Below are 288,358 nucleotides of genomic sequence, written 5' to 3'. Positions count from 1 at the left end.
ACCACTGGGTTAGCACCATAGCTGCTGCAAAAAAAATGTGCTTACAAATTTCAACACACTCTTAAGCAATGTAACACACCGGCCATCTGTCCTGCATACACCTTAATCCTTATTTCTAAGAGCTTTATTTGGATATAAATAGGAAAGGTGTATTTTGCCAAGACAATGTGTTCCTTTCATGCCATCTGTTCCAGGTTTGGTTTTTCTGTTTGTCTATCCATGATTAGGCTTTGAATGGCTGGATATGCGTTTGATCTAGTCCCAAATGTTTGTCTGCAAGACTGTTTGTTACAGAGCTTTGTTGTGTGTTGAGCAGAGGAAATGTTTTCTTGCCACATCCATTCATAGCCACCCAATAAATAATACAAGTAAAATGCTGATTTATGGTTTTGTTTTCTGTCGCATTTAGTGCATTCTAGTTTTCTAACTGGCAGATTCAGAGAAAGACCTTGTAGTAAATATAGCTTCTATAAAAAGTGACCATTGTTTTCTGACTTGAGGGCTTATTGGAATTTACGTATTGAGCACTGAACAAGCTCGAGCTTTAGAAACTGACTCACACTAACTTGAGGGTCTGAGAAAGTATTGTTCAATATTTTATTTCAAAAAGCATGAGAGAAAATGTGCTGGTCCAGTTCACAGTTTGGGCACATGACAGATAAACAAACAATTTGAAATTGTGGTTGATGTCAACTGTGATCATGGGAAGGACAAAAATCTATGAACGTATGAAATTTACCCTGGAAGTAAAAACATTCATGCAGTATACAGTTCAAATAATCTTTTCTCTTAAAATAAATGTCGATATTACATGAACAAACCTCAGAATACTCCGACCCAGACACTAATTCGATGGCTATCCACTTTGTGTATCTGTGCTTTTGAGCGCTTAACACCCAAATGAGTTTCATTCCATTGTAGCGCTCAGAGCTCTAAACCAGAAAATGTAACCATATCCCTGGAAAATCCGCTTGGCTTCTGTGCCACAGTGTCCACCAAGCCAGCACAGAAATCGCTGCGATTGAGGCTCTGGAGAGTGTTGTTTATTAGCAAACTGGAGCTTTTCCTCCAGACTTTGAGGAATACAGCATGATTTTCTTTCTGTGTATTAGAAGAATTAGCGAATATCTTTGCCCCGATTTCCATTGTTGATTTTGGAGTGCCCTCCATAACCTTTTTTTTAATTATGTTGATCATTGACATTTTAATAATTAGATTTTTAAGGTAAGCCATTAGCTGTGAATAAAAGTAACTCAGGTATCGCACTTAATTGCAGGTCTGAAATATAAAGCTAGCAGTGTTTGGCAAAATACCCATTAACAGCTGAGTAATAACAATCCAAATGACGGCATGTGGTTCATTTTCAGTTAATGAAGTAAATTATGAGATCTGACTGTGTTGATTGTTCATAGTCTCCAACAGCACTCAATGCCAGACGATGTATAACTAATGCTAAGTTAAATAAAAAAAGGTACATTTTGAAGGTTCTGTCAAATAACATACAAAAGACAAATTCAGATTGCAACAGAACAGCAACGTTAAAAAGCTGATCAGCCATGTGTAAGAATATGCAAATATTCATCTGTCGGCATCACAATTCGAAATCAGTGGGTTCAAGGTATGCAATGAGATTGGAAGGTTCCATTAACTTCCTTCCCCCCCATTCATGTCTCAACATCAGCTGTGGCTGTTACATCAGTCAGGACATTATTGGTAAGGTGAGGTGGCGAGAAAAATAGATTTCATATGTGACAGGTCTTATCTGCCCTTCACTAAACACATTTGCAGGTCGGAAAGGACACGCTAGATTAGTCAGTGCATCATGTGGAAGATGAGCGACACGGGCAGGTGCCAATAACCCTGTACTAGATTGGAAATTGAGAATTTCTCTGCAAATGCGGTGGAACCCCACCGACCGGTTAGCTGACTCCAGCAGACACCCTATCCCCAACAGCAGGTTGGTAAATAAACTGAAATTCATTTTTTTTTTTAAAGAAGGCCTGAGCAGTGTAATGCGTGTGTGTATGCGAATTGGTGCCGCAATTTTAAGACGTGGTAATTGAGTATTACTAAAACTTCATATGATTTGAGCCAACCTCTGGCACTTAGCTTATAGAATCCTTGCCCAGAGGAGAGGAGTTATAAGAAATAAGTTGCATAGCTTTAGAGTTTTTATAATTTTATTTAACTTTTTGCCATTTCATTCGGTTTCTCTTTCACTATTAGGGCTTGGACTTGCAAGTCAGCGGCATGCAGTTGCGACCCCATGTGCACTCCTAATATTAAACTTTGCTCACAAAAAGAAAACCCCACCTGGCTGCTCCAGATAGACAGGCCTGTATGTTGCAGCATGATAAAAAAAATAAGTAAGTATTTAGATAAATAAATAAATCCAGCATTAATAACTTTTCTTATCATGTGCTGTTGGATACATTTGACATAAATAGCAGTTTGCTATTTGCTAAATCTATTCTTTCGGGAACGTATATGAGACATTTTGCCGCAAACATTCAAATGATTAAGAACAATTACTCAATCACTCCACAGGGTTCCATCCAGTGGCGGCTGGTGGAAAATGTACTAGGTAGGGCCATCCTATCAATTTCAGCAAACATCCCAGTATGACTTAATGCAAATGTAAGTATCAAACACGCATTATGACTTGGCAGTTAAATATTTAACACGTATTCCAACACGAAAACAATCAGTAAATAACACTTATATAATATAATATAACATGTTCATTTATTGAGATGCCCCTATGGACCTTGTTATAGGAGGTAAAGATCAGGAGAAGTAAACATGAAGTGTAATTATGAATACTGATGTTAAATTAAGCTATGATGAGTTTTCACTGTTAATTTAACATCTCTATTACATGTTGATGCCTCCATGACCAAGTTAAGCAGATGAGACTGAGGACAACTGTGTAGAAGAAAAGATGTTCACTTTGCATAATATGTAGCTTGACAGAGTTCTCATGTGTGTCCTGGTGTTCTCATGTTTCCTTACCTCCTCATCCCTCACTCCCTACCCTGGTGTTCTCATGTTTCCTTACCTCCTCATCCCTCACTCCCTACCCTGGTGTTCTCATGTTTCCTTACCTCCTCATCCCTCACTCCCGTAACTGTCCGTGCTGGATCCGTCCCCGTTGTTTTAAAAAGCTAAATAAATAATTAGCATAACGTCATCCAGCTAGCCAAACCTGTCTGGTGTTCAGCTAGTACAGAAGCTTCGCATGTACTGCTTCCCTTTCCTGCGAGTCTGCTGTCTGATTGTGAGGTCAGGCTGATCTGATATCAGCTCTTTGGCTGCAGAATCTCCGCCAAAGTTCTCCTCTCAAACGGGTCTTGGAGGAGGAGTGCTCACGCTGGCGCCTGTAGAGACTTCTCCTGACGAGAACGCGCAGTGAGGGGGGCCTGATCGTTCTGGCCCCAAGCTGAATCTATTTGAGGGCGCTGATTGGCTAAATTGTATGTCACTCATTTATATCTTGAATCAGCAATTGGCTAAACTGCTTCATAGACCCGTCTCTTTTGGGCCAAAACGATCAGGCCCCCCAAGCTGCGCGTTCTCAGAGTGTCGTGCACACAGACAGAGAGCACGAGCAGAGGGCACACAGGTGGAGAGGACGAGCAGGAAAAGCATATATTTTGCGCAGATATCATATTTTACACACATTACTGGGTACATTCCATCGTTCAAAAACACAAATATTGACAATTTATATAATTTATGATTATTATAATTTTTTTTTTTTTTTTTTTTTTTTTTTTTTTGTGGGGCCATGGCCCTCTATTGACCAGCCGCCACTGGTTCCATCATACTCATATGATTAACTCAGACACATTACATGCATATTGATAACGAGCCTGTGGGCACATGCAGTTTCGCTTTTGAACACCTTGTGACGAGAACTAAAAATAGACGGCTATTATAGCTACAGGAAGCCAATTTTAAGTAAATGAACAACTTCCATGCACACGTGAAAGTTGATTAAATAATACCCTATACTATGTGTAATTACCCAGACACATTGCTCGATGTGATATGCAGCAGCAACATTAGATTTTCTGGTTTAAAAAATGTTCTGTTCCGGTTCATTTAGGAGGGAGTAAGCCTCATAAGTATGGTGACTTTTGTCTTTGTTTATTTTAACCCTGTAAACCTGAGACTAATTTCAGTCTCACACCAGCCCTCAGAGTTGACCCTCCGATATTTTACCCTAACCTCAAGGCTTCATTCCATTTGAACTGGGAAGTTGGGATTTCAAAGTGGTGAACTTGGTAATTTCAACCAGAATGCCGTCTGAAGTTGGATGTACGACTCTAAAAGTTGGATGGACCCCACCAGCCCCAACCTCAAAATCCAAGATGGCTGCCCTTATCAACAGTGAAAAGAGTATTTTCCATGATCATAATGTCACTGTTACTTTTACTTGAAGCACAGACTGTGTGGGCTAGCTAAATCACACTCTTCAACCATACGGAAAAAAAATGTGTTAGTCTATTCAATTAAAACAAAAAGCATTTCAACAAAACAATTATCCAGTAATTTTATATCAGGGAGATTTCAGTACTGTGTTGAGCCTGACACTGTTGCACATTGTAAGTACAGTCAGTTATGTTGCTTGTAAGTGCATTTCAGACAGAACTGACTGTGACATGGTCAAATGTTTGGGATGTGAGATATTGTCGATAGCGAGGAACAGACACCAGGCAGTTTTCTCTCTTGCTGCCAGCATTAACTAAAAGCCTCAGAAGCAAGATGATGTGCCTGGCTTGTCTTTCTGAGCACCCCCATGCTGAGAGCACAAGAGCCACTTGGCATCTTCCTCCAGCGCTCTCCTGGACACAAACATGAGACTATCAGTGGGGTGCACATCACATTGCTTTTATAAATATCAATTGAAACATGCAGATGAGTTTGTTTGGTGCTTTATCTACACTGGCATAACATGTGCACTTGTTGTGGTTCATAAGGGATGAAAGCATAATACCTTCGCGTCACAGTGTGGCGTGTGTAGTGTGTAGTGCTCCGCCTGCTTTAATACTAATGCTTCATTTACCATACTAAAATATGCATTCCTGTTTTAAGAATTCATGAGCTGCACCGTATTTTTGTCAGTGACAGGTAATGGCCATTACTACGTTTGACAATAACAGCACTTGGGCCAAAGCGCAGGCACGTTACAGAGAAGAAGATCTGGGTGCAACACTTGACTGGAATGCCTGATACTATTCTTGTCAGTCCCAGCCAGTATAGAAGCATCATCCCAGTTTACCGGACACGCAGACAATGACTGAGGCCGTGGGTCTGCAATATCAAACATCCAGAGCCGTCCTGCCTCCTGGCATCTAATTGCTGACACAAATCATCCAGAGATAATGCATTCCCATTTGTGATTAGCATGTAATTGGTGATAATGCTATTTGTCTACCACGGGCTGCTGAGGCTCCTACTGTACCGGATGTCTACATTTGGCAAAAGTTATTTGACCGTAAAAGCACATCAACAGGGGCTAATATGCAATGTTTGCAATGTAACCTTACAAAACAGCAATGATGCTTGAACTATGTAGTCAAGATAATGTCTTTTTATGATGTGTGACTATATAGTTTTACTAAAGTCAATGATGTGATCAACACACTTGCTGGGAGCTTTCTCTCATGTGTAATGCACATTCAACATCCATCCACCTCATCTTGAATATGTGTCCCTTTATTATGGTGCGTGCAGTGCTGTTATAGAGCAGTTGCATCAATATGCATTCCCGTCTTACCCTCAAAGTCAACAGCGAAGAGGTGGGGTCACTTTGAGTTCATGTGAAGGGAGGGAAAGCATCATTGATATCCTCTGTGACACCTTCCAATGATGTCATCATTGAAAGAGAACTGCACAATGAAAAGTCTTGGGACAACCAATGCAATGATATGCTACAGCTAATTATATTAGCATTCCTAATCGTGAGGCAAAATAGAAGCTGCATTCATGTACATTACAGTATTTATGAAGATAAAGAGGACATGGCCACCTCATGACCAGAGTGGAAAATAAAACACAAACTTCCTCCTTTCATGATTTAGCACACGCGCCTCAACCCAACCATCTGGATGGATAAATTAAAGATCTCCAATCTGAATCTATGACTGCGTTATGACGGCTTTACAGTCTTTAATTTATTTTCTGTCCTCTTTTCGGTGCGTCAGAGAAATCTCAAGTAGACACAGAGAGAGCAAGTGCAGGTCAACTGCCATGCACCACTTATTCATGTGGCTACATGTATTTGTTTATGTGCTTTAGAAATCTTTACCGATGAAAGCCATACATCAAAACCAAAACAAATTCAATGTTTGATGTAAAAGGAAGAGAGCACAAAGAAGAGAGCACAAAGAAAAGTATCTTTCCATGGTGCACAAAAAAGGGTTATTGGATGATGGGATCAGTATAAATGTGTTGAGATCTAGAGACAAATCAAAGACGCCATGGATGTTTGATTCAGAATTCACAAAATGTCTGATCGACACATTCGGTCATGCTCTTTTGAGGTGCTGATTAGCAATCAGATTTTTCTCCCACAATAAATTGGTATTGATCTATTTACAGGAATGCAAAAGCAAACATAATTGATCTTCTTTCAAAACTTTAAGAGAAACACAAATTCCTTCTGTCCACGGCATTGAATCCAGAAGCTTTGCTCCCACTAATGTGCAGGTCTGGGCCAACTCTCAGTCTCTATCCCGGAGTGCTTTCACTATACGGACTGATTCTGAATGATATAAAACCTTGAACGTGATCCGAATCCATAGAGTGGATCGAGATGACATGATGCAATCTACAGTGTTTCGGGCTCAGGTGCAGATCGGTTTCCAGCGGCCTTGATCTTATTCTAAACAGAATTCAGTTTCAAGAAAACAATCTAAACTGAAACCAGCACATGTTAAGACACCAGTGCCACACTTCAGTGAGTGTCATTCAATAAGGCTCTGGAAACCCTGGTGGAAAGTAACGACACGTAAACTCTGCATTTGTACCGTAATGACTCGGTCAAGGCCAAAGATAGTCTCTGTTTAAATGGAGCCATTATCCTGGGCCTGTAGCTAAACAAGCACCAAAGCACAGCTGTTATACTGTGGTGTGTAAATACATCATGTAAATATCCAAATGCATAGTGTTGCCCAGGGACAATTTGTTATCTTAGAAATACCACAAAGCAAACACATTCTCCAACTGTGCAACAAAGCTCAACAAAGCTTAACCCAAAATTACAATGCTTTAATCTGCTAATCTCGACGGCTAATTTGTTTATTTAAAACACTCAAACCTTTTGATTCAGTCAAGAACTTGTGCAAAATAATGGCACCTTTGCCTCCTACAAATGATGTATATATCTGTGCAGCAGGACGCATACTGGTGAAGGTTAGGGTGATGGATGGACGCTCAACTCTTCAGCCTTAATCATGCTTTATTATATTTACAAAGTTAAGTTTGTGAAGGAAAATCCAAATTGTGATCTGTATTCCCACGAGAGTCTTGACATTTACCTACATAACGTGCGGTGCTGCCTTCCTGCATGCTTTGCTGCGTCTAATCTGTTTACAGAACAGTTATTTATCGTGAAAAGGATAACCACGTGTCGGTTGTTCGTGACCAGAAATGGTTAAACGTTTGTATTGTCACATGAGTCTCTGGTCTTGAGGATGCTGTCAGCAGTGAAAATGAATGATCGGCACAGTGAGAGTGTAAGCTGTCAGGTTGTAGAGATCATATCGATGTCTGGTCTTGTCTCCAATTTTGCTAACATCTTTCTACAACTGTAACACTGCTGAATTGATGGATTGATCATTACACGAGTAAGGCTACTCATGAGCTTTCATATCTGTGGATGTGAGCTGTAAAGGGCAGTTTGGTGAACCTGTATAATGTTCAGCCGCCCGGTCTCCTAAAAATGACATTCCCATCCAAAGAAACTGCATTGTCAACATATTATCCCCCAGATTACGTTTGTTTTTGATGTATTTCGAATCCGTTGTTAAGCAAAGTCAGTGTGAGGAGAAGGAAACTTTCACAGAGGAGACCGCTGTTCATGTCCTGTGTGAAACAAACAAAAAACAGAAGTTAACAACGTAACAAATGTACTCATCTACCAGTACACTGCTGGTGTTTTTACAACATGTTTTGGTTGCTAATGTCAGTCTTCGCTCGAGGGGAACATAAACCAATCAGTCAATGTTTACTTCAATGGTTGAGCAGGGCTAAGAGTTAACCTTGGCTCTGACTGAGTAACAAGCTGTGCTAGTAGCCGCTACAACCTGCAGTCAGCAGTGTGCTCTGGACTCATTCATGGCTCTAGGTCAACCCACATTCACTTCTCAGTGTTTCACACTTCTCTCGGATTGCACTTTAAATCAGTATAACACATTTTCAGAAGCGGTGACCGTTAAAAAAAAAAAAAGGAAGCGTGTGGACAGCTACTTACATGGCTTCTCTGCATTTTAAACATTTGCTTACTGAAGCCAAAGAGAGAGAGTGTGTGACCTTTAATCACAAAACCAATCACCTCCAGCAGCAGTGTTTAGTTCACAACTTTAATTTAGGCGAATTTAGGTTTGAATTTATTTGAGAAAGTGAGGCAATCACAGATGAACCTCGGCTTGATTGTCCACAACAACGCACTAAAGTCATCAACTTGATGGTCAATCATTTTAACTTAACACAAATTTGTCTGCATTCTAATTATCATCAATGAAAAGCATTGCAAAGATTAGTGATAGTCCAGCAAACAGCAAATTAAATCAACAAGTGCTTCTTGCCGTAATAAATACAGCCAATTATTGTTGCCGACAGGGACTACCCACACCTGTGTGCAAGTTCAGTGAACCACATCCTTTCTATGTCACGAGGGCGAAGAGAGCCAAAAATCTCCCCAGTAGAACAATCCATCTGAAAGGAATACAGGAAGGGGGGGGGGGGGGTTGTAGTCATCAGAGACCTGATAAATTGCAGGCATTTTCATATTTTCACACAATATGAATTACACTAAAATATGTTTGTTGTTGCTCACATAGCGATTAGAAGTGTAGCTGAGGCTTGAATTAAGACTTATTACTGTGGAACAACAAGAGTTATTACATAAATGGTAAGTGTTTTAGAAAATGCATAAGCCAAAATGTAAATGTTGCAACACAGAAATTAATTTAATTAAAACGCAAGTTGTGTGTTTTTATTTTTTGTTTTAATGGCTAATTTGTGATCTGGCCAAGGGACAGCAGTTCAAAATGAGCCTTTTGACTGCACGTGCACATTTACAGTGTTCACAGCGTGCGTAGTCGATGAAAACACAACAACTCATTTTCCTTTTTCAAGTTTTGTGGCTGGGCTTCATTTATGAATTCATTAATGCTTTTTCCGGGGCTTATTATGCAATGTGTCCTTTTTCTTTTATTAAGATGATATGTAACATGTTTAACTAATTAAGTGAATTATATTTAATAAGTGCCTTCCTCATTTGTGTTAGTTCTCAGACCTGACTGCATTGAAAATACATTTTTTTGGCATTTCTCAGTTAGAAATGAGCCTCATAAAATGCGATTAAATCTTTTTCTTTTCAATGGACACCGTGAGCCCAGCATCTTCATGTTTCCTAAGGATTCCTATTCTGATGTTTGCTGTCCATGTCAGAAATATTTGACAGACAGTTGCATGAGAGATTGCAGCTGAGCCTTTTTTTATTTCAGTAAATTACTGACGAGAACAAATGGCACGAGTTTAACCTTCGCTGACAGATGCTTTAAATATGAAGGACAGTCTGCCGCGGGAGAGCTTCGCCGACTTATTGATCTCCTTTTTGCATTTAACGGTTTCATTTGTAGCGGGGGAGTTCTGTTAGTTCGGTCTTCTTCATTGCTTTCAAATGTTAGACTGAACTGAGCCCATATCAGCTCAGTCAGGACACTAGACCTGTCTAATTACTGCCCAGGGCTAGTTTATCCCACTCTCCCACTGTACCATCACTTGAGTGATTGGAGCCGCAGGGGGGGGGATCACCAATGTAACAGGTCATTACTCATAAAGGTGTGGACTGGCAATATAGAGTCAAACCTCTTCAGAGTGGAAAAAAAGCTTGTGCTTCAATAAAAGAGCATGGATTGCTTATCTGCGACGCTGGCGAGGCCATGGATCATTCTGCTGCAGATCGCTTCAACTCGTCTGCTGGTGGAAGGAAATTCTTTGTCTGTGACCAGAAAACCCAACATGGCTGATAAGAACTAAATATAATACTACATACATTATATGGCTTGTTAAATGTTGTTGAGCTGTCGTAAAAGCAGAAAACAGCCAGTTTTGTTTTTTTACCTGAAATGAACATATACAGTGTTTTACAATCTTACATGCCAGCAGGCATTCATTGTTTAATTCCTACCACTAACAGGTCTTTCCACCAACAAATCAGTCGTGCTGGTAATTCGGAGGTTGCTGAAGGTGGCTCGTGACCAATTCAAGAGCTAATGAAATGAGGAAATCCATCAGGAAATGGATAGATTACTATTGCTGGCAAAAAATTCCATAAACATCTGGCAAAGGCATGTTGCACCACCGTGTCTCAGCCAAAGACATTTGGCATTGGGTTGAACCACTCCATGAGCAAGAATTAGTGTCACATTATGGGTTTTTTTCAGTTTGTTTTGTTGTTCTTTTAACTTGGGGGACATTTGACAAAACCTGTTTGTGATGAGATGTGCATGTCTGGTGATGGCTTTTGATTTTTTTACCCTCACTTTGTTGTTTCGACGTGAAGTCAAACAGATGCAGGCAAAACACTGCTGTTCACAAATCAATACATCAATCAATAGCATCTGCACTGAAGTTTCTCTTGAAAAGGCTGTGTTTCTCTCTGGTCTTTGATGGTGTAGTGTGGAGGCCAGAGCACACGTGTCCGGCTGCTTTGTGCTGTCGACACACGCTGCAATAATAACGCTACCAAAACTGGTTTACAATTATAAGGAATTTAATTCCACTGATGCAAGTACGATTACAGTTAAACATTGGAGTACATACTCCTATGACATATTAAAACAATAAAACCCCATTTGCAAAAAACTCTACTCAGCTCCTCAGGTATAAAACACGTCTGTCCTCTGCGAGCATTCACGGGAGAGAGAAAAAGACTTTAATTCAAACCTCCCACACATTCGTTCGCGACTCCTCCCCTTCCGTCTATCTCAATTGCTATTGGCTAACTTCTCTACGCACTGCAACGCCTGTCTCCATGACTCTCTTGCCCTGAGTTTCTAACACATTCAATGATTGTCAGTTATTGTTTAATCCCGTCTATAATAATCCTTCAGTATGAAAGTTAAACTTCTGCAACTTGGCAGAAGCTTCATGTCTTTTAGCTACTATTCCTACATCACTTTATGTTTATCTTATTTATGCATTCCCAAAACCCTTATGATTATGAATTATTAAACACTTTTATTATATCTACTAACTACAGTTTTTTGCTCAAATTTCTTACAATTCCCCCCTAACTCACAGTTCACTGTGAGTTAGCTACTCAAATGTAGTTAGTTATTCAAATGTCCCTGGAGACCTCCCCCCTACTCAATCCAGGGAGAGGCTCCCTATCTATCTAAACAGAGGCAAACAATTCATGCATACAGATATCATTTCAAGTATTCCTGTTCAGTCCGTTTCACCCTACGCTTGCCTCGCTAACGCAAAGAAGAGTCGAATGCGTTGAAGTTCACTGCCTTCCATGTCTTGGGGCTGGCAGGATCAGGATACAGCCTGTAGGCTAGAGAACACATACTGAGAAGCCTTGACTGTTCTTTTACACTTGACAAAATTACATTTCTTAATCTTTACACCCTAAAATCCCCTTATAACCCAATTAAACAAAAAATAAAATCTCAAGATACTCATCCAAAACAATCCGTCCATTTCCCAAATTTCCAACATCTCACCGGATGTTTTAGAAGTCCATCTGGGCCTTTATCAGGTCCTTCAGGATCTCCGAGAGGATGGTCAGGAACCGCTCGTGAAGTCCCTCTGGTGGCCTCATCTAGACTGTGGCCATCAGAAGCTCCAATTCGTCCTCATCCTCGTCACATAACTGGTTGCCTGGACTGGTGTCTGGCTCATCGGTGAAGCAATAAACCCCTGTAGAAGTCCACGGATGCAAGGGAACCCCCATCCACAGACAACTAGGAGGCCTACGACGACAGCACACAGAGTAATTACGATTGACAAAAATGTATGTTTCCACTGGCCAAACATACTTCCCAACCAGTCGGTGAATGGATTCGTGACACCAGAGTTCTCCGCTAGCTCTTGGCTGAGTGCTGTCAGTCCCTCCAGAGCCCTGGTCACCGATCCATCAGGAGCTGTGTTATTTGGAATGAAAGTACAGCACGCAGTCCCAAACATCTGGCCAACGCCACCTTTCTCTGCAAAATCATATCTAATGCCATTCTGTTCTGCAAGGTCATAAAACTAGTCTTCGCCAGCTGTGCATGCCGCCCTGATATGGCGTCCCTGGTGAAGGTTACAAAACGCTGTTGGTTATAGTAAATGTAGTTGATCCAATCGACATTTTTATTAATCATCACCCTCTGAGAGAAAACAGATTCTAAATCTGCTGCTATTTGATTTCTGGCTTGAAAGTCATTAGACACCCCCCTTGGCACTCTTATGACATCTTATGTACACTTGGTCATCAAAGGCTCCCTTCGGGCCACCGGCATCTCTTTTGGATCTTCTGTTAGCATGTGGGCGTGGAGAGATGAGTTCTCTATAAGTTGCATCAGTGACAGGCAAGATATAGAATGACAATATAAGTTGCACCAACGCACATCTACCTGTCCAATCTTTAGGCAGGATTGGATATATGGTTCTTCCTCCACACCACCACCATAAATCAGCTCTGGATGCTGTCTGTCTTAACACACTGTTATATAGATAGTCGCTAGCATTGTGACTGTGGCTACAATTTGCTATAATTTGCAATAATACTACCTACATTGGGCCCCTTAGCTGTATCTGAGACTATACAATCAAATGGACCCTCTGTAACCTTGAACAGAGGTGGGGTATTATATTCTACAGGTGGGTAATCCCAGTGTAGCCCCTGACAAGTGTGATGGAGGGGCAAAGTGTCATCAGTAAACAGAGTTAAAATACAACTAAATTCAGGACTTAGGAGTCTGAATCTTGAAGGAACTGGTGTTGCTAGGGGTCTAGGTCCTGAACACACAATACAATCTGTACTTCTGACTTGAAGCCGTATATTGTACCCACCATAAATTCCCATCTGCCATTCCAGTTTCCAACCCCCGGTACCTCATTCTCTGCGTCAGTCGTATGTCGAACCTGGTCTTTTTGACAGATCTTAACAATAATCCTAATGAGCCCTTGTGGGGCAGGACTACCAGTAGTTGCCTTTCCCTGTACTACGTAAAGTCCTCAGTCAGTCAATTTTGGGTCTGTTAAGGTAAGTCTTAAAGGATTACATCTACCCACCCCCTTTGTACACATCACAGGCATAATATGATAACAGCTTCCCATACTTATGTGTGGCGGGCCCACACTGGTCAGTTATGATGCACAAGGTTTTGGACATCCAACCGTAGGTGTGTTCATACTTGGGACAGGAAACTACTTCACAGAAGTCAAACTGGACCGTTGATGCTGTACCTTCTTTGAACATAAGAGTGAGAGTTACATTTTCATAGGTGAGTGTCGTCAGAGAAGCCTCTCTACGTGGTCTAAGATCGGTTTGATTAGCTACTGAGGCTAAATGTCGAATCTTGATGTAGTCATGCATGTGTTCTGGTTCCTGTCTGTGGTTAATTCCCCATACTAAGAGGGAAACTACTGAAATCAGGAAGAAAATAATTACAGACTTCCATAACCCACTGAATCTAGAGTCTCCTAATGGACGCCATCGCTTAAACTGTGGGGGAAACGTCATCTTCAGTACTGTCTAAACCCCTCTATTGAGGTGTCTTTGGCTTCAAATTTTTCCTGTTTGATGTTCAATCCTGTCCCTGCGAGTGTCTCACTCGTTACCTTCGCTGCTGCACAGTGAGTGAGGTGGTGCCAAGTCGCTCCCATTTGACCTTTTCTGCATGTGAGGTTGCCAATACTACCTCCCATGGACCTGTCCACCTTGGTTCACTCCACCTGCGCTTGTGGACTCTTATCCACACCAGACTGCCTGGTGACACATCAGCCTGCTTCCTTTCGTCAGCTGCTGCTTCTGCGTTTGTCACCTGAGAAAACAAAACTCGGCTCATGTTAGTTAGAGCTCCCGTGTATTTCTCAATTTCTAGAGTTAGCAAGTCTAGGCTAAGACCTATCACTGAGTTAGAGGACTTGGATTGTGCTGTATTTAAATTCAAAGTTGTGGTTTATCATGACGTCATTAAATCTCAAAAATTGTGAGTAGCACCTTTACTGAAAACTATTCTAAATGTGGAATGTGGAACCTTACCATAAATGTTTGACACCTTACCATATCCCCCCTTCACCTCGATATCTCTGCTGTAAGGGATCACATGGCAACCATCTATGTATCTTGGCTATACACTGAACCTCCCCATGGTCCTGGTGACAGCATGGGCATCTGTTGATGTCTCATGGGAGGAGGTCCAGATGGTCCTGGTCTTAGGTGCTGCTGATGTTGTGGTGGGAACGGAGCATGTTGTGGTGGTGCATTGGGCTGTCTTCCTCTTCTTTTATGTGGGCAATCTCTCTGCCAATGACCTTCTCTCCCGCATACGTAGCACTCTCCTTTACTTACAAGACCCCCATGCCCCCCTTTATCGTTACCTCTCCCTCTGTTGGATGCACCACTTCTGCATCGTGGTGGGGGCTGATTGTACACCACCGTGGAGGCTGGTACTGCTGGATTTTGTTGCTGCTGGGCTTCTGCTGCTCTCATCTGTTTCTTGGCCTGAAATTTTCTACTGATTTCTCTGTCGACCTCTGCTACTTGAAGTTTCAGCAGCAGCCGCGTCATTCTCTCTATGTCTTCCTGTCCTTTCGTCTTCTCAGTTAGATGTCGCTGGTTGTAGTGAGTTAGGTGTTTCCTCCACATGGCATCTTTCATGTTGCTCAAGCCTACTACTTCTCCCAGCGCTGTTCGTACCGGTGGAGGCAGGCCCTTTTGCACACTGTGTCGCCATACCACAGTGGTGGCTTCATTGCTATCATGTCTCCCCCCTGTGGCCCTCTGCCACTCTTCTTCAGCTCTCCTCAGATACTGATGGGTTTCTTCTTCTGGTTTTATCTTCAGTCCCGAAAGAGAGTTCATTTTTGTTTTTTTGGCCCAGATTCTCCGCATTGCTGACCAGAAAACTCCTCGAAAGTTGTCAAATGGGGTTTCATCCCCCCTGTTGGTCGTTCCTGTACTTACCTCCAAAATGTTCAATTTGGCTGTTCCTTCGGTGTGGATCATCATGGCACGGATGTCTCCCAATGCCAATTTATCAGCTGACGAAAGTCATTTTATGTTTATATTTTCTAAGAAAAGGTATTCTCAGCTTTTAAATTTACCACTTCAGTGACTTGGTGGTTTATTGCATTTTTCATCTTGCAAATGTAATATAGTTCTCAAACATAGCTGTTAATACGGTTTGCTTCTTTAAAGGCAACTTGTATCATCTCCAACACAAACCATTCACTACAAACTAAAAAAATCAAGTATGGACCTATGCATATGCCTGTACGAACACAAAATTCCACACATACCACAAGCATCTAATGGAAAAAGACAGAGGGGGCATGCAATAACCACATCTAATTATAAGCATCCCTGTTCAAATATTTTCATTGTCTTGTTCCATAAATTTAATTGTATCGCCTGTCACGTTTTATCAAGACGTGAAGTCACACAGTCCATCAGCCATCTAGGTTACACACTCAACCTCCATCTGGATGATGATGAAAATGCTTGCAAGCATAACAAGTTTAATTCAGTTGCAAGATGCTCATTTACAAAATGGCATAACCCTTTCAACGAGTTTCAGACGTTTCATGAAATGTGAACAATGGCACCAAAAGCAAACGACAACATGACAAATAGATGGGTCTTCAAACAGGCAATACTATTACTACTAAGCAGTGAATGCAATAGCATTTTGAAAACAGATTTGCCATCCTGATTGTCCATTTTGCGTTGGTCTATTCTATGCACACATCATCTGTTGCATGGCAATCCGCCATGAAATAGGGATCCCTCCTCAGTTGCTCCTCTTGAGACTTCTCCCTTTTTTATTGTCCTCACAGAGGGTGGAAGAATAGAATCGTGTTTAGTCGATTTTAAAGCCACTTAAGGCATATTTGTGATAGTTGGTTGCATTAATGCAAATCACTTGTCTTGACTCAAATGACCAGGGTTCAGTTCAGTTCAGTTATAGACTATCTTTGGCATGCTGTGACACTTTTATCGAAATGTTTATATGTTGATTTTACTTTTCAATAATTGGCGGTGGAATTATGCAACTTCAAGACATTGACACCAGGTGGTCTGATAATGGCCAAGCTGGTGTTGTATACATTATGTACGATAGCAATTATGTTTTATGTCACATTTTCTCTTCTTCTAAAGGTCATCAGCGTTGCACAGATGCATTTTATTAGTGGCTGTTTCAGGTCTGACTGGATTGCTTCAGGTAGTTCCCAATGTGGGTGCAAAACACTTCCAAATATTTTTTAAATAAGACGGCGTGATGCCATTTCCACCGAAGAACAATCCGAATGCACTCTGTCATGGTGCAAGTCCGAATGCGTGTACTTTTAATTTGGATAAATTGTGCTTAACATGAAAATAATCCAATTGGGGGGTGAGACAAACAAAAACAACGGCAGAGATGTGTATTTCAAGGCACTGGGGCTGAGCTCAGCAGGAGAAACAGTGATAAAGAGTTTGGTGTCATCTGTTTAGCAAATAAATTCAAGTTGCAGACCCACAAATGAGGCTTGGGGTACTCTATGTAGTTTCTTCAGTCTGATGAAAAGCTTACAATTCTGACAAAATACTGATGGTTATGAATCAGTTTAAAAAAGATCAATTCTTTCAATTAATGCCTTCAGTAAATTGCCTGGAGAAAGCTGTTCACAGCATGGTGCGTAGATCATACTGAATTACATTGTCTCTTGAAAGACACACTGCTGTTGAGTTTCACAAATGTCATTTTTCAATCGTTTGAAAACCACCAAAAAAAGATCCATGAATCTCCATTGTACTGAATCTCAGAGGTAGGTATGTTATAAGCTGGGCAAATAACCAACATAATTACTTGCATGCTGCTACAATCAGTTTTTGAATTGCATTCTTCTTTTTGTCATTTGTGTAAAGCGACCCTTTAAAACTCACAACTCTATTCTGTAGATAGTGTTGTGTTGACTTCACATACATCCTTGACTACTCATATTCAATTGTTTCTCTACAGGCCCCGAAATCAAAACCACAAGAACATACAGACAATGAGAATAATGTCACGTTGAGATCATGTCTACCATTAATGCACATTACTAACTTTGCTTCTTCCCTGGAATCTATGTGCTTTCTCGCCTCGCAGGTTTCCATGCATGGTTATATCTGGACCCTGGTCTTGCCTAGGAGTCGCATTTCTATTACTATTATTTTACTATCATTATTCTACCATATCCACTGCTGCTGTTATTAGTAGTAGTTGTAATTTTTCAATTATTATTATACTTACTACTCTGATGATATGAATCATTTATATCACATGCATTGAATGTGTTGTAACTCTGTCATGCTGTTTATTCTGTACACATGACATCTATTGCACTTCTGTCCATCCTGGGAGAGGGATCCCTCCTCTGTTGCTCTCCCTAAGGTCTCTTATCTTTTTTTCTATGCTGAGCTGGCATCTTGCAGCTAAAAGTGCAAACAGCGCTAACAGTGCAAACAACAGCAAAAGTGCTGGCAGAGTTAACAGTGTTTACCCGAGTGGCAGCTGGTGGGTTCTACACCAAGGCGAGGACGTTTTAACAGCCGTATGAGTGCTGTCCCGACTGATCGTTTGATTTGTTATCATGAACAACGTTGACAGCTAAAAACTAAGCAGCAAAGTTTCATGAAATGCACCAACAGAAATATCCATAGATGATGGTTTGTGGACTCAGAAAAAGACTCTTTAAACTTTAATGTAAAAGTAGTCTTCAGTTCATTCATTTGTTTACAATTAAGAACCAGAACAATGGTTACCATTCCTCCACGAACTTGTCATGCAAACTTAAATCATTGATGAATAACTGCACTGTAAGAAAAGTCAGTGAATTTTACAGTAAAAAACTGCTAAAGCACAACAGTAAGAGACCGTAAATTGTAAATAGGTTATATTCAGTTTATCTGAGAGTGGAACACCATAAATATATATATCAGTCGAAACAATAATTTGTGCATGTATTTCTTGTAAAAAATACATTTTGTCACTGTTAAATGTACCGGTAATAACGTAAATACACCGTACGCATGCATTTCATATTAAAACGTGTATTTAAAAATATACTGTATCTTATTATTGAATCTAACACTTTTTTATAATGACTAAGCTGCACAATATAATAAATACATCTTCCTGAGTGGTTCTTTCATCAAACATACTCTGCAACACCTTCCTTGTGAAATGATGAATCTCTGGATATTGTTCACTGTTGAAGATGTTTTTTTCCCAACTTACAATAACATAGAAAAGGAAATGTGGGGATTTATCATTCATAGTTGCCTGTCAAACACATACAGCACATAAAGGAATCCCGCTCAAACAGACACATAGAAATGAACCCATTGATTAAACTGATGTATGCCATCATTACAATATCATCAGTCTAACTGATTTCTGAAAAAATGGTTATTGGTTTGTGTGGTTAGACAATCTTTTTTAAAACATTACTTCTTCATTTTTTATTTTTTGCTTTTAATTGAACTACAGGTAGTTGTACACTAGCAAACTTCACCGATCTTGTTTAGGTATTAAGTTAAAGATGGTTGAAGTGAGTGTTTAGATGGTTTTTGGTCTGTCGTATTTGCAGGCTGGGAGAACAAGCTACCAAAAAAGCTTCAATCCAGGGCAACAATCACCTCTTTTTGAATGAGTCATTTTCAAACAAATTCTGGTTTTTGGAGAGATGCGACTGTTTTCCTCGGAGTTGGTTTTGTTTTGCAGGTTTCGGCACTGCACCCGATCGGAGGAGAGTAGGGCTTAAAGGAGTGCCTCTTAAAATTGGGTTTTCAAATGTTTAAGGTAAAATCCCTAGCTTGTCCCTGTAATGTTTGTTTTGTATATGCACATTTCCTTTCCACAAACCTTTGAGGTGACGCTACTTTGATGTATACAATTGGTCAAATAAGCAGGAACCAACGCACAATAAACAAGGGGATGTAGCAATTAGGAAAGGCCAATCTGATTCCAATTTGTCAGCAAGAACTAATAAACATGTCACTCGCGCCGTTTGCGATGCGGCTTGGCTCCACTAATGACAGTTGCTACTGATTTAGCCTCAGCTGGCTCTATAATTAACCGGTTGATTTTCAGGTGCTCTCCAGCAGCAGCAATGCAACGACTGGGGGCTATCTCGACATGTGAGAGTGTAACGAAGGCGTGTCTCCTCAGTCAGCATGAGCAGTCAAAGTGTGTATTATGCACACATTATCAAACCAGTTCTGTGGTCATTACCCACTCTTAAAATGCATGTGTCTTGTTCAGGATTCTCACTGCAATTAACTGTAATTTAAAGGGTTTGGCGTATGAGTGTGTGAGTCACCAGAAACAGCAGAAGGGAAGATGATGCAGGTTGCTTACGTAATATGAGACCATGTTTGGAGCTATGATGGGTTAAGGAGGCTGTAAGAACGCTATTTAAAAAGTACAAGTCAAACACTTCTTATTATCCATGAGGATTTACACCAGCAAAGCATTGTAGCACTTGGGATTTGAATTAGCTCTCACACGGTGATTATTCCAAGCGTGTGGTGACAGATATGAACGTCTAAAAGAACTACTGTGTATGTATTCATGAGAATGTTTAGGGTGGGCAACAGACAGGGAAATATCCTATGAAACCAAAACATGTTTTATTTTAGGACAACATGGTATATCCGGTTGTAGGATCGATGCACCTTCTACTCTAAGTACACAGGGCGGCGCTGTTCAAACTGGTGAGGCTCAGTTCCATCTAGCCAAGCACTGATGTCGTGTTGTCCCACTTTCGTGGATGGCCTTAATCTCTGCCTTTAGCTGAGGCAGATTAATCCAGACTGTGCTGACATTATCTCCTGTTCTACACTGTGACACTGGACACAGGAGGAACTCCCCACATCCTCACTTCTCTAAGCTCAAACATCACCTCTGACGCCGCTGCATCCCGATCTGGAGCCAAAGAATTACTTTGAGTGTTGGTCACAACTGTACATCACAGTCACATATTTAAATCATGATTGGCAAATGGTGTATGAACATGTTTCTGATATATAGAATCTATTTGATTTAAGATACAATAAACTATTCATGATATGGATGGTGTTGGTGGGTGGGTCCTGATTCATGCAGTGGCAGAAGAAATACTCAACTCTTTTACTTCACTAAAAGTATCATAGATAGCTCCTTGTAGTAGCTTTAACTATAAGTACAAAAGTATTAGAAAAATGGTAGGCTGACTTATTATGCAGAAAGGCATATGTATCATTATTATTGATTTATCAATACATGTGTAAATCACTTTAATGATGCAGCTGGTAAAGGTGGGGCTAATTTGAATTACTTGATATACTGCTGGGTAGTTTCTGAATTCTCCCGCAGGATCAATAAAGTCCCATTTTGCAAAAAAGTACCTCAAATTAAGTACGACACTTGACTAAATTAAGTTACTTTCCACCTCAGGATTTATGTTTCTATGTCCTTCTTTCTACTCAGTAACTTGACCTGTAGAATGAGTATTCAAGCCACAAAGTGCACGTTGCGGTGACTGATTAAAGGGGTTGGCCGGTAAATATTTACCACCTTGTGCGACTTGAACTAGTGGTGCTGTGGCTGAAAACAATGGACATCAGGGTCCTGCTGATGCACCATGACAAAGATTTTCCATTAATTATCTTTATAATTCATAAGCCACGAGCTGTTTGATGTACCGTGACAGATTATCATAACCATGATGGAGCACAGTGGATGTTGACCCATTGGAAAACACATTTCATCATGAGAAGGAGGCTTCTTCCTCTGTGTGTCGCAGTAGCCTCGTAACAGGTATCATTTCCCACTCTTACAGAACTAAAAGGACCATCACACTCATATGCAGATAGGTAAACAGTGATACAACATTCTGTTTAAGGTTTTGAACTGTGCTCAGGTGAAGAAATAAAAATGAAAAGATCAAAATATCTTTTTTTTCTTCTCCTGACCACTTCCTGAACTGTTCCTCGTTAACTATTAATAAGTCACTGATCGGCACAAAAGTAGTCAAAACTCATTCAATAATCATTACTTGAAGGTGATCCCAATCTCAGAGCAAATCGATTGTATTTCCTCCACAACATGGTGATGGCTGAGCCAGCAGATAGAAGCTAAAAGTGTAGCGTAACGATGGCCTGCCTCGGTCGGCGCTAGCTGCTATTGGCCTGTCTCGAACGATTCCGTCGTGACGCGCTTTCCGGTCATTACACTGTCATTTTCTTCGGCGATCACCAACCAAACGTAAGTAATATTAATTCATACATATCAAATAATCTACGTGCCAAATTTCATGAATATATATGGACGTGTATATGTCTAAATACTATAGGAAAGTGACTTTGATGAGAGGAAGCAGAAAGAACGCTCGGGCGACGCTCTTTACTCTGAGAAGTGTCTCTGTATTTTCTCCGTATTGCTAATATGAGTTAGCATGCGAGTGTAGTTTGTAGCTAGCTTTACACTACTTTGTCTAGCCAATGAAACTATAGCATTGATGTGTGACATAATCTGTAGTCGAGGGGAGGGAGGCAGAAATGTTGTGTCTGAAAAAAAACAGTTGTGGCCGCGGGAAAAACGATCAAAGAATCATAGCGCGAGTTAAAGGTAGGCTGCTGTTTGTTTGGTCTTAGCTCTGAAACATAACAGCAGACATGTAAAATAAAATGCTTTTCTTGTTTATCATAAGCCAGGCTACATCAAGGATAATAATGCACAATGATCTGATCAATTATGCAAATAATGTTGGTGTGTGTGTGTGTGTGTGTTTGAGAGTGAGCGAGACTGTACATTTATTGAAAGCCAGCAGTGGCTCTTATGATTAGAACTATTTATGTAGATAAGCCTCCAATATAACACAGTGCTGTTATACAGTATATAAGGTTGACCAAAATGTAATGTTTTTGACTTAAATGTCTCTCTTGTGGTTTATGTTCCTGCCTGAAAAGAACAGAGACAGAGAACAGCGACAGAGAGAAGGAAGAGAAGAGAGGCAAAGGGAGACCGCAATAAGCAGAAGAACAGTAGAAAGCAGACTCAAAGAAGCAGAAAAGACCAGAAAGCAGACTCAAAGAAGCAGAAAAGAACAGAAAGCAGACTCAAAGAAGCAGAAAAGACCAGAAAGCAGACTCAAAGAAGCAGAAAAGACCAGAAAGCAGACTCAAAGAAGCAGAAAAGAACAGAAAGACAGCAATAAGCAGAAAAAGAGTAGAAAAGACAGGAAGAACCTTTAAAGTAAGAAAGGTAGGTAATGTGTGTCTGTGTGAGAGTTTTTTTTCCTTTACAGGCGGATCAAGAAAATAAGAGATGGATATAGAAATTGTAAATCTACAATGGTTTAAGGTAAATATATTTATGTCTATGCATGTGTTAAATATGCATGCGTCTATACATGGTAATCTGGCAATTTATAGAACTATTCAATTTATTGAGACATGTACTGTGGCTTTAAAACAAATTTTGTATTTAATTTCTTACTGTAAATGTGTATTTGCAGATGCCAAACATGCGGCAAGTCAGGAAGAGGGAGAGGAAGACGAGGAAGTGGACCCAGGAGGCCATGACACAGGCCCTACTGGAGGTGAAAGCAGGCAGGCTTTCTCTACGGCAGGCAGCCCAGCAGTTTGGGTCCCTAAGTCCAGCCTGAGTGACCGAGTCAGTGGAAGGGTGTCCTCTGACTGTGTCTATGGTCAGAGGACACTCCTCACCCCTGAAGATGAGGATTCCCTGGTGGAGTACTGTTTGTATTCTGCCTGTCACGGGTTTCCACTGACGAAGCCTCAGGTCCTGGCCCACGCTCTGGCCATCTATAACCTCCGCCACCGGGACGCACAAAGAACCGTGCTTGGCCAGACGTGGTGGATAAACTTCCGGGAGCGGCAACACCATCGCCTTACTGCCCGGACCCCAGACATCATTGACCGTGGGAGGGCATCCTGCGCCAAGAGGGGGCCAATTGAGGAGTATTTCGGGCTCCTCACCACCACCCTGGAGGAGCACGGGTTGAGGGAGAAACCTCGTCAGATATACAACTGCGACGAGACAGGGTTTCAGCTGGACTCTACAAGAAGGAAGGTCATCGTGCCCCGGGGGACTAAACATGCTTACAGGCAGGCCCAGGGAACCAGAGACCACATCACCGTCCTGGCCTGCCTCAACGCGGCTGGAGAGGATGTCCCCCCATTCATCATCTACAAGGGGGGATATCCTGGGGGCCCCTATAACAAGGAAGGGGTTCCCGATGCCCTCTACGGGAAGTCGCCAGCAGGGTACATTGACAGTGAGCTGTTTAGGAAGTGGTTTGTCGGGCATTTCCTGAAGTTCGCCGTGCAGGAGCGCCCGCTGCTGCTCATCATGGACGGACATCAATCCCACCTGGATCCAGAGCTGGTCCGGGCGGCACAGAGGGAGGGGGTCATTCTCTTGTGCCTGCCACCACATACGTCTCACATCCTTCAACCTCTGGATATGAGTTTCTTCGGACCCTTGAAGGCAGATTTCTCTGGTGTTACAGGAGATCTGTCGGCAGTGAGCCACTCCTTCTTGGTTTCTAAGAAGGAGTTTTCAAGGGTCCTAAGAGACTCCTACCAGAGGGTGAAGGATCGGAGACTGGTGGTGGCTGGGTTCAGGAGGTGTGGCCTCTACCCTCTGGACCCAATGGCTATCGACTGGTCACGGGTCATGCCGTCCGGGCCGCGGCGTGGGGCCTCCTCACCACCTCCACCAACCTCATCGGCATCTTCCTGGGCTGCGCCTGATGTTGCCCTCCCCTCCCAGCATCCCCTTTCTCCAGCCCCTATCCCCAATCCCCAGAACCAACCCCCACCTGCCCCTCCTCCCAATCCCTACATGACCCATCCCCTGGTAACATCAGGCCGGATAACAGTAGACCTGGCCCACCTCCTGGCCGAAATAAACTACAACCGCAACACCGGCAAGGTCAGGAGGAACATCACCAAGGCCAGGTTACTGACAGCTCAGGAGATGTCCGACGTCATCGTGGAGGCAGAGGGCCGTGCTGCAAGATGGGAGGCCCAAGCTCTGGCCAGAAGAGACAGAGAGCAGCAGCGGGCCGGAGACACCGGCCTGGCAGCCACTTCCTCTACCCTGTCTGGCGGCTCTCGCCCCAGCCGCAGAAGACCAGTGTCCCTCGGGGCTACTACAGCCACCAGCTCCGGACTTTCCATCGCCAGTCCCTCATCCCGCTCTGCCCCCTCTTGTGCCTCCCACGGTCCCCGGCTGCCTGCCAGCAGCACATCACCACCACTGAGCCTGCCAGCTGAACAACAACAGAGAGCTCGGAGGGATTGGTGTCGTGGGTCCAGTGTGACAGCTGCCACACATGGTATCACACCATGTGTGTGGGCTGGGACGAGGAGCTGGATGATGAAGATGATTATTTCAAATGCCATGTGTGTCCTGATTTTTAATTTAATTTTTGATTGGTTTGTTTTTCAATAAATGTTTGCACAGAACTTTTCAATCATTTGCACAAGTTATTTGTCTTTCACTTTAACAATGTAGCTTTTTAATCATGAATACTCATGTTTTTAGTTGTAATATAACTCTTACTCTGCACTGTGTGTTATGATAATAATTGTTATATACAATATGTGTACATAATTATTAAATTCCAGACATCAGCTGGTGTTTTGCCAGTGATTGACATGAGAAGAGTTTAACAAAACATCCAGCAGGTGGTGGTATACGCTCAAACGGAAATTAAGGAGCTTTTATTGCATCATTTGGAGTTGTTGAAGCGTGATATCTTATTGTGAAGGACAGAACTACGGTCCCGGATGTGTTGACAGCATTGATGGTCATTTTTGCGACCCTGGAACAAGCGAATATCCCCGAAAAACCAGCAGCAGCCAGTGTTTACAACGAGGATAGAATTCCGGACGGATTAGGCCAAGAGCAGTGCACGGCTAATTCACCCGTGTTAGCATCGTTTTAACGACTCTGGGAAAGGCAAAGCTAACTGTAATAATTACAACAATATTTCGTTTGAAAGGTACGAAGTTTAACTTCAGTTTAACACCATTAAATCAACTGAAAACATTACACGATCATTTGTATCAACATTGTAAGTGAATTGTATTGAAACATTAGCTAAAAACTGTCCGGTTTGGGGTACAACTCCGTTAAACAGAGCTAACAGTGTTAGCTAGCCACTGTACTGTATTGTAAAGTGTTACTGTACCAGTAACTTAACGTTTTCACAATTTAATTGTAGAAATGATTTGGGAGTTGGAAGGTGTTGCTGCATAGTGTTGGGGTCTGGTGACACCTCCTGGCTGGCTAAGCCCCTCACATGTGTCTTCCCTCTCAATAACCGCCTGACCTGAGATCCATGTCCCCCCAAGATGACCACACCCCCAGATCCGGCCAAAAACTGATGCTGATTTTGTGTGCACACCACCGGCAGAAGGACGATTAAAACTCTTTCCTCACCGATCATTACCGGGAGGTACGAACCGACAACGTGCCTCAGCCGACGTTGAACCACCGGCCTCCTCTCTGCAGCGAGGGGACCGTGTCCGCGCCAGCAGCAAACGCCGCGCCGACAAGCAGCCCCCACCCCTCGAGGAACAAGCGATTCCTCCACGGTGACTGACCCTTTTTTTACGAAACTTCTCAAAGTAAGAGTTCACGGTGTCTGGGCATAGCTTAGCTTAATTTAGCCTTAGTTTGATCTAGGTTATTCATTTATGTGTTGTTATTCCCGTATTTTGTTGTGTTAAGTCACCGTCGCGTTATACTGAGGTATTGCGCAATCATCGCGGACCGCACGAGTCCCGTTATATTGTGTATTCCCTGCTATAACTATTTTGTTTGGGGATTATTTTCATTTCATTTAGTTTTTACTCTATTTTCCTTAAATCGGCTCTGTGAGTGAAGTGTAGACTGGCTATCGTGCATAAGCGCCGTCAGTTCACAAACAACAACGGCAGACTTGTGCAAGATAAGATCAGCGTTCCTCATTCTCACTACGACGCGGACCGCACGCAGAAGCTTTGATTTCTCTCTCTCTTTTTATTTCTCTCTCTCCCGTAACCTACACACACATAGAACCTCTGTTTTTTGGGTGAACCTCTCGCCCTCTATTGTCCCGACACACGTGCTGCGCCGACACACGTGATTACACACAGCTACCTCTCCGCCATTTTGTCTAGGTCGCTCGTGTCCGCCATCTTGGTTTGTAGTTCTAAGCTGTAGTTCTAGAAGGCCCCCCCCCCCTTTTCATCACTGATTGAATAGGTTCCAACCCCCTCGTTCCACACACACACACACACATACTTGCATACATACATCCACACCTATATACATATATCCTTCCCCATTTTATTCATTTGACTAGATAGTAGACATATAATTGTATGATAGTATTTGTTGGTTGCAATATTAATTGACTTGGTCATTTATTATTTTGATTTAATAAACTCTGTTATACTTTAAAGAGCAGTCGTCTGTGATTACTTGTGCATATGTGTGTAAGATAACTGGATGTAGTAGCCTGTGCTCGAACTTAAACCTTCACTTGCACTCTGAATGTGTAGTCATACTCAGACTATTGACATTAGGAGTGGCCACTAATTATGAGACTTAGTTTTATCGTTTGGTTATTGGTCCCTGTTCACAGGGTGGTGCCCTGTTGTTATTAATAATCATTAATAATTGTTACTTACATTAATAATTCTATTGATGCCAAGAATTCAGTTTCTTAGATGCTGATAACCCAAACACGCTCCTCTACGTTCCCAACAATAGATAAGTTAATTACATTGTATTTGTACAGCTAAGAGAGATGCAATAACAGGGTATCACACAAAGGGACAATGCATTGAAAGCACACTGGGCCATGCATACCACTTTTAATGTACCAATTGTCATGTGGATAAACACAATTTGTTGTGACCAGGACACTTCGTATTGACAATTTCCATTTGCATCACTGTTACTCTATCACAGGATTTTGAGGCTTACTGGATCACATCAACTAAAAAGCCTATTTTCATTACAGAGAATGGTCCGCAGCCTCTGGATTGAACTGCTTTCAAACCGTGGATGAAGCACAAACTAAGTGGTTTTTTTTTTCATTACTCTTTTCTTGATTATGTATGCAGTGCCTGAATATGATGCTCAAGATATTCCAAACATTTGTATGTATCTATATGAATGCAAGTTTCCTCGTTCTCTAAAACAATATGCTGTAAAGGGCACAATAAAGAACATACGATGTATGAATCAAAGCATTTGATTCTAGGATGGGAGCATTTTAGCAATTATTTGGTTTAATAAGTTATCAACGAGCACATCAAGGGTTGGCGTAAACGGTTAAACTGCAACTTTACTCAAAGCAATTGATTCTTTCAACTTTCAACTTTTGCCAATCCCATTAGAGGCGGGGCCATTGGTGCCCAGATCATGTATTGACATTTTAACATGTTTATTTTAGGAAACTTAAGGAGACCTGGGAGGGGAAGAACACACATTCACGAATTGAAACATGGAGCTGCCTCTAGTCTTATACCGCTGACATTTCTTCCTGGATTCACACCAGAGTCTCCACTCAAAATGCCCTAAAATAATTAAAAAGTCTTTGCCAGAACTTATTTAATAACAAAAGAAGGTAACAGGAAACATGTTACCAAGGGTAAAGACGCTTTTTTATTTCAATTTTCCACTGTATTTACCGACTCCACCTTGTGTTTATATTCATACATGTCAAATGTACAATGTATTCTTAGTTGCTTGTTAAAATTAATTGAAAATGCAAATGAATGGAGAAACAAGGGAAAGAAAAAGGGGTCAGTGATCGACCTGCGTATGAACAAAGAAATATCTTTCTTGTATGGTTTCAAAATGTCTAATGTGGGGCCCCTCAACTTTTACTAGCATAACTAGAGGTCTACTATGTCTCTGGTTCTAAGGGCCGGCAGGGCCAAATATAGACAACCTACGGCTATCGTCATAATCACAATCACAAGAGGGGGGAAGGGCACATATGCTCTTTTGTGATATCTGTCTATATGGTGGAGGCTTTGAACCATCATTCACCAGCGGCAGCCTCTGGTGATGAAGACACTCTTCCCCCGAGGAGGTTCCATCTTTTGCTCTCCCGTCTAAGAGCAAATCACACACACACACAGGTGAAGGACGCACCCCCATCTCCTCCTATCCACACGACCATTGCTGTCACTGGCCTGAGAGATAACTGGCTTTACCAAGCCTGTCCTTTATGTGAATGTCAAAGTATCCACACAGGGGCCATGACACCGTGAGCCACTGTTGTCTGCAACCAACGCTGCCTCAGAAGAGGTGGCGCTTGTATACCTCACCTCCCATTGCATCGCATGCAGTGGGTAAAGCATAGAGGTCTCACTCTGCAGGAAAAATAATCCTACATTATAGCCCCCCCCTCCACCCTCCTTCCATTGACAACTATTATACAGCATGCATTTATTCCGGTTACCTTTGAGCACTTCATCATCGGTTCCAGATGGTGCAGTAAATGACCGAGAAACTCATCCTTCACAGCTCTTCTCATCGTAAGCCCAGGTTGTTGATGTTGACTCAGATTGCCCTGTGAGCAGTGGCACTGTATGTATCACTTTATCGAAATTCCTCTCCAAAGCCAAGTAAGTCACCAGAGATGAAGTCAGACTTCAGTGGATGAAATTAATTGCTTAACCTCTGCGAAATCAGCTGCCAATAAATTACACAGGGGAATGACTGATCACATAGATCATGTTCGTATCAACAGAGGTTGGTCAGCCATATCCTAAACGGAGCGTTCAGTTTCGTGCAAAGGAACTGTCACTGCGGATCAAATGCGGCAAGGCTATATCGTGCAGCTGCGTGTTGGAGTGCACTATGCTGCATCTGTAGCTCTAATATTAGTCCCTGCAGTGGAAACATTCATACAGCAACTCGCTGACAGAAGAAAAAATGCAATTGTTTGCAATTCAAGTAATAGCGGTGTTGTTGTTTATCCATCTCCTGGTATTGTTTCAGTGAGTGTATAGAACAACAGAGGAAATTACATATCACAGCCCACTTTTTTTATTTTTAATGCCATTTCAGCCATATTCACTTGATATCGTGAGAAACGATTCCATCTTCATTTCTGAACATCACTGCTGATTTAACAATCCATCAAATGAGGAAAAATAACAATAAGCGTGCCGGCCCGGGCCATACCGTTTACCTGCATTCATGCTAACAACACGCTGTGTGGATGGATGGTCATATTCGAGTGCAGCTGGTTCACATCATCACCAAGTATTCGTTCAGCTTTGGCTCAAGTTCCTAGATTTCAGACTCATTTTGTCAGTTGTGAGGGTATTCTTGGTTCCAAGCAGCTGAAGCGATGGTGAAGCAAAATAGTGGCGGGAGACACGAAGATTACTACATTCGACTGAGAGTCATTCAGAAGCGGTAGAGAATATTCATGGTAAGTGGGGCTGTAAAATCCTCTGACTTTAGCTGACTCCGCTGTCTGGCAATAAATATTTCAAAATATAGACCCTGGAGGTAATTTCCAAGGTATGTATGAATTTAAATTCCTTGTGACTGTGTTATAAAACAGCACCACGACTGTAAGTAGCTTCATTGCCTCGCTTTGTCGAAGCAACACATGCACTTGAATACTGGGGTTTACTGTCAAAAGTAAATTAACTTGCTCTTCATTCAGATTCACATTTTAACTTCAATGCACACACACACACATTACTGTATAACATTAACATATTGTAAAACATACTACAACTTCTGCTACAAAGTATTCAAATGTATTACTTTTTAAAAGAGGAGGTTATTGGAGGCAGCAAACCCAGGTGGAAACACAAACTCAAGGTAAATGACATCTTTCATTTTGCGAGCCCACCTTGAATTAATCCTATTTAAGGGTTTAGCTACACTGTGCACAGCAGCATTCACTCAAACTAATCCATATCACACCCACGTACTTTTGCACACACATACACATGGAAACACACACACTCAAACTGCGTTTTTTCTGATGCTACCAAGACGCAAAAGCTCCTCCTATGATAGAAAAATGGCGGCAAAAAAGCAACAAATAGCTACCACGGTTTGACAGTTATTCAAGTGTATCTGCAAGAAAAGAAAAAACCCTGGACCATATCTTGTCATAGTCACATGCATCTAAATGATATATTCTTTTGTCAGATACATGTGATAAACAGAGCCTCCCCATGGCCCTCGCAAACACAGTCTCGCAGTAGGCTGCTCCTGGACACAATAACATTAAACAGCATCAACAAAGATTCTTTCTGTCCTCTTTCTATTTCCTTCGCATGAATATTGAGCGGTGAAGTCTGAGACGTGTCTTCTGTGAGTGGGAGCACAGGTGGATAACAATCTGTACATGAAACACAAATGAATGAAAGAGGAGCGTGACTGTCTCTAGGGCTCTATACCTTCAGCATCAACATGGCCTCAGGGCAAAATGAGTGAGAGCTTCAGATTTGAGGAGCGTAAAGGAAGCAAAGAGGCGTTCAGTAAATACTCAAGGTTAGGCTTCATCTTATCCCTTAAACATACATACCCTCTGACTATGGAGCGGGTGCTGATTAGTGTGAATATTGTCAGCTATTTTCTTATTTAGTCTTGGTTTTAGTCCCGTGTCAAATGTCTTTGTTAGTTTCTATCATAGTGTTTTTTTGTGGGGGTTGTTAGTGAAGTTGTAGTTGACTAAAAGTGTGGCTATTTACGTATAATAGTCAAAGAAAACCATAAATATTTGATCATAGTTTTAGGATTCAGAGCATTGACATAGTGGCAGAACGTTATTTGCGGTGTAAAGATGTTTAGTAGCTAAAGTCGAATGAAGTCGTTCTCCCTCGGCGTATGTTGTCGTCAGAGCTTCTCTGTGATTTGTCGTCATAGCCGGGCCGGCCGTGCATTCTGTTGGTGCATGAGAGTGCATGTGAGTGTGCCCCGCTGGCTAGCTCATGGCCGGTGCTCGCCACTACGCTCATATGGCGTTCATACGGTGGTTACAGCTGATCATCGTCGCAGTAGCGGAGCACCCACTCTCTGGCTGCAGTTGAAAAGTCAGAAAATGACCTCCTAGTGTCTATTCCGAAGCATCATTTCTTTGACCTCGATGGAAAACGTCATGGGGTCAAGGAAAGATGTGAATGAGAGTTCATGAGGAGTTAGACTCACCAAATTAAATTTTGTATTCATGTTTTATTTTTTTACTTACTTATTACATGTTCGAAGTAAATAATTACATACAAAATTAAACGAAAGGCTTGTCACTGTCTATTCATATTCATCATCATGAATCCCATTAGCTTATGACTGTATGAAAATAATTGTTGAATCTGTTAAAGATAGACGTATTGTTTGTGTTCTTGGACAGCCGAATGGTGCGTCACTTTAAATTGTGGCGCGGCATTATCTTCTTTCCTTTGGTAAAGGAAGGTCCAGTGTTTCCTATGCTAAAGGGGCTAAGAAAGGAAGCATTGAAGGACCTTTCCTTCGCATTTAGCATATATTACATATATAATATATATATTTATAATCATGCTACTGTTCACTGGCCTCTGACTTGATACATGTGACGATTTTAAATCCAACATATAATGCATTCACAATAGAACGTGGATGATTTAGGGAGAAATTATGCTCATTGTCACCATGACAGTTTTCAGAGAGCTTGTGAATGATTTTGAGTCGGCCTACTTGATGCCTATTCATTACCTGCAATTGAATTCTTGTAACGGCACATCGAATGCCATTGAAAAGACACTTAAGTGTGCTTTGTAATGCCAATTATCCATTGTATCACAGCATGCTATTCAAAGTCACCAGAGTGAAATCAAAATGCAGTGTGTCAGGAAACACTATACTTTATTGCTGCAGCCTACCTCACTATTTGGCAAAGCTCCAAATCCACTTTCAGTGCATGGATCATCACACATCCTCTGCTGTGTGATGAAGGGAGGCAAAGTGGAGTTTTGGACATTTTAAAATGTCAATCCAATCTTTTGTTTCAAAACCTACACATATAGAGGACTTCACAGTAGTAACCTGATGTTTTTGAATGTCAGGTTTTTACTTTTTAACATTCCGGATCATCTCTTTCAGGTGTATTAGTTCAGTGATTCTCAACTGGTGGGTCGCGACCCAAAAGTGGGTCGCGGACCCATTTTCAGTGGGTCGCGGGCCTTTGCCTGTCAAAAAAAAAAAAAAAAAGTTGTGATTTTATTTTGAAGGGCATTTTTTTTATGCAGCGGAATTATTCCAGCATTTACGGGACTTGTTCAGCGGTGCAGGAAAAACACCGACCAATGCGTTGTGAATCACATCACGTGAATATATATATATATATATATATATATATATATATGAGTATTCTGACAAGTTTCCTGACTCAGTGAGATGTACACACACCGTGACACAGGAGGAGAGACGAGGATAGAGAGAGCAGAGCAGGACTGTTGAGGTGTGAGATGTGAAAGTCAAATCATAGGACGATCTCCAAAAGAGAGAAATGGCCAGAGAGACCAGAGTCATTAGACTCTGACTGGACAGACTCATCAAGGTGAATTCTTCAAACACAAATTTCTCTTTTTAGAAGATGAGAAAAATATAATGTTGTGGCTTTTTCACTTCACCCTGAATGGACTGAATTTAAAGCTGCAGGGCAATTCAGTGAAAATAAGTTTTCTAAATAGAATTTCGTTACATAATTTATTTTTTAATCCAGCCGTTATTTTACTTGAAATGAGAAGAACATGTATTCATGTATTTCTATGTATTATTTATAATCCATCCAGTTAAATTTGAAAAATGAGATTAATATTTGTTAAAATACAATTGATGTGTACTTTCTTTATTTGATTTGACAGTTGTTTACTACACAGAGACGTTACTACTACTAGACTTGTTGAACATAGATATACCCAAATTATTTATATATATATATATATATATATATATATATATATATATATATATATATATATATATATATATATATATATATATATATATATATATATATATATATATATATATATATATATATATATATATATTAGGGGTGTAACGGTTCACAAAATTCACGGTTGGGTACGATACAGTGGAGCCACGGTTCGGTACAGTAGAAAACTATAAATGCCAGAGAAACGTACTTGATTTTAAAATATATTTATTCATTACAACTAACATCATAAAGTTATTCTTTGACTTTGAACAATGATGGAACTATACCTGAGTGACCCATCTTCTGGGGTGTCTTCCTAGCAACACATAAGCATGAAAAACAAAAACTGCTCCTTCATGTTATGTAGTATTGTTACTTACATCTTGCTTACATCTTGTATTGTTACTTACATCTTGTATTGTTACGTACATCTTGCAAAAGAGATTATTAATGTCAATGGGACTACCTGGTTTAATAAAGGTTTTAAACTTTTTTATTCAAACGTGTTCGGTTCGTCATGCGTACCGAACCGTGAGCCTCGTAACGAACGGTTCAATACGAATACGCGTACCGTTACACCCCTAATATATATATATATAATTTGGGTAGTGGGTCCCGGTTTGTCATTAAGGGGTGATGGTAGGTCCCGCAGCCAGACCAGTTGAGAACCACTGTATTAGTTGATACAAATGTGTTTTTATTTCCCCTACCGTAACTCTACCTTGGAGAAAAGACTGCATCTAATCACTCTGACCTGCATTTCGTCATTGACAATTTCATGAAATAACATCATGAAATTGTATCTAAACTGCTTCCTGACAAGTGCTTGGAGTGCAAGTGGGTTCACTTCATAAAACTATAAGATCAAGAAGTATTTTTGGAGCCCAAAAGTGGACCAATACTTCATAATGCTTTGTCCATGTGTCCATTCAATTGTTGAGTTGATTTGAACAACTGACCTCAAAATAGACGACTCAAATGGCCTCCAAAAGAGCTTTCTTAATGCACAATTAGCATGGTCTGTGTATGTGAAGCCTTTTTTGGCAGTCTCCCCTACAGTGATGGAGCTTCAGGACTTGGCATTTAAACATGGGCCCTGGAAGACACTGGCTAATTAGTTCCTGAGGAAGGAGCAATCCATCTTCCAGAGGAAGCGATGTGTCCACTCCTGCAGCTGTGGTCAGTGCACTTTAAATTAGAATGTCTTCAACTTCAGAGACAGAGAGCGGAGCAGAATAAACAAAAAAAACAAAGTTCAGGGACATAGACTTCATATACTTTGCTCACAGTTGTGATTAAAGACAAACTCAATATTTGAACAAGAGCAAGACTATAATTTTTCATTTTTCAGAAACATTTCCCAAAGAACTGTTGATCTGACTGAACCAGTGATATAACTGATTGGATTCTTCCTGCAGCGATGGAAATCAGCTGAATATCAAAAGCCTCTCTTACACTCTAATATTTTTACATTCAATTTGGAAAAATAATCAAAATCATACTAGAAATATTGTGCAGCTGTATGGAAAATGTATGAATCAACTCTACCTGAGGTCAGGCCTATGAAAACATCTGCTATGATTGGAAATAAGAGCAGGTTTGCAGGCGTAGTGGAGCTCACCTCACACATCTTGATATAGAATTGAAATAGATCCTTAAGTTATCGTCTAATGGACCTAATTATGAAAAGCCAGCGTGTTTCACCATATATGCATCATCTTTGTGCAGCAATATTTAATACATTTAAGCAATGTAGCCACTTAGATATCCACATGTCCATGAAGTTTGAATGTTGTTTTTTAGATTTATTTTTTAACATAAGAGTAATTTTGTACGGAACATTTATTCTCCAGATTTCCACAAATGACTAATGCGTGATATCCTACAGCTCTTTAAGGAACATAATCGTACACATTTGACCCTGCAATATGGTTAACACCCAACATTTAGGTTAACGTGAGTCTTGGCTATGAACAGGGTGATCAGTGGGTCATGATCGATTACCTAACACTTATTTGATGGGCTTGATAACCTACACGCATAAAGGCAGAAAGCGACACAGAGAATGGCAGAAATGCAGCATGCAGTGTGGGGATGACTGTTGTGCCACCATAATGCTCTTGCTGTCTAGACTGTCAGGGAATATCAGCATTAAAATGTAGATCGGAGACCTAATCCTAGTCAATATTATTTGGATTGAATCGAGGCTGACAAGTCTGGCTTTAGCCATGACTGGATTTAGTTTTACATATTTTCCGATATGAATTAAAAAAAATGTAATTATGAAATCCGGTGTTGCAAAATATTGTGAATGCTGCAGCCGTTACATGAGTGTTGCCTTTCTCTATTAAATGCAATTAAATATAACATTCATCCTAATGATGCTGTTAAACTATAATTATTACATTAATATGGTTAATTAATATTAATATATGTTAAGTGTGTAAAATGAGTTCCAATAATACTTTGATCGAAATTTCATGTATTCTGCCACGGCATGAGCACAGTATGTGTCCATTTAATATGAAAACAAGCTTTAGTCGTATTATGTATGGCTTAATATCATCTCCTTTTGTCAGTTTTCCAGAATGAAAAAAACATGTATTCCCTGTGTTTTGTTTTATGCAGGGGATCTTTTGTTATCTGTTGTTTACACTCAATAAGAAACCAAAGGCATTCAAACTGTAAGGTTGAGCCATTGCTTCCATACATTTAGCACAATAAAATAAGCTGAAAGTGGCCAGAGACGCCATCCCTGAATGCAGGGAAGACTAAGGGGCCCATCTGCAATGCAGATCTGAGATGCAAGCAATCAAAGCTGACTCGAGGCATGACCAAATAATCAGTCAGTGGGTGGGGGATCTTCCCCCAACTAGAGTTATTATATGAGGACTGTTTGTGCAACTTCTAACCCTCAAAGTGGGAGTTTATTGAGGAGAAAATAAACTTACTGGAGAAAAAAAAACGACAAGCGTGTATTTCAAGCATGAACTTGAATGGCTTCTAAATGCAAAGAGGGGACGGCAGTTTGCTTTATCCAAATTAACTTTGCACCAATGCATAAGAGTCAACTTATCCATTAAGCAAATAAAGGGATGTGCTGTGGTGGTTCACATCAAAATGGGAAAAAACTAAAAGGACTCTCCTGACATGATATTTGATTGTTGTTTTGAAGGGAATTTGTTTTTTTTTGTGCAGGAGCACAAATCTAAATATACTTATAGCAACACAGACTTGGCCACATACAGACACAAACGGTGCACAAAATAGTCTGTATTGTATGCTCCCAGCTCAGAACAGTGTCAGCGAGGCAGATTGTACAGAGCTGCTATTGCAGAAAGAGCAAACGCTCTTCTCCATTTAAGTGTGATGTCTCTCTGACCACATGGAAGTAATGTGAAGTATTGGGTGATCAGTGCCATTTGATATTGTGAGTGCTTGGCATGTGATGACTCTGAGCTCTGATAGACTGGGGAAGAAGCAGCGGGAACAACAGAAGAGCAGGATGGGTTGGATTAGGCTTTTGCAAAGCAACAACAGGGGGGGGCAACAGCGTCCAGTTCAGTGCTCTGAGTTCACTGATGACATGAAGACTTTGCCAAGAGCATGTATGGATGTCAGGGAGGTGTCGATCGACACTGAGCTGATCGTCAATGATGAGTCCGAGACATTAAAAGCTGCAAACCTGCTGAGCTGTCGTGGATGGAGGTGAGGTTCAGTCGTGTGGGGTGTGTTTGATGTCCCAATCCTCCGTTTCTTTTTTTGTATTGTCCACATTCAGCTGCAGGTAGTTGTCGGTGCAACATTGGGTCAAGTGAGAACCGGACTTGTTGTCATTGAGTAGTCCAAGTATGACAGAGTCCTCAAAGTACATGAAGTTTGCGGAGATCGGTAAAGGGCTGGTACAGCCAGAAGTGTAAAGTGTGTAAGGAAGAGTCTGAGGTGTGATGATGCTTGATAATGTTACTGTGTCTGTTCTAAAAGCCCATGAACCCAGTGAACCGCACTGATGATCAATCTGCTCCTCCTAAACATATGTCATAAACATATTCCAGTTTTAAGCGCCAAGTTATTCAGTAAAAGTATGAATGCAGCGGAATTTTATTTTTATTTATTTTTATTTAACCAGGTGAGTCCCATTGAGATTAAAAATCTCTTTTTCAAGGAAGACCTGGCCAAGACAGGCAGCAACACAAGAAACACATAGTTACAGACAGAAAACACCGAACAAGACAAGTTAAAAGAAATTAAAAGTTAAGAGACAGTGACTTAACAGAGATAATTTAAAAAAAACAGACATTTTTGGGAACCTGCCTCTATTTCTTTCATTTTAGATTTAAAAGCAGTGAGTGGTATCAGTTCTTTTAATTTTAAGTTATTCTGCAACATATTCCAGGATGAGGGTGCAGAGTACACAAAAGCCCTTTTTCCCAATGATCCTTGACCATAAACAACCCTGTCTCCACTCTGTAGAAGTGACCACAACCATAAATACATTTTTGAGATAATCTTCATAATGAGAAAACGTGCAAAATGTGGCTAGTTGCAAAATGTTGCAACTGAATGTATCTGCAAAATGGCAGGGCGACCATTAATTCATTTCAACATGGATAACAAATTTCAAGCGTTGCTGCTAGCAGTAAAAGTCTGCATTTCTGTGGAGGAATCAGCTGTTATTGGAGCGATTAGCGAACCGGCGTGACCAGAGGCGTCATCAGCCCTATTAAGTGGCCAAGCCAGTTAGCCATAAATGCTATTCAGAGCTACGAGTTACAACAGCAACAGTTATTGCCTCGTTGCTTTTAGATTCCAATGAGAAGACACGCTGCTTCGTTTTACTTCTTCCGTTTGGTAGCCTTGAGAGACCTTAGTCTGTAAGTATGTCTGTATGAAGCATGAAAAGATTTACGAAGATATATTATATTCGCTAATGCTAATCGCGGTTAGCATTTCCCCATTGGCAGTAATGTTAAAATTAGCTTAGAAGCTAGCGAGTCGGACATGTTTGTTACATGATGTTCAGAGAAGAAGACAACTTTAGTACTGTTAAAAGCACTGTTCTGAAAAAAAGTATTTGCGGTATGTATGTAGTTGTGGATGTTACCGCCATTTATTTAATTAAAAGTAAAAAAAAATCTTTCCTGTAACATCTTGCCGTTCAACGGGGACAAGTGAGGCTTATTTATGTACAATTTCTTTTAAAAATGAGCAGGTGTGGCCTATATATAGGTGCGCACTATAGTCTGGAAATTACGGTACTACTTCCGACAAATGTATACGTTTTTTGATATTGTTTTTTTTAAAGCTTTTGTCTTCCATTAACTACTAAAGTGTAAAAACGTGCAGACACCTGCCTTTATAAAGGATACAGCTCAATTAATAAGTATTCTCAGATTTTATTTTTAGGTAATATAATACATTTATTTTTTCAGATTTAGGTGTTGTAAAGAAACCACTATGGCTCTTGCAGGTTGTTCAGAAACTCCTCTATTTCTCTATGTCTATTTTTAATCTTCTTCAGAGCTTTGATGCTTTCCCCACGATAGACTGATTGGTGCCGTATCTCTGCCGCCTTCATGTGATATTTTAGTGACTTTTTTTGATCATTTTGATGGATTTTTGAATGTTTTGCGTAGTTGTTATAAAGCAACTGTTTGTCTGCAGGTTCCAGATCACTTTTGAGCAGTTCCTGGTACTTCTGCTCAGCTGTAGCCTCGTTGGACTTCGCGTATATTTTTGCGAGGTCTACTTTCGTCTTAAATGAAGAATGAGGGTAATGAGAAATCACCTCCTCATGGAGATTGATTGCTCTGTCTATCATGTTTTGCTGTGGGTCCCTGTTGCTGGCAGGAATGATCTTCCATTTGAGAGTGAATGCGGCACATCTCTTCAGATAACGCTCATCTGGATGTTGTTCCAGAGCCTCCTTTGCCAAAACAATGGCCTCATCAACACTTACATAGTATCTGTAAACCCATAGTATTGCTTTCATACCACTGAAGCTGCTGACAGGATTTCTCAAAACCTCTCTGGCTAACTCACGTGCTTCATCCTCAACGTTTTCTCCATTCTGTGCACGTTGCTCAAGGTAGTAAATTGCGAGGCACAAGTTCTCTGGATCCTGTTCCTTGGCGGCTCTCATTTTCTCCAAGATGTCAGCCCCCAGCCTTGTGTTGCTGTGATAAAAATCACTCACTAACCCTATGACGTGACTGGTGTTCCACTCCACCATGTCCGGCTGCATCCTGATGGCTTTCTGGAAGTAATCTGAAACCAGCTTTTTGTTTGCGCTGAACCTCATCAGGGTCCAGGCTTTTTCAGCGTAGATCTCTGCATGGAGCTCGTCCTGCGATGGAGATGGGTATTTCTTCATCAGGGCTTCAACCTTGGACAGGTAAGCCTCGCTCTCTGCTTGGTCTCCCAGGTGGTGGTGCAGCCAAGCCAGGTTCCCGTAGTTCACCACTAACCAGGGACCGTCATCTGCTTTTCTCATCTGGCGGAAGGCCTCTGCAGCCTTGTTGAAGAAACTTTGGGTGTCTTCAGTGAAGCCCAGCTTGTACTGAATGAACCCCCTCAGGTTGTAAATGTGACCCAGCCAACAGTTTCCCTCCTCCGTGCCGATGTCCACCAGCTTGTCGCTGAGACGTAAAAAATTGATCTTGGGGACCAGATCCCAGGTAAAGTGGCATTGCAGGGTCTCCAGTTTTGAGACCAGTGATGTTTGACTCTGAGCAGCACTGATGGGGAATAAAAATGACAAATATTAAGACACATCACTAGGTTATGGATAAGGAAAGAGGTATGAGAGGATAGGAAGAAAAAATATGGACCAACAAACGGCTGCAAAGAGAAAGTAAGGTAGGAAGAGGAAAGTAGGTGAAGAAGAAAAACTTGGAAGAGAAACAGAAGAGGACGAATGAAGGCAACTTTTCCCAAGAGTCTCTTGCCTTGCTGAAATCCTACCTTGAAGGAAGAACCCAGTGTGTCAGAGTGGGTGATGTTACATCATCTACTCTAAGATCTAATGTGGGAGTACCCCAGGGTTCTATTTTAGGACCTTTACTATTCAGTTTATACATTAATGATTTGCTGGGTGTCTGCGATGGGTGCGATATTCAAATGTACGCTGACGATACAGTGATTTATGTGCACGCAAAGAACAAAGAACAAGCTGCACTTAAACTCACGTCCACAATGACAAATGTAATGAAATGGCTTGCAGATTCCTGCCTTCACCTAAATGTTAAAAAGACTGTTTGTATGTTCTTCACAAAGAGAGCTTGCAAAGTGTCACTGGAGCCAGATGTTTATGTTGCTGGTGAGAGGCTACAGGTAGTGTCAGATTTTAAATATTTAGGAATTTTTATTGATTCTAATCTCTCTTTTAAAAGACAGGTAAAACATGTGACAAATGTCTTAAAATTGAATCCCATGAATTTTAGATATATCAGACACTGTCTAACCATGCAAGCTGCAAAATTGTATTTTAATGCAATGATTATCCCCCATCTAACCAGCAGCACAACATTAAAATCCATTCATATTCTCCATAAACAAGCCCTAAAAACACTTGATAAAAAACCCAAAAGTCACCATCACTGCAATATTCTCACCAAACATCATATCCTGAGTTGGGAGAACATCATTAATTCACTGATGTGTGTCTGGTTTTTAAAATTTTACATAGTATGGCCCCACCTCCACTGAGTGATTTTATTAAACAAAGCGCTCAAAGCAGCAGACTCACTGGATCTGCTTCAAGAGGTGATTGTGTCATTCCACATAGGTCAAGCTCGTTCAGTAAATCTACATTCTCTGTGAAGGCAGCTCACTCGTGGAATGCTGTGCCACCACACATACGCACACAAAACACGTACCAAACATTCAAGCATCACTTAAAGAAATGGCTTGTTGCCAATCAGGTGTGCCAGCATTGATGTACTGTCTGTCCTGCCTGCTTGTTTTGCCTATATGTGCATTTGTCTTGATCAGTGTTGCTACTTTCCATTTTTTTGATGTGTATGTTAAGTGCTTCAGTGTTACATGTGCTTGTCCTGTAGGTGGGTCTGTTCTGCGTGACGCATGCTGAAACCTGTTATGTCTGCTCTGCTTTAATGTCGTTCACTTTTCTTTAGCTGTGTTTCGGTTTTGTCTATATGTTGCTGTCTGTTTCTCTATGAATTTTAACTCCGTTTCAATTTGAGATTTTGTTATTTTAGGCTGCCTTGAAACATCTGGCCGGGGACAGCAGATGGAAATGAACCTATCTGGCTAACTCTGGCTCACTTACAGTGTAACTTTTGATTAGTGTGCATTGTTCCTGAAAAATAAATAAATGAGTGGACGTAGAGGAAGGTATTTTAGGAAATGGGACAATAGAGGGGAAGAATGGAAAAGAGTTACAAAAACGGACAAAATACAAAACCATGATGGACAAGAAGAAACAAAGGTAAACAAAGTATGCAATGAATACATAGATTAGTAATGAAAGGTAGGATAGCGTCTGTGAGGAAGGAAGAAACAGAGTGAGGCTGAAGGACAGAAGGGAGAAAGAACAGATGGCTGGAAGAGGTAAGGAAGGAGGAGGCAAGGAAGAAAGGTAAAGAAATGGTTTGAGCCACAGAGAACGAGGAAGAAAAAAATGGATTAAGGAGAATAAAATAATTCAACAACAACAACATTTCACATTTGCCCACCAGAATTATATTCCTGGAAGTGTGGGATGAAACTTCAAGAAAACAACTGATCAGTAATAATTGTTAAGAAAAAGGGTTTTTAAATCCATGTGGCACTGACTGAAAGGCAAGACTGAAGAAACACAGGAGGGATAATAGTAGTAGCCTAAAGACAGAAAGGAGAGAATGAAGGAAGGAGGTACAAAGATCTGACTGAACAGCAGTGTTTGAATACGTCATCAATGACTTGAAGGATCCATAATGTTAACATTATTTGGCTGTAGGACACAATGATAGGATATTAAATAAATCATAATGATACTGATTTACTCCAACAATGATATGAAATGCAGAAACAGCTACTCACCTCATCATTTAGCTGTTTCCTCAACTCTGTAACTTCTCTAAGTTATAGTGTGGCTGGTTTTGGCTCTTGATGCTGCTTTGGCTTCGCTGGTATGAATGATAAGATGTTGTTGAGCACGCAGCTTTAAATATTCACTGTCACGTCAAAGCGCATCGTAGAGGCGGGGCACTTGAGGATCATTCTTCTTCCTCTGTGCTGCTGTTTTCCCTCCAATTTGCCTGTCACCTGATCCAGCTCACGAGTGCGTAGTTTTATGTGAAGCACCTTGAACTACATTGTTGTTGATATGTGCTATACAAATAAATTTGCCTTGCCTTGCAGCCACATCTGATGAATCTAAAACATGACTCATCAACCTACCACATTGTTATGGCTGCACCTTCACATGGGATGGAAATATCGACCAGTCTTCGCCTTCACTTTCGTTTCCCGGGATTGAAAACCTACAGTCACATCTGATCAAACTGAAACATAACTCATCAACTTTGTTCACTCAATTTTCACTTATGAGTTACTGTTTTGTTATTACAAAAAAATAACTCATACGACAAAAGATCTTGTGATTACGAGATCCGTATTCATGAGAAAAGTTAAGGTAGCCTTGTTCGATAAAGTCAGAGAGATATTCAGATCCGGACTTCTCAGATTAGTAACTCAGAAGCGAAACGTTGTTAAAACACAAACCAAAGAGCACAAGAGTGCGCAGGGACCGTCTACAAGGTGCAATGTTTAAAATTAGAATAGACATATCACAGAAATATGCAATAACTTCATTATTATGCTGTGGAGTGTGACCACAAGTGTCAGTCATTCAGTCATTAAGTCATACCTCATCAGTGTCCAGGGAACGTTTTGGTTTAGGGTGATCTGAAACAACTGGTTACCTTGGGTGTCTCTAGGGGTGTAATAAATACAAATGAATTGTTTCCTGTGTCACTTGGTCTTCTTTGTCCTGTAAGTGGAAACTGTTGATGTGTTACGATTACTTATTTAATTGCTACATATTGAACTGTGAACATTTCAATGTTTAAAGTTAAAAAGTCAAGGATTCAAGGATTAGAGGACTTATGTCTCAACAGGATTTGATAAAAACTTGTCCATGCATTGATCTTCAGTAGACTCCACTACTGTAGCGGTGTGTTTACAGCTCTCTGTAAAAAGTCAATCAGAAAGCTGCAGCTGATTCAGAACGCTGCAGCTCGAGTCCTCAAGACCAAGAAAGTGGATCACGTCACTCCAGGTCTTTGCACTGGCTTCCTGTCCAACAAAGAATTGACCTTAAAATCCTGCTGTTGGTTTACAAAGCACTGAATGGTTTAGGGCCAAAATACATCTCTGATCTGCTGCTACCTTATGAACCATCCCGACCCCTCAGGTCGTCTGGGACCGGTCTACTTTCTGTTCCCAGAGTCAGAACTAAACATGGAGAAGCAGCGTTCAGTTTTTCTGCTCCACATATCTGGAACAAAGTCCCAGAAAGCTGCAGGTCTGCTGAGACCCTCAGCTCCTTTAAATCAAGACTGAAGACTTTTCTGTTTGCTGCTGCCTTTAATTGAATCTCTTACACTGCTTTTTTGTGTTTTAATGAATGTTCTTAATTGTTTTTAAATCTCCTTTACTTCTGCATCATGTTTTGATGCTTTTAATGGTTCTATGTGAAGCATTTTGAATTACCTTGTTGTTGAAATGTGCTACACAAATACACTTGCTTTGACTTTGGCTTCGTTGGTATAAATCAGGGGTGTCAAACATACGGCCCGCGGGCCGGACCCGGCCCGCCACGTCATTTTATGTGGCCCGCGAATCCGCCAGCAAAAAAAAAATAATAATATTTTTTTTTTTTTTTTTTTTTTTACAAAAATTTAAAGTTAGATGTGAAAATAAAAATATCCCCATGGTCAAAATTATGAGATAGAAAGTCGAAGTGATGAGATGGCATGTTGTCTGTGTGCCGACATTAAAACTATCACAACAGGTGGACAGGAGATGCAACAGCCCATAAAGAGGATTTCCAACAAGTTTCTCAACATGCGTACTTCTCTGTACTGAAACGCCATCAGTCTCAGCCCAAGTACTGTTCCAATTCAAAGTTCACATCGAGCCAAGCACGGCCCTAATGCCCGGATGTGGCTCGCTCTGCCCATTTTACCCGGGATGCATCGGAGGTGACTTGTCTGTACTTGGGACAGCCAAATATCCCAGAATGCATTTTGCACCAGCAACAGGAAACAATAGCGGAGGAGAAATCACACAACTGGAAGTATGTGTTGTGGAAGTCACAGATATCCCGGGAAACTAAACTAACTATGTTAGGAGTACCGTAGTTACATTTACACCGTCTTACATTTACAACCGGCCCGTTGAGGGCGACCGTGATGCTGATGTGGCCCCAGAGTGAAAATGAGTTTGACACCCCTGGTATAAATGATAAGATGTTGTTGAGCACACAGCTTTAAATGTTCACAATCACGTCGAACCGGATCGTAGAGGCGGGGCACTTGAGTATCATTTCTTCTATTGTCTTTTAGAAACGCTCCTTGACTTTAGTTTCCAGGAATCGAAGCCTATAGCCACACCTGATGAATCTAAAACATGCCTCAACTTACCACATTGTTATGGCTGCACCTTCACATGGAATGGAAATATCAACCTGTATATCAACCTGAACACATATGTTTTGTGACCAGTCTTCGCCTTCACTTTCGTTTCCCGGGATTGAAAACCTACAGTCACATCTGATCAAACTGAAACATAACTCATCAACTTTGGTCACTCAATTTTCACTTATGAGTTACTGTTTTGTAATTATGAGAAAATAACTCATACTTATGACAAAAGGTCTCATAATTATGAGAAAACTTAAGGTCTAGCCAAGTTCGGTAAAGTCAGAGAGATATTCAGATCCCGACTTCTCAGATCAGTAACTCAGAAGCAAAACGAAGAATAAGGTAACCCTTATTACAATGGTCATATACATACATACATACATGAAATGTGTCGTCTGCATTTAAACCCACCATATGGCTTCAGGAGAAGTGGGCTGCTGTAAAGCAGACCAAGGAGGAATTGGGGTCTAGTATTTCACTAATGGACAGCAAGACATACAATTAGTAATAGCCGAGGATCAAACCACCAACCTCGAGGTAAAAGGAAAATGCTCTCTTGCATAATTTAACTGAGTTGTTAATTTGGCAACAGATTTTATCCAGAATTGTGCAAAAGCTAATTTTTCCAAATTTGTTGTGTATAAGCAGGAGAAGACCATTGATATATGAAGCGTGTAAAATGAGTTCCAATAATGCTTTGATCGAAATTTCATGTATTCTGCCACGGCATGAGCACAGTATGTGTCCATTTAATATGAAAACAAGCTTTAGTCTTATTATGTATGGCTTAATATTATCTCCTTTTGTCAGTATTCCAGAATGAAAAAAACATGTATTCCCTGTGTTTTGTTTTATGCAGGGGAGTGGAAACACGTTCTCTTATCTGTTGTTTACACTCAATAAGAAACCAAAGGCATTCAAACTGTTAGGTTGAGCCATTGCTTCCATACATTTAGCACAATAAAATAAGCTGAAAGTGGCCAGAGATGCCATCCCTGAATGCAGGGAAGACTAAGGGGCCCATCTGCAATGCAGATCTGAGATGTAAGCAATCAAAGCTGACTCGAGGCATGACCAAATAATCAGTCAGTGGGTGGGGGATCTTCTCCCAACTAGAGTTATTGTATGAGGACTGTTTGTGTAAGGATTACAGATACTAGAACCCAAAAGCACAACTCGGAGACAAGATTCAGGTATAGGTTTCTTTACTTGGCAGAGTCAACACCGGGAGGTCAGTCCAACTGGCAAAGAAATCCAACAAGGGGCAGGCAAAAATCCAAGGTCGATAAAACAGGCAGACAGGGTCGGAACAGGCAGAGCAGAGTAGTACGATATATAACACTGGAGAGCTTGGCAGAGACACACAAGACAATCTGGCAGAGAACAAGTGCAAGTGAAGGGACCTAAATAGTGAGGGCTGATGAGGGAATGGGCTGCAGGTGAGATGGGTGTGGAGGACCAGGTAAGGGGAATGAGAGATGATCGGGTGTGCATGGTAGGATCTGAAATGACAGGAGAGTTAGTCGAATAAGCAGACAGGATGAAAATAAACTAATATGAAGGGGAATTCGTGACAGTTTGTGTAACTTCTAATCCTCAAAGTGGGAGTTTATTGAGGAGAGAATAAATTTACTGGAGAAAAAAGACTACAAGCGTGTATTTGAAGCATGAACTTGAATGGCTTCTAAATGCAAAGAGGGGATGGCAGTTTGCTTTATCCAAATTAACTTTGCACCGTTGCAAACGAATGAACAGTGAATGACGCAACAAAGGAGGACATTTTGTCCCCTATGTCTCAATAGAGTTGTCAGGGTGCAATCACTTGACGACAGAAGTGACGAGTTGCTGACGCTGTGCTGCTGTTTTCCCTCCAATTTGCCTGTCACCAGATCCAGCTCACTTGTGCGTCGTGTCTGTTTCACCGGTTTTTCTAGTTTCAATTGATCTACTAATAGTACGATGTCAGCCAACACGTACTAGAACTTTTTTAGAACTAGAACTGTTTTTGCCTCCCCCAGATCAGTTAGCCTGCTGGGCTATTATTGGCTCGTTTGTTAGCCCTGGGCTCTGAAGCTATAACGCCACGGCGATTACAGATATAAAGGGTCATACGTCAAACTGAAAACCACCGTCTGTGAATTCAGCTTCCACCTTTGTTAATACCTGGACAAGGCTGTGGACTACGGGCTGGAGCCCAAGTGTCCACCAGATCTGCTATGGCTTCACTCACCTCTCCATCCGACTGTGTCAGCTGCGCCCGCCTGGTGGATAAAATCACAGAGTTGGAGGGAAGAATATCCACGCTCTACAGCAGGGGTCTTCAACTAAAATTCCAAAAGGTCCATATTGAGAAAATCTCCTCGGGCAAAGGTCCGGAACATTACAATAATGTCTAACCCGCGCTATTTAGTGCCATGTGTATATATATATATATATATATATATATATATATATATATATATATATATATATATATATATATATATATATATATATATATATATTAGGGGTGTAACGGTTCACAAAATTCACGGTTGGGTTGGGTACGATACAGTGGAGCCACGGTTCGGTACGTTTCGGTACAGTAGAAAACTATCAATGCCAGAGAAACGTACTTGATTTTAAAATATATTCATTCATTACAACTAACATCATGAAGTTATTCTTTGACTTTGAACAATGATGGAACTATACCTGAGTGACCCATCTTCTGGGGTGTCTTCTTAGCAACACATAAGCATAAAAAACAAAAACTGCTCCTTAATGTTATGTAGTATTGTTACTTACATCTTGCTTACATCTTGTATTGTTACTTACATCTTGCTTACATCTTGTATTGTTACGTACATCTTGCAAAAGAGATTTTTAATCTCAATGGGACTACCTGGTTAAATAAAGGTTTTTAAAAAAATGTATGCGGTTCGTCATACGAATACACGCATCGTTACACATAACTATTATTATTTAAAGATGATGTAGATTCTGTTCATATATATATATATATATGTGTATATATATATATATATATATATATATATATATATATATATATATATATGTGTATATATACATATGTATGTATGTATATATATATATATATATATATATATATATATCTACAAATCAAATAAAGAAAGTACACATCAATTATATTTTAACAAATTATTATTCTCAGTTTACAAATTTAACTGGATGGATTATAAATAATACATAGAAATACATGAATAAATATTCTTCTCATTTCAAGTACAATAATGTCTGGATCAAAGAATAACTACAACAGAAAGCTTTTCAAAAATGTGCATCTTAAAATAAAGTAATTCATTTTAGAAAAACTAATTTCACTGAATTGTCCTGCAGCTTTAAATTCAGTTAATTCAGGTGTGAAGTGATGTGAATCAAAAAGTCACAATATTATATTTTGTCTTCTAAAAAGAGAAATCAGTGAGCATGGACTTTATCTGTGGCTATTAAACCACTTGTTTCAGCTCTATTCTCTCTGTTAACATTATTGTTGGATGGTACAGCCAGAAGTGTAAAGTGTGTAAGGAAGAGTCTGAGGTGTGATGATGCTTGATAATGTTACTGTGTCTGTTCTAAAAGCCCATGAACCCAGTGAACCCCTCTGATGATCAATCTGCTCCTCCTAAACATATGTCATAAACATATTCCAGTTTTAAGCGCCAAGTTATTCAGTAAAAGTATGAATGCAGCGGAATTTTATTTTTTTTTATTTTTATTTAACCAGGTGAGTCCCATTGAGATTAAAAATCTCTTTTTCAAGGAAGACCTGGCCAAGACAGGCAGCAACACAAGAAACACATAGTTACAGACAGAAAACACCGAACAAGACAAGTTAAAAGAAATTAAAAGTTAAGAGACAGTGACTTAACCGAGTTAATTGAAAAAAACATTGACATTTTTGGGAACCTGCCTCTATTTCTTTCATTTTAGATGTAAAAGCAGTGAGTGGTATCAGTTCTTTTAGTTTTAAGTCATTCTGCAACATATTCCAGGATGAGGGTGCAGAGTACACAAAAGCCCTTTTTCCCAATGATCCTTGACCATAAACAACCCTGTCTCCACTCTGTAGAAGTGACAGATTCTAGTTATCATACTGTAGTTTATAACTATAAATACATTTTAGAGATAATCTTCATAGTGAGAAAACATGCAAAATGTGGATAGTTGCAAAATGTTGCAACTGAATGTATCTGCAAAATGGTCACTGACGACACTCGTTTGTTTTCAGACAATATCTGATGCTGCAGAACAATGTCTGCTTTCAGCAACTAAAGTATAATTAGTTTTCTTATGGTTCGAAATGTCTCTGGTGTCAAAGTCCTGGACTCTGGACATCATGTTTCACTTTGACGGCCTTTCTATGACCTAAGTACTGCACAAAAAATGTCTTTAAATATAATACGGGAATCAATTATACTCTCCAGCACAGCACAATTGGTGAAACAAATTAGTCATAAATAAACTATTTATAAGACACAGGGTTGCATAGTAGCATATTTGAAACTGTGTATGATGATATATATACATATCTATATATATATATATATATATATATATATATATATATATATATATACATATATAGTGTGTGTGTGTGTGTGTGTGCGTATACATATATGCTTTGGTGTAAGTGAATTAAGAATTATCTCTTCATCCCTCCACTTGACATACAAAACAATATTTAAGATTTGTATTGAGCCAGATGCTGTGTCAGTCTTGTTGTTGATTCAGAAGACACTTGGCATAGAAGGCTAGGAGCCTGTGCGATATGGCTAAAATATTGTGCAAAATATATTTACCTGAATCAAAAAATGAGGTTACATTTACACTCATGTGTTGCCGCCGGTCTGTTAGCCAGATATCCCAACAGTTAATTAGTGGATTTAGATTAAATTTGGCGGCAGATGGCTGTTGATCAGATCTGAGTGATGTCTGGATCTGGGATGACTGCCACTGGACAATTGTCATTTTTTAGTCATGGCTATTATGCTGTGTTCACATGGGAAAGCATTTGAAGCAGTTGTCCCCAAACAGTTCTTTAACTTAGGTCCTAAAATGTCCTTGTGTATTTATATAAAGTATATTATCATAAATAAAATATGACTAAGTGTCGACCAATCTTCTTTATCTTTTCACTTTCTCTTCCCTTTTCCCTCTTCATTTTTCTGACCCACCTGGTAGATGGGGGCTGGAGTGCGGTGTCGGTTAGCCGCTGTTGCGTAGCGGTCGGCAGACCGGAGCAGGGTTGCTCGGGCAATCTGTTGACCACTGTCAGGATGGCGGTGTGGCCCTCAGATGGTGGTAGCCCGGTGACAAAGTCCAGGGAGATGTGGGACCACAAACGATGAGGCACTGGGAGAGGCTGCAGGAGGCCAGCCGGAGCCTGGTGAGAAGGCTTGTGTTGATTGCAGAGTGGGCAGGCGTTGATGAATTTGCTGGTGCTGTGATTGCAGCCAAAGGTGCATTTCCTAAATACTGACCTGAAGGGGGTGAATACTGATGCAATCTTTACTTTACCTTATATATTTTTAATTAATTGACAGTATTTTGTAACAATCTGTTTTCACTTTGATATTAAAGAGGGTTTTTTTGCAAATTCTTGTCGAAAAAGCCAAATTATATTGACCATGATTTCATGTATAAAAGGATGAAACATCCAAGGAGGGTGAATACTAATGCAAGGCACTGTATTATACGTCATTTTTGTATCTCATTTTTATTGACATACTATATAACGACATTTGTTTGTGACATATACATTTGTTTGTGACAGTGAACATTTTCAGCACAGCTGAGTAGCACATCCTTTGAGCACTCTGGGGCTGAGGCTGTCTCAGGCTGCAGGGCCTCACAGCCTCAGCCCCAGAATGCTCAAAGGATGTGCTAGTAAGCTGTGCATGGTTTTCCAGCACATCTTCACCTGACCTGAAGCTAAGCCCGATGGTCCTCCCTGTCCTGTGGAAGAAATCCTGCCTTGATCCTGTCCCCAAGAAAACGCAACCAAATATGCTCACTGGCTCCATGCCAGGGGTTTTGACTTCACTGAAGCATCTCTGTTCATCATGGCAGCCATCAATGGCTTCAACTTTCTGCAGTTCACATGAACGCACCGTCTTGGAGTGAATGAAGCAACCATCTTTGTGCTATACAGGGCTTATACTGTGGTGTTAGTATGTCTTCTTATACATTTAATATTTTTACTCCTGTTCATTTTCTTATGTTGTTGTAATTACATTTCTCTATTTCAGTTTAAATGTATCTCTGTACTCTTATTGCAATTATATTTTGCACTCGTCTGGGGTCAGTATTTTCTTATTCTCCTGTAATCTTTGATCAATATCTGGCACAATGTTATTTTAGGGATTAACAAAGTTCGATCTCATGTATTTTTTTCATGACATACTATGTCTTTTTTGACATCTTTACGATACGTAATACCTGACAATTATTTTTTTCATGACATACTATCATTAGGCATTTTTACAATATTTTAACATTGTACATTGTGACTCGGTGTTAGAGCAGTGTCATCCTTCGATCACAAAATCAGCGGTTCAAGCCCTGGCTCCGCTAGTCCATGTCGATGAGTCCTTGGGCAAGACACTTAACCCTAATTTGCTCCCACAGGCTGTTCCTGCGGTGTATGAATGGTTATGAATGTTTGTTAGTCCTGATGGGCAGGTAGCACCTTGCAGGGTAGCCCCTGCAATCAGTGTATGAATTGTGAAGTGTATGTTTAGGTGAATGATGATATGTTGTGTAAAAGCGCTTTGGGTGGTCGGAAGACTCAAAAGTACTCAAAAGCTCAATACAAGTACAGACCATTTAAATGTTTTGTGACATATACAATGACATCTTTATGACATTTGCAATGCATGCTATTCCTTGTTTTTTATGATTAAATTATACTCTACTATTGCTTTACATGACATAAAACTATGAAATTGTACTTTTGTCATGAAATACTATACTGTAGGTGCGTGGAACAAACAAGGAGGCGAGTATTCCCTTTGGCTGCACCTTGTGTCCGTTTATTTCCATCCATACAAAACACACACACATTCACTTCCTGCCACCCTTTAACCCCCCCTGTCACCAGGGTTACGCCCCTTTCCTTAAAGGGGCCCCGTGAATTCGGTCATTCCCTACAATACTATGAATTTCTTATGATTTCATATTAAGACTTTTTTCAAAACATTAATGGAATACTATACTATGTAAATTGAATCACTTTTTTATGACATACTGTAACTTACTTTACAGTACTATACATGACACACTATAAAATGGCATATTAGGGCATATTATACTAGGATTTTTATGACTACTAGTTTTACAGCATCTTCTATGACTTCATTCGGCCATTATTCATGACATTGTATGTTATACGATCAAAAGGTCATGGGAAATAAAGTATGAATTTAATAGCATTTTTTGGGGGTATACCATTCAGTAATTTCATATGACATAATAATAACCGATACAATTTTTCATGACCTTTTCATGACATACTCTACTAAGACTTTTTTACGACGTACCAAAATCTGCCATTTGTTACATGTTTATGGCATACTATAAAATGCCACTTCATTAGGATATACAATGCAATGACCATTGTTATGACATACAACTGACATTTCTTATAACATACTATATATTTATTTTATAGGAAATATATACAATTACCTTATTTTACATTTTCATGATATACTATACTACATCTTTATTAAATCATTTTATCAATGACATACTGTAGATTGACAATTTTTGATGGCTTTTTCATGACAGAATACTATGACTTTTTAATGACATACATTATTATTCATGCCACACTGACTTTTTATTGACATATTAAGCATGACATTTTTATGGCAAACGATTCAATTACATTATTTATTTATATTATATATTTATATTGACATACAATAATATGTAATTTTTGTATAACATTTTTTATAGCATGCCATTTTATTAACTTTGTACAACATAAAACATGATGACATACTATACTATGACATTTTTATAGCATACAAAGCTTTGACTTTTTGTGACTTTTTGTATGCAATACAATTAAATGTTTTACACAAATATTAATATTATTTTATGCCATACAATACTTTGACTTTTTAAGACATGTTATGGCTCACTATATTATACAATATACTCTGTATTTTTTGTATATTTACATGGCATACGTTGACATTTTTATGGCATACTATATTATTAATTTGTATGGCATACTATGACTTTTCTAAATGCATTGTTGTGGTATTCCACACTAAACTAATACAATTGGTTGACGTTTTTTATTAATACAATGACGTTTTTTTGCCATGTGTTTAAGACTTACTATACTCTTTTTTGAATGGTACCTTTTTAAGCTCTACTATGACACTTGTTACAGCATTTCTATCATTTCTTTCATTTGGCTTTCACCCTCTCTTCACCCGTCAGAATTGATTTTTTAATTTTCTAAATGATTATAAATAACATTAGTATTCATGCATTGGTGTGAGTAAAATAAAGAATCTAAAAAATTCTTTGAAATTGAACATTTTTCCAATTACAGGTCAACTCATTTTACAGTTTACACATTATGTGGTGATATACTGTACTACAAGATTTTTTTGACAACTGTATTTGAAAATGTGTAAAATGAAGCTGTCGCACTTGACCCTTCTCCCTCCGTTTAAAAAAAAAAAGTGTCTACCTGGGTTTGTGTTTTGTGAGTGGCATTAGTGTATTAATAGCCATACGTATTCTGTAAAGCACTACAGGGTATCACTCTTTCCAGTGAGTAATATGTGGCCAGTCGCTTCAGGAAATACTTGTAGCTGACATAGATGTTTTATTTCTCCCTACGTGTGTTGCAAATAAAGTGAAATTGTGCTGCTAAAGCACGTCTACAGCTGGTTCCAACCTGGTCCACCCCGCAAGCCTGGTCTTGTCCCATTTTAGGAAGTCACCCCTAATCCCCCGTGATGGTTCAGCAAACTGCAATGTGTTCCCCACTGGCAGACTTCTGAGTCGTCCCCCATGCATAATATCCATGCAATTCTGCTTCTGACAGATACGTGTTGTAATCTCTTTGAAAATGAGCATTTGCAACATGTAAGAGCCTCAAAGCTGCGGGTCTGAGAAGTGTGAGGGAGAAAATGACATCGAAAAAAAAGATCCCTGCCTCGAGTCTGGCCTTTTATCCATGTTTTCATACAGAGTTTGGCTTCTTTGAAAGCAGTCATAATACATTTAATATAGAAACATTTCTAACTTCAAATTATTGGAAGTGTCCATTAAGAGCTAATTTAACAATTGATGACACATTTATTTCAACATGATCACCTTGTATATACAGTAAGTCTGCCTTGTTAGAACAGTTTCAGAGTATCAAGGCACTAAAACAGATGTGCATCGCACATGGAGACGTGTTAAATCTGCGTCAAGCTTCTGATTTTGTTGAAAGACAACTGTACAACAAATGCTTCTGTTCCATCTGTTATACTTGGGCCTCTCAGTTTGAGAGATAAAATGTTTTAATCCCACTTTGACTCACCCTGGAGTTTTAGGGATGACAATTAATGGCCATAATAAACTACACAACTCGCCATCTCAATATTTCATCTCAGTCCACGTTTTATCTCGTCTCGGAACATGCAGTGAATGTTTTCAAGCAAAATTTTGAAACAGTGTGACTATAATTTTTTGGTAATTGTTAGGAATGTGATATCGATCGTAATCTTTCTTTCCCAGTACTTTAAAGTGCTCAGCCTGTCACATTTCACTAATGAAAGTGTAAGAGCTTTTTCAGACGCGCTTGTCTTATTCAATATTCCTCACACGAGACTCTAAACATGAAAGCCATTTGGAGTGAGTCATGGAGATAATTAAAGTCAATCCTACTGTACCTGAGCAATTAAAACGGCAAGATGGTTAGTAGCCGGCTGGTCATTTACATCGTCGACAAGTTGAGTTTATATTCAGATCAAGGTTTCGGATGATAAGAGGCAATTCAATTGCCACACATTTGGATAGTAATTCACCCTCAGTAGTAATTTGAGTAATACATGGAGACTGTTGAAAGAGACAAGATCATTGTTAAACTCTGATATCTGATGTCCATCTACAGGCACTGTGTCTTTAAAGGATGCCTCCCCTACTGCATGGCTTTTACGCCCGATGAGAGAAGTTATCACAGATCTCCATTGCACCAGAATTAAACTGTCACTTGCAAGCACCTTACACAACAAGCTGACAGTCAGCCACTGAAATGGTCCATCAGCTGTGCGTGGTTGATCATCAGATGTAGTTTCTGTGCTTTGTTCAGCTCCATTAGCTCTGTTTGACCCTTATCACTGAGTTGGATGCAGGCAGTGGGAGAAAGTCTGAATCCAACACTGACATTAATTCACTTATGTTTAAAAGCATATCCCTGCATTGTATGACAGGAAATGAATTAAATGCATTACTCTTGTGCAATGAGCAAAGAAAATGTCCAACACTGATCTGACGACACTTCTTTTCGCCCCTCCTGGTATACATATGATAATTATATGCAAGAGTCTTTATTGTGATCACACAATATTGGCAGGAACCTGAAGCTCCCAATTCACTTTGCAGCATACATTTTCTCAAACCCCTGTAGCGCGTGAACGTTTTTTTGGCAAGCACAAAGAGTGTGTGGCCATTCAGAATGACTGGCAATTTTGAGAAATCCTGCTAGAAGAAGCAGGTATTGTCACCAGCAGACGAGGACAAAGAGGAGATGATTTCCCATCCTTGAATATCAACTATGAGGGACAACTACATTACGCAGAATAAGGAGTGATTAAGGACAGCCCTGTGCTCATTTCAGCGTTCTCTTATTGCCACAATTGATTCCTTATTGACTCTCACAAACAGACCTTTTTCTCTGAGTGGATGCCACTGCAGCATAACAACTGCAACACAATGCGCACATTAGTCACTCTGAACCTCAGTGTCAATTCGGCCTGGTGGAAAAGATCCTTTCTGTTTGCAGTGCCCAGCACTCTCACAAATATCCTCTTGGCCGCTGTTGTTAATTCTTAGAAGGTTGATAGTTTTGTAGCAACCGTTACCTTGTGAATTCCCTTGCCATTGCACAAATGCTGTTCGCAGGTTTCTGACTGAGAAACAAACACAACGGTTGCAACACTGGTTTGTGGACCCAACTCGCTTCAGTCAAATTGATTCATGTCATCTTACTAGGTGGTCCCATTTATAGATCCGTTTAAGCTCCGAGGGCTGCTCCACACAAGGAGCTCAGGGCTGTGTATGTGGTACATGTCACGTGTCTGCTGCCCTTGGACACCTTTAAGGGTTAGTATAATCAGGCTGGTCTTTAGCCAGCATTACTAATGCTGTTTTTAAACAGGATGTTAGAAAATGATTGGAGCTGTGTTTTCCATTGCATGCCTCATTTGCTGTAGGCAGTGTGCCCTAAGGAGAAGGGTGGAAGGGAATTCCAGCCATTGTTCATCAGTTGTGGGTTTTCTGATATTCATACTTTAACAAGTTATTTGCATGTACTGTGTTCATGAATTTGATGTATTCATTGTTTAAAAAGTGGCAGAAATGAATCTGACTTTTCAGGTTGTTCACATATACCTCTTACCTGCAGAAACTAACCTATGTGTGTATTCTTAAACCCTGTCTCCTGCTAAATTAGGTTCTTATACCACTAAACTGTGTTCTCAGTTAAGTTTCATGGGACACATATTTTCTCCCGGATTATACTCACAGTTTTAAACACATAGTTAAAGTTATAAATTGTAAACAAAATTAAAACACAACAAAACTACTTGGTAAGGTCCAGTAGAACATCATCGTTTGCATTAAAATCAGTTAATGTTGAACCCAATCCACTTCTGCCGACGCAGACTTACGCGGACTATGACTGGAAATGTGTTTGTGATCGATAAAAAACAAAGATAATTGAAATGTAATTGATATTACAATTTAGTTGTATGGGAATATCATTTTTAGGACGCATGGCTGGTATTTTAAAAGCTGATATGGACTTCTTCCTGGCAGTTGTTGTTTTTTAGCAAGAGATGGACATGCGTCAGGTTAAAATTGACCTGTAACCGGGTAAAATTGAATCTATCAAATTTCAGGTTCACACAAAACTACATGTCAACAGAGGCAGCTAAGACATGCATGCTTGCTATGGTCGTTTCCCATATCACTTACTGTTTAACAACCTGGTCACAGGCCAGCACCACGACTCTCAAACCACTACAGTCATTGTATAAACGCACACTCAAAATCCTTGATAAAAAAATCAGTTCGTTCTCATCATTGCCCTATACGAACAAAATATAACTTGTTGAGTTGGGATAACATGATTAAATATGTGAATGTCTGTCTCATGTACAAGATTATACATGGCTTCGCCTCTCCTCCGCTCAAACTATTTGTGATCACAAGAAGAACTGGTTATCGGCTCACAAGAGGAGCAGCAAGAGGGGATTGCAGTCAGGAAAAGTGCTTTTAGTCATTCTGCATGTTCAGTACAAGCTGCACTACAATGGAACTCCATCCCAGTGACCATTAGAGAACTCGACACATACAGGTCATTTAAATCTCACCTACAGAAATGGTTAGTTAGTACTCAGCTCTGTCAGCACTAGATTGTAACTGTTTCTCTGTCTGTGTTGAACTTCCCTCGATCTGTCTGTTGTCACCTTTCTGTCTTTCTTTAAAATGCCGGTCGACCGTCATCTACCTGCATGCATGTCTTTTATTGTTGTTTAGCTGTGTCTGAGTGATTTATGTATTTCACATACTCTGTATGCTTTTATGTTTTGTGCCTCTGACGTGGATGTTTTTTAGCATCTAAACAACTCCAGCATAACACTGTTTTTAGTCCATGTTTTAACATAGTTATTCTCACTTTTTTCATTGTTTGTCCACGCATTGTTAAGTGTCAATATTGTTTCACCTTTTAACTTTAATCTTACATTGTTTTTAGGTTTATTGTGTAACATCTGCCTCTTGGGACTACAGATGAAAAGTAGCCTTTTGGCTAACTCTGGCACATTTGCATAAATGTTTTTATTAATGTGCACTGTCCCGTTCAAATAAACCAATAAATAAATAAATAAGGTTATAATGTGACTTTATCTGTCTTTAGGTCTCTGTATCATACAGTTATGGTGAACTGCAAACTTTACTGATCCATAAAACACATTGGTAAAGCTGTTATGCAAGTTCAAAACTATCAAGAGATCAGCCAAGCATCCTCCTGCTTTCCTCTACAGCTCAACTGGACCATTAAGGACTTTCTCCCCCAGCATGTCACGACTGCTGTCCAAGGTGCTGATCCGGGGACTGCCAAGGATGCAGAATCTGGTGCTCACAAACGTTGATGCACTGACATTCAGGATTCCCAATAAAAGCAATGGTTAGATACAATGTAAACCAGGATTTTGTTTATGACAAGACAAACTGGAAATAATTCTGCTGTTTTTTGTTTGCGGTGCCATTTCTGACAGGAGCGGCGCAGGGGATCAAATTATTCACAAAAAAAATCCTCCGTGCATGAGCTCTGACTGAGAGAAGGATCCAGAAATAGCCTGGAAATACAGCTAAATAAAAGGCAAAGATGAAGCCTTTTCACAAGTCAGAGGTAACTTACAATATTCCAAACATGACAAATTATGTTGCATATCTATCTTATGTAGCATTAAAGCACAGCACACAGCCTGATGACCTGTATGCAGTGATTTTACTACAATGCAAACATTGTGGATTGTAACATTTTTCCAACAATTATGTCATCCTTTAAATACCAATAAGTGTTGACATGTAAACTCAACAATTCCTAGAGTAGATGTGATTCACAATAAACGTGTATGTATATGTATATACGTATGTCAAAATATACAAAGAATATATTTCAATATTTCAGATTTGATGAAAACTCGATGGCGCTTCAAGGATGTGACAGCACAGATACAGATCTCACAAATGCAGGACTTCATGTTTCCCATAGAGGAGACATGATTCCCATGATTCAACTGAAACACATGGGCAAAAAGATGCACAAAAACACAGCAGCTTAGATTTATTTTACAGGATGCTACTGATTTGGGTGTTTTTAGTTTTAACTGTACATTCATGTATAAATGTTTTCCCAAGTGTTCCTGGATTAGTCTTATAATGCTCCATATGGGATACAAGCATATATAAATGAAGAGGTTTTGCCAAGTGAATGCACTGACCTATGTCTTCCATGTTATCAGGTTAAATAGAGCCAACTCTTGTGTCCTCACCTATGCAGTTGAGTGTTTCGTAGGGCTTGCTGAACCTCATATAAACTATATTTACATAAAAAAGCAAGTAATTAGACAAGGTGCTGCTGAGCAAACTAATGTGCATGCTAATATAAAAGAACTGTGTCCACCCAGTAGGCATGCCTGAGTGACTGACCAAAATGTGACCCTGATAGCCCAGTGGCAAAACAGGCATCACAACAAATTAATCCAAAGGAACAAGTATTGATTACAGGTAAGAGAAGAAGAATGAGAGGAGACGGAATAACCCTCATCAAGACGGAGTCAGGTCTGTCTGCGTCTCAGGTTTCCTCTCCCTCTGAAGTCCTTACACTCTAAAAACATTGATGTGCTTATGGTACAAAGAGAGAAGTAAGCACATGGAAACAATATGTGGACTTTCACAAGGCTGAAGACCCCCTCTTTGTTATCGGGTTGAATGCCATATGGACGGCAACATGTTCAGCTATGTTCCCCCAATAAATTGTTGTTGACACTGCCCTCTAGAGACGTGTGGTAATGCATTAGCACTGCTGACCTTAACCAGGGAAGCGTTCCCTCTGCTCTGTCAGCAGTGAAAGGAGGCAGTGTGGGAGAGTCGGCCCTGCATGTACATGTTCCAAAAGAGTTCGAAATGATATATTTGTGACACTTTTTCCATTTAACGCTGCTGGCGGGTAGTTTGTTTTCCAGGAACATCTTGTTCAACTCCCCTGTTTAGTTTGGTGTTTACACAGCAGGTGAATAAGGAGTGGAGTGTATGGACCATCGCATACGCTGCCTGCTGGAAGAGAGCTTTCCTGTGGTTTGTGTAGAGGTAAAGGTCTTGTGGGTCACTGCTGCTCAGATCAACACGAGTATACGGCCTTGATATATCGAGTCGGCTCTGTTGAAAATAGGAAACCAATGGCTTTATTCAACGGAATTCACATTTTTTTTTGGGGGGAGAAAGGATTTGGCATGCTGGTGGCAGTCTTCCTGAATAACTTATTGCCCAACTTTGAAAGAGAACCCCGAGGACCATTTCACAAAAGGCTCATCGTGCTGCAAACATCATTTCAGCGCAAAAGAGAGAAGCAAGCAGGGCTAACCTTGTTAAGGTGATGCTGATTAGAATGTCAGAGCCTGGGGCACCTGTCAAAGTTAAAGGAGTCTTGACAATACTTGTGGCCCCCATCACTCTTTAACACTTCTTATGATTTTGGAGTTGACCACGATGGCAGAAAATACAATTTGAATTAATTTCATTCTAGTCTACGTCTACGAATCAAATGTCACTAAAACTGTAAAACTGCTTCATTTTTCTGAGAGCAGCTAATGGGATTTCTAGAAAATGTCATGTATTCAAGAATACATGTGAGTTTGAATGCAAGTGCCATTCACTGAAAGGCTTTCTGATTTAATTGACATTAAAGTATGAACATGTAGTGCTGCAGCCACTCATACTGGAATATGTAAGAACATAGCACTCTGCTTCATCTCGGGTGAAATCTTCCCCGACACTTGAATCCACATTAGCTATAGCCTGCATGATAGATGATCCCTAATGAGAGACTTCAATGAGCCCGATCGCATCCATTACACAGCTTCCCACAGTTCTTTACGGGTTTGAATGTTGTTCAAAGAAAACACATTTTATTATGCTCCAGTTAAAGTTGGTCCGAATTGTGTGTACTAATAGTGGACAATAACGAGTCCCGCTGAATGAGTGCAAAACAAAAACAAAGTGAGTTTGCAGAATGGAGTTTCCATCTCTTTCCTTTGCTGCACAACATGAGTTAAAGAAGGAGGAAAAAAAGTCATTCAATATTTTTTTGACTATGAAATGATTGTTTGATGAACATGCTTTATTCATGTCTTTCATTCTGATAGTTGTGGGCTAATATAAGGTATATAGCCTGCATATTTCCATATACCAGAGCATACGGAAACACGTTTTTTTACAAGGAAAAAAAAATGAATCAAACAGAAATAAATCGGCTTAATGGAAAGAATTAGAGTGGTCTGAATCCAGGGAAGGATTAAGAAAAATTGTGTGAAATAAAAGTGTGTGTTGACTGGGAGTCTGTCTGAAGGGCGGGAGAGAGAGAGAGAGAGAGAGAGAGAGAGAGAGAGAGAGAGAGAGAGAGAGAGAGAGAGAGAGAGAGAGAGAGAGAGAGAGAGAGAGAGAGAGAGAGAGAGAGAGAGAGAGAGAGAGAGACAGAGGGAGAGAGAGAGGGAGAGAGAGAGACAGAGGCAGAGGGAGAGGGAGAGAGAGAGAGATTTTCATCCAACCTCTCCGTTTTTCCCCAGAGCCTATCTCTGCTCCACGGCTCTGCTCAGCTCCCTATTGTTTAAACAGGGAGGGAAGAAAGAACACTCCGCTTGTTCTGTAGCCGCAGCCAGAGAGTCTTCTTTTTGTTGTTGTGGCTGCTCGATCTTCGGCGCTCTGAATGCTGTATCCACCGTCAACTTCTCCGGTTTCTCCACTTAAGACTTGCGCTGCATCATGAATAGTTTGGGGGCACCTTTCAATCGCATACCTCTGGAATGGTTTGGATTACACGGCCGAAACCCGGAGAGCATGTAAACGCAAATGGAGTTTGGGATTTATTGCAAAATAAGGGAAAGATGACCGTCTTCTCGTTGTGCTTGCTCTTGTGCGCAGACCTACTGGATTTTGCCGTCGGTAAGTCTGACCATGCTGCCATATCATCTTCACACAGTCGGAACCGCTCGCGCAGCGCCTGCGATCGAATGCGTGCGGGGGTCCAACAACAGCCGAACTGTCAGTGGGTTGAGTGATTCGTATGTGACAGTGAAATACTCCGTGCCCATTAACAGGACGGCCGGATGAAAGGCGATCTGTGCCACGCATCGTGCCAACTTTCCGTGCCAACCAAGTCGTGGAGGAGAGAAATTCATGAATAAACAGTCGGATTCAGTTCAGGGCTGCACAACGCGTGGTTGTTGGTGCGTTCAAAAGGAAATGCAAGAAGAGGGTTAGCAGGAGGCCTAGTCATGTATTAAGTGTTAATTCATCTGCATTGGCTATCACGAGCGTGCATGACAGCACCTACTTCTGAGGTACTAAACTACGCCGAAGCGCGCTCCTCAGCGTCCTGGTCACCGTGGATTTTGCACACCATACAGCGCCTGCATGGGCTCAACAGATTTTAAAGTTGTTGCCTTGAAAAAAAAAAACCATTGAAGTGCAGATTTCTGCTTTCAGTGTGGCCTGTGCGCGCTGCTCCACACAGCGGTGGCATCAGTGTCGCGTGTTTTCCCTCCGTTCTCCGTTGACGCGTTAAGATGTTAGAGGATGAAAAATAAAACCAGCATTAATCATCCCACATGAGAGATTTGGATTTGAAATAGAAAAGCCAATCCTGTCGAAGACAGACTGATACATCTAGATAATGTAGGCTACACCTTTTATGTCGGGAGGCAGTGGTGATGGGACTGGGGATGTTATACTGCAATTTAAGAGAAGCCAGTAGGCTATTATCTGTTTGCAACAGATAAAGACCTGGTGGCAGTAATCCCCCCCCCCCCTTGCTCTTACGATATTGCTCGTCCTCACATATGGCATTTTGCAGAGGCACTTTGTTTTCTGCATGTCATCAATTAGATCATGCATTGAGACTGCACTGCAAGCACTTGATTCCCTTACGGAGGAATATGGAAAGGCTCACCGTCGGTGTACTTGTGGGTGTTTGAAGGACTTCAGAAGAGAGTTCACTTCTGGCCACAACATCAGAGCCGCGTGCCTTATGAACTAACCTGTTCACCTGCGCTTATTAGCTGGGGATTTTGTTGTTCTGAAGTGTTTTTGACCTTCGCTGACCCGTATAGGAAATCATTACGCCGGTCGGGCTTAAAATGATGTTCAGTGATCAAATGCCTCCTGGTCTGTCCTCCTCAGATGATGCTGAACTACACACGGGCCTCATGTAAGGCATGTAGGACGACATCAATCATGCTCTTTTGAAATGTTAACAACGACCTGGATTTCTTTTGGTTTGATGACATTGCACAGTTAAGCGACTGTATGCTCTTCCATGCACACACACACACACACACACACACACACACACACACACACACGTTAACATCGATCGCTGTGTAAACAAACAGTGAAAGGTAGAATTGAACCAATCGATTGGCAGGATTTGAGTTGTAGTGACTTTTGGTCAGAGGCTGTTTTCTCGCTTTGGTTGTCAATACTGTTGAACAGAATAGATTTATTCTGAGATTCAACGTATAGGATTTGACTTGTATTGCCACTTTTTTGTCCTCTAAAGCAGAATTCTTCATATTAAATGTCTGCTGTCTTCTGGATATCACTTTCCTTTTATACCAGTTTATACAATTTCCATGTGTGTGTTTTAACAAGATCGAGGTCTCTCTATTTCAATGTGTAAACCAGTGTTTTAAGATCGATTCCGTTCCCCAAAGAGAGGGCCTGTGGTCAGTGATTCCACTCTCATCTCTATCTTGAAATGCCATGTATTATTATTTTCCTCTTATTTATCTCATTTGGGAATGAACCTCCTTGATACTCGGTTGTAGCACAACTTGTGCCATCGTTGTCGGCCAGATGTGTCCTTCCTTCAGAGACTTTGGCACAACTCACACGCAGCTATAGCCTGAGCTGGTAAAATGAAATAGTTCAGGATTCATGTTTGGCTGTGAAGCATGTCACAGAGTCACTGTTTTTGAGAGCAGGTTGTAGGTGTTTCTATTTTCACATAATTTATTCTTGCAGATGTATGGAGTCTAGTATTTCCCCAGAGATGCAATGTAAAATATAAACCTACAAAAATAAAGATTTTAGTGTATGTTGCTGTTCTGCAAGACCTAAATGGGCGGTGAGGACCTGCACCGTTATCTTCTTTAGAGCATCGGCACATTTCCATTGTGCATATTCACAACTTGTAGCTGTGTCTTCAGCCTCCAGTGCACCTGCTACATCTGGTTGACTTCTGCAACATCAGTACAGACACACCATTATCTGGATTGATCTCACGGGAGTGCTTACTCTGGAGGTCAAACATTCATATAGAAATCCAATCCAATCGCAGCGAGTAGAACAGCATCGGGTCCTGAATCCACGAGGGTTGCTTCGTTCTCTGAACTTCAGGAACATCTAACGTCTCGATCAGTTAAAACATTCCTGTTGGATTCAGAAATTGTTCCGACATTTTACACTGACTCGCTTTCTTGCCAAGAGTTAAATGAGCAGATCGATGCCATTCTCATTCTAAAATATAAGGCTGCAGTCAGCAGTATAGCTTAGCATAAAGACTGGAAGCAGGGGAAACTAGCCGGGCTCTGTCTGGAGGAAACAAGATCTGCCTATCTGCCCCTCTCTAAAGCTCACTGATCAACGTCTTATATCTTCTTTCATTTTATCTGACAAAAAAAAGGTGTAAAAAGTTACACAGGGTTATTTATAGACGATTTACAGGCAGGGAGCAGCGACTTCCTGTGGTCTTTGCTCACCGCAGTGACGACAAGACTTTAGGGAATTATAATTGAAAATAAGAAAGAATACAGCTCTCAGCTCTCAGAAATAGTCTGACACATGCATCCCCAATAAAAGACAACTGAACTGCCTCCAAACTATTAAATGAAGATGGCGATGACCTGATATCTTGACACGAAACGCATACCAAAATGTGAGGCAGGTGTGTGTGTGTGTGTGTGTGTGAGGCTAATCACAATTGCTGCTGTGAGATATCTTGCTGCTGTTCAAGAGATAGTTTACAGTTCACCGTTAAGTTTGATTTATGACTTCTAGTTGGGGAGAAATTAATAAACCCCACACCGTAGACTTTAATTGGGATGAAATAGTGTTATTCTTCCGGTTTCAGTTAGAGGGGATGGGCTTTTCGCTGCAGTCCCGTTTGTGATTTTGTGGACTGGAGGGATGCATTTCATACGTTGAGGTGTTTGTGTCGGGTAGCTTGATGTTTTGTTTTCTTTAGTCCCGACAGACTTTACCTCCACCATCCTCCAAAAAAGAAAAAAAAAGATCCATGTGAATAAGTTGGCACAAGGTGGTACTGCATTACTGTCTGTTTGACAATGCCATTTAGACTTGCTTCCCAGGGCATCAGAGATTCCTCTGAGATATTAAGATGTACAGATAAGAGTGTTCAGAATTGAATAGAAACTACATCAAATTTCAGCTTTTTGACACTTTTTCTCTGGCTCCGTCTCTGGCTGAGACAATTTTCTCAGATCAGTCTCACCTAATAGAAATCAAAGTATCTCTAATGCTCTCTCTCATTTCCCCCCTTTTTAGAGCAATCTGTGGATGAAGTGTCTTACACAGTAATACTAGATATGTCCTGCATAATTCTTACTGAAGACAATGTTTTTCTTGAAACCCTCATGAATAAAATCCGTCCTTGTTTATTCTCACAGCAAGTGACAATTTGCTGTCCACTGCAATCAATTATGCGTCTTCCCTCAGATGCTCTTATTTATCTATCTTGTTTGTTTATGTTTTTCCAATTAGTGTTGCAGTGAATGAAAGACAACGTTTTTTGATTTTTTTGCAGTCCTTTGCATGTCCTAAGCTAAATGCAAATGGCGGATGGGAACTGCTTTAGGTTTGGGTCTGCAGCTACATGGTACAAGGCGCTCTGACTTTGTGTAGATCAGCGAATGGGACAGGCTCTTACCATTTGCTACCAATGGAATCTGGTGGGAATATTACAGGGATAAGACGCTAAATAAACGATGTCTGTGTACTCGTGTTCACTGTGTCAAAGGTCAAAGGTATTCTGAGCTTTATGGTAAACCGACTTAAACAGCTCCGTCCAACACACAGTTTGAGTCATTGCAGTTAGGACGCAGAAAAAGGAGTCTTAATAGTAGTGGTGTCACGGATCACGGATCGATCCGTGATCCGTTCGGATCACCCCTCACGGTTCGATCGAGTATTTCTATTTTTTTTTACAGTGTAATCATCATAGTGTGTAAAGTTCTACTACTGCTGTTCCTTTTCAAGTAGCAAGTCCCTGAATATCAATGCAGAGTGTCAGTGAACAGATATAAAGCAGTAGTGTGTTCACGTGAACGGAGCAGCTTAGAAGCATTTAACGGTGACGTCATGGCGAGCGGAGGAGCGTCAGAAGCCGCGGCGTCATTTAAGTCGCAAGTTTGGGAACATTTTGTCTTCCCTGTAACGTATAATGACGGATGAGGGTGGTGGACGAAACCGTTACGGTATGTAGGCGTTATTTAAAGAGACACACGACAACGGCAAAACATCGGGCATGTCAGCGACGGGGGACACTCCGGTGTACAAAACAAAGGATTTCTAAATCTGGTTAAAGTGCTTGAGCCACGCTACGAAGTCCACTCATGCACCCACTTCAGTGTGAATCTGTTCCAGACCTCTATGAGAAGGAAAAGACTGTAGAGAGACTGCTTTCACCACGGCGGAGTGATTCATAGTCCGGTGCTGTAGACACGCCCCCTCTGAGAGAGTCACACAGACACACACCTGGGGCAGGCGCTGTAGACACGCCCCCTCTGTGACAGTCACACAGTCACACACCTGGGGCAGGCGCTGTAGACACGCCCCCTCTGTGACAGTCACACAGACACACACCTGGGGCAGGTGCTGACAGAAGTGTCAGAGTGAAGCTAGACAGGCCCAATAATATTCCAGTCACCACAGAAAGGTCGACCCTCTCCCCAGACAATGGAGGTATTCTCATCTTTTTGAAAATAATGTCACAGTAATGGTAAACATTATTGTGTATTTGAATGACATAACCGGACAGGAAGTAAACACAGACCCAAGGTGTTGCTGAGCAGTTCAGTTCAGTGTAAACAGTGGAAGCTCACTGGCTGTTTCTTTCTTTCAGTATTGATCAAAGGACGAGGGAATCAACATACCTCATGTTGCACTTAAACTTAACAGAATTCTTGAATGTATTATTTTTATTTATTTATTTCATTTTGTTTCAAATTGGACATCTTCAATATTTTTGTTTTCATCTAAGACTATCGCCCAAAGTTCTTTTTTAAGTGTTCTTGAAGTTCTTTAATCAATAAATGGAAAGCAAAGTTATATTTGGCTCCTCCCCTTTTCTTTGTTGATCCGAAAAATGATCCGAACCGTGACTCCTGAACCGTGAGGTTTGTGATCCGTGACACCCCTACTTAATAGGCATATACATGATATAACAGCTACAGCTAATTGGCTGTGGCAATCGAATCAAATTGTATTCTTTCAAGTTTATGAAACCCTTCTGTTCCTCTGCTGATTCATCCCATCTATAGAGGTATCTGTCCTCATACCACACAGCACTGTAGGGTTGGATTGATCACAGCAGTGTCAACAGATTCAGCAGACACTAGATCTCTGTTAGATCTGATGGTTAGGTGCACCGTGTGACTGTCTGCTATACTGTGACGGCTGGTCTTGACTCACAGGAATTGAGAAGAGATATTGGCTGGAAAATGGGCTGTGGTTATGCCACTATATCAAACAATCACCAGGCTTTGCATGAGCAGTGCAGCTTTCAGCAGTTATATAAAATGATTATACTCAGATCAGCAGCAGTCTTCATTGTTTTGCGCTGCTATTATTTGTTTGGTCAGGCAATGTGACTGTTGTAAATAGTTTTATACTATATATGGATTTTTTTTCGAATGAAATACTGCATATACTGCATATACTTTTTTTGCAAGGACTGTCTTACAGTATGTACTTTTGGCAGGAGAGCATTATTCTGAAGATCACTGCAAAAGTGCAATGCAGTCGTTTGATGTATGTATTGATTTATTGGTCACAACTCATGAGACTATTATTTTCTCCGAGACCAACCTACGCTCAATATACAGTGCTGTTGAGACAGCACACTTTAATATCACCCTATCTGCAGCTGATAGGATCTCATTTGTCTGAAAACACTATTATTATGTATTCTACTGATGTATTTGATGCAACGGCTTCTTCTTAATCAAGAATAAAAGAGTGCAGCTCACCTGGACCCAGTGACATGCAACACAGGAACACAAAACCGCTTTGCGTCTCTGGTTGACCTTCCACACTAGTTTAGAGTACGTGGACCCGGAATTAAGGCCTCAATACCATACAAAGGTGGCCTGCATCTAATGGCTTATAGGACTTTACAGCAGTGCCTGTAGACACCATGTGTGTGTGACTATACCAATTGTCTACTTCAATGATCACCTTCAATTAAAGTACAGTTTTTGTTCTGCTCACCTTTCAGTCGGGATCTTTTGTAACTTAAAAATCCCATTTAGTGTGATGAAAGAGCCGTATTAAAACGAGAAACAGGTCGGCGACCCAGAAGTGAAAGCTTTTGTTGAAGGCGTCAGCCAGCTTTGTGCATGTCGACCACTGTGCTAAAAAATGAAATAGCTTTTTACTGAATAATCTAAATGAACTCAAAAAGGTCTTTGTGGTGTCATTCAGTCCCTTCAGGACGTCCATTAAAGACTTTTACTGTAACTGCTTTAAGACAAGAGCACCTTTGGCTTCCGCAATGTGACGCATTTCCCGAGTGACACGTAGTCTGTGGGTGGGATATATGTATGAGAGGGACTACATGATTTGAGATGGTTTACAAACGAGACGTGACCTGTTTGGTCTCAGACCCCCACCAGGCTCGTCTGAGCTGGAGATACTGTTTGTCTGCATTAACAACCCGACTGCATTCATGCAGGGATAGCGGAGTCTTTCCTTCTCTAAATTAATTAAATTCTGTTATCCCCTCACCCTTTCCCTCAGAAATGACTTATATGGAGTATATAATCGAAATTCCAAAGGTGAAACTTCGATACACCCAAGATACATGGGCGCCGATCAATGGCAGCCCACTGCTCCCTACTGGGATGGGTCAAATGCAGGAGTCAAAGTTCGTGTATGTGTATATGTATGACAATAAAAATGGTTTCTTCTTCTTCTTCTTCTTCTTCTAAATGCCTTCAACTACTACAACTGAGACTGTACATTTGATTAAAATACGCTAAATTACAACATCTAAGATACAAGTTATAGAGATCCTCCATGTTTTGACCATGTTTAGGGTTTAAATGATGACTGTTAACAAGGTTTTACTTGAAACAACAATTCATATCCATGTAGCCAGGTTACAAATAACATAATTACCCCAAAGCCATGGAAATAGTAATAGACACAATACGTATTGATCAATACATATGACCGAAGAGCTCCATGTTATAAGACAGATAAATGGAGAATGCAAAGGCCCATAGGGCTCAAACAGGTCTCATTAAATACCTCTGGCTCAGGGGATTACGACACATTGTTGCTCTCTGTGTGTTTCAATGCGAGGTGCGTTCAGGTGCATGAGGACATTTTTATTTTCCAGCGATACCAAGTATGTTATTGTACAAAACAGTCCCGGGCCTTTTTGAACACAACTTGCTCGTACATTTACAAATTACAAATTTGTGCGACTTTAATGTTAAAACACTTCGTCATATGACACACGTACAGTTGGTTTACAGATTCTGAAAGCTAAGGACTCCATATTTTCAAAACAGTACAGCATGTTAATAGCACAGGAGTGGACCCGGTTAACATGGCATGATGTAAAAAAAAAAGATAATTTAATCAAATCTATTTTCAACAACAACCAAAGTTATGTCCACGTTTCTTTTCATTCCCCTTAGCGCCCAACGCTGCATGGCAGCTATGACTTGTCAACAACAAACCCAGTGCTGCACATCTGTTCGAGATGCTTTGCCTCTGCTTTATTACTGCACAGCAGTCAAAGGCAATTTATGTATATGCCAAGATGAACAAACAAACAGTATTTGACTTGTTTTACGGGAAGAGAAACGAGAGGGATTTTGATTCATACACATAACAAAAAGGTTTTTAGATATTTATTGGTCGGAGTCTCAGTTGCAGATATCTCAAAGGGTGAGGTAATCCTTTAACTTTGGTTCTAACCTTTTCTGTGTTAAAATCCCATTATGCTTTCCCACAGAGAGACTGAATAAACTTGTTATGCTATCATTAACAAAAGTCAGACACTTTTACTACACATATTCAAACGGCAGCACTGGAACCGTTTTACACCTCTCAACCATGCATGCGTTTGCTTTTCACATTGAGGTGTGGGTGTTGGTCTTGAAAGAAATTTCTGGCTTTTAGTTTCTTCAAAGGCATTCATCGCAATAGCGTGAAACCTAGAAATGTCTGAGACAGTGATAAGCCACATATGAGAGAATAACATTCAGAGCATTAGCATACATGGCAACTATCTGCTTTTCAGGTAAATGCGTGAAACCAAATCATCTCTTTAACATTCTGGATGAGTCAAGTGTGGTGTTTGCAGTGAACCAGTTATTGGAATGCCATTACCATAATGTATTAATAGCTGGCATCTTCAGGTTTGGGGTCAAGATGCAGTCAAGATGACTTGCTGCCTTGGTAGCCAAGGGGTCGATCACAGGGCGTGCGTATCCCTCAATGCAAATAATGCAACAGATCTGTAACCATCATGACAAATCTGTCCTCTCGCACTGCGACCACAACAGCCTCTTGCATGGAAAGTGGTACGGGGGGGGGGGAATGAGGGAAAATGTACTTTCCTTTGCAGATGCAGCTGAAATAGCTACATTTGTGTTCTGCGGCAGTGCTCCAAATTTGTATGCCTCCGCTTCAGCGACAGCCTTGGTCGGAGGCATTCCGTTTTGCATTGACCATCCGTCCATCTCAGGTCCATTCTCGTGAAGGCGATATCTCAGGAATGCCTGCAGGGAGTTCCTTCAAATATGGCAACAGACATCCACCTGGACTCAATGATGACCTGATGAGTTCTGGTGGTCAAAGGTCAACGTCACTGCGACCTCAAGTCCGACCCATTCTGGTGAAGGCGATATCTCAGGAACGCCTTGAGAGAATTTCTTACAATTCTACACAAATGTCGAACAGGATGAAATGATGAAAGACGTACATATTTGTTGGTATGATCAGAGGTTGCCGCTACTGATAGATAAGTGTGCAGTTTGCGTAGTTTGGCCTTGACAAAAAATGTATGTAAGGACAAACCAAACTTCTCAAACAAACTGCATTGATACGTGCGGAAATCTGTATCAGAGGCAAATATTAAGCAGCATGGTAAAATCAATTCAACATTTTCCACTGTGACGGCCTCTGGCTTTAAGCAGGGCCTGCTGTGGGCGTTCCCTTTTGCTCGTCTGTGTTGTCTTGCAGGTCCCTTGTAGGCGGAGCCTATCAGTACAATTGGGAGCACCTGGCCAGTCTCCCAGGGGTATTTAGGAGCTGCCTGCCGCAGTCCGGGAAATCCTCTGTTCCTCCAGCACCATGTTTTTCGTTTGTTACTCGGTCGTCGTTTGTTAAGGCTTCAATATAGTTCCAGATACTGACTAATGGCCACAAAAGAAAGAGAAGCATGGCAGTTAAGTAAGATGAGTGCTGTGCTCTGCAAAGATAACTGTGTTAAGGTTAAGCACTATTGTTTGTAAGTGTAAACAGCATGGAACTTCATGCTTGCGTTGATGCCTCAAGAGATAGTGTTCAGAAGACAAACACAATCACACCATGAAACCACATTTATAAACTCTCGTACTACAGGTTAATTCCTCCAGGCATAGCAGCCGAACAAGCCACCGACAGTGAGGAGCTGCTCCCTGACCGTGTTTTATTTCACTGTCCTGAGAACGTTGTGCAGCATCGGTGATGCAGGTAAAAGGCATAATGCCACACTTCTCTCAGAGTGAAATTAACGCTGACACTTTTATTGGGCCAGAATAAAATCGATCATCTGCGCTTTGTGTAAAAAAAATTCAGAATGGAGGAGCAAGCGGCGAAAAGTTAAGTGCAATCACCCAAGAAGATGAAGCACCCTCTCAATATTAAGCCCCATCATGAAGTAAAACGATCATGTCTAATGCAGGACTATGATCCATCTGCAAAGGCGGTTTCTGTTATTGTATAATTCATGTCACATGCTGAGGGGATTCAATTCTCTGAACTTGCAAGACAAGTTCTGCGGTGGATCAAAGTTAGCTGATAAATGTTATCATATGTGACAGATACAGGATGAACACAGAGACTTGTCATCATCGACCGACTCTGAAACTAAGGCCTGCGTCTGTGAGATAGATAGCTTCATGATACTTTTACTTTTGGAAAATGTGGGGCTGCTGTGCCGAGGAAGCAAAGTATCTCTGTGGCTCATACGGAGTAAATAATCTGTTGTCATAAAATGTATAGGCAACACAACCCCCCCACAGAGTCCCCATCAATGTGCAGATTCGAGCTTCCCCCCTCTCCCTTCTCTTTTTTTCATGCCGAATCTGGATTTTTCATGAAACATCTGCGATGCTGCATTCACTGCAGAGGAGAAGGCTTTGAATAGCTCTAAATATAAGAACCTGAGGAGTCAAACCAAAAGAGTAGATTCCTTACTTTTGATACGAAAGCTGGATAACATATATTGATATAATATAAGGATTGGTCAGCTATAAAAACAGAAAATCAGGTCTCTGACACATTTCTACTGTAATCATTCCGTGTTATATCCTTGTATAATTTGTATCTGCAGTCGTATCTCAGGTTTGCTGTATTTTACTGCTCATACAAGTTATGCTGACCCCCCCCTCCATGTTTCTTTTCAACATATCCTTGATGCATTGTAAATATACTGCATGCTAACACAGAACAACACAAGGACAGCTTCATCTTTTCAAACTGAGGCCACAGTGACAGTGTTGAAAAATCCCACTTGCTCTTTAAAAACACACTCATCGCCAGCAAAAAAAATAAAGCAAACGGCAAAGAATCACAATGTCTGTTCACGACAAAATCATCTGCGCACAGCAGTACTACTCCTGGAAGCTTAAGCCCCCCTGTGATGAACCATGAATGCAGAGATAAGTGTCATGTATCGTATGCAAGGCACTTCTCAAAGTCTTTAATAAGGAGGCTAATGTTGAGGACACAGTGGCAGAGCAATTGTTATTACACAGCAGCCATGTTTCAAACACGATAAGCAAAATCGCATTATCCACATTAGCATGTGGAAAAAAGTGCAGGGAGAGAGTATAGCAAAGCTGCTGATAAAGCTTGTCAAGAAGGCCCTGCTTATTCTGGTGGCTAATTTGACAAAGGGGTTCAATTATCAAAGTGATGTATCCATGAAAAGAGAAATCATTTGTCTTGTTAGGGAACATATGACACTGTTTGAAAATGAAACATGGTAACCGTAGATCACAAACCAGGATGTTATACTTTTGCCCTTCTTGGGAGACCTTACTTAGCAAAGCTCCTCTACTCTTCCTCCTATCTCTGGAAACCACCGGCTGCTGAGGGAATCGGAGTTGCTTTAAACTCCCACGCAAGCCAAAGACATCAGCGAGGCAGCCTTCATTTGCGTAAGAGGGACTTCAGGGGTAGAGAGGGAATTCACTGCACTGTTTGAACTTCCTAGCTCCGAGCCTTTCGTTGTCTTTACCAATCACAGGCATTATCATTTGATCATTATGTGCATTGACACAGAATTGTATTTGTATGCGGATGACAGCAGCATGTAGAGTTCTGACACATTCTTAGCGGTCGCGATGGAGAAACTACAAACTGCTTTTTTTTCTGCTGTTCAGCGGCATGTCGCTGAATCGGGACTTCGTATTCGATGTTGACAAGATCAAAAATGAAGCCAGTTGATGTGTATCAGGTTGTTCCTGTAAATAATAAGGTGATTGAATGTGTCTCAACTTACAAATACCTTTTCTTTTCCCTGTATTTGAAGTATAATATCAGGACACTATAGAAACAGGTGCCGTTTGTTTTTCTGCAAGGAAAATAAATGACAGCTACTCTTCTCTCAGCAATTGTTGATATATTATATATGTATGCAAGTTCGTCTTGGGGTTTTTTCAAACGGAAAGGTGTACATTTATTAATTAACTCTCCATTATATTTCTCGTAAAGATTATTTTCCCTCAGCTTGGATATCTTTGGAATTTGAAATGTGGAGCAACTGTATGTCAGACCTGGCGGCCGTGTCTTTGCTTCAGTGCAACTGCCGACAAGGGACCAACCTCTTGTGCTGCTCTTTATGTTTAGCCACACAAGTACAAAGTCTCACGATTTGTTGCTTTGTCAAACAAAATTACATCACATTTTACTGAGCATGTACCACTGTGGAGCAGCAGATATAGAGACCATCTGCTGCATCACTTTTAACCTTGTGCCAGAGCGCACAAATTAGAACCCAAATGTGTAAAATTAGCACTAAACTGCTGAAGCGTTGGCATTATCGCTCATCGTGTTGCTTTGCAGAACAAAGGCATGCAAGTCTGAGGCCTATGAGTAGATGACGGCAGGTATTTTTCCAGAGAAAAGTGCTTGAATTAACTTTTGTTGAATGTATCAAGAGCAACATTAGGCTGGCTGATTGTATGCTGAATGGTCATATCAATATGTGTGGTATGTCACCCTCTATAGTCCAAAGATGTATTTGTTGAGAATCTAAGAGAAGTGGCTTCTTGAGAGGGTAGCTTCAGCATCTCAGCAGTTCCATCTGTGTTGATTTATCACGTCTTAATAATCCTCAAATGGTTTATCTGACAGATGTCCAGTTCTCTGTAAAACGCAGTGCCCTACATATACTTTGCTACCAACAGACAATTTGATCATTTTTTATTCATACAATTTGATTCATTATAATTAATTTACATCATTTTATAGCAAGTGCATTTCGAAGAACACCAAAAATATCACATGCTATAAACTAGCCAATTTATTTATTTTGTGTTCCCTTTTCCATGGTCAGAGGGTCATTGGAGGTCAGCTCCATTTTTCACAAGTGGTCCAAGTCTCCCTGACCGCTCCCTGAAAACACATTTTGCTACACAGCTGTATACGAGTCCCCCGACACAAAAGGGCCCACGCTTAGTTGCCATTGCCACCACTTGCCTTTAGCTCTGCCGCTGGATGTTCATGCCATTTATATTTAGAATCAGCCAGTGAAATGTATGAGAAACAGCGAAACACATGCAGCGCTAATGGCACTAATTACGTGCTCAACTGAGAACTCAAGATTATTAAAGTCCCAGTGAAACGGAAGTTGGAGCTTCTTTAAATGCTGTACTGTGACGTATCCCACAGTACGATGGAATATTTGACTGGTGTGAAGTTAATCTGGACAGGACTGTGGCTCCACACACACACACACACTCACTCACTCACTCGCTCACTCACTCACTCGCTCACTCACTCACCTTGATGCTCAAACTTGCTCAATCTTTTACTGGAAAGAAAAGATGATCGTCTTTGATATAAAAATACAAAGATTGTTTTTGCATGTCTTGTTAAATAGGTGCACAATATGTTTTCATTTTAATTAAAAATAGTTTTAATTGGAGTTCATTTTTTAAAATTGAATCTTGATTTTAAGTTTATTGCTCATTGATCCAAGCATACCATCTTTATTATAAAGCTTTATTTACGTTGTTACCCAGACAGTGATTTAACTTGATGGTTTTAAATACTGCTTCCTATATTCCACGATCTATAATGTTGTACATCAGTTACTGAAAACATCTGGTGCAATAGCATGGTGTCAAAGAAACAAGATTTTGAGATTACAGTTGGCAAATAGCAGATTTTGGGGAGTATCTTTCTGGAGAAAGCTGTAAAATACGAGGGATTTTCTATCTTTTCTTCTTTCTTTTTTTTACAATATGTGGATGAAAGTTGTTGTGAATCATGTGATCTCGTATCCTCATGCTGATCGTCCTTAGACAGAGGGTGGTCATGCCCAACAGGCTCCCCTGTGTTATTAGACCCCTCACTAGGTTGAGATTCTACCCAGACTGTAATGACAGTGATGAATATAAGGTGGGAATAGGGGAAAAGGAACGCTGGTGCAAAATCTTTGGCTCTGACGCAGCAGAGCAAAGTCAGCCCTCGGCCATGGATCAAGTTTGTGCTGAAACACGCCCACTGGATTGTGCTTAATCAAACTTAGAGAGCAGCATGGGGAAGCGACGGTAATGGGGAAAGGGAGTAGGCGGAAAACGGCCTGGAGAGCTATGCACTTTAAGTGTGTAATAAGTAGATTGGCAGACTGGGAATCTCTCTTTCCCAGCTTTCATCATGAACGAAAACTATCTTCTGATTAACTCAAGGTTGTATGGATGATCAAAAAACAAACACAAAACCACTCTTGATCGGTACAGATAAAGCCAATTCCAACGGATGCATGTTGGCTTTGATTTGTTTTGTGCAAAAATGAATGGATCAAATTCACAAATCTCTGTTAATGAAATACACACTTGCAGTGTATGAAAGCAAGCAATGTCTACCTAATCACATGATCGATTGCCGCCCTACTTCTGAGATGTTCAGGTGCAAAGTGCTGGTGGATGGTTGAGGATTCTTTTTGAACTCAGTAGCGACCTCTTTGTTCATGCTTGGAAGGAAAACGGTGTTGTATTGTAGCTTGAGCAACACTCATTTTGATCTCGCTCTTTGTCCCTTCGTTTCACTATGTGTTTAAGTTATCTTGTCAAGCCCGCATAATGTTTTCAGCATATGTATTAAACGTTGGTTATGCACCTGTTTGGCAAAAAGCAACGTCAAAGTTGAATTGAAATCGCTTTCCTGTCATTTCGGCGGTTTGATTTACGCACCCACTCAGCTGCTCGGTTTCCTCATGTGGCTGCCTCTTCCAAGGGGAGTTGAATGTAAGAGAACGCTCACATTAGTCCTCGTCACAGCTGACTAAACATCAGGCTGCACTCTGCAGGATAGTGAGACCTCCATCATAGCGTGGTAACACTCGGGGATAGAAAACGCCAGGATGCAGTCAGATTTGAGATTCAATAGAGTATATTATCAGTTTTCTTTGCCATTTTATCGAACCCCCCCCCCCCCTTTTTCTCATGCAAACCCAATGAATATGTATGCCCCAGCCTCAATTTTGCACAGTAGCAGAGCTAAAATGAGAAACATTCAGTGCACTTTGACTTCAATGAAATTCAGTGGAATGTCCTTGATATCAGATGTTGGACATCTGATGCCAACAACAAAAACACATGTTATGTAATTAAAAGTAACCCTGTGTTGTTATTTCTTCATTTAAAAAGATTGAGGGCAGTGCTGTATGCTGAGCATGAGTCACTCACAGATTATAGCGTTGGACTGGCACTCCTCTCTCTGTCGTTTGGTTTGAGGGAAGGAATGAAGGTCAGTGCTTTAGATTTATACAATCACATCACAGCTCAGAGGAAATGTAGAAATACGTGCCATTTTCAATTAGTAAATAATCTACTTCTGACTTGATGGATTCAATGAGATTGGGAGATGACTTCTTTTTGTCTTCTTCCTGGAATCTAAGTGCGATGTGAAATAGACATCCGTCGCCCTACGGAAACAGAGCCAGGCGATATGTCTCTCTCTTCTCTACCATCCCATTCAGCCACTCTCCTGATGGGACCACACTGGCTGCCTTAAAATAACTCTAATGATGATGATACGCCCACTTGAGATTCAAGCACCACCTGCTCAGGTTAAATCCACGTTCTCGCACTATTTTAAATCTCACAGCTTGAAATAGAAACCAGAGATTTATGGCAAAAGCTGCTGTAAACAAAGTCTTGGTCAAATCCCTTGTTGCAGTAATGCAACCAAAGTACAGGCAAATCCCACTCCATCAGGCAGCGTTAAAGGTTGTGAAAGAAGGATGGAGTCAACCTACTGCTTTACCTGCCATTCGACTCGAACGCATGCCGTCAAAATATATGTTAAATAGAAGAAAAATATATATGCATATCACACTCCAAGACACATCGCTTCTCTCTTTAAAAAAAAAAAAAGTCTCCTCATTATAGATTCAGTATGAACAGTAGCTAGCTATTCTATATAAAACATCATTGAAAATGAACCAGAAATCACAATTTATTACATAATAAATGCAATTATTTCAATTCACAGTACTGATATTTATTTTGTCATTGGGGAGGACTTGACATGTTTCCTCCCTCGCACAGCTTATTGTGTGTCTTTTACAATTGAACAACAACTGTGCTTGCATTTGGCCTTCAACTATTTTGGCGAGCCGTTTTTTCTTTAGGCCGTCTGCTTCTACTCAGTTGGATTGGATTTTTTTTATAAATAAGCTGATGTTGATCCAATTTGACTTGACATTGAAACAAGGACTTGTTCCTATTTCAATTAGCAATTTCAGAGGTAATATCTTTGTCTCTTTCAATTGTCACTCTGGTAGAATCATTGCACAGCAGCCTCTGTTCTCCATACACAAAACTCTTCATACGAAATAAAATCCATTTTGCGAAGACAACAGAAAATCAAGAAATGTTGCGTTTAGATTCTGATGATAGTTTCGGTAGTGCGGCCCACAAGACATAAGAGCAAATGATTCAAGTAGTACCTGTCAAACCCGGTCATCTTCAAATTATATTTCTTCACAGATGGGAGGAATGGCAGCTTTAAATACCTTTTCATCATCGATTAACTCGCATCCATTTTTCTATCGTAATTCAGTCTGAGCTAACCACTGACAATTGGTCAGTAATATTCTTACCAGTAAGTCCACTTATGAGCAAAAAGAGGAATGTAATTAGTGGTTTCTATAATAACAAATCAAGGATATTACGTGACAGAAAAAAAAGAGAACTATAGATTCAACGCCTGCACAAATCTCCTAACATCAATATGTTAATGAGAACATATTTCTATTAATGCAATACTACTTAGTTCATTCGTTACATATACTATACTAATTGCAATCATTACAATTACTTTTGTTAAATGCCTAAAAGTTGAATCTTTCACTGATTAAATGCTAATTCTCCCAAGTCTGTGCTGCTGAGAACATGTATTCACTTTAACATCTGAGGTGACGCATCCATTTCAAACTAGACCGGGCACTTTATAGACTGATATGTTTACCTTGTGTATACTATATATATATATATATATATATATATATATATATATATATATATATATATATAGTAAAACACCATCAGTGAAGTATAATATTATTATTATTATTATTATTATTATAGTGGAAGGTATTGCAGTGTAAGGATTGAGTAAAAAAAGGAATTAGAAGTGGTGGATGGGGACAGGATTACAACACGTGACCAGAGCACGCATTCACAGCCAAGTAAAGAAGGTTACATCCTACAGTAGATTAAAAACAGAGGTTGTCAAGGACATAAAGTGATGAAAGAAAAAAGAGTGGGTGTAATTATGAAGAGAGTAGCGAAGGCAGTGACTTCATCTCAATAGCCACTTTTGCAAAAAGCAAGGTGATTTTGCACCAAGGTTATAAAGTGGTTATACTGTCCTAGAACCCACTGCCAAAAGCCAGTCCACCTAACAGCATGAGAAAATACACGACTACATATATATTGTTTTATCATTTTGCAAAAGAAATATTGTGAAATTGTATAGATGCGGATAATTACAATCTGTATTAATGTTTCATCAATGGCCCATTAACAGTTCTGTCTGCATATTTGCTTTTTTTAAATTAAGATTTTCATTCAATTAATTTATTCATTGTATGGAAATAGTAAAAGCAAATAGCTGGGGAACAAATCAAATGTAGATTCAACAAATGAAGCAGAGACCATCGCTGTGAAAGAATAGACACTAGTGGAGTGCATTGCAGAATGTTGTATTAATAATCATTTCGTGGTCAGAAATAATTGCAATCTCCAAACAAAAATATGTTCCATCGTTCTCTTTTTGTCTGTGCTGAAGCAGCCATTACCCATCCATCACATATGAACAGCACATAATGATGACAGCAATTACCACAAATGTTGGGGCATTAAGGAAAAGAAGCTGATGCATGATTGTTTTTCACGTTTCTGTACGCTTCTTAACAAGGGTTTTGGGGGAATGAGATGGCCCGGTCTCAGAGGAACAGGGATGAAAGGAGAAACATCGGACCAACTGCACTGCGAAACGTCACATCTCTTTCATTCATTCATCCATATTGCAATCTGTGGTATGTAGCCTTCTGTATGTTTTCCAAGTTTGCATTTAGTCATCAATGTAGTTCTTAGTGGCTGAGGAATGTAATGTCACTTAGTTTAACTCTTGATCGATCATGAGACGTCTTCTCGTTATTCACAGTGTATTGACAATGTTCCCACATAAAGGGGGAAGTCGAGGTGGATGAATGGGTCAACAAAGCATTGGGCGTTGACACGGGACATGTTTATTATAACTACGCAATAAAAAGTTCCCTGAACTTAACTTTGTTATTTCATCGTATCGTGTCTTAGTATCTCTTGGAAGACTTTTTTACTCGTGCATCCGGTTGGTCACGTGAAAATTGTCAGTTACTTGTGTAACAAATAGATTAAAAAAAGAGCTGGAGAGAAGTTCAAATCTTAGTTCCTTTTTTCACCTCCACACAGAAAACTAATGTATGAATTGTTCTTCTAACATTGATTGGTATAGCTGTTTTCTGAATGCACGGACAAATTATGTCTCGCTTATGAAAGCATCAGATCAGAAAACACATCGGTCACAATGCAACAACATACAGCGTATTTTGTTGTTCCGTTTGGAGGACCTTTTGATGAAAAGCATCCGTTTTCTCTTGATGCACTACTTTGAAATGGAATGAGCTCAGAATTGTTTTCCTTTTGAACAGATGCGCACTGGGCCAGATTACACAAAGAAAAGCGCTACATCAGTCAGAAGAGCAGTGCACTTGCCATCTGAAGTGCATCTTGGCCTTACAATATTTGACCATCTTCTACCGACCAATGGGTGGTTCCACTTTTTAAAACAACTCCTACAATACAAGCGTCAATGCTGCCTCCAAAGGCTCTACAGTGTCTTCAGAACCAGCTGCTTTGATTATTTGCCCCCATAAAACAACCATTTTTCCTTTTGTGCTCTTATGTCTTATTGCATTTACTTTTTCATTTCCTTAATAGACGATGCAGTAACTTCCACTGCATTAATTTTATGCGCAGTAGAGGCCCAGATAAGTGTGCTCAGGTGGAGGAGAATTGCAGCGTTGTAAAAAGTTTGGGTATAGCTTGTTACTTCATTGATGAGGATTTCTATTTCAGTATCTCAACTGATTTTCTTTTGTTTTCCGAGGCTTGTCTCCACCTTTGGTGGAATCCACCACTGCATGTTTGAGCTCTGCCTCAGCTTGCCCTGAAGCCAGTCTTGTTGCTTAATTAGCTGCTGCCTTGGTACATTAGATGCTAATTTCACACAGACTTTGGGCACAAACACCATGAAGACTATACAGTGGCATTTTCTACGTACGATAATCTTGCCTTTCATCTCATGTTTCCTGTGGTGTTGTCACTGGTGCACACACTTGATCCATGAGTGCTTGAATACTCTCCTTTGTGCAGAGATAGACCTTGGATTCGTGTATTTTTCTCAATGAAACTGTTAACAACCAGGTCTGTGAAGTACTTCATCAAGAGCCACTGTGTCGTGATTTATGGAGGGGGATTTTTGAAAGAATTTATAAGAATTTCCAAATGTAATTTTTGGTGCATGCCACAAGTAATTTCTGGTACAAACAAAGGCCATTGAGCTGCTCAGTAGTGAATGGAACTTTTAAGAGCTATTTGATGAGGCAACTAAGAGTGAACATGTGTGAAAGGATACTGGCTCCTCAAAAACAGCACGTGACCAGTTAACCTTCCCTCGATCAATGAATATGTGTTTGTAGTTTCTCTTGATCTGGCACCTGTTTGGGATTTGTCTGGATGTGATTGCGGTTGTCACACAGCCAAGACTTTGGGCTAGGCCTGTGGTCATGGCGAGTTATCCTTACCAAGTACGCAAATAATTAGTCCAAAACCCCTCTGCTCTTTCATCTTCGTCTCCGCTCACACAGTTCACTTGGCATGATGCAGGCTACAAAGTAGTTAATTGACCGGAAGGCTTCTATACTGAACCGGCAGTGATGAAGCAATGCAGATGGAAGGCCCTATTACAGAGAGTAGAATAGACTGTGATTTGTATTCTTTTTGTTAGGTTTCCACAACAAAATACAACTTGATTATGGCATTAGTATAATTATTTTCCTATGATTCAAGTCATCAGTTTTAGATAATATATAGTTTTAAACATGTATCTGTGCTGTCCATTCCACAGAAATGAGCCTGTTCAACGCCCTGTTGTGCTGCCAATACAGTCAGAGACTGTTAAACTGTCATCTCAAATAGACTCCATGTTCCAAGGACTCTGCTCAGACAACACTGTGATGTATGAAGTCACTGGCAGAGAAGAGGGGCAGGTGACGAAGCTGTGGACTATTTGTTATTCAGGAGGGAAGGCTTCCTCAGACTGTCCTGAGTGAGTAGTAAAGTCTCTCGTAGTCCAGTCACTAAGGGGACAATATACAATGACAAAAGTCTCTGCTCTGAACTAGCTGATGATTTATTAACTAAGGAATATTACTCATGTCAGATTTAGTCAACCTGAAATGTTCACAGCACCATTGAAAGTACTTGAAATAATGATGATTCTTGTCAGTAAAGTGGTTTTCCGTGTGGCTTCCTTATTTGGTTAGTCACTGACCTTGGCAAGGACTTCTTATCCTTAGCGGAGTTGTCTCATTGAATGCCATCCGAATCACCGCGGTTGGACTGCAGAAAAGAGACTGCAATACAAGTTGTCTGATGTGAGGAACAGGTAGCATTTACTGCCTTTGAAATCAGTACACGTTCTCACTGTTTGGTGTTCTTTAGAAAATTGCATAAGGTGCTGGAACAAGTGTTACTTGGAAAAGATGTGCTCCAAGTCCAGGGAACACTCTGCTCTCCAGCCAAGGCTCTCCTGCTTGGCTTTATTGTCCTCACTGCAAAATGCCATCTTGGGTTTGCTCCCTTTTTAAACGCTCCCCCATCACCAGATGAATTTCTGCATTGAACAGCACCCAGACGAAACCAACCAATTGACAAGTGCTCTGCAGCGAAGAGTCAGCAATCGGTAATCAATAGAGATTGACAGAACTTTTCCCAACCATCAGTGCGTGACATCTTCACTGTCACTTGACGCCACGAACAGCAAAGTTCGACATTCATGTCTGTGTGGTCCCTTGAGGTCAGTCACCATAACTGGGCTTGGCAGTGAGATTGTGCTTCGACTCTAACTCTCCATATCAGGTTAGTTAATAAGACTCAAAGGTAACATGAATTTCTCTGTGTAGCACAGTGGGGGAAGTTCTTAATGTACGTGAAGGCCACAGTGGAAATGAATTCCTGCTGCTTTACTCGGTTCATGTTTTTATGGTGTTCTGGGTTTATTTATACGTATAAAAAGGTGTTCATTAACTGGTTGTACTTTGAATCATTACCGTGTTGGGTAGTGAAATAAAAACCCATTGTATTGCTGCTTTAACGTGTGAATGAATGTTGGGACATGTTGCGGGTTAGTTTGCTCTGAAAGGTTGTGAGATTTGAACATTGGTGAGAGGGAAAAAAGGGTTTACACAGCTGAATGTGGTGAATTGATTAAATGCTTGATTAAACACCAGGCGGAGGAGTCTGGTAGCCTAATTCCAAAGCATATGCAAATAATCGTGTTTTGTAGATCCTTGCCTTGCACCCATTCTCTCTCTTTCACACACACACACACACTGTAAGTATGCAAACCGTATATTTTATAAATATCCCATGGCACGCAGACAGACACAAAATCAAGCACTTTCCTTTCAGAGCAAAGTTATGTATCAACAATCAGCTAGCACACACAATTTAAGAGATTGCTTTGCGACAGGCCACGGCATATTCTGTGGCGGATTACAGTTTTCAGAGTTTCAGCAAGTGCGCAGCCTGAGGCAGTGTTTCCCAACCTGCTTCTCTGCAATGGCACACTTTCCATGCTCAAGTGCTACCAGGGCACACGGCCATCCCATTAGCCACAGATGTGTTCGGAATTAGCACATATGGCCTCCGGATACAGTGTCACTCACCCAATGTGAGAAACATGCTTTTTTTAAACAAGGAAAAAAAGACATGAGTAACATAATACAATATTTCCAATTGGAGAATTGAGCAAGTTTAGGTAATAGCCAAAGATTTAGTTGTTTTTTTATTTATATTTTGGAGTACTTGAGAAACTTTGAGAAATAAGATTTGATACCTTTTCAAATCTTTAAAAGGGAAACAGTATCTCTTAGCACTGCTGCACAGCATGAGCATTTGCTGAGCAAGTAGTATCTTTTTAAATTTAATTGCAAGATACATCATTCAGTAGCTCTTGTCCTGCAACAAAATGTGAAACACGACAAAAGCCTTTCAAGTGATAATTTGTCATGCTGTGTCACGTATCCCATTTGCCAAGACTGTCTCATTATCCGAGCCTGAATCCATTTTGAAAAATCACTTTGATATGCGGTAAACGGGCTTGGATTTAAATGTGTGTTCTTCCTATTTTCACAGTAAGTTGCTCTGATTGGCAGTTTCCTGTCAGTACTTGGTGTTCTCCTTTTTACATTACGCTTTAAGCCACCCTGCTGTTATGAAAGCCAGTCAGAGCATTGCTCTCATGGAGAATTTTTGGACAATCATTCGCTCTTAATTTTAAGCAGTCGTGTGTAAGGAGATGGAAATGTGATGAGCTCGGCTCCGCCTCGTGCGGTTTAAACCAATGGGACATTATTTCATTAACTAAATCAATAATGTTCTGTGTGGTCACATATGTTGTTACATTTGCCTTATTTTGCACACCCGGACGTTTTTGCCCCTTTGCGATTATTGTGTTTTCTATCGAAGGTCTCCTTTCAAGATTGCCACCCAGAGTTTACATACATTTGAATTATCATTGCCTCTGGATGACATGTGGTTTTGTGTGCTGTCATTTTTTTTTTTTTTTATTAGTTTTGCATGTTTGAGCATTACATTGCAGTGTAGTAAATGACAGGAACATTTTCTTTTTTTAATTGTCAGTTTGAAGTTTTACGGAAAGTGTGCAAAGGAATATTCTTTCAACAAAGTAATGATGTATTTTTAGGACCGTTTTTGCCTGACTGGATTTTTAAAACGTATTTCTAATAATCCCCTTTGCCATTGATGCCTGTGATGATATAAGTATTGATTGATGAGGATTACAAACACAAAAATCATTAAATGTGTACCTTTGCTTGACATGAAGTCGAAATTCAAGATACAAGTAGAGTTCCAGCAGACCAGACGAAATACATAGACGTTAGTATTTTTATGATTATTTACAGGTCTGTATGGATACGGGGTATGAGGACGTGTCCATGTCAGCAGTGTATTCCAAAGATGACATGTGATCGTCTCCTGGATACCATGTGCTTGCAGACACACAGCCAATGTCATAACAGCTGAGGGCGAAATGAGATGGATACAGTCTTTTCATTGGGCAGGATGAGTTGACACAGTACACAAATGTGTCCTCTGTAGAAGACGATTCAATAAACATAGAGGCTGTGCATGATTACTTACCTCCTGATTAACCTTCTACATCCCATTTACCAAATTTTTGTCCATCTTCCTCTGCAGATCTCTTTAAATTTGGATCTGAGGCCGTCGCACTTTGGAGGACAATAAGAGATAATGTGAATCATCTCAGAATATCTTTGGGCCAAGATGGAGATGGATTTCTCTGAAACACAATGTTTAATGACTCATTATTGCGGTCAGCCACTGAAAATAGATGAGATAGACATTTTATCCTGATTAACGCGCCTAATGGGTTTGCCCATGAAACCAAACTGTTCCTTCAGTGATGCATGCTGAGTCTGTCTCTCTCTCGTATTTCCAGGTCGATAATGCATACACTAATCCATCAAGATTGACAGTGATCATTAGAATAATAAGGAGAGCAGATATTTGATATGAACTCTCTTGGTGGCTGTTGCCAGTTGAATGAAATTGTCTGAGACACGCGGGCGACCTTGACAGCAGAAGCCAATAACTGTGAAATTCGTCATCCATCCCGCAAAAGTTCATCCCCAAGATCAACTTTTCCATTTGCAAATAAATAAGAGATATATTTGTTACTAACTCTGGCACACAAGCAGACATTGTTTGGGCTTCCTGCCCTTGTGTCTCAGCAGAGGCATAGACACAGCTGAGACTGTCTGCTAATGTACTACCCATAAACAATCTATATTTACGAAAGTGTTATCAACCCAGTGCTGAAGGCATAAACATACAACATTGTTATGCAGGTAGCAAGGGTAAGGTGTGTTTTCGACTGTGTGTACTGCATATTTGTGCGAAGGCTGGTTTTCCGATGCGAACGTATGAAAGCAAATATGCATGCGTGTGGTTCAGAATTATGTGCCAAAGACGAGCTAACAAATATTTATATATCTTCTAAGCAAGTGTTATTTTAGCATCTTATTAAATATTAGTTTGGTGTGTGCTTGCAACTCTGCTGCAACTCTTTGAACTGCTCAACAATATTAAAACTACCTCCATTAATTGTGCAATGAAGTATTTTATGGAGAAGCGTATCACACTCATTGGCTGAGAGGCTCGAGTGAGATTTCTGAATTCAGCACCAATGTTTGAATGGAGGCATCTCATCATATCATGACAAAGGTTCGCACAGGCGGTGCATTGGTAGTATATGGAACTAATGTAATATGTGGCCATTCGTCTTTCAGGTACTTGGCTCAGAAATGAAGCCTATCATGATACGAATATATTAATGAGCTGTACAGCAGCACGGTGAAGTACATTTCCAATGGTGTGTTGAGAATGGAGAGGTGAAGGACTCACTTCTTACTGGTTAGTTTCGTATATAAATTATATATATCTATATATATAATTAATTTATTGTGTGTGTGTGTGTGTGGTGGGATTTTTCTATGCTCTCTTCATGGCCTGAGGATGAAATTGCTCTTTCACCTAATATGCCTGCAGGGCCAGCCAGTTAGTGCAGCAGGTGGGGGTTAAGTGAAGACTGCTTCCTCATTCATAGATGCATGGTGGTCATACTCAGGTCATATTCCTAACTCGCCAATAGTCAATGCACCTGGAGAAAATAAATTGGTTGATTCCAGACACCCCTGGCAAAAAGATCATTTCGAGGTTGTGGGCTATAAGTCTTCTTTCAGACAAGTGGAAAGAGAAAATCTAATTTGCTTCTGTAGAATTAACCAAACGTTTGCATTAGGTATTACATTGATTAAATGAATACAGCCCACATTTAACGAACCCCCTGTCTAGACATCAATGGACTGTTAGGTGTCGTAACACATAATTCATTCAAACTAGAAAAACAAGCGGCAATGTATGCAGGCCATCGTAAAGACACGTCGTACTGCCAAAAAAACAAAACCTATAAAAAAACTCTCCACAATGTCTTCCTGCTCAGCAAGCTGCTGAGTTTTCCCACACTATGTCTCTGGGTGCAGAGTAGCACCTGGGGGTCTGCAATGCACTCAGCTGTGTCTGCACTAGTGGCCCCTACAGGCCGGGGGCCGGTTAAGAGTGGTGAGTGATGAGTCAGCAGGCAGGCGAAAAGGTGTTTTGAGAAACAGTGAGTCACGCTAACCACAAGAGGTCCTCGAGCATGCAGCCTTATCCAGCCACCACAAATATCATGCAGCTTGTTGCAGCAGAGTGCAAAGATTAGCCGCGGACAGACCAAGAGGCGCACACTCACCCACACACACGAGCAATCGCATGATTGTCCCTGGCAGAGATAAATGTGCCTCATTTGCATATTTAAACATTACATTTGAGAAAACTCAAACGCGGTTCAAACGCTTTTCCCATCTTATTGTCTCATTGAATGAACAACTTCAATAATGGAAATGAAGTAAAGGAAGTCGAGAGTCGGAAATAGAGACAGCTCGCCTTCAAAGTAAAGGTTGCGCGTTTTCAAACGTGCTTGCTCCAGCGATCAATTTAAGGAGAGCTAAATCAGGCAGCATCGGCTATCGGAGAAGGAAATCACACGTAGCAGAGCACATTTGCACAAGTAGACCAATGAGATTAGGCAATACCCCTAAACTGACATTGTTCATTATACAACGTGAACAATGACAAATTAATTATACTTCGTGCATGGAGGATGTTTCTATGAAACATCCTTGAAAATACATAGCGAGGACAGATTTTATGATATCTCATCCTTAAGGCACATGTTCTTCGCAAATACACCCCGAGTTTGCAATTTAGCAATTATTCATAGTTTTTTACTTGTTGCCACATGTGTGGCACATTTGTAGGTTATGAATAGGAAATTGTACTTATGGTTGAGAGACATTTATTTCCCACAATCACTCTCAAAATATAGTAAATTTAGTGGCATATATATATATATATATAGCCTGGGACGTTGCCTGGGAAGAGTCTCTCATTCTACACCAATCACTTAGTAATACATTTGCTCTGCAGAAGGTGATTAATTGTACAGGCGACATAGGAGTGGAACAGGAAACTTAGTGAGAGCATTATTCATGAACACAAACTTATTTTTCAACCAATTTTGCATACCTGCTCTGAAACATCCCTGTGATTTATCAACACACTACCATCCAAAAGTCAATGACGACAATATGTCAAGCTCTCAAAAAAAAGAAATGAAATAAAAAAAGCCAGGAAAAGTCAAGAATTGTCATCTGTGCTCACTTTTTCCCGCATATGTCACATGCTGCTGCTATGCCACCTCATTAGACCATGTAAGCGGAGTGGCTGTCTCGGCTGACACAGGTATGAAGTGCACACAAGGGCAAAATATGTGCTTGTGTTGGCACCTTGTCTTCACTGTGACTGTCACCCACTCTGGATAGGGGTGGGGTTGGAAGGCATGTCAGCGCCATGCTGACCCGTAGGAATTGTCACATCTTCACTGAGGCCTGTCAATCACCTCAGACTGCGTCGATGTCTGTATGTGCCCTAAGCCATGCTTCAACCTATGTAGGACAGAGGGCCTGAAAAGAGACTACAACCTGATTGATTGGCAGATATTTATGTCTGGTCTCACACCACTAACTCCCAAAGTGTTCCAGCCCATTAGCTTTAGTTAAGAGTGATTTCCTTGGAGGCCTGGAGAAAAAGCAGTTTTTTTGGCCAGTAAGCGGGGGATGTCAAATGACTCAATCAATCAATTGCAGTGCCAAATTGACAGCATTTAGAATATGTTGTTTTATCATAGCTCTCCTCCTGTTTCACATTACATTTACTATCACACCTTGAAATGCATCTTGAATCCCATTTTCAGGAAGAAATATTTCCATGCGTGCACTAAGAGTCCATTAGGCTCTACCATAAAGTATTCAAGAGTTATCTGAATCCTCGATATACATGTCATGTGCGTTTTTGAACTGGATATCATAATAGACCTCTGTATATGGTTACGTGTTGACAAAGCCATTGGGGATTTTCAATGAATTCTGAGCGGCCACTAATGTATTGCATCGTTTCCGACTGACTGCTCTGCAAATGTGGGATCTGCAGATGCTATTTTGGATAGTGAGCTCCAGCGATCTGTTATCTCCTCATTTACATCCATTTGTCCATTTCAATGTAAACTTTGAGCACACTAGAGGCAGGACTGACTGCATTCTAACCAGTGCCACGGTGCATATTTTCAAGCTAAATTCTTCAAAAACAATGCCTCCACATTCTGAACAGAAGACTACACTTGCCAAGCATATTTTTCTATCATGCATTCAAGCTATGCAATGTCAGCATATTAGTAATTTTGGGGGGGGGGGGGGGAACACCATGCCTGCCCTTTTGACTATTTGCTTAGGCGCTTTTCTTTTTGCAGCAATTTTTCCTGCAGAAGAATATACTGCATTACAACACTTAAGATGGTGATAGATAAATTCAATAATCTTGTGCTGAAGTGGCTTACTGTGTTAGTCATTTTTCAGCATGCAATTGTAATACACTATGGACTCCTGCTCCAAACAATGATTATTCTACATGAGTCAGGAGCCGAATCAGACAGCTTAATCCATCACGGGAGTTCAAGCAACCACTCTCTTCCTCTAGTTCCTGCCGGCCTTGATGAATCTTTATACCACCTTTTTTTCCGGGAGCCTCATAACTTATTGCGTTTAATGTTCGCTTCGTCGCAGGCCTTGTTCCGTTTTCTTTTCATAGCCTTTTGGTGTAAAGAATGTACTCTTAATGTAGAGCATTCAACAGCAATAAGTCATTGTTTTGGATATTTTGGAAGCTCAAGCTGCTCCTCACAACACGGATTCACAGCTCATGCGAGACGATTACTTTTATCACTCTATCACTTTGCGTGCCAGAATCCCATCCAATCCAACTGTTATGCAATCTGTAAACTTGTATAATAATCATTGTCAGACACGCTCTACAGATAGATGGGGATGGATAGATGTTTGTCATCTCTGCTGTAACTAGCAACTTGTGAAATGTATTTCCTTGATGCAGGGTTTGCATATGTTAACACGCATCAGATCCACCCACGTTCTGCTACATGCAGTACAGGCACTGTATTCCCGTTACTACATGAGTATGAGTGTATGAGTGTCTGTTGTGTGTTTCACCTTGTTTTCCCAATCTTTTGCTGAGTGATTGGAAAGCTATATATATGGTCTCTCCCATCCTTGCACAGAATAAGTGGGTTTTAGAGAGGAGATGGATCTTTGGACAGGAAGTAGAGACGGTACAATACCAGATGAAATGATGTACCACTTGGAAATACTGTGAAAATAAATGTTTAAGCAAGGCTGGTTCATCCTTCTTCAAAGTTTGACACTTAACTGAATTATGTAAAACTGGTAATATCCTGTGCTATGGCCATGAGCCTTTTTTTTATTATGCCAGCCCAAGAGAAAAGCCCATTTCAGATATCAGGTCTGGTCTTGCAGAGTGACGGGTCTAAATATCACAAGCAGCCAGAGGTCTTTTACACTTCACAATATGATATGCCACTCACAGTGTACCGGATGAACAATATTGCTCACCGCAGTGCACGACAAAGTTTTGCCAAAATATCTATAAGAAACAAAAGTCTATGGGGCACAAAGAGACGAGACAGTTGTTTCACCTCATAGAAGATCCAACCTAATTGTGTCCAACGTGACGCGGTATACCGCTAATAACATCGGCGGTTATCATACCGTGTACATTAGCTTATCTACGGTGTTAAATACCTGACAAAAGTGAGTGTGTATGTGTGAGTTAAAAAGGTCTGGCTGCCCTGTCGCCCACCTGCAGTAGAGTATATATTATTTGTTAATCATCATGTTGTAGGGAACGACCGAATTCACGGGGCCCCTTTAAGGAAAGGGGCGTAACCCTGGTGACAGGGGGGGTTAAAGGGTGGCAGGAAGTGAATGTGTGTATGTTTTGTATGGATGGAAATAAACGGCCACAAGGTGCAGCCAAAGGGAATACTCGCCTCATTTGTTTCCACGCACCTACAATGTGACATTATTTTAAGAGATCACAGCTGATGTTATTTTTTTATTTAGTAGTTCATTTAACATGTAATAGTGCTGCTAACATGTAAACTAACATGCTTCAGTTCTGTTTTCAATCCTAAAGGAGTATATTAACTAATAATAATAATACAAAAAAACCACAAAAATACAAATAACTGACACCAGGGAGTGAGGCTTTGCTGAAAGATGTAATTTGGGCCCTTTGGTCCTGAAGGACTCACCAGAAGGTTCTCTCCTAGAAAGGCCCAACATCAAGTGGGAGGGATGTGAAATCGCCTCCTGCATCCATTTGTCTTGCCCACAACAGTGAGGCTATTTCCTACTCATTACAGCTACACTTACACTCTAATGAGGCAGCAGGAGGGGTGTTGGCCATGGGGTGGAGACACACAGCGGTCATTTTATTTTTGTTTGAAGGTGACCACGTTATTTAATGGAGGTGCACCACACGCATGTGATCCGTCTCCTCTGAGTTGTTGAACTCTTCATCCCTTTGTCTCTTTAAACTTACCGTCTCCTTGTCTCTGCTCTCTCTCTCTCCCCCTCTGTCTGTCTCCCTCCTTCTTTCTGTCATTCAGCTCCTTCTTGCTCCTGCGTCTCCTTCACCGGAGCGGAGGAGCATTTTGGAGCTCTTCCTTTCGTGAATAATGTGCATCAACTGCAGAGGGCAAATGGAATGGTTTTTGCGAGATAATGACTGGAGTGATGGTACCTGGGTGCCACCAGATTGTGGAGTTTCTGAGCTTGTCATAAAACGACTGGAGGAGGACGCTGGATGCGCACTGTGTCCTTTAAGCATTATGAATGTCAGAAAAGGCAATGTCAAAAACGATCCTGTTTTCATTCCACCCGCTCTACAGCTCCCTCCACTTCTCCGTCTGACACCGACAATCTCGTTGTCATTTTTTGTCTTCATCCAAGCAGAAAAAACCCCTCAGTTCATCCTTAGGTCACACATCCATGTGCAGGATTTACAAACTCAATCTCTGACCGAGCGACAGTCGTATCCGACAGCTCCGTCCCATCATGCAACATAACAAGACGCTCAAAGCTGATATTTATTGCATCTGTCTACTTGTCATTGAGTGACTTTGATGCCTCTCTCCTGCATTACAAAGTCGAGGTTCGCGCCCCTCTTTGTGTCGGCCCCCTCGGTATCTTCTCCTGATTTACAGCTCCATTGACTGTTTCCCCCCACTCCCTTCCTTCCGCCACATTTAAAACCCAAGGAAACAGCACAAGTTAAGGGAATCGGGGGCATCACTCTGCTGTCTTCCTCCACTTTGCTGCTCTAAACACTGAGTTTTAGCCCAAATTGCATCCTATTAAAAGTCAATGAGCCATTGTCACATTACTACAGGCCCTGGACTTGACAGCTCACCAAATAATCTATTAAAACCCATGAGTCACTGTGATGTGTTTGTAGCCAGCGAATATTTGGGACACAGGATATCACCATGTCATTGGGAGAGTGGGACTATCATTGAATTATAATTAGATGAAAAGTAAAATGAATAAGTGAAATGAGGGTAGATTTGAATTTGCAACACCATGTTTTATTCAGACAGCAGCATGTGAACTGTGACTTTGCAGGCAAGTGGAACAATTTGGGAAAGAAGCAGGTTGAAAAGAAAGGCGCTGTATGACGGGCACCGTGGCAGCCATCACCAAGCCTACAATCATACACCTTTCACAGACCATCACCAAGCCTACAATCATACACCTTTCACAGACCATCACCAAGCCTACAATCATACACCTTTCACAGACCATCACCAAGCCTACAATCATACACCTTTCACAGACCATCGCCAAGCCTACAATCATACACCTTTCACAGACCATCACCAAGCCTACAATCATACACCTTTCACAGACCATCGCCAAGCCTACAATCATACACCTTTCACAGACCATCACCAAGCCTACAATCATACACCTTTCACAGACCATCACCAAGCCTACAATCATACACCTTTCACAGACCATCGGCAAGCCTACAATCATACACCTTTCACAGACCATCGGCAAGCCTACAATCATACACCTTTCACAGACCATCACCAAGCCTACAATCATACACCTTTCACAGACCATCGCTGTGTTGCTGCAATGGTTCATGCCTGTAACAAGTTTCAAACATCAGGAGGATTTGAGTGTCAGTAATTACATGTGCGCATTTTCTGCATCTGTATGTGAGTAAAAGGTCCAACTTGATTGAGATTTTTGCAAACAAACATATCAGCCTTAAAGGTCCTAGCCACATGCTTCAAAGACATAGGGGCGGCATTTTACCTCTGCTACTGGGTCCATACAATCAAAATGTACGGTCATCACGGCAAATCGAACCAGTGGAGTACAGTGGGAGGGACAATAGGCCCTTCTCACTTTGTACCCCCCTACTTCCTGCGCCCTCGCTCTGGCTGGGCCCCATCTTCAAACTCAACCTTCATTTTTATCCCAACTAGAGACTCACTATAAAGTTCTGTGACTGCATCATGCGCGGTTGTGACACTATTGCTGTGACAAAATCTGTCCACACTAAAAAAATAAACACCTGGCAAAGTACTCCAACTCGACTCTGTGGTAGTTCCTGTAGTAGGTGTCTCCGGATTTCTCGGTATGTTTCATTTTGACAGCTTCGCCAGGAAGGCAGCGGAGCCTCAATTGGGGGTTGTGGCCGTTCAGATTCAACTGGGTGGGGTGCTGGATCTAACCTTTGGAACAGCAGCAACAGAAAGTTGCTGATCTGTTGAGGAGGGCAGTCCCACGGGATCAGAACCCCGGGGCTGGTGTTTGTACCGCTGGCAAAAAACTGCTGACGAGGTCCGTCTCCCGAAACTGCCACTTGCTCTTGTCTTGTGCGAAGTAGTCACGAGGCAAGTTATTTTACTCGATTCTGCCACTTTAATCCAATAAACACAGTATCATTGTTCTGTTTTCATCGGGCCAGATTTCACACATTGCTCCTTTAACCTAACCCGTTGAGTCAGTTAAACCTGCATTCAAATAACAAACATTAGCAGTTTTGAAATGGCATCATGAAGTTATTGGTTGAAAATATCAATACCCCAACATTGTTTAATGTGTGAGGCCAGTCGATTACTCATGCTAAGACCCTGTTTAACAACCGGGCTTTTCTGTGTCAAAAGTCCAGCTTTCTCTGTACGGCATGCTCACTCATGAATGTGTGGAAGAAAATGTATTTCAGTTTCAGTCCATGGTGAAATGTGTCCCTCTCCTCAGGCAGAGACATGTACATTGCCAAGGCTTATTTGTGCAAATGTGTTGTATCTTCAGCATCTAAATTAGAGGAATGGGGCAGAGCTCTAGTGCAGCCCGTCTTTGCGGTATAGGCGAGGTGTTGATTTCCATAAGAATCTTACCTTTTGCAGCTCTCCGGATTGAACCGCTTTTATAATATTGTTGGATATTGTTGGATCCATTCACTGAAATGATGTATGTGGGAAGGTCAATATACAATTGTGTTTTGAATCTGTTGTAATACATCTGTTCCCTCATCAAGGTCTTGGCTAGCATTGCTCCTTTGGCTTTTAAAGCCTCAGTACAATCCTCTGGTGGAGGAGCCTAACTCAAGTGGAATTTCATTCTCAATTACATTTCGAGGGAAACATACTTTCTCGTGGATTACGGTCACAGTTTATAAATCATACATTTTCAAACAAAAGCAACACAACTACTTGGTTCTGTTTGGTAAAACGTCATGTTTTGGCTTTGAATAAGTATGTTTGCTCCGTTTTTTTTGTTACGGACATGAATCGAAATATGTAAACGCTGACTTTTGGTTTCACACTGGACACAAACAGTCTCCTAGGTGAAAGTCCTGTGTTTGTTCGACCTCCGCGGACTTTGATGAACAATATATTTGTGATGCGTCAAAAACAAACGTAATCCTGGAGAAAATATGTTTCACTCAAAGCGTAATTGAGAATGCAGCTTTGTTGTCTGGGAACGTCATTTGTTCGTAGAGCAGCCTGTGTGTTCGCTCCTGATTGCTCCAGTCTCCCATGTCGGTAACCCAGGGTCCCGGTGGGATACCCGACCTTGTGGACAGGTTCAGGGTTTTGCCCAGGATGCCTCTCGTGTTCCTTATTTAGACCGCTTTGCTAAAGTGGAAAGCTGAGACAGATGAGCATCCTGAGTGAACATGCTGCTGGGACCCTGCGTGACAGCAGGGATTTCCATCATTTAGCTTTATGCCTTCACTACTCTGCCTCCCCAACACCCATCCTTCCCACCCCTACTGGACTGTGATTAAACAATCACACTAACTAGGAGCAGAAGATTTACAGTTTAAAGCAGATGCACAGTATCGGCACAATATGCATCTGTTCTGACTGTGCATGGCTGTGAGATATAAGATAACTTAGTCTTGAATTCATTAAAATGCAATAATGTTGCATGAAAACACAGCGATTGCCATCATGAAATATCGGCTACGCTTCTCCTGTCATATCTACCTTTTGTGTTATTAATGAAGTCATATGAATAATGAGTTGAAGATGGCGCGAGTGTTGTTGCACCCTCGGGTGAAGCAGGAGGATAGCGCCCGTCTATCACAGCGGTGAGTGACGGGCACACATGGCACTGGAACGCAGCATGCCAAGCAGGAAGCTGCCATCCTGACCTTCCCAGCAATTAGAATTGGTACGCAGATTTGCTTGTTGTTGTTGTTGTTTTTTAGTTTTAGACGTTTGAAACAAATTCAATTATTTTTGACACACAAGATAAATAAGTGCATGCACAAAACACAAGTCAGATAAAATGGTGGGAGAGCAACCAGAAGAAAAAGTATCCAAGCGTTTAGCAGCCTCTATCTGTGTGACACATGTACTCGTTGTCTGTGGCTGAAATTCCCTCATCGCGCTCGCTACACACAATTATGGCCTTCTCGGAGGCGTGAAAGGAGCTGTCAGGAATAATGTTTTCTTTTTGAAGTTGTGATAAAGAAAGCTTTTAAGCTGTTTTCTATTGGCCAGTTTACAGCTTCACTCACCCAGGGATGGGACAGTTGCTGTTTGAGCTGTCCAGGTTGTGATGATTTTCATTTTCATCGCACCATCACACAATTACTGGATCCGCATTGCACTGGTTGAGTCTTGCAGCCACCAGGCTTTTTTTTTTGTATGTCTTGCTTTGACTGAGAGAAGAGATATCCGCACACTTAGACCCATACGGTGTGTCATACATCCTGAATGCAGTGCAGTAAACACTGTGTAAATATAATACCATATGCTGCATTGAAGTAAATCCAGCACATGGAAGCCAGAACAGAAAACATATCTCACCCCACAGTTTCAGACTTCTAGGCACCGGTCTGCTCATCATTTCTGCTCAGTTTCCAAAGGATATCTTGTTTATTGTGGAACATTACTGTACGAGACATATGGTGCATTGCAAGGATGCAAGTTTTTCAGTGCTGGCTCTGCACATTGTAGTTTTTTTGAGAGAGAGAGCGCGCGAGAGAGAGAGATTCAAAGCTGCAAGCAGTTAATAAGTAGCCATTTTGCAATGAACATAATAGTCCCATTAATTCATGAACAAAATGCTAATTATCTTTGACTGTGCCAGCTTCATTGGCAAATACTGATGAACATGTAGGCAAATTGTTACTTAGAATTGATTGGCTTCATGAGGCCACCTGTGTTGGGAGAGTTAACAAAACATTCGATTGATTTGCACCGATGTGAGCGTGTGTGTGTGTGTGCACTCTGAGAGAGAGAGAGAGGGAGAGCGGAGCTGTGTCTGACGGCTGTGTGGCTACAGGGAAAGTAAAGACATCAGAATGGCTGTCATGTGACTTATTGATCCGTCTCCTGTAGTTGTTGACAGAGGACTTTACCTTGGGTTTTACCAAGGATCAGTTATCTGCTCTGGAATCAGTAAAGAAGGTATAACACCAGGTACCGGTAAGCTTGGATGTATTGCTCAGATATTAGTGTACTTTTTATGACAAATAGTATCGACTGTTTTATAGCATGTGATCACTTTAACACCACTCCAAACCTGTTACACATTTCTAGCATTACTTGCACTTCCATTTTTGAGCCAACGTAGGTGTGGACCGTTTTGTCTCGTGCTTTCTTTCATTGTTTCGAAGCTGGACCTATGTGTGATATCCGACCATGCGAGACACAACAGAGTGAGGGAGACAAGCCACATGTAGTGTTCATCGAAGTGTGACTTCCAATATAGATAGTGAACACAGTGACTTTCATTTAGCTGCTTTTCACTATACGTAGAGCCTGCTTTCCAATTCACCCGATGTGCACAGGAAGTAAAATGCAAGAGACACATGCACCGTACGTCTTCTTTGATCTCATAAACCTGGCAGATGTGATTCATCCATGCCTGTTTACAGCCCGTGCATTCATTTCCCCTCCCGTCCCTAACACAGTTTAGCCCAATTAACACAGTAGCTCTTTTAGTAACAGTGTGAGGGGGAGATGTGCATGTGTCAGAGCTGCAGTTGGCTGCAGCCAAGTACCGAACTCGATTCCAAAATGGAGGGACTGCTGTGAATACCAATGCTTCCCACTTCCCCTCACTCAAGACGAGGGATTGGTTGTGCTCTCGCTCTCTCTCTCTCTCACACACACTCTTTCAGGTTTTCTTTTCCTCGTCTATAGAAATACATCAGCTCAAAGAAGGAGATGAGGAGAATAAGCCATTAAGGCATGCAGGAGTGCACGATTAGATGCATTTGTCTCATTTTGGATAATCACCACGATCTCCCACTTTCAGAGCAACTATAGATGTAATTGTTGGAATGCTGTCTTTAAACTTTTTGAATTATTAAGCTTTTTGCAACTTTTTTTTGAATGGGTTTCTATGGAGAAGATTTTCAAATCCTTCAAAAACTTCTTAAACTTTCAAATCCTTCAACTTCCTCATACTTTCAGCGACAGACACCATTTCAACTTTCAAATGTTGAGAAAACCCTCAACTATTGCCAACATGATTCAGCTTTTTGATATCTTTTAAACTTTTTGAACTGCAGCAATTTCACTTTTATGATTTGTCAGCCCTTTTCTGACTTTATAATGGGTGTGTATTGTGCAGCTTAGAGTGCGTGATGTCACCGCTAGAGTGAAGAGCAGCTTGAGATTCTTGTGAAAAAAACATTTGTATTTTGCCACTGTGTCCACAATCTTCACTCTTAATTTCTGGATGTAGAAGTAGCTAATATTGTCCTTGTCGTAGAAAAATGACTGTGGAATCCCACAGATTTCCACATTTGACACAGAAGCCGTTAATTGAGAGGAAAACCAACTTTCTCCTCCATAGAGACCAATGTTAAATTTTGCTTCAAAAACATCTTCCACAGAACACGGTACCCCATTTCTAGATCGCCAGTTAAGCCACATTTTTTACACTACAGACACAATTTTTACAGGATCTGTTCTTCAACTCATTCTTCCCCTCAATTATTAATATCGGAGCAATAGGAGCTACGGTTATGGGAGTTGTGATGATTTGTTTGAGAGGTGTTTTCCTGTTTTATCTCCATGAAATGGCTTCAGGCACACAGGTGTTTGCGATTGAGCCAATTAGTGATGTTGATAAACACACAGACTCACAGACACACGCGCACATACACTCCTCTCCCTCTCTCTGTGTCTCTCATACAGTCATTCAGGTCTTAGGGCTCTTTAGAGGTCTTTCCCCCCTCCTCTACCCCCCCCCCCACACACACACGCCATTTTAAAATAAAAGCCCCACAGAATGAATCCTAACTGAAATGCTTGTGATGAGCCTGTCATTTAATAACCGGTTTGTGTTTATCTAACATTATGATTCTGTCTCCTCTCCCCTTCTCCCCCACACCCCACACCCCATTTCAAAATAAAAGCCCCAGAGAGTGAATTCTAACTGAACTGCTTGTGATGAAGCCTGTCATTTAATAACCTCTGTTTATGTGTCAAACATGATGATTATGTCTCCTCTCCCCCTCCCTCCCCCACCCAGTCCCACCCTTTCAAAATAAAAGCCTCATGGATTAACTGTATTTAAACATTTCGCTCAATATTTGGCTTTTTTGTTGAAATAATGAATGCTCTTACTAATACTGCGACAACTACTACTACTACAACTTTTGCTGTTGCTATTACTACTACTGCTGCTGCTATTACTGCTACCATAAATATTATTACTACCACTACTGCTATTACTACCACTACCACTACTATTATTACTGATACCACAACTGCTAATACTGCTATTCCTGCTACTACCAGTACTAATAACCAGTACTAATACTACTACAGCTATTAGTACGACTGCTGATACTATTACTGCTACCATAAATATTATTACTACCACTACTGCTATTACTACCACTACCACTACTATTATTACTGATACCACAACTGCTAATACTGCTATTCCTGCTACTACCAGTACTAATAACCAGTACTAATACTACTACAGCTATTAGTACGACTGCTGATACTATTACTGCTACCATAAATATTATTACTACCACTACTGCTATTACTACCACTACCACTACTATTATTACTGATACCACAACTGCTAATACTGCTATTCCTGCTACTACCAGTACTAATAACCAGTACTAATACTACTACTTCTACTACTTCTTCTCATTACAAATACTTCGACGACAACTTCTACTACTACTGCTACTACAAATATCACTACTGCTACAACTAGTACTTATTCAAATGCTACTCATACTTATACTGCGAATAATACTTCTACTACTACTACAACAAATATCACTACTGCTGGAATTCTTTTAAGCTATAGAAACCGTTCGAATATCAAAATGTTCAGCTCTTTCAGGAGAGGGGTGACATAACTTCATATTTGTAATCTTTCAACTTTTTGAATTATTCAGCTTTTTGCAATTTTTTAAAAATTGGATATCTATTTTCAGCAATGTTTTTGAGATTCATTTCAGCTTTCAGCATTCCAACGCATTTTCAGCAGGAAATGCATTTTCTAGTTCATTCATAGTATCATTCTCTTCCTGTCTTCAACTGTCACTCTTCCCCTCAAGGATCTTAAACAAGAAAAGGTGTGCCTAGGGATTCCAGTTCATGGCAATGTTTCCACTTGATAAACCATGTCTCCAGGCGCAAGAAGCAGGACCAGAATCCGGGAGATGCAAGTTGGCTGGGCCTTGCCGAAAAACAGCCCTGCTTCTCATTGTAATGGATAGATGGAATCCCACTGATCTCTCGTAGCTTTTATCATTGTGTCCGCTGCCATATAAATCCAAAATATGACTACTCTGATCTGTGATACAACCCGTATTTTATGGCTCCACATTCATGGCGAGGTCTGAACAGGTCTAGAGGGAAATAGACGCAGGACGTGGATTCTTTGAGCGCCACTCGCTAGCAATGCAAGGGGACGTATAGGCAGGGTGAAATGACAGCAGAATTAAAACATGTGACACCAGAGTTAATGAAGACTGATTAGTGCTAGGTGTAACTGTAACCGTGGGAGACAATGTTGATAGATGATCAAACCAGTGTCTTTCTAATCAGTAAAAATGCCCTTGATTCAGTCAAAGATGACAGCGGGCAGCCATGGAGAGGGACTGCCATTCATTTGGGGTCAAAAAGACACTGCTCCAAACATAAGATAAAGCCGTACAGGATGGTTGCTGTCTGTGCTTGCCTGATGTGACAAGGTTTTTAGAGTTGATAGAGTTAGCAGCTCCGTGAGGCTGCACTTAATTACAGTGGTGCTTTGAGCCCAACATCAGGATGTTAACATTCCCATAATGGCAATGCTAACTTGCTGACTTTCGGCATGTGTATTGCTTATCATGTTCAGCATGTTAGTTTCGTAAATTGACACGCTAACATTTGCTAACTAGCATAAAGTAAAGCACAGCTGGGCGTGATAGGAATACCATTAGTTTTGCAAGTATTTTTTCATAAATGAAAGCGTTGGACGAATTAAAATGTTGATCAGACGATGGAGCGAGCAGTAAAGTCAGAATCACCGAACTCACCCTCCGAGGAAATAAATGTGTGTATAAAGTTTCATGACAACAATCCATCCAATTGTTGTTGAGACGTTTTACTAAAAACCCCAAATGACAATTTCATGCTGCCACTAGATGTAGAGTCAGCGTTACTGAAGTCATAAGCATCTTCTGGGAACTATGAATGTCTGTACAAAATATTGTTCCCATATCCTTCATAGATGTTGAGACATTTCACTGGATAAGTACAAATTTGTTCTGACTGACATAAATGATCAAGGATGTTCATGTCGTTTATGTTCTCTTCTTTTTAAACATTAGTTGTACTCTGAAATGGAAAGTCACAGAAAATTACCATTTAATTAACATGGCAACAGTTACTGTAGCTTTTAGGCCCAAAGTGAAAAGACGATTATGGAAATGCACGCTGCAGTCATTAAGTGTTTCGACAGTTACATCACTTCTGTTTTTGCCAATTCCAACACATTAGGCTTGTCATCAAGCAATGACTGTGGAGATAAATTGCTAACCTTCAGTATTCAGGGTGTGTGAGATGAACAGCAGCTAAAGCTTGTTTGATTTATGCCCCCCCCGCATTGAACAGTGCTGACAGAGCATACGGTGTTATCTTACCTGGGGTAGACATAACTCCAACATATCTTTATACAGCAAATCATTGTTTACCGCTATATTAACAGTATAACAGTACTTATTGCTGCTATAACACAAACACCAATATATTCAGCTGCTCGTGTACTCTTTTTGACCCTTATACCTTCAAGGTACTCTCTGTGACAGTATAGCTGAATCCATAGTATGACCCCAATGTTTGCGGCGGTGCACCTGTACACAGAACAGGAAGTCAATGTGAAGGTCACCATTTTGGCCGGCAGGACGCTCTCTTCTCCAGAACAGGGAGGAGAGGAGCTGCTGTGGCAGCCTCTAATCCTCTTTAATTTGTTTTCAGATGGGGCTTTGGAATACCAGCCTGCTCCCTAAGCAGAGATCACATAAGAACGTGGGCTGGGACAGCTGTCTCCTCTTCTGGCGGTTTTTAATGTAGGTCTGCTCACCACCCCACCCTGCAATGAATAATTCTGGTGCTGAGCGGAGTCGTTTCTTTATGTGGATTTGAGTCCAAAAAAAAACAGGGATGCAATTTCACATAGTACAAAACCATGATACTGCTGTGTTCGGGAAAAAAAACTGAAAATGAAAGTGGGGATGTGTGTTGTGTTTTTTTTTCTCTATATCAGCAGTCATGTGGCTTCCTCCTCCCTCACAAAGCAAAGCTTGTAATTGGGTTTGGGCGTGTCCCCTTTCTCCTTTGTTTGACGGTAAAGGTTGAATTGTAAAAGGAGGGGAAAAAAGGGATGCTTTGCTGACCTCGCCCAGATGCTTGTGCAACTTCATAGAGGTGAATTGTATCATGAGTAGAGTACTAAAGGCTGTCTCCTTTGCAGCACTTTGCAGAGACAGAGTGGGGTTTTAAAGCGGCTGAAACAAAGCGTGCAGGCAGTAGGTTGGCGATGGGGGGGGGGGGGGGCTGGCAGTCCTTTAATCCTCACCGCAGAGCTGATAAATCAGCATGCAAGTTTCATTTTTTTATCCCCTTACCAGTTTGCTTGGCTCTTGCGTGATGAACAAACCGCCACTGGCCTTTAACCTTTTTTGATATCCCACCATGGATTACGCCCCTCTGCACTGGACCAGATTGGTGTTGAGGAACTGGGCTAACAGGTGGTCACAGAGTCCATGTAGCTTTCAGGCAGACAGACAGAGTCATTGGATCATTGGGAAGAGGACAGCGGTCTAGTCACAATGCATCTAGGTTCTCTTCTTGTCTGGAATGGATAAAAAAAACCTACAGCTTGAGGTTGATACGTCCAACAAAAAGGCTCGACGATCCAGCAGGTTCTCTTTCAGTGATCACTTTCATTCTCTTTCTATGTCCCAATGCATTGCCTTGAATCTTCCCACGCTAATGTGCTCATGTGGCACTCTTTGAACTTCCAGCCTACATATAGATATATAGATATGCATTTCTGTAGTCCTTCAACTGTGTTTCTCCTCTGCCATCCCCACTGCAGCTGTTATCACGTACCTTGATCGTTACAATTTTCTTTCTCAAAAAGTAGAATGACTCCTCTTTTGAGAATAACTTTTTTTATAGTCTGTCCCCTTTCATTGCACTCACTCCTACTTTCATTAACATAGACTGGGCCTCAAGGCTGTCTGATGATTGTGTAAGCATAGATTGCAGATTATGCACTCCAGCAACATGACACTGCAGCCCTCAAATGAATTTAGCGAGATGACAGGACTTCTTTTTTTCTGTCTTGCGCACCATTGTCTGATTTGAGGAAAGACATACTTTGCCGTGAGCAAAAAAAACGAGGATACAACGGCAGCGAGAGTCCTTTTGGAGGCCACTCGATTTAATAGAAATATATAATACAAGACCAGAAATAAGCTGAGCCACCGGCACAACAATGCAGGTTGTGTTTGTCACGCAAACTCAATACACTCAATTGCCAATATCTTAATTGAGGTCACTGTTTCTTCCTTATTTTTCCCCCTTTTTGAACATCAAGGCAAACTGGGTTCTCCTCTTTTTGTCTCAACACCAACATGGTTTGAGTAAAGAAAACAGAAAAAATGCTGCCTTTGGGAGATTGTGTTTCTGAAGTGGTTGAGTGAGGCTTCAAAGTGGAGAAAAACAAGACCAAACGAGTGCAAAGATGTTGTGAATAGTCGCTGAAACAACATGAAACGGCCTTCTTGTAACTGCAGCAATTCCGCTATGATAAATTGACTCTGCAGTTTATGTTCCTTGCATGCTGGATGCGTTCCTCAAATCTACCCCTTTGACATTCAGAATGGCCATTTCTCCACACTGCCCCCATCTCCTCCCTCGTTTCCTGCCATTGCTCATGACCTGTGGTGATGCAGGGGTCTACAGATTGAATGCACAAACAGTGATTGATACCCTAGTGAGTCTCTCTCTGGGTTACCGGGACAACTTGCCTCCTTCGTAACACCATCATGACTTATTTGAGGCCTTTATTAATACGGTACCCGGGTCCTGTTGAACTTATTGAAAACATAGGTATTATGTTTAATATGTCCAAGGCTCTGTAACATGTCATTCCTCTGAGCTCTAGGATTGTTTGTTGTGTTTATTTATTATTTAGTAATGGGAAAATACAAACAAATTGTCAGGCAGCAAATTTTGTAGATTGTTTTTTACAGGAGCTGATGCATTCAATATTTTCTTCTATATATTTTAAAATGAACACACACATCACCCTGTTTTTTTATACAACTTGAATTGTGATATTTATCGATCTGTGTATCTGGCCATCTGTTATTGTGTGTGTTCAGTTATCTTTACAGGGTTCGATTAGTGTTTCAGACCTTCAGAGTGACAACATTTTAGTCACTCCTCACTTTGCGACAGACCTTCAAAGACCTGTTTGACAGTTCAGGTAACACTTAGATTTAGGTTAGGGTTATATTAAGGGATGGGATCAGTCATTTAGCTGTGATAGTTAACATTTGGGAAAGGGGCTAGGGAATGCATCATGTCAATGAATGTCCTCACAAAGATGGAAGTACAAGGTTGTGTGTGTGTGTGTTGTGCTAAATATTGGACTGTGACTCCCGCTCAGCTCTAAATGTGTTTGCTTCATGTGAAACAAGCAAACTCTTTGTGCCTTACACGTCTATGGAAACAAGAATAGGGAATAGAATCATAAAATCCTAACTGAAAAATGACTTATTTGAGTGGTTGAGGCAGGATTTGGGAGCATATTGTGTGTTTCTACTGCAGGTGTCCACTTCATTATTCAGGCACAATGAACACTTCTGAGCAGAGCAGACACTTTGGCCACTTCACGCTTCACTTCCTGTCTGCAGCTGATTCACTGCTGGATAGAACATTATGAGTAAGCCCCATACCAGTTACTTCATGCTGAAGTGTTCTCTGTGATTCAAGGAACCATTTCCACATGATTGTTTAATTTTACACTTACTCCAAGTTTCTCCGAATCCCTGTGAAATTCATTCAATCACCAAACACGAAGTGAATTCGTCTCTCCAGTTTGCCCTTCCAAATTCAAGAGAACAGTCTTATGACAAGTTTATTTCAGAAAAGCTACACAACCCAAGTATTTCATGGACAAACAATTGCATCGTCGGCTCAAAAAAAGCAACATTTACCTCATTACCTCCTACAGACCCCGCTGCTGACTGTTCCTTGGTGTGTCACCCTGCAGCACTGTGCCAGAGGGCTCTGTTTGTTTGCTCACTGGTGCTGTGTGCTCCATCCAGATTGTCCTATGTTGAAGGCTCAGGTTGTTCTTCAAACAAACCGTTTTTTTTATTCAGCGCAGAGTTGCTGAGTCGCAGCTCTGCTGGCTCACCCACTCTTTTGTTGAGAGGAACATCAGTGCCTGGAGTTTACTGGCATTGCGATAGGCAGACAATGTCTAACACTAAAATCTTGCTTCACGAGTACACAATTTGCGTTCCCAAAAAAAGGCAATAAAGGGGGCACAGAAGTTGAAAAGGCCTGTTATAAAAACGTATTATCATGTCCGAAAACATTTTCATGGCTTCCCCGAATAATATCTTACCTCATACTTGTAGATGCCTGACTTTTTGAGTGCAGATGTTTTTCAAAAAGCAGAGCTACTGCCCTCCCTCAGTAGAAATTGGTTGATTTCTCCCTCAATTACTGAGATTGGCAGCCAAAGAACAATGATAGCAGATCATATCCAGTTGCAATAATGAAGCGAGACGGCAGATGGATCTATATTTACCTGGCAAGAAAGATGCAGGTTTGCAATATCCTCTCGACAACGAAAAATGCATCTCACACAGACATAAAGTTGACCAGATATGTCATTCTAATGAATGTATCCAGGCAGAGAGAGGGAGAGCATCATTTTACAGCATCATTGGGTTTGTGTGCACCGGAAGCACGTAGACTGAAGGAAGACCGTACGACTTTAACAAATAGAATTGATAGTTTGTATTTATTTCAAGCCAACAGTGTGTTGATGATTCTGCAGTTGTCAGATCTCATTATTCTGTCGTGTTAATAACCGTATTCTCCCCTTTATTATTTTTGTCTATTTTTACAGCTTTGCACTAGAAATCATACATGTAACCCAATGCCTTTTACGTTCTACTGCTGTTGTTGGCATCTGAAGGCCACAAAGTGAACTTTCCACATATTGTCACACCATCAAATATGCCTGAAGCTCCGTGATAAAATACAGTACTCTGGCGATGCAAGCACAATGCTGCATTGGTCTGACCTACTTGTGTCCTGTCCGCCATACACTCCAGGAATGTGAATAAACAAATGCATGGTAAATCTCCACACTTATTATATCGGGCCATTACAAATCTCCAGAGGAAACGCAAAAGCTAATGGGACAGTTATCCTTGCACATACAAGTTCCCAGTTGGATAATCTACACCAGACGTGGCCGTGTGTGTCATTTTTCCTGATGGCGTGGCCATGGAAGGTCTGGGCAGTCCGAATCCCCGGGGGCCATTTGCATGCTACAGCAGCGGTCATCCTCTGTCTTTATTACTGAAGCCTTATGTGGCTTATGCTGTTCAACTCAAGCTTTGTATCTCCCAAAAGCGTGTCTTCCCTGTTGGCGTGTATTTTATTTTAAATTAGATGTTGGGTTTTTAACAGGATCCATGGCTCTGAGGGTCTCGACTCTCACTCTGCAGATAAACGTATAGCTTCAAATCAAGTCAAGAAAAGATCCAATTAGTTTGGCACTACTTGATGAGTACAAAAGAAAGAGTTGGATTCATTGCTTTCTAGTTGGCCATCTAACAGCGACAATCCGCTGCATCTGACTAACTCCATGTGGGAAGGCTGGCTGCATTTACTCTCTGGCTCCAGCTCTTTTCCACAATGACTCAATTCCACATGCCTAAGGCCCTTCAGAGTGAGTACCCACTGATAGGGTTCCTTGTGATTGCTACCCACTGTAGCTGTACGGGCTTGTGGGAGGCCAGTGGATTACAACGGACGGGCGCTGACGCTCTTGAAGCTGAAGCCTGTCATTAAACAGTGAATCACTCTGATTGAAAAACGCATCAGCTCCTGCAGCTTCCTGTTTACAAAAGAAGTCCTTCTCCACTGGTGCAGAGTTCTTGGACAAAATTAATCAACAAGGAGTTATCCACATTCTCCTTTCAACTGAACGCCTCCTGAGCTCAGTTTGCATGTACGGTCACAAACCACGACCTGAGATGTGTTGGCTTTGTTGAACGTGCAGCGTTCATTCATCCAGGGTGATTGTTGATACTGTTAGTTTGTTGAAGGATATACAGTGAACTAGAAGAGAGCACTTAGTAGAGTTCAGAGCTTTGCTACCTGTGACATACAAGTAGCAAATAATGCTTAATGCTTCCTCTGAACCAGAAACCTTCAGTCCTGCTGTGTGTTTGGTTCCTTACCTGTTAGCTCTGTTAGCCCCGTTAGCTGTTAGCTCTGTTAGCCCCGTTAGCTGTCAGCCCTGTTAGCCCCGTTAGCTGTCAGCCCTGTTAGCCCCGTTAGCTGTCAGCCCTGTTAGACAATCTTCTGCCCACCGGTGCGCTCTGTTGTAGTCAGTGTGTCGTTCAGTTTGTCATTCTGCGTATTTGAACTTGACAGCGACTAAATCAAAACCCGCTTGGTCTTTTCACTGTTCAAACAATCACCAACTCTGGTTTGGTCAGTATATTACATAATAACTGAGTTAGATGTGAAATATGCTGGCTGTAGACACATGTTGGTGCTTGCTGTCGCTCTCTCTCTCTGTCTCTCTCTGCCCGCTGCGCAGCTGCTGACAGCTCCCGTTCTTCAAAGGCAGACCATTAAATTAGCAAAATAAAATGACAAAATTCAAATCGTAAATTGTATAAAAACCAACCAGCGATACGACCCAGTGTCCTGTCCTCTGTGATGGAAAATAATCGTTTTAACCTCCCTGTGACAAATAACCGTGATGAGAAAACTATTAAATATAAAAAACATATTTATTGAACAGACACTAATAATAATTCAACACATGGTTCGGAGGTCTAACAACAAGGAATAGTTTAACAGAGTATATATGCACATTATCTCGTCTCCCCCCCCTCACAGATGTCCTCCTCTGCCGATGCATCCACCAAGGCCAGGGTCCCAGCCTTGGTATTGGTTTCGTGGGAAGAGGGTTAAGTGGTGAAATCAGGATGACGTCATAGCAAGCCATACATGATATGCCTTAGATATGATAACATTTACTCTTTGGGTTTAAATGAGTCTAGTTGGCGTATATGCAGGTTTAAGCGATACTAGTTACATCTAAAAGAACAATATGATACATTTCCACAACATCCTCCTACCGACATATGAAGACGAGCACATTAGTAGTCATTCCTCAGCTGTAGGCCGTGCTCAGAAGTCGTCGGCACGATCCTGGGACAACGGAACACCGTTAGTCTCGAGCCCTGTTTTAAACAACTGATGAAGAGTCCAAAGAAGAATCCAAACTGAAGCAGTTGTTGATCACTTGCAGCCCACACTGGCCGGTTAAGAGTGGTGAAGAGTCAGCACTCAATGACAGTAAAAACATTTAAAATGCTGTCAAAAAGAGGTCCATGAGCATACAGACATGAATGAGCACAACAAAAAAATATTAGACTGCGGTGTCAAACAGAGATTATGTGTGCACAGACGGACAGACAGACACATGATCTCCTGGCAGAGAGGATGATTACTCTTTATTTTTTAACACCTTTAATCTAATTAGAGTAGTAAATTCAGCACTACAATTGTTGTTAAATAAGTAAGTAACTATCTGGATTATTTCAGGCTACATGAACAAAATCAACCAATAATTTCCACGAAATGATGGGATCTATTCCTGTTAACAATCCAATCGAAGCCACAAGAAAATGTCAATTTCTTTACAACCCTGTTTTGGTAGTTGAGGCCATCATTTTTGGTTTGGACACCATGATATTTGTGAGATTTGAGGATGCAGCAACACAGGTAGATACAGCTTTACAACAATAAGGCAACACAAGCTGTCAAAGCAATCGCCTGTTTGCCTCCTCCGAGCACTCCGCTTGTAAAGCTCTGACTACCAGAGACGCCACATGGCCACATCTCAGCGATGAAGCAACAATGGAAGCAATGAAGGACAAACATCAGAAGAATTAGGTCAGCGGTTGAAAAAGAGATGGATTTTACTTTAAAATAAAAGTGTGATTCATTTTTGTATTTTCAAACTGCACATAAAAGTAGAGAAGTTTCTATGCATTTCGTCTTTTCAGTCGGTCGGTAGTTGACTTTCATCAGACGTTTGGTATTTCCACCTGTCACAGTTTCTGTTTCTCAGGCGGTTTTAAAAGGCAGCAAATTCAAAAGAACATCCTGCTGTGGTCAGCTCAGAAACCTTTCTGTTCCTAACATTATTTTTAACCATTTAACCGGACCCGACGATAAGACCATAAATCAAGCCTTTCAGCGGTGACTTTTTGGCTCCAATCATCCTTATTATCTTCTATTCATGTTCAAAGAAATAAAAGGTTGCGGCAGTAAAGGTACTTCTATGATGTCAGAGCTTTAATAGCCACTAAGTTCCACACTTAGTGAATATCTTTTATGAGGAATAATGTGAAAAAGATATATAATGTGTGCCATTTACATAATATATACCCCTGTTTGCCTTAGGCGCTACACTTTTTCGTGGGGGGCGACAGAACATTGATTAAATGCAAAGATTACAAATGCTGACGTTATTGCTGCATTAAACATTAAACATTAAACATTAAAAGCAGTAATACGTCGGCTATCGTCCCGTCTATTTAATAGCTCACCACTCGCTCACTTGCCTTAAGCTCCTGCCTTCAAATAAGTCACCTGGCTTTAGCTGGATTTATTGACGACCGCATGTGTCCACATTGCTGGACACACTTTTTGTACTTGGCACATTACATGTGTTTGATTGCAGATGTTGTATACAACGCTGCCAAAATGATTTGTCTTGCTGGAAGACAAATGTCTTGGTTATAGCAAAAGCAACTGAACATGAGGTATTATATTTATCCCGTGTCCGTGCTATCATATACTCACACATCTTTTGTCTGGAACTGATGATTTGTTTTTAATAAAATAAACGTGTTTGAGACACGACACAGCTGCTTGTTTGTACCGCTCAGAGGCACAGATGAGGAAGAGAGCTGAGAAACGCAGCCGTCATTTTTGCTCATACATTTGGCTGCACTGACATCTAAGCCAAAGGTAGGCCACCGCCATAAATCACAGTGCACAATAACGGGCACATTTTGGGCCGGTCCATCATTGGCTGTGTTTTGTTTTCTCATTGCATCTTGGCAAATTGCTGTTATTAATGGAAGAAAGCATAGTTTGCAGCCCTCATTAGATGTTGTTCCAACAGCGCCTCTGATGGATTAAGACAAGCCAGAGGTCTTGTCTGCCTCTGCAACCAGCTAATACGAGCCAATTAAATGCCATGCACTCTCCGGCCACTCTGCACTTGCTGATGTGCTCGTACAAGGATGTGCAAGCATTCAGCTTCCTCGCCAAATGGATTTTTAGTTTGAGACAAGCAGCTTTATTTCAAAGATTTGCTGCGGAACCGTATGCGTACCCTCACATTCCATGATAATAAATGATGTCCCTTTTAAAATCACTTGGTTTCTCTGAGGAGGCTGAACATTTTCCTTTGATCAAGGAAGTTGCAAATCTTCATCCACATTTTTTTTCTAATCGCTCCCCTCAGTAATTGGAGCTATTTGTGACACAAGCTGTTGGTTTTACCCACGAGGCGAGAGTCACCCACTGTGTTTGTGTTTAGATTTCAAGGCAGAGCATCTGATTCATGCAGAAGAAGCTTGTGGGTAGGTGGCTGTGAAGCACTGCATGAATATACCTGAGGCTTCCTGCGAATGCAGGGCTCATAACAGAGGGAGGATCGATATTGTGCAGCGTTAGCATGAAAACAGGATGTAAGTCTCACTGTCTGTTGAGTTTAAGCTCAGCTGAACCGAAGGTGTTCACGGTGCCAGACATTACTTGTTAGAGATTACTGGGTATATCCAGCCTGACACCTAAGTAATGTTTCCTCGTCGTGTTGTCTGTTAACAGAATATACACATTCTTTTAAAAAACAGAAAAGAAAAAGAAAACACTGCTTTATGGATTGCTCTCTTCATTGATTCAAAGCCGAATCACTTCTCCCCTGACAGTTAGACGACGCATTGAAGTAAATAAAAGCCGTGAAGACAAGTTTCAAGCTTTTCAGTACAGTCAGTACATTGTAAATTAAAGCGATCTGACTACATTAAAGCTGTTGTTTGATGATTTTGTTTTGCAACATGAAGGAAAATAAATGTGGCCTTTTTTCCATTTTGATCAAAATTTAAATTTGTTGGAATCAAAGCAACGTGTTAGAGTGCGATAAACAACGGAGGGATTGTGCGGTGTGATTTATATTTAATTAAAGGCGGTATCACTGTTGGTTGGAAACACTAATCACCTGCCATATTGTTTGTGAGCGCTTGCACAGATTAAATGTAGATTTTTCAGGATTTTGAGTTGACAAGGGCTAATTGGAGACTTTGTGTGTCCACTCAGAGCCGATACTCCTCTGGGGCAGCTGTCTAAACGATCACAAGTGTTGAATTATCTCCGTTGGGTGATGACATACGTAAACACTTGCAGAGTGTTGAGTTTTGCTGCGCGATGGTGGCCCACATTGGCCCATTTTTTTTAACAAGGGCGTCAGGCATAACAAGAGATATTTGCTTGTTGGAAGACTTTCAACAGAGACTTAGCAAATAAAAAGTGCCAAATTTATGGAGTCACATGGTTGGGATTCGATGGATATCGAATTGCCTCGTGTCTCGGTATGTGCAGCCTGCAACTACTCCAGTTTCTCGTAGGGATTATTTGAAATGTGAACTTCCCTGGCATGAGTGCATAACCCGTGTAATTTGCTCTTTTAAAAACTCCTCATCCCTCCCCACACGCTCCGGAGCATTTTTCTGTCATTGGCCATGCTATACTTCCCTCTGTGCCACATAGTCAATGAATTGTTCACAATTAATCCTCGCAACCACACAACAAGACCACCAAGCAATGACTTGCTATGTTACAGAATGTTTCATCTCTTTTTTACAAGTGCAAACATGTACAATGCATACAGTGGATAGCACATCTAGAATTTGGAGGAAATATTTGACTGCATATAACCTGCACTAGGCAAGGCACACGTTGGTCTCCTTAACCCTGTATTCCATAGAGGCAGTTGACATTTTTTATAACTAGTAATATATATTTCCTTCCACCTCTCTGGAAAACTCACAGACATTTACAAGGCCAGGCTGCTCCTCTTGTGGGTTCGTCGTAAGTGGTTGGGATTTGCTCTAAGAGCATCAGCTCTGTGTTAATGACATGCAGTCGGTGGAAAGGTTTATTCGTTCAATTTGACTCTAGAGAGAAGATCTCTTCTGCCTGCTGATGAAATTAAGATTCTTTAACAAGCATATCTAGGTGCGCTGACACGAGAGACATTCTGATCTAGTGTCTACAAAGCCAGATACCCGAAAACTCTGTGTTAAAGGCAAGTGACTCTGAATTCTGCGGCGTAATGCATTTCTCTTTCAGTCGCGTCGCAGCTTGGTGCTGATTATTCCCCTCTGCTCTGACACACACATCCACAGCTGTATTGTTAAGTCATGTTCTAAAATAAGAAGTTCACTATGAGCGCTTTTGTGTTTGCTGTATACATTCAGTTTGTAATGCATATATTTTTTTTTACGTTTTCAAAGTGGCAAAACTTCAGATTTCAGTCGTAGTTGATTCACTATTTATATTTGAGTGAAAAAGAGTAAAGTCTCTTTGTTTAATACATGAGCTCCAAGTCATAATGACCATCTTCAAGATTGCCACTTTAACACTAACTATATACATATCACCATTGCCTTGGAAAAAAATGTAATGAATAAACAATAACAGAAGTAAAAAACCCCAAAACAATTATAGACAAATTAAATACAAAAAGATATATGACATTTTCCGACACATGCTAATTTGTATATAGGTCTCCTTACATGCTGTTGAAGTGACACATATCTATGTAAGAAAATGAGTATTTGAAAGAGAACCAATGAGGACATCCTCTACAGTGGATGCCCACCCTTTATGAATTACAACTAATGATCTTTCTATGATGGCAATATCTCTAAAATGATTCAGCCATGATTTTATGGATGGAGGCTCAGAGGGAGAACCATAAGTGTATAATGGTCATCTTAGCAGCAGTTAAACAAATATGATTTGGGTTAACCTGGTGTTATCACGGAGTCACCATTTAGTAATAATAATTTTGGCTACTTTTGAACTATTATGTAATGTCTTGAACCACAATGTTCCCACTGCAACCTAACAAGTAATGCAGAAGTAGTGTCGTAATGCATGACTCTACACAGACAGTAATAATGTAAAGTAACCTATTACTTTGAAATGAAAGCAACTTGTAATGCAACATGTTCTATTTTGAGAGTAACTTGCTCAACACTGGTTATGTGATCATGATTGACTCTGGTGCCTGTCACACCAAATTATAGGAGTTCAGCCTGTGTTGTCAGCCGCACTCCCATGTTTAGTTGGTCATTTTCCTCGAGTTAGAACTGTATTGCAAACCAAGGCTACATCGGTCTTTACCTCCAGTTGTCCTTTCTTTCTTTGCAGTGAGACACTGGTGCCCTCATCGTGGTGTATGTTCTTTTACCAACACAATTATTGGTCATGAGCTCCTTTTATACCCGGCTTTATACTTTTACAGTGATATCCATCTGTTTCACAAGATCCAATGCCCTCATTAAATACCGAATGTGTTGAAACAAGCTATTATGTTGGGCAGAGGGTTGCTGTCTGTCAGTGGAAGTCGGCCCACGCAGCATCGCTGGCTCACTCTGCTCGCCAGGGTGGTAGCATTATGAAACAATGCCCTTTTCACTTGTATGTAAAATAGATGGATAAAATGTATGCATGTTTGGCCATACATTGAGCTCCCCCAGATGTTAGGTTATGCATTGCCTCCACTTGAATGTGTCCATCATACCGCCTTCATGTGATTGGCCCCTTCACTTCGTGTCTGTTGTCTATTTGTATGGGTGATTTGCTGTAACTATAATCACAAAAGTCTCAATTATTTGACAATAATAAAGCTGCAGGTAGTGTACTGCATGGCACTTATTCAACAGTTTATTCTCTGATTTTGCATACAAAGTATGATGTTGCCAAAATCAATGGCAGCATTAGCCTTTAAAATACATTTTCATGCAAGCATTTTTGTATCCGACATTTGACACGTTCTTTATATTTACTGACAATGAAGAACACATTATTTACAACAATTGTTAGAATATTGATGCTGTTCAAATGTCTCCTCTGGAATGTGTATCGACTGTGCATGTTCATTCAAGGACAAACAACTTGAGCACATGCAGGATGAATTCTCTAGAAATGTCAGAAGCAGCTATGTCAAACATTCAATCATGCAGATTCCACACAGTAGTCTGTTTCAAGGAAGATGGATTTTGAACTTGACAAAACAGAATACATATAACTGCTTATTGTTGAGAAATAACTGCTATAAGAGCTACCATGGTGCATAGTGTTCAAGGTAGAGATCAGAGAAAGGGTTGTACTGTAATTCTGGTTTTGTTTGTTTCAATCTCAACACCGTGTTGAACAAATTGTGAAAAGTGAACACTCGTAGTCCCTTAAGTAACTGCACCTGAAGTGCTATTTACCAAGATACTTAACCCCCATGTGGGACAGTGCTGCTCGTGTAATTGCATAAAGATGAATCATGGCATTATTCCAAAAGAGAAGGCGGACTCAGTCAGTCAATATTTGTCTTTTTTTCATATTCTGTAAATTCTTGACTGCTTTATTGCTGTTGTCCAACATTTACCTTAGCAGCAAAGAAAAACAGCAGCAACATGTATCTTGTTTAAGCAAAGTGTTTTACGGTATACGACTGTAATTAACTCTTTTCCACTGTTTCGTTTTGTTTTTCCAGGATATTTGACAGTTACCATAGAGCCCATGCCTCCTGTTGTCGTGGGAGAGACTGTTACTCTCAAGTGTAACTTCAAAACTGACGGAAGGCTTCGAGAGATTGTTTGGTACAGGGTGAGTAAATCCGTCCACACTTTCAATGCCATTAAGCACCAGACTCTCTCTAGAGCAGGGGTCTCAAACTCATTTTCACTCCGGGCCACATCAGCATCATGGTCGCCCACAAAGGGCCGGTTGTAAATGTAACGACTCGTAACATATTGTTAAATAACTCTCTGCATTCACAGTTTAAAGTAGTCTTCAATGTACTCACAATACATTTCCATGTCAAATGTACAGTAACCAGCCAAAGAGCTGCTTCTATGACTGTTTGACAGTCAAAATTCTGAGATTGAAAGTCAAAATTCTGAGATTGAAAGTCTAAATTATGAGATACTTAATCTCATAATTTTGACTGGCGGATTCGCGGGCCACATAAAATGACGTAGCGGGCCGGTTTCGGCCTGCGGGCCAGGAGTTTGAGACCCCTACTCTAGAGCATCTGAGGAGGTCAATGCCAATCATCATATCACAGTTGTGCTGCTGGGTCAGGAGCAACACCATGCACGGTCAAACTGCAACGCTTCGGAAACAAGCTATTATCCCGGGCCAGCTGTATGGGAGGCATCACAGCCTGTTGCTTGGGACTTTGATTTCTCAATCTGCTGGTCATCACCATCATTTCCTAATAGTTCACAGCTGGCGACTCAACTGTTATTAAAATCCCAGTTGGTGTACTACACTGCCTAAGTGCTGCCAATAATTAGATAGCTGTTGGAGGTGAAAGAACAACACAAAGCCCTTTGTGTGTCCAAGACAGAGGCTGGCATCTTTCAAAGTTTTGTTTGAAAGTAAAGATTGGTTCAACAAATCTGCAAATTCTTGCAGTTGGCAGAAGATACATTACTTTCGCTTCAAGAGAGACACTGAAAAGCACTTGAATTGGAAAGCAGCTCCCGCTGTCACACCCTTTTCTAACCATTTATTTTTGCCAGAAACTCCCCAATAACTCTTGAGTGCTGTACAGATTTGCTTTGTTAGTGGTTGACTCTTCACCAAGTTGTTTGTGAAGTCGCTGGGTGATGACTGGATTTGTATAATGTTGGTACAGACAAACTATAGAGCCTGGAACGCTATCAACCAGGACATCAGTAGGTATTCCATGAAATGCATTACCGCTCTGTCTTCAGTTGTTCGAAGACGAACAAGTGCACAGCACGCAGACAGAGACATTGTAAGGGTGGCTTTGCTTATTAGAATATACTGTCATGTGTAATGGTTTCCAGAACAATAGATGTGGCTCAGAGGAGCTCTCCATCGACTGCTTATCATGCTGAGAAGTATTCAGCCTAAAACCAGTTGTATATCTTTGGAGGAAGCTTTCCAAGGTCTGAAAAAGAATCCTGTTTTCCCGATAAGGTGCTGTTGACTTGGATTGAAAATCGAACTCTTCTGCATCTCGCGCCATTGGAAGTGCAATGAAATCATTATTGAAAACAATATCTGTATCATGTTCAATGTTAGTTTTTCGACATTGGGCAATTTTAGTTTTCCACATTATCAGTATTACTTATATACCTTATATGTTTGTTGTTACTTTTATTGCTATTCTATTTTGCAAGGATGTTCATATTGTTATATACTTTATCGTTATTACTCTGTTGTGGCTTTTTTATTCCTATGTTGTAATTTTTAGCAATAAGAAAAACAGCCTGCCAAAAAGACCAAATCATTTCTACAACTCACTATTATGTATTTTATAGTATTCTGTTACCACTTTAGTGAAAACCTCTCTCTGCAGCCTTATCAACTGATTGCACCTTAATTGCTAATTATTCAAACGGCATAAGATCATTGTGAATATACATTCACCTTGGTTTCACCCTCCACTCTGTGCTGGAACGCCGTTCATTAAGGAGAGAGCAGCAGTTATGCAGAACCTGTGTCTTCTGCTGTCTCACTTTTATTTTTGTGAAATAAAACAATGTCTCTGGACTCATCTTAGAGAATGCTGACCTTTTCAAGGCAGGACAAAGAAGAGATTTATGGCACTTTACACATTCACCTTAGCATCATAGATCACTTTCATTGCTTTGACAATTCATTTAATCAGGCAGGGATTGGCGAGTGTTGTTTTGCTCATATTCTATCAGATTTCTGTGGTGCCTATTGATAGCTGTCGTTTAAATAACCGCTGTGAGAATAGAGCTGCTCATATTAAGTGTTATCGCGAGGACAGCAAAGAGGTTGTAGCAGAAACTCGCCCCATCTCTCCAGTGGCCACCGCCACACAACTGTTGATCAATTATAAATCAATTACCCGCACTTGGCTGCCAACGTGCCTTTAATCTCTGCCTTTTATTTGACTAAATAATGTTGACTTCTCATTTTACCTCCTGTTTAAGTGGAACTGGGGTTGATACTCACCTGGGGAATCCTCGTATCTGATCGAAGCCTGGCCAATCAGACAGTGGGGCTGTATCAACTGAATGTTTCAGCAAGCGCTCATTTGTGCTGCGAGATCCTGACATATTCTGTTTGAGGATATTTTAATGCATAACACATCCAGACTGCAGTGAGAATTAGCACGTAGGATGTACTTCAGATAAACCTCCTTTCAGAGAACCTTTCAAGCCTCAAAAGACCTCAAGCATTGTATTCACAACCAGAGATAAAAGTAATGGGTTTGATATGAGCTACACTGTGGTTTCTATTATATTAAAGCATTTAGTATTTTCTTTTTTTAGGGAACGTGGGGGGGGGGGGGGGGAATGTGACGCCCTCTTTTCTCTCAGATCTTTCCATATGATTTGATACCTTGACATACATTTTTCATACCTACTATAGTGATGCAAGGGTTTTTAAATTCAAATTCAGTCCAGAGATTAGAGATTATCTGCACACCTTTTCATACAATTCTTAATCTCTTGTGTTTCATTGATATTTCGTCCATACTCCGTCATTGTTTGGGATCTAACAGACCCCTTTGAAATAATAAGTGTAAAACCCTATATGTAGAAAATAATTTAAGTTTGCAGATTTGATGAAGGTGACCACTGTAAAGCATTGTTACAGTGGAAACTACTTGCATGGAGGCAAAATATACATATATATAGTTGTTAAAATAATTATCTCATCAAGTACTCAGTTTACTGTTTATTTTGGGTCTTTTTCACACTTGACAAATATCGAAAACATTGTTAAAACTATGATGATTCTCCCGTGATGCTCTGCCTGACCCTTTTACTTCTAACTGGCCAGCTGAGGCTGCATGCACATTGAAAGCAAGACGAGAAAAAGAAAAAGTAATTTTTCTCTCAATTCAAAAAGCTAAAAATCTGCTTGAAGCTTATGACAAACTGCCAATAACGAGTCAACGAGATGCAGCGGTGAAACTTGTTGTGGGGCTACAGTCGTGCCTGCCAGTGATGGAGTCCGAAAAACAAATGTGCCAGCAAAAGCACCTGTGGTTGAAGCCGCCCTTGAAGCAGCTGTACTCTATTTTGAAAGCCAATACAATTCAGTAAATGGGGAATGCCAATTAGATGGTAATCTGCATGAAAAATAAAGAAAAACAAAATCTCCATCTGCTTACAGGGATCAGTTTGACCCCGACAGACGTGATCCCGATAAGAGGTTTCCATTGTATTTCATCAAATAAGGAAATATGTTTTTCTTCAACTAATTTATTCACCAGAAGTCATTGACAGACAAAGAAATGTGCAATATGTTGTGGTATAGAGGTCGCTGATCACAGATGTATACACAGAGCATATTCAAATCTATTGTATCCAACCCTGATTTGATGAGATGCATCATTCAAGCCACTCAGTGGACTATACAATAAAACGTTTCAAATAGGAATGTTTCACCAAATGTAACAAAAACAGCTAAATGAATCATTGTCTGCACCTTCACTTTATGCTTCCTACCCTCACCCTGTGATAGTAATCATATGGATAAGATGCGGTGGTAGAATAGCAGACAGACAGGGAGTGAGCGTAGGAACGGACTTCGTTAATGCTTGATGTATAACCCTGCAGCTAATGCTTCAGCAAATAAATTAAAGCCTCTCAAGTGTCTACGGTTTTATATTACATGCCACATGAAGGTTTGTAGTGAGTTGTGAATGCTGACAGGCCGTGGTTTAGGCTCTATGGATATGTAATGCCTTCAAGCTGTCTATGCTTTAATAGCACACTGATGGATCATTTGATAGGCTGGAGCTCATGTGCTGCCTGTTTGGGAGTCAGCACGGTGGCACAGTACTCGGGGACGGCTCCTCGAAGACCTGCACACGAGCTCATCTCATGCCGTGCCAGTTTTAATTTATGTCATTCTAATGCATATATATATACACATGGGACCTCTCCCAGCGGGCGCCCAGGTAAACAGCACTGACGGTGGTGGTGGAGGTGTCTGTTAGCTTGCCTGTTGAGTGCAGCTCTGCTGTTCTCACTCTGCCCATTACAGAGCAGCTCCATCCTCCCGACATAATTCTTGCGGGACCCTCGCTGTCACTGATGCGAGTGTCTTCTCTAAGACACTTCCCTAATTTACCACTGGACCGTCTGCTGGCTGAGCTGGTTTTCTTAGAAACCTGGTCTCTGCTGAATTGAACACCCCTCCCCCCTCCATGTGCTTTGTGGGTACAAGATAACATGAAATAGAGATATGAATAGTGTCCCGTGTTCTTCATGTTGACAAACTACAAAATACTCTGCGTGCGTGGGTTATTTCAAGCTCGCTAAATTATACACTTTCTCCAATTATCTACTTATTTACTTGAATTCTAATCATGTTTGTCTTTGGTTGTTTCATTGCGAGTTGGACATTTCGCTGTGTATAGTTTGTTGGTGGATAGTAGGAATATAAGTCAACAGAAAGACTCCATATAGGTGCACAATAAGCGTCTTTTTATATTGTCATATTTTAACAAACACTGCTTTCAAGTCTAATTAGCTTGTGGAATAGCAGCAACATGAGCTCCCTAACCATGTCTTGAAACCATCATTGTGATCCATGAGGTATACTGAGGTAAATATGTATTTATGTGACATTATGCTGTGGTAGGGAAAGAAATAATAGTTATCTTGTCATTTAGGGCTTTTACTTTGAAGAATGTGATGTTGGGTTTCCTCCCCTATTGTGCGGGTGTGTGTTGGTATTTGCATTGAAGCAGTAAAAAAATGAATAGTTTATAATGACTAGAAAGGATAATAACCAAAGAGCCGTAACCCTCAATCATCAATTTAATACTTTTGAAAGCTTGTCAAATCTTAATGAAACCATCTGCCCCCACAGATTATATTAAGAGCATCAAGTTCAACAGTTAGCTTTACAATGCGACAACACCTTAGGTAACAGATGTTGATGCTAAAATATGAAGCTACAGTTCATATTTAATAATACTGCTCAAACTACTTCAAAAATATGATTTTCACATTAAAATCATCATAGTAAAGGTTTTCGCCAGAAGTTATGTCCATGATATGAGCACAACCTGCTGCAGTAACAATCCCACAATGCAATCCTTCATTTTTCAGTGATCCTCTTTCTTGACTGTGTCGATACACAGAAGGCATCGTATGTTAAATCAGAGTTTAAAATCTTCAAGACAGGGTTGCCTGGGCAACTGGGATCTGTGAGTACAGAAGAGAGCTCGCCGAGTGTGTACGCACAGCACACTCCTGTGGGGTTCTGGGTGTCTGACTTCCTGCTGTTTACTCTCAAAAATGTCTCGTCTTTCTTGTGTTTTATTGAAGCGTGTAGTCATATTGGACTGATGAATGCAGGCTAATGCATACATTCTGTCTATGTACACCATCTAGCTATCTGTCTGTCTTTTCAGTAAGTACCTTAGGGTTTGATTGTGAGAGAAACTGTGGGTCGTAATCAATTTTTACTTACTACTGAAATCAAATCAAGCTCATTCGTCACATACGCACATAATCATGCACAGTACAACGCAGAGTCAAATTATTTTGAGTTTCTGGCTCCAGAAAGCAATTACTGTAAACAATGGAACACCTTTTCTTCCTGATACAGTGTGTCTTGACATGGCGAGAGGCAATAATATCCTTCACTCTTTAAATGTGCCAGCTTTATCTGAAGTGAACTTTTTTCCCTTTTTAGAAAACAGTTTGTGTGACAATGGATTTCCTTTTGTCTGCTATTAGGGCTCATGCCCAGCGAGTTATTTACTTCGTGTGCCCTAGGCTACTTGGCAGTCGAGTTTGTTGTTCTCCTCTAGACTCCTTGTTTGATTGTAGCATCATTAAAACGTCTGAGCATTCCCCTGCCTTCATCTTGCGTCTGCACTTGGGTTCAACTCCTGATTGTGAGTCCATCAGAAGGAATAGCGTTACACTGTGGTGCCCTTTGAAAGCAGATAACCCCCAACACTTGTCCCACAAACTGGGGTAAAAAAAGAAATGAATCTCTGATTGCACTAAAAACATAAAAATGTGTCAACGTGGTTTATTTAGCAACATGCATATGTTGGCAGCAACAGGTACATATCAACATGTTTGTTGTTCTTTTATCTATTTATTAATTTATTTGTTTGCATTTTACAAAATAAGACATTTAGTTCCTTTTTCGGTGAAAGAACAATGTTTGTCTCAAGTCAGCCCACTAGAGCCACATGCAGTGTAATGACAATACTTTTTGCAATCAACAGCCCAAGTAATTACCTCCTGATGTGGTCATTGTCTTCTCAAGTTTTGTGTCCTCAACCAAATCAAATTTTATTGAGAGGGAACTCACAAGTGAGCTCTTCCCCACGTCACAGTAACATAGAACGTCAAGTGCTGCATTACAAAATACATATTTTTGAGTCCAAATCTCTGAACTATTAGTTACCGACAGATTTACATTTCTCATTTATTGAAGCTAATTGCAAGTGTTTTTGCACATGTGTGCATAATAATAAGTACAAGTCATACTCTTCACAACTTCTGAATATTCTATCATCGTTTGAGCCGTCACATGCTAAATTAACCTTCCAATTAAATCGGCTAAAACATACATATACATGACTTTGCATGAATCGTGAAAGGTACATTTTCAGCACATGTTACACATTGCCACACAAATAAACTTACTGTATACATACAAATGTGCATATCCCTTTTCTATGTACTACAGTAATGTTCCGGATTGACTTCTTCCAGTACTTTTACCTGTAGTTGAAATTGGAATCCAAAAAGCTCAGCGCGATACACAATAATATTCAGCTGGACATGACTGACACTCTTGTATAGTACAGTCAGAGTAACAAAATAAAGATTTGTATATAGGAAATATTTCCAGGATTGACCGGCATGGTGAAAAAACAACATCTAAACATGTTGACCAGTAGTACTGCCCACACGATTACAAAAAAACAACAACTTTTCATTTTGGTGGCATCAGCCAATTTACTGAGACAACAACTAGGATTAGACGCTTTGAAATTTAAAAGATGTTGAGACCGTTTCAGAAAATGAGCTAATGCGATTAAGAAAATACTAAATATATGTAAAACGCATCAAGACCGCGTCTGTGAAGGACTTCCCTGTCTCAGCCGGGGGACAGCGAACTGACCAATCGGAGAGAACATTGGAAAACACTTGCGTTACAATGTTTCAATTCTGAAGATGTTTCCACACCTCTTTTTGTCGGTGCCATGGCCCTTTAAACAGTGGCACAAACCTCTGTCATCTTTATTAGCCCGCTGCTCCATGCCGAATGTAGTGCCCCGAGGGGAATTGGAGATAAGGTGATATGGATCACTGCACAGCAACCTTCCCCTTTGAGAATGCACCCGGGGCAAATAAGCACCCTGTTCTACATTGAATGACAATTACACACTTTGTGTCAGCAAACTACTCGATGAGTCCCTTTTCATCCACAAACTCGAATAGCAACAAAGGGACTGATCAGTGCCGTGCCGGTCTGAGAGCTTGTTCTGCTGAATGGCAGAGAATGTGACGACGACGGAATATTCTGTTCCCATGCAGCTAATGGTGAACAATGTCTCCTCATTCAATGCATCTCTCAAAGATCCCCAGGTATCTATCAAAAGCATACTCTGCGTCTAATCAATTTGGTAATTCAACAAATGATTATACGGAAACAAATTATCCACAAGATCTTTTGTTTTTTTTGCTTCATTTTCTCTCCATGACAATATGATTTAATACATTATAATTGTTACATCATACTTGTTTTATCTTTATGATAAATGTAAGCACCAGGGTATAGTTCATACTTTATCATACACGCATCACAACATCTCTTTTTTTTCTTGTTTTTACCCATAAATTGGTTACATAACGGTATTAAATGTAATCATAGTGCTTGGATACTGTAAAACAATTGAACATGGGTTTTAAATGAGAAAGATGACAGTTGACCATATGGATCTCAAAATGCTGGCTTCATTATATTTCATGAACAATGGCCATCTGGGAGAAGATTTCAATCTCCAAGTTATTGCTCATGCTTCACTCTTTTTTTTAAGCCTTGCTGCAGTTCTTCCAGTTTTCAACATGTCTTGAAATTGCATAATCTCACAACCAGATATTTTTAAATCCATTCTTACAGTCACAGAAGGATCAAACTAGACAATGATTACTCAGCGATTAGGAGTGGATCAGAGCCTCTGTGACATTTGCCTAGAGGAGGAAGTAATTTTCATGCCAGGAGAGTATTAGCAGTGACCCCGACTCCGCCTCAACGCAACACATTGTGCGGTCGAGGCACAAAAGACACAAAACAGTTACTTATGTAGTTCTTTATATGTTTGTTTATTTGGATAGACTGTGATGAGATATACTTTCAAAGGGGGGAAAACACCCACATACAAACGACATATTGCAAAACCTTGACTGCCTTATAAATATATCAATTAATACATTTGACTGTACGCTTCCAAGTCAGACACTCAAATACTTTATAGGATAACATTATAATGTAATTTTTCATATTTTTCTATCACCAACATATCCCATAAAAAGACCAAAACCAACAATTGATTGAGAATAGTCACAAGTCTGTGAAGCCCAAGCCTGATGGTGCTGATTCCTCTGTGCCACAGAGCTCCATTGTTGTCCAAAAAGTATTAAAAGCCCATCAGTGAGTCACACTGTTGCACTGGGTGACATGTTCCTTCATTACCATGAACATGGGCCCTTTAGTGTATTTTGATGTGATCTTACATACAACGTTCTGCTCCTGTAAATACTCACTAGAGCACCGGTTGTGTATTAATCCACAGCTGAAAATAGTCCCCAACAAATGCACTGTAGTCCGCTGAAAACTACGGTATTCTGCTGATTAATTAATACCGGTAGGAAGCCTTTTTTTTAATGAAATGATTTATTTCTGACCCATTTTACGTGGGACCATACATGCAATAAAATATGACATATGTGTGGAGTTCTCTGGTCTTGGACACTGGTGTATAGTGCTTTGAAACTAACACAGGGACTTTATTTCATTGTCAGCCTAATTGGCAGTTATATATATCTATTCCAGGTGCAGCAAGAAGACAATTTTATTCAATTTTCAGTGTAACATCCGATGTGTTGGTAGAATATACAGAATTGGGTGAGCATTGTAGGCTAAGCATGACTGTAACCCAGGAGACCGCTGTCCCTGCCCTGTATGAAACTAAAAGTCAATGTTGACTTATTTTGCCACAAGAGTCGTCAAATTAACGTCAACCACAATCTCTTCATAACCCCAACTGTTTTTTTTTCATTTACAAAACTTCCTGTGAAGAAGGAAGTTTACATTGAAAAGACAATATGCATGTACAAAACATGTTCTGACACGCTGGCCCTCAGAGTGTGTGTTTGAAGCCTAGCGCCACTGGCCAGGCTGTGGTATTTCAGGAGGTGGTAGTGAGAATGTGTTGGGTTAACGGTACCGTAATTATACTTCAGCTTTTCTTTGCGTACCACTGCAGTAGGTTAATATGGCTCCAGCGACACATCTTGTGCCTTTTGAAAATGACATGTGACAACCGTTATACATTTTGCATGTGTTCAACAAGACAAATGTAATATGTGTTGGCCTGTTCCTTCGGCATGATTGCATTCAAATACAACATTAATGGTCCATGATGCAACATCAGTGTGGATGCAGAACCCATTGAACGTTTTATAGAAATAGGTCATTACAGCAATATTTGTTCATGTGGTGTTTCTTATCAATGCAAGCTTCACAGTAAGTTGACATGAAATTGAAAAAAAAAATTGAATAAATAAAGGGAGACCAAAATGTAGCAAATTATCCTCTGATTGACGCTATCTAAATTAGTCCAGGCTTTGCCGAGAACGGAAAGTTGTTGGATGATATTGATTGCTATCTACATGTTTAGACATCCACACTTAGCACACCAGTTATCATCCCTTCATCCATCTTTCCATGCCTGTCTGTATCGTCTTTTCTTTCCATTTAGGGTCATTAGGTGGCCATCCAAACACTCCAGCAGGCATTAAGTGAACGGTATTGAAACACTGTGGGTATGTCGCCACTGTATCACAGGGCTAATTGGGGCACCACTTATCAGCACTTAATAAAGACGAGGAGTTAATAAGTACTCATTAGGGTCAATACTTTAGGGGCACATATTCTACCGATTCAACCCCAAATGGAATGAAAACAGATCTTCTCGAGAACTCAAATTTAAATCACATCTTTAAAGTGAAACATATTCAACAAAGACAAATTAAAGGAAATATAAATAACCATAAAGGAGTCTTTTTTTCTGAACATCCCAACTATGAACTGCAGAGACTTATTTTCTTTATTGTGGTCCCACAAAATAATCACGTCAATTTTGTTGTTGTTGACTCCTTTGAACAAGGCTTTGGCTCCATTGAAACATACATAGAGCCTGGGGCCAAACTGCCCTGCTCTGAAATCACCCCGTCTGAAAACTTGATTTTCTTTGGCAATTCACAATAAATTGTTTTCAGAGTGAACCATCACTACTCTGCAACCTTGCAGCAATAAAAGTAATCTAACAATAATACTGCAATTCAGGTATTGTTTCTTTCCTTGGGTTGCCAAATGGGATTGAAATCATAGTAAACTAACCCTAACCCAATTGCAGTGTTCCTCCATTTATTAATAATTGTGTGCAAATAGAACACTTAATACAGCTGTTTTATCACGTTAAATCCACTGAATCGCTTAAATAACAAACAGGAAAATGAATAGATATATCCTGTGTCAGCCCTTTCTCAAAAAAATGACGGTCCTCCACAGCAAAACTGCATTGTGAATTACGTTTCAAGGGAAACTTCTATTGTAGCGTAATAAGTTTGCTTTTGACATATCACAGAGACGTTTCTCGTTCTCGGAAGTCTGCAAACGGAGGTGGTCAGGGTGAATGGTTGGGTCAAACAAATACAAGACTTTCACCATAGACTGTAAATAAGAAGTGGACGTAGTTACCGGGAGGTCAGCCATTGGATTGTGGACTGCCGTTCTGAAGCCTCGAGTTCAGCATTTTCGTCGTCGCCATCTTGGGGTTTTTTTTCAACCAGAAGTAACACGAGAGGTTACAATTAACATGAACTGAAAACACACTGTTAAAGGGTTAAAGTTGGAAGACGAAAACACAGAACTCCCAGACTGGGCAACGCCGTGGTAGCGACGTGTCAATCATAAGGTAGCCACGCCCTAAAGTATACCCAGCTTTATGGTCTCTTTTACTCTAAATGGACCATTTACAAAATCCTGCTGTATTGAGGAAAACTTGAAACCAGTAATAGAGACCATAAACTCATGTTTACTGAGGTAATCAAGTGAGAAGTAGAGTCATTTTCTCAAAATTCTCCCCCTGAAGGGCATAAGACAGAATGCAAGCTTAAGGCACTTTCATATTGGCTTCACTTTTCATACCCGGAGGTTGTCGTCATTGAAAGCTGAACCATGAAATGCATCCCATATGCACTAATTGAGTTAATTGTGGTTTTAGTAAAATGTTGAGTAAACACGTTATATCTCATACGTCAAGTCACTGCAGACTTTTTCTGTGTTAATTAAACCAAAACCATGATCTTTTCCTAACCTCAACCAAGTCCTGCAAATGCCGAGACATAACCACAAAAAAAAACATTTAATCATGCTGTCGTTGCTACAAGCTGATATTGAACAGCAAGATTAATTATTTTGACAGTAAACATATGAAATAAGCTGTTATTTTAAATGAGTTATTGTAACATTTTGCAACCTGCCAGATTACTAATCACCAACATTTCCTTAATACGTTAACAAAAGTTGTAACCCAGCCAACATTACATTTTTTACAACCATATTTACTTTCTAAAATTAACAGTGCTGATCAGGGATTTCTGTGGAGTGTAAAGGAGGAGAAAAATCATCTTCTAAATGGTAATTCAAATGATCTTGTCATAATTGTTTGTACTGTGTGGTCCCAGTTTACCCACTTGATCACAAATTGAAGAGGTATGTGAACACAGGTGGGAAACTGAGTTCACCACTTACCCCAGAAGAAGATAGTACAAAGGTTTATCAGTTGGATTCATATTAACACAGTAAACAGCTTACAAAAAGCAACATGCAATATCTTATTGCGTTTCCTTATTGTAGAGTTTAATGTGATTTTTACAAGAGGCCATGATTTTCATCTTAATCGTGGACATGCTGAGTTGAACACTATGAATTTGCACAGCAACGAGCTTCTTCCATGTCTCCCTTTGAGACGTGACCTTTGCTTGAAGGCTGTAGTCAGCGCTTCCATTCCATAATTTTTGTCCAGCTTCTTATTCAGCTTCATGAGGCAGCTCGAGACGACCCCGAGAGCAAACTGCAGAGAAAATCACTGTATCAAAAGGTGAATCAGTACTACAGCTAAGAGCACCCATTTTAGATCAGCACTTGTTTTGTATAAACTGAAGTACATTTAACCTTGAATATGTGCACGTCATTCCTTTGAGATGCAAACTTGTTTTTGACATATGTGAGCACTGGTTTGTTTCATCTCAAGAGTGTTTTTCATGAAGGGGCCATCACCATGGGGACCAAGGTAGGAACTCAGGGAGAAGCCTTTTGCATTTAGAATTGCTTTGTTGTTTTGAAAATACTGTAAAGCCGCCATTCACTGTCTGACGGATAATGTAGCATGGAATAAAGTTGTTCATCTCCCCTGCAATTTTCAATGCAGATTCTGTATCACTGGATATTATACATGGCAGAGAATTTGGAGACGTATGATGACAAAAGGTGCAGTGATTAGCATTCAGGGTTTAATCCCTGGTCTGTATGGAGTTTGCGTGGGAGACCTCTGGATGCTCTGGTTTCCTCCCACACCCAAAACATGTATCATGTAACCCGCCCCATCCTGTATCTTGATAAGATCCAATATGTGGGTCATAAAATTTGATGTCCACAGCGGTATGCTCGAGGTTTGTTCACTGTGGCGACCCCTAAAGCGAACGGCTGAAAGAGGATGACAAAAACCCCAAAAAAACCACTATTGCTGAGTAACCATCGCCTCTTTCTGAAAATGACGTCTTCATCCTTTTTGGGTCACACCATTCAAGTTTCTGTAGGTGGTGCTCACAACTACCGTAAAATGACGGTCAATTATTGGCAGCAATTTCCCCAGTAAGCTATGATACAATTTACGGTATCTCTACTGTATTGGTGAAATACGGTATGTTTTTGTAATCCCAGTAATATGTCAGCGCTGAGAAGTAAATTACGGTTGAAAGGAAACACTGGACCGATGGGATCATGAAAGTAAATGTCATAACTCCCAGGATGCATTGCCTTCACAGCAATATGCAGTGTGGGCATTACGCAGCAGGTCACCATTAGACATTCACTGTAAATTCACATCAAAGTGCTACAGTCTGCAAAGTGCCATAGGTAGTTGATGGGCGCGAGTATTAACTCTAATGTGTTCGTAACGTTGGAATGGTTTCTTTAATATACAGTTCATTTTCAGTCCGATGCAGATGTAAAGGCACGCACTCCTCCCAGAATGAAAAAACAGACACTTTGAATAATACCGCACGATACACAGCAATGTGTAAATGATGGGTCTGAACGACCCGCTCACCAATCAGAGACATAATATGGACTGGGTTCACTCATAACCAGGCCAGCTTTGCAGCCAAGGAAAAACAATTAGAGGAAAGCCTCTCTTCCCCAGCGGGTTTAATGCGAGTGGAGAGCGAGAGATAGGTTTTGTAATAGATTTTTGTCCGTGTAAAATGAGACGCTGACCTCTAGGTCCAAGCCAGTCAAAGACATCAGAAGAGCAGGACAGCACACTCCCAGTGGGGCTAAAGGATATTCATCCAGGACATCATTCTCACGCCTGGTGTGAGTCATACTACCAGCCATGACAGCTACTCCTCATGGTTATCGCCAGAGAGCCTCTGAGGGTGTTCAAAGTCGAGATTGCGTCTATGCAATCAAGCCCTTTTTTAAATGCCATGAGACCCAGGCAATTGACAGCTTTTTCATCTCTTGTGCCGCTGTTGAATTGGTGTTGTTAATCATGTCATCCTGACAGATTAATGAGGCGGTAATTTTTTAATGAATGCGGAGCTTAAAAAAAAAAAGAATCTGAAATGTGTTTTTATTTTTGTGGTTTTGTTAATTGAATAAACTTGTCAGTATGTCTGTTTTCTTCACAGACTAGTGTCATTTTCTTGAATAAATTGAAAAGCACAAAAAAAGAGCATTTTTTGTAATACTTCTGTGGAGTCATACTTCTTTCTCAAAATAACACAACTTGCATTACTATTTCTTGTTTGAATGTTGGTTATTTACGCTTTTAACTTCTATTCCTTCCTCCATTCAATCCGATCACAACTATGTTGTATTTAATATTTTAAGTAAGTCCAAACTGAATTGCTATCAACTTCTTCGAGAAAACTGACACATTTTGAAAATATGAGACTTTTCTTTCATAGCACTGTGCCTGCATTTGATATTGGTAATTTTGATTTTCTGTCCTCGCTGTGATCTCTTTTTTTCCCTGTATGCAGTCTTGAACATTATGTATCTCAATAGGGCCATTGTAATGTTCCCAACCGTGTCCAAATTCCATAATTTTTATAACTCTAAAGTTTGGTTTTCCGAATGACAAAATTGAGAATAGTCAAATAGTTTGCTTCATGTGTGAAACAGGCCATGACAAAATTACACGTAGGTTGTGTATCTTGCAGATAATTATGCCTAGTTGTATTTCCTTGCAGACAGTGATGACGAGAATGTAGATCTGTAAAATGTGTACATTCAATACTGTTTTTTATGATTAATTTAATCTATTTGGAGAGTTTTGGAGCATAAGAACTTGAATACGTTACCGAACAAAGGCTGGAAAGTAGGAAGAAAGTGTAGCACACTGACTACGTGTATTTATTGTATTCAGATGAGGTTTCGGCCCTCAAGCCTTCTTCAAGATCAACAATGATGCGACACAGGCTGTGATTAGTTATGTAGGCCACACGCTAGTCACAAATCTGATGGTGATTAGATAATCATGTTCCACCACAGGGGTGAGAAAAAAACAATCAAGAGGACAGTCAGCGAGTAAGAAATCAAACAGTGACCCGAGCTACAGCCGAACAAATGACTCCAAACTAAATGACAAGAGACGCTCTTCTTATACCATTTAAATTCCAATTGATTTGTGTGGTGATATCTTTATATTTATAAAAATGCAGAAACACACACTTAGTATTGTAACAGATAGTAAAAATTAAACATCATGAATAACCTTATCTAAATATCCAACAAGTAGATGTACGTTACAGAAATCCCTTCAATTCATAATCTATATCCAACCCATGAGGTGACAAGGATGCATCCAACAATGTCACCTTTTGGAAAGGAAAGCTAACATTACCGTCACTTGGAACAGAAAAGATGCTCATCATGTTTCACGGAAAACAGCTAATCTTTGGCAAATCATCTTCTCCGTTCAACTCAACACAGTATGTAAACTATAAAACACTATGTACATATTGAAAGGCTATTTTTACACTTCTACATGGATCGCTTAGAGAACAAATTCTTTTTCCAATTACATCCTACACATTTACGTATTCCCACTGACAATCAAGTCCAGCTCATTTGCTGGACCCGCCCACATTAGGTTTCGATTAATCCAGTATTCATCTTTAAACCTGAAGGTCATCAAAAATGCTCTATTTAATTGAGTTTCTTACTCTGAATACATGAGTTATTATCAAACTGTTAGGGTCCAGATAAACAAAGGCAGTTTGCTGTGCAGCGTGTCTTACAGATCATAATAACGCTTAGTAGAAAGTTGTCACACATTTGGTAGGTGTCATAAACTCGGTGGTGGTCCTGGCAATAATTGTGCCCCCCTCCCTCCCACAAAGCTACAGCAGAAAGCCTCTCTAACTGCAGAAAATACAGACTATTCACATTACACGACATGCCCATCACCCTTAACTTACCTGCCACCTAATTTATCGTGAGCAAAGCTTGTAGGCAGATACGACATTAGCATAAACTCCACAGACCTTTCCAGTGTAACAGAGAGGAGACAAGGAGAGCGCTAATGTTACATCTGTGAATGCTTTGTTTACACTCAATCTTAATGGAAATGTAGAAACACAGGTTTTGATCTATGAGAACATTACATTCATCAGTAAATGATGTAAATCTTTGCCACAGATCCCTGGGAGAGCACAGCCATTATGTCAGCTCAAAGTTATGTGACCTTTGTGGATTTAAATAGATGTGTTCATAAGAACAATGGACCTCATGCAATAACCACTCACACAAACAGATCTGATCTTAAATGGCTTAAGTGAAGTTGCCGCATTCAACAATTCTGTGTTGTATTTACAATTTTCTCCGCGCAAACACAATTCATCAGTGGGCAACACCTGTCGTAGGTCTCATGTGCAATTAGTCTGCTTTTAACCACGATTACATTTTTCTTGAATGGGTTTTATATTTAATTACTTTAATTGTTAGTAGAACCTTCACCTTCCGTCGGCTTATTGTTTAGCTGTTTGGCACGGCAAACCTCACTATCACCGCTCACAGTGTCGTTTTACGCCACAACTTATCCTCATACAATGATTCTTTTGCTATCTTAAGAAATAGGTACTCCTCAGTGTTTTCCTTCAAAAAACCATCAACTCGTGTCATACATTACTTTCAAAATAAACCGTCCTCACAGGAAACAACTTTAGTCAGGTGTAGCCAACAAAACTTCTTGGTTAGGTTGAGGAAAAGATTGTGGTTTGGGTTGTAATGGCTATTGAAGTGGTGATACTGAAGTACACAAGTTACGTGACAAATAGGTCAACGTTGACTCTCAGTTCACAGGGGGCGCCAACAGCGGTCTCCTGGCTCGAAGACCATTTTGTGTTTCACCCATCCAGCCCAGTACCGACAGGGTGTGCATTTATTGGGATTCACCCACTTTACCCATAGAGTCCAGTAGAGGGCGGAGCTAGAACCACGGTTACAGAAAGATAACTGGATACAGCTTTGGAGGTGAGGTCCCGTTCACGTGACAGACCCGGACGTTGTAAATCCACGATGAGGCCACTAAATTAAATTTGCTTCAAAATCCATCGCTCTTCTTTGAGGCTTGGTTCGAACAACCGTTACAATATTGTAACCTGAGTTCTATGAGCGCAGGTGGAGCCCTGTACTAAAGGAGCCCAGATGCTGAGTATTTCCAGTTTCTGCCCTTTTATACTTCTCCTCCACCACATTTTAGAGGGAAGTATTGTACGTTTTTCTCCTCTACATTTAACTGTTCATACACTCCATATGATCAATTTACAAAATATGATGCATTCTAAGAAGAACAAACTAACAGTGTATAGTTGAAATTAGATCAAACGTAACCAGCTGTGGTGCTGTGTGAATGCATCCATAATAATCTTCCAACAGTATGATACATATGATAATAATTCACTCTCAAAGGAGGTATTCTGCCCCTATGTGTGTACTTTACTTTTGATACATTTTTCTGATGAAATTCTGAATGCAAGACCTTTACTTGTAACTCTACTCTGTGGTATTGGAACTTTGACTTGATAAAATACAAGAATACTTCTATCACTGTTTCTACAGTGGATTAAGCATGTGCTTTAAGTACTAACATGTACTTGACATGTGGAGTCGTTACACTGTAGAATACATAGTGGTAATACAGCATGTTATTGCTATATCAGCTGAGGCACACTCCACTAAGCCTCTCTGGATCATCTCCCCCTGTTACACTCACGTTGTGCTCCAATACCCCCTGATTTGAAAATTGAACACTTTGTTTAATCCCCCTTTATCCTGATGTGATCCAACCATTTAGAATCAAATGCCAACAGAGGTAATTTAAAGTTTGCATGGTGTCAGTCTCCCTTGCTGATGCAGCATGTGTGTGGCGGACTCTGATCGATCAGCCACAGAGGCAAAGTGTTATGTCAGTGGCCCCATTGGATAAATAGAAGTATTGACAAATCCGCTCACATAGTATCCAACTAAAGTTGTGTTGTGGATTTGTAACATTCTTGGTCAAGCCATAGTTGTGTTCTGTAAATGTAAAGTTGTAAACTGTAGCTGGATGGGTAGATGAATGGAAAGAGAGGTTTTTGAGCCATTTTATACCTCCCAGGAAGGTTAGCTGGCCTGACTAGACAGTCTAGTGTTATAACTAAATAGAAAAATTGTTCCTGAATAAAGCTGCAACCTGCACCAAAACCATCCTCAAGCAGCCCAGTTTAAAGGGAATTCCATTGTCCTTCTGTGTTGTATATCTTCCATCATATGAATGTCACAGAACACGTGAGTAACTCCTGCATATTTCACAGCAATGTAAATGTATAGATGTGTTTGTTCTGCTCGTGCTCATGCCTGAACAGATCGGCTCTGTTGGTATGAAAAAGTGTGCAATGAATAAGGATGACAGTTCCTGCTGTTAGGTAAGGTTCATACCCCATGGAGCGAAAATACTTTGAGGTGTCCGAGTTAAGATAAAAGCTTGTTTCAAGGCCTTGATTTTGGATTCACAAAACTGTGGGAAGGTTTTTTTTTTCTTTTCTTTTTATTTATGCAGCACCAGTGTCGTTGCAAAAAAAAAAAAAACATAGCCTTTTTGGATTATAGCCGCTTTAGATGTAAGTGGCACAGCTGTATTTCCCACACTTTTAGAATTCCATTTTAAAGTGACATTTTACAGATTATTTACCGCTGTCTGCTATGCCCAGAACGCAAACAATGGGCCATTGAAACCAGCTTTCAGAGCAGAGATGCTTTTGCATTTCAAGCAGTGCCACACACTCAGTGAAACATACCTCTCGAGTCTCCTTGGCATTAAACAATGGCAGACATTTATTTTTTCGAGTTTGATAAAGCACAATGCCAATCAGCTGTAAAATGAAGTTATCTTAAATGCCACTACATCCTCTGAGCTTTTCTTTCTTTAAAGGGAGTGTGTGTCAGAACATTGCCAACTGATGCATTTTATAATGTTAATGAACTTGTCAGAGTCTGGATGATGCACACAGCATACAACACAACATCCTGTCCTTCCCTCAACACGATGTTCTTTGCAAAGCTCTTAAATATTAAGCATGTGTGTGTGACAACAGCCAGTGTACGTAAAGTGCTTTCATTAATTGGAACTGAGATAATGAGCTCACCACGTAACCACAGCCTCTCCTGCTTGCTTTTCTACGTTCTTTATTCTGGGGCATTGTGCCATTGTCGCAGTATATCCTTAATAGCAACAGACCAAAGGCTCTCGTATCGGCTGCATCGCATATCGGTTGGGGGCGACCGTGGTTTACTGGGTAGAGAGGGTTGTCCGCCAACCGAAAAGTCACGGGTTCGATCCTCGGCTGCACCGTGTCCTGTGTCGAAGTGTCCCTGAGCAAGACGCTGTACCCCTAACTGCTCCCCGGGCGCCAGTCATTGGCAGCCCACTGCTCCCTATATATACAAGGATGGGGCAAATGCAGAGAATAATTTAATAAAGGAATGTTTCTTCTATCTTATTTTGCTTGAGAATTTCATTGGTGTCACTTTTGAAATATGCTAAAAGTCTTAGAGCTCCCTTTCATCTGGGGTCTTCTTCATAATTATTGAGAAAGCTGTGATACTGGGCTGCATCTGGAGGCTTGCATCTCAGCTGGGATTTGATATGGTCTGGGTAAACCCTTTTCCTAACCGATCAAATAACTGAGGCATTCTGCGCAGTTATTTGAGACCACGCAGCATCCTGCAAAATTAAATCCTTCATTTCCTTTTTTTTTTTGTCCAAAAAAAAAACCCCACTGTGAAACTTGTTTCGATTATTTGCATTGTTTTAGCATAGCCCTAATTTGTTAACGGAAAAGCTGAAGCTCGCCCCTGTTGACCAAGTCAGAGATCATTGCCAGAACAAACCTGGCAGTGATAGTTTTTATGATCACAGTCTCCATGTGAGCAGTGTCATGTTATCTAGCATGTGAGAGCCCAACCTTTAAGCGTTTTGATGGAAAACAAGATCCCCTGATAAATCTGGCATGTCTGCCTGTTTTGCTTTATCATTTTTTTTTTCTTACCTCCTGTTAGGGCTGGGCGATATGGCCTAAAAAAAAAATCTCCGATTTTTTTACAAAAAATCCGATTCACGATTTAAAATCGATTTTTTTCCCCCAAAATTTTTTGCAGATGACAGAAGCTGTTGAAAACAATTTTTTCTTTTATTTTGTGATGATTTTCCCAAGTAGGTTGATAAAAATAAAGTGCAAACAAAACCTGAACATTGTAGAAAGGTGCCTGTAGTATACAAAAAGTATTTGGTCACTCTTTTGTTTGCCTGAATCATTTAAATATAAAATTAAATTAAACATAACATTAAATGGCATTAAATAGTAGCCTTCCATTGTAAACAACTGTGCAAATGTAACTTTTTACAGTAAGCTTTCCTAACTGAATACACTGATACAAACACAGCATGAAATAAAATGTATGTGACCCTTTAACATTCACATTTTCAAAAGTGCAACATCTGATCTAACATCAACATAACATATTTTGCACAGTAAATAAGTGCATGTAAACAAAATCAAGTGCATTCACAACATAACCAACAGTATTAAACAGTAGTGCATGTTTTTTCTAAATATTTTTTGCCAGGAAGACAAGCCTGTCTACTACCTCTGGCTTCAGGCATGCACGGTGGCATGTAACAATGCCCCCCCCCCACACACTGAAAAGCCTCTCAGAGGGGGCACTTGTAGCTGGCACAGAGAGGTATTTCTTTGCTAAAGTACTTAGCCTTGGAAAGTTAAGTTGGTGACGCTTCCACCAGTCAAGTGGATCGGTGTCTGGGTCAACCTGCTGGACCACAGGTCAGTTGTTGCGGAGTAGAATGACATCCCCTCCAGCTCCGCAGAGATCCTTTGGCGTGTACTATTGTACAGCCGAGGCAAGGCAACGTCAGAAAAATGTTTACGGCTTGGTAGCACGTACCTGGGGTCCAAAGCTTTGAGACGGTGAATAAACCCCGGCTTTTCCACGGTGTATATGGGCACCATATCTTTTGCGATATACATCGCGACTGCATCCGTGATGGCTTTCCACCGGGCACTCTTCTTCTCATGCGGAGTACAGTTGGTGAATGTCTCCAAAATGCTGGGTTGTTTTTGTGAGGTGGCGGCGGCAGCAGTGAAGCTGCTGGCCGCCATTGTTTTAGTTTGTAAACAATGCGCGCGCACTCTACTACGGGAAAAAGGGGTGGGGGCGATTTTCTCGATTTTCAATAAAACACATCGCCTTAAAGCACACATTCGAATTAATCGATTAAATCGATTTATCGCCCAGCCCTACCTCCTGTATGATATAATCACTGGTGACACCGTGAAGCATACGTCGGGTTTATGAAAGAAGCTTGCCACGCATCTGCAACAATGCCATCACAGGAGTATTCTCAATTAAAAGCTACATGTTCTAATCTTGTTTGACGCAACCCTGACGTAGCTGTCCTGACATGCACACTCGAGCGGTAAATCACTCTCTGATAGACTCCCATACACGGTCCACTGCGGACCTGGCTCCAGATTACTTTCAGGCAACATGCACAGCAAATATATCAAAGCAATAAAATAGCTTTAATGTCGCTACGACAAAGTAAATGAACTGCGGTGTCAGTAAGTGGCCAAAGTGTGCAATTTCAAATGATTTCTTAGGTTCTTCTATTTTTTTTACACATTAACATAGCCAGAGTTAATTGGCAATCTCTCATGAGTTCAATATGTACATTAACCTTATACAAAGCGTATATCATGCCGTCACTCAGTTCAACCAAATAAATGCATCAACTTTATTTTAAATGATCAGGCGACAACTTGATTCACATGCAGCAGAGTGTCTTGCCGCTGCAGATCAGGTATTTAAAATGTCTTGTTGTTTACTGGTTCAATTACACCGTTCAAATGGCCACATAAAAGGCAGGGATACATAAAAAACTGTTTGAATTTATGGCAGAGATAAATCTGCCACAGGGTTGCTTTATGCATCTTTTGGAAGCTGTTAAGATATCTCTGAGGCAAGCCATTTTCTCACTACTATCAGACGCATTGCACTGAATGTACGGCTCAAACGAACTCCTTGATAAATTGAGTTGAGACCAGTGACAGAGAGAGAACTGTAAAGCAGCTGTGCTGCATTGATAGAGTGCTCTGACACCAGCTGTCCTTTGCAAACATCTCCACCGGGACACTTTTTAAAAGATAAAAACATCTGATTGGATCCATCAATGTGGCTTAAACGCAGACGCATTCCCCCCCTCTCCCCCCTCCTCCGCCTCTCATTTGATTGGAACATTTGTGTACCTTGATAATGTGTTGAAATGTCAATTTCATCCCTGCAGTCCATAATATGCATAATGTAGAATACTTGGCTAAGTGAAATGAGCCACCCTGCTCAGTGAAACTAGGGGACTGCGTGGGCTCGCTGGTTCCCCCGCAGCTCTTTCTTTGTTTCAGATTTGCTCATCAAATCGAAATACTTGGGGGGGGTTGGCAAGAAAGACAGGCTCTTGATTACAGCAACCCGCAGTTTATGGGAAGATCTGTTTCCCTCTGCTGACAAAGGTCCGACGAAAAAGTCTTCTCTTCCTTTTCTGCCTTTCTTTATCCCAGGGGTGTCCAAACTACGGTCCGCGGGCCAAGTACGGCCCGCGGCCCATTTTTAATTGGCCCGCAGCAACTTCTAAAAATATAATGTCATATGGCCCACACTTGAAACTTGCGCTTGACTGTATTGTACTTCTTAGTTTCACCACTAATTGGAGATACTGTGTTGAACAAGGCAGCTTCTCCACAAAATAAGAGCAATCAAAGAAACGTTTAGCCCCGGATGATGACAGGTCCTACACTGGTGCCGAGCGAGAACAGAAAGTTAAATGGCAGTTAGCTCAATAAGAGTATTTTTTTCCGTGCAAACAAAACACAAGAAAAAGTCACAATAGCAGCCACGAGGTAGCTCAACTCATTGCCCGCCACGGGAAACCTTTCTCAGATGGTGACTTCATAAAACAGTGTCTCACTAAAGTCGCAAGTGCCCGGAATAAATGCAGGAATTCAACAACGTTAGCGTGTCCAGAAACACAGTTGTGCGGCGAATCGAAGACTTGTCAGCTAACCTAAACCATCAAGTGTCGGATAAAGCTTGTGCTTTTGCGTTTTACTCCATTGCATATGATGAGAGCACAGATGCCACAGACACCGCACAGCTGTTAATTTGTTTGCGGAGAGTTGACGATCATTTCTGCATTCGGAGCTGCTTGATTTTAGGAGTCTAAAGAGCACAACAACAGGTAAGGACATGTTTGAAGCTGTGTCAGATGCAATTGACAAGATGGGACAAGCTGTGTGGAGTTATAACAGATAGGGCTCCAGCTATGAAAGGCGAGCGCAAGAGAGCGGAGGTGAGGCTATTAAAATGCAGCGTATCACCCACCAAGAAGTCCTCTGTGCTAAGACAGTCCAGCTCGGCGATGTGATGAACACGGTTGTGAAAACTGTCAACATAATTCGAGCACGAGGGCACTATACGCAACTTCAATGTTGCGCACTTCCCCACGCAGTCCGAAGTCAAATGTGCTTTTCCAAAGGCCAACCTTTCTGCTAAAAGGGGGAAATACGTGTCCGTGATAACGTCTCTCGTGACAGAACTCAGTCAGTGCTTACGTGGCGGCTGGTCAATAGAGGGCGATAGGGCGCCGCCCCACCTTGAGCCACAACAAATAAAATAAAATGAATAATAATCATAATAAACTATACAAATTGTCAATATTTGTGTTTTTGAAATATGGAATCACCCAGTAATATGTGTAAAATATGATATCTGCGGTAAATATATGCTTTTCCTGCATGTCCTCTCTGCGTGTGCACGTCTCAGCAGCTCTGGGGCGCTGGAGAAACTGCCCAAAAGAGCAGTGAAGCAGTTTAGCCAATTGCTGATTAAAGATATAAATGTGTGACATACAATTTTGCCAATCAGCGCCCTCAAATAGATTCAGCTTGGAGCAGAATCGGTTCTGCCCCAAGCTGCGCGTTCCCGTCCGGACGAGTCTCTACAGGCGGGCTCGAGCTCCAGCGCGAGCACTACTCCTCCAAGACCCGTTTGAGAGGAGAACTTTGAGGAGAAACTGCAGTGCTGATATCAGATCAACCTGACCTCACAATCAGACAGCAGACTAGCAGGAAAGGGAAGCAGTACATGAAGCTACTAGCTGTAAATAAGATGTCCTGACGTGTTTGTCAAAGTGTTATTTTCTGCTTTTTTTCATGTTGGAATAAATGTCAAATATTTAACTGCAAATTCACAAGTCAAAGTATTTTTCTTACAATCATCTGAACAAGCAGCCATTAACTACACAACAAGGTAATGAGATGACCAAAGACCTTTGGTTGCCTGTCATGATTTTTTTGTTTTTCCCCTGCATGACTCAACCATCACAATGAACTGATAATGCTCTTAGCCGCACACATTTCCCGTGGCCTGCATTATTAGTGACAAGTTGCTGAAAGGTTCCAGACGAACTCTGTAAACCATTTCACAATGCAAATTCCCTTTTTCCTGCATGAAGAACTCTCAGTACCTGCACCCCACAATTAACAATGACCTCGCCAAAAGTAGCATACATCAGTTGCGCTTGTAGGACCACAGCTCCGAACCCCAGAGTGATAACAGAAAAACACTCCTTTGTCTCATCCACCCCCCCCCCCCACCCCCCGGCGTACAGGTTTTTTTGCAGCAGCGGTCTGTACACTAAAATATTTGACCAAGGCCTCTCTCAGTGAGGAAACTATCTCTTGTTTCCACACATGCATTTGACAGCGTTTGCTTGCAGCAGACTTAAAGTCATGTGCACATCACAAGGAAAAAAACTAATGAGAAGAGATTTGTGGATGGGGGAGAGGCAGAGAAAGAAGAGACGGATTCTTTTCTGCTTCACACAGCTCCCCTTTGTCGTGTTATTATTGTCTGCTGCTTTATTTGCCAATGTTGCTTCAGCACACAGAGCCTTCAAAACCCCTCAGGTCTCACCAGATGACCAAAACATGCGTTGTATTGCTTTCGTCCCCAGATGATAACAAGGTCTCATTGGTGCTAGAGCTCTTTTTCCTGTGGTGTCCTGTTTCATTGCTAAATAAACATTGTATGCCTTGACATGCTTACATTGTTTTTCCCTGAGCTTCTCTTCTCTAATGGGAAACCATTGTCTTTGGTGACTCTAAAGGCCGGTTGCCTTTCAGATGAACTGCGCCAATGAATGCGCCTCCTTGGACTGCAGATTTTAGTAGACACAGGAGCGCGCAGCGAGTACAAAAGCTTGAAGGGGCTCGAGCTTGCGAGGGATACTCTACCTTACAAAGTGCTTTGTGCAGCTGAGATGTATCTGGTGTTCATCATTAGGCCAGCTGATGGCTTGTTGTGAGGAGAATGTGCCCAGAAGGAAAAGGACAGAGATCAAATGGGCAGCTAGTCTCCCAAGTCTTGTCTGATTAGTCGTCTCACACTGAGATCACACTGGGTCTGGCTACTGCGTCCATCTCAGCACCAAAGAATGATGCAAGGCAATGACATACACTTCTGGCTCCCAGGGGGCATCATTTCCCATGCTCTTATCATCTGCTTAGTACCCACCAGCACAAGCCAGGTTATCTCAGTATGCTGACCCTATAGAAAGCCAGCAATACGGTGGACCCTTTTTAGTTTTACAGTGTTTCACAGATCTTGGTATGAAATGAAAAGTAGAGAAAGAACTAACTGGCTGCTGCTCCCGTTTAGAATCACGTTAAAAGTGTGAAATTGTAGAATTAATGTCTCAAAGGATCTCGAGGTGTTTTTGGAAGGAGGGACTACATGTGAGAATGCATTGGCCTCTACTGCACCCGTTTTAACTATACTTTATCAACATCCATTTTTATTTTTGCATGTTTTCATTGTGTGGGATGTCTCAGCCTCCACTGCTGTATGTGTAAAAAAAATAAGAATCATTGCCAAATTAAATATGATACTACTTTTCAGAAGTATTGACTTGGTGATTCTTTCCTTTGCCACAAACTGGATTAAAAGAACAAAAAATGACCAAAAAGCATGGTTTTTAAACAACATAAGGATGTTTAATATTACAGTTTCTGTCATACTATTGCTAGTTCACCAAGGATATTTAGCATTCGCTGCCAGGTGAAATAAATACTCCACCTGAATGCTTCAAGCAGCAACCTCGGATGCTAAGAAATGAAGCCAACGTCTCAACAATGCCAAAAACTGTGACATTTTTTACAATTAACTTTCATCAAATGAAAACACACTGCGAACGGTTTCAAATTCTAAGATGAAAACACAGACAACTCCCACACTGGACAAGTCCATGGTAGCGACCTGTCAATCACATAGAAGACACACCCTCCAGCATACCCTGCTTCATCGGCTTGTTTACTCTAATTGGGACCGTAGTTTACTCGATGAACATGTTTACAATGTTTACTGAGGTAATAAATTAAGTGGGAAGTAGAGTCATTTTATCATAGACTCTATAATCAGACTGTTCTTTGTAACCAGTGGAGTTGCCCCCTGATGGCCATTAGAAAGAATGCAATTAAAAGGCATTTCAGCATTTGCTTCGCTTTTCAGACCTGCTGTAAAAACGAGACATTCTCCATAGAACTCTATGTTAAAATGCCAAACTTTACAGAATAAACAAACATGTTTACAACCTGGTACAAAAAATTTCCTCATTTATGACTTCATTTTTTGTAACTCGCTTGTATATTAAGGCTTAAAGTGCGGCATAATTAACCTTGAGGACTTTGAGTGACAGGTGGGGGCCTTCTCAGGTCGCTCGACTCCAGCTGTGTCACCTATAGGCCCCCATCAGCTCAACCGACCATTCACCTCTTTGCCCATTTTTTTTATTAGCAGGGAGTTGTGGAGTCATCACTGACAGGACCTACTTTGAGCGTCACAACCTCCCTTCAGAAAGCTATGAGTGATGTCATGGAGACTACCTTATACTAAACTCTAACATGGAGCATCTAACGCTTTTGCTTTATGGTCATCAACTTCAACAAGCGAATTGAATTTTTTTTAAATAATTTTAAAAAAAACATCTTCATCAGGTGCAGACCACCATTGCTTTATGACAATATTGGGTTTGGCGTATTCATGCATCACTGTGATGCACCTTGAGTTGTTCAGTATTTAATTCATTGGATAAGCCAAAAGCTTGACAGGAATTTTAAAACACCGTGATATCTATCCACCTCAACCATCCCCCGTGGTAAATAAACACGGCATGGGCCTTCTTCAACTAAGAGGAAGCTGCTGCAACATGCTTTGTACTGGCCTTACTCGTTGTGGAGGTCGGGACCCCACCAAGGAATCACATGACACATCTCAGCAGTTGTGAGACGGTTCAGAGAACAGCAATTAACTGAAGCAGCATTAAAAAGGTCATACTCATACTTATTTTTCCACACTCTAAGCTTTTTTTACTTGTGAATTACTGGATATTTTAAACTCTTTGTGCCTCTGAAATCATGCAACAGGGGATTATGGATCACAAGAAGGCATGTCTTGGTTTTAAGGCATCACAAGTTTCCCTCTTAACTTTCATTGAGCAAGACGTTGTGTCCCTGACCAGCAGACTGTCCGTACTAGCAACAAACCAGACAAGACTTTTTTATTTTATTTTAAGAGGGTCAGATATCTCAGCCTCGGGAAAGTCAGGCCTCCCTGTTTGATAACCAGGGAAATGCGGAACAAATGTGCTGCTTGGGAAAAGGAACGGTTATCAGTGGCGACCCTTTTATGTCAACGGAGCTGGTGTCAACATTCTCGCAGGGGAATCATTTTATATTCTAATTATAACTGCTAATAATATTTTGATACAAGCAACAACTCTTAATTTAAATGTGTCTGTGAGTGTGTGTGTGTGTTGGGAGGTTGACGTAGCTCAGATTCACTCATAGCTCTTCAACAAATAATTAGCCTCCGCTGTGACTGCATGATATCCCCGCTAACAGACGCATTATGCATGATTTCCGGCACTACTCTTCCATTTGACCTCTTGTTTACTTCGGCGTAATGTTAAGATTGGATTCTCCTTCTAACTCCAATCAGCATGTTGTTGTTGTGCATAAGAGGATATGTCTACCATTCCCCAATGACACCCTTGTACAAACTGAAATACAGCTGTTTCATATGAAACACGTTCATGAAAGTGTGAGTTACCAACTTTACCCTTTTCACACATCATTTTGTTGGATAGATTTGACTCACTGTAAAATCAATAGCTCTGGGTTTTTTTGTTTTCTGTACTAACTGCCAGTGTTGCTATGAGGCAGCTAATTTGCGAATCATTAGGGTAACATTTATGAAGTGGTCGGCTCCGATTTCCAAGAAAGGCACGTTGGAGGAAAAGGCCGCACTCTGCTCGAGTGAACAAACTGTGTAAATGTGTTACAGATTAACTAAAAATGTGTTGCCATGAATCTGCATGAATCACTGGCGGCAATGCAACAGATGTTATATGCAGCAATATTTACGGAGAGTTTTGGTATTTAATTAATCCTGTGCCATGAGTGTTGTATTTAAGTTAGGATATGAACAATTACAGAGAACAATAGAGGTGTCAGGGTACGGCCAAATCCTGTCTGTGCGGCAGACACATCAAGACAAAAAGATAAAGCAGTGGAACACAAGATTAGTCGTGTTAAATGAGGAAAATAGAGGGATGTGATATTAAATTAGAATTTTTGTTCCTCGGTATTAGCTCAGTTGAATGAGGAGACAGTCACCCTGGAAACGAGCATTAGGAGTAAATAATACGAGCCACTGTCTGCTCCCTCAATTTAACTCAAGCATGTCTTATTAAAAATGGGAGAAAAGGGCCCATGCCACATTAAGGATTAGAAATTTGTTTTTAAGCATGAAATGAGCCCTGCGCCGTACGCTGTACAGGCGGATGAATGTTTCGACCAACCCGAAGACTGGATTTGCATGACACACAAAAACAATGTCGTTCAAATATGAACATTAATCCCCCAAATAAACTGTCGTAATGCTTCATCGCCCTGATGAATAAATGAGAACACTTATGAAAGAAACATTCAACTGGATTTCCAAAATACTTCGCATCACAAATTTTTTTTTTAACCTTTTAAATCTGTCCCGTGATTTTCTGCTTTCAACCAATGTCTGTCAGAGGACTGCTCCAAACTGCCGTCATGTTACGTCCATATCTCGTAATGCAGCCACTTAATTGCACGCTGCCACACAGCTTGTGTTCTATGTATGTATGGACTTTGACTCAATACATTATCAGCGTTCAGGGCAGTCATCCTCATTCCTTTTAAATTTTGTAATTTGCACATCAGACAACATGCAAGTAACAGTAGTGGGGACAAAGTGGCCCAGTGTGAAGTACGGCTGCAGTAGCCTTGGGGTCAGATGGGCTCAGCAGTGATTCAGACAGCGAAAACAGCTGTTTTTCATCCCCCCCAACAACCCTCGTGCTTCTTCAGCCTGCCAGTTGACTGATAAAGACATTGTCGAAGGGAGGCGTGAACGTGGAGTCACTTAAAGCAGTGATTCTCAACTGGTGGGTCGCGACCCAAAAGTGGGTCGCTGACCCGTTTTCAGTGGGTCGCGGGCCTTTGCCTGAAAAAAAAAAAGAAGTTGTGATTTTATTTTGAAGGGCATTGTTTTTATGCAGCGGAATTATTCCAGCATTTACGGCACTTGTTCAGTGGTGCAGGAAAAACACCGACCAATGCGTTGTGAATCACATCACGTGATGAAGCTAAGCCAATCAAATATGAGTATTCTGACAAGTTTCCTGACTCAGTGAGACGTACACACACCGTGACACACGGGGAGAGACGAGGGTACAGAGAGAGCAGAGCAGGACTGTTGAGCTGTGGGTTGTGAAAGTCAAATCATAGGACGATTTCCAAAAGAGAAGAATGTCCAGAGAGACCAGAGTCATTAGACTCTGACTGGACAGACTCATATAGGTGAATTCTTCAAACACTAATTTCTCTTTTTGGAAGATGAGAAAAATATAATATTGTGGATTTTTCACTTCACCCTGAATGGACTGAGTTTAAAGCTGTAGCGAAATTCAGTGAAAATATTTTTTCTAAATTGAATTTCATCACGTAATTCATTTTTTAATCCAGCTGTTATTTTACTTGAAATGAGAAGAACATGTATTCATGTATTTATAATCCATCCAGTTCAATTTGAAAAATGAGAATAATATTTGTTCAAATATAATTGATGTGTGCTTTCTTTATTTGATTTGACAGTTGTTTACTACACAGAGACGTTACTACTAGTAGACGTCTTGAATATATATATCTCTACAATTTGGGTGGTGGATCCCGGCTTGTCATTAAGGGGTGATGGTGGGTTCCGCAGCCAGACCATTTGAGAACCACTGACTTAAAGCACATTGATCAAACAGATTAAGGACGAGTGCCCACAATGATGTTCTCCCCTCGGTGCTGCATCTCATTACATGCCCGTCCTTGATGGAACTATGTGATATGTAGTTGAAGTCACCATATTACACAATATACCACTAATTGCTAGTTATGCAACCCTTGCACCTTGCACTTCTGCCTTTTAAAGTTTGCAATAATTGGATGATTTACTCAGTTTTAATGCCTGCTATTGTGTTTGTGCGTGAGTGGGTATTATATTTATCTTTAGTTCTCTTTAGTTTGTTATTTTTGGGAATATCCTGTACTCCATGATAAAAAAATGCCCTTCTTCCTCACATACCCGTGGTTGTTATCATCCAGTCATGGCAATGACAAAACCATCAGCAGGGGGCTTTTCCTGTGCATGCATAGTTTTTTCTCTGCTGTGCCATCATTAGCATTCTGAAATGGTAAGCATTTACAGAGAGATGCCCAGAACAGCTTTCTGTTGTTAGCTAATCAGCTTCATTGAGCAATTTGGTTGTAAGAGCTTTGCTTAAGGGCATCTCAATGCTAATTGTTGAGGTATAGATGAGTGATTCCTTGCCCTGATTTTCTAAACCACTCTTTGAATATGAGCTGGAGCCACGCCATCCACAGATGCACCGTTTTAAACTCTAGCACCACTAAAGTCCATTCAGAAAGAATCAGCCTTTTTCCATCTTTTTCTTAAACTGTTGTGTGCTTAAATAACCGGTATACTGCAGATCAACAGTCTCTAACAAGACTGACCTGCTTTTGATCTCATCACGTCCTCACTGCCAGCCCACAGACAGGCTGTCTTCATCAGAATGACAGCAATAATAACCATCTCTGGATGGCCTTCTCTCAGCTGGCTTTAGATAACACACTTGCATAACGCTTAACCGCCGGAATTTATACCCCGGCTGTGCCTGACCCTCACCCGGCTACCTCCAGGGTGCAGCTGGTCTGTTCCTGTTGGTGGCACAGTTTCCATGAAGCCCAGCTCTAATCCCTGTATGTAATCCGGCCGTACCAGCAGCAGCCAATCACAACCCGTTTGTGTTCTCTAATATTGGAATGAAAATGCCTGACAGCAGAGCGGGAGCATGTGACACCAGTAACGGGCCAGAGGAAACGTCTACTGTTATGATGCTGTCCCTCTGTACTTTCATGTGTATATAGATGGTACTGAAGACCACCACATAGACACACTGCAACGAAAATACAGATTTCCACAAGACGTGATCATGAGCGATGGTTATTGCACAACAAACAAACACAGGACTATCAGCCAGAGCACCACTGTTCATGTCCCATGTGAAACTAAAAGTAAATGTTGACTTTTTTAACGCTTGTTTTTTAGCGTGACATAAGGGTGGTTGTTACGTTGTACGGCCACGTCCTACCATACGCGTAGTACTGTAATGTAGTACCGTAACGGTGTACCTTCACGCTGTTAGATCCTGGGATACTTCTAGCCCGATACGGGGCTACTTACTGACTCAGCTCTCTATTAAAAGATTGTCGAGCTGGTGTTCTGGCGAGGGAACTCGCCTGGCTCCGCTAACTGCCGTTACTCCCGACGTCTACCCTGCTTCCTCCGGTCTGAGCGCGCTCGGCCAAGAGACCAGTCCTGGCCCCGGGCGCTCCCACCAGTCGCGTCGGTTATGGCATCTTCCCTCTTATGGATCCGTGCTCTTGGTAAATGCCAGGTTAGGTTTTAACGGCTAGGATTACTTCTTTCTAAAACCGTAAGGGGTTGTTAAGTGGATTCGGTCTCTAGGATAACCTTTCAGAACTCAGTTGTTAGACATACAATGGCTTTAACTTTTTACTGCCACGAGGATGAATGCACTTGAGAAATTTACTTTAAATGCAGATTAGATATTTATTGCAGGTTATATTTTAGTTAGTTTGCAAGGGTTAAAGCTACAGCTCACATAAAAAGTTACTACACTTGATTCGTTACGTTAATTTTCTTCTTCGATTACACTCATTAGTTTTAGATGCCGAGAAGGCTCGGTTGGAGCTGGATGTTCAATGGTGCGATGAATAGGTTCTTTTGGAGTTGTTAGGAGCGAAGGTCCGGCTGGACCCTCAGTCCTCCTGCTCTCGCAGCGAAGTCCGTTCAACAGTCCTCAAAACTCAGTACAAAGTTTCTTTCTAGGGCTGCTCCGTTGTCCAGTTGTTAAGAATCGAGCAGTGGGGAGAGGAAACCTCCGTCTTTAAATCTTATTGTCCACGAACAGCGGTCTTCTTTCCGTGAACAGAGACGAAGTCCTCAATACATCAGTTGCGATCGTCCGTATCTCCTCATCGGTGCACTTGGACGGCGCCCGTGTCGAAATCCCAGTGTGTTGCCTGCAAATGTCCCCTTTTATCCATCATTCGGGCTTTGTCGGCCCCCCTTGTTCAATACATGATCTCATCCCCCCACCCACTGGAGAGGGCGTTGGGTTCTGAACATGTCCGGACAAGTCCAGGCTTCATCCTGTATTATGCCTCTATGACTCATCTCTTGCGACAGTCTTTTCCTAACCCCACTCATAACATCTGTTCCTAATTTCTGCCAACTCATCCTGACAAAACATTTCTATCGCAGCTCCGGTCACACAGAACATTAGTTAAACACTTATTACAATTGTTAAATCACTCTATGCATTAAACATTCGTTACATATTGATTAAACATTTCGTTATATAATTCATACACTTTATCTCTTGATTACACTTTATTCTGAGTATATGCTTTGTGCTTTATAACCTGACTCTCCCTTGAATGTGCCAGCATGTTACCGAGGCAGCTCTGTGGGCTCAATTCTTCTTGACAACGCGCTGTTACATTATCATTCTAACGTAAACAAATAATCTGCTTCTTCCCTTAATAAAGCAGTGGCGTTGCCATACCTACTCACTCGTTTCACAAACGTGTCATTGCGTGTTTGTCCAAGTGCGATATGAGGCTGATATGAAACGCAATTATGAAACCTATTTTTGGTTCAACGTATCCCGTGGTTTGCAGAAACAGACACAATGACAACAGCTCTTTCTGGCGACTGGCTTGGCCAAAGCCTGTTAAACTCCTGTCAAACTCTGAAACCAACTCCCCTGTAAAGCAGGGGTCTCAAGCTGGCCAATCCGCCAGCAAAAAAAAACAAAAAGTAAACTTTAAAAAAAAAATTTTAAGTTAGACTTGATCATAAAAATATCCCCATAGTCGAAATTATGAGATAGAAAGTCATAACTATGATAGAAAGTCATAATTATGAGATTGAAAGTCAAAATTATGAGATCGAAAGTCAAAATTATGAAATAGAAAGTCAAAATGATGAGATACTTAAACACAGTCATAGAAGCAGCTCTTTGGCTGGTTACTGTACATTTGACATGCAATGTATTGTGAGTACATTGAAGACGACTTTAATAAACGTGGCTTTAAAACACATGAAATACTTCACGTGGGATTGTGCAACCGCACCCTTGAGTTTGATCTTTGATCGAGTAATGTGGGTTTCTTAACCCTAAATTAAAAGGATTTAAGTTATAATAACAGAAATGTGCTAAAATATATTTTTACATTTATATAACTGCATGTACAATATTTTTACACTTGAATCAACAATAATCAAATGCAGAGAGTTATTTAACAATATGTTACGAGTAGTTACATTTACAACCGGCCCTTTGTGGGCGACCATGATGCTGATGTGGCCCGGAGTGAAAATGAGTTTGAGACCCCTGCTGTAAAGGTATGGCTAAACTCGCTTTTCCTGTAAATGTAGCGTCCCTTTAAATTAGCCCGGGCATTGTACGATGAGTGAATCCGAGCATCAAAAGGTACTGTACATGTTTGCTACCAGCCTGTATTAGCTGTGGTTCCCCACTGAGAGCAGTGGCACACAGCAGGAAGAGAGGAGCCTGTCATTTGAAGCATGAAATCCCTTTAACCAAGTCCTCTGTCACTCAGCAGCCAGTAGGGGAGCACAGCATGCAGAGCTGTAAGCGCACAGGTGAAGAGGCAGGGCCACCATTTCTGCTGGATGTGATTACTGAATGAAGATCAACATTACGCAGCACATCCACAGACACAGCCATCACTTACGGAGCTCCTCAGTCAGCAGGCATGCCATATCAACACCTCAGCGTTCCCCCCCTAGTTACACTTGGCAGCTCTAAGTGCTGCAGACTAATACAGTTAATACAAAATGTACTTTTATCCAGCTGCATCGTATTTTGTGTGGTTTATTACACTTTTTTTTTTTTTTTTTTTGGTACAGCACTTTGCAACACTTTCTTCTGTATTGTGCCCAATATATAATGCTTTGTGCTCCATAAAAGCAATGACAGCGAATTTCATCTCTTACTTCACTGGGGCATGGTGCGTTATTGTAGAATAGTAGCACTCCCTCACCTCACATACTGCGTATCTCCCAGTGTGCAGTGCTGCTGTCTGCCTGTTTGTTACAGTAGCTCAAAGCCTCAGAGATAGCTTGTTGGTCCTCTGCGTCACCAGCTAATGTCACTCATCGTCTTCTATATTCTAAAATATCTTGTGTTTTCTTCGATTTTTTTTTTCATTACACTTTGCACATTTATCAAGACATTAAACATATTTTATTGTGTACAGGATAAGCACGAGAGGAAGTATTTTGGTTTTCATCAAGGTCCATACAAGACCTTACAATTCACAGAAGAAAAAAAAAGTCATTGTTGTATGTCTTTAAGAAAAATAAATTAAGTCACTTGATTCCAAGTGTGAACAAAAGGTCTTGCACGCTCCATCCTGCTCCGAGAAGTGACGCCTTGGATTTTGTATTCCTTTTGCTCTTGCACACAGCAATCGTACCAATTTTACAACGAAGACAATGCCTCGCAATGCTTTCTGCCCTGTTTCTAAAGGACACTTTGTGAGATAATGATATTAGGCAAATTACCACGGATATGAAGGGAGGTGCCAAGCCGGTTCATGACAATGCTCTGATCATCTCTTTTGTTGCTGCTTGTCTAAGTCTTTAAATGAGGGACTGAATGGGAATAAATCTCATTTGGATATTATTTGAGAGCAGTGCATGCTGTTCATTTTATATAAGTGTGAGACTTTTAGATTCAGATCACACAGAAATGCTAGTAAAATATGAATGAGCGTTTATTTTAAAACCCCATTATCATACTTATAAGACACCACATGGAGAACATATTGTTATTCTAAGATAGCGTTGAGTAATAACAATAACTCCATGAGGTCCTCCATATCTTTAAACATGGAGATTAGATGTCTTTAAAATGCCATGCATTTCATATTCCGTCTTTCATCTCTTCCTAACCAGCTTGGAAAAATACTATAAAAATACTTGCTGTAGTGATTCTCTGACTGCTGCTTGAATTTATGAAGCAGGATTCAGGTTGAATCTCTCACAGTTGCCCTGCAGTGTGTTAGCTGAATTCCCTCCAGTGGCTGCTGATGCAGCTGCAGCCTATAAATAGGTCCACCCCAGACAGGCGGAGGGAGGAGTGCATTGGTTAACCCCTGAGACCCAGTCCTAATCTCACCCCAACAACAGGCAGCATCATTAGAGAGTCAGCTCAGCTGGCTGGACAATAAGGATACGGGGGCCCCCTCCGTCTGGAGAGATCTTGGAATGATCACATCTCAAGAGAGCGCCTTCAAACTCCCTCCATTGTCAGCTGACATGGACACTGCCACAATGCCAAGGAGGGGTAGCTCACTCTCTGACACCCTTTTCCCGTCTTTTCACATTGCCGTGTGTTGGTTGCCTCGTATGCATTGCCTGGCCTGGATTCAACAAAGCAGTTGCAGCAAAGCTTTGCTTCCCCAATGGTGCTTTTCCGCAATCAAAGAGTATTCATCTCCCTCTAGTCTTGCCCTCTCTTGTACAGCCGTTTTGGCACAGTTTGGCTCTCTTTTTTCCCCTCCCACTCTCTCCCATTTCTATTCCTTCCATAGTCAGTCATTTTATATCACAAACAGGTCCCCTTGCGGGGGATAGGGAGACACCCACTGATGTGCAGATTCTTTCAGATTTCAGATTCTTTCAGATTTATTACACAGTCATTACATAGACGGGTCAGTCTTAATTAAGAAGTGAAATCATTCAGGAGGGATAGATAAAGCGAGGTTGCCACAGAGATGACCTGTGTCTAGCAGAAATCTACTGTGGTCCTTGTGGCTTCCAGACAACCAGAAATCGAACACCTGCCTTATATACCAGGCTTTTCAGCGAGAGGATTGAAGCGACTGTAATGCTTGTTGGATGCGTTGGACTGTGAAACAGGAGACAGCTAGATAATGTCTCCAACTCACCTCAGTACTGCTGGGCCAGCGGAGCGCTTTTGCATCTGTTTATGGAGCTGTGTACCTCTTAGGTCAACTGCAAAGTGTTTGGATGGATTGGGGGGGGGGGGGGGGGGGGTTGTACACCATTGCTTAAAGTAGATTTACTTGCTGATCTGTGAAAAAAAGCACATTGTCATGTTTTTTTCCCCACCTAATAGTAATGTGATTTATCTTCCACTGTCAATTGATGAGATGGGAAATACATTACTTTGAAAAACTGATGTGAATGCCACATGTAGTCTTCATCTGCTCTGAACCAATGATTAAACTAATGCAATCCTAAAAATGCTACAAATATCCAATCCGTTTTGAAGAGATGAGCCTATAGCTCTCGTATCTTCTTCAGGTCTTCATTGTTTTTTTGTTTTTGTTTTTTTCACTCCACTTCCGGGAGATCACTTGGCAATTAGACAACGGACATCTTGTTCTCCTGTGTTTGTGCTCATGATGTTTGAGTTCCCGGCTGTGGAATGCCTAGTCTTTTTCAGCTCTGCTAGCGAAGGTTATTCCTGCCATTGGAAAACATTTCACTTCGTGTAAATAAAAGGATCTATTCTGAAAACGACCTTCCGGTGGACGCTGGGTACTGGGTCAGTGGTCGTGTATCTAAGATGTCTGCTACAATGGTAGAAAAGCTGCCCTAGCTTATAGCTTACAAATGAATACAGCAGGTCAGTCTTACGAAAGGTTGGTGTCATCTTAGACCTGACCAGCACCCACACGAGGACTTTGAACTTCTACAATGTGGCCAACACGGAGCTGTAACTCCAAAGAAGTGATGCAGTTCTAGTTCAAATGTCAGAGGAGCTTTTATAAAGGTCCATTGGATAATTGCACATGGGCTTTACTACTGACTGCCTTGCTTTTTCTTTCTTCCCATTGTTTGGGTACTAACAGAAGGCTTGCTTAACAAACCAGCCGGATGTCGTTGTTGCATGCTGCTAAAGTTAACAACATCGATTTGTATTATTTCATGTATTAGCGAGCATGAGAGGTGAGTTGACCAGCTGAAATGTCATCAACTCAGAATCGATGAAACGTGTCGGTGCTGTAAAGTCACACAGTCAGTTGTTCACAGCCACGGTTGCCTGAGGGCTGAACACTTCAATGGCTGTTTGAGGTCAGCTGGAAGGCCACCGTTGATTTGCAGAACGCGTGTGTCAATAACGCGTGTGCACACACACACACACGTGACATGCAATGTTGGAACAGTTGCAACAAAAAATAAAAAATGCAGCTTTTGCAAAGCTTTTTGTGCAGGGTTTCCTGAGTATCCTAGTTTGTTGTGGTTTTGTTTTGCATTTGAAAACTCTGGTATACAGATGCCAAATGTGGACGTAAACAGCTGCTTACATCATGATGCATAAACCTGAAATGTAATTTGACTTTAAGTGGCTGTTCTGCTGAAAGACTCAGGGCAGCTCAAAAAAACGGGGAAAAAAACACAAGCAAGGAAATAATGAGCATCCATAAAAATGATTTGACTTATTGTCTGACTTTAGTTGTGGATACTTAGTGGCAGCAAATTAGTCTGTGACTGACAGGGACATAAGCAGATGTGTTTTGAAGATTGCAAATAGAATAAAATCCTTTTGAATAATAGAATTATATTTGACTTAGCTTGCTCAAGCACTATTCCTGTGTGAAATTGAGAAAGATAACTAGTAACTGTAAATGAACCATTCCAATTCCATTGACAGTTTTGCCACAGACTTCATAGATATCTTTATAAATGCTTGCCACATACTGTACTAATCTATAATGTGTATCACTTTATGTCTCTGCGACATCTCATTGTTAATCCAGTGAAGAACGTGCTGCCTCTCAGCTTTCCATATATGTGTCATACATCAAGGAAGTTAAGGGTGGGATTGCTTTTAAACTCTGCCAAGTCGTTGTCACACAAGGTGTCGTAAAGCCATGTCAGACAGAAATGTGGCTCGACTCCCTGGTGATGTTTCTAAAAGGTCCATTCCTGTAACTACAGTGGATAGCCCAACTTTCAAACATGTCTTTGCTTTTAGAGGCTGACCCTTTGCTGTGGCCGCCCCGTGTTCTGCAGCTCTAAAAGAAACGAAGCTACATCTTTTCCCGGGTGTCTTCATCCAGCAGTGATGTGAACTGATATTAAAAAATTAACAGGAGGCCACAATACTCTCTCAGATCCACGACAGGGGTGTCAAACGTTTCTTCACGAAACTCTAAATGTGCTCTACTGTTGGAATGCTATAGACAAAAAAGGCTTGCAAGCAGGCATGCTGACCTTTTTGATATTCTAAATCTGTAAAAAAAAAAATGCTCAAAAGCCTCCTTCTTATTGGTTACAGGTGATTTATTTCCACGCTCTTGGTTGTCTCAGCATTGTCAACTCCCTGTGCGGTACCTCTTAGCAAACTAAGCCAGAGGCAGTGTGCTTTCTCCAGAGGCGAAGAGGTTATACGAGTTACCTCACATTCACGGGGAACAATTGTTTGCTTCTGTAAATACCATTTGGCTTTGTGTCTTCATGAGGCGATGTGTACATTATACAGGCTAATCATGGAGCGCTTGGGCACGCTGTTTACCTCACTGAAGGGATTGGATTGGATCAGAAGGATAGCATCTTCACCGGCAAACAGAAGAAGGATCCCTGGCCCACCAACAATTTCCTTCTTCAAAGCAGTATTAGTGGCTCCATTGCAATCCTGTCACCCTTCTTTTCTTTATGACTGTCTGTGGCTTCTGAGGAGAGGAGAAATCACAATCATTGAAATGCTAAGTGACTGCAACGCTCCTGCGAATATTCTAAAGGAAGGAAGTAGTCCGTCATCTGCCATGCACACACAAAAATAAGGATGAGACTGCAGTATCTCGACACAAACCATTACCTCTGCAGAAAGCTTGACACATACAGTACATAACACCCTGCTGTGTCAGTCTTCATCATTAAGACTTAACCATGTGCACGAACACACACCGGCAGCTCCCTCAGAGACGGTCTCGCTGATGTTTTCATGTCAGCAGGTTTTCAATCCCTTTCTTTTCGACAGTCTAAGGGATGAGCTTATCGTGGCTGCAAATTAATCAATGAGGGTAATTGCAGGCAGGAGTGCTATCTACACTCCGGGCCCTGGGACACCAGTTCATACATAGGAGGAGCTCTGGGGGGCAGAAAGGGTAGACCCTGTCCCATCCATCATTAGAGAAATCAACTTATTAATGCTCTCTCTCTTTGCTTCACAGGTCACAGATGGAGGGACCATCAAGCAGAAAATCTTCACCTACGACGCTATGTTTAATACCAATTACTCTCACATGGAGGACTACCGCAGGCGCGAAGACCTCGTCTACCAATCAACCGTCCGGTGAGCCTCAAAATCAATACTGCATACTTGCTTAACTCTGCTCGTACCATGTTACATGCTTTTGCTCCGCTCATGAATAGGTCAAACTAGTGAATTGCCACATTTTACATGTATTGTATAATCAAACAACCTCTTGGTACTGTGATAAATGCACCATGATGAACTCCTACTCAGTGCAACACAACTTCATTCCCAGCCATCTGCTGCTGGTCAGACCAGGCCAGACTGGAGTGACCGGGCAAAGGGGTCAGTGCATTATTACATGAGGACAGGAGGCATCGGCGGGACTCTAATCAGCAACTCTGCTCAGGATAAAGAGTTCAGTGTTAAAGATTTAGCTCACATCTGGCCATGCTGGTCCTTATTCACCTGCATATACGGTACCGCAGGTAGCACAGCCCTGCTCGGGCAGATATAGAGGCTCACCCATCTACCAACGTGTCTGTGATCCCAACACAGCACAGCCACGCTTGTGCATGCATAAACAGGGTTCACTGAGCGAGGGTAGTAGGACGAGGAGTCAGCTGGCTTTGGTTGGCTTGATTACATTACGTTCTGAGGACTGTCTTCTGTTACGCCGGGCCCCAAAATTACGGCTGGCAGCTCTCTGCCCATCTCATAATTTCTTGCTCCCTCTGCTCTAGCTCTCCTCCCCCTTCCACAGATACCCCTGTCTGAATGTCCAACAACACAAAGGAAGTACTGGCCGTACATCGCACCTACGACTTCATTTAAAAACCAGAATGCTTCCGTCTTTACGTTATGATCCTACTTTCATCGTTCTGTTTCGTCTTATCTTTGTCCTGCTGCTTTTCGTGGATTCCGCTCATACGTTCGTACGTTTCTTCCTCTTTGTGTTTATTTTCTCTTTTTTCCCTCTTTCCCTCTTTTTTTTTTCTTCCTCATGTGTGGTGTAGCTGCCCAGCTGAGGTTGATTTATCTGGACAATCCTACTATCCCTTTGGGAGAGTATAGGCATCAACACAATGGAATGGCATACACACTTACATGGACATGGGAACATGAATGCACACACAAACAGAATACATAACTCCCCACGTCCAGACCCCCACGTAAACGCACACACACACACACACACACATACATACGGAGAGAGGAAGTGAGAGAAAGTCTAGTACCAAAGGGAAAGGAGTAATTCAAAAGAGTCTGCATCAGAAACAGTTGGACGCTACCTTCACTGACCTGTATCCCGATCTGCATCAGAATGCTGAACCCGGTTTCGTCAAACAGAGAGAAATGTGGACTGCTGCCACAGTCACACCATTCTTCCAGTCAAGAAAAAAATCCCTGCAACTGGTCACGGTCCCACATTCATGGAGTAACTCAGAAGCTCAACAGAAATGCAAAAAGCAGAATTTTTACACGGTATAATCTCCCATTTCCACCTGAGAATGGTAAGGCTTCTGTACAAAGCCTCAGCAGTCTGACAAATCCACTTGTACGACCTAAAATAAATGCCTCGATATTCTGTATCTTTTACAAACTGCAGAGCATTTACGTTGAGGACTATCATTTTTTGCTTTTTACTTTTTGTAGAATGCTTTTCCCTCACAGCAGTATGTGATTATTGTGCCATAATAAAGTAACGGTAATTTTTCTCCTCATATGCCAGCTTTCAATTATTAGACCATTTCAAGAGTGATATTGATTTCATCTAAGTCTTGACAGCTTTTGACAATCTTTCAAAGACTGGAAGCAGCTGGTACTTTCACTGTATTTAAGTGAGTTATAATACGATTAATGAAAGATGTAGCATGTAGACGATGGCACTTGAGTTTGGAGGACCTCCAGTATACAAGCTCAAATCACAAGAGCAGGAGTACGACACAAAAGATGAATGTAGCACATTGAGGGCATATGTAGGTTTCGTAATTTCAATGTGACAGACGTTTTTAAGGTTTTGTGTTTCTGTGCAATTTCTTTCCCTTGCAGTGAATGGGACTTCAGAGCTTCTGTAATCAATGAAAAGAGATTTATTTTAGGGCTATTCAGGCCTTTGCCCAGCAAGTCTATCTTGGTCAGGAATTGTCGCATGTAAAAAAAAACAATTATCACCTCAAGTTGTACCATTAAAAAAATGTTGGAATCGGTTTGATATTCAGAATTTTTTTTTTTTTGTCAATCAAAACCATCAGAGCCACCGTCATCCAAAAATGATACGCACTTTATGAGAAGCAAAGAAAATACAGAGATGCAAAATTGAAAAATCAACTGTGGCAGATGATTGTAGAACAGCATGACATCGAGGATGGTAAATACTGTTTGCCAAAAACAAAGCACCAACGATTAAACGGTCGTGATTGTGCTGAAAGGAGCCGCGAGCGCCACCTAGAGGGCCGCGAAAAACGTTCAGTTTTGCACCTGTGGGCCGCGAGGGCCGCGGGACTGCATAGGTTATCAATTGAAGACACCAGAGATATCACTGTTATCCATGAGACACTCAGTTACGATACAGCTTCCCACCACCAGGTGGCGGTAATGCATCAGTCAGTTGTTTAACAAGCTGCAATAAGCAGAAGAAGACACTCAGCTAGCCGCTAGCCTGTAGCGAAAGTTATGGATAAGTTATTAAAAAGAAAAAATGAAGACGACAGTAGTGCCATACCCCCCAAAAGTCTAAATGTGTGCGCAAGTACAACCCTGACTTTCTTAAGTTTCTTAAGCTTTGTGAACGGAGGCAACGAGGCAGAGCCGAGTGCTCAGTGTGTGGAATGTGGGCTAATGCTATCAAACGAAGCACTGGAGCCTTCAAAAACAAAGCGACACGTAGCGACGAAACATCCAACGCTCGTGGGAAAGTCTGTTGGGCTTCTTGTTGTGTATGCAGGTTTACATACACATGATAATAAATGTCTTTGTGATCATCACATTGTATCATCTCATTTATTTAACAAGGGTTTTGCCTGTTCAACACCGGCGTCCTCCATCCCCTCCCCTTCCGTTCCTACGGCTTGTTTGCGCAAATACGTCACAAAACATGTCCGTGTTTGGTATCCCAGCATGCCCAAAATCCTCATCTTTGCGAAGAAATCATCGATTTTCTTTCATTTCTTATGGTTTCTCCACAAAAGGAGCCCACACACACACTGTCCAAAGTCGCCATAACCGCTGCAAGTCGTATCTTGCAGCATTTCGACGGAAAAAGACACATTACAGACCCGACAACGTGCTAGCGGATGTTACCATGGAGCTACTGCCTTCAGAAAACGCTAGTACTTATAGTACAAACCTTATCCTCCTCTTCCATAAGCCGTCAACCAACGTTTGCGTAACTGAGCTATTCTCATTCTCGTTCGTGCGCTCGGTCGCAGCCATTAAGCACAGCAAGTCCGCTACTCACACACCATGTCTTCGACCATATATACATCGTTTTTGCAATTTGTAAAGGCTAAAAATAAAAGGAAAATAATATAATATCACAATATAAAGGGAGAAACACCTTTAGTGTGTCAGAATATCATGTGGTTACCATGTGTCCATTTGGGTCTCCAAATGTCCTTTTAGAGCTCCGCCTGGATCTCTTCATGGAAGAAACTCTGTAGAATGGTCATACTTTGTCCAATCTTCTTCAAATTTGAGGCAGTTGTTCACTGATAGTGTAGTTGCAGCCCTATACTGTCCTTTACCTGTACAGATACAGCCACCGGCAGTTATTTATACTGAAAGATACTTTTTTATTTTATGCGGACAAAAATCTTAAATTTGTACTGACTCCAAAGGCCCACTGCTCTGTTTCTGTATGACCTACAGGTTGTCTGACACTTTTGATGCATATAGTCAGAGTGGGCCCCGGGACACTTTGTACTTGAAAAGTTGGGCCCCGAGGTCAAAAAGGTTAAGAACCCCTGGTCTAAATTACATATGTTAAGTGTAAACGGTCACATGACCAGATATGTTTACTTCCTGGCTGCATCAAGGCTCACAAACAAAAAGGTTATGGCTTTATGTTAAGTATCTTAACATAACGATAGGGTGGATATTTTTGGTACACATCATCTTTAAGTATCAGGAGCGAGGTAACAGCTCAGCGACGTATGACGTAGCTGGGACGTGGTGACGTCTCTCATGCGCGAGACTCAAAATGGCGGATAGCCCACAGGAGACCCGGCGTCTGTACGTGCCGGTAGCCGTTTAGCACGTAGCTACATTAGCTCAAAGCTATATGTGTGTGTGTGTGTGTGTGTTTGTATTCATAAAAGCGAAGGGAAAGGAACAAAATTAAATAAAACAAAAAGATTAAGATCCTCCGCGCCGCACGGGAGTACGGAAGATTGCTCTCTCAGCAAGAACCGCGACTCTTTGTCTCAGCCGGCGGTTTTGACCTCCTGAACTGATGAGAAGCAACTTCGACCTCACTGCGGCTGTCTCGACACGAATCACGGTAGCATAGAATACACGGTAACTTCGACACAACACTAGCAATTTCAGGGATCGACACGTGAATTTCACGGGAATAAACACGGGAATAAAGGTGATGTAAGTGACTTTGAACGTGACATTGTTGGTGGTGCCTGTTAGGGTTGAAGTTACCTCACAACAAAGAGGAGGCCGGAGCACATGTGTCTGCTCTTTGCCGACGACACGCTGCAATAATAACGCTACCAAGACTGGTTTACAATTATAAGGAATTTAATTCCACTGATGTAAGTACGATTACAGTTATACATTGGAGTATATACTCCTATGAAATATTAAAACAATAAAACCCCATTTGCAAAAACCTCACTCGGCTCCTCCGGTGAAGAAAACACGTCTGTCGTCCGGGGGCCATGTCAGAGAGAGCGAGGAAAAAAGACTTTGAATTAAACCTCCCACCCCTGTTCGACACACCTCCCCTTCCGTCTATCTCAATTGCTATTGGCTACCTTCCAGGAGTGTATTCTGCAACTTGGCAGAAGCTTCATGCTTCTGCATGTTTATGTTTATGTTTATCTTAATTATGCATTCTCAAAACCCTTATGATTATGACTAACTATGAATTATTAATTATGAATTATTAAACACTTTTATTATATCTACTAACTACAGTTTTTTACTCAAATTTCTTACAATTCCCCCCTAACTCACAGTTCACTGTGAGTTAGCTACTCAAATGTAGTTAGTTATTCAAATGTCCCTGGAGACCTCACCCCTACTCAATCCAGGGAGAGGCTCCCTATCTATCTAAACAGAGGCAAACAATTCATGCATACAGATATCATTTCAAGTATTTCTGTTCAGTTCGTTTCAAGATAGAGTGCGTTGAAAATCACTGCCTTCCATGTCTTGGGGCTGGCAGGATCAGGATACAGCCTGTAGGCTAGAAAACACATACTGAGAAGCCTTGACTGTTCATTTACACTTGACAAAATTGCATTTCTTAATCTTTACACCTTAAAATCCCTTTATAACCCAATTAAACAAAAAATTTAATCTCCAAATACTCATCCAAAACAATCCGTCTATTTCCCAAACTTCCAACATCTCACTGGATGTTTTAGAAGTCCATCTGGGCCTTTAGCAGGTCCTTCAGGATCTCCGAGAGGATGGTCAGGAACCGCTTGTGAAGTTCCGCTATGGCACCGCTGGTGGCCGCATCTAGACTGTGGCCATCAGAAGCTCCAATTCTCCCTCATCCTCGTCACATAACTGGTTGCCTGGACTGGTGTCTGGCTCATCGGTGAAGCAATAAACCCCTGTAGAGGTCCACGGATGCAAGGGAACCCCCATCCACAGACAACTCGGCGGTCTATGACGACAGCACACAGAATAATTACGATTGCCAAAAATGTATGTTTTCACTGGCCAAGCATACTTCCCAACCAGTCGGTGAATGGATTCGTGACACCAGAGTTGTCTGCTAGCTCTTGGCTGAGTGCTGTCAGTCCCTCCAGAGCCCTGGTCACCGATCCATCAGGAGCTGTGTTATTTGGAATGAAAGTACAGCACGCAGACCCAAACATCTGGCACACGCCACTTTTCTCTGCTAAATCATATCTAATGCCATTCTGTTCTGCAAGGTCATTAAACTAGTCTTCGCCAGCTGTGCATGCAGTCCTGATATGGCGTCACTGGTGAAGTTTACAAAACGCTGTTGGTTATAGTAAATGTAGTTGATCCAATCGACATTTTTATTAGTCATCACCCTCTGAGAGAAAACAGATTCTAAATCTGCTGCTATTTGATTTCTGGCTTGAAAGTCATTAGACACCCCCCTTGGCAGTCTTATGACATCTTATGTACACTTGGTCATCAAAGGCTCCCTTCGGGCCACCGGCATCTCTTTTGGATCTTCTGTTAGCATGTGGGCGTGGAGAGATGAGTTCTCCATAAGGTGCATCAGTGACAGGCAGGATATAGAATGACAATATAAGTTGCATCAACGCACATCTACCGGTCCAATCTTTAGGCTGGATTGGATATATGGTTCTTCCTCCACACCACCATCATAAATCAGCTCTAGGTGCTGTCTGTCTTAACACACTGTTATATAGATAGTTGCTAGCATTGTGACTGTTGCTACAATTTGCAATAATTTGCAATAATACTACCTACATTGGGCCCCTTAGCTGTATCTGAGACTATACAATCAAATGGACCCTCTGTAACCTTGAACAGAGGTGGGGTATTATATTATACAGGTGGGTAATCCCAGTGCAGCCTCTGACAAGTGTGATGGAGGGGCAACGTGTCATCAGTAAACAGAGTTACAATACAACTAAATTCAGGACTTATGAGTCTGAATCTTGAAGGAACTGGTGTTGCTAGGGGTTGCTAGGTCCTGAAAACACAATACAATCTGTACTACTGACTTGAAGCCGTATATTGTACCCACCATAAATTCCCATCTGCCATTCCAGTTTCCACCCCTTACCTCATTCTCTGCGTCAGTCGTATGTCGAACCTGGTCTTTTTACAGGCTTAACAATAATCCTAATGAGCCCTTGTGGGGCAGGACTATCAGTAGCCTTTCCCTGTATTACGTAAAGTCCTCAGTCAGTCAATTTAGGTAAGTCTTAAAGGATTACATCTACCCACCCCCTTTGTACACATCACAGGCATAATATGATAACAGCTTCCCCTACTTATGTGTGGCAGGCCCACACTGGTCAGTTATGATGCACAAGGTTTTGGACATCCACCCGTAGGTGTGTTCATACCTGGGACAGGAAACTACTTCACAGAAGTCGAACTGGACCGTTGATGTTGTACCTTCTTTGAACATAAGAGTGAGAGTTACATTTTCATAGGTGAGTGTCGTCAGAGAAGCCTCTCTACGTGGTCTGAGATCGGTTTGATTAGCTACTGAGGCTAAATGTCGAATCCTGATGTAGTCATGCATGTGATCTGGTTCCTGTCTGTGGTTAATTCCACATACTAAGAGGGAAGCTACTGAACTCAGGAATAAAATAATTACAGACTTCCATAACCTACTGAAGCTAGAGTCTCCTACTGGACGCCCTCGCTTAAACTGTGGGGAAAACGTCATCTTCAGTACTGTCTAACCCCTCTTTTGAGGTGTCTTTGGCTTCAAATTTTCCTGTTTGATGTTCAATCCTGTCTCTGCGAGTGTCTTACTCGTTACCTTCGCTGCTGCACAGTGAGTGAGGTGGTGCCAAGTCGCTCCCATTTTACCTTTACTGCATGTGAGGTTGCCAATACTACCTCCCATGGACCTGTCCACCTTGGTTCACTCCACCTGCACTTGTGGACTCTTATCCACACCAGACTGCCTGGTGACACGTCAGCCTGCTTCCTTTCGTCAGCTGCTGCTTCTGCGTTTGTCACCTGAGAAAACAAAACTCGGCTCATGTTAGTTAGAGCTCCCGTATATTTCTCAATTTCTAGAGTTCGCAAGTCTAGTTGTGGTTTATCATGACGTCATTAAATCTCAAAAATTGTGAGTAGCACCTTTACTGAAAACTATTCTAAATGTGGATCTACAAAAAATGTTTGACACCTTACCATATCTCCCCTTCACCTCGATATCTCTGCTGTAAGGGATCACATGGCAACCATTTATGTATCTTGGCTATACACTGAACCTCCCCATGGTCCTGGTGACAGCATGGGCATCTGTTGATGTCTCATGGGAGGAGGTCCAGATGGACCTGGTCGTAGGTACTGCTGATGTTGTGGTGGGAACGGAGCATGTTGTGGTGGTGCATTGGGCTGTCTTCTTCTTCTTTTATGTGGGCAATCTCTCACCCAATGACCTTCTCTCCCGCATACGTAGCACTTCCCTCTACCTACAGGTCTTTCATAACCCCCTCTGTAGTTACCTCTCCCTCTGCCTCTATAATGTGGTGGAGGTTGGTAGTACACCACTGTGGGGGCCGGTTCTGCTGGATTTGGTTGGTATGAGGTCGGGGGTGCAGCTGGATATTGGGGCTGTTGTGAGGCCTGAGCCTTGGCTACGGCCATCTGTTTCTTGGCCAGATGTTTTCTACTTATTTCTCTGTCGGCCGCCGCTATTTGAAGTTTCAGCAGCAGCCGCGTCATTCTCTCTATGTCTTCCTGTCCGTTCGTCTTCTCAGTTAGATGTCGCTGGTTGTAGTGAGTTAGGTGTTCCCTCCACATGGCATCTTCCATGTTGCTCAAGCCTACCACTCCTCCCAGCGCTGTCTGTACTGGTAGGGGCAGGCCCTTCTGCACAGTGTGTCGCCATACTACAGTGGTGGCTTCATTGCCGTCATGTCTCCCCCCTGTGGCCTCATGCCACTCTTCTTCAGCTCTTTTTAGATACCGATGCAGCTCTTCTTCTGGTTTTAGCTTCAATCCACTGAGGGAAGTCATGTTTGGCTTCGTGGGCCAGATGCTTCTCATAGTTTCCCAGTAGATTCCTCGGAAGTTGTCGAATGGGGTCTGGTCCACTCTGCGGGCCGTTCCCGTTCCTGCTTCTAGGGCATTTAACTTTATTGTCCCCTCTGTGCGGATAATCATGGCCCGTATGTCTCCCAGTGCCAATTTATCCGCTGCCGTGAGTTTTTCAAAGAGACGGATCCAAGGGCTGGCTCCTCCTCCCAGCGGTGGCAGTGCCTTCTCCAGTGTGTCCATGTCTCGATGTCCCCATGGCACATACTCAGCTTGTCCGTTGTATTTCACCAGCAAGGGGTACTGTTGGGTCTGGGCTAATGGTGGCATCTCACCTTTTACAGGATAAAGACGTTCTCGATAGCGTTCTGGTGCCTTCCTTTTCCTGTTGAACCGTCTGGGAAGTGGACAACCTCCGGCTGCTCCACTTACCTCTTCTCTTCTGTCCTCATCAGTGTCGTCAAGGGTGTCATCATCACTTGTGGCTGCTCTCTGTCTGTTTCTGGGTTTTGGGAACACATAACCGTCTGTCTTATACTCACCACTCCCCATCTTCCACTCCCGTTTTATCTTTTTTCCTCTGCACCCCATTTGACCTGCTTCGTCCTGGCAGCCCCCTGGAGTCTCCACGTCCATGTCCCCCCTTTATTCTGTACACAGGTGCCCGGAACTGCGTTGTTCCTGTAGTCAGTAAAGTGAGTCCGAGTGTGGAATCTCCCCCCTTGACAACTCAGATTGTGGGGGAACAGAGAAACAGAGACAGCAGCAGTATATTTTGTCCAATAAATGCTCTAAATGTGCTGTGCAGTGAATCAGCCTGCATGTGACATTCTAAACACTTTACCATAATAGTTAACGTAACTTGCTGTAACTTTCTAAATCCTTCAATCGCATGTGTTATGTGGGTGTGCGTGGTGTTTGTCTAGTTTCTAATGTGTGTGTTAAATGTACACACTTGTCATTGAAGTCAAAGTCAACTCACCCTCTGTGTTGTATTGTGTGCGGTCGTTTACCCCAAAACTGGGATCCACTGCTCCACTTCCCAGCTCTGGATCCACTCAACCACGCACCTTGACTAAAACAAACACAAAACTGCCCAAAGTTCAGCAGTAAATGTTAGCATACGTCTGTAGTGTAAGAGAGGTCAATGACCTCTCAAATATGTTTGCGCCGTCTGTGTCAAAATTGATTCTTAGGAACGATGTAAAATAGTAAATGTACCAAAATTAGTCAATACTGGATATGTGAAGGAATCTCGAATCCAAAATTGAAGTTAGAATTCCGAAATCAAACTCAACATCTAAATCAGAATCAAAATCACAATCCAGTTCCAAATCAGAATTCGAAAGGTTTAAAATTGGAAGTAAAATGAAATTAAAAAACAATGAATAATTAATCAATTAAATATTAAATTCAACTTTAAAAAATCAATAACTGTGTTCAAAGATATTCAATCAGAAATACCAATGCAAGTCAAACTGTTGAACTGCACTTACACTCTGGTCTGCACAATAATGAATCACAATTAAGTTCAAGAATTGAAGAAGCACGACTGAAACCATTAATCTTTGTTAAAATGCTGAATTAAAACCAAAGTCAACAACTAAAGTTATAATGCTTAATTAAAACTAAGGTCAGGATATAAGCTCACAGCTCTTAGACAATGAATCTCTGAAAAATTCACAGATTCTAAACACTTATTTACGATTATCTACCAGTTACGTGTGTTTTGCATTTATTCTACTATTTTTCTAGCTTCCTGTTGACGTTCTAACTTGCCAGAAGATATGCTAACGGGAATGCTAACGGCTGTGCTAACAGCAAAAACGGAGCTTCTAATAAAGCATACGCACACACAAGTTTCACCAAAATCCCACACATTAATTCCACACATACGCCTCTGTCTCCTCTCACAACCCACCGGTTATTTTCTTTTATAAATACTTTTATTTTACATACAGAGTACCGCAAAACCGGAGCTACATGTAGCTAGCGTTAGCTCCTCACAGCGGCTACAGATCATGCAATGTTATACATCATTTTAAACGTATTTCCACGCTGCTAAAACACAGACTAGACACACGTATTATTGGACTTAATGTCCGTTTTTTTTAATAACCTTAAATCCTCTGGTTTAACCAGACCCTACGATCGTCGTATACAACCTTTCACCCAGTGTGTTCTCACAATCGTATCTCCCCACAACGCTATCGCCAACACGGCAACCACGCACATGACAAGACACAATTGTTACCGGACTTATTTATCTTTTACCCACCCGAACGTCCTTTAATATCTTGCATTCAAAAGCCTCCCAGCACCCCGCGGCAATCTTACCTTTTGCAGACTCGATTCCCGGCAGCAGTGCCTGGCTGCTTCCAAATGCTACCGAAGCTGTCCTGGCTCACCAGCTCCTTCTTGTCAGTGTCTTTATTCCATTTTGAACCACACCATCCAAAACTCAAACTCTAGGCAAGGCCGGCGAGGTAGTCCGCGGACATCGGGCTCTGTTAGTGCAGGAATCCCCGACCCCGACGGTCTAACTCCGCCGGTCCTACCTATACCGAGCAGTGTTGGTCCGCCACTCCCAAAGAATACGCAGTTCGGCCTATCAGGGCTGCCGCCCATCAACGCTTATCGATTCAACGCTCCCAGTCCGCGCAGCTTACCAAACGCTCTGAATCTCAGTATTCACTGAACTAGTCCCCTCTGCTCACCATGCTAGTATACTTCAGACTGCAAATCATAGCTTACCTCAGTGGAACTCTGCCTCCGTGGAACGTCCTCACCGGCCCCTCAGAGCTAGCTGTTAGCAACGCTAGCCAAAGACACTTCCTCTAAATTCCTAAAAAACTACCTCAGACTTTCTTAAACGGCGCTGAGTACCATTGATGTGGGCCCAGAAAGTGTGTTTGACCAGTGCAGCCTTCAGCCCACGCAGCGAGGCCGGTAAGGAAGTCCCATCTGCGGTGCCAAATTTGTTAGGGTAGAAGTTACCTCACAACAAAGAGGAGGCCGGAGCACATGTGTCTGCTCTTTGCCGACGACACGCTGCAATAATAACGCTACCAAGACTGGTTTACAATTATAAGGAATTTAATTCCACTGATGTAAGTACGATTACAGTTATACATTGGAGTATATACTCCTATGAAATATTAAAACAATAAAACCCCATTTGCAAAAACCTCACTCGGCTCCTCCGGTGAAGAAAACACGTCTGTCGTCCGGGGGCCATGTCAGAGAGAGCGAGGAAAAAAGACTTTGAATTAAACCTCCCACCCCTGTTCGACACACCTCCCCTTCCGTCTATCTCAATTGCTATTGGCTACCTTCCAGGAGTGTATTCTGCAACTTGGCAGAAGCTTCATGCTTCTGCATGTTTATGTTTATGTTTATCTTAATTATGCATTCTCAAAACCCTTATGATTATGACTAACTATGAATTATTAATTATGAATTATTAAACACTTTTATTATATCTACTAACTACAGTTTTTTACTCAAATTTCTTACATGCCAGACGAGCTGTTTTATGTATTTCAGAAAAAAGCTGATGGGATTTTCAGGCAAAACTATTTCTAGGGTTTACAGAGGTCCTAAAAGGGGAAAATATCCACTGAGTGGAAGTTGTCTGCAGATGAGAGAGCAGTCAGGACGGCAACAGCAACTCAAATAAATAATCAAATAACCACTTATTACAACCAGGTTATGCAGAAGAGCATCTTTGAATGCACAACACATTCAACTTTGAAGCAGATGGGCTACAGCAGCAAAAGACCACACCGGGTGCCGCTCTTTCCAGCTAACAACTGGAAACCGAGGCTACAATAATTACGTGCTTTCCAAAATTGGACAACAAAAGTTCCAAAAAACATTGCCTGGTCCGATGATGCTCGATTTCTGCTGCCACATTCAGATGGTCGGGTCAGAATTGATCAGAAACAACATGAAAGGATTTATCAGCTCAAACCAGTCTGGCCATTCTGCTCTGACCTCTGCCATCAACGAGGCATTTTCGCCCACAGAACTGCCGCTCACTGGATATGTTCTCTTATTCAGAACCTTCTCTGTAAAACCTAGAGACGGTTGTGTGTGAAAATACTCAAACCATGGCCCCAACAACTAAGCCACATTCAAACTCACTTCAATCACCTTTCTTCACCATTCTGATACGAGGGTTAAACTTCAGCCAATGGCCTTTTACATACCCTACACATAAATGCATGGAGGTGTTGCCACGTGATTGGCTGATTAGATATTTGCATTCACGAGCAGTTGAGCAAGTGTATCAAATTAATTTGCCCGTTCCAGTAAGAGAGTTTTAAATGTGTTGATTACCTACGCAGGGGTATATAAGAATGTTGATGACTGCATGCTGGTAGAAATATGTCAATCCTATTTATAAATGTCTACACATTAGCATTGTGGTCACAATTGTGAGCAAACTAAAACACCTTTTTTTACCTACCTATCCTATGAGAATTTAAAAAAAGTCTATTTACGTATATGTTGAAGTGACGCATGATTTGGATGTTTTCATATCTGGGAAAAATTCTGAATCAAATAGGTAGGTACCATAGTTACGTTATAATAATACGTTTAGTTTGCAATGCTGTGGAAAAGGGTCGCAATTTTTGTTGTTTTATGTTTTTAGCATCCTGTGTCATTGCAATTCAGCTTTTTAGAACTTAAAGACGTTCAAAAGAAAGTTGAGGACAAAATGATTCATTGAAACATGAGAAAATGATCAAAAAGGAGGCGTAAAGGGAAGAAGAATAACAGAAGTGGGATTGAAAGTGGAAGATAAAGAGGGACTTGTCTGGTAATATGTAGACTGGAATCATGCGGTGTGCTGTTTTTATTACTGTGGACAAATACAGTGGTAGTATACTTTAGTTAGTGCAGGACTCAAAACACTCGTAAAAAGTTTTCTTAAGTGCTCTGAAAACTGCTATTTACTGAGTAAAGTCACATGCTTATGGCACAGTCAGTGCTAGACCTGCTTTATATGGCTAATAAAAGCCAAAACCGCAACAAAAAAACGAACCTTTATAATGTTGTATATCATGTTTTTTTTCAATTATTCCTCTCAAAAGGTGATTTAATTCCAATTGACATCACCATTGGCTCACCTAGGGCTGGGCGATATGGCCTAAAAAAAAAATCTCCGATTTTTTTACAAAAAATCCGATTCACGATTTAAATCGATTTTTTTCCCCCAAAATTTTTTGCAGATGACAGAAGCTGTTGAAAACAATTTTTTCTTTTATTTTGTGATGATTTTCCCAAGTAGGTTGATAAAAATAAAGTGCAAACAAAACCTGAACATTGTAGAAAGGTGCCTGTAGTATACAAAAAGTATTTGGTCACTCTTTTGTTTGCCTGAATCATTTAAATATAAAATTTAATTAAACATAACATTAAATGGCATTAAATAGTAGCCTTCCATTGTAAACAACTGTGCAAATGTAACTTTTTACAGTAAGCTTTTCTAACTGAATACACTGATACAAACACAGCATGAAATAAAATGTATATGACCCTTTAACATTCACATTTTCAAAAGTGCAACATCTGATCTAACATCAACATAACATATTTTGCACAGTAAATAAGTGCATGTAAACAAAATCAAGTGCATTCACAACATAACCAACAGTATTAAACAGTAGTGCATGTTTTTTCTAAATATTTTTTGCCAGGAAGACAAGCCTGTCTACTACCTCTGGCTTCAGGCATGCACGGTGGCATGTAACAATGCCCCCCCCCCACACACTGAAAAGCCTCTCAGAGGGGGCACTTGTAGCTGGCACAGAGAGGTATTTCTTTGCTAAAGTACTTAGCCTTGGAAAGTTAAGTTGGTGACGCTTCCACCAGTCAAGTGGATCGGTGTCTGGGTCAACCTGCTGGACCACAGGTCAGTTGTTGCGGAGTAGAATGACATCCCCTCCAGCTCCGCAGAGATCCTTTGGCGTGTACTATTGTACAGCCGAGGCAAGGCAACGTCAGAAAAATGTTTACGGCTTGGTAGCACGTACCTGGGGTCCAAAGCTTTGAGACGGTGAATAAACCCCGGCTTTTCCACGGTGTATATGGGCACCATATCTTTTGCGATATACATCGCGACTGCATCCGTGATGGCTTTCCACCGGGCACTCTTCTTCTCATGCGGAGTACAGTTGGTGAATGTCTCCAAAATGCTGGGTTGTCGTTGTGAGGTGGCGGCGGCGGCGACCAGCAGTGAAGCTGCTGGCCGCCATTGTTTTAGTTTGTAAACAATGCGCGCGCACTCTACTACGGGACCCAACGGGGGGGAGGGGTGGGGGCGATTTTCTCGATTTTCAATAAAACACATCGCCTTAAAGCACACATTCGAATTAATCGATTAAATCGATTTATCGCCCAGCCCTAGGCTCACCCATTAATAGCGAATGGGAAACAGCTGAAAAAAGAATAGCTTGAGTACCCTCAGAGTAACACGCTCCCTTTTTGTGAACAGATTCTCAATGGACTAGCACCTCTCAAATACATGGCATCAAAGATTAGAGCAGGTGTTAAAAAATGAACTCCACCAGTCTTAATAATTAATTGAAGTCTTAATGTTAGGAGTACAACCTTTCCTGTTCTTCCTCCCTAAATTCTGATGGATATGTCTTGCTGTAAAACTGGTGGAGAATACAGAAGCAGGCAGCCACTCAGAAATGATGTGGTTGGGTTTGTTATTTTTGTGGCCTCCTCACCCTTCTTCCGGCAATAATTCCATACCTTGAATTGTCTTATCTCCAGCTTCCTTTCCCTGCACTTGTCTTGGTTTGAACCCATGAATGCAGCAGTCAGGATTGTGGACAACAAGAACTACGGCTTTGTTTGTAAAAAAAACAAAGCAATGGGCTACATCAGCGTTTGCTATAATGTAGCCAGCCAAGACGAAGCCAATTACCTACCCCCAACCGCCACCACAGAGAGATAAACTGTGCTATTCTCATCATTTTGCAGTGCGGAGAAAAAGAAAAGACTCACTTGTTTTATGCGTATCCCTCGAGGGAGCGCTGGTGGAGAAAACTCACTATATATCTTGGGGTGCTCACTCTTTTTCATATATACTTACCTTTGTTCAAACATTTGTTCATGATTGCTTCGTTCAGCAAAACTTTACTTCCTTGCACTGACGGCAATTGCAAACATGGGTTTCATTGATAATCCCAATGATCTCTTTGTGAGTCAGGGCAGCAAATAATGTTAGTGAGGTTCGTATTTATTTTTTCGAACATTGAGATTTCAAACAATTGCAGAGAACCAATCAAACACATAACACACACATCTTTGTCTCATCCTCAGAGTAACGTGCCACTTTAATTCCACTGCTTTTCGCTGTTACTAGAAATATCTATATATTTATTTTATTAAATAACGCAATACCAATTTACAATGAAATGTAAAATGGATTCATACTGTTGTCTTGATCGTAGCAGACAAAGGCATTCTGTTCATAGGATTTTTAACGGATTATGATGTCAGTCAGTCACTAGCATGGCAGCTAGTCTCTCATTTGCTGAGCAGCAATTCTGGCTTTTCTGCACCACATCGCCCAGGTAAGAGGAGCAACAGCAGTCGGGGGGGGTGGGGGGGGAGAAAAAGAGAGAGAGAGACTACTCACAGGTGTGTTGAATGTCCTGATTTTTCGTCGAGGTGCTGCATCATCAAGGCAACCTAAAAGTGTTGCAGAATGATGTCGCTGCTGTTTATCTTCTACCTGTATGTCAACGCCACTACATCACAGTGTGCACATCTGCTTTTATGCCTGTTCTAGTTTCTATTTGACTTCTAAATTATTCATTTATTGATCAGGTTAATCAGTGCAGGCTTGTGCCACTGCAACACTGAACTAATTTAGTGTGCATTACTAGGAAAAGTGAAGCAGATAGTGCAAATGTACTTCCCCAAGTAACTAATGACATTTTTCTTTTACAGTAGACAGATAGAGATAGATAGATATATACTTTATTCATCCCCAGGGGGACATTTGTATGTTACAGCAGCAAGGATATACTTCTGCAAACGAAGTAACAGAGTAAATCAAAATATTAAATATAAAAAAATGGACAACATATACAGTAAAATAACAGAGTAGGACAATTAAAATATTCAATTACTTTTGAGGGTTTTAGATGTAACTAATTAACACTGCTCATTAGTTGGGCGAAAGCTGTTTGACAGACTCGTTACATACATTTCTATGGTCTAACTTCCCAGCACAAATACATAAAGACTATTAAGTAATCAGAGTTCAAAGATACAACAAATCAAATGAAAGTATGTTAGAAGGGGAAAGTAAATGTATGGATTTAAACTTTTCACATACAACACCAGGAACAAGGCAAATTTATGCCGACGTTATCCTCACTTTCATCTGAAGTTTCAAAGCCTTGCTCAAGAGTAATTGATGATAGTTGTTGAGCAAGGAGATGCAGCATCTATGGTGGAAAGATGTTTGTTGGAGCACAGATATGACTGCTCTCCAAAAGAGCGATCTCCTCTCCTACACACACACACACAGCTGAACTCATTAAAGCCGCTGTTCCAACAGAGTTCCCCATCTGAAACACCAGAGCGGCAAGGACAATTGTTCCTGTTCCGTGGGTATAAATCACAGGGGCTAAATGTGACTAGTAGTGTCTCACTTTGATTATCACTGGTGACACGTTAACCAAGTGCTGAATACAGATTGCGCTCCCTTTTTCAAAAACAGCCTGATCTCACAGAAATACGTGGAATGACGACGACCTCTTTACGGCCCATTATGTGATGTGTTCAAATTTCGTGTCGGCACAATGGAAACAATGCCAATGGAAAGTCAGTTAGGATGCTTTTCTCATGGTGGACAAACAAATTCCCGGATTGAATAGAAATGTGTTTTGATCAAAGTCAAACGCAAAGGGAAGAGGTTGGGCTAGAGGGGACTCGGGACTTACCCCCAGGAGATCGTTGTTCGTGGTTTTTGTTGTAATTCCTTCATGAAAAAGTTGTTCAGAAACTTACATTGCGCAATTTCTGGATGGCTGTAAATCCTCTGATTATGGCTAAGTTCTTCCTATTTTACAGGGTTTTATGGATTTTATGTATAACTTGTTTTCAGTCTTTCACATTTTATGTATTTTCTTTCTACATTGCTGTAACAAGCCCTCTTTTCAGTCTTCATCTGAATCCAAATTATTGTGGCCATTTATCTGTTAAAAAGAATAAAACATACCTTAATAAAAGATCTGCTGACAAATCTATAAAAAAAGTTGCTCATTCCAAATGGCCTGGTGATTCGGACAAAGAACATCGTCCATCATTTTTATAACTAGAATTTAGATGAAGACTAGTTTTAAAACGTAACAGAAATGCACAACAAGCCACTCATCTGAGTTCTCTGTAGCAGGTTTGTGCCTTCTGGGAGACTTAGCAATAGCACTGAAAACTAATTCAACAAATGAATAGTAGCACTGCAAGAAACAGCAATAACAATGAACCGACCAGGAGAATTGAAAGACATGCAGTTGAGATGTGATGACATTTACATAATTACATTCTCACTAGAAAATAACAAGAGGCAGAACTTATTCCAACTTCTGTAATCTTCATTGAAAGCATACAGATCGAAATAATGAAGATGGACAGTACAATGATACCGTATCAGTAAGACTTCATATTCATGACCATAATTAGGGTCAACATTTAACCAGCTGGTCTCATCTGAGCTTCATATTATTTAGTCTGTGTGTGAGAGCTGATGCAGCTCAGAAATAGCTCAGCTGGTGAACAAGCAGGTTTGGAATCAAAGAGGTGTTCTGTTTGAATTCAGTCTTTTAAATCGTGCATGTATGAATTATAAGCCTTTGTTTTTGTGTGACTTCTCTGCTATGGCAAGAAATGTTTTATGAAACATTATTGAATCTTTAATCAATGTCTTTTCCTGAGGCTTTAAATTATCCAAAAATGTTAAATGAACAACTTTTTACCATATGCTGTAACTATTTTTTTATTTTTTAGTATTTCTTTGACAAATTTGAATGACGATCAAATTTTGTCTTAATTAGTAATAAATGATAGAGGTGACTGTTACATATTGGACCTTCAGAAGTTTTAAATGCAAATATAATAAAATTATTTCCTAATAATAATACTACGGATATAATTGATAAACCTGATACTAATGAACTTAGTTCATGATTAATTCATCATTGTTTTCATGGTTAGGATTGTTTACTAGGAGCTTCTAAAAGTTCAAAGCAGAATCAATGTACAAAGACACAAAGAGCTTTTCCAACACAACAATGTTGTTACAGACGCGACAATTAAGTCTTTAACTTTCACGATGATTTTTTAAATGTCTCACTGTCGGCGTGTGTGATCCTTCAAAATTCGACAGAATCTTTTTGAATCAGTCATCAAAATCATATCAATCAATGTTAATGCTCACCAATACACTTCAAATGCTTTGTTTTTGCATCAGTGTGTCTGTATTACTAAAATGCGAAGATGATTATCAACTCATTTACTCTTGTGTTTTACAGGCTCCCGGAGGTACGGATCTCAGACAACGGACCTTACGAGTGCCATGTGGGCATCTACGACCGGGCAACGCGGGAGAAGGTTGTCCTGGCTTCAGGGAATGTTTTTCTCACTGTTATGTGTGAGTACCATTACTGCTCTTTAGGAAATATCCGTTTAGTGGTGTCTGCGTATTGAATTCAATGTGTTTCTGGTGGGGCATGGTTTGCATGTAGAGGGACCCTTCAAAGTCACAGGTTTGGACAAGTAGGACAGAGATGGAAGACCTGGATCCTGTGCAGGCCTGCAGCAGGAGACAAGGTTGTCTAGATTACTCAAAATAGTTATGTTTCTAGCTTTGTGTGAGTTGCCAGAGGGGTGATGTTTTAAAACTGGTGTACTAGAAGTTGGATATACTGTTTTTCCAAAATGTAACAAGTAATTTTGTTGAGGAAAAAAAGTGTTTTGAGCAATGCAGAAAGCATCATTGAAGTATATATATATCTGATACTCATATTAAAGATCAGCAAGTGAAGCTTCACTACCTCGCTGAATACGGATGGAATCAATATTTTTGAAAATGTATCAAATGAGAATGTGACAACGTGAATGAGGTTGCTCGTAGTCATTAATAACTTGTATAAGAGAATCTCAGTTTCACTCAGATTTATAACGAGTTTTAGCTCTTTGTTTAGCTGTCCAGCCCTCAACTCCTCTGTTTTGGTTCACTCCCATAGCGCTCATAAAGTCGTTATTCGTCCAGAGCAGACAGCTGTTTTCATTGAAAAAGCCTGGCACCAAACAGCAGACCGATGAGTTAACGACTGTTGGTAACGAAAAGGAGCGTGTTTGAGTTATCAGCATATAACAAAATTGAATTATTGACCGATATTAATAATAACGGGGCACCACCCTGCGAACAGGGACCAATAACCAAATGATAAACTAAGTCTCATAATTAGTATTCACTCACAACGTCAATAGTCAAAGTACTATTCCACATTCAGAGCGAAAGTGAAGGTGTTGAGTACGAGCACAGGCCACATATCCAGCTATTATCACAATACACATGCACACAGTAATCATCCCTGGGTTCGTCCAATGAGCAGCGCGCCACCAAACTACCTCAGAGATTCGCAGTTGTGTGAAATTGTTTCTGGTGGGGGTTTGGTGCTCATCGAACTCAAATCAGGCTGAACTGCAGAATAGGCAGGCCCAGATTCCTTTGTTCAAAGCACATGGCGAAGCACATGGTCAGATCCCAACACGACTAACTGGTCAACATAGTTGAGCATTTAGCAGCTACAGATCCAGATGTATCCTTTAGGAGAGACCAAATACAGAGCTCAACCAGAGTGAAAATTAGACTTACATTCTCAAAGTGGTTGAGAAACACAACTCCAAATAAATATCGCGGGGGCGGCAGGCTTAGGTAGGGTATTCCAGACAACCCTCTCGCCAGCAACGCTTTCCAGCTCCTCCTGGGGTACCCTGAGGTGTTCCCAGGCCAGACGAGATATATAATCTATTCAGCAGAGTTCTGGGTGTAACCCTGGGCGTCTTGCCAGTTGGCTGTGGCAGGAAAACCTCCAAAGAGAGGCATCCAAGAGGCATCCTGATTCCTGATCAGAGTCCCGAACCACATCAGTTTACCCTTTTTCGACGCAAAGGAACAGCGGCTCTACTCCAAGCTTCCTTTGGATGTCGGAGTTCCTCACCCTATCTCTAAGACTGAGCCCAGCCAGCCTACGAAGGATATATCTGCACGCGCTCGTCATCTATGTACTCCTCACTCCCATTTGCAGTGTTGAAGTAGGGCAGACGCATTCTTCTGTTGGGATAAAGGGAACGTTTAATTAACTTAATTGTTCCAGTACTGGCGATCAGCTGTGTTACACACGCCTGGTATATGAATTACAGAACGCCCACCAGCTCTTTCTGCCGCACGCCCATCGTTCTGTGTAAAAGCATTTAATAAAAAGACACGCCACTCGGATGAATGTTGGCTGAGAGAAGAAGACAATGGCACTACAAGTGCAATACTCACCCAATGAGTCCCAATGATATTTTACACAGAGGTTGATACAGTATTAATTATTATTATCTGCTTGCTGTCGCCACTGTGGCTTCCCTTTGTCCTGCTGTCATGATTTTCTGTGTATTGTGGGATGTGTATTTCAATGTCTTTTCATATTTGTAGTGTATTGTGTTTTTTTGACACTGAAAGCTGTCTATTTTAATTTCACTGTACATGTAGTAACCCAACTAGGGACTAGAGTTAAACATTAGGAATAGCTGTAAACCTTCTGTGTCGCATATCACTTTGGTGCTTTGCATTAGAATTATGTTAGATGACATCATCCCCATGAAGTAGAAATTCTAAATTTTGCGGACCGATAGGCCTTCGGCGATTGAACGATTGATTCAATTTCAGTGGTTATCTGGATGTAGAAAGTCTGCCATTAGAAGGTTAATGCTTCCTTCAGCAATGAACCTAGCAGAAATAGACTTGTCTCCAGATCCTATGGGTGTGTAAGCAGGGTCAAGAAATCGATCCAATTGAAAATTCAGTTCGATGTAAAAATGGTGTTGATTTGCTGTAACAGCGTGTTCAGCGTTGGAGGAGGTAGACAGTGTCCTCTACATTTCCTGGATTTACATTTTTAGACAAAACATGTTACTTTGCTTGTGTTGTGTCTTTATGTTCATCTGTCAATCACGTGGACTTAATACTGATGAGTCTTTGCTTTCCTTCAAACCTTATTGCCTTTGTGATAAAACTGTTACCATTATCGGTGACCATGATATCTCATTCAATCACGGGAGGACGTTGTGCGCCTGTAGCCTATTGCTCAGTCTGTGCTGTAATTATTGTATTTAATTCCCCCTAACGACAGCTGCTTCTCTTGCCTCTGATGTATCAATTCCAGCAGCAGAGACATGCTGTTCTCTATGTGCTCCTATGGCTAATTAGCGATGGTGAAATATTTCAGTGGAACACCAGAGAGACTCCGTTTGACAATATTACTCCATGATCACATTTTGGGCCTCTGATAACTGCCTGTGGTTTTCACCTTTGGGGAGGGTTTCGACTTCCATTTTTTTTTTTGACCAACCCCTTCACTCTCTGTTCTGTTCTATGTGATGACTGATCTCATGCCTTAGTTTGAGGGCTCCCCTACAATGTCGTCAGCGGCAGACTTTATCAATGGTCGGGGATTTACTCAGTGGACAGTTTCTTGTTTCAGCGTTGGGTGGGAAGAAGTAAACGATGTAGTCGTGGGATAGTCGGAGCACCCTAACTCAGCTGGATCTTAAATCACCACTCCACAAGAGAGGAAGAAGAATGGCCTCGGGCGTTGTGGCTAAATGGCGTCTAAACTGAAACAGAATTATTCATAACCTATTAGTGTGTCAAGTTCAGTGGGAAGTAAAGTAAAAAGTAGAGAGGAGAAAGAAAGAAAATTAGAGGATAAAAAAAGTGAATTAATAGGAAGCAGTACACAGAGTATTTTAATTTTTTAAAGGGCTTCATAAATAAGAATCATTTTAACCTTCTGTTCCCGAAGCCTATTTTTGGCATCTGCTCGAAAATTGCATACCCATACTAAAAAAAACTAATTCTGTAACTACAAGTCTATTTTAAAAATTGATGCTATAATAAAAAGGGAACACTTATCAGATTTGTTCAGATGTGTAAATATCAGTGTATATGTCACTGGTTAATGGTAAATGAAGATGGCACACAGGTCAAATTGAAAAGGTTAGGTTCGCCTAAAAAAAACCCCACTTTTATTGATACTATTTATTTGAAATAATGCAGCTGAAAGCCTAACAACTCTCCCAAAGCATTGCACAACATGTGACCAATCTCTGCAAAGGTTTTACTTTGATAAAGTGAAGCAGAACAAAATTAGAGATGTTTTAGTACAGAGTTTAGGCGAGGTTATCAAAATGTGCATTTGGGCACCATGTGTGCCATTTGAATTTTCTCATGTACCAAACTACATATTTCACTTGTATATTACTTATGATGTTCAATACATCCAAATACAGCAGCTTTTGGCTTTTTTTTTTTTTTTTGGAAAATTCAACCAGACATCTATATTTTCCCATTCAAAAAAAAAAACAAATCAACTGAATGATGAATCCAAATGAAACAGATTGTATTTGAGCAAACTGTAAAAAAAAAAAAAACAGTAAAAACACAGGTAACAAAATGTGGTCACCGGGGAACTGGAAGCTGTACGGCCATATCTTCCTCCAGTAGTCAGTCCTTTGGTGGACCGTCACAAGGCCAGTGAAGATGATGATTGAGATGATTGCTGAGTGGTCGGGGGAGGTGTTAACGACGGCGTGTGGAGAGCCGTGGGGGGAGGTGATGCTGCAGAGCCTGGCTGAGGACGTCCTGTAACTTTCCGACGTGCTGGCTGTGAGGCACTTGAAGGACCTGGAACACTGGGTGGCTCGTAATTGTCATCACTGTAAACAGAAACGTGGAAGAAAAATAAATATGTGCATTCAGTGTCTGGTTCTGAAATTGTCATACATGTAAAGCACCTTCAGCCCAGCCCAGCCCAGCCCCCCCTACCCCCCCCCCCCCCCCCCACACACACACACACCTCCCCCCACTCACACCTCCATCACACACACACACCAACCCCCCCTCACACCTCCATCACACACACACACACCTCCCCCCTCCCCACACACACACACACTGCAATCAGGATTTTGTCCTCTGGAGAGATCGAAAATTATATAAATCAATACATTTATAAATCAATAAATCGATAAATATTACATTTATAAAACATACAAAACATACCTTTCCAATGATGGTAGGCAGTAGTCAGAGTCACTGGTGTCGCGTGCCTTCTCTTGATGCACGAGACGAATCCACTGCGTTCCAAGCGTCAGTCGCAATCATTTCCACGATTTCCTCCCTGGTGAAATGTGTCTTTTTTACTTGTTTCGACATCTTCCTCTCAATTAATTTTAAAACACACCGCAAAAGTTACTCACACGACTCTAAAACAAACAGCTTCAATGCGTAAGGCAGTCTGTGCGCAATGAGGTCCTGGTCATGCTGGCTTGTTTTTGTGTTACGCATATCGATAACTTTTGATCCCATTGGCCGATCTCCATGGTACATACCTCCCTGGATTCATTAGATCCAATAGGATTGAGCTAATCACTTGGAAATGACGGACAGCCCTGTTCGCCAGTCAACATCTTCAAATCTCTGCAAGTAGTGACGCGTAAGCTTCAGTGAGCACACGAGGTAACATTCGTACCTGAGGGGGGATTTCACCCCTCCCGACGGAAAGGAGTGTCTCTGCAGCAGTCCATAGAGTGGTCTCACCTACGTCACGATCTCCTTAGTTACGAGGTCTGTCCGCCATGTTGGAGTACATACAGATCCTACATGGCGGCGAGTAAACAAGGAAGTGCGGCGAAAATACCATACTTTGAATCACTGGATAGTGCATCAAAGGTTCGCTACCTGGCCAAATTGAAGGTTATTGGTAACTTGGATCCCTATACGATGAGTGCAGATCGTTTCAGTGCCGATCCTACTTATCTTCCATCAGTAAACTACGCCAACATCTACACGTATCTCGTGAACACCCCCAGTCCTTACACAAGTAGAATATGGGATGTGTGTTCTATAAAATGGTATAGAATTTGCAGGGTTGAGAAGTCCGGCAGTCCAGTATAATATCTCACTTTTTCATCATTATTTTCGAAAAATTCTGAATCAAACATGGATCGTTCATCGGAAAGTTCCTTTTTCAAATTCAGATTTTCCGAGAGTCGGCGCTGCATCTCAGCTTGCATTGCTGCAATCGTGGCCCCACCGAGGTCTGTCTGGTTGGCTTGGTTCTTCTTATCCTCGTCCTCGTCCTCTGCTGCTGGTGGGCTGTCATATGCATGATCCGACGTTAAACTCATATCAAGCAAAGCTGAGGCTGCATCTCTGTGTTTCGCCTGTTGTACACGCGCGACACGTCTCTGGTACCGACTGCTGTCACGGGCCGATGAAGCTTCGGTAACCTTCTCATGTCCAAGTTTTAGAGACGGAGACCAGTCTGGATTATCGGCATCTTGGAGAGTAGAGGGTTTACCTGAAACAGTTTGTAATAAACATTGAAATACAAGTTTACCGAGGGTAGTCTTATCGGATTCATTTATATTTCCTTTATTAAATACTGTTCACAAACGAATTCGTAAATAAAATCTGTGCGGATCACTCATAAAGTGATCCGCACATACTCTAGTGTACGCCAAATTCCATTCCTTTATATCTCGAGAGATGCGTGACAGCCATTTCTCGCGACGTCGCTTGGATAGCTCCTTCGTGTCATTTCCTTGATGTGTAATGACCGCTGGCAAACGAAAGAATGATTTCTTGTCTCTATCAGCTCTGCTGCCACAACCAAAGACAGCACAAAAGTTCACCATGATCGATAGGTTATGCGACTCAGCCGTGCATGCCAGTGGCTTTGTGTGTACTCCAACATGGCCGACAGCTAAACTGTGACGTCACACGAGACCACTCTATTGACTGTTTACCGGCGAAAAAATTGCGGGGATTTATACTTTTTCGCCTTGAAAACGTCAAAAGTGAGTCATATTTATGATCATGAAGCGACAATATGATTTGTGTTGCTGGTGTCTGTTGGCTCATATCTCAGCGATAGTATGACGGAGAGAAATGTTACGGCTATGTCCGTAATCGTTGTGTTGTTGGCGTGCTTTGTGCTATCTCGCTTTGTCTGTTAGCATGTAGCTTCGATTATTATGTCCAGAAATGTGTCGCGTGTGCACACAAAATGCGAAATATGAATGTGGTATTTGTAGTAATGCTGGTAGTTTGTGACTGAGTTGTTTTGGGAGTATGTTCAAACGGCTTTTATAGTCTTTTAGCCCTGCTTGTGAAGTTTTACGAGGTATGCGACATCATTATATTCGTTTTGTAATGAATACTTATTTTCGATGTTTTATGAAATACAGTCTCAACAGTGCCCCCTGGGGTAATCTCGAGGGCAAAATGAATCCCCTGCCAAGAAATTCAATCATCCAGTCTTAAAAGGCTAAACCCTGAACTCTTGGTACCTCGGCTATACTGTCCTACACTCTTTGGAAAGTTTGCTTTCCTTCTTGCACTACATGAGCATATGTTGACTTTATTAAGCCTGAGGGCCAGAGTCATTCTATTGCCGTGGTTACGCTGGTCTTTTCAACGCGGCTTTTGCGATCAGATGCGCAGCTTCGGACCTCAGCAGTATCTGTACATCTGTGTCTACAGTTGACAATTCAATTCGACCTGCCTGATCAAATTGTGTTCGGATATATTTTGTGCTCCAAGAAAGCGGCTGCAAAACGGTGGATGAAGACGTTTCACAATAAAAGCCCCCCGTTACCGTTGCTGCTTACTCTTCCTCCCTGCAGTAATCATGTTTTATTGAAGAATAGCTGCAGAGGAAGATTGCGCCCACATGCTGTCTACACCTAACTGACATCCAAACTCAATGCAACCCAGGCCACCTCGGCATGTAGTATGGCGGATCAGATCCCAATGTGAGTCAGATCTGAACTCTGAGCGTACAGACTCGACAGTTAACGTGTCCTGGCATGATGATCAAGATGATGATCAAGCTTATTAGAATTCAGTTTTCTTTGTTTGTTTTATTTTTCAATGTACACTGTATACCTTATCCCTGGACAATGCACCAACAAGCTGTTATCTTGATAATAAGAAACATGTATTAGAAGCAGCACCAGGATGTGCCCATAACTAGGGCATTGTATTATGTAAATGTTGTCCCTTATCCTTGAATGAGCTTTCAAGGTGCACTGTGTCTGTAAACATAAGGATTGATGCATTACCGTATGATAATTCATGATGGGGCACTTTGTTGTTGTCAGAGTTCAACATCTGAAGTGAAAGGTTATGGATGAAAAGTTTATTGTGAGAAAATGCTGGAATATGCTACTGGACAGAATCCTTATTAGGCTATTGAATTTACTGTCAAATAATATTCAGTCTCAAGTGTGCAGAGGATACGTTCAAAAATATTGATCATACACAGAATTGACAATGTAATAGAGTTTGGCCTTTTGACCACTACCTTCATCTCTGTTAGTTTCAATGAAGAGGGCTCAGCTGACAGACATTTAACAGCAAAACATTCAGTTCTTTGTAATCACCATGTGTCCAAGAAATCCTAATCAAATCTACGTCCACTATTATATTAAGAAAAACATAGTACATCATACTATTCATATTATATGTGTTAACCTTAGGCCAGAAGGACACACGGAGGATATGCAACTTCATGGTCAGGTCATACAATTGTATTTTTACATGCAACATTTCATAGACAAGCTGCTTAGAGCAATATTGAAGCAATACAAGAGGATTACAAAAACATTCTTACAGCTTCAACTGTGTGACCTTGCAACTCCTGCCTAAGTAAGAAGAAAACTAAAGAAGAATATCCAAAAACATGTTTTAGTAATAAGACGATATTGTATTTTAGAAAAAAGCTTCTCAACAATGACAGCATAATGGCTTCTGAATTGTGTTCCCACCAAGGTTATAATAGTTTTGAATTTTTAAGTGCTTTTTATTTTAATTTTGCTTTGAATTTACAAACACCAAGATGGTGGTCCTAAAAACGGGTTCTAGGAATGACCAACATCATTTGCTCTCAAGATCGGACGTTGCAGATATTGAGAGTTTTTGGAGTCAGTAGACAACATAGATGAATGTTCCTTTCTGTATTAGGAGGACAAACACGCTATCTCATACACACTGCAACGATGTGTGCGGAAACCGGAATCAGAGACAAATCGTAATGCAGCATGATTCACTGTATCTGACATTTCAACAGAAGATGAAATTGAAACATCACCATCATCAATTGGTGATAGAGGTGTTGCTTGAATTAATTAAAAGAAAAGCATTTGTTTCGGTAGTAAAATACAAATAAGACACTCAATATGTTTAAAATATGGATTCATTTCTAGGAAAAGAAAATCTGATATTTCTTCGTTGAGACGTGTTCAATCGGCTCATAATTTGCAGTTACAGTTCTTTGGAAGTAATATGTTATAGCATCAGTCTGAAACAGAAATAATTGTTTTTCTTCAACCTGGTGGTCTCGTTTCAGTTCAGTCTTGGGTTTTCGGAAATAGTTTTTATTTAGTTTCAGTTTTTACTATTTTTCACTGCTGGTTTTAGTTTATTATATGTAATAACCTTGGTTCCATCCAAACTATATACTTTCATTTAACTGTCTTTTATCTATGAAGTAGTGGACTTGAAAGACACATGTTTAGCATAAAACACCTGGTGTTATTACAGTATAATTCATTTGGTATATTGGGATTTTCACCACTTTGAGGGATAGACCTCTGACCCATCACCACCAATCACACAACACAGATATTTCATTCTGCAAACACTGACATATCCATCCCTGTAAAGCTAAGGTCATAATATCCGGCTTTAGTGGGGGAGAGAAATCAATACCTCTTTTCCCAATAGTGGGATAGGGTCATTATTTGTTATTACCCAAAGTGATTTCTATGCCACATTCCAAAGATTACAAGGAAAGGTTGTTTGTCTCCTTTGAGTGGAGCCTGACCTTGGGAAGCCAGCTCCTACTTGATCTGTGCATAGTGTCCGAGACATCTAAGGTCGTTGTGTTTTTGTCTCTATCATATGATCGTTGGGTTGCGACTCGTCCGCTGGATGAAGAACATCTCAACAGCCCTTGCGTTTGAACATCATGTCACGTAACTGAAGCAATCCTTTCTTCTAACCTTTTGTAAAGCGTGAGGATGTAAATCAAATGATACCCTTCATGAGGCTGGTATTTATAACACCAAGAAGCAGAGATTAGCGCTAAGGTGTAGAGGGACTAATTACCTTCTCATCCCATAAAACTGGGATTCGCTTCAATAATGGATGCCCGACTTTAATTAAGCGCTGTGTATATTTAGGCGCTCGTTTATAAAATGGGTGGGATTAATGGCGTACGAGCCAAGTCCAAAGACAGCAACGCCTGCAGACACAGCAGTTCGGTGTAGCAATAGGAAGAGTTTCTGCGACTGTATGGCTGCATGAAGTTTGTGTGGAGAGGCTTGTTTGGGTGGCGGGGTTTGATGGATTGCTAGGGAGCGGCGGTTCCCTCTGTGTCCTCAACTTGTTCGGAAATTGAAGAGAACATCTTGGCCAGACTCTACAGAGTGACTTAAACACAATGGCCTGATTCTCAGCTCTCAGAGAAGATGCCAATTTTGTCAGACCCGTCAGTTGTATTCTGAAGTGTTTGGCGTGTCAACTTTTAGCACCACTCGGGCCCCGGGGGGAAGGTTCTAGGGTCCTTGATATGAGTCTCCATTTGTCTCTGATTTAGCTTCTGTGTCACCTTCCTGCTCATCACACTTAACGTCCTAGCGTGCTATCAGCATCACCACTCATTCCGTTGATTTTGTGCAAAAATGTTCCTCTCAGAAACAACTTTATCAGTTTCGTTTTGTGACAATATAGTGCATCAACTGTTGCCCACATGGAATAATCTCTTTTTCCATCTTGTTCATAGTAACAATATAGACTTTTGTCTGAGATAATTGTATCTGGAAATGAATAGTTTTATTGAGTGACCCCCTTGCCGCTCCTTATCCCTCCTTCCTACGACCACCATTCAGTTGCTGACTGGGAGCAGAATACACCACGAATACAACTGGTTGGATTGGAGCCCATTGAGGGGAAAAAAATAATGAAATTAATTCAAAGAGCAGATGAATTATTTAATGTCTGTCTTTGAGCTAAACCCTGGGGTGATAATTGAGGCAAAAATAAACAACCCATGGGCTTCCTCAAGGATTCCTCGATCCAATATTGAACTGGTTGTCTGTGCATCAATTAGTCTATGCTAAAGAATTTCAGATTTGTTTTTTTGTCTCTTCCTTCTGTGCTGTCAGAGTTTTGTCTGAAGAAAATGTCTGTTTTCCTTTTACTCAAACGTGGAGTTTAGGATCTTTCATTAATTTAGATGCAGAATCAGACAAACAGTGAAATCTCTTGCTGCCATCTTTCTACAATTAGCTTCGACTGGGTTGTGGCAATCATATTAGCAGCCATACTGCATCTCATGTGAGGCTGCATTAACAACAAGCCAATTTTACCCTCTAGCTCATTTAGTACCTTATTCAGATGACATTCACCAGACAATCATCAGTGGGGCAAGCCGATGCGCGCCAAGGCTGTAGCCTCATATGTAAGCTTGTTTTCATACCCGCAGATTTCACACACTAAATAAAACATAAGCATCTGATGGTTGCATCATCTGCTCTTATTCTTTCCACTAAAAGGCTCCAGGATGCAATATTTCTCCAGAGATACTGTTTATCAGCTAACACCTGGATTCACTGTATGGACCCTGACAAGTAGGCGGTACCGTAGTTTCATGTTATTCTTTTCTCTTAGTCTTGAAGACTTTTCTGTTTGCTGCTGCCTTTAATTGAACCACATTCAATTATTATATTAATCAATTTCCAGCATTTCTGCATTTTACTACTGTATTTTATTTCTTACACTGTTTTTTAATGTTTTAATGCAATGCATATTCTTAATTGTTTTGAAATCTCCTTTTCTTTTGCCTTATGTTGTGATGCTTTTAATGGTTTTATGTGAAGCACTTTGAATTACCTTGTTGTTGAAATGTGCTACACAAATAAACTTGCCTTGCCTTAAACTACACAGCAAGGGAATCTGAGAATTCCCTTGCAAACATTTATTCTGTAACCAAAGACAAACATTGTCTGAACCCTAGCCTTACACTGTCAAGCTTTTGAAATCAACTATATGGATCTTGTTACTCCGACATTTTTTTTTTATACCTTTTTCACTCTGCTCCTCCACAACAGATCAACCTTTTTACTGTAATGACACTTCCTGTGCTTCATTAGGAGCCCTCTTGCAGTTACCTAGCATGAGCAAACGTTTTCATACTATCATTAGGCTGATGTTTTTTTAACTGTAGGCTAAATTTGCATTGAAAATAGATACAGTGTCATAATAAACTATACTTTAAGTATTTCTTTCAATATAGCAAACTCCTATCTTAACTGTAATTCAACCACAACCACCTGGCTGCAGATAAGATGCGGACGGCAAACACGATAGTCATGGGAATACAGAGTCCATGCAGGCAACTGTGTTGCGACAACAGGCGCAAGTGGTTCTTCTTTGAAATTTCCATTAGACGTTAAATGTGTAAAAGGAGGACAAATAGGAAGATGGCATTAGAGTCTGCCCAACGTTAAGAAGAAGAGTAAGACAACGCCCGTTTTCAGAGCTGCCAACTCTTCTGTTTTTGATCATGAGACTCACACGATTGACAGGCACCCTCACGCCACACAAAGGAAAAGTCATTTATAACGTATGATAGAAGATAATTAAACCTGCAACTAGTTCAGCTGCTGCTGAAGCAATCAAAACTAAAAAAACTGAAAGGAAGAAGTAGAGAAATAAGAAGCACTGGATGATTACAACAGCCTGCGTGGTGTTTTATTCATCATGTTATTCACGATGTCTTCATGTTTCAGATGTCCATCCGGTCTGTCCTCCAAATCAGCAGCAGCTGTCAGTACCATCTCAGCACAGAGCGTTTTATTTTATCTCTTTACCTCCACAAGTCAGTGGTTTCTGCTGCTCTGCGCGCACAAGAGGACACGGCGGGCTCGTGAACCCAGCGCCGCGGCCAGATCGCAGTCAAGTGCGCCTTGCCAAGTTCGTCGGGAGCGTGCCAAACAGACTTTTGGTAGTTTTGTGGTCAGGCTCCCTTGGCGCACCTGTGGTGCACTTTGGCGCAGGGTGGGATCAGAAAGATTATTATTAGAGCATTATAGGAGCTCTTCCTCTCAGTTTAGAAAACTGTTGATGTGCAAGAAACTGGAGAATAGTTCATCAAATCAACACGTTTGATGTACACATACGCACGGAGGGGCTCTGTGATTATTATACTAACAGTCTGATGCTAAAATTTAACCAGCGGATCAGCCCTGCGTTATTGTGACTTAACAGTGCACAACATCCCTCCAGTTAGACTGCAGATGGAACAGACACCTGCTGCCGGCTGTAAAGGACAGGCCTTCCGTCATGATAGGCAGAGCTTAATATCTGCATAGCTGGCATTGATGCCATAACCGCTGGTTGAAAAATGATGTTGTAAAATGATTGTTGCTGTCTCAACAATTAACTAAATTACACATAGTACCAAACAAATTCATGTTTGCAAATACATTTCTGTCCATGCAGCTATGACAGCATGTGCCATCTCAGGAATCCGTTCCATCAAATATAATTTTACAAATAGAATTCATGGAAAAGCAACATAAACCAGCAGAGAGAATGGCGGTTTAGAAGAGTTAGCATCCAGGAACGTGTCGATTGATGCCCATTTAGCAGGATGCTACATTTTAAGGACGTTTCCACACTTTGAAAGTGAGCTCGGGATGAGTAATCTTTTGACATCATTTTGGCTATGGTGTGTGGAAGTTGGCAAATACGCTGCCACGCAACCATCATTATTGACTATGATGACCAACTTAGCTTTTCATCTATGAATGCTTTAGAATTGTGATTTTGGCTGTTTGTGGAGTGATATGTCCCCTGAAAATCACATTGATGGGAGTCAGACTGTTGATGGAATAAATCAAGATGTATTAAATGTGAGCCTTTGGGTGATATCTTTCTTTGTTTCGTCTTTTTGTCACTTTGCAGAGAATGAATAGACACTTAGTAAAACTAATCAGGGAAATATGTTTGCAGTTCAGCTGAGATACGCCAACTTAATCTCATTGGAAGGTGTATAAATACAAATCACAATTCATTTCAAGGACATCCCGCCTTTCCTGATAATGCATTATAGTTGAAAGTCCTGTGTTTGATTGACCCATCCCCCTCCTGCCATAGGATGTTTTTCTCACTTTTTTTACTATGTCACTTCATCTGAGCATAGCATATGCATTTGTATTGCAGTCAGTACAGACTACATGGTGCAAAATGACACACAAAAAGCAAGAACGGCGTTGTTATTGCATGCTCGATGACTTAGAAATGCTTGTGTTTCATTCCTACGCCATTTTGTAGACCAAACTGGACAAGCTTTACATCGTTACATTTCTTAACAGGAATTTGAATGCAGCTGATAATTTACATGGCTGATTATTAAGCTATAATGTCATCATTTGACCTACTTGTCAATAACAACATTAACCAGATATTTACTGCGTCCTTGGTGGAGCATCATAGTTTGACTCGCTCATAGTTTGACTCGCTGGGCTATCCAGCGCTCTCCAGTACCATTTTGCTCTGCGTGACATAGAGGGATGTGTATTATACCCCGTAAAAAAACGCAGCATCTCCTCCCTGTCACGCATGAATCATTTAGGAATGCCCATCCCCAGATGCATAATCCCTGTCATTGCACAGCTGCAACAGTGGAGTCCGTCAAGCAGAGATCCTTCTGTGCGGTGCAGTATTTTTCTAATGCCTAAAAGGGGGGGGGGGGGGGATAATATATCAGTTGAGGTCATATCAAATAATGGTCAGGTCTAGGTTGTTGTAAGCGCAAAGTTGTTGAATTGACACGGGGACACTCTTTTTGACGAGAAGAAACTTTCAGCAAATCAGCATTTTTTTTCTTCAAAGCACCACACTAAAACACAGAAGTCTACATCTTCAAATAGCTCCAGGAGTCTTTAACCCATCACTTTAGAATAACCTTGTGATGTCTTTCACCATGCAGCCCTTTCTTGCTTTCCTTCCTTCATCCTGAGACGTGCACGGCTGATATTGAACACAGCGCCTCCCCTGACATCCCCTTGTAGTTATCTGTATGCTGTGAAGTGTCTGCCTCATTCCTTGTGGCACAGTCTACCTCATTCCCTTCACTCCCCCTCGCTAAGGATGTCTTCATCACATGCTCCCCACCGAGGTCCCCCCTTTTGAGCGTGGTTGACTGAGGAGGCGACGGAGGAGAAACAGCGTTTGCCTCCCCAGAGACACGCTGCTGTTTGTACCAAAGGATGAGAACACCTCTTTGTCTCTCTACCTTTTACCGCAATATCACCTTGCTTGAAGTCTTCTTTCCTACCAAGTGATCCCGCTAAAAATAGTTTCTCGCTGCATAGGTTTTTGTGAGCAAGTTTGTCAAAACTTATCAGACAGTGTTATATCTTTTCTCTTTAAATAAATCAATTCATTCACTTAAGGAGGTTATGTGTTGTATCTTACATTCAATTCATTTCGTGAAAGACTAACCCAAGGGCATCTGTAACTTGAAAAAGGTCAAATAAAGAGAGCCAGACAGGATGAAAAGAGCCAGAATTGCTCCCTAGTTTGTAATATCGTTCCAGCCCTGTGGAGGAAGTATATGATTTGATTTATTTTTAGCTCGGCCCAATGTGATGGTAAGATCTTTTTGTCACTACAGGGAAATACATGTTAGCTCACCTGTCTGTCATTGATGGCCCATTGGCTATCCTCCCATAACGTTTATTTTGTGATGAATTTTCTTGCGCCCACAGTCTATCCCCCGGGCGCTCTCTGTCAACATATCTAATTATGTTGACTCCGTTAAAACTGTTTTGATGCATGGTTTACCAAAAGGGATCTCTGATATATCAGCACCCCCCCCCCCCCCTCCAAAAAAAACAAAACACAAAGCAGATGAGTTTTTTATTTCTTTCAGACTTTCACAACAACATAGTGACAGGAAAAGATAAAGATGACATTTTCTTCTCGAAGAGGCTGTATTTATGATTAATTCAGTACACAACAGTGTTGAAAGCCTTGGAGGACCGTTCTTGATTTTGTGTGCTACCTGTTTTTGAAAAAGTCAGAATTTGTCCTCATTTATTGGACTGCCTTAGAATTTAAGAAGAAGAATAACTACCCGGGGGGGGGAGTCAAATCTTTACAGATGTACATTTACATGACATGTAAACAGTCACAGACAGGACCCATAGACATGCAGTTGGAGAGTGATGGAGGTTCCTGTGCACCCAACCAGCAGTTAGGGTTTGGTGCCTTGCTCATGGGAACCCAGGCAGTAAACGGGAGGTGAACTGGCACCAAGTGAAGCCAATGCTGGTGATGCTCAATTGGAAATTGAGGTCCCATTTCGAGTAAAATGGACAATAAAGCAGGGTATGTTTTAGGGCGTGGCTACCTTGTGATTGACAGCTCGCTAACGCGGCATAGTCCGGAGTTGTCTGCGTCGTCGTCTTAGAACTTTAACCCTTTCACAGTTTTCAGTTCATGAAAGTTAATTGTAACATTTTGGTCACCTAAAATAAAAAAACAAGATGGCGACGGCCAAAATGCTAAACACGAGGCCTTAAAAACCATAGTCCACAAACCAATGGGTGACGTCGTGGTGACTACGTCCACATTTTACAGTCTGTGGTCCACTCTCCATTCCTGGTGGAACCGGCAGCCCTCCAGTTCCCAAGACACGTCCAGACAGAATGATCCACTGAGGCCCCAATTTATGTCTAATTCCAAAACATTTTGGAATATTCAAAACAATATTTTATCATTGATTTGATGATGTATTTATTATTGTTTCATTGAGTGAATAATTGTTGATTCATATTCAAAAGTACAGTTTTTTTGTTTTCGTCGTCACAGATGAGGTTTGTGAATGTCATTGAGTTCAGTCCATCTTTCCAGCGTCACTCTTGAAGGGTTGGAAGTTGCATATATTTCCAAAAGTGGTGCTGAGTACCATTCACTGTGGTCTTAGCTCTTTGAGATTTGACACTCATCTTTGCGGCCGCACAAAAGAGTGCGAGACAGCCGATAAATTTATAGGGGAAAGAAGAAATATGGGGTTTAGGAGTCCCTGAAAGTAGCCTGTGGATATGGATCAAATGGATTTATTCTCAGTGTGCCCATTTTTTTTAACTCGAATAGAAATCAGAGGAGGGGAAGCTGAAGGGAAAATTGAAATGGAAAATTCATCGGGACCCTATTCTGTCCTGACGAAATCTGTCAAATTGAGTGGCGGTAAGGTAGCATGGATTCATTGTGTAAATGTGTCACCTGAGATGGGCCTGCTGGGGTTCAGAGATTTGCAATGATGTCATTTAAGGAATAAAACACATTTTTTAAATATTTATAATCTCAGGAGAAGTGTATAAGAAAACATGTTCATGATGTATTACCACCTGTAACCTACACAGGTACATGGACAAGTAGGTCTCAAATACACCGTCTTCCATTCAGGACAGAAAGTTGTCGTTAGCTTAATTGCTCATTTAGAAGCATTTTCAACATCAATTTAATTGTGTTGAGGAATTATACAGTAAATACTCAGGTGTTTTAAAGGGCAGAAAACAGACCTCATGTTGAGGAATACAGAAATAAAAGTGAAAGCTTGTGATATGTGACCGCTTCTGAAGAGCCAAATGCCAGCTTGATGATTGATTGTGGTTTATTCTAGGAATTGGCCACTAATTGGCACTCTCTAGATAACTCTACTTTCTCTCTCTCAGCCTTCTTCTTCTACCTCTTATTATTTTGATAACAGTAATTGCACCATCGGGAGCTCTCTCACAAACATTTTGACTTTTTGAGGTATTGCCATTCACTCGAGGGTTTTATATGTGGAACATTTTCTCACGTGTGACATTTTTGTAAGTCGCTTGATTAAGACGCGTTTTCCAAATCCCAAGGCAGAATGAATGAAACATGTTCAGACCACACGGTTTTATTATTCTACTTTCACCTTGACACCGGGACTATATAATCTCTCATATATACCCTATTACATGTCACATACAGACAAGTGTGCAAGTCTATTTGAATTTGTGATATGATGTGGTGACACCCAGATGGGGGAGTATAGTGTGTCTAGTTGTCTGTATCGCATGAGCAGCTTCCTCGCAGCAGCTTCTCCAGAAAGAGGATGGCTATGGAAATGTAATCAGCCCATCTTTTCTCCTCATATTTACTACGCTGCTGTGGAGAACTTAATTGGCGGCTGGTTTAAGCTCACTAGGCCTCATGTGCACTTGTCACAGCACAACAGGTAGGAATGCAGTCGGGGCAAATCAATGGTCAATTCGAAAAAAAATTCTATTTTGTGATATATTCTATATTCTGTTCTAAATAAGAGCAAGTACGAGGACCCAGCAGTCACAGCCTCAGTATTGTAAAACCACTTTGTGTTCATACAGAACCGAGGTCAAAAAAGCTCACCTGCCAAAAGTGGCCGGTGGAATTGACACAGCGCCTGCCAATTTTAGCCCGTATTTGGCGGGTTGGCAAATGTTAATTTCGAGCCCTGGTGGCACGACATGTGGCACTGGCATGGACTGCCATGGACAGGTGTTGCTTGTGTGGGAGCATAAAGATCTAAAATATGGTTCCAAAATCATCCAACCACTGAAAAGAGTAATACACCCGTTCTTAAAAAATAATTAGATTCCACAAAAGAAAGAAATGACCCCCTTAAAGAAAAAGAGAGATGGATCAGCAGGGTCCTCGTGGTACAATATGGACTTTATGTGGATTATTTTAAGCATTATCATCGTGAAATATGATTTAAAAAATACTCATTTTCTACTGTATACTTGTTTTAAACTTTAAAAATGATAAAATATTAAAATAAGTATTGATTTTAAAGCAGATCTCTCCTTGGATCCAGATGGGAACTTTTTCAGATTTCGGTCTCCAGCTGGAGATTTGTGCTTCACTAGAAGAGACACAGAATCCGAGGACTTTATCACTCTATCTTGGCAGCATAGCGGTGATATAGTCAGGGCCACGTCGATGCATGGATTACTAGACAAAAGTACCAGGATCTTAAAAATCCATTGCTAAGACTAATTGGAGTTTCAACAAGAAACAAGTGCAAAAGACTTTGGAACAGGATTTGGAGCAAGAGTAATGTGAGCTCTTTGCTTTGTTCCAAGTTAAAACCTTGGCAGCAGCATTCTGGATGAGCTGTAATTGATTTATAGACATTTTTGGAGAAACCTGAGAGCAATTTCTTACAAATTGTCAAGCCTGCTTGTAAAAAATAAAATAAAAATGACATTCTGTTCTGCATCTTCGGGCAAAAGACCAGTGAGATTTGGAGTTTTCCTTAAATGATGGGATAATGTTTCTGAACGTCTACATGCAACTGAGAGACTGACCTCAGTGATCATTGGTTGATGCTGAACTTATTGATGCAATTTGTAAATGTGTAAGGATACTTGGGGCTTTATGGTTCTGTATTATTTCAAGTGGGATATGCTGGATACTCTGAACATTGTTGCCACGACGGACTTAAAGATTGATGGAATGTGTGCCGGGTTTTGGCTTAGGTATTAGTGGAGATTTAAGATCTTGGCGTCGCCTCAATCTGTGTTCTGATTTTAGATAATTCAATCTGTTACAGAGTAAATTGTTGAAGTGGCCATTAGCCAAAAGCAGATTTGAGTCAAAAACCGTATATAGTCTTGATGCGGGCTGGTGGAAAAGCTGTCTTTCAAACCAACAAACCAGGCAGCAACTCTGTCACTGCAGCAGCTGGACTGCCAGACGACACCAAAATCGTCTCCCTTGAATAATGCATGTTCAAGGATTCTCTCATAATCTCATCACGTGAACAGTGGCAAAGTGCTGATACATACAAAGCAAATTTATATCACACTTTGCATTTCCAGGAGAGTGGGCGATGGACATTTTTTTCTGAACATGCGGAAAAAATATCCTCTTGAAATGCACAATATTCCACATGTTATGAGGTGCCAGAGGCATGCACCACCTTAATCAAATTATGCCATAATGGAAAGTATGAGCAGAGACATCTTCAACCTCATGAGTGCCAAAGTCAATATGTTTCTCAGATTGCCCCTGAACAGAGAAACAGTGCTCCATAAATAAGTCCTTGTTCCATATAATGGAGGTTCTCTCAGATGCCTCTTGCTGCTGGGACTTTGCCCGAGAGCATATTCTCACGTATTCCATCCGATTGTGAATGACTGTGGAATAGAAACAGGCTCACAGCCTGACTTACAGTTATAGCTGGAGTATTTCTGTCAGGACACAAGAGGTTGTCTGCTCTGCTGATATGAAGACAAACACAGCCAGATGTGTTACATCAGTTAAAATTATGCTTTTTTCTTCTCAAAGGGGTCAGTAAAGAAATGTCTCTTCTTAGTAAAGAGTCAGCTTCAATTTGAAATCAACACTGGATAGAAAACTGACATTGCATAGTTCATTCTTAAAACAAATTGAACAAATTGAAACAAAGTGAAAATTCTCCTGTGTGCCAACACATAGGAATGGCCCAATCTGTTTGGTTTGTCCCTTCAGGGCTACCGTAGAAACACAATGCAACATAGCAGACTCTGTGAAGAAGACCCGCTCTGGAAATGGATATAAACGGCTCATTCTAAGGTAACAAAACTGCAGTACTGTGTACTGATTGTACACGAAAGAAAACATATTAATCAATATATTCATTTCTGGCATATGCTATACACTGTCTCTTGGATAGTTGGATGTTTCAGCCAAATAAAACTCCGTCATATCCTTCAGTCATACAGTTAAAAGGCAATCATAATGTCATTGACTATTCCAAAAAACATTTGAAGTGTTATTTTACCGAAAAATGTATTGGGCTACACCAAACGCAAAATGGCAACCACATATGTCGATTGTCTCGCCAAATTACATTTGTCTTCTACTGTATGTCCATTCTGAGATCCGATCACTCCGTCTGAAAGGGCAGAGCAGAAGACTGCATTACGCACGGGCTCACAATGCATCCCTGAACACCTACGGAGGTAGTCCAGCCAATCGGAAAACATGATTCGTCCTTATCTCACAGTGGGTGCATTTACACCTGTAATATCACATGGTCAACAACTTTCCGATTGCAATCCAACAACCCACAACTGATTTTAATGCAAGGTGTAGATTACGTTTACTTTCATATATTAAGCCTTTCTGCCTCCCGTAGAATCCTGCGTTCGGCTTCCCAATCAATGTTTTCAGACAGAGGCGCTCTGGAGATGAGGTTATGAATCTACAGACAAAAGTATTTTATCTGAGCAAGAAATGTCGAAGAAATGTGAACCTTATTTTTTGCAATAAAAACTCGGAAAAGACTTGCTCTCCGTGAATTCGTTTTTTTTGCCCTTGAAGTTTATAGGCTTTTTCAAGAGCTGTCTTATGAATGGCCAGACTACATTTGTAATAATAATAATACATTTTATTGATAGAGCGCTTTCATAGTTCTCAAAGACGATTTACATTAAAATCATCATATATAAAAGCAATACACTAAAAACATAAAATACACAATAATGGTCACACGTTAAAAGCAGTTTTGAAAAGGTGGGTTTTGATTTGGGATTTGAACATGGAGAGGTCAGTGCAGTCTCAGATGTGTTTGGGGAGGGAGTTCCAGAGGGAGGGGGCAGCTATGGAGAAGGCTCTGTCTTTTGTACACGTGACATCAATATGAATGGATACTGTAAGCCTGTAAAAAACTTGCGAAGCAATAATCTCAACCATTTGGGGCTCTCGTGAATCAGCTGCAGTCTCTTTACAACAAGACATTTGCTCTTGGAGTAAACGGTTCATGAAAGCATCATTGTTTGGGGTGTTTTTATAGAGAGGTTTCAGTCAATGCCATTAGAGTGGAAATGTAAAATCCCAAATTACTCAGCACTCAATACAGCAGTTGATCGTGCATATTACACTGGAGCCGCCACTGGCAGTGGTTTAATGGGTCGGTCTGTCGATCATTGTAAATTAGCTCTTTTGAAAACACTTCATTTGACGGTTTCAATTATCATTATAGTGTAATATTGTTTTCTTGAAAGAAGAGATATGAATGCTTGTGCATCAGTTTTGCACTTGAGTGACTTTGGGAAATGTTGTGCTTCCTCAGCACTGAGTTGAATTGCAAATAAATCATCTCTATACAAACAGATCCCTGCGTATTTCACTCACATAGACTTTTGCACATCTGTCGAGAACATGGTGAATTGAGTTTCCCCAGTGAGACATCACAGTGCCAGTCGTGGTACTGTGGAAGATATTGATTGGCACATGTCACTTCTGACTCGATACAGTTTTAACAAAAATCCCCACAATGACCAGTAATCTGAGCATTTATTAATGCCAACGATTTCAGTTTCTTTTTTGTTCCTTTACATTTAAAGGCTCCAGTTACAAATATGAATGAGTTCATCAGAAAAAGACATATTTCCTCAACCGAGGTTGATTAAAGAAGCATACAGCACAGACCATTCAAAATTGCTGCCACTTGCTTCTTTCCACTGTAGTTTTGAGACAGCAAAAATGGCAAAATCATTTTACCGGATGTAATATCTACTGTAATTCACCAAAATTGAGTTTGTAATGCTGACCCCGGAGAGATTTAATGAAAAACTTTTGAAGACATTCTTTTTTTAATCCACAGAACAATGAAGATTGTGTTATTCCTGTGAATGGATGAAATAGTCATGTTTTATGATTTGTGTGGAATTGAAATGAAAATGAAGGTGATACTTTTGTGCAGCCAAGTTTCACCAAATGGTGTGAAATAACTTTATTCATTACATCATTTTGCGTGTTATCACTGCACCTTCTTTTTGCTTTTCGTGTGTCATTTGGAAATGACGTACAGAAAAACTGATATTGTGTAGACATGATACACAAAGTGTCCTTAAAAAAGGCATGCTATCTATTCCAGATCACATTGTTTTATGAGAAGGTTATTTTTTGGGGTACCTTGTTGTTCAACGACAATGTATTTCATCAGTCTTACGTTGAACATCCGCTGCTGGACATTTGGGCAATTGCAATTTGGTCAAATCTGGAGAAATTAACTTAAAATATGAATTGATCCAGTTCCTTAAAGAGAGACTGAATCAGCTAAAGACTGTTAGGCTGGCTATATAAAGAATGATGTCATCATGTAGCCTTGGCATACACACATGGCTCATTGTTGATACCGGTTAGACCTGCAAGCAGGTTCTGCAGTAAATATTAGGCTATACTAATTGTAGATATAGTTTTTGTTTCCGACTCATGTGATTTAAACATTTCCAATAGCTCCAGTGTGTTGTAAAGTTCAAGAGTCAAAATTGAGTGAACATAGATGTAAGAAATTAAGATTCATTTAAAAAGAAGTGTGTGTGAAAATTGGATTTTAGCCTATTTAATTCAAATTGTGCTTAGAAGGAATTATTTCCACCAGATATTATGACTGGCATTTCTCGGGGCAGGAAAACCAAAAGGGTTCGCAAGCATGGGATGCATTGTTTTTAATCACTTATCAGAATAGGATGCTAATTTATATCGTATATAATATATCCTTGAGTCTGACGCGGCAGGTGAGTGTGGAAAACGTTTCAATTCAGAATCAATGCATCTCATCAATCTCATCGGCTCCTCTGATTGGCCTTCTTAAAGACCTCCAATCAAACAATTTAGAACAAATATGGACCGATGACAATTGAAAAGACTATTTTGATGAAAATCACAATTTTTGGGGCGCACACCCTCCTCCGACTGTCGACATATCCAATGGTGTGATGGACGGCCATATAGGAGTATGGAGGTGGGAGTGAAAGGTTTTTATAAAAACTTTAAAAAACACATGCATACATGTGTTTTCTGCAAAAGCATGCACACATTCACACATAAATTGAAGCAAACTTGAGCAGGCCAAACTCCAGGCTGAATCAGAGCAATTTCCAGGGTGGATTTGAGCAATCTGGTCATTCTAATTATAGCGTGCTGTACGGGGAAAGTGGCGAGGTCCTCAAAGAAAGCTGTAATCAAAACCTCACGCAGCGGGGTGCTGAAATGCACAAGCACTTAATATGACGGCATGAAATTGCAAATTCATGACCCTTGAATACAGTGTGCACCCGGCATGAGGTCGGTCCTAGTCTTTTTCCGTCTCCGTGTCTTCTCATATCGAGAGAAACATTGCAGAGTTCTTCCCCTGCCTGGGAATATAGGGAACTGCATCATTATCCGAAGAATCTGAAGCGGCAGGTGTAGTGCAGCATGGAACAATTGCTTAACCTGCCTTTAACAAGGGCCACAGCCCATAAATCAAACCCCAGACCATGACTTTATAGTTCATCCCATTTTGTCCTCATTTCTACTTTGGATTTACGACACAGTATAAAGCTCAATGGAATATTACAAAGAACTTTACTGTTATTGTGGATAGAACATGCGGGCACAAAACCTGCCGTGCACCGACTCTCAACAAGGCTTTTATTTTGTCACTGTCGTTAAGTGCTTCACACATTTCTCCGCCTGATCTATCAGTGTCACAATGTCGGACAATCCAACGACTGTCATCACCCTTGAAATGTCAATGGGATCTCTAACCGGTTTAGCAACTAAAGGCATCCTTGAAACAAAAGCATCATATTTAATTGAGAACATTCCACAATCTGCTGAGTGTGAAATAGCTAGTACAGCTGAAGCCCCCTAAAGTAATTTGGCATTATTGGCTTTAAAAAAAAACAAAAAAAAAAAACTTTTGTTTTATTTTGGTGACGTCATTAAATTAAACTATTGTTTCTCACATGGACAAGTTATTTATAACTAACAAGCGACATATGTGCGTGTGTAATGATTTGTATATTTTCTCCCTCTTCAAATGACAATCCAACAGCCTATCATCATGCTGAACGATATAAAGTTCACACTGTCAGGTCCATTCTCCATCCATTGTGTTAAGAATTAGGATTTGGGAGTGACGCGGGTATGAAAGCTAGTTTATCCGTCTTTCCTTTACAAGCAGGAAAATTATTTCTCTCTTTATTTGAGAAAAGTTCATATTTGTGTTGTCAAATTTCACTATGACCCTGAAATTCTGTCTCTTGTGTTATCATATACTGAATGCAAGCAAAACCACACTCTTTCTGATTGAACCAATCTATGAACCGTCTGAAACAATGGATATCCGCTGCGCCATATGGGCCCCAAAAAAAATTGCCGCACGCTGTGCGTGCACACATTCCCCTCCCCTTGGGGCTAAGCCCCCCCTTTCTTTGAGTCCTAGAAACGCCCCTGGTGCAAATGCACCCTTGAAAGGATTTTAAGCTTTGATCAAAGTTATTATAATAACTTGTGTTTGCTATTTTCTTCAATAGTTTGATCTTTGATAGAGTAATGTGGGTTTCTTAGCCCCGAATTCAAAGGATTTAAGTTACATAAACAGATATGTAATTTTACATTTATATAACTGCATGTACAATATTTTTACACTTGAATAAACAATAATCAAATGCAGAGACAGTTGTTTACCAATATGTCAGGAGTAGTTACATTTACACAATCTTACATTTACAACCGGCCCTTTGACGCCGACCGTGATGCTGATGTGGCCCCAGAGTGAAGATGAGTTTGACACCCCTGAGCTAGTCGTAGAAAATGTGATGTGTGTGTGTGAAATTCTCTGAACTGACATGTTCAAAGATTTTAATTGTCCAAATAGAAAAGAAATGAGAAATATAGGCAGGGAACAATTCATCAGTATAGTGAGAGATGCCAAAAGATGTGCACTTTTTGGAAATACGTTGAATAATAATCAAACGTCGAGAAGTGGGAAGTTGAAAACAGGGTTCCTTTGTTGCACAGAGGGAGGTCAGGACCACCAGGATGTCAGTCATCATTTCTAGCTTGAAAAGATTTTCTGCACTGTGAGAGTTCAATTTATTTAAAAAAATAAAAAATGTTTTCAGACTGTAGATCTGATATTTCCTATGGCCAAAAATAAGAACCAATACATTCATGAATATTTACTCAAGGAATTGGAGATGTAATATGTCACCCTGAAGTAATAATCAAATGTCATTTCCATGCTAATGGTGGATTTACATTTGTATCACATGTAGGAAACGAGGCGTGGGACTGATTCATTTATTCATTCATGCAGTTATGCATCCGGTCACTCATTCTTTATTTCTCATTTAATTATTTCTCATTTCTTAAAAAGCAAAACTGAAGTTACAGTTTTGATGACTGGAGCTGGAGATCAAGTTAGATGTGTGACTTTCAAAGAATGTCAAGTGTGGAAGGAACTTTACTTTTTCTTTTTTACGGGAAAGAAAACCGACTTTCATGCAGTTTATCAAACAGATTATTCACATCATGGCAAAACCATTTTCATAAAACCTTTCCAGAGAATGACGCACAATGAACAGGTGTATTTATCTTGTGCTTCCGATTCATATCGCCGTAGCGCTTCATGTAATCGCCTCCGACACAGACAAACAAACAAAAAGATAAGATCAACAGAACGGTTGTAGGACAAGACGAAGCGGTGGAAAGTGCCTGGATCAATAGGCTAGGCTTAGTCCTTTGAGAAATTAAATCAACTTGTGGATTTTATCTTTTTGTGAGAAGTGTCAGTCATAATATTTGCAGGGCCTAGTAAATATTGTTAGGTGCACCACAGTAATGAAGTTGAGAAAATACAGGTGCACCGCGTATGCCTCTTTCAATGAACATAACAGAACATAGTCAATGCAAACACAAGGGTGTGGTCACAATGAACAATGAAAACGAGAGGCGGACTGGATTTAAACTGTCTGAGATCAAAAGTGTTCTCTTGATCATACACATGGATCTGCTTAGTCTAAACATGTTTCAAGATACTGACACTCATTTCCGATTATTTGAAGCACTCAAAGCCGAAACTAAAATTTTGGTCTCTATAACATGACGGTCATCATCAAAGGTTCATGAAGTAACAATCAAAATGTAATAATAAAAAAACCTTTTCACTCAACGTTTTATTCATTACGAGTTTAACACTCAAAAACTCTTTTCTGCTTCATTGGAACTGTTTGAAATGTGTCTTTGATCAGATCAGATTGAGTTGTTGTTTGAAAATGGTGCCTTCGGGGCATGATTACATTACACTCACTTTAACAAAACTCAGCCTGGAGAAAGGACGTGATGCTAGACGTGAGAGCTGCTGAGCCCGACTGGAGATATTGTCGAATAGTGGAAGTGGAAGTGGAGTTTGATAACTTGGGGGATGTCATGCTTCCCTGTGATTGGTACGGTTGTTTCAGAGCTATGGGACCAGTGAGGTTATTAATCACCACACTTTCGTTTCTAGTGCACATCAAACATCGCTTTTGCTCTTCATGCTGCTGCACCAGGATGGTCTCACGCAGCAGTTGCAGCAAAACCTACAACAACAATAAATAAATAAAAAGATTGCGCCGTGGTTCGTAGATATCACATGAAATGATTTTGTATTTTATCCATGTAATCAAGAAAGAGAAAGTATAAAGTTTGCTAAAGCACACACACAAAGTGGGCTGGTGGGGGTTGTTGGATGGGTCCAATCTTCCAATCTTTCAGCATCACAAAATAAGCTGTAACTTTTCGTAAAATATCATACAAACTGTTTAATGAAGATAGGTTGGCTGCACACACATGAACCCAAAATAGCAGGAGACGCTCACCTAGTCTGTGGTCAAAGAACCAGCCCTTTGTTGAGCTTGAATGGCTGAAACAGGGCCCAGAATAAAGCCTTCAAGACATAAATCTGGTATCCAAACATGCTCTCATCCTAACTTTCCTTTACTGACCCCTGGTCAGAGCTCTTTGCGTCTCTTTCTAATTCACTGGCCAGCCCAGCACGTCAAACTATACTGCTCCACTACAGTTGCAGTAAACACTTCGTTAACGTCGTGAAACCTATGTGGAAAGTGGCATATTTCAGCTCTACAACAGAGTTGTACCAATATGGTATTGCACAGCTATACTACATGACTACTTCTGGACTGTGTATCTGTATGTATGTATGTATGTGACAATGGTAATACAGTTTAAGTTGGTTTACAATTACGCAATAACCGTGCAGCCCCCTTAAGAGCTTTAATGTGCTGCACACTTCGATGAACATTTTTGAAACAACATTCTCTTCAGAGTGGATTACTCACCAGAAAGAACCCATCAATCAAATGCAACACACGGGACTATTATTCACACTGAATAAACCTTTTTATCCCTCTAATGTGTGAAGTCAGACACTTCTGACATTCCCATTCTGCACATGTCCCGAATGGAACGGACTGACACTATGGAGAACACGCTGCATTTGGTAGCTACTTTGCATTGACACTCAGTGTTAACTAATTACTGACCCAGCTTTGAAGCCTTTTACATGGCACTCTGAGATTCTTTTCATGAAAAGTACGTTACAAATAAAATGCATTATTATTATGTCTTTGCTTGTGGTCACCTAAAGTGATGATTTGTCAGTTAGGATGGGATAGTTTGTCATGGTTTACAGTCTTTCCTGTGTCACCACATCTTCATCTTCAGTGCTTGTTCACATATTTGGGTATCTGAAGTGCCTACCAACTCAATAACTGTAAAATTCGACAAGCCAGTTAGTTTGTTGGGGGCCGCCTGGATCAGAATACATGTGGATTGACAAGCCATTCAGATTTGGCTCCACTAGCGATATCACATGCAAGCTCATTATAATATACCGCCTCCCAGCAAGGGGCGACTCCTCTGGTTGCAAAATGAAGTCCGATTGTATAGAAGTCTATGAGAAGATGACTCTACTTCTCACTTGATTTATTACCTCCGTAAACGTTGTAAACATGAGTTTATGGTCTCAATTGCATGTTTTGAATCTTCTTTGATACAGCATGATGTTCATTTAAGACATGGTGGTCCCATTTAGTGTAAAGTTTGATTGAGATTGACAGGTCACTAGCACAGCGTCTGGTAGTTGTCTGCGTTTTTCTCTTCGAACTTTAACCCTTTCGCAGTGTTTTTTCAGTTCACGTGTCACATCTGGATGCAAAAGGCCAAGATGGAGACGGCCAAAACTCAAAAAAAGCCGTCCACAAACCAGTGGATGATGTCACAAGGACTCCGTCCTCTTATTTACAGTCTATGGTTTCAGACACTGGATGAATACCGATATATTCGGAATATAGACATGTTTTAAACAATAATTAAAACAAGAAAACATGTATATTATAATACAATAAGTTCCCTTCAAGTCGCTGCATATCCATTTACATATGACAGAATCACAACAATATACATTTCTATGACATGATTGATTAAGGTTGGCAACCGATTTATGTACAGCTGAATAAGATAAACCACATTTTTTGTCTCCGTTTTCTTTTTTGCAGTTTATCATGTAAGAACGTGCAAGAAGCACCCAAGATTGCCCATCACTACAAGTGACTAAATGACTGTCACATGTCATCTCAGAGTTCCCATTATTGCTGTTGTTCACAATACTGCCTACTATTCAAGAGAGGCAAACATAGCATCAACATTTTAAAGGAAGCGTTGGTACAGTTTAGGCGTGAGTACTTTAATAATTCTATATGCTGTGAGATTGAGAACATACTAATACAGCAGCAGATTCCAAATTGCTTTTTTGAACACGTCAACGAAACCCTCAAAATCATATCTCAAGATCTAAACACGAGAAGAAACAGATTATGTTCAAAAATATGTTTTGAACTTCACGTGTGCTTCAAAACTGCTGTGACAATGAGTATTTGAGGTTTTTACACTTTAGAAAATCACCGTCAACTCTCCTCACAAGATCAAAATCGGTGTAATTTTCATGAAGTGTGCCGTCAGAGATCCGGATAATGTTCAGTGACTGCTTTCACCTTGAAAATCCATCCATCACACACACACACAACCTTTCCCACACATTTAAAGATAACTGGCAGCGTTTCAATAAAATGCCCAAATGAATGACTCTTTGTGAGATCGGGAGGGTCTATTCATTTGACTACCCACTTGTAAAGGATCTATATGCTCACAAGCAGGTTACAATACTATTATATGAACTGTATTCTACGTTTCTTTATTGTCAAACCTCGGTTTTCACATTTTAGTTTTTTATGTTGTGTGTACCTCTTTTTACCAACGTACCGGTATTCATATATTAATCCACTTAATTGCAGACAGATTTCTTCATGTAGGTGTGATACGAAGTAAGAGGAAAAAAAGACATGAGATAAAGTATTCACACATCAATTATTGATGGGTCTGAGATGTGTTTAATAGCTAAGGAAATGATTGCTTTTGTGATGTGTGCCACAGTGATGGCAATTTTAGTATTTGTCACAGATTTTTCTGAATCGCAAGAAGATTCTCACAAATGAGTTCGGAGCTAAAATGCAGTCTTGGATCAAATGCATTTCCACCAAAACAGCAGGCAGATCTCGGAATTGTGCAATAAAACTGCAGGGCTTTTTAAAATGATCTCAAAGCGTTATGGATGTGATAATGTCTTAATATGTCATCAGTATACTATTTCACACCATGGAACACAAGGAACAGATAGTATTTATGTATTTTATCTGACAACTCATGATAAGTTCAAGGTTTCTTAGCTTAGAAATATACATAAACCAGTGCTCAGAACAGGTTAAACATGTCGAAGTAATAGAAGTCATTGTGTTCGTTCTTTTCTCCATTTTGAAAAGAGAAACCCTTGATACATGGTCACCCATTTGTCTTGGTCATAGCTGCTCCATCAACAACCCCTGCATGTCAGCTTGAAATATGAATTGTCCTCCCCGGCCCTGAATGCTTTGTATACTATATCGACATTTGTGGAGCCTGTGGCCGTCCAGTCGCAGGCATTTGATGTAGATTTTCACAAAGACTTCTTTGGGGATTGTTCACATGGGCTGGGGCCAGGACTGAGAATTGAAAGATGGATACTTCACGATCTCAAGTGACTCTCTTTGGCCTCATATAACTTTACAGCCTCATTTTACCCTCTTGCTCTGTAAATTTGGTGTCGTAAAAATGAGGGGGGGGGGGGGGGGGGGACATCACAACCATGCGTCAGAGCCATATTGATCAAGGAATGTGTCCGTGACGCCCGAGGCTTAGGGACCTTAAAGGACCTTAAAGGTGCGTGCATTTTAATGCCTTGTGAATTACCAAGCTGCCAAGGGAGGGAGGGGGTGGTGGTGGCTGGAGAGTGCTAGAGGAAAAGGGGCCAAATTGGAACAGATTGCCAACCCTACACCTCTGACCTTAAGTAAAACATTAACTTTAGGGATGAGGGTGCCAGTCACAGCATAATTGATGCCGGGCAGGGTACAGGGTAAGTCCCATCTGCCACTGTCTGCTATTTGGAAGACAAAGGAAAGAGCTTTCCCTTATGTCCTGCCTCAACCAAGCCTTCAAACTGTGCTGGCAAAATCCACTCCTCTGTCCTCATTATGAACACAAAGCTGTAAGTCCGAGCCTATAGTTCACCCTCACAGAGCAGCAGCCCGGGGACAGACTGGGGAAAGACATATACAGCCAAGACATATCGAATTTACTATCGTATGGGAACAGAGCGACAGAGGAAAGCACAATTGTACCTAAGCTCCCAAATCACTCTCTTTAGATTGTGAGGTGTTTTTTCTTTATGTGTGCAATTTTCCTTTTTATTTTTCAACGAAAAATATACCCAGCGCTCTGAACAGCGTTGTGTAATAGGTGTGTGTGGGTGGTGCATGTCTCTGCGAGGTAGACCACAGTATTCTGTCCACTTGAGAGACGGTCACTGGCTAGACAGCTGCTATTGCTCAGTAATGCATCAATGAATCCATATGTTTCCATGGACAAGAACGCTCAAACGCGTTTCTCACTCTCCTGAACGCACAGACAGTCGTGTGGTTTATGTGTTCGCTGTGTTTTCAACAACATCTGTATGATTAATGGGCTTCAGAACTGGGACACTTGTTTCAGTGTGACACAAGCTTTTGTCTCTGCGTTTCATCCCCTTCCTCCTCCTGACAGCCACAAGAGTCTCCCTCTCTCTGCAACCCGCTACCGCTGGCTGGTGCGCTGGGGCGGGGAGGATGTGATACGAGCTGACAGCACCGTAATAATCCATGCAAATTAACAGGGTGGGGTGTAAATGCAAATGCTAAAGGCACAAAAGAAAAGTGATTAAAAAAGCATTTCAGTGTCTTATCTCGCCGTGGTGCTTGTGCCGGGGAATAAAGGGATCAGATTTAGAGACTGGGTACACGTGCCAGCGCTCATTTCAACATGTCTTTTCTTCCCTCTTGAGAGGACTTAACTTTGATTATTCTTCATGCTGCCTTCCTTCTCCCCTACTGCCACAATCAACGCCCATCCAACTGGGTGACTTCTCAGAATAAGGGATAAAAGCACTGTCAGTTTGTGTTTCACTCAGCTGAACTCAGTGTGGAATGCATGTTTCTCCCCTTCAGGAGAAAGAAGTCCTGTTTCCTGCCTGATCTCATGGGGAGTTGTATAAATAGCACTGATAGTTATAGCTATGATAACGCATTTTAGGTTCAACCGTCTACTCAGGTTTGGGGAAAAAATCACGGTATAGCAAAAACAATGTAATGGAAAAAAACACGACACAAACATTACAAAACGCAACTTCAGAACACTTTGGGACACGAACATCGCTCGCGAACACCGTAATGAAAGTCCTGTGTTTGTTTTGACTCATCCACCGCCCCCTCCCATCTATCATAGTTTTTATACTATGTCACTTGCTCTGAGCGTAACATACTCACACATATGTGTTTTCATCGCATTACATACACGTCGTAAAATTACGGAGAAAGACGTTCTTACTGCATGCTAAATGACTTAAAGATGTGGTCAGTCATGGCTGTCCGTTTTACATGGTGCATGTCTTGAATTCACACACACACACCTTAGGGAGGAACTTAGTCTTGGAGCAGAAATCAAGCAGCAGTGGGGCATATGTTGTGTCATTGCCAAGAGCTGGCAGTCTGAAATTTGTTTTGATTTTTTTGGTTGCCAGAATCATATCCTCAAGCCCACGAGTAAAGTTGAGATCATAGAAGTGGCCTCGGGAAGGGTCCAATTAACGTCCATTCCAGACTCCACTGGGGTGGCGATGAGGTGAAAGAGTCAATTAAATTGACAGTTGGTTAATTTGCAGTAATGTGGCATGTCTGTCTCCACTCTTCACGTGTGACCTCTTACCTTTTGTGTTTAGGACTCATTTGCGTAAAGAGCAGCTGAGTAGTATGCAGCCTTTACTCTGAAGTTTCCAATATCCTTCCCGAGACAAAGGGTTTGTTCGTACTCTGAACACGTAATTTAACGGGAGACTAAATGTACATGAATTTGCCTTAATGTGACATTGAAGGAGTGCCATTTAGGCAAGGCAATGACTTGTACTGTGTATGGAAAAAAATGAAAGCAAAGGGAAAACAGGCCCTCACATGTCAGCCTTCAGCTGGTGTAAACAGGTTCAAGCTCCTCTGTGTCTGAGAAGGGTTAATAATGTCCTGCTACAGTCCCCTACAGTTGCCAGTATTTCCTCTCCCTTCCATCTGTGTTCTCGGCTTTTGTTGCACATCAGAGACACCGTGTCATATTATCACTCTGGCACTAAGAGGAGGGAAATATTTTTTGCATGTTCCTTTGGGTCCACGTCTTTCTGTCCACACTATTATTTCAAGCCTGAAGAACCTCTCCACTTTCAGACGTGAACATGTTTTGCATATGAATGAAGGACACTTGTCAAGGTCCTCTTGCAGTCTGAGATACGACCGTGTATACACAATGCATGGGGATATGCGGCGCTATTGGCCCCGCTGTATTCACTGTACTTTCTACAGAGAAGTCAAATCGTGCCTTTTTTTAATTGTGAAAACAAATCCAAATAAATTGCCATCCTTACAAATGCTAAAGGAAATGGGTGTTTGAATGAACTAATGTTAGTCTGTGACTAAATGGCGCACACCCACATTGGATAGTTGGTGACTCGAGCACAAGTCGTGCATAAATGCTACATAAGCAGCAAACAAAAAGAAAAGCAGCAAGAGCAGACCATCGAGAGCTGTCTGAAATGAAAACCTTGGCACCTTGCACGAATATTCCTTTTCTGAATGCAATTTTGGGACAAAGATTAGCAGCTGCTTCAGTATGCCAGCTTTCACCTGTAGGTACTGAGCCATTCATAACAGAACCTACAGTTTCATTTATGAGATTACTGGAATGTTTGTTGCCAGGTCTCGCGATAATTTGAGGTCGAAAAAAGGTAAATTTTTGTTGATTTTCTCTGGATTTGACTGTCTGAAAGATGCCATTTCCGTGACTTGATGTTCAAAGATATGTGGCTTGTGAAAGATGGGTTCAACTGTCGTGACTATGGAGCTAAAGAATCGGGTCATATTCTGCGTTCACGTTCACTTCTCCCATTGGAGTTAATAGACCTTACTAGTCTCCTAAAGGGGCGGGGCAGTGGCGAAACCCATGTGACACACATACAGGAAACTGATTCTCAGTGGGTCGAGCGGTCTCTCGCTTTGTCGGCGCATAATAGTCGCACTTTGTGGACAGTATTTATGACTAAAACAACAGTTCTAAAAGACATATTGACGAGCAAATGAATTGCACAAAGTGGAGAATGTCATAAGGTTAGTTATTGTTGTGGACGCGGTTCCTCAGCTGTCAGAAGGAAAAGAAAAACTATTTGTCAATTAAGTAATCCAGTGATTTCTATAAGATTACACTGAGACGTGAATTGTTCAATTTATATTGTTTACTTTAGGACTCCTGGGCTTACAATACAAAAAAATAAGTACAGCTTCATCAAATATTTATCACTGAATTACTGTCAGGAAAGGTTGCCATCCTCTCCACACACACACACCACCTCCATCCACTATAAATAAACCCCCAGAGACAGGGACTCGAGGCCAGGGTGCTTAGCACAAGGGGATGTTGAGAGTGTTTCTTGTGAGTCCAGCTGTCTCCAGAGCTCTAAATCCCTTAATTATGAGGCATGGTAAAGCAGTCTCATGGGAGCATTAAACATGCTCCTGTTCTGCACAATCCCATTTCTTTTTTCTCCTTTTCTTATTTTATTTTTTATTTTTGGAAAGACTGCAGGATGACGGCGCTTGAGGACATAGATCATGAAGAAGCAAACGAGAGATGGAAGAAGAGATCATTATTGAAGTAACTGGCACGGCACTACTAGGACTAAATTAAATAAATGCTGTTTTTCAACGGTGTGCGAACTGAACTCTGAGCATTGGAAAAAAGAAGGAAATGGCTCGTGTGGATGCAGGCCTGATTTTTTTCCACCCATTTGCAGTGTACTGCTTTTAAGTTTACAGATCTGTATTCAGCCAGCAGTATATATACGACAAGTTTGGCAGAGCTAAGCAATGGTATTTCCGTTTTCTGTCTTTTTGAACAAATTGTTCGACAAGTTTCGGGAAGTTTTAGCTTGATTGGGCTTTATTATAAAGCCTTTTGAAAGAGTTCCATGAGCCCATGATGTTGGTAAAACTAGTCAACCTAAAGAGGTAGATGTAATCCTAAAAGTAAAGTGAAAACATGGAAATCACCAGATTTGGACATAGTGGTTTAAGTGACATGAAAGCCTTTCTTCTCGCTTAAGCATTAAACCAACAGTATACACAGCCCACAAGATTGCAATCAATTCTGAGGAAAAAATTCTGTGCGGCAATCTGAATGCAGTCACACAGAGCGGGAACACCTTTGCCTGTACACTGTGCAGCTGTCATTATGTAGAGGAAAGGGAGAGATGCTGCGAAATATGTTGTATCTGTTCTTGAATCTTTTGAGTTTTAAAAGAAACCTCCATCAGAATGTCAAATATATTGACATTTTTTTCAGAAAAAAGTTTCTTTGCTTTTGATGTCTTCCTCCCAAAACCTCTACAGATTGTTTAGCTGTTGTGTCTCTTTTTTTCTCTCCAACTGTTTTGTAGTAGCTCTATATCCAACCTACATCTGCCTCAACATACTCCGCAGTAACCCTGTCAAGAGGGACATGTAAATATATCTTGTAAATGATTGCTATTTAGGCCTCGGTACGTGTTTGCACTGAGAGGCAGACGCCCCCATTTAACACACCCGACAGACAGCTTAAAACAAAGAACTGCAGCACAAAAAAAACAGGACATTTTGCTCAACCTTTTAACAAGTGGGCGAAGTGAGAGCTGCAATTAAATGAGGTATGAAAGGCTTAGACTCCATCATCCCAGACAACCATCTTAATCCTATACAGGGTTGTTGTGGTTGCAAATAGCGTGCTGTGCACAGCGGGTCTTGTTTTTAATCATGTCAAATATTTCACCAAGCTCGATTACTGTCTTTGGCTTTGACTCCCAGACCGTCCACCCACAGGGCAGAAAGCCCGATCAATACACCTCTCTCCTGAACTAACGTGAACCAGAAGGTGGTGTTAGTGATTCTATTTTAACAAAGCAAAGCATCTCCTAATTAGAGCTTTGTAGACCTACTTGTCAGGGGATTATCAATTCTTATCAGTCAAGTGGAAACTTGCAAATTGACAATAACTTTTAATCGAATAAAATTGAATTCCATGAGATTATCTTTGTCTAAATTAAATGTGTGTGGTTTAGTGTGTTAAAACGCCCTGCCGATAGCTGCAAAAAACTCGATTGATCTCTTTGCGTTTACAGCTGCTAATATTGTGAAAATGAATCATAATTTTTATCGACATAGTATCGCAGCACTTGGAGCACTTTGAAGACCAAAAATTCACGATGGTGCTCGCGATATATATTTACTGGACTGCATGCAAGCTCTGTTCCATAAAAAGAGCATCGCACTCTAGAGTATGATGCTGTTTTATGGAACAGAGCGATCAATATCATGAATATATAAAGTTGGATTGTTTTTCTTTTTATTGTCTGATTATATGCTCTGCATACTGGAGCAATTTCACTGCGCTGGAGAGCACTTCACCACTTGACACGGCTTCTGTGTCGGGTACTTGTGAATGATTGTTCAGGAAAAGACACCTCTGACAGCTTATCATATGCCAGGTTGAGGCAGGCTTGTCAGTAAGCTAATGGGGTGTTCAAAGGTTAATTTACTACCATATGAATCCCATCAATAAGCAATTAAGTGGTGTGGAAACACATAGGCACGCCGACTAACAAAGCAGCTAAATCCCCACCATCCCCCACCTTAAATCAATTAATTTTCCGGCGGCATGTCTGTTTAAAACCGCTTGATAGATTTAAGTGACACATGAAAACGACACTGCTCCCTGCGTGACCTTTCTGTTGCCTCACCGTGTTTGCCTCAAAGCATGACTCATGGATTCAACAATTGTAACCTCAGAAGAGAATTTGTCTCTCAACTCACGTAGTCCTCGACGGATTTCACACAAAAAGCCTCTCGTTCTAAAATAGATCTTGGGCCAATTGAAGTATTCTTAAAAAAAAAAACGTCACTGCAGAATCTGAAGGAAAATAAAGCGCCACACTATTCACTGCCTATGCATGATGCTGCATGAAAAGGCCTCACAAAGGGAATGCATGTCGATGTATAGAAAACATGAGCAACTGCATCTCACAGCCTCTTCAGCTGGTGAGAAAGTGCCTTTGATACTCAGCAGTCCTCATCAAAATGCGAGAGATCCTCGTGCAGCTGGGCATCATCTGCTGCAGTGTCGTCACTTAAGAACGTGCTTGATGATATTTTGCCCGAAAACAGCCACAATATGGCCTCTTGAGTATTCATATTCGTATTTAAGCCACCATGCAAGGACTCGGGCAGGACTGCATGTTGAACAGCTGATTTTCCGGGGGATGTGTGAGATTTCCATTCATTACCTCCTCCTCTGTAAAGTCTTGCTCACATGTTTTCCCCTTTACACTGCCATGGCAGACGAGCTGGAATCCCAAGTGAGATTCAGGCGGAGGGTTAGTGATTCGATATGTGTGAGATTTTCTACCTTATCAGCCTCATCCGACTCGCATGAGCCCGGGGAGTTGTGAACATATTGTCCCGACCCATTCAGTCACCATTTCAAGTGAAGATTCTCTCAGCGGGTTCTTGCGCTAGACAAAGCAGGTCTGCAGATTTGTTTTCAGTCTGTTTCATCTGTAACATCTGGGCACAGCAGCATTGCGCTTTCTCCGCCCTCACTTCCTCGCTCTTTCTCGGCTGTCAGTGCTGCCTCCGCCTACATGTTCAACCCCCCCAAGACCCTTTATCACAAAAATAACTCCTGGATTGCACTGAGCAAGGGAGAGCGGATGTTTTCTAACAGTTTAAGAATATCTGTTGCATTTTCTAGTCAATCAAATGTTGTGGGATTATATTCTCAACGCTTTCTTCCTGTCCTCCACAGCGCCTCCAAACAACATATCAGTGGTGGCAGAGAACACTCCAGCCCCATTCAGTCGATACCAAGCGCAGAATTTCACTCTCGTCTGCACTGCAAAAGGAGGGAAACCAGCCCCATCGGTGAGTTGCTGTAGATGAGGCCTTGCTGCTCGTCCACTAGGGACCTGCCTTCCAACAGATCCCTGTTGTTTACAGAGGAAGAGAAACAGTGTTGCATGTTGCTGACAGCGTTTTTTCTTTTAGATATCAGCACACAAACCTACTCAGTTATAATGTTTTCTTCAACATTCCAGGACAAATGCTCTGTAAACAGGATTTCAAAAGTTGCATACCAACAGCAGAATCCTTGATCTCAAGGCTTCCCACAGACATCCAGTGTTGTGTGAAGAAGATGAATGTGGATACAAGCTCCTCACAGACCATGGCACACATAAACATACCTGATTTCATGAGAAGGTGTACAGCACAACATTTGAAGGAGACATCCCGTGTGTCATGAGAACGCATTGTAGGCTTTTTGCGTAATAGTTAACGCCACGTCGTTACCGTGAAAAGGCTGCAGTTCAGTTTAGGCAACAAAACCACTTGGTTACTCTTTGTAAAAACATCATGGTTGGGATTGAAATAAGTACATAAACTAAGGAAATGTGAATGTTACATGAGTATATCACATATTATCAAACCCATTCATGTTTGCAAATTCATTTTTGTCAATGGAATGTAACAGCATGTTCCATCTCAGGAATCCATTTCATCAAACAGAATTCAGTGAGTTAGCATACAGACAATTTTGACAAAAAAAAGGAACTTTGCTGATTGCTTCTTTTCTTCAGATGGCCATTTAGCAGGACGCTTTCCACATCTTTAAAGTGAACTCTGGGTGATTAATCAGCATCATTTCTCATCCCAACTCGTGACATCATGACACTTGGTCAGGACCGTTGGCGTCACTTTCTGTCACTTGGGTAGTCCAGCGCGTCACTCCGCTGCAATTGCAGTAAACCCGTGGTTAACGTTGTGAATTCAAAGAAAAACATGGTTGGGCGTAACATAAGTACGTCAACTAAGTAAAGAGCAAACAACATAAGACTACATGGCGTAAAATGACACGCAAAAACCAAGAATGGCAAATTGTTTTGTCATTCATGCGCCATTGTGAAAGAGCTGGCTGCATAAACACACATATAGTGATCCTGCTGTCCCCAGTACTGCTGTTACATTCACTACAGATTGACCTGTGATTGATTACCAGCGCTAATTCAGTCATGCAATGTCGTCATCAAATAAAAGGTATCGCATTCAGGAAACAGACACATTAGTGTTATTGATGGTCACACTTAGGGTAATGAATCTAATCCCAGTGACATGATGGTAATGATTGCACACAGAACTGCCACTATACACCCTATTACATGTACAGTACATGCAGCAACACACCAATGTGCGCATACAAGCGAACACACATTTCAAAATTACACTTGCACTTTTTCTTTTAACTTTTTGAAGTGCAAAACAAGGTCTTGCAAAAAAGCACTCTGTATGCTCCTGTGTTTGGTGGCATATGAGCTTACGGACGCAGTTTGAGAGCCGGCGCTGGCTGTTTGTTCCCACTGGGTCATCAATCATCGTCCATGGGTATATGGTAATGGTGTCCAGACCCTGAACATACCCATCTCCTGCAATTATGAGCCCAGTGAGAGGTGAATACAAGGTGAAGATGATTTCCGTCTCTCAGGTACTTCCTGGCTGATGGTGTGATGAGTGAAGTTCTCCCCCGTTGTGATTTCACAGGGAGCCTTAAGCCATTAAAGCTCAGCATTGCCGGATCCTCTTTCCAATGCTTAATGGAGGAAAAGAGATCTTGAAAGGTTTCAGCTGGTCAGTAAGCCCAGACTGCCACTGTGTTAATGGCCGTGTCACATTGCTGATAACTACCTTTGTCAATGACTCAGCAAGCAAATGATCCAAGTCACTGACTTGAGATAAAAACCAAAAAATAAAAGACTGTTTGGCCGCTCCATTCACCACCATATTTGCACATTGCAGAAAAAAGATCTTTTGTGTTGAAATGTATTGAAAGGTTTTGATATTGACTCAAAATGCAAAGAAGCCTTGTGCTGCAAAGACACTTCATGGCATTCAATCCAGCAGTATTATTATTACATTTTAAGTATCAATACAATCTGTTTCATAAACCAAACCATAATTCTATCATCTCATGAATCTAAATTTGTTCTCATTCTTCCAAGAAGTTTGAGTTTAGAAGTACATGAAGAATACTTTGATCAAGGCTGAATTTAATTTGAGATTCGAGTTAGTTCAACCATGAATTTAAAAACGCCATCCTTGTTGGTGCAACCCAGCTCAAGTATCATAAAAAGCAGATTATTTGACACATCTTGAAGAGTCAGTAAAAGAGACAATAATGAACAAAAATCATGACGTTAATTAAAAACAATGAGCTTTGTGGGTTGCAATTGTGTCAGACACATACGAAACTTATTTAGTGAACCTTCATCACACGAAAGAATTCAGTTCAGCAGCCAGACAAAACCATTTTAAAACAAAATGCATTCATCTAAAAGGAAACACTGAACCCAATATCAATTCTATTTTACCAGAGAAACAGAAACACACCGCATGTGTTCTCGGTTATTCTGTTTGAAGTCGGGTCGAGATAAGTTTGCTAAAGTCACCAAACTTCATTCGTGTTGTTATTTTTGTTAAACATCATGAAGGTACAAGTTTTTCCACTCTGGCAGATGAAACAAAACCAACAGGAGAGTCAGATTATCGTCAAGCACAGTTTGTACACACCCACACAGTCCCGAGAAGAGGTTTGATTAGCCAATAAGTGAAAACACCTGCGTTAGCACCGTGAGTCTGACTTTCCTACTGCTCTCACAGCATGGAAGAGGTTTACTTATAATTTCAACATTGTATGAGCCAGAAAACTATTGGAGCCTGGATGGAAACTAATTTCAAGGTCAATTATTTGCCCTATCATTTGATATCCTTTAGGCAAACAGACAAAGTTACTTTGTCTCCGTGGGGAGTTGATCACGGCCCGTCAAAGTTGCTTTGTACCGTTGGTCTAAATCAGGGGTCTTCAACGTTTTTCAGGCCAAGGACCCCCAAACTGATAGAGAGATGGAGCAGGGACCCCCGACTATATATATTGTATAAAATTGTGTTTTATATTAAACTGGGTCTAGTGCCGTGTATACCTCTTTATTGTGCATTCAATACTAAGCTTTTCAAATAATACACAGGTTCATATATTCATGTTTTTATTTTAAGCATGTGCAAGGTACAGTGAGTAGGGAGGCCGTGCCACTGCCTTTTATAAACATACCTGTTATCTTGCATACAATACTGAACCATTAAAATGATGGACAGATTCGTGTTTGGGGAAAAAAATTAAAAAAAATGTCTAATCAACCAAAAATGATGCGGACCCCCTGCAGTACCTCCGCGGACCTCCTAGGGGCCGCGGACCCCTTGTTGAAGACCTCTGGTCTAAATCAAAACCCAGCAAACAAACTGACAGGTTTCATGAATAGATTTTAGAAGTCTCACTGGACTCCCCAGCCCTGCAAACCTTTCTCCTCTTTAATCCTGTTCTAGATCTCATCCTGTGGTCCAGTAGCAATCGAAAAAGAAATATTAATTCACAGAAGAAAAAAAAGAGTCCTTTGAGAAGTAGCGCTTGCTTTCATATTTGTGTTTGGCATATTTACTATGCTTGGTTATCTAAATTTTAACATAGCGGGTTAGCTCTGTAGCAAACTAGTAAAATGTTGCCAAAGGATTTGTCAAATCTTAATCAAAGCTCCTGTCAAAGTTAACAACGGGTTCCAAAAAGGGCAATTACAACATAAAAACGTTATGGAGTTATTGTTAATCATTATAACTTATTGCAATTGACATGATCCCGATTATGTTTTAGGAACCAGCACAAATATCACATTCAAACAGTGAACATTTGTTGTATTTATGCTGTTCACGGTCATGCAGCATAACAAAACCTCATTATAAGGTTTGTTAGTATTTGCTTGGATGTTGCTGCTTTGTCCCAGTTGTGTGACTGCAACTTCAAACGGCTCCCTTTGCGTTTTGATGAAACTCATTTAGTCTTTGTCGGCGCTGCTGCCCTGTGGCTTGTTGCAAAATGAGCTGTTGTCAGCTCTATTTTCAATGTCATATCATTGCAAGCCTGCTCTTAATATTGGCTCACAACTTACAAAATATATTGGCCTTATTTACTGAGCCAGCTAAATATGACTAATCTGTATTATGTCTTGTTTTAAAGTATCTTTGTTTCCAGATATACCAAAGTATGTTTTACTCTAGTTTTCGAGAGATGACAATGAATGAATTCCCTGAATATAAATATTGTCCTTCATGTAGCATGTGTCCATGGATTTGGGATCAACAAATTCTGTACTTACTGTATTTTAAGCCCTTCAGCTTGCATATTTGACATATCTCAAGTCATTGTTCTTGATCATGAGATTTACAAGGGATACTGAGTGAACGTCATGAATCATTTTGTATAACCTGCAATAACTGCAATAGCTTTTTTGGCCATTTGAGGGCAGCAAAAACAAATTACAAACAGATCATTGGCATATCACCTATGAAGTCAAACCAGGACATTCTCACACCCAAATGGTGAAACACCGACAGCTTGAACAATGGCCCTACGCTTCAAACTATGACGCTTAAGTACCCCTTTAGTATCAGTTTTGGATGTGTCTGGGACGCTGTGTCAGTTCCCGCTCTTAACATGCAGAGCGTCTCTTTCAAAATAAACTTAAAACTAAAAACAATAAAGCTACGTAGTTAGGCAAGGTAGCATACAGGCTCTAAAGGTTGCCTCTGTGTGTTGGTATCAAACACAGAGGGGCACTGACCAAGCTTCAGTGGAGTTGGAAGTGAAAAGGGGTTGTTTGAACTTTTTTGCAAACGGTTGCTTTTTACACATCCAGAAAATACAAAACATTTTGGGTCATTTTTTGGTCAACCCGATAATTAGCACTCTCATATTTACTCTCTTTTAGCTCCGTTTCTGGTCTCTGCCAACTCCTGGACTCCTGGGGCAAATATATCTGGCTAAGTGTGTCTGTCTGACACTTGGTGCTGAGCAGATAGTGCAGGCTTACAGTGCTGCGGCCCGCTGTTAACGTATTGAGAGCAGTGGGAGTGAACCAAAGCAGTGAAGTTGTGACCGGACAGGTAAACAATGAGCTGAAACTCAGCAAGGTCTGACAAGAAGGGCTGTTGGTGTTGCAGACTTGGTGACTTGTTTGCCAGATTGACCAACTAAGTGCTGCTTGTTACAAGAGTTGACAACACTGCCCAGGTTTTTTCAGTTGGATTTTTTTATTTTTTTTCAAAATAAAGCTTACTCTTGCTGGTTTCTCAAGATTACTAACTTTGTAGTTTTGGTCATTTTAATATAAGTTTACCCACGTTTCATGTTCACAGGCATCAAAAGATGTTCTATTTCCTGCTGCAAGAATTCAGCCAAACAGGGTCCTCTCGTTGCAAGCACTATTTAAAAAAATGGCTGCTGTTAATAGAGTGTGAGAAGAAAAATGGGTAGGGAGAACAAACGCAGCTGATTATGCTGCAGATCAGCAAGAATCCCTTCAAGTAATTAAGACAAAACAAGCGGTGAAGCTACAGAGTGTTTGTGCAGGTTTCTTCAGGTTTTCACATAATGATATTTATATTTATTTTTACCTGTCATACTTTGATTTTTCATGAATAGATACTGATAAATTAACAGATTGAAAAAAAAAAAAATGAGCAATATCAAAATTCTTTGTGTATGTATTCATGTTCTTGCTACATAGTGAGGACCCAAACAAGTTTTTACCCAGCAGAGTGAGGACATTTTTGTAAAGTGAGGACATTGTCGCCAGTCCTCACTTCTTCAAACGCTACGGTAAGGGTTGGAGTTGGGCATTTTGTTGAAGGCTGAGTTCAGGTTTAGGGGAGGGTCTTCACAAATGCAGAAGGACGGGTGTGTGTGTGTGTGTGTGTGTGTATGGGGAGGGAAATAAGAACCTCAAATGCTTTTAACATCTTTGAAAGCAACACTTTCTTTTAACCTAAAAAAACATCAGCTCTCTTTTGATGAATTCAATAGGGCCCATCATAAAGAGAAACTATATTCCCTATTTGTAAAAGGATGCTTATCGAGGCAACTTTCTAATCAGTCCTGGATTATGGAGACATTTCAACATCCAATGCTTCAGCTGCGACTCCGACCCCCTAGGATGCTGTTTATCATTCCACACTGGGATTTATTACTGGAGATAATTATAATACTCATCATTGTGAGTTGTATGTTGAGGTCAGCCATCGGCCAATTTTAGTTTTTATCTTCCTCTCATCTAATCATTCAAATAGACGAATATGTTCACAACGACATGGCCATCTGGAATGAGGCAAAGTGGTGAGTGAAAATGGTTGGCAAACACTGCTTTGTTTCATGTATGTATCATAACAACGGCTTGTATATTGGCAGTCCTAGATCTTCCAGTTTCCCATATTGAACGACAAATACAGACTGCTGCCACCTACTGGTATGGGGTTCTTTTTCCTCTCTCGCAGGTGCAGAGCATAAGTGGTAGTTGGCTGTTGTCTGTAGTCTTTGAGGTGTGTTCAAGTGCAAGTTTCTGGGCCAGACGTGGCCGACGTAAAGGAACTTGAGATGTGATAAACACTAGGTTTTCTTTATTCATGAGGCCCTTACTGTTCAGTTTTTTTTACCCCCTTACATTGCTTCTTTGTTGTCTTTTTTAATGTGGGCCTCTATCGAACACGTTCAAATGACTGGATTGTGTTGCAGGTGCTGGTTGTTTTTACTGAGCTTGGAAAATCCAGTTTATCTCTTTGTGCACTTGCCTAATGGAATAACATGCAGAACAATCAAACGCTTACCTCACTTAAAAGGGCAATTTACATTTTTTATGATACCCTATTACTCTACCAGATATATATATATATATATATATATATGTATATGTGTATATATATATATGTATATATTTATATAATATGTGTATATATATATATATATATATGTGTATATATATATATATATATGTATATATATGTGTATATATAATGTGTATATATATATATATATATATATATATATATATATGTGTGTGTGTGTATGTGTGTATATATATATATATATATGTGTGTGTGTATATGTATATATGTGTATATATATATGTATATATAATTTACGGCTTATGTTTGAAAGTGTTTTAAGTTTCTCTAACACTGCTGCTGCTGCATGTCACTAATAATAAATGCAGTTTTAGAAGGCTTCTACTTTACTTTTCTTCTGGCTCATTTTGTGCTCTTTATTGGTTCTTCAAATTGAGACACCCAACATGCCAAATTCCCCTAGTGCCGATTTGAAACAGCTGAACATAATGGACAGCATGTGGTAAAAGTGTCTGCTATTATGTTTCAAGATCTGTCGCCATCTGATGTCACTGAAGTGAGCTGGTGACATATTGATAATCGCTTCCCAGTGCCACTCACGAGAACATCCTCAGCGCACAAGCAAGCACTGATTGAAAAGAAGAGGACAATGACAGTTAATAACAAGAAGGAAAGCTGATTAAGTCATGGCCAGGATCCTTCTCTCTCCTCTTTCTCTTACCCGTTCTCTTGCCTCTGTACTCTCATTGAATCATTATGCCACCTTACAAATAACTGTCTTGTCCTTTTGACAACGCTGTGATTAATCTCAGCAACACGAAGGTGTATATGGACCAATGTAGGATTGTTACATTTTCAATAGGATTCATGAATTGAGATGTTGATGAGCTGGGGGCGGCTTGGCAGTGTGCAGAGTGCAGGTGCTTTCATCACTGCCTATTCACAGGAAAAACCCAAAACCCTTCTCATGCCATCCCAGTTTAATTTCACCACTGCTGTGGCATTGAGTTGGGCTACTGCTGAGAATTACATCTTGCTTTTTCTCTGTGCTAATTTATTCCAGAATGAAGTAAGTGGTTTGTGTCTGATTTCATTGTCTTCACATATTGGACGATGAACTATTTGGGGATTTAGAACAGAGGCATGATTGATAATCTCTTTCTTCCGTGCAGTGAGACTGCCTTGAAGAGAACCATACAACAGCAATGCCAAAAACACAAAGAAAATCAATTTTTACATGAGAGCAGGCACTTCTTTCCAAGTCATACAGCAGTAAAATGTATCACCTGATAAGCAAATATGTTTATTGAAGACAATCTGGCCATTTTGCACATTCTACAGTACATTTTATGATTTCCTGACATGTTGGGACATTTTAAGATTCAACTGTATTCCAAAACATCTTAAAAGATAAAAAATGGTGTGTGACAATATTCAGATTCAACAACATCTTTACTTTATTGTACAACATAAAAACATGTTTTCAACAGACAATAGATGCCGAATGATCACATGAAAGGTACCTCTCCTAACGCAGTACCCAATAAAAGTGCCCATGTTGCTTTGTGAAATGCTACCATTTGTTGGAGATGTGTATCACAGTGAGAGACATCCTCGGTCTTATTTTGGCAGCTCTATAATACCTTGTGGAAATTAATCAGTGTTTGCTCTCCCATTTGAATGGTATAAAAGAAGTGACACATCCTCTCTTATCTCTGCCTGTCAAACAAGCAAAATGTGGGAAATGAGATTTTAGCAAATTAGTCGGTAGCTTCAAGGAATACAGACCAAGTTTACAGTGATGACAGATGTCTCCTTAATTGTGCTCAGATTCAAAGATGAATTGTAGATTGATTCACGTGAATATTTACAAAGATAGAGGGTCGTGGTGACTCAATTTGTTCGGGCAAATTGCACGTAGTCCAGCCAAGGACGAGGGACCTTTGTCACACGTCTCTCTCTCTTCTGTCTCATCCGGCTGCTCTAAGCTGTTCTGTTTAATTTCAAAACAAATTTGAACAGCAAGATGTCAAACCCTGGCCTTGCCGAGCTGCATTCATGATGTGTTCGGCATTTTTTTAATGCCTTCTCACAAGTTGGTATTTTTGAGCCTGATATACCGTATATAATAGCACAGTAAAAGTGCTCACATTGAACTGATCCCGATGAGCACCAACTGGGATTTCAAGGTGAACGTTTAGCTGAAAACTGGTTGATATTCAGTCTGAGACCTATTCACGGCATCTTTTCAACCGGCTAAAATGCGGTTACAATATCAACGTGTCACAAAACACCAATTTGTTTCAAAATATTGATGGTTTGTTCAGTTGTAGGTTATAAGAGAGACAATTTTGGTTAATGTGAAAGTATTTCTCCAAAGTCAGATTACAGCAGTCTGTTAAATATGATCTACACAAAGACGTGATTTGGATGTATTTAATGTTTCACATAAAACATTATAAATATGGAACTATAAACTGTATGCTGCCAACAACATGCTCCCAGGACATCCTACTGAGAGCAGTGTACATTCTGTCTCATTCATGTAAAATACGAGTGTGTGTACACGCATGCACAGGAACTTTGACTCAGACCGCTTCTCCATCTTTAAAAGAGGCACTGGTCTGGAAACTTGGCACCAGACTTGCGGAGCGAAGTGAACGAGCTGAAGGAATAAACGTGAGGCTTGTAAGTACTCGAACTACTTTATCCCAATAATGCAAAGCAAAATTAGCACCACTAGTAGAATTGTATGCTGCTCAAGATGCTGGCGAGGCTGCTAGCTTGTAGCGTTAGCATGTTAGCTTATAGCGTACTGTAGCATAGACCAACAGCAAATATAAACGTGTTTCAGTTAAAATGTTGGAGACTGTCTTTATGGAGTGTCGCTGTAGCCCAACGTTCTAAAATTGAGTTTTAGGCCGTTTCAGATGTAAAATACACGGCAGAAAGCGAGTGGGGCTGTACACAGTTTAAATGGGGAGGAAGTGAGTAAAACAAAGTGATGTACAAATAAGAAGATGGTCAAAACATTGTTGTTTGGCTTACAGCAATATACAAACAATATAAATTATGATTACATTTTTTAATAGAGAGCATCTTTCCGTTGAAAAGACGTTTACAAAACGACTATGGTCACCGGTGAAAAGACATTCAAAACTTTCGAATACTTGTTTTCTTTACAGATTTCCACCTTGAAAATATGGCCGACCATCTGAAACCGGCTCCTGGGTGGCTTTGACAACGACATTTAAATAAGTAAAGGGAGATTTTGTTCAACAATCGTGTATTTTCAATTTCAGTGTAGTTGTATTTCAAGAACATTGTCCATGTCATATTTAAATAGTTGCTTAATAAACATAAATTGATTCTTGCCTGTGTCACATGGTTTTCTTTATGCTTTGGGTGTAAACTGTTGATGTGTTACTGTGTGTCTACTATGTTACTTGACAAAGTGGTAGAGTAGTCATGAATCAAAATGAATGCAGACTGGAAGACTTAACATACTCAATGAACAACATTACAAATATTTACTCAACCTCTCTAACTTCTTTACATGTCAAGTCTGTGTCTGTATTTCCACATGTGATCTTCTTCCTAGCAATATAAGGTGAGATGACAAAGGAGCAGAACTGCGAGATACTGACAGAAATAGCACTTCTCTCCTGCAGCTACATATCTGTTATCCCATTCATTCACGTCGCTGATGAAACATTAATTGATTCCCTTTCTTATACCTCAAGCAGACAGGTGACAAAGAAAGATATTTATTCATGGTGAGATGAGTAGGTAAACTGATGCTTGATATTTTGCTGGCGGTAACACCTCAACAAAGGTACTTCTTCAGAGCATGCAACATGGGGCTCTTTGCACATGTAGATGTACCACATTCCTTTTTATTGAAATGAATTCACTTCTCTTTCAATGTTTATAGAAACAAATCAGTTATCTGGGCTTACATGATTAATTCCCTATTATACCAATCCACAGCCAACCAGGTGTTATTGTGTACCCACACCATTTTGTCCAACAAAAGCAACGGAACAGGTGCACGGAGCGTTCTAGTCCACGTTGCTCTCCCTCCACCTGCTGTGATAATTAATGAGCTGTTTTAATACACAGTGAAAAGGCATCTTCTCTTTGCGAGTTGTCGAGTAGCTGTCGGAGTTAGCAGCAGACGCAATGGGGTCATTGTGGCTCTGAGGTTGATGTATCCACTTCCCATTGCGCTATTGGATTTTAAGCCCTGGCTCTATTTACCTTAGGTAAATGCAGATGAAGGGTGATGGGTATTGAATGCTCCCACAGTGTGACAATTCAACAGAGGAAAATGTGATAATCTGTGGAACTACATTCGCAAATTAGCTTTATATGCTATGCTGGGCTACAATCGATACACTTGCTTCGTTATGGAAAAGACGTAAGGCGTGAGCTCGAATGGATTTTTCTTACCATGTTTCTAGGCATGTTTCTAGAGAGGTGGAAGCATATAAGAATACAACCTGCACCTGAAGTAGTTAAGTGGTGCCACTTAACTACTGAGAAATGTGTGGAGCGGAGGGTAATAACTTGTCTTTTGAACCTTAGTAACACTTACCCTTTCGAGGAGCTTTTCTTTTTTTTGTCCTCAACAAAACATCGCACGTGTGCTCTGATTAAGAAACTAAGGTTGTACTTGTAGGTGTAGTCATTAGTCATCTTTAACAATAGATGGCTCTGATTTCAGATTTTCTCCAACAAGGACCATTTATTATCAGACTTCAGATGGAAAAGGGTAAAACATCCACGTCAAGTACTCGAATGTTGTTTTATCATCTAATGAAAACACTAATTAAAACTGCTGTGCTTCAGCCCCAACAGTCACAGTGCAAAATAAACCGACTAACTTAAAGTTTAGAAGAAAAGCTTGTTTGAACCCGACCGTTGTATTGAACATATAGTGCAGGTAGATGGGGCCATAGAGCAATTCATGGCTCATTGGCAGGAGCAGCAGGTTGTTGCAAGACGAGTAGTTTATTTATTTTGTTGCTTTGTTTTGTTTTGTAATCCATGGTACTGGTGACAAGCAGTACTGCAGAACGCCTTTGAGCAAGGTCACTCAGCCCATTGTGGATGTGTACCAGCCTGCTCGGATGGCAGGCATTAGAAAGTTTTTTTTGTTTAGAGTTGGCCATAAATACTACGATACAACACAGCTTGTAATATAATGATGTGGCATCTGTCTTTGCGAACATAACCTCGGCACACAGACAGTCCCCGTTCATCAGTATTTTCAAAAACAGTTGCTAAAATAAAGGTTACATTGAGTGAAACCTAAAACACGTACGCATTGTCAACCAGGCCGTATTCATCGAACATAAAACCCTACATTTGTAAATAAATTTTGAATTAATTACAGTGCAATTGAAAATGCTGTGTACGTGTCCTTAGGTACAGCATATTGTTGATCGGAATTGAACTTGACAAGGGAAAAAAAATGCTTTGCCACTCTACAGGCATTTTTCATAGAAGGTCCCATGTATTATAAAGCTTGTATTGCAGTCCAAGGATTACAGATTCTATCCCTTTTTTTGTTTTTGGATGTGAGAATATCATATGAAGTTATTCCGCAGGAGCTTAGTTTTATCCTCACTTGTTTATCATCATTATTGCTGTTTGCCCACTCGAGGCATCGGCCCTAGAGGTGGCACCATATTAAAGCACGCTTCAACCATCTCTTCACAAAAACCTCAAAACAATGCAGTGAAATCCAGTGTGCACAATAATAACTCTTTGATCTTTGGCAAATTTTATTCAAATGATCAAAGGTCCTCAAAAGAACGACGAGAAAAACCTGTTTGCAAAACAGCAACACGTCAGGTAGTCACGACACAACCTTATGTCAATGCAAATATCTGGAGGCTGTGTGCTGAAATGGGAGTATGCAGACCCTGTCAGGAGATTAGGCACCCAGAGATGTAAATGACATGGTGAGAAAACACAGCACAAACACATGCATGCTACAGGCCTAACACAGCAGATGAGCCAATTCTAAAATCAATTATTTAAGGCTGCACTAATCAGCACTTTTAAATCCGAATGGGACAAGATGTGTAGTGTGAAAGATGTCCCTCCTAGAGATGAAACCCATCCCACTGTGCAGATCACGGAGCATGTTTTATGATTGTTAATCCAGATTTGTTTTCCCCAGGAGTCGACAGCGACTAAAACAGAACTAAAAGAAGCGTGGATATTGGACTTATGTTGACCAGGTGGCCAGAAACCAGACTTCAAATGAATGCTAATGTTTCTCTTTGTCTGCTGGATGTGCAAATAGAAAACTCCTTGCTCGCCCTTTTTTTCTGCTGGAGATTAATGCTCTCTCCATATAGTGTTCCTTTTTGTTTCTCCTCTCCGTCTACTTCTCACTCTAATTCAACACTCCTTGCTCTGCCTTAGGTGTACTTCAAGCGTGATGGCGAGCTGATAGAGGTGATCTCCTACACTCAATCCTCCAGTGAGCAGGGTGGCGGCTCAGCGGGCGTGAGAGGAGCCAGGCCGCTCATCAGCAGGGACCTCGATGACACCAAAATGCAGCGTTCCCTCTCCCTTCTGGACCCCGAAGGGCGGGTGCCCCGTCTGTACACAGAGAGCCCCCAGCGTGTCCACACCCAAGGCCAGCAGTCCTTCGAGCCCAGCCCTGCGACAGAGGTCATCCCAGAGACGGTGGTGAGCCGGGAGTTCCCCCGCTGGGTGCACAGCACAGACCCTCTCTACTACTTCAGCCACACGAACATCCCCCAGAGTGACGGCTCCGTTGTGGTGCAGGCCCGACTCACCTGGACCCTCAACCCTCAGCTGGATAACGACGCCCTGTTCAGCTGCGAAGTCAAGCATCCAGCCCTGTCCATGCCCATGCAGACAGAGATCACCCTAGGTGGGTAGGATGCAGAGTTGTCTATTCTAATTCCCCTACCACCTTTTCGCATCTGTCCTCTATTACTCCACCCAAAACACACACACACAAACACCCTTTTCTCATTACTTCTCCCTTTTTAATCTCCCACTGTCTCCTTGGACCCCCTTGCTGCACTTGGACCCTTTACGTGTCCCTTGCAAATGTTCCCAGAACAACACTGATTTTCATTCCGCGCCGCTTAATTGTGTTACAGCTGAGCAGATTGAGAGTTTAGCTGCAAATGCAAAACTCCAAGTGACTGACAGGGCAGTTCATCGAGCTGTCTGTTGCTAGATTGAGTTAACTCAGTGCCATTATTGAGAAAAGTCAGCCTGAATTAGAGAAGTCAATGAGAATTTCGACACACTGACCAATGTTCTATAATTTGGAAAGAAATCTCAGAGATACTGTACTTCAATGAGCACCTCCCGTAAGCTCTTCAGCGCATTGTATTTTTTTAGCCTCTGAGTTTCATCACTTTATTTCAGGGAGAGAAACACTACAGCAGAGGGATTATTTTTCGGTTAATCTGCAAACTATCAAAGCAAAAGACGCAGCCATGCAGGCACTGAATTCTGAAAACAGGAGTCATACTTGAAGGTAAAGTTGAGCGTTATGTTTTGATAGTGTGTGATCCAAGAGTAACACATACACACTCGTTTTTTTTTGTAAACAAAGATGGCTTCCAGCGCATCCAATTAACACTTCAAAGGCAATACGTTGGCATGTTCCTCCTGGAGACAAGCCACGCAATCCTGACATGATGATAAACAGAGACATTATCTTCCATTAGATGCTAGCGCTGGTTGAAGGCAGAAAGAGAATCTGAATGAGGAGACTGTGGCTGGCACATATTTGCTCGCCGCACTGTGCGTCGCTGTCAGTATTTTATCTCACATCATCACCTTTCATCTAATTAAAAGTATCCCTCTTGCTATGCTGGTGAGCAGCTGTGGTCACTCTGAGCTGACGTATATTAACTGCCATTAGCATCTCGAAGTGGAAAGTCTTTAATCGGTTTTAGAAATGACAAGCAGGGGTTTAAAATCTACCGTAAACGAGGCTCGCCACATCTTTTCTTGCCTTAACTGGGGTCCATTGTTATAAAGGAAGACTTGACAGAAACGGTCCGAAACACAATCGGTGCATTTGATTGATTTAAGCCAATACTACACAGTAAAACACACTCAACTTGTTTGTCCCAAGAAAAAGGAAAAAAAACACATTCTCATGAAACATTCAATTTTTGCCCATATTCTAAAGAGGTCAATCCTACTGAGCTTACATGGTTAATGAAATCAAATGTTTCACGAATATTCTTGTTTACATGCAGCTGTGCATTCTCCGATTAACGTAAGCGGTGGCGGACTGCTCGACCGCCAAACACAGAGTCCCTCTTCCATTCCTTCAACCACCTTCTCTAAGGGCCATCGATATCTGCTCATATCACAAAACCTGTTGATATCCAAGACTTTCATAACGTTTAAAAGTACTTCTCCTTCCGACCAGAAATGTTTCCTTTTTGCATACATCTCTGCAACGTGTTTGCTCGTTGGTTTGTGTCCAACGACTGCCCTTAAACAGGCAAGAAACATGTGTTGCAAACTGTGGCTAAAAACCCTTATTTAACATATTCCGAATACGCTGTAGACATGTCCAACGAATGCTAATAAAAACCCCAATAATATCAGGATATCCCAAATGTCTAAATTGCAAAACCTGACCTAAATCACATTCAGAATATTGACGTATTCTGAATAATAGTGGCGTATTAGTCCCGCATGCGAACATTGTCGCTGAGGACTCCTTGAATCTGAATTTGGATAATGGCAGATAATCTTGTAGCAGCAGGTTGAACTATCCATTAGTCCAGCTTTCTGTTCATCGTGCATATTGCTGCTTGAGAAAAAAAACATTTGGGGTCATTTTCAGTTCTTCCCTTTTCGTTGTGCCAAGACGTTTTTCTGCCAGAATCTATACACATATCTGGGTAAATAGGGTGAATCTACAGGGTCTCAATTAATGAGGAATGGACACTCCTTTCTGGTGTACCTTTTGAATTCGTTTTCAGTTCAGACTGACTAGAGGAGTTTTTAAGATGGAAATCTGGTGCAGAACAGCTCAAAGGACTGGCATTATGCTATATTTCTGTTTCTTATCGTCAACAAACCCCATGAAAAGATCAAAACCCTCCTCTGTCAATGACACTTAGCCTCAAACCCTCTGGTTCCTGCTGAGACATAAATATTACAAAATGCTTCACACATATATAGTTATTTTGAAGAAAGATTGGGTATTTTTCAGAAGGAGATTTCAGCTGCATGATATTAATACACATTTGTAGTACTAGTGAGACCATTTTACATTGCAACAGTGTGACCTGTTGTGTTTTACTAGTTGCACACACTACATGCTAGCATAATATAATATGTTGTTGGTTTTGGTCTTTTCATAAAATGTAATGTAAAATATTGCCTGCCTTATTCTTTAAACCACTTATTTATATCTAAGCTCCGGAGAGGATCCATTGTCGGAAAAATCGGTATCACTTGGGAATATCTCATACCAGGAAATTGTCATTTAAAAAGTAATAACTGTCGCCGTGGTGTCCCAAGTAGATTGAAATATAGTACATCACATGCAAGCTAGAGGCAGCTGCATCAGTTGAAGGTGTAATGACATGAGCTGTCTGCTCCAGACAAAGTCTTGCAGGAAAGATTCTCAACAGCTCTTTGCCTCTTTCACATGTTGACGATAAAACAGATGACACACCCTGAGGGGAATGGGTCCTGTGAAACTCTTGCTAAAATGTCAAAGACGCTAATATTTTTGACAAGCCGTTGTCTCGGCTGTGTTTGAAGGCATTCATTTATCATTACCTTTGTTCTTTTACAGAGACGAAAGTAACACGTACAGAACAGAGAACAAAAAAAATGTACGTGTGTTGATTCTAATTAGAGCACGCTTGAAATTCAGAGCATTCGCAGACCTGCTTTGGGCTTGATCCATCTTGGAATGGAATAGTATATAAAAAGGTGATGTGGTTGTAATTTAGGTCAGAGGTTGTGCACAGTGGAATTTTTATTTGGCTCATATCTTGTTGTTTTTAGAGTTTTTGAGCATTGTTTAACTCGAATTGAATGTAACTGTGTAAAACACCTCGCGAAAGATTCCCATCCCTTACATTTCCTTCTTTTTTATTTTTTTAATCAAGCCACAACTGGATAATTGCACTCAGTGTGTATCTTACTGTACACACTCTCTTGGTTCTCTCAGGTGTGTTTGGTCAGGAAATGAAAAGGCGGTATTTGCAGTGCCCATAAGTAATAAATCTTTCAGAGATTTAATATTGCCGCATGAGACGGAGTCTGCAAATCAACCAATGTTGTATTTGACTTCATGAATATTCATGAATGGCTCTGTGCTCATCATACAAATGGACCTGAACCTGGCGCCGGGGCCTTGGGGGTTAGAAAAGAAAGTGCTACACCTCCTATGAAATCATGAGACTGGATTGTATTCAGGAACACAGTGCATCTTAATATTTGAAAGTAATCCTCAGCTTTGGATTTCGATGAGCTGAGGTGTTTATTATTCAATGTCATTAGACAAGTAGTGGAATTCATTTCCCTCATTTCATGCACCGTACAGCAGCGGGAAGGGATCCAGGCCTCCTCACATCTCCCAGTCACTGCTTTGCCAGACCGTGATAATCAAAGAGCAGATGCTCAGTTTCAGGAAGATGACACACATGTGATCTGTGTGTGTGTGTGTATGGTTATTTGTATATAAATATCTGTGTGTGTGTGTGTCTTTGTCTGTTTGCCCGCATGTGCATTGTTATTAGCTGTTCCTAGTATGTTGTTTGTGTCCATGCTCACCTGAATCTCCGTTCTGCATTCAGCAGTTTGTCTTATCTCCTTGCTTTGGGTCACCTCGTCTATCTGTGAAAGACATTACACAGTGCCGGATTTGCCCCGAGAGAGCGATCCAGCAGTCAGGCCTTTTTTTGACAAATGTTTTTTTATTGGCTTTTCCACAATACACAAACAAGACAAAACAAGGCACAACAAAAGGCACTTAGAGAAATTTCAAATAAAGATAAAAATGTCAGGCCTTTTAAATTCGGCTGCATGCCTCTCCAGCTTCTCTTCTTCTACTGTTTAGGTCCATTGTGCAGCTGGGCAGACCTGTTGATGTCTTGGCTTGGTATTAAAGTGCACCTGATGCATCGTGGGCAGTTGTTTTTTTCTGGAGGTTTTGTTTATTCTTTGAAGTGATAACAGTTCCTTCTTGCGAACTGCAGAAGTTGGGTGCTTAGCTTTGCGGTCTCGTGGGGCCCCGGCCTCATTTCTCCTGCGAAGCCCTGGCCCTCAGAGAGCGGCTGTGTTATGTCCATCACGCTGCCCTAATCAAAAGGTGGTGACGTAGGATGCCAACTGTCACCATTGGAGCAAATCCCAGAAATCAACCATCATCTTCCCCGGCCATATGCCTCGCAAGCTCTATGTGACGCCATGACACCAGTATTTAAAAATACCCTTCCGTCAGTGTGTGGGCAGTGTAAAAGATAGTACTTCACACCGCCATGCCAACACTAGCCTGTGAAATGCCATCCATCTTCAGCACGAGATGGAACACTGAGCCATGTTAAACGGCTCACATGATGTCGGCGGTTGGGTTGCCAGTACACATAAATGCGTGAATGTTTTTCCTTTTAATCTTTAAAAAAAAAAAGCTACTGATTCCATTGATTTCTTCTCAGACTTTGCACCAGCTTGGACTGCTATGCACTGACTTTCTGGACAAATTGACCAGTTTATGCAGGATAACAAGTTGTCAAGAAGTGCTGAAATCTTTCCAAATCTGCTCTTTCCATTTTATGCAATTTCCATGTGCTTTTCATTTGTTTGATAAAGGGATCGTGATAAACACTGCATGGACAATGCCACATCAATCCTATTTCAGATATGACAGTGCAACTCCTAATCCATTAGTATGAAGCAGGCTTGTAGTCAATATCTGCCTAAAGGCTGTGCTTCATTAGCCACAGTGGACACTTTGTTGCCAGATTAATAGCCAAATACTGAGGTCATTTGTCTGTTTATTTATCCTTTAGTTTCCCTCATCAAAGAAAACAAGCACCAAGTGTGATTTATATCGAGAGTTCAAATCAAATGAGTTGAAGAAGTCCTGGGGTGGACTTGCACAGGGGTTATTGATAGGATGGCCTTAGCTTGAGGCTCATTGCATGTGCTGCTCATTGCTTTTGTCTAACATATGGAACTGCACTGCGTGTGGCACCGTTAGCTTTTAGCGGGATTGTTAATCATCCCAAATCGTGCAGAACCTGCTGATATGGGCAGTTATCTGTGCAGTTTAGCTGTAATGAAATAACGTACCTTTTTATAACTCCATGCAAATCACTCATTTTATCTCGACACTACATACACCGGACAATCACAGCCTCAGAATATTAGAACACGCCTGCTCCCTCTGCTGCTGGCGCCCCATTGTTTTAGATGGTCCAAATGAAAGCCATCTGGGGGCTACTGTTCACACCAAGACAAGGGAATTAGCTCCCTGAGTGTCCCTTATCTCACTGCCTCCACACTCCACCCGGTGCACTCCCATTCTCCTCGAGTAATGAGTATCTACCCAATTTAGTTATTTTTCTCTCCAAGGGGAATAAATCCAGCACAGTCCTTTGGATGAAAGACCTGCAGGTCCCCGCGACCTTAATTGACAGGAAATTGTATTTGCCTCCCTCCCTCTGTGACAAAACAGGTGTCCGGCAGGATTTGCTCTCCATGCTCAGTACATTGACCTTCTTCTTCGTCTCTTTTTCTCTTTTCAGCTGCTCCTAAGGGTCCTAAACTCTTCATGTCCCCTACTAGAGCAAAGGTAGGGGACACGGTGCGCATCACTGTGCAAGGATTCCAGGTAGGATCGCCTGGGGTAAGTGCATGGGGCTTCAATAAAGTGAATGTTGAAACTTGTGTATATGTGCATTCAAGCCTGTTTAACTTTCTTCTGGAGCAACAGATCTGTTGGGCATTGACATATTTCCCTCCTCCCTTTTCAAATATGCATACATTTTGTGAAAATGTGGACTCACATTTTCTGTTCATTAAAGCCTTAGATAACGAAAATCTTTTTGTTGGTGAATGACTGAAGTCTATCTGATGTCCATGTCTATCAGTCTCAGCCAGCAGGCAGCCATGCTATGCTAGTCCGTGTAATTTGTGCTGCTTTCAGACTTCTTGCTTCATAATCCCAAAGAAAGAGCTCAAGGTTCCAGCACAGAGATTGTTTTGTGTCGCTGTCATCCCCTGCCAGAAAAGACCATGTCCCCAGTGTGAAAGGCCTGTGGATGGTCCTGATCTCTTTGATGGGAATGACACATTGAAGGCAGGCTCGGGATGGGGCTAATCCTGATATAGGACCTGCTAATGGTCCAAAGCACACGTCGCCTTTGTTACTTCTTGATCACTGCTTCAGGAATCTCCAGGAATCATAAGTAGATTTGGTGTTTGATTTTATTTCACTCTTCAGAGACTTTTCCATGTGAAATGAATGTTCTGTATTGTTTTTGGTTTAGGGCGCCAAGCTATTGAACGCACAGATTTATACATGTGTTAGTGCCTGCCCAATGACCTCTGGATTATTTTTAAGTTTTTTTCTTTGAACAGTGTTATGATCGGTTATTATAAACAGGCTTGACTATGGCATACAGCCAGTCGGGCCCTTCGGCAGCACAGGCATTAGTGCATGCAGACTGATCAGAAAGCAAATTTCCCTTATCCTTCACTGGAACTATCTGCTTTAGGGTTTCACAAGTAGATAAGACTGTGTGTCAAGACTGATAATTTTGCCTCCTGCCTTTCTGATAAAATAAGATGCCAGTTTCCCCTCTGGTTTATTGTTTTTGAAATATATTATGGATGATCATCCTACAGCCTGGTTTTTACTTTAACTGTCTTCCTCGTATTGCTTTATGTGTGAGATTAAATAGGACATTGAGGGTTTCAGCAGCACGGTGCATAGACCTTTTTTATTTGGACTCAGTTGTGCGACAGGAAGGTTTTACTTAAACCCTTTTAGTGTTTGCTTGTTTTTTTCTTAATGTGACCTTTTCCTTAGAGCCTGACTCAATCTACCAACTCATATCACCTCTGTTATGATTCAAGCGCAGGCCTTTGAGAACTGTTTTATGAGCTTTTCTTTTGAAAGGTTAGACAATTCACAACTACTTCAGTAGGTCATTACAAGCCATCAAGGGCACTTTTACAACAAGTATGATAAGAGTAGTTTATCTGAACTCTGAAGTGTTTGGTTTGTTTGAGCGTGTGAGATGATATCATTTGAACTTGGGTGCAAATGACGTGAAAAAATTGACGGACACTGCTTGTTTCAGGGTCAGATTCCAAAATGGGCACTTTGAGTCAATAGGGAGAGATGTTGACATCTGATCGTCAGCGGTTGTGCTTGTGGTGTAAAAAACGACAAAGGAAGGGCAAACTACAGTGATATTCAGACTCATCTTTTTTCTTCATGCACTCTTAACTGACATGCGCAGAGTTTAGATAAAGTTGCATGCGCTGGATTTGTTGGGTTTGCTTTGATTCACTCTACAGTTAGTTATAGCACTTGAAGGATTCGACACCTACTTCATTCACTATGTTTGTCACAAAATATGGGGTCATATTGTTGAATTCTCAAAACATCGCTGATGTCGTCAAATCTCTTAGATTAGGAATTTAATTAGGAATTAGATCTGTACTTTTTGAAATATTGTGTGTATCTGTATACTGTGTGTGTATGTTTGTGTATGTGTGGGGGGAGAATCCTACATACCTGTCCAACAGTGGACCTTGTGTCGTTACACATTCACCAACAGTGGCCCAGCGAGCCAACAGGGAGCATTTTGGAGGTCCACCATTGGCGATGCATTGAGTCCTTTTAAAACCATGTCCAAACTCCTCCGGTGAATTTATTTAAATTTTGTCCGAGAGGGGACTTGCAGGTGTGAGTTCATATTCAGCACTGCCCCTGCAGACCAGAGCCGGTATTTCAAAAGACTAAACTTGCATTGTGTTCTTCACATTCTCCATAGGTCACATTGTTTTTTTTACACTCTGCATAGTGTGAACGACTTTCAGCCCAAGGCAGGCTTTCAGACTGAACTGGGTATATTAAACTCCAAGGAACAAATTTCATAAATAATTTGTTTGTCAGTAATTTAATGTGTATCCAAATAAAGGGCTACCCAGAAGACATGAAATAAAAAGTCTTTTAAAATCTAAAAGAAAAAAAAGGGAAAAGGATCAGGATAAAGTTAGAAATACAATGGGCAGTAGTCTGGTCATTTCTTTTCATTTAAATGAATCACTCAAAGCACATTTAACATCAGACTATTACTTGACATTCAAAATGTTTGTCCCAAAATTTCTATTTCTATTTAGCACAATAATACTCATTTGTAATATGGCTTTCACATCGCCATCAAAGATTTTCAGAGCAATGGCAAATTCTTGCCATTTCTTTTTAAACAAATTGCACTTTCATATACATTTTTCTTTTTCTTATTTATCTAATGACCAGAAATAGTGTTCCACACTTGGTCAGTGTAGGATTATGGTGCACTTTTTGTATTGTAGAAGTGTGTGCGTGTGTGTGTGTGTGTGTGTGTGTGTGTGTGTGTGTGTGTGTGTGTGTGTGTGTGTGTGTGTGTGTGTGTGTGTGTGTGTGTGTGTGTGTGTCTGTCACACGTCAATAGGGGATCGAATCACCGATCCTCTGATTGAAGAATGACCCTGCTCTCCACTTAGCCCAGGGGTGTCAAACTCATTTTCACTCTGGGGCCACATCAGCATCACGGTCTCCCTCAAAGGGCCGGTTGTAAATGTAAGACGGTGTAAATGTAACTACGGTACTCCTAACATATTTAGTTTAGTTTCCCGGGATATCTGTGACTTCCACAACACATACTTCCAGTTGTGTGATTTCTCCTCCGCCATTGTTTCCTGTTGCTGGTGCAAAATGCATTCTGGGATATTTGGCTGTCCCAAGTACATACAAGTCACTTCCGATGCATCCCCGGTAAAATGGGCGGAGCGAGCCACATCCGGGCATTAGGACCGTGCTTGGCGTGATGTGAACTTTGAATTGGAACAGTACTTGGGCTGAGACTGATGATGTTTCACAAGTCCACGAGTTTACAAGTACAGAGAAGTACGCATGTTGATCACTTGTTGGAAATCCTCTTTATGGGTTGTTGCATCTCCTGTCCACCTGTTGAGATAGTTGTAATGTCGGCACACAGACAACATGCTATCTCATCACTTCAACTTTCTATCTCATAATTTCGACCATGGGGATATTTTTATTTTCACAGCTAACTTTTAATTTTTGTAAAAAAAAAAAAAAAAAAAAATCTTTTTTTTGTTTGCTGGCGGATTCGCGGGCCACATAAAATGACGTGGCGGGCCTGACCCGGCCCGCGGGACATATGTTTGACACCCCTGATTCGCCACAGTCGCTCATATAATATGTTGTAAGAATAGTACAAGAGATTCACCCACTTCCTGTGTCCTCTTATTATCGATGAAAGTATCAACCCACTAATTAGCAATGAAATACTGCTTTTTGAAGAGTTATCATTTGAAATGGGGCGTTGTTCTCTGGAGGGCTCAAAAATGTGAGGAGAAAAAAGACAGTTGTAAATTGAAGTGTTGATTATTAATGCATGTTGTTAACTTGCCATTGCATTAGGGGGAAATTGGTGCTTGTATTATTCATGTATCCTTATTATTCATGCTCTTAATCTCTTGGCTGACACTCACAGACTTTCTCTGCACAACCCTTCCCTCTACTTTCCTTTCTCCTCCTTTGTCTCTCTCCATCCCATGCGGGCGCTGGGTGTTGATAGAATGAGGTGTTCCCCGAGCCTCTCTTCACCTGGACGCGAGTGGGGGGCCGCCTGCTCGATGGCAGCGCCGAGCGAGACGGGAAGGAGCTGATTCTGGAGAGAGTGCCAGCCGAGCTCAACGGCTCCATGTATCGCTGCACGGCCCAGAATCCTCTGGGGTCCACGGACACGCACACTCGCCTCATCGTCTTTGGTATGTACGCTGAATTCAGATGCACATGCACTGGCCGTGTCCCGGAGTGGCTACTACACTATAGCAGTTCAACTGAAATCACATTTAAGTTTGATGAATTATGTAGGAGACGATGAATATGAAAGATTTTCCTTTTTTTTTGGGTCCATAAGAATTATCTGGAACGCTAACACAATCACACTTAAATGTCACAGAAAATTACATGATTCTACAAAATTCCATTTGATGTATCTACAGTATCTTTGAAAAATACTTGAGAGATTTATGTAACCACTTTTATGCGTGAATCATTAATGCAGCTAAGTGTGCGATTGATAAGAGATTGTATTCCTAATTGGCTCAACAACAAATTATTTTTAAGGCTGCACTTAGTGAGGATAACTATTCTCTGGCAAGGGATTTAGTCACTATTGTGTCGATGGCATGTCTTGTACTGCTTTCACTTAAACACCAACAGCGGCATCAAAGGCCCATGATGAAATCAAAGGACCTTTGTTGATGACAGTGATAGAAAAGCACTTTGTTCAACGGACAAACCGAGGTAACCTGTTCATTTGATGCTGGAAGTAGTTTTTTTTTATTGGTGAAGTCGTCGGAGCTGGATTGCAGACATGCTCTGTGATATATGTGTGTCTTGCTCCTCTGGATCTATTTACTCTGGACACTGGGATGTGACTTTCTGAGCCTCATCAGAAAGCTGGATCAATGTAGGGAGTCTTAATCAAATAACTTCTACTATAGCTACATGGCTTTTTTTCGACAGAAATTGTGATGGCAATTTGATGTGTTTGTGTCATGATTGAATAAGTCCCAGAGTCACTTTTCCATCAAAGTCCTATAGTCAATAACACAAGAATTCAGTCTGATTTGAAAGACGTCACATTAATGGAAAGGTTAGAGCCCACAGTGTTACACATTCAGATATGATTTGTATAAATACGGCATCAGAGTTCTTTATTCTATCTAATGGAGCATAATAGTGAAGAGAAAGTCAAGTGGAAAAACAGGGAGGAGCTTCCCTTTGCACTCACAATGATAATTAATTAAGGCTTCAACTACAAAATAAGTCATAAAATCCATCATTGATGCAGCCCGTAGAAGAACTGACATCACTTCCTTCTTGATGTCATTATTTTCCAGCATTATCGCTGATGCATACCAGATGCAAAATATCAGGCAAGCATTGCAGCTCTATCCAGAAGGGCTCTGTCATACTGGAATAGAGCATTACCAGACATTCATCTAGCAGAGACGTGTGTTTGAAGGCCCGGAAAACTATGCTGTACATCGATAAAGACAGCAATATTACACATTCCACAGCTGAAAAGTGCTTCTGACACACCATATGAAGCCAAGTCTTGTAAGAGAAACTGGAGAAATACTTTTTTTTTCCAATTTAAAGAAATGTGACTTGCATGCACTTCAGCCATGAAGTGCCCGATTAACGTAAACCAGGTCGAAACCATTTCCGTACTTCATTGAGTCTGTAACAAAGAATATTGTATCCATCTTCTTCTTTTTTTAACTCTTCCGCATGAAACACTCCCATGAACAGGTTTTTAAAGTATGTCACCAATGTACAAATGACTGGGCGGGCCTAATAACAACCCGCTTTAAGGGGAAAGTGCTACTTGAGGGAGGCGTTACCTTGAGAGGCGTTTTGCTAGGAAGAGCACTAATGTCTATTTAACACCCTGATGCACCCTCAGGTGTCATCGGCTACGTGCCCACTATGGCCCATCTGTCTGCTCCTTGTAGATTGCTTCCACTCACGCTTAGGGGAAGTAAATGGTGATTAAGTGACCTTGGCACCGTCCCCCTGTGGCCTTGAGATGAGACACGAAAGCGAAAGAAGTATTTGGGTGCTCCGCTCGCTTCGGCAAAGTGTTCAATATAAATCATCAGGAATAATAGAGCATAATGACGGCTTGGTATCGAGACTCCGCTGACAACAAGCAGCAATCACGTCTTGATGTACGTCTTTAGCCACCCTCGGTGATAACACCCTCTGAGATTACTGTGAAGTGAGTCAGCACTGAGGAGCCGGGCGGTGACACACACCAACCGAACTGCACACACATGCAGAAACATGCAGATATGTATGCTTATGCAAACAGGTGCACGCAAACACGAGCCGGGATACGCAGACTGCACACACTCATTTCCCTGTGCCTCTCCGAGGAGCTGCTGTGTTAATGCGGCTGCAGTGAGACCAGAAGAGCTTCACACCGCGCTGTATATGTGAAGTCAAAAAAAAATAGCTCACGGAGTAGAATTTAGGCGTGTTGCTAATACTCTGCAAACCCTCCTGCTTCTTCCTTTGCAATTACTTCAGCCCTCCGAGGACTGAAAGCACACTGTCAGAGTGCATTGTGCAGGGTAGACGTCGGCGCTGTTTATTAAAGGTGGAGTCAATTTCTCCAAAACCTCTTTCCCAGACTGTCTGGCCTCGGTTGTAGTTGCCTGGTCTCACTGCTACTGAGAGTGTCCTGCTTGTTCTGGTGCAGTGCTCTGTGCTCCCAGTTCCATTAACAGGCCCAGTGTTTCTCACTGGGGACGTTCCGTTCAACACGTGCTTCAGAGACGTCAGAGTTCAGCGTCATTAGAAAGCCACTATCTCTGTCAGTCATGACTTATTCTTATTATTTTTATCTTACTCTGTATTTCTCCGTCTCGTGCTCATTATCCTCTTATTAAATCCTCCCTTCATTCACTGAGCCACTCGGTCTCTCAGTAATGGCTACATCTTCTGGTCATCTCACCATTGATCTTTTTGTCTTTCTTTCCAACAGAGAATCCAAGCATGATGAAAAACACACAGAATCAGAACAGTAAGTATTTCACGACTATAGCTTTGAGTGTGTGTTACGTGAGCCCCGTGATTCCCGCTGTATTGCTTGATTGTCATATTTTCAGAGATTGCTGTTTGTAATGGGAGAACAAAATGTGCCAGCGCAGTCTGTTCTCTCAGAAAGCAAACGTGACGCTGATCAGAGAAGCAAACTCTCCCTGACGCTGTGGCTTTCAACATTACAAGTATTGAAAGGTGGATGTTGATTCTCATTCTGTCCTGAATGCCTTTTCCCAGATAGACTGCGAGAGAGTGATTCCGTCAGGATTAATCTTCAGCGATGTTCAGCAGCAGCGAGCGACAAGCCTCTCCCAATGACTAACCGAGCCTGTCACTTTTGGTTGAGTGTCAGATTATTGGTGTTTCATATGTGCAGTAGTGGCTCATTTGCGGCTTCTGAGATTATCATATGTAAAGATGAGGGATTGTCAGGAGAAGCCGCAGGCCTGTGACAACAACCTTTCCATCTCTCCCTTTTCTCTGCCACTCCCTCTCTCTCTCTCTTTCTCTTTCAGTCTCTCCTCTCCTCCACTTTGACTTTTCATACTCACTTTCTGTCTCCCAATGCAAGCCTCTCTTTCCTTTTCATTCATTTCTGGTTGCTCTTTTTTTCACCGCCCTTATTTCCCTCTCCCTCACGTCTCTTTGCCTTCAATCATATTTATAATTCTTACTTTCCCTCTTCAGCCTAGTTTACAATCTCTGATTTAGATGCAGGCACACATGCCTTATGGTCAGTGCAGATTATGCTGTAATGTAAAAAAAGACAAAATTCTGGCGAAACGGACACATTTGGAAGGAACCAAGACTGAAATGAGAGTGGCGACTCCACAGAAATAGCAATCAGAGTTTAGATGGTCTGAGAAAAACTAAATGAACCATAAGAGGAGGCTCTATAACAGCTCATGTATAAGTTTATGGAAGCTTCATTTCCACCAAGCTCGATAACTGGCTATAAAATAGAAGCATGTCTAGGTCAGTCCACCTACGTATGCATTTATTAATTATTAATCAAAGAAACCTCAATGTTACTTTGTAAAATACACCAATGATGTGCACTAAATGCAGATTGTTACTTATGTGTCACGCAGCAATTAAACGCCAGTATTGTAATAGTTTTTGAGCTGTTGTTGATGAACTGGAAAATGAATTTGAATGTTATGGTTTCATAGTGCAATAATCCCTTGTGCATGTATGCGACGCCCATGTTTGTCCCAGCATACAGTGAGAACAGCTTCCCAAGCAGATGGCATGCGAGCGGTCTTTTAGCCGAGCCGCCCCAGTCAGAGGAGATATGAACCGTCTCGTAGTCTGACATTGGCTTCATTCTTTTTATCACTTTTCCTGCTTCCTACTCCAAAAAAAAGCATCTTATCATGTGTCTCTCGTCCTCCCCCACACTCTAGTTATCTGTCCCGCTTCCTTCTGCTTCTTGTTTTCCTCCTCTCTCTCTTTCCCCACCTTGCCTGCTCGTCGTATCGTTGGGATGCAAATCTGAAAATGCAAATGCTATGGTAAGCGCGGGAGCAGGTGTGTCACAGCAAGGACAGAATCAGGTCAGCATGGATGCGCAGACATGCCTTGCATGCAAGTCAAATTGGTGTACAACATGGCCCCGAGAGGTCACCCCACATGTGCCTAGTCGCATAATTGAGGACTAAAATGTGACATGTTTTCTGCCGCAGAGTACCTGTCAGCCTAGGCTGGTGGAAGCATCAAAAGTGTGGGGTTGTGACGTTATTGTGGGCACAGTGCATCATCTTGGCTGAGACACGGCCGTGCAATCACAAAAAGAAATTGATTACAACAAACAAAGTCTCAACTTATGGACTTTGCATACATTGACCCAAAAAATGAACAGTACAATACAAGCCAGGAGCGATAATTAAGTGATCACATCTGTCATTATTAACAGCGCCAAATCCTCTGATGAACAGAGGTCAGATCAGAGGCAGCGACCAGACTGGTAGGAGTGCAAACAGCTGTGTCATAGCCGCGGCTAACTTTTCACATGCAAAAGGGAAGTGTTGTGTTTTCAGCGACTGAGGTTGAGACATACTTTGTTAAAAAGGGCACGTTGCCTCTGAAATGAGTCCCAGTTGAAATTCAGGTTGGCAGAAATGCACTGAGGTCTGAGCCAAAGACCTGAAGGGAAACAGATGGCTGGGCGACTTGCATCTCTGATTGTATCATGGAAGGGGACCTCGGATGATGATCTTGTGGTTGGATGAGCCCATTGCAGAATGAGATGAAGTACTTATCGAGAAGATCTAGTTGTTGTTTTTTTGTTTCGTCAGACTGGAGTGGAATATGTTATGTATGACATGTCAAGATTATGGAGTTCTATGGAGATTTACGTTTATTATGGAGTCAATAATAAACAATCCCAACAAACATATGATCCAAATTTTTAACGCAGCCTGGTCACACGCTCAGGGGTGTCAAATCCAGACACTTAGGCAGTGTCCCTACGACCCTTTAGCGCCTGTATGAGACGTACATAGTATAAGAGCAGGAAAGTCCGTAAAGCCTGGGAGGGAATAGTGGTGAATGGGTCAAACAAAGACAGGACTTTTACTCAGCAGACCGGCAATTCGTGTCCCGTGTGAAACGTAAAGTTGAGGGATTTTTTTACTGATTGGGTTATGTCACCTGACGTTATGCGTACTTGTTTTAAGCCAAACCATGATGTTTTTTGTCATCCTAACTAAAGAGCTGTCTTACCTTAACCACATTTTTACAACGCTTACTATGCACAAAGCTTCTGCTTCAAGATACTACGCAAAAAGATCCTGGGGGCTTCTGCCCAAGCAGCAAAATATGAACAGTCGGGATGAGATTCTGCTGTTTTATGATCCAATTAATGATTCAATCAGTGTTTCTCAGGGAACAATATTTGACTTACAAGACTGAATTACAGGGTCTAACCACTACCAGATCCAAATTTGACTCTACTGAGTCAGGCCCACACTTACCTCGTCCCAATCTTGGCACAATCTGAACAAACGATTGGTTATATCATGTCACATGTCACAACTTTCCTCCCACAGAAGCTCCAGTTTCACAGTCCTCTATGTAAGTTGCCCACGAGGGAGCTACAGAAAACAATAGATGCATAAAGCTGCTGTCTCTGTTCTCATTCTATAATCGAGTCTGCCTGCTGTGGGCCATAGAACAACAAGTCCAACGCGTAAAAATATCGGTCCATTTTTATCTGAGGATTCTTCAAATATTGGGAAAGAAAAGCCATTTTTGTGTTTGTCGAAACTGCACCAAAGGTAACGTGGGGATATCTTTGGGTGTAGTGCTATCCCTATAGATGTCGACATTCTCCCGGATCCATATTCTTCATATATATTTACAATACATCTATATTTTGTCATACTGATTGTCCATGATTGTATTGTCTATTGCCTGTCTGTCCGTCCTGGGACAGGGATATTTTTTTCAGATTTTTGGAGGCTTTTTTGTAATCTGTATTTGGAGTCTGCTGTACATTTTCTAAAGTCCTTTGAGCTAATTTATCATATAGGGCATTGACGTGATTGTTTATTATTGTGTACTTCAAAGAACCCCATAGAGAAAAAAATTCAAATTATCATCTATTTGACTCTAAATGGGACCATAATATACTCAATGAACATCTTGCTGTATTGAAGAAGACTTGAAACTAGCTATTGAGACCATCAACTCATGTTTACAATGTTTACTGAGGTAATAAGTCTAAAGTAGGGTCATTTTCTTATAGACTTCTATACGATCAGACTTATTTTCAGAGTCGCCCCCTGCTGGCAATGAATCACAGTCATTGAATTTGAACAGGGTTACTACGAGTCATGAAAATTGGGAATAATATATTAAAACACTGTTTTGGAAATATGATTTGCTGATTGATGAAAAGAAGAATGGGGAAGTGTGTCTCTGTCTTATTGACTGTTTCTTTGATTTGTAGATGGAGCTTCACGCGTGGACATGCTCGGGCTAACGTGGATGGCACTTGTCCTCACAGTGACAGCGGAACTGACGTGAAACCTCTCATCCGAGACACTCTCACCCTGACACGTACACACACATACTTGCCCTTCTTACACAACATCCACACATGCACACAGAAACTGACACACACCCACAAACCCTGCAAGCCTTCTCCAGTCATCAACAGGCTCTCCATGCGTCAGTCGATCAGGAAACAGTGCCATCTCAGGATGGTGCTCCACTGTTTGTTTTTTTTGTAATGAAATAATAACCAAGATAATGATATCAAAAGAACAACATGATGCACATGACAATAACCAGCCCCTATATAGCCCTGCCCATTTACACCCTTTTTTGTTTCCTGTCCCACGTCTGCCTGTTGATCAATAAAATCTGATGAGTTGAAATGGAAAAAGAAAAAAAAAAAGCATTTGGATTTTATTTTGTTGAGTCAAGATGTCATTGGTGTTGACTGAAATGTGAGAAGTGGAACTGGCTGGATATGCGCCACCATATCAACCACACCCATCTGTTACATGTCCTGGGATGCACCTGATTAGCAACAAGCTGATAAACCACGGGGGAACAAACACAGATGCTCCAAGAGAACTTCTTTTCCTTTTTTTCTGATGGCGCGGAATGTAGAAAAGGATTCAAATGCATTAAGAAACTAGAAAAAAAAATCTCCTTTTTGAGTGTATTTTGTGTACATCAGTGTAAATATTGAAAATAATTGAAGAGGTTATATGGGTGGTGGTGGTGAGGGATGGTTGCTGATATAGCTGGAGTTTACACTTCTCCACCTTTGTTTGTACTTCATTCAACACTGTTCTCAGAGATCATTCTTGGCTAAAAGGACAGAAACAACAACAAAGCCTTTCTGTTTCTCATTTGGGCTTTTTATATCTAGCAGTTCTCCAATGACATTTAAAAAAAAAAAATCAAACATATGTCTGTTGTTTTGGGGTTGTGGTGCATGTGACGTTTGAAGATTCTCCTTTTAGTGTGTTGCAATTGACAGCACTGCAACTCATTGTCACTGGCCTGTAATCCAGTTATTCACTTGTGACATACTATCTTAAGTGACCTACATTGTGTACAATGCGTAACTCTTACCCGGACATCTACAGTACTAGTGGGATCATCCTAGCCACCATTCCAGGGAGGTGCTCACTCGAGGCAGCGTGTGTAAACAGGGTTGTTGCATTTGTTTCATTTCACCTGTATTAAAATGGAGAGATGATAAAACGTACCAGCCTTGACTTTACTTATACCACTGTGTTTGACATGTTCAGCAGTAGATGTGCATCCTCCAGTCACCTCTGATTCCTGCTACAGGTAACATACAGTATCTAATATTGCTCTTGGCTGCACATCTAGATTATTGCAGGGATTGTTTACAATCTCATTTGATAGTAATCTCCCCATATGACGGAAATTTGAAGGGCAGTCTGCCTAAAGACAGAGACTGTGTATACCTGTTCAATTACAGGCAAACTCCAAAGCTGACTTTGTTTCAGATATTTCTTATTGTACTGTCCCAACATGGCTTTTGAAGGAGATTCTGGCATTGCTGGGAACCCTTTCCAGTTTGTACTCTCTCCCACACAGTGAAGGGCGGCTTAGTGCGGAATAATCCTGCATTTTTTGGACCTCACAAGAATTGCATTTTAAGCTATTCTAAGGACACAACGCGTATTGAGGGATTAATCTTTAAATCAGGTAGGAGGTAAGAGGGGAGATTTCTAAAGCTTAGTCGAACAGAAAGGGTAGACCTTTCCGTTTGGGATATCGCCTCACCTTTCCAAAGTACAATCCATATTCCTGCATTCTGGAGATGAGATAGCACAAACTTTATTAAGAGTCAGTCATATGCGCTTTGAATTATTTGTTTTTATTTTTTCAGTGAGGGAAGCAAAAGGCGCAAATCCGTGTCCTACCTACAGTATAGCATCTTAACTCAGCTGTCAAAAGAGCTCCATCGCCATTTCTGAATGCATTAGAGAGTGCAAATTGTCTTTATGTAATCATCATACCAACAGAAAAAGGGCATCATAACTTTGTGTGTGTATGTGTGTGTATTACAAATGTCCGCAAGTTAATAGTAAGTATAAACATTTAATGTAACTAAAAATTCATACAATTTATTCAAAGCTGTCCTGGACCAGAAACATCTGACAGGCAATACATATGACCCTTTTAAATATATGCCCTTGCATATTCTTTAACTTCCTGTTCAAGCCATCATCGTGAAGCGTTTAATTATTCCCCTTGGTAGTAATGGTCCTTAATTATAGGGACATCAATGTAAAAACAAGAGCAAGCCTGTGTGCACACATAAAGAAATAGTTCTGCTTGCCCATCATCATAAATCAATGGTGTTCAGGTTTATTTCTGAAAAGGTTGGATGAATCTGACGGATAAAGTCCATGACGAATTGATGACTCGTGAAATGGGATGGTCAGAAAATATGAACCTTTATTTTTTACTACATTACTATTCTCTATAGGTATACAGGGACAGAAAAACACAAAGTTTCTATACTTGTTCAGTCAATGGCACAAGCAAGAAGAGGTGAAAGTTCCACACAGCAATGCACACGACTGACTGTCATGTATTATTCTTTCACAGCAGTGTAAGTAGTTCACCTGAGCTGGGAGCAATGGCGAGGATAAGAAGCAGCCTCTTTGGAACCATCTGTGAATTATTCAGTTCTCAACCATGCCTGCTGAATCCGGTTTCCTTTATGTCATCTGCAGGCTTGGCTATCGGATGTCCAAACAATGCCCATGTCAGCTGGGACACCTGACACGCCCTCTGAGTGCTGCTAAAATAAACACTATTCTGCTGTTGACCGCAGACTCGCTCAAGTGTGTTATCAGCAACACATGACAGCCTGACGCAGGCGACTGAGAGACACGGATCCCATGTGACAGAGATGTATGTTTAGCATGTGGAAATGAATGACACTGTCAGGTTTCTCTGTAGACGCTCTTTCCATCTGGCTCAGACGGTTCTCTGTGTTATTAACAGTCCTATGTGTTTATAAAACCAAGTGACTGCCAGTTTATTGTTCGACAGCAAGCTTCAGCTTATTTTCGGAGAGATTCATCGAGCATCTGGCACAGAAAAGGACCTTTGATCTGTGGCATGGCTGTGCAAACAGATGTATCCTGGTTATTAAGTATTTGATAAATGTCACCTATCATAACTCCACACCCCTTATTCAAACCATGTCTTCCTCCTGCAGATCACAGCCGTGTGTTACAGACAGTTAAGAAATGTGATCTGTCATGATGGTTTTACAGACATTTTCAGAAATTGATCGAATAAAGTATGACCTGAGCCACTCCTGTTTGCTTAAACACGGAGAAAAAGATGAGCTGACAACAACATAACTCAAACAAAGTTAGAATTAGCGTGTGCTCAGAATAAGAGTGCGGTTTTGGAAGAGTTTGGGGGAGTTAACAAACAGCATAACCAAATATTGATCTATGAGGTATTTACATACTGTGTGTATGGTTATTGGATCCGGCATCTAACTTGCCACAGGAGGTGCATGACCAATGCTCCGCCTCTGCAGAGCCAGGGATGCAAATAGTACCTCGACAGGTATCATTTTACACTTGATCCTTTGGCAAAGAGGCACAGTCATCAGATCACGGCAGCTCCTTCCCAAAGAAAACCAGACAGCATGCCCTCGTCAACTGAGACGCATTGACAAGAACATTCAATAGGATCAGTCAACCGATCGTCACCACCATGAGTGCTGCAGCGTTGCCAATTGTGGAGCTTTTGGGAGTCCAACTAGACATGGAGCTGGTGTTGAAACTGAGTCTCTCTGTGGCTGCGGTGCTGCTGGTTGCATGGGCATACAGGTTCTACAGCTCCAGGGAAGCAGCGGAAATTCAGCTCTGCGTCAAAGGCAACAAAGAGCCAGAGAAAGCAACCTGCCAAAACTGCAAGAGGACACTACCATGTCGAAGCACACCAAAACATGACACCGATGATGGGGGAAAACGACCCGGACCCTCGGACACAGACTCAGCAACCGATGACCTGACATCTGACAACTCCAAGGAAACGGCAGCGGAAGCCTGTCCATGCCAAGCTGAAAAGAACGAGGATGCATTTAGTATGTCATATAGAACCCGTGATGTCAGCATGAAAGGAGAGAAACTCTCTTCTCAGGAGCAGGCACAGGTTGCCACCAGTAATATTTCAGTTGGATCTACTTTGAACTTTCCTCATCCAACTGAGAGTGGGATGGCCAGTGCAACGGGGCGCCGCTCCCCTCGCTTTTTTCAGAAGCTGGAGGGCAGTGTGGGTGTGGGCAGGGAGTTAAGGCAGGACTTGGAGCACCAGGGGGCCTACTCCAGCTTCCTCTCCAAGGCAGAGATCAAAGTAGAGGATGCAAACGTTGTGCTGGAGGGAACGGGAGACCAGATTGTGCGTGGAAAGATATATGATTGCTATGTTGAGTCTTCCTCTCACTCTATAACAGACTCGAACACCGTTCCGAGTCAGTATCACAGGACCTCTGATTCACAGCCTGTGGAAATTGGAAGTCGTGGCAGCAGCCTCAATGAGCCCCTATCCTCTCTAAGCCCCATCATCATGCGTGATCTGGTTTTACCACAAAGCCCCGTTGAGGATCCCTCCTCGCTGGGAAGCCTCAACCCGAGGCACCCCGCAAGGCCTGTACTCCTACGCAAGGAGAGCTATCTGTCTGCAACAGAGCAGTCTGAGCTTTCCATCCCCTCTCTAAATACAAGAGTCTCAACTCCAAACTCCAAACTCCAAACTCGCTCTGTGGCCCCAACCAGCAATGAGTCCATCCCTCACTCAACAGACAGCGAAGGCTTTAACGTGGGAGAGGAGGAAGATGTAAAGACTAAAACAGCATTTTTACACCCTCCGGCAAAAACTCTCGACGGCACAGATTCGGAAAGCTTGAAGAATAAACTTGATCTGGGTAACTGTTTGGAGACGCTGTGTCTGGCCAAGAAACATGGCCAGACCTCTGTGCAGCAAGCAGCCCTGGGAGTCATGTCAGACAACTACCTCCAGGTGCTCAGGGACCCCAACCTGTATGGGCGGCTCATGGCTGATGAGCGGGAGAAAATCCAGAAGCAGAGGATGAGAGGGAGAAGGTTTGTCATGGTGGCAGATATGGACCCTCAAGACTGTGCGAGGAACACAGGCGAGCAGACACCGGAGACAGGGCAGAGGAGGACGTCCAGTGCGGTGTACTGTTATGATGACTACAAAGACGCCTGGCATATACTCTGCCTGATCCCACAGGAGGTCATCTCTAAAGCCTGTGCCATGTGCACAATGGATAACTACTTGTTTGTGGCAGTGGGCTGCCAAGGCACCGAGAGGGAAATGACACCCTCAAAGCGAGTGTTTTGCTACAATCCTTTGACATCAATTTGGAAGGAGATCAGTCCTATGAATGAAGCCAGGCCCAGCTGCAAACTGGCAGCACTGGAGGGCTACATCTACGCCATCGGAGGGGAGTGCCTCTCCTCTGTGGAGCGCTACGACCCGCGATTGGACAGATGGACGTTCGTGGCTCCACTGCCTAATGATACATTTGCTGTGGCACATCACGTCACAGTGAGCAGGGGAGAGCTTTTTGTCTCTGGGGGAACTCTTAGATATATGCTGCTGCGCTACAGCCCCAAAACCAACAGCTGGAAGCCAAGTCTGTTGGTAGGCAGCAAAGACAGAACTGCAGATATCATAGCTGTGGGGAGATTTCTGTATCGGTTTGAGGTCAACCCCCTGCTGGGTGTCAGCGTGTACCGTTTCCACACGGTGGCTCGAATGTGGTACGAGTGCGGCTCCAAAAGGCTTCAGCGCTGCCCCGCATTCCAGTGTGTCATGTTGGACGGCACGATCTATTGTATCAGCCGGCAGTTCACCATGATGTTCGAGGCGGATGAGATCTCCCCAGGTTTCAAAGATGAGAATATGAGTGTCCTCACTGCAGTGAAGGGAATACCTTTCCCTTTTGTCCTTTCACTCCCTGATAAGGAACCTCGACACACCAGCGTGTGAAGGAGGATTCAGTTTTCCATTAATGATAAGATTAGGTGGTGATGGAGTATCCCCAACAAGAGCTTCATGCTTTACGTGACGTTTCTTGTTGACTGAGTGGGTTTTGCTGTATGCTTGACTCAGCCCCAAATGTTACTGCAAAACTGTAATCACTGTGTTGTCTGTTCTCTGTGGTGTTATTAAGATAACCTTTCCACAAAGCCACAAAGCTTCTATTTGCTACTGTCTTGAATTGGGTGTGGTACAAAAAAATGTGTGTTCGTTATGTCACGGCCCCTGGCAGTAGATGCAAAGTATCAGACTCCTAATGGTCGCCAAACTACTGTTTGCTTAGATATACGGATGAGCCGCCGTGTAAATTGTTTGCTTCTTTGATTTGCCACTCCCTCCTGCCATTGAGTTAGTTTTATATCATCCTAGCTGCTTAACCTCTTTAGATCATTTATAAATAAGACTTGGAGTAAATGAGCTCATTCGACTCCAACACATTTCAGAGATTGAGCAATATGGTGGTAATCTATCACTGTGTAGGGCACACATATAACTTACACAGTGGCCTGGATACAATGCAATTGTCTACAGTTGCTCTTTAAATATGACAAGATGTAAATGGGTTTGTCATACAATACAAATAGCTGGGCTTCTGAAAGCATTTGTCACTACTTTTGAAAAGACTTGCTGTTATTTTGGGGATTTTAGGTACCGGTACTCTCCTTTGGAGGCCAGAAAGAAGTGTATTTGTTTTAATCTTGACTGAGCAAAGTCTTTGACCGTGTACCTACTAAATATATTTGTTTTGATATCTGTTGTTTCATAAACATCAAAGAAATAAATGAGTGTCATTCATTGCATATTAATCAACACAGGTGTTAAACCAAATGTCTATTCTATATCTATGTCTACAAAGAATGCTACAAGTAATCATTTCGAAGTTCATCACTCGTCAAGTTTGTCATTGTAATGCTGAGGACTTTTAAAGACACAGACAAGTTCAAGAGAGTGACGTGCTGCTATAGCGCCATCATGTGGCTCACAGGGCAAACTCAACAGGGCTTTGGGTAAGACATGTTAAGCTCTCGACTTCCCACAGCACCGAGGCGATGCCTTGCATGTCACCTCAGTGGAGTGACTCGCTAGCTAAACGGTGGGTGAGACAGAGGGCTTCAGCTGCACGGGAAGACAGCAGGCAGGCGGGGGGGAAGGGAGGCAGACGCAGATGGTTGACCATCAAACATAAGCGTCTTTGACTCTCCCTAATTAAACACTTTGATCCCCTGTAACAAAACACCAAATGGAACAGGAGATAAGACACTTCACTTCAGATGTTGCCTGGGATGACTCATGGCCTCTGGTTTGCCTCAATACCCAGGTCAGTTCTGGCATCGACACTTGATTTATTTGTTTACAGGTAACAGCTCATTCGGAGTTCACATATCAAGGGTGTAGAGACTAGAGAGTGATAATATGCATGTAATTATCCTCTGGAAGGGCGGACGTAATTTATAGCCCCTTCCTTTCTCTGTCTTGCAAACAATCACACATGTGTATCCATATGCATATATAAACACTGCAACTCACCACACAACAAACAGTAAATTCACAGCAGTCCTCACAGCGACATTATGAGTATCATGCTTCATTTTTTAAATTCCTTTTGATTTCCCAAACGGTTTGGTCTGTTCATTTTTTTTTCTCTCTCTCATGTCGCTGACTAATACTAAAGAGAAAACACACAGCAACACACAGCAACACCAAAAAAAATGACAAAGAAATGACCAAACAGCATGTGAGGCAATTCATGAGCCGCATTGTTGTCTCTGGGCCTGTTGTGATTGTGGAAGTTGACTCAAACAGATATCTGGGATTTGTGGTAGTGACCGCCGCCTCAGATCCAGGTCCTTGTTGGTGTGATTGGCTGCATGGAGGTGGCTGGAGAGCATCCGCGGAGCCCTGGCAAGGCGGCTCTGGCAGAAGGCGCTAAGTGGGTGCCTCTGGTATGCTGACCTGTACACTGTCAGCGATGGGAGGAGTGACTGCTGCGTTTCCAAACGCAAATGCTCTGTGTACTGCCGCGGGCCGGAGCTGGTTGGAAGGGCTATAAAGGCACACAGAAGAGAAAGTTAACGGTCATGTTACTGCAACCATTAATTACACTGGTGACTGATTTGGAACAATAAAAGGCATCTGGGGCCACCGACATTTAAATATTCATGAGCACAACTGCTGATGTGTTATGTCCATACAAAATGAAATACTCTGAAGTATGTTTACTCTGCGCTGGTGCCGGGATGGTTTGATATGCAATTCGCCATGTATAATAATACCATATGATAATTACCGGAAATTGGCCGTTCAGACCTCTGAAGCTGCCTTGTCAAGCTGTCCGGACGCCAGGGCCGGGTGTTGGTCTGCTCACGCGGGTAGCGCTCTTCATAGTGCGTGACCAAGTAATGAGAGGACGGTGGGCCATTGTGGGCAAATAGCAGCTTGGATGGAAGCCCCTGGAATTCGATGCACATTAGTCTCAACACGGCCTGCATGTATTGGCCTTCACTGGATTAAGATACGAAGGGCATGGCCTGCTCTTTAACAATAAGCCTCAAGAGGTTTAACATGTGACAGCAGAAAATGACACGAACTAGCCTTTTAAGTGCCCAGTAGGACTGATGATTTTACACATTTTTCATGACTGCTGAGTCCAACCAGAAACTTGTTTTATCACAAGCCATTATCTTGGCTGTCAATATTAAGCAGAAGTGGCCACAATCTAGAGAAGAAAGCCCTGACTTGCAGGGTCGTGACAGGCATTCTATTGGTGTTAATGGCGTGAATGAGCAGTTAAAAGGTTGACCTCAGCTCTCAGCAGGGCAGATCTCCGCTCAGAGGCGTCTGGCTTGAAGTCCCAGTGGGGCCGGTGGTCTACACGACTGGTGCTGTTGGCTGTCTGTGGCTCCCGAGTGAACTGCGGCTGACATAATAAACAGACGTCGCAAACAGGAGAGTGTGTGTGTGTGGGGGGGGGGGGGGGGTGTATACAGGGACATGTGCAATGAGCCCAGTGCAATGATCAGCAAAAGCTCACGCTTCACATTCGATCCACACTGTTGTACAGTGTTTCTAAAGTCATTTCTCCTCTCAGATCCTGAACCAGCACCCCGTGGCCGAACCTCACGTCGATCCAATTAGTCTCCAGCTCTGGCCTCTCCCAGCAGGAGGCTGTGCTGAGGTAGCTGAACTGAGGCTGCCTAATCACTTTGCTATAGATTCGACTACCAACAGAGGTGCTGCAAAACCCTTGGCAGGCTGCCACTGGAAGAAAAGGCTTCAGATAGCCTGTGTTCTCACATTCAATTGAAGATGTATGCTTGAATCAGAACATATTATTGTGACACTCGCACAAAAGCGAAATAGACAATAAGCAGACAAAAGGCCTACCTGAAGTCTTTCTTCCGCCCAGTTGCCTAAAAGCACTTTGTTTGAATACTTCTGCTCTATCCTCCAGCCGGGTTGGGCCCATTTATCCTTTGCCGTCCCTGTTTGGTGCATGCTTTACCTGGTGTCAAACGCACCTTACCGGGGAGCTATGAAGTCCTGTTAGAACATGGTTAGCTGAAACAGATAGCGTGTAGGTGCGTTCACCTGGTCCCATCATGGCAAAGGCAGTGGAGGGGAAATAGAAGAGCTCTGTTGCTATGGATACAGCAAACACTGCAAGGGAAGGGAAGCAGAGTATCCTAGAAGCAAATGGGAGATGTCTTACATCTGTGTTAAAAGGAGATACAGTCCTTAAGACTGGGGCGTGGAATTGACATTTTAGCATATACTCTGCATTGTTAAAATGGTGCCAGACTCTTGTGACCGCAGGCTACTTTTCATTTTTGGAATGAAACAGGTTTTGTCTGTTGATTTTTGTGTGTGTGTCCTATTTGTACTATATACTTTTAAAATGAAGGAGAAAACTCTGTCACTTTAGGCAAGTTTTATTTTAAATGTAAAACAAAATGGAAAGCAGAATAAAGTGCATGGCATGATCATGATCTTCACAGAGTTCTCATGTAGTCAACGACACTGTCCACAACCTGCACTGCAGAGGGAAAGGTGAGCCAGCCCTGATTGAAAAAAGCAATCATGCCGTGAAAACCATCCGCCACATGTCGCCACTTGACACCCTTTCTCAAGTCCAGCAGTCGTTTCCTGTAAAGAATCCCATCGTCCCTCAGGACGTCGTACTCGCAGGTGAGGATGAATGTGGGAGGTGTTTTCTGAATGAGTGCATCGTCCGCCAGTAAAGGTGAGACCTCATGTTCCAAACCAGCTTTGATAGCGTGATACACCTGCCCATCATAATCCGCGGTTGGGCACTCACTGTAACCCCGCACGAGGAACTCGGGGGGAAGGTTGGACGGGGAGAGCCACTCCTTATAGCGTGGCTTAAGCTCAGTGGGGACATGGCTTCCTTCCAACAAGTCCTGGCACAAAGACATGTCCCCACTGAGGTATTGCAGGAAGTAGAACGCCATACGGCCACGAAACAATATGGGCACAGCATGATTTTGCTGGTATGAGGGCAGGTTGAAATCCGCCATCTGCAGGGCTGGGTAGATGAGGACCTGAGCGCAGGGGAATGGCAGATGTCCGACCTCTGTCCTCGCCAGCCTTTGGCACAGCCTTTGGCACAGCGCTGCTGCCAAGTTGGCCCCAGTGCTGTCCCCTCCGACTGCCACTCTGTCAGAGTCCACGCTAAACTCTGCCTCAGCCACAGACAGGAAGTGACACAGTGCTGTCTCACAGTCGTCCAGCTGGGCAGGGTACCTGTGCTCCGGGGCTAATCGGTAACTGGGAGGGAAGACGGAGGAACGATATGTCAAATTCTGGCTCTTTGGAAGTCAAAACTAGTTTGGGATATTTGTGTGCATTCAAATGTTTAGGTACCCAACAGAAACCACGGTGGTGTCTGACTCCTTGGCGATGTGCCGACAGACTTCATCAACGGAATCTGTTCAGGATTAGCAGGGCATCGCAGTGAGCAGAAGATTTGTCGGGGTCTCTTATATGAAGCGACCAAGCACTGCAGACACATCATGACTCTGTTTCTCTCTCCACCCACACTCATATCCTTTTGTGTATTCAGAAAGCACATTATGATGATACTGATGGAAATTACAACACTTTTGTAGTTAATTTAAAGGTGCAACGTGTAAGATCAACCAGTCCAGTCTGTAGGGTCCAGTCTGCCCTCAGTCCAGAGGGCGAGGGAGTAGAGCTGCCACAAGGGCTGATCAATAATACACCCATCCCGGTTGCTGGAAAAGCCCTCCGTGCGTTTTGATAGTTTGTTTATTGAATTGAATCCAAAGTGGCAGAAACTAGAAAGTGACTTGCACCAGAGAGCCATCGCGGCTGCTGACTGGGCGTCTGTCCACCTTGCGGCGGGGTGGTCTCCTGTACACAGGGACGATGAGACGAAGGTACTGGTTGTTTTCTTGTTTCAGCCACTTTGGATGCAATCGAATGAACAAACTATCCAAAAGAACCTGGACCATAGAGTCCCCGGCTAGTGGCAGAAACATACAGATGGCTTACAAAACTAGAGGCGGACACCATATGTGAAGATTAAAAGATAGCAGTTTGGTTGAATTTTGCATATTTTTGCCCTGCTGTTCAATAGTAGTTCCTTTTTTTATAACAATGACTGTACATTTAGATTGTATGGACCCAGTGGAGCATGTGGCTAGGCATTACACATTGCACCATTGAAGTATTTCTATATTTTTCGACTTTCTTTAACTCCAAAATGTCTTCGTGAATCTTCTGTATTTTTTCTTTTGCAGTTACCTAATATTTATAAATATGGGGATCTTAAAAATTGTGGTGAATTGTTAAAGATCAAACTGCCCAACGACATATAAAAAAGCCAGACTTTAGCACCACCAGGACATAATACACATGATTTAAAAAAAAGACAAACCCCAGAAGTTTGCGGAAGAGACTGCACACTCAACCCATCTTTCTTTCCCCTTTTTTTCCACAGAAATATAAAAATAATTGTAAAGCTCAGTCCTTGAGCCAAATCTAAAATAAAGGGAAGACCTGTCCAGGCCAAAAGTCATACAGAGGACAGGAACTTGCTTTTAAAGTCTTCTGATGCTATTTATGGTTTATTTGCATAATTTAAGTTTAGAAACATAATCTGACATCAGTTGACCAACACATTTGTGTTCACATACATAAACGATCATTTTATATCTCCGAGTCAAACTCCTCAACCATGTATGTGAATATATGAATCTCATTTATATGGTCAAATGATACTTATGTATTGTCAATTCTACTTTTACTTCAATAAATGATGTGAACTTTGTATAGCCTACCTATATTGCCCAACACCCATCCTCCTCCATGGAAATACACGAGACCTCTTCTCAAGCCGTCACACATAGTGGTGGGTTCATAGAGTCGCACTGGGACCTGAGAGAACATCAGGTCCTTCACTCGCAGGCCCGCTGGAACCGGCTTCAAGCGAGTCAGGAAACAGGCCACAAACCACCGAATGAAGCTGACCTGATGACAAATACTCAGGCGATGAAGGATCCGGCCCTTTGAGGGGAGAAACCACAGACAATGTTTCAAACAAAAACAAAGAAAGTGTTTTTGAGAGGTAAAGTCAAGGGGAAAGTTATTCTCTCTGCGAGAGCATATTTACTATGACAACATCAAAGAAGTGGAACACATGACCTTGCCTCTTTTTACACCTTCGTAAGGCTTGATTTCTTATCTAAAAGTCCTCTGATCTACGCTTTATCAGTTGCTGGAGGACAAAGAAAGGACAAGGGCCTGAAAGAGGGTTTTTTTTCTTCTTTTCTCTTGCACAAGCAGATGCATTATCCGTGACAGTACACTAAAGGTACAAGCGAATTTAATAATAAAAAAAGGTTAACCGGAACACACGCGGAACATGAAGGGGACATGAAATAATAAGCACAAACATAGATGCTGCAAGATACTCACCACAATTGCTATTCCAACAAACAAGCCATGAACCATGTGCAGTTTCCCACTATTTGCGACCCCACGAGGAATGTCTGAATCCATCAGCGCAGAGTACACAAGTCCAATTACCAGAAGGAGGAAGGCTGCAGCGAGAGCAGCGAAGCCAATTATTAAAATTGCCGTGCCGATGTCCATGGTGGTTGCTAGTCTGCTCCGCTGAAGGTAAGTCATTAGGGGTAAATGCTTTATCTACCTGCTTTCAGCCTCTTTCCGCCCCTCCCACATCCGCGTGCAGTGCATTTTGACCGTGGTTTCACTTGATGACATTTGGCTGGCTGTTACCCAGGACAAAATATTTACACTCTTTATATTTTATGGCTGTGTCGTCAAAGTATGTAGCTGTTTCCCAAAGAAACCGGGTTGTCTCAATGTGGAATATTTCACATAGCCTTTTATGTTAATAGAGCACTTTTGTAATTGCTCATATTTCCATCGTACCCATTAAGTTGCCTTCCAATCCGAGGCAATACTTTCTCAGATATGTGAGGGTCGCTTTCTTTCTTCATTTCTTGCCCCTGGTGTTGAGGAAAACTCAGCTGCTTACAGCTGCACTTGGCAAAGAGTGGCATTTTCATTGTCTGGTATCTAAGGCAAGAAAATGTCCGGAGACGCTCCCAGTGAGTGCTGACACCCTTATCTGAACTTTCCCAGCTGATCTGTAGATGGCAGTGATAGCATGAGTATAAATAATCAGTGCCTTCTGAATGACACACTATTTACATTTTATTTGCATTCTGCAAGCAGCCTAAATGCATTTGACACTCACTGTAATGTATATATTCAGACTTTTATTCCTGTTTTTGCAAATCCACTAACTTATATTCTATTTCAGCTGGGAATACTTTGGTAGGCCGATATGCTTCAAGTGCAAGTTGACTTTGGGTTTCAGGATTTTGTAAATCTCAGAAAATGTCCAAAAGGAAGACAGCATCTGGAGTCGTGTTGTCTTGGAGTGTTTTTAGCAGCCCCCGAGAGCCTCTCTGCCTTCCCTAAGTAGCTGAGCCCAGCACAAAGCAACCATTGTGAGGCCGCTCTTAAAACCCATCCCAATTGCTGAAAAAGCCCTGAATTCAGCGATACCCAGTAAAAATCACAGTGCTAGGGCCAAAAATCACAGACTGGAATCTTGTCTGGGGCTCGTGAATTCATATGATTAGTTCAGTGCATTCATGCAGTTTTCTGTCTGTCACCCCGCCAAGCTTCTGAGACTCGGCTGACCTATTTTTACCAAATTGCACTGTCACACACGGAAAGATGGAGTGCGCTTCAAAAAAATACCAACCACAACAAATTGGGTTCAAACAATCGATGTGGCTTTGCACAAAGGAGACCGCTACAGATGTAGGGAATGGAAAGTGGCAGATGACAAATTCTCGAATTCATAATGTGAGTGCTTGATTCAGTGAATCACCTCGACTTCACGTTTACGTGTATTATGAGGCTATACAATGTCTTAGTCAGCATCAGAATCACAGTTGCTCTGATACCGGTACCAGTATGTGAAATTCCTCCAATACAGCCAAAAATGCTGGATTGGACATTCTCCCGAGCGAGCGATATGGGCTGTTGTTGTTCCTGTGTATCTGTCAAACTACGGTAGATAACAATTCATCATTCTTTGCATTTGTTCACGCTTCATAAAGGGTTTAACCTAAACCGGGTCATACAACAGCGATAGCAATGATATCACATACATAGGCTTAAATTATATATATTATAGAGTTTTTACCAAATTGTTATTAGTTCGGTACTCAGCATTGACAGATGCACAATAGTTCGAGTGTCAGAATCGCTATGGGGAAGGAATGAATGGAATTGGAACCTCTCTGATCACAATATTAAGGCTGGAGAGAGCAGATATCAGTAACGGCCTCAACAGCAGTATAGGCCTATACAAATGTAAAGGTCAAAATCAAACATTTTCTAGTTATTGTATATTTTGACACATAATGTATCTATCTATATATCTGTCTGTATGTCTGTCTATCTATCTCTATCTATCTATATGCCTATTTGGGTGATTTATTTGGGAGGGTTTGTGTGTTTGTTTAGTGCTGATTCATTGTTTGTTTGCTGATTTGTTTCACTTAATTAATAGGGGGGCTTGACAAAGGATTAGTTGACCTCAGTCTTATTTAAGAAGCCCTTGACCAAATACTTCTCCCATCTGGAACTCTTACATCACAATGCTTTGGTTGTTGATCTTGCCATCGACTTATAACCGTCAGTGCAGCCTGTGATTGAAAGATCATTGTTATTCGGCACGTCACGCGACGAGGTTAAGTTAATAAAGTTAAAACTTTTCCAAACAAGATTGGGCACCCACCTGGCACGCAGCGGTGCGACCACTTGGGGGGGGGGGGGGGGGGGAAGAAACAAGTACGCAGGGCAGACGGGCTCTGGGGCAAAACAATATTCATCCCCACTTAACATGTCAATCAGGATTAATGCCCATACAAACCACCCCTTTAAATTCATCCACGTCCTTTCACTGGTGGAAGCACGGAGCCAGGGCAGAGGCGGTCATATATATAAAGGGCAGCACAGGAACACAACACGAAAGCCCAGCGGGTTCAGTAGCGCACACCGCGGAGCGGCGCCTGGACTTGTGCTTCTGGTGACTCTACCAGTGGTTGACAGGCGCAATGACTGATCGCTCACTCATATAGAGAGCGTGATGCACGTCGACTATCATGTCAGAGCTCCTCGAAGTCACACACGTCTGCTCTTTTACATATGTCTCCGCCTGAGGATTACTCATGCAACTGTTTCTGAGGCTGCACACGAGATTGTTTTTGCATGCGGATAAACTTGCAGGAGCTCGCGAGTCGCTGTTGTTGGATACGTGCACGTAAAAACCTGCAGCGTCAACATTACAGCCCCGCTCATCGGCTGCCCCGCGAGCACTCTTCGACATGGATTTGAGGAGCGCGTGTCGCATGTGCCTCTTCCCGGTTCAAATGCTCTACTATGTGGTGCGAGCCAGTTTGTTTTCGCTGTTGCCAAGCAGAAGGAAGGACCTGACCAAGGAGGTGGTATTGATCACCGGTGGGGGACGAGGCATCGGGCGTCACCTGGCCAAAGAGTTTGCCAAGCAGGGGGCCAGAAAGGTAACTTCATCTCACCGCGAGACAACTTGTTGCGCCCACGTTGCTCCTTCCACTCTAGTGAACTATTCGAATTATTTTTGCACGCACGTTTGTTTGTTTTGTTAAGGCATGCTTTTTTTAAATTTAGTGTCAAATCCAGTAGTAGCCTGAATGCCCCCCCCCCCCTTTCCCCTTGCCAGGTAGCAGTCCTGTCCACCTTGCCCCATGTGCGTTGTTGTTCCAATGTTCTATGACAGCGGGGATCATAACCTCTAAGTGGCCCAGTTGGTCCAGTGGGACCGGAGACACATGCCCTCAATTTTGGTTCAAGTATTGCACAACAGCTTGGGTCAACCAGAGGGCAGGTCCGGGCAGCCCGTATGGCTGATTGATGTGATTAAGTGCAGTGGTGGGCTGACATTCATCCCGCTAAAGGTCTGGGTGATTCTGGTATGACTGACATGTCTGGAAGTGTATTATCCAAAGATGTAGGCTGTGTGTTCAATGCTTTGTGTGTGTGTGCGGGGGGGGGGGGGGGGGGGGCACTTGCACAGAGTCTCACTGAAACTGCTTCAAAGTCGTACAAATAATAACAGCCCTGCTTTGACCCTATTACAGCTTCTTGCCATTTATCGACTAACATCTGGCAACATATCACAACACCAGAAAAGGCCCCATAATGCTTCTAATAAAAGCCAGATTAGGTTTTGTTTTCAAGCGTAGCGTGAGGACACGATTTGCCTTTTCATGGAGTGTATTGCAAAACTAAATGAGTGTCGACAACCGAACAAAATGGGTTAGAGAGGAACAGATTACGTTAACTTGGATTAGTCGAAACAAAGGTCTGATACAGTAACTGAAATGCACTGTCATCAAACAACAGAGGTATTGGGTCAGGCACCTGATGATCATGAAATGTTTATTGGCTGAGACTGAAGTCATGATTCATCATTTGATTTTTCCAGCTGGATGTGACGTTGAAGTGTGCGTGCTCTTACCCATGTTTCCATCATTGCTTAGAATAGAATCAACTGTTTCATAGTTCTAAACCTAAACATGTGACCCAGTTTATTTCCTGCTTTAGTGTATGTGTATGACAAAAGCTAACAGGAAGTAAACATGGACCCAAACCTTAGTTAAGTATAGGGACCCAAAGGTAGGGTTGGGTACCCAATGCTATCATCTTTTGGTACTAAACTCTGCAATAACAACAAAAAATAATTCAGTTGTAAACCTCCCAATTTCAACATTGTTATTTATTTAGAACATTTAACACACAAAATACAACTCCTTTTTCCCCTCTCCCCTCCAAAACATAACCTCCAGTCTGATAGTCTGTCACCACGACATTATCCTGGCCAGCTTTGCATTACGCATTTCAAATATCACAGTGAGCGCTGCCTGCGTCCCAGATACGCTCTCCGGTACTGAAATCTGGCACCGATTGATTTAACGTGAATCTGCATTGGGTTGGACAGACATCATTTGGTTAGCCCCCTTTAAAAGTACGGATTTTCCACATCCAAAAGTTATCAGATTACACTGCTGTGTTAGACTGATCCGTTGGAGGCCATGTTTGCAAACCCTCACATTTCTGATCAATATTCTCACTGGAATTTCAGTTTAAAAGTAATTCAATCTGTCCTGCCAATTTCAGAGAATCACCCCACTTGTCAAAGCCTTGCACCCTCCCATCTCGTCCCCACTCTCGCCCCCATAACAAGGAGCCGTCCCTTGGCCCCGAAACGCTCCAGTGGCTACATAGACAGTTCCCCATCACTGCAGGTCAGGCTCTGTTCCCATCATCATTTCCAGCTACGGTTTGTCGACCAATCCAGTGGGTGAGCATTACACAGCTGAGTGCCTGATGAGCCGCTGGTGTCCCTTTTAGCAGTAATGTGTTAATGCAGAGTAGCTCTATTTTTGATCACCTCAGATGGGGTGGAGTCATTACGCAAGGAAGAAAGTGGCGGTAATTTCCCCGGGAGAAGGCATTGAGCCGCCCAGCTGAAAGCTGTGGGTCGTAGTTATCCGTACATGTGTGACACAAGCTTCACACCGCCGATGTTCTCTTAAGGCGCAATTTAAGCAGCTTGAAAACATTGCTAAAAGCTCAATGAAACAATAACTGCCTCCTTCCGTCTTTCATTGCCATCTCCTTGGGGAAGGAGCAAGGAGAAACCGGAGGGTTTTTAAAAGCTTTACTTTGCAGCTGCGCAACAAAGGATGTCACCATGCTTGTCAGCACCCCATTGTTTGGTATTATCTAGGTGTGAAGGTATTGAAAACAACACCTGTGGTAATGTGTATGACAATTACTCCCCGCCTAAAGAGATGCTAAAAGGAAATAAGAGGGTAATTATGAATAGGGCTAACCTCTGCGAACTCGCGCTCACCCCAGTTTGAGCCCCTTTGTGATTTGGCAGCCGGAATTTCCTTTCCCCTCTGTTCTGGCTTTGGTGTTTTACGGCGCGAGGAAGACCAACTACAGCGCTGAGGAAACAATCCGGGGAGATGGAGAGCCGGGGAGCCAGGTCGTCTTTTGTGCTGTTTGCGGGGGGGAGCGTTGCAGAACGCAGCTCTGAAACAATAAACCAGACCAAAGCATTTTCAAACACGGCATCCAAGTTCAGAGCGCCGCGAGAGGGCTTTCAGAACAATGCCTGTAGATAGTTAACATCTAAACAGCATATTTCTTCAAAGCTCCGTTTCTAAGTATTTTTTTGTACCATGGCAACAACTGCAGAAGAAAGGGTTTTCAAAAACAAAACATAGATGTTTATGTGGTTGCAAACACAACATAAAGAGATCACTGCGAGGAAGATGAACTGAACCGTGGCACTGGCGACAGGTTTGTGTGTGTGTGTGTGTGTGTGTGTTGTGCTGGAGGCGGGAAGCACACCGCTCCCAGCTGGGTATTGCCCCGCAACTGACCTTGCTGTCTCCGCAGTAATTAGACAGCGGCAGGCGACTGCCTCCTGAACTCCTGCTGCCCCCTCTGTGTGCTGCCTCTCCGCTGGCCAATACAATGGGTGTGAAAAGGAGGGTACATTCAGACCTGAGAGATAGAGTATCACTGTAATCCAGCTGGAGCTACTGGGGACACGGAGACGTACACCCCCAGCCAGCCGTGAGTGGCATCTGCGCTCTCTCTCACTCTCTTAATAAGGTCTTGTTTCAAGCTTATTAATTTGTCGATTAGAGAGCTTTTACTTGCAGCGCGTGTTGACATTAAGTCCTGTTATTAAGGCACGCCCAGTTAGAACAATCACTGGTGTATCACTGAGAGTGAAGGGGGCTTTTGCAAGGTCAATAAAAAAATACTTGTTTTCTTACTGTTTCAATCCAAATCGCAATTTGGCCAACGCTTGTTTGTTCTGAGGGCCATGTGTGTTGTGACGGGTGATAAACCTAATTAATTAAATAACATTTTAACAGGAGAGCACAGTTTTGAGTGCTGGCTGTTAATGAGAGCTGTCAGCTTTGTTTGTAAGGCTCAAATCCCATTAAAAGCTTTCGGTTATTTATCAAGACCTGTCTGCCGTCACTGATTACTCAAATGGGCTTGCAAATGAAGCAAACAAAAAACAATCAAAAAGTAACTCAAACAGCAGCGGCTCACAGAGGGAGCCAAACCCTTATTGCTTCGGATCTGATAAAGGAATAAAGAACACATTTCAGACTGATCTTTGATTCCCCGGGAACTTTACGGTGTCAGTATTTAAAGGAATAGCAAGGAATAGGTGATTTTTAAGGAGCATTGATGTGCAAATTAACACCATGTCATTGCGAAAAAATCTTGATCTTAACTTGTCCTGCAAAAGATGACGCGTAATCATCTATAGCTACTGAACCCTTGCAAGTGGCACGCTCTCTTATGTGTGTGTGTTTGTGTGCATACACGCATGCAGTCGACCACATACACAAGATCACTTTCCAGAAGACTTTTTGCTCAAATATTAACCTTGGTCACGGGCGACCAGCCAAATCCCACACTGGCGTCCTCAGCACTTCACACACTCACTGTTTTCAGGCTCCCTGACCAGAAATGACGGCGCTCATCTGCCCAACAGGCCGTGTAATCTCTTTGAGAATTTGAGTTTGAGCGATGAGGAGGCCTCACCCCCTGATTTCATTACCTTTCCCTGACCCCAAAGACTGACAGATCTAATTGCCCAATCACTAGTCCCCCACCTCCATCCAACCCCATGTTCCCTGCTCAAATGAACAGCCTTCCTTTAGACCCCGGGTGGATGAAGAGACAGTTCATTCATACAGCAACCCCCGGGGCCTTTAATCTTGCTCGAAAACTATTTGTTGGAGTGAAAATTACCTCTGTTCACTAAATGAACAAAGTATTGCTGCTCAAATATCCTCCACAGTTCCACCAGGTCTCATTGCCAAAAACAATTGTGCTAAACCTACGTAATGTCTTGTTGATCACCGACTGTAAAAACATCCCTTTTTATTCCACTCATAATCAACCGGTCGCTTGATTTCCGTCTGATCTCGGCACCGTTTCAAACCAGAATATTCCTTTCAAGTTTGTCTCTAACCTTCAACAATTCTTTTTTGCTAGGTGATCCTGTGGGGCCGAACAGAAAAGTGCCTCAAAGAAACTGCAGAAGAGATTTCTCTCTCAGGAACAGAGTGCCATTATTTCCTGTGTGATGTGGCCAATCGGGAGGAAGTATACAAGCAAGCCAAGGCTGTAAGAGAAAAGGTACGCTAGCTTAGTATTTATGAAGACCTTTCTACTTGCACAGAGAGAAATGTTGTTTGCACACAGTGAAACACGTCATGAAATATTTCTCTCTAACCTCCTCTGTATGTATATTGGCTCTGAGCGGCTCTGTCTCCCATCTGGTGTATAGATTACACCTCATCTGTAATATCTGAATAAGAGCGGGGGATATTGCTGACAGCTCTGGCGCAGCACAACTGTATCATCTCCTGAAAGCAGATATAAAATATATAAGACCCGGTGACAGCGCTCTTCTAATCGTGTCGTGCTCTTTAAATCTAAGGTGGGAGATGTCACGATGTTGGTGAACAATGCCGCCGTGGTCCACGGCAAAAGTCTGATGGACAGCGATGACGACGCCCTTCTGAAATCCCAACACATCAACACCATGGGACAGTTCTGGGTAAGACTTGCAGAGGCACATTGCACGCAGAAGCAGAGGGATTCCTCAGAGCAGATTTTCCTTGTCATTTATCTGATTACACCATGGCATTATATACAAAAGGCATCCCCAGACTTGTCAATCACGACCGCTATTATGGCAGGTTAAGTGGGGTATTTCCAAATTGCCTCTCAGCCCCTGAAACATCAGCCGGATTTTGAAACTCGTGGCATTTTGATTTTGAATAGAGATCAAAAGACGATGTCGTATGCAGACAGAAATGCAATTATCAACTAAATGGAAATGGAAATTTGATCTGGTTACACTGTGGGCCTGATTCTCTTGTCTGTTCTACTTTTTTACTCCACTGAATATATTTCCACGCTTCCTTCCACCTTGTCTTCATTCTCCCTTTTTTCTTTTTCTCCTCCCAGACTACAAAAGCCTTCCTGCCTCGGATGCTGGAGCTGCAGCACGGCCATGTAGTGTGCATAAACTCCATCCTGTCGCAGTCCCCCATCCCTGGGGCCATAGACTACTGCACCTCCAAGGCCTCGTCGCTGGCCTTCATGGAGAGTCTGACGCTGGGGCTGCTGGACTGTCCCGGCGTTGGCTGCACCACGGTTCTTCCCTTCCACACCAATACAGAGATGTTCCAGGGCATGAGAGTCAGGTAATTAAAGATGCTAGGGGTAATTACCAGCCGCGACAGGGCTCTTGCTTTCACCTTGTGAGTCTTCGTGGCAAAATGGGGTCCCGGAAACACCCGCTATAGTGAGAAATACAACAGAAGCCGTTTTGAGAGAGTGCCAGGTGGACAGACACAAATGTTGTCACCTCGGTAGCGTCGCTACAGTATAAGAAGCAGTCGAGAAACTTTGCAGGTGTTTAGTTGAGGTCAAAGCGAAGGCAGAGTTTGAAGATGGGCGTGTTCCAAGCAAGGGCACCAGAAGTTCGGTACATCGCTGCTATAGTGATCCAAATGGAAGGTGGTCTCGAGTTTTTCTTTATTTTTAACCACGCTAGTGGCGTTGGTTCTTGGTAGGAAGGATATCTTAGATTTTTTTTTTCCGACCTTCGTTAGACAATCGCTTACCGTTAACCTTGCATGCAGCGTTGCTGTGGTTGAAGTGGCCTACAAGCTGTGAAACAGCAACAATAACCGATTCACAAATAGGTTGAATCCATTATTCATCGCCAGCTGCAGTGTAAGCACAAAACACTTTCAATTCAATTTCAATTTATTTACATAGCGTCAAGCAGGGCTATGGCTGCAGGCGCAATCACAATCCTGGTGTAACCCCGATCCATGGAAACATGCGAGAGGAGAAGGCACGAAGACTTGGAAGAAGCCAAATTTCTAACTTGCATTAATAGGATGTGAAAGCTTTACAGATGGAAAAATCCGGCCACTGAGTCGCCAGTTCACCTGTCAGGGAGAGTTAGCTGCCACGATGTTGCGTGCATTATCGGGGGACACATGCAGCCGGCTTCCCAGTAACTCTCCCCTGTGTCAGTTCATTTGGCTGGGTACGTGACGAAGAGTATGAAGTTAGCAGCAACGTCTTAGCTGTAAAGGTAGCAGTGCAGTGTGTGTGTACAGTTTATTTTTTAGGGAATTAAGCGCCGAAAAGCCACAAGCTCCCGCGTCTTGCTCGCCACCTGCAACCCCCTGAAGGGGGTTAGCCCCGAAGTTAGCGACAACTTCTGCACAGTTTCACTTAAGGTGGGCTGACTTTTTAAGGTGGACCAGCTATTCTCACTTTAGTGACTAGCCACTCCTCCATGTTCCTTTTATTTTAACTGTTTAAATGACAACAACATTGTTGTGTGGAAACATCAAAAATATTGAATGTACAGTTTGACAGCTTACAACACTGTTGCTTTGTTGCCTTTTAATGATTTCTTACCATTAATGCTTCCTTTGATTTTATCAGAAAGATCATCACTTTGTCTCAAAAGTACTTTATTTTCTTTTGAAGGTTTCCCCAGCTCTTTCCACCTCTCAAACCCGAGGTAGTGGCCCAGAGCACCGTGGATGCAGTCAGAGCTGACAAGGCCTTCCTTTACCTGCCCTGGACTATGCATGCCCTTGTCATATTAAAAAGGTAAATTATTTCATTTAACATTTTTTCGTGTGTTGTTTTTATCACCACAATCATTTCATGTCTAGCACTCCATCCCTGGTCTTTATGCACTTTTTTTTTTTTTTCTTTTCTTTTTTAGCTTCATGCCACAAGTTGCACTTGAAGAAATCCACAAGTTTTCTGGGAGTTACACCTGCATGAACACGTTCAAAGGGAGGACATGAACCTGGATTGCACACAATGTGAGAGAGACCGAAACAGCTCTGAGGTGTTGTGAAGGGAAAATGGACCTTAAGACATCTGTAAGTGGAGGAGGCCCCGTGATTGTGGGAAGACAAATACTTAGGGGACATGCAGGACGGTTGCTCCTGCAGGTAGAATTAATTGATAAACTGCAGGATACGCCCAGGTCGTGTGTGTGTGTGTGTGTGTGTGTGTGTGTGTGTGTGTGTGTGTGTGTGTGTGTGTGTGTGTGTGTGTGTGTGTGTGTGTGTGTGTGTGTGTGTGTGCCTGCCTGCCTATGTGTACAGTATGAAGGACTGAATGCCATTCTTACTTTGAACAGAAGCCATGAATAGGTCTGTACCAGTAGTTATTCTGGGAGTTTTTCCTGTGACACTTGTTTTTATGCTTCTTTTTTTGTTTTCCTTTTAATGTCTTTGAATCAAAACAAGATAATAAAACTGAGTTTTAGAAGACTCACTGTGTTTCTTTGTGCATGATGAAAATAGAACAAAAATAAAACACTTGGGAGGTATTTGTTGTTTTGTGTCTGGGTTTTGACTCCCATGGCAGTCTTGACAGCACCTTTTGATTTATTCCAAGCATAAGATCAGTGACTGTGACAGACGATGTTGTCAAAACATAAAACATACGCTCGGTGGGGTGGGGGGGGGCATGTGTATTCTTGTCTGTTCTCTGCTGTCAGTGACTGGTGAAGGGGGGGGATCGTGTAATTCTCCGTAAACATTGTGAACTCGGAACAAGTCGGTCAGGACCTCTTCCTCACATGTGCGCAGTGGTCTAAACTACATTCAATTACAACAATTATTGAGCCCTGAAATGACAGCAATCATGAAAAAAAAAGCGAGCTATATATGTCTGCTGTGAAGATGACGATGTATCAAATGTGGTTTTCGCTCGGCTCGCTCTCATACAATAGTGTCTGCAACTGCTACATGCTTGTGAAAGTAGATCATATAAATGTGACTTGCATTAGCAAAACCCAAGAGGCTAATGTGCCTCTTTCGTTTTATTGCATATGAATCTGAACATTTTCCAAGGCTTTAGCTCTAAGGGAGGGAGCTGTGGAAATTCACAATAGATGAGATGCATCAATGCCAGAGTCTCACAATTACCTTTTGATAGAGGATATTATTTAAGAATGAGGAAAAGCATCTTCAAATTGCGAAGAGCTAAGTTTATAGCATGAATTACTAAAAAGTTTCTCTTGTTCGGGACTGAAGTTAAGCAAAGGTCTGCTCTATGGGGAGTTACCTGTGGGGAACAGCAGCTAATGAGCACCTTCAACCAAAGTGGAGAAACAGATCTGTGAATTCATATTATGTGAAATGAAAAGAAACTATATTAACATGCAATGTTGTTGATGAAAATAGATGAGACTAAAATTAGTTTAAAAAATCCAAAGAATGTACCTTCTTTACTTTATAACCTTGACCAAAATTTCCAATTTTCTTTCAATGCAGCAGTTTTGTGCCCCGTGGTGCGGTGCTGTATTGGGACGACACCGGCAGCATACAGTGAACACAGTCAGGACGACTCGGAGGAACTGACTTGACAACAACAGGGCTCGGGAAAAAGAGACCCAATGTGATGTGGTGGCTAGACTAGATTGACTGAAATGTTGAATATAATCTAGAAAAGACTCCAATTTCATGAACTAAAACTACACAAAAATAGGTCGGGTTTCCTTTGACTCGGGCTATTTTAGTCAACTACAACTCAACTAAAAAAACAGGATGGAACATTTGACACAGGTCAAAGGCTAAGACGCTAGCTGAAATAACCTTGGGGACGCACACACCACCAGCACTTGCAGCTGTGTCCATGGCAAGGATGCTTGGTGGATGCCGAAGGGTAGATGTCCTCTTCCTGTGTTGAAATGTCTCTTTCCAGTCCACTCATATTTTAGTATATAGGCGGCACATTTTAGACATGTTGACTGAGCTTGTATTTATTGTGAACACATAAAGACACCAAACCTTAAAAGGAATACCATTTTGATCATCACACCCAATTATGAGCAATGAGCATTTTAGCATGTAGTTAGCATATCGCCCTAAAACTAACTGGTTAAACAATGTGGTTTATGCATGTTTGGCAAGGACTGCTTCAACTTCCCGGACAGTCCTACATTGGAACCTCAGTTACTCAGGACCGATTAATCAATGTGTGTGCCACCTAGTTTTCTCCAAATGTCGATAGTTACAAGACAAAATAATGCCTATTATAAGCTCTTGTCCTTGCTGGTATGTGTTACAACTGTGATTTTGAGAATCACTGTCCAAAACATGTAGGTCATACATAAAGGTTACATATTCTGACAAGCAAAGATGAGACCAATGGAGAGAACCAAACCCAAATGGAAGCAAAATGAAAAGTTCAGGTTATACTGCGCTACATAAACATCATTAGACCAAAGACCATTAGGGATCATGAGCCGCAGTAAAATAAGTAATAAGGTTGGGGGGGGGGGGGTGCTGTTTTTCACCTCACAGATGGTAAACAGTGAATCAGAACTCATTCATTTTTAATGAGATGAGGCTAAAATCTGACCACATTGAGGTTTATTGCAGTATAGGAGGGGGCTGTGGTAGAAAAGTAAATACCGCACTCAGCTGCAGTTTTCTTAACGTCGTGGTGAGCGGTGTTAGACAAGCTAAACCTCTTTATCACGTCAAGGCTGTCAATTTCAGAAAATATACAAATAAACAGCGTGCAGGACTTGAAACACGGAACACTTTTAATGCACCAATTGGAATTACCACGGCCTTTAATAATACTGCTCTGTGTTGTATTACATTCGATAACATGATTGTGGATATTAAAAACTCTCTTTTACATCAAATAAAATAGCAGTTCATGTTATTTGACAAAAGAAGCATTTCACACTCTAAATAGATGATTTTAAGAACACACAAAGCACCTTCTGATTACCAGTACACAAAACCATTTCATTCCTTCTGGTTCCCCCTGAGACTGCAACTAATATATTTAGATCAGAGCAAAGAGCAATGGTCAGTGGAAATGCAACGGAGCGCAAATGTGTGCTTGTCAGTGTGGCAGTGCTGTTTGCCTCCTCGCTGTGAGGTTAATCATGAAGCCAGTAATCTTTAACGTAGAACCAGAATACGCAGCATGGTAATGAATACAGATTCTCAGCTCAATATTGAAGATTGTGAAACCAGCCAACATTGAGGGGACGTAAAATAAAATGTGACAATACACTTGAAAGACAAGTGAACTCCATGTGGTCTTAGGGCTCTGCAAAACAAACGCACACAGGGCTCGTACACTGAAAATGTGCCCCTTGCTGCCTTGACAGTAACACTTCAACCCCTAGTAATAAACACATGAGGGGATGTGGAGCTCACAGATCCAGACACAGAGAGAGAGAGAGAGAGAGCGAGAGAGAGAGAGAGAGAGAGAGAGAGACCCCGTATCCGAGCACAAGTCAAAGCAAGAACACACCACCAAAGGCGAACCCATGAGAGTGGCTGTAAAAGCTGGGAGAGTGCCTGCCCTTTGGCTGCCAGACAAGGCTCATAAACATTCATTTGAATCCCGGGCGAACCATAAATGCCCTCCTGTGCACTCACGATAGGGCCGCACATTGTGATCAGTAGGTGATCCGCACTGAGTGGGGAGGGGGACGGGCTCAGCCGAGACTGAACCGGACCCTCCTCCGAGCCGAGGGCCTGTTTCTCATTCTCTGAGCGAGGTCTTGCGAAAGCAGAGGGGAAGCATGTTGGGATGGAACTAGATGAAGGAGGCATGTAGTTCACGTGTGCTGTAGGAGGAGGAGGAGGAGGAGGAGGAGGGCTAGAATGGTTGGGAAATCTCATGGGGAAGGTTCAGAGCAAGGTTAGCCAAATACAGAATAAATCAAAGGGGGCTTTGGAGAGCCCTTCCCCTGCTGAAGGCCCTGAACTCCAGGGTGACTGACCAGGCGCAGGTGGAAGCACAGGACTTACGGTTTGGTCTCATGTGGCTGTCTCAGCTGTGACCACATTCCCAGGTGTCTCTGCTGGACACTTCACTTTTATTTAGGTCTGCACTGTGGTCTCAAAACATGAGATTAGAAGTCAGTGTGGTTCATATTTAAAAAAAGACTGTGCTGCGAATGGAATCATCTCTCTTGATACGGACACACATGTCAACGCAAGTTTATCTTAAATGTTTATTCGTCATCAATACCACTCACTGCACCCTGGTCATTGAATACCCCTGAATTTCCCCCCTCTATGCTTTGAAGAGGAGAGACAAACCTGAGTGTATTTTTCCAGGTATTTGTAATCTCAACACGGGGGCTTGGAAAGTCGGCCTCCAATGGTCCATTAAATCTATAATAGACGCCCGGATCTGGAGTCCATTTGGCTTGTTGTGCAGCGATGCCGAACGCATGTAAAACCTCAGCCAGTGCAGGATTCTGTCGTTATTCGCATCACATACACTTACAGATCCTGTGACTCCCAATTTCCTGGCAAATGGTTCACTGTGACTTCAGAGCTTAATGTGGCTCTGCTCCATATGATGAATGTGTTTACAAAAACAACTCACAGCCATTTTCACTTCACATTCATTTGAGGTCTGTAGAATACGGAAAATGTTTGCCCAATCCTATCCTTTTAAAAACACCATCATTTCTTTCAAACACGCAGCCGCAATATTTGTCACATTTGCACAAAAGCCCCTAATAGATATCCGCTGACTCTGCACTAACACACTGAGGACAGTTGCCATCAGAATCTATGTGAGCAGTGAACTACTAAACCCCCAGAAGTCTGTGTGCTTTGTGGACCAGCAAACGCCAGCCGAAGCCAATAGCTGGATGAGCCTGAAGCCGGGGAGAAGGTAGTGGAGTGGAGTTCAGCGAGGCGTTATTTGTTACAACGCCTTATCCGCTCTCTCTGAGCAACGCTGTTAGCCCTCTAGCCAGTTTGTTGCAGCGTTCATCCATCACAGGGTTAGGGAAGTATGATAAAAAGGCTCAGCACTAACCCACAGCAAGGGGCCAGCAGTGACGCCTCAGTTGACCTGTCAAACTGTAAGAGTTATTATACACTGTGGTGTTAAAGGTCAGAGGGAGCAGCAAGCTCAGAGGGTGTCAGTCCCTTAAACACACACACAAACACACACACACACATAGATACATGTAGGAAATTAGCTGCAATCCATGAATTACTGAGCAGGTTGTGTAATACGTTAGACTCAGAGGGACATCTTGAGCAAATATAGGCTGCATGTGTCTCTGTCTGCAGGCACTATTTGGTGCTTTTGTCATGTTCATACATACAGAAAGGCGAAGTCCCTCCGCTTTCGGTGTCCACCACGGGACCTTTTTATGGGAACAAAGGATGTACGGAAGTCAATGGCGAGAGACAATCATGTTTGATCCTGTTTGAATTGTGCAGTGAATTACACATAATGTTGATCAATGAGGTTTGTTGTTTTGTGTGAACTTAATCTCTCGTCTTGCACAAGCAGCTGCTGATGAAGCAAACACAGAAATGCCAAAAACTGCAGTTTCTCAAATGGCCACTTTGAGCTTCACAGCTGCTCTTCAGAAACCGACAGGTGATGTATCGGTGCAAGATATGTACAAAGAGACTCAACATATATTTCATACAGATTATGGTCTTGCACACTGTACGTCACCAACACCAACACGGTTGTTACCTTGCGTGCTAGCTAGCTGGGTAACTTAGCTATATCTACGCACACATGTAATGTTATCTTACCTGATGTGTTTCATCCCGAGGATGTGTTTGATAAACTTGCAGCGAAACAACAAGCAAGACCTGTTATTGGTTTGAATCCATCCCGCTACGAAAACACACAGGCATTGTAGCTTCACAAGAGACTTCACTTCCGCGACTTTTGGGTGTTTAGTCTTTATAGTTTGGTATTTTGATCTTTTACTTCAACAGTTTTTTGACAAAATGAAACTTTCTTGACTTGTGAAATTATCTTTTAAATTGACAAACATCATATACTGTATCATTCATGACACAAATCAATGTCTCTCATCATAGACTGTACATATTCTGTCCAAAACAGGGTCCACTGGAAGGGGTGGGACTTCGCCTCAAATAGCACATGGCACAGGTGATTTTGAAACAAATAACTTGCCTAATCCTACCATGAAATATTCAATCATATCAGTATCATATCATATCAATCATATCAATGCAGCCATGACAGGTAGATGCACCGTAAATATGCATGAGGTTGATGGGGCTGTAGTTCTACACCACAAGGTCAACCACTCTATAAATTCTATTCATCACTGGCCGCCAGCCATATCTACATGCTCCTTTCTCCACGGCGAGCAGAGAAGCACAGAATATCTATATGGCGATCTCTGTTCTGTGGGGAAAAGGTTTTGGAGCTACACAGAAAACTTTGTCTTTGCTATCGCCGGTTGTTCATTAACATTTGTTTCTGGGGACACCATATCATGCCAACAGTTATGATTAGAAACTATACACCAGATCAGAGCGAAGGGGCACACAGCACCACTGGGAAAGTGGCTCACGAGCAGTCACTTCTTTGAGAAGATAATGGTCTGCTTTTTGTGTGGCAGTTTACAAGTTTGAAATGAAAAGTGCCCTACATAGTTCCTGTTATGGTGCCTGCGACGGATTTCTAAAGGATATAAACGGCGACTTTTCCTTCTGATCTTTCCGAGCTCCCATATGACATAAACAAAAAATCCCTCTGGGTCATTCACCCTCATTGTGAAGCCAAGAGAGTTCTGTTTCACATGTGGTTTCCAGTGTTCTGCTTTTGAACACTGACAGTTAACAGGGAGAAAGTGGGAGGTAAGCGCTGAGGGACAAACAAAGCAAAGTAAAGCCTGCTTTTCACTGCGAGCAGAAGGCAAACACTCACATGGGGAAGGGTGTGGGAGGGTGAAACACAGTTCACACACTGCGCGGATGGGCTCAGGATATTTATAAAGCCCACTAGGCATCACGTCAGGAGAGCTCGGCTGAAAAATGTTGCTCCCAGATGGACCGCCTCATCCAGATCTATTTGTTACAGAGCGGCTTCCTCGTAGATTACGCAACAGTGTCGCAGCGCGGGTGAACTCGGCGTCCGTTGGCCAGCAGCCGGCCTTGCTCAAGGTGAATCAGATGTGGGTCAGATGGAGGGCACCGTCCTCTCAGCACCCTCACAGATCTCAAAGGGTTGTCCAATCTTTTTTTTTTTAACATGCCATTGCTCTCATCATGACAAGGGGAGACATGAGATCCACGGGCCTCTTACCAAACCACAGGCACACTGATAACACTGACGGGAATAAAAATAGATGAAATATCAGTCATATTTTCTTGGCTTATGTAAAATAGCTGACAGTTAAGATGCTCTTGCCACAGAAGTCCTCGGTCTATCACAGGGATATATTACACACACACACACACACACACACACACACACACACACACACACACACACACACACACACACACACACACACACACACACACACACACACACACACACACACACACACACACACACACACACACACACACACACACACACACACACACACACACACACAAAACGGCCTCCCAAGCCCTCAGCCCAGCATGCAAGTCACATGACCAGAGCTGGCGGCCTCTGTGAACTACACCTGAACTTAGCTAAATGGAAACAGACCAAACACAAAGTGTGCGTCAGGATGAAAGCATCCCTCTGGAGAGCTGTTACTGAGGGTTTTGAGGAGAGGATGTGGGTTATCAAGCGGCGCAGGAGGGCTTAAAAGCACTTTTCTAAACGATCGAGTCAGCATGGGGCTCAGTTATATGTCTGAGCAAACATCACACTCAGAAAACGCCACATCATTGGGGCACAACGTTGCCCTCATGCTAAGCTTTAATAAGGAGGAAGAGGTCCGAAACATATGGGTCCCTCATTATGCTAAATGTTTTTCCATGCTTACAGCTTTCACATCTGCATCTGAGGCTCATATCAAACAGAAGTGAGAGGAATACAAATGGAAAGCAAATCATTGTGTTTCTCTACCGCTGTTATTTTCTCTAAAAGCTGACAACTGAAAAAACGGAAGCTGTAAAAAATAATATCGTAGCACTATTGAGCTCGAGACATCTTGAACAAAAACATGCACCAGGGTCCAGGTTCAAGAGAAGATCCAGGGAGTGTGGAGGGCAACAACACAGCAGCCGTCCTCCTACGCGTGACACGCTACTGAACCTAAAGATCGCTGCGTGTGTTTACAACGCACTTGTATGTTGTCCAAGTGCTACTCGGGCGGGTCAGAGAAAGAGAGAGAAATGAGAGATGGAGAGGGAGAGGAGTAGTTTGTGTTTGTACCCTTCACACAGAAGCCAAGAAGAGTAATTGCCTGCTCAACACCTCAGAGGTGAAAGGTTGGCTGGGAATGCGGGGGGGTGGTCGCACAGGCTGCTGCAATTAGCCTGCACCAGGACAAATGAGTCTCCCACCGGATCGCTGTGAGCGTGTCAGATTTGGACCTTACACGATACTATCGTGGCCTCTTGGAGGTCCTGCTAACGCGATAGGCTGCTCGTAATGGAGACACTTTGGGAAAAGAAGTCGCTTGTTTTGCACAAGAAGTTATCCAACTCGCACAGAAAAGCAGCTGTTTATTCAGGCCGCTTTGAGTGGCAATGTAGTTTAAATAGGTCTAATGCTCTCTTAACTGGTTCCATAAAGTATCACCAATCTGGATGGGGGCATCTGGGGGTGATTTGGTTGAAAGGAGGAATCATACATGGACTAATGTGCAACACAGCTTCCCTCATGAGACATGGCTGGGTTTGATACGCTGCAAAGAATTTCATCAAAACGATGAAAACTACGCAGCGACCTGTTTTCAATCGCCACAAAGCCTTGAATAAAAGAGCTGCAGTTTTGCAAAACATGTCAATCCGACAGCTCCACCGTACGTTCATGTCTCGCATTCAAACCGGACTGGGTTTCATACAACAGAACGATCAGAACTACCCGCACCCCTCCTCCCCCCACACCTCCTTCCCTGCCACTGCTCTGCTGCCGGGCTTGGATGAGCCAGACTGGACTGAGATTGAACTGAGCCGAGGAATTCCAACATCTGGCTTGTATCTACAGCTTACGGTCATTTGGATGCAGTTGATGGTTTCCAGTCGATTCACAAAGACTGAATTGTTCTGGGTTTGGGCCTTGTCTGCCTTGGACTCGGAGGGCGTGGTGCTCTGGCGCCTGACTGCCACAGCTGGGCCTGTCTGTCAAATCCTCATGTGACACACAAGACTGAGTTATCCCCAGCGTGAGAATCTGGGGAGAGAGACCGGGGTGGTCACCACAAGACTGGAAGGGCTTCGATGAAATGTGAGAACACAGTGTATTTAAGGCCGAAATCCACATTAAGACCACATTAATTATACTGAAAGGAGGCTTTTGCCGGGAAATTCCACTTTTCACAGCTTTTTTCTCCATTAGCCGAGGCATATGAAATCCCGATGAACTCTGTCTGGGACCGAGAGATGACAAACACTTGCCTCAGTCAGCTAAACCACACTCTGGTGGCTCTCCTCCCCCACCAAGGTCCCACACTACACTGCAAGTTTGACAATTGGGTTCAACACCAGGTCAAGCTCTGGGTTTGACAATGGGCCAACCAGTCTTCAATGGGAGTAAAGCAGACAGCTTGCCCACAAAGAGCTCAGTCACACAGAGGGGATTCTGGCTTCGTGGCCTCCCCTATTTAAACCACACTGACTGGAATTAAAGAAAATCGTTCTCACTGCCTTGCGACGTTGCTGGTGCCGTCGCTAGTGTTGTTGCTGGCTATGGACACTATCGGTTACCATCTCCGTGGGTTCACTTTTTCTGTCTCGCACCGAGAGGCGAGACTTTGCACTTTGCCTTTCCTGCCGGTTCATTTCGAGTTTGTCTCCCCGAGACAAACTTTGCTCGCACTGCTCTGAAAAACAACATGTCACAGTGCACGTGGAGTCCGCGTTTAAGACTCTTGCTGTTTGCTCATCTGTGCGAAACTCCCATGCAGGCCGGCCTGAGAAGACCGATTGTGTTTTACACATCCTGTACATTACGCAAGTGCGTCTGCGTTTGTTTTGTTGTGGCATTCCATCCCATCTCGGTGCATGCGTGTGGCACATGGGAGTTTCTTCCGTGTTGCTGTGTATATGCCGGTGTACGGCGGCGAGCGCTGACTGAGGGACATGGATCTAGCACACTGAGTGTGTGAACTCTGGCTGAACCCCTGGGTGTACTGTTTCAGGCACGCTCTGACAACCTCGCCCCAATGACCCGGCTCGCGACTGCACAGTTCACGGGGAGGTCCTCTACTCACGCACAGCCTCCCCCTCCTCCCACTCCCACCTCCCTACCCCCCCCCCCCCCCTCTGTTCCCGCTGCACCCTCCTTCACCTCTCCACTCTACCCTCCCTCTCCTCTCTCAACTTCTCTCAATCTCTCCCTTCATGCTGTGTTTTTTCACAGCCCCTCCTGCTTTCCCTTCTCTCTCTATTTCTATCACAGTGTTGTCAGCAAGACAGGATCTGTCTGCTGGCATCTTGGAGAGACAGGTCCAGCAGACCTGTCAATTGAGACAAAGTGTCTTTAAATACCAAACGTCCTTATCAGGCCGGTGGAATGAGTTCCTTTTGTGGATAACAGAATGTTCCTTTACACAGAAGTGGCAGTTTTCAGAACAACAAGATTAACTTAAAATGCAGATGCAATCTTGAGCATTTAAAGGGAAATAAAAATAAACTTGAATTGAGTGTTTCCATTTTACATGACTTTACAAGTCTGCTCCACCACATTTCAATGGGAATTATTGCACTTTTTACTTCACTACATTTATTTAGCAGCCATAGTTACTTTTTAGATCAAGATTTTACAACGTGTGATCAGTTTATAAGACCGTCATGCAATATTATTCTGTGCCGCTGACATGCTGATATGTCAAGCCTGTCTCCAACAACACGATACGTTCTCATACAATTAAACTGCACTTAATGAGTTTCAGGAGAAATTTATTTTCTCCCGGAATACGGTCACAGTCTGAAACAGTTTGAAAGAAGCAGTTAATGTTGTTGATTGGAACAAAATACGCTTCAAAACGAATTTGTTAGGTTTAGGAAACAGTCATACTTGGTTAGGTTTAGTAAAACGCATTATAGTTTGGCATTAGATGTATATAAAATTGAAATAAAAAAACGGAATAGAACTTCTTGATTTGTACAGGTAATATTACAAGTTATTTACTTATTTTTGGAGACAGGGCTGCAGAAATATTGATCAAATAGTATAATATTATCACACTAACAGGGATCAATCTGCAGAAATGTGCACTTTTGTTTTTGATACTTAAAATATATTTAGTGAGTATTTTTCCATCATTACTGAAGTACTTAATAGGAATAAAGAATAGTATAAATAGAATCGTACACACTATGTCATTGCATTACTATATAGTATGAGAAAAGTACAAGTATAAGAACAGCTGAGTTGTTATTCAAACCTTTGTTTTTTTCACAAATGCATTCTTTATTTCTATTTTAGAATAACTCTGTCTTCATGTTATTATACATTAAACCCAGTCTCCTTATGCTGTGGATCACATCACTGCAGTTGAAGCAAATATTGTTTCACTCCTGAGTTGGCCAGATGGCCAGACATTATGTAAGGCAAGATTCAGAATACTGAAGAGGTGGTAAAAAAAAAACTTCACTGAGCTTTTTTCTATTACAAATAAAAACCCTGGTGGCATGATGCATCATTAATCAGATGAGGATTGATTGATGCATTACTATCAGGTGAGGATGTTTCCATTAAATGTCATCATCACAAATCTAAAAGAAGAATTCTTCATACAGCCAAAGTCGTACCATTAGTCTTTGGGAGTGAATCAGAGAGCAGAAGTCCTGATGTTGCCTTGATCTGCTCTGGATAACATTACAGTGTTTTTTCCTCAGTCAATGAGTCATGGGCAATTTCAACATGACCATTGATTTTGGTCATGCAGCCAGGGAAATACGATGATTCAGCGTGTATTTAAGTATTGTGCACATGCCGGCCTATGGCTGACTATTCCAGGCTTGAAGTCTGAAATGGGAAAGAGAGAAGAGCAGTGACAAGTGGAGATAATCTGTCATTGACAACAGTTTCAAAACAAAATGCCAGTGCACGGAGTGAAAACAGGCCAACTGTTTTTGTCAGGTGTCTGACTCGTTCGTCCTCGTAGGACACCTGCTGTGATCGGCAATAAACAAACACTTCATAAATCTAGAAAGTATTCCGTCTCTATCAATGTGTTGTGTCACCGTTTTTCAAAACCTCTCGTTGCTGATCACCCAACCAGTCATCTCATTAACTCCCTGCCAACCTCTCCCTAACCCCTGGTACAGGCTTTACTCTTGACATTATGGGAGGGACCACTTATCCACTCAAAGGACCCATGCTGAGCTGCCTGTGCAAACTGCCTGATTAGTTGGCCACCCCTGACTTACTGTTTGGTCTGTGAGTGTCGAATGATAGACTGTCTCTCATTTGTCTTTATTTGAAAGTCTTTATAAGCCTCTGCTCCATCTGTGCGGTCAGTCCATCCACCTGGTACTTGTGTCATTTCTGTTAAGGGACTAAATGAGAGAAAATGAGCTTTTCATGGTACATTTGTGGAACTATTAAAGTAAACTGCTGTCAAATGATCTTTTATTTTCCTTAATTTCACTTTCACTGAAGAGTGTTTCCTTTGTGTGGCCGCAGAGTCTCGTTTTCACATTGCAGAGCTGTTCCTGTGTCCGGTGAGAATAGTAACACGAGCCTTTACAAAGACACACAGGGATGAGAGCTTTACAAACAAACCTTCCTCTGACTGTCAGGAAAATATTTATTGGCGAAGGTGGCTCTCCTCACCCTCCCACCCCCGGAATGACCTCAGTTTACCCAGGGCATGCCCTCATTCCCCACACACCCCGCAGAACTCCTGCTGGAAATGGGTTTGTGTTACAGGGCCCCTGGGGGGCTCACAGCAGGGGCTGTAGGCCGTCAAGAGCAGGCCCCTTCAGCCATGGACAGCTCCTCCTCTCTCGCAGAGTCAGCGAGGGAAAGACCTGAACTTGGAATGACCCCACCAAGCAAAGTCCCCGATGGGTTCATCCACAGGCCAAAGCTCCGGTTCCCCTCACCCCTAAATTTTCCTGCTCTTCTCTTCTCTTTTTTTTTTTGACCTGTTTTTCCACGTAGACCAATACATTTTCCAGAGAAGTATCACTCCCCCCCAACACCCCCATCCCTTCCTGCTTTCCTTCCTCCCACCCACCCTCATACACCCCCATCTCATACGGAGTCACCTAGTTAACTCTTCTTACTCCTCTCATGAAGAGGAAATGCCTTTCAAGTTTATAGCCCATTCAGATGCTTCCTCCTCCTTACACCTGCCAACCTAATGTGTTGGCAGTGTGGAGAGTTTATTGTGCTCTTGTCATGTATGTAGGTGTTTGTGTTCCTTTGAGCAACAAAGAAAGAAAGAAAGAGACAGAGACGTTCTATCACTGGAAGTATACTAATATATATTCTACTACAAATGTACTATTTTGGTGTACTGTTATGAAAGTAAGTTTTGCTACTTCACCACATTCAACAGTTGTTACTTTCTTTGTGGTTGTTAGATCTTTCATACAAAACATAGCATCATCTTGAACATAGGGTGGATATGATGGCCACCTGATGAATGTAAGGCTTTTAGTTTGGTTTTGGTTTTTGCACCAACTGCTGAGGGAAAATACATGTTTATTTAGCTGCTAATGGCTCCACTATTACCGCATGTCCACTGTATGGTAGGAGTGCCGGCTCTATTCAACTAACCTCGCAGTTTTTTTGGTTACCTGCTACTTTTCTTTTTTCTACCACCTTGGTCAAGGTTCAGAGTAGGCTGAGTCAATATTAGAAGGAGGAGTTAAAACACAGCCGACCACTGATTGGTCAGATATAATTGTCATTAGAATCGTCTTTTTTTGTATTCACTCAGTCCAGATTTAAAAAAATGGCAGGCCAGGCACTACGTAACAGTACACTTGGTAAGATTACACAACGGTGTACACTTCGTAACACTGCACTATGCAACACTGCACTACTCAACGATGCACTACATAACGCTACGTGCCGATGCACTATATAACGCTACGTAATGATGCACTACGTAACGATGCACTACGTACCGTTGCACTACATAACGCTACGTACCGATGCACTACGTACCGATGCGCTACATAACGCTACGTACCGATGCACTACGTACCGATGCACTACGTACCGATGCACTACATAACGCTACATAACGATGCACTACGTGCCGATGCACTATATAACGCTACGTAATGATGCACTACGTAACGATGCACTACGTACCGTTGCACTACGTACCGTTGCACTACATAACGATACGTACCGTTGCACTACATAACGATACGTACCGATGCACTACATAACGCTACGTACCGATGCACTACGTACCGATGCACTACGTAACGCTACGTACCGATGCACTACATACCGATGCACTACGTAACGCTACGTACCGATGCACTACGTACCGATGCACTACGTACCGATGCACTACATACCGATGCACTACATAACGCTACGTACCGATGCACTACGTAACGCTACGTACCGATGCACTACGTACCGATGCACTACGTACCGATGCACTGCGTAAAGCTACGTAACGATGCACTACATAACGATGCACTACGTAACGCTACATAACGATGCACTGTGTAACGATGCACTACGTAAAGCTACGTAATGATGCACTATGTAACGATGCACTACGTAACGATGCACTACGTAACGATGCACTACGTAACGATGCACTACGTAACGCTACGTAACAATGCACTATGCAACGATGCACTACATAACGATGCACTATGTAACGATGCACTATGTAACGCCACGTAACGATGCACTACGTAACGATGCACTACGTAACGATGCACTACGTAACGATGCACTACGTAACGCTACGTAACAATGCACTATGCAACGATGCACTACATAACGATGCACTATGTAACGATGCACTATGTAACGCCACGTAACGATGCACTACGTAACACTACGTAACACCACGTAACGATGCACTACGGTTCGATGCATTACATAACGATGCACTACGTAATGCTACGTAACGATACACTACGTAACGATGCACTACGTAACGATGCACTACGTAACGCTACGTAACGATGCACTACGTAACGCTACGTAACGATGCACTACGTAACAATGCACTACATAACGATGCACTACGTAACGATGCACTACATAACGATGCACTACATAATGCTACGTAACGATGCACTACGTAACGATGCACTACGTAACGCTACGTAACGATGCACTATGCAACAATGCACTACATAACGCCACGTAACGATGCACTACGGAACGATGTTCGAACATCGTGGTGTGAGACTTTTCACTGCGTGTTAAGAATCTGATAATTCGCTACAGTGTCTCTGCATATGTGTGGTGTGCGGTTAAACATGACAACTCTAAAATTATGAAGCAGAATAGCAAAATATGGATCACCAATGTTACTTAATCAGCAGACTGTTGCAGAGACTGCAATGTTTACTGGCTACTAAATAGATAAAACTGACTCTGGCTATCTTTTCTGCCAGATAGCCTGTACTGTAGTATCGGTGTGAAACTGCAGCACTTTTGTACTTTTTTCAATTTCCTCAGAAATGGAATCTGCTTTTCGATAAATAACGTTTACAAGAACCAGGAGACAAGATTTGAGATATGTTACATCTCTGTTTTTCCATTTGTAGTATAGCTCAGCGAAACACTGCAAGTCAATGAGTGGCCCAGTTTGAGTCAATGTCACCAAGATGAATCCCTTTGCTTCCGACTCTGAACTCTTCACTGCAGCGCAGGTACTAAAAGCAGTGGACTTTTCCACTCAGCCTGAGCCTCTGTGAGCTCTGAGCAGAGCGGCTGGCAGAGAACCAGAAGGTGAGCTTGTATCTTGGATTCAACATCTTGTGATATGAATTTGAATGCAAATCAGCATCAACAAATCAACAAAAGCACACTGAGCACACCACTGTTATTGCTACGGCTTTGAAAATAATGATGCCTTTGCACCCCCATGTGGTGCAACCCTATTGTTACACATTCGTTGGAGACGTTGCCACAAAGATCACGACAGCTTTTTGTTGATGATTTTAATTTATTATTTAATAGTATTGTGGGAAAATCCACATTAACTTTACTTGAATCTCTGCAGCTCCGGCGGAGGTATTACGGATAAAGCATCATTCAGTTTGAAAATCCATTTTACATCATACTTTGGTTTCAAACCCACTCCATTTGTGAAGAAGGGTGACTCTCATACAGACAGACACCAAAGAACTGAAACACACGCACCTGTGATTGAGCCGTCGCCGAGATGTAAAACATAGCACCGCTCCATTACCAATATCTGGGTGACAGATTTTATGGACGCCCAGCATATTTGAGCGGTTCATCGTGAAATGAATTTTACTCCACAATTGTTCGCACCAGTGAACAGGAAAATGTGTCCTTATAGGCTGTTTTAAAAAACCTTTTACAACTGTTTTTGTTTCTTAAGCCTCTTGAGAGGGTTCATGTGATTAATAGCTCTTTTCAAAGTGCATTTGACGACCAGTTGGCTCCAAATGAGGGGAGATTGATGCCACCTGGGTTAAATTGGCACTTATTCCAGAGATCCTCCCTGATTGGCCAGCGACAGCAGGTGAGAGTGTATGAAAAGTCATCGAAGACAACAAACAGTTTGGTCTGTGTTCACTCTCCAGGAAAATGGAGGCAGGCCCAGTGTTTTGTGCCCCAGAAGGGTTTTTCTCATGAATTGTTTGTAACGGAATCTAAGGGATAACCCTGATTAAATGATTTATCTTTCTTCTTTTTGAGGCTGGTCTGAATAAATTTAGATTCTCTGGAATAAATCAAAGCCTGCATGCTGGTCCATTATTCCCACTCACACTGCCATCTGTGTAAAGAATATAAAACAATGACTAATCAAAATTGATTCAGAAATCAAATTTACTTTTGGCTTCACTGTCTGATATCATTGTGCACATAGACAGCGGTTAAAGGTGGTAATTGATGGTAAAGGCGCTTCTTAATTTTACATTACACTGACTATAAATGCTCAATTAATTGCACCAATTTGCATGAATAAATTCAAATCAACATGACTGAGTAAGTGTTCTTGTGCACTTCGAGGGCAACCTTTCTAAATCTGCTTACCCCAAGGTGCTGGCATGAGGAAGGGCACAGATCTAAAGGGAGATGATGGAGAGGGATAATACTTTCATCTCAGCTGGATCTCAGCTAAGTTAAAGGGCACATTGAAGAAAGAAAAGGATTACGGTCCTCTCTGACAGCTGACTTTGTTGATGTTCTGATGGGAGAAACACATAAGAGAGAGAAAAAAGTATATTTGGGGGGATTTATAGTATATTACAAAATGCAGCATTGGTAATCATTTTCCATTTTCTATCCTTTTTCCAAAAAAGCAAGAAAAATATAAAATAAAATAATAAAATATTGTCGTATTGGGAAAGATTTAGCATCCTAAGAAAGAAAGAAAACATGTTTTATTTATTTAATACTATCTAAAACGCAGTCTTTGGAATAGTAGACAATCATAATTTGCTTTGTAAAAGAAAACATGCATCTGATATGTGTCCATCCATTAAGCCAGTGATTTCAGTATGACTGGTCTCAATGCAAAAAAAAATTTGAAACACGGGTATTGCATCCCAAATACGACATTTCATTTCGGCTTTTGTTTTGATAAGATGCTGCTTTGGAATAAGCCGACTTAATTCAGCACATGGCCGTGAATGTGAGTTACCACCGTTCCCGCGTGGAGCAATAACGTCTGGCGCTTTGGTGACTGCTGACCTCTGCTGGTGACCTGTGAGAATTGCAATATCTTCACTGACAATTCTCCAGTCGTCTGCACAACACTCCCCCTTTCCATGTGTCTGCTTGAACTAAAGTAACCTCTTACTTACATAAACATTAACATAATATTCCCAGAGCTAAGCGGAGCAGAGGTCCAACAAAAAACTAATTTGAGGAATGTAGCGATGACAATTCTTTGTGATTGGCCTTGACTATTTTTTTCACATTTAAAAATTTTGTTTAAAAATAGGCTTTTTGATTAAATTTTTCACTAAACGCAAGACGCATAATGTATGATAAACAAAATATAAAAAAAAAAGAAAAAGGTGTGGAGAACACAAGTTATTTGATGCACCATCTTCTAAGATTGCAACAAAAGCACAGGCGGGAAGGGATACTTCTGAATATGTTAATATTCTTCTGAGACCACCAGGAATACGGTTTATTTCCCTTTTTTTATTTAGAATGACGAGTGGATTACCTCACCTTATAGTTCTAGCTTTAACCGATTAAACTCCCCTTGCTCTGACAGGCAGTGTTCAAAACAAAGAACAAGAATAAGGTGCTGAAATTGCAGGCCAGATGCAATGACATATGACTATCACTAGATGGCAATCCTTGACTGACTCACTCCATCAATCATAGTGGGACAATGTTAATTACCCTATCCCTGTTGATTATTAAACAAATGATTACCCTCGTGCATTGGGTGATACCAGAGTGACAATGATAACTAATATTACGAGTTGTTCTCGTGCAAGTGTGAGGTAACAAATGTGTCATTTCCTCCTGGCTGAATTGTTTGACACATTGAAATCAGCTTCATTTCAGATTATGTAACATTATTTAAAAATGTCATAATAAAAGTCCCTCAGACAAAGGTGCGTTACTGTCTTTACCCCACTTTGGGAATCCCTGGTTTACATATTAGAGAGAACAGAAACTGTGGTTTGCTCCATAAAGCCCGAAAGGTGTTTCAACACAAATACTCAAACTGATCTATTTCCTGTTTCAACATGTTTGTAATTTAAGACTGATTCACTTTAAACAGGAACACAACAATAGCCCACAGAGAAGTCCTTCATGAGCAGAAAAGGCCTTTGACATTAATATGTAAAGCAGGTATTCTGTTTTACACACGATGTATTTTCAATCCCTTAATAAAACACCTGAAAGAAAGAAGCATGCGATTACATGTTTATAGTTGCTGTATCCGTTGAGTGGAGTGAAACAAAATCAAAAGTCAATCACAGTATTAAGCCTAACCTACTTTCCTTTGATTCCTGACTGTTGCAAATGTTGTGCAATGTTTCATAAGTTATGTAAAGTTATAATCTCCATAAAGAATCTCAACTACTTTCCAACGGTGCGGATATATCCCAGCAACTAGTCTTATAATGTTGTACATGTGAATTTAGCTGCTTTGATTTCGTGTTTAGAATAATATTGTAGATCTTATATGAAAATGTAGCATCTTTTACAATGTTTAAAATGTGTACAGTTGTTTCATTTATTGAAAGTTACAATTTTAGTACCGTCCATGCTAACTAGACTAGTCTGGGAATGTGCTATAAGTTACACATTTATCTTTAATATCAAATGTATTATTGTTAGATGAATTAAGTGTCCAGTGCCATACAGTTT

At 41.5% G+C, this 288,358-nt stretch overlaps 5 protein-coding genes and 1 pseudogene across 6 annotated transcripts; 3 read left to right on the top strand and 3 right to left on the bottom strand.

Annotated features, from left to right (window-relative positions):
• Nucleotides 1–38,899: 38,899 nt before the first annotated feature.
• LOC306797324 (interferon-induced protein with tetratricopeptide repeats 1B-like) lies at nucleotides 38,900–40,205 on the bottom strand (annotated as a pseudogene). The gene has a single exon. The product of its transcript is annotated as an interferon-induced protein with tetratricopeptide repeats 1B-like (transcript).
• A 21,734-nt stretch (nucleotides 40,206–61,939) lies between these two features.
• On the top strand, nucleotides 61,940–245,754 carry igsf21a (immunoglobin superfamily, member 21a; the record flags this gene model as incomplete). The annotated part of the gene is made up of 10 exons (XM_079266188.1): nucleotides 61,940–62,078; nucleotides 115,927–116,039; nucleotides 156,521–156,642; nucleotides 176,019–176,137; nucleotides 214,235–214,350; nucleotides 227,641–228,118; nucleotides 233,997–234,097; nucleotides 238,071–238,263; nucleotides 241,056–241,094; nucleotides 245,067–245,754. The coding sequence occupies 10 exons, from the start codon at nucleotides 61,940–61,942 to the stop codon at nucleotides 245,141–245,143; spliced, it is 1,497 nt and encodes a 498-aa protein (XP_079122314.1). The 3' UTR covers nucleotides 245,144–245,754.
• A 3,033-nt stretch (nucleotides 245,755–248,787) lies between these two features.
• klhdc7a (kelch domain containing 7A) lies at nucleotides 248,788–251,870 on the top strand. Its single transcript, XM_079265480.1, has one exon. It carries the CDS (start codon nucleotides 248,852–248,854, stop codon nucleotides 251,153–251,155), a length of 2,304 nt encoding a protein of 767 aa, XP_079121606.1. The 5' UTR covers nucleotides 248,788–248,851; the 3' UTR covers nucleotides 251,156–251,870.
• A 1,081-nt stretch (nucleotides 251,871–252,951) lies between these two features.
• Nucleotides 252,952–254,701, bottom strand: cfap107 (cilia and flagella associated protein 107; the record flags this gene model as incomplete). The annotated part of the gene is made up of 4 exons (XM_079296629.1): nucleotides 252,952–253,250; nucleotides 253,494–253,656; nucleotides 254,007–254,117; nucleotides 254,591–254,701. The coding sequence occupies 4 exons, from the start codon at nucleotides 254,699–254,701 to the stop codon at nucleotides 252,952–252,954; spliced, it is 684 nt and encodes a 227-aa protein (XP_079152755.1).
• A 494-nt stretch (nucleotides 254,702–255,195) lies between these two features.
• aadacl4 (arylacetamide deacetylase-like 4) lies at nucleotides 255,196–258,340 on the bottom strand (the record flags this gene model as incomplete). The annotated part of the gene is made up of 4 exons (XM_079265299.1): nucleotides 255,196–255,991; nucleotides 256,088–256,151; nucleotides 257,527–257,752; nucleotides 258,164–258,340. The coding sequence occupies 4 exons, from the start codon at nucleotides 258,338–258,340 to the stop codon at nucleotides 255,196–255,198; spliced, it is 1,263 nt and encodes a 420-aa protein (XP_079121425.1).
• Nucleotides 258,341–261,120: 2,780 nt separating this feature from the next.
• dhrs3b (dehydrogenase/reductase (SDR family) member 3b) lies at nucleotides 261,121–269,039 on the top strand (the record flags this gene model as incomplete). The annotated part of the gene is made up of 6 exons (XM_079297138.1): nucleotides 261,121–261,315; nucleotides 265,874–266,017; nucleotides 266,322–266,441; nucleotides 266,855–267,093; nucleotides 268,403–268,528; nucleotides 268,647–269,039. The coding sequence occupies 6 exons, from the start codon at nucleotides 261,121–261,123 to the stop codon at nucleotides 268,729–268,731; spliced, it is 909 nt and encodes a 302-aa protein (XP_079153264.1). The 3' UTR covers nucleotides 268,732–269,039.
• Between the last annotated feature and the right edge of the window lie 19,319 nt (nucleotides 269,040–288,358).

Source organism: Melanostigma gelatinosum (genome assembly GCF_949748355.1).
Source record: "Melanostigma gelatinosum genome assembly, chromosome: 3".
Lineage (NCBI taxonomy): Eukaryota > Metazoa > Chordata > Actinopteri > Perciformes > Zoarcidae > Melanostigma > Melanostigma gelatinosum.
This window is presented reverse-complemented; position numbering and strand designations above follow the sequence as displayed.

Bases quoted from the DNA above. Each gene is read 5' to 3' on its own strand.
- klhdc7a (XM_079265480.1), top strand. From the start codon at position 248,852: ATGAGTGCTGCAGCGTTGCCAATTGTGGAGCTTTTGGGAGTCCAACTA.